This window comes from Chiloscyllium plagiosum, unplaced genomic scaffold (assembly GCF_037043375.1).
Source record: "Chiloscyllium plagiosum isolate Xiang-an unplaced genomic scaffold, Cpla_swu_hap1 HiC_scaffold_8, whole genome shotgun sequence".
In the NCBI taxonomy this organism is placed as follows: Eukaryota; Metazoa; Chordata; class Chondrichthyes; order Orectolobiformes; family Hemiscylliidae; genus Chiloscyllium; species Chiloscyllium plagiosum.
In genome coordinates, this window is record NW_028270146.1 from 20,450,669 (window position 1) to 20,739,026 (window position 288,358).

Below are 288,358 nucleotides of genomic sequence, written 5' to 3' on the forward strand. Positions count from 1 at the left end.
GCTAACCACTGTGCCACCATGCCGCCCACTAAGGGGTGGTACGGGTATGGAATGAGCTGCCAGAGGAAGTGGTGGAGGCTGGTACAATTGCAACATTTAAGAAGCATTTGGTTGGGTATATGAATAGGAAGGGATTGGAGGGATATGGGCCAGGTGCTGGCAGGTGGGACTAGATTGGGTTGGGATATCTGGTTGGCATGGACAGGTTGGATCGAAGGGTTTGTTTCCATGCAGTACATCTCTATGACTCTATTTGTTTGTTTCTTATGCTATTGTACAGAACCAAACTGCTTCAGTGACTATATATACATATATGTATGGATATAAAGATATTTTTATGAATAAAGTATAATATTGAAATTAAAAAATTGCACTGCGTGGACTCCCACCTCCCCAGAGGATTTCCGGTTTCTTTTCTATAAATGAAGATCAGGGATGCCGGGGTTACCACCCTCTCTAGTGTATTCCCTTTTCCATTCTCACTTATTCACCCATACCCTGGCTTCCAGCTCCTCCCGTCCCAGGGCGAAGCGCTAGATGTGGATCGCTCAGCCCTAATCGACCCCCACCCTAGGGATGATTCTACGTGTACATGAATCGCCACGGGCGTTGATGTTGGAGGGCTTGTGGACGTATTTTTGTTAAATACACAGAGAACACTGGAGAAACACAACAGGTGTGACCGCATTTGTGGAGAGCGAGCTAAAGACCAGGATGACTTCTTCTGCTGAAGAAACGTTAATTCTGTTTCTCTCTCCACAGATGCTGCTGGACTTCCAGCAATTTCTGTTTTTATTTCCCATTTCCAGTACCTGCAGTATTTTACCTTTACTTGTATGTATATGTGTGCGTGAGAAGGAGTGTATGCATTTGTGCAAGTGAGCGTATCTATGTGGGCGTGTGTAAGTGTAAACACGTGCGTGTATACGGTATTGGGAGACTGTTGTGGACACATTGGCACTCAGTAGTGTGGGACAGTTGCTGTGACATGCCTGAAGGTTATCTAATGATATCCTGGGGGCACCTGGTGCCCACCTATTAGCAGCGACAGTACCATTTACGCCCTGCATGCTGCCTTCACATCACCTTCGAACTATAACAACCATCTTTCTCTCTCTAGCTCGTTTTGTTGTTTATTTCTCTCGTCCTCTCTTCCTCCCCCCTTGCATGTTGGCTTGCTTTCATTTCCCAAGTATTTTTGTTTCAGCCTGATCTCCCTGGTCGCCTCCAACTGTCCGTGTTGAAAGGCCAGTCTATTCTGACGTTCTTTTCCTCACTTTTAATCTTAAAAAGACATCTCTGTTTCTATCTCATTTTCGACCTGCCTTCCCTAAAATTTGCTGTGCTATTGCTTTTTAAAATCCGAGATAGCTGAACGAGCAATGCCCTTTCCTCAATGCCCCATTCCCCTTTTCCTTTCAACTTCGCCGGCGCCAGGAAAAATCGACATTAACAAAACATCAACGACACGGTGTTGTGCTACCAATTTAGTCACCAACGATGTTAGTGGGGATGGAGGGGACGGAAGATTATATCATAATGACTGATTAGCGGGGATTACTATTATATAACTTGCCGAACGGAGCGTTCCCTTTATTTAGTGTAATCTTTCCCATTCCGGTATCATGGTCTTGGAAGAAAATTACTCACCACATGACAGGAGTGTACTACCCGTCACTTCATCCCCATCTCTTTTTTTCCCCCTTTTTAACGTTTCGTGTTTCTCTCTCTCTCTCTCTCTGTTCCTGTCATCTGTTGAGTCCATTTTTTTTGTTTTAATTCTCTGCAACTCGTTTAATTTCTCAACAGTTCCCACAGGCCACCCGCCCACACACCCTCGTCTGTGCCCCCCGCCACTAACACCCCACTGTGCCCATCTCCCCGCAGCCATCACATTCGTTCGAACTCCCCCGTCCAATTCTTCAAAATAGGAGAGCAACTCGGTAAATGCTGCAGTTGCTTCCGTTTTATTTTTAAATTCTGGGACTTGAATGGTAGAAAGAACGAAAGCAGTTAACAAAGCAATTGTAATATCAGGGAAATAATGAGATTGTCAAATTAACCAGAATGCACCCCTCCAAACGGTAACAAATTACTACATGTTAATCTGATTTACTTATAACATTTAGAACGAGCAGTTTATCCCATATATTTTTTTTTTAAATCGTCCCCGTGGAACTGATGTCAAGATTTCATTATCAGGAAACGAGGGAGACAAGGGAGAAAGCAAGAAAGGGAATTTTCCATCGAAAAAGATTCAGTCTTTGAAACTATAACACGTATTGATTTTTCTTTCTTGTGTGGGCACGGGGAAGGAAGTCAAAAATTAAATGGCACTAAGGTTTAGCGATGACTGGGAATGAAATAAAACCATTTTCGATCCTTTCCCGTCCTGAATTGAAACATGTTTATTTGCAGAAATGCGTAATAAAATGGAACACCTCTTTAAAATGTATATATATAAACACAAGTGCAGCAATCGTGTGAAATTTAATTTAGCAAATACTGGAAAATTAACAGGTACGCTAAAATGTTTATTAACAATGATGGAGCTCGGATTACACTGATTAATGCGTACGATTAACTAAGTGTGTTAATATGGTCAAGTATGTTTATATATTTAAGTATTGACTCTATCAATATAATCAATTGATCAGATATTAATGTAATTGTTAAAGATTAACTGTGTTCGTATAATTAATAATTTGGTCGCTTTTCACCGATTTTTGCCTTTGGTAATATGATAATTTGGCCGTTCAGATTTGATAACAAATGTCGTTAAGTCTCCGACTAGGGATTTAGTTCATAAACAGTACTTTCTCGATCCGAAAAAGCTAAACAAATAATTCACCACCGCTCCTAGAAATAGATGTTTTTTTTTCAGAACAGACAGTGAATTATTCTTATTATTACGCTGTTTTATATGTATTTTACTTTTTTAAGAAAGGACAAATGCTATCACTCGCCTTTTGCACAAACCACTCCCTGAACTAGAGAGCGCCAGAAATTGCTGATGTCGTTATGACCGATTTAACCCGGTGCCGTTTCCCCGCGGAATGTGAATCAAGGCGGAGAAGGTCGAAGAAAATACCTCCTCAACCAAATAAAACGGATAGATCGGCTAATGAATTCAAATGGAGCGACTGGACGGCAGCCCAGAAAGACTCCAGCTCAATTTAAGAGAAAATTTTGCGCAGGGACAAATTGTTTACGCTAGGGCATAGTTTATCTGCTACAATAGCCTCCCGAGTACAGGACTCAGGGTACAATAGAAATCGAATTTTGTAAAGGTGATGACGGGTCCCTGACACATTGCAATGAATGTGTGAGCATGTGTGTGTGCGTGTCTTTCATTGAATCTGGCGTGCGCTATGATAAAGTGAGTGTGCGAGAATCTTTGGAGAATCTCCTGAGTGCGGGAGAGAGAGAGGTGTTCCGGTGTAATTATGTTTACTCTCTGCTAAAGAGCTCTCTTCATCTCTGTGTTATACACATGTATGTGTGTGTGTGTGTGTGTGTAAATATTTACGGCTTTAATTCCGCTTGCAACCAAGTTTTTCCATTTCATTTCCAGCTCTTCATCGAATCACTTCCAATCCATTTGAGAGATTGTTGAGGCGCCACGATATTTGTCCCCTTGCGTGCTGGTTTCGGATGCAATTTTGTTTTGGGGAGGGGGAAGCGGTGGCAGGTTAGAAATGATTATTAAAACGGTGGTTAAGACTGGATAGTTGACAGGACCCGTTCGGGTATAGACCCAGAAAGAGGAAAAGTGACCGGAGTTGAACTGGAGGAGCCAGGTGTTGTTGGAAAGAAAAATAATGTTGTTTACAATTTTTTTAAAAAAGCGTGAAGTTTTGTCGGGAAGCCAGGGAGTCGAAATAACGCGTTGAATTAGTATTAACAAAGATAAACACTGGTGAAAATATCAATATTTTGGCAACTGGTCAGATGTAAACATCAATAATTTCATTGGGGTGTAAAGGAACAACTTTGTGAACAGTCTCGTTTCCTTTCGTTCGAAAAAGGTTAAATGTTTGCTTTGCAGTTACCTGGACCGACATAAACAATCATCGCCCACTCTCCCTCTCCAACACACACTTGTCAGACTCTGAACAAAATAAACAGGCTTGAAGTATCGATCAGGGCGGTACGACTTAAAAAAAAACACAAAATCTCAGCACCAGTTGAACTGGGAATTTGAGGAGAGGGGGGAGAAACGTTGTTTGGGGAGGAGGGAACTTGTTGCTTGGAGTTATGATGCTGTTGTCGAAATATGAACTGAGGCGAGAGCCCGCTCGGCTGAATCTATAGGGGAGATTAAACCGCAATCAGCGAGAGCGGGTTTAATTCCTGGAGGGAGGGAGGGAGAGAGGGAGGGAGAGAGGGAGTGTGAACCGAGGTTCCTAATTGATCCCGTGCTGCTGATTGGACGCCGATGTTGTTGCCCCGATGGGTTTGTCCCGTTAAATAAATAGGGAATTTCTAAAGGGATCGCAGCATTGCACATTGGACAGTGCACTAGGGACCAGTGGGGAGGGGGGATGGGGAAGGGGGGAAATTGAGAGTGTTAAACACCACACCCCCGCCCCCCCCCCAAAGGCTGAACAATCCGCCAGCATGACAGGTAAAGAGGAAATGGTCTCCGAGAATTTTAACAAGTCCAAAACGGTCTCGATTTCTCCAAACCTGACAAGCAACGAGCGGTCGAAAGGCCTGCCCGGCTCCGGGAATCCGTCGCGGTGCACGGGCTTTGGGATCCAGGAGATTCTCGGACTGAATAAAGAGCCGCCCGCCTCCACGCGGATCATCTCCGATTCCCTGCCGGCCGCGGCTCACCTGGTGGCGGCTCGGAGCGTGCTGACTCCCGCCGGGGTCGGGTTGGTCGGCGCGGCCGCTCTGCCGGCTTTCTACGGGCAGTCGGCCTTCCTGGATGTGCTGTCCGAACACCCGGGAATCCACGCAGCTCCTCCCGCTCACCTGCAGCCTCCACGCCGGGGCACAATCCACCTGGAGACCTGTCAGGAAGTCAGTTCAGGTGAGACAGAGCGAGAGAGAGAGACAGTTCAGTTTTACTGGACTAACCGTGCCCATTTACTAAAATAGATCCAACTTGAAGCAAAAGAAGAATCTCGATGGAGCCAAATATTAATTTCAACAAGGTCTCATTTTGAAATATGTGGAATATGCAGGGATTGTCCAGCAATTTAAACAATTCAGAGTGATGTTAAGCAACTCTTTTCGGTTTCACCACAACCATTAAGCTGGAAACCCCAGCGATCTTAATATTTAAATTCTATCTCAGGCGCTTTCCTTTCAAAAAGGAAACAACCGATTTATATTCTCGTGTTTTCTTTTCAAAAAGGAAACATCTATTTTTACTCTAGTGCCTTTGTTCCAACAAGAAACAATATGATAATAGATACATTGCAGAGCAGTGAAATGACTACTATTTAAATTATTGTCTGGGATACTGACACCATAATAAGCCAGACTAACTATAAAATCAGAAATGTTAATAAATGTTCGTTTGCTTTTAGTCTGGTGACACCAACATACATTGTAGATTCGATTTTTTTTCAAATATTATGTCTCAGTCCCATACGGCTCCAATGCACGGTCTCAGTCCTTCTGTGTCGTGTATGATGCACTTGTGTCCAGCTCTACTATTGGTACATGCCCGGTACAAATGATAAAGATTATAGATTTAATATAATCAGGAAAGGTTTGCCTTTAAAAAAGATGTAAATTCGAATACTTTGTAAATTTGAACTCAGAATATCTCGTTTTAAATCGGTCAACTTTCATTCCAAACCGCGGGTAAGTATTTGAAAATGTGTTTTTTTTGAGATTTTAGACCTGTATTTTAGACCCCAGTCTGAATCGGAAAGTATAAATGTATCTGGCCAAATGTGAGAGTTTTCTGCTCATTCGTTATGTTCTGGTCATAAATGCGGCTGAAACCTGAAAAGGAAACATCAGCGTGCAGCTTTGTGCGGGGTAATACCCAAGGTCTGGACTGAGAGGGATCCTGGCGCATTGCTGGGGTTGAGCGAACACTCAGTTTCCAATCAGTTGTTATCGAAGAGTAAAAATCTAATTAATACTTGATGATCTTGTCTAATATAAATACATTTATGTTTCATATCTCTATGTAAAACGTTTCTATATAGATAAATAGAATCACGACACACTTGTACCAAATAATATTCATCTAATTCACAGGGTGATCAGTGAACATTCAAAAAAGGAAGTGTTTTTTCTCTTAATTTACTTGTCAGATATGCACTGTATCAAATACACGTTTCTTAAATCTCTGGACAGTTAAAAGAAAATTGCACTAAGGGTATTGGATGGATGTTATAAATGATCTTATTGTCTCAATCCATAGTGGACTGGATGTGTCCTGAGTTTAATGTGGTTAGAGATGTTTAATGTTGGCGTTTCCAGAGCGTGGATATACGTTGGCCCCGGGTCTAATTAATAGCGTGGAGCTCGGTGCTGCTGTAACTATTTGATTAAAAGTTGGACGATATTGGTTAATTCATTTGAAGTTAGAGTGTGTTGATGTCGTAGTTCCTGTTGTTACTGTCTGTATTCTGTGTGGTGGGTATCTAGACATGCCAGATTTGTGAACAATGCAATGATTGGTGGGGCAGAAATCTTTCCCGCTGTTTAATGTACTGTATACCATGGATTCCCCTCAGTAGGTGACAGGGAGAAACTGTCAGCAAACAAATATTTACAAAGTAAGAATTGCGCTTTCAGGCTTCTCCCTCGCTCATATTTTCAATTGATTTCCGATTGTGTTTGCAGATGGGATTCCTCCTTGTCCAGGAATCGCTGAGCGATACAGCCCAGGTTGTATATAATGCTCTAGTAAAGGATATAGGATATAGCATCTGAGATATCATAGAAGAATAGACTAGGATCCTGTGGGAAAAGGCCATTCGGCCTAACAAGTCTACACCTACCCTCTGAAGGGCGTCCTAGCCAGAACCATCTCATGACTAATGCCCCTAATCTCGACATCCTTGAACACTATGGACAATTTAACATTGCCAGTGCACCAAGCTTGCACATATTTGGACTCTGGGAGGTAACGGGAGCATCCATGCAGACAAACTCCACACGCATACATCGCCCGAGGCTGGAATTGGATCGGGGTGCCTGGTGCTGTGAGGCAGTAGTGCTAGCCCACTGTGCCATGTGGTTGAGTAGTTGTATGTATTTTCTTGTAGAGAATTTGTACATATCCAATGTACTATATAAGTAAAGCAAAACAGAGATTGCTGGAGAAACAGGTCTGTGGAGTGAGAAAAACAGAGTTAACCACTCGAGTCTAATGGATCTTCCACTTTGTACAGGGTGCTGGCTTTGTGAACTTGTAGACAAATCTCAGGGATGGCGTACAATGATACTATAACTATACCAAAGGACTATCGGATTATATAGGAAGCTGACCGTACAATATTGCGTCGACGCGCTGTGTATAAACTGCATTAACAACAGAATGCACAAGGCGAAACATGAGCTGCTTAGCTTCAAGATGAACCACACACATTGAGTGATTTGCTGATAACAGTGTAGATAAAACTGGACGTAAGAGGGGATTAGATTTGGACTGTATATGATATGGGGTTTGCGGTAACATATGTGATGTACGGCATTCGCGTTGTGCCTGATTCCGTAAAAACAGAAAATGCACAGAGTTGGTGGTCTGCATTATTTGTAGAATGATCAATAATATAGTGGATGATTGTAACACGTGCCGCATAAACCGCATTAAATACAAAATGCTTCCATTGTCCAGTGTTCGATGCATTCGATTGTGTGGGGTGTCTGATATACCTGCTGTTAGATCGCGAGTACAGGATGAAAGTCTAGGACGGTGTATTTAGCAAAGTTATGTTGGGTGCTGAGTGTACATGGTTATACTGGGACTGAGGCATAACTAGATATAGCCCAAGGACTGTAGGAATGTAAACTTTGGAATTGTATGTTATTTTTGGCTGACAGGTGACGCCGGATATATGGGATCATATAAGAACAAGTGTAGATATTGGGTGTACAGGCTTAACGGTAGTATAGGAACTAGAATGTACTGTTAAGTGTACGCAGTCCTGAGGACTTCCAAAAATATACAGGATTGTATGGGAGGTACACAGTATCTCGCAGATTTAACGGCAGTTCCAGGGCGTAGAGACAAAAGAACCCAGGTTTGAGACGAAAACAAGGATAACGATGTCCCCTTGCATGTAAATGTGATGTTTGCCAGTCAGATTTATAAAATTGCCGCCTGTACACCATGATGACAGCTCTAGGATTCTGTATCAACACGATGCCCGTCGGCAGGCACATGGGCTGCATGTAGAGCATGTAATTGTCTAGGCGAGGTCTTCAAGGTAAGGACGAAGTTTGATAAGCTAGCATCGTGGAAAAGATGTTTCCAATTGCACGCGAGATCCGAATCAGGGTCCCTGGACTCTATGAGGAGAAAGTGAGGACTGCAGATGCTGGAGATCAGAGCTGAAAATGTGTTGCTGGAAAAGCGCAGCAAGTCAGGCAGCATCCAAGGAACAGGGGAATCGACGTTTCGGGCATAAGCCCTTCTTCAGGAAGGGCTTTCCTGAGGAAGGGCTTATGCCCGAAACGTCGATTCTCCTGTTCCTTGGATGCTGCCTGACCTGCTGCGCTTTTCCAGCAACACATTTTCATCCCTGGATTCTATGGCGCGGAGCTGATGTCTTGTGGATGATAGAGGGCTCGTGTGGTGTGAGGCGACAAGGAGGTGGTATAAGCAAACTTCTGTTTGCATTGTATGGGATGATGAATGTGGAGGGTTCGGTCAGGTGTCCAGTCTACTTGTTTACATAGAATACTGGCTGTTTAGGGATGACCGAGTTGCTTGTTGGAATGCCAAGATTAAATAACGCTCGTTAACATGGCGAAAGATCTCGAACTTGCGAGGATGGGAAACTGAACTCGGGATGAAGGGGAAGATGAGACTAGCTGATCAGAGATGCAATGCAAGAGGCGTGTTTTGCAGCTACACTGCATGTGTGTGTGTGGGGGGGGGGGAGGGGGGGGGTTGGAGAGACTGCTAGGGACGACTGGAGTTAACTAGAGCAGAATGACAGGGATATACACACACATACTTTCTCCCACTGTCTCTCACACACTTTCACTGTCTCTCACACACACTCTCACTGTCTCCCTCTCTCACACACACTATCCCTCACTCTCTCTAACACACACTTTCTCACACACTATCTCTCACTGTCTCTCTCACACATACTATCTCTCACACGAACTATTTCTTACTGTCTCTCACACAATCTCTCACTCTCACGCAATCTGTGTCTTTCTCACACACTATCTCTCACTCTCTCTCACACACACACTTCCTCTCTCACACTAACACTGTCTAACTCACACTATTTCTCACTTTCTCACGCACACACTCTTACACAATCTCTCACTCACACATACACTATTTCTCATTGTCTCACACAGTCTTTCTCACACACTTTCTGACTCGCACACACTATTTTTCACTGTCTGTCGCAAACACTATCCCTCACTTTATCTGTCACACACTTTGTCTCTCTCTCACGCACACACTTTCTCTTCCACGCACACACTATCTCTCGACCCGAAACGTTAACACTGATTTCTCTCTACAGATGCTTTCAGAACTGCTGAGCTTTTCCAGCAATTTCTGTTTTTGTTTCTGAATTGCAGCATCCGCAGTTCTTTCGTTTTGTACACACTATCTCACATACTTTCTCTATCTCTCTCACACATACTATCATTGTCTCTCTCTCACACACACGCTTTCTCACTGTCTCACACATTCATTCTCGCAGACTCTCACATACCAGCGCACTCATTGACACACGCAAACTTACACACGCACTCACTCATTCTCACACATTTGGATAATGTTGACATGAAATGACAGCGAGTGTAAGTTGGAGTCGAGAGGCAGGAGGAGCAGACAGAAACAGAGAGAGAATGGGAGGGAGGTGTAACAGAACAGGCCAATTTTGTAATGAGTGTCATCGAGGCACGAAGCAAGCAATATAAACTATAGACCGAGATAATAAATGAACGAGACTTCATATTGAAAAGGACACAGATCAGAGAGACTTGACTTTTACTGATCTGCATAGTCCAACATCCTACATAGAAGTAAAAACATTTTGTGCGTTTTTTCCTACACAATAACAGGAGCAGTTTGGAATGTATAAGATGCTTAAGTGCATCTTATCTGAATTGGACTGAGTGTAGAGATATATGGAGGCCTACGGGTTGGTTAGGACTGTAAAACTGATGTTTATATAAAAGTCTATTATGATGGTCTATAGGATTGTGAGTTCACTGGTTCTATGAGAATCTGAGGCTTTGAGCTTCCGGGGGGCACCCGTTGAGTAGGATAGCGGGTGTTTAAGGACGGTGAAAAACGTTGAAATAATTATCCACCTCTGTATATCGATAACGCAGGTAGCTAACCATGAACACAACACTTGTTCAAATTAGCTTTTAATGTTTTAATTAGCGCTTTAATGTTTGAACAAACGAGGAGGTGAGCAGTCCAACTCTGTGTGAATCTGACAGGGAATATCAGTAAATCAGCGGTATCCTGTCTGCTACCATTGCCCCGTGCTCCAGGCGGTCTGAGCTCCCTTATTCTCGGGCGCCGAGAGATTAAGCGAGCGGTTTGTATTGGGAACAGGCGGAGGATTTATATTGGGAGCTGCTCACTGCTCTGACTCCGCTCGAATTGCTTGTTGCGAGTCGGTGCTGAAGTTGAGCATTTAAAAGTGGGGATGACGTCCAGTACCCGGGGGATGAACACGGCTGTCTTCAACGTGTGTAATGTCACAATGAGAGCAGCTCTTCTTAATAAGTTCAAACCCAGACAGTGGCCCGGGAGAGTCACACTGGCATGCGTTACCTGTAAAAGTAACGGGAGTTGAGCGGGAGGTACACCCTGGAGCTGGAGTGTGCCTGGGCTGGTAACTTCAAGGTCTGTGGGTTCAAATCCAACCACAGCACCCGAATGAATTATAAACTCAATTAATAAATCTAGTGGCCGTGAAAACTAATCACTGACAGAAACAGCTATCGAGCTGGGTCTCGAAGTGTTAACTCTGTTTCTCTCTCCATAGATGCTGCCAGACCTGCTGAGTTTCTCCAGCAATTTCTGTCTTTCTTTCAGATTTCCAACACCCGCAGTTCGTTTTAAAACCAATCAATTGTTAGCTCGCCATGTCATTTTGTAGAAAGGAGTGCGCTGTTGAAGGAACCAGGCTGCTCCGCTTCCTTGTGACTCCAGGCCCACTGTTTTGCCTTCACTGTCCTTTCCATTCAGTCCAACGGACATCTCGTGATAGATTCAATTTTTTTTTAAAAAACTAAGAGAACGGGGTAACACGAATAACAGAATTAGATTGAAGTGATGGAGTTATGTTGGTAAATTGGGAAGCAATCATAGTTAGACAGGAAAGTAACTACTTTTTGGGAACAACAGAAATAAATTAGATGTAAATTTTGTGACAAGGTTGCTGGAGAGAGGCAAGGCTGTTTGGCAATGACTAGTACAGCTGTGCTATGCTCCAGCAACACACCGGAGTGGTGGGATTTTGCTAGTTATCTCGGAATTGCCTGGAGCCGGACTGTAAGCGATGTTACAGCCAGAATCCCTGGTAAGAGACATTGTACACAACAGCGGGACCCAGTTTAGCGTATGTTTATGAAGCCGTGCACTCTCATGCTCAAAGCAGCCTTTAACAGACTTCCCAACCAACCAATCTGGGAATCCTCATCTCCTCTCCCCGTAATATCCGTTCAATCTCCGCTGCCCAAATCTCAATAATAATGTTTTGGAGCTCCTACCTTAATGTGGTGGTGACGTTAGCTAGAAATTTGAATAGGCCGCTATAAATTCTGACTAGGGCGAGAGAGGGGGCCGGAGGGCATATGTCTCGTTACATTACACAGCGGGGTGTGAGCGGGAGCCCGGTTAAAGAAGGTTGTGTTTTGGGTAACAATGGGTTAATAGTTCGGTTCTGGACATTGTTCGGACGGGAGTTCAGAAGCTAACTTTCTGTCCCCTTGTAGCTATTTGACTCCTCCTGCCGCTGGAGAGAAAGACAGAGGGGAATCTGGAGCTAAGTAAGTTCCGCCATCCCAATTAATGTGAGGCTGGGGAGAATCACACTGACTTGGAACATGATTTTCAATGGCCGGCCAGCGGTCGGTTTGTCTTATTAGCAATAGCACCAAGGATGTGGATAATTCAGCTCCTCCATCAGTGTCCATGTGAATACTATTATTATGTTCATTAGGAGGTGGAAAGAGAGACATCTTCTGTCCCTTTCCAAGGAGCGTGTTTGCTCAGAAATAATTCTACATCGCCCTTGTTCTGCCTGCTGGATGTATAAACCTATCACTTATCCTATCCGGAGTTAACTGCACTGAAGGGTTCTTGTGTAGTGGTAGTGCAAGTTCCTCTGAGCCAGGAGGCCCGGTCTCCCGCTCCAGAGGTATATCATGTCATAGTCGAGAGTGTGGTGCTGGAAAAGCACAGCAGGTCAGGCAACATCCGAGGAGCAGGAGAATCGACGTTTCGAGTAAAAGCCCTTCATAGGAGGGCATCAACTGATAAAGGGCTTATGCCCAAAACGTCGACTCTCCTGCTCCTCGGATGCTGCCTGACCTGCTGTGCTTTTCCAGCACTACACTCTCTACTCTAATCTCCAGCATCTGCAGTCCTCACTTTCGCTTACTATGTCATATTATCGCTGAACAGGTTGATTAGAAAACAGCGTCGATCTGTCTAGATGAAGTAAACAGATGGTGCAGTTATTAATGGAAAATTTACTTTGGGGATGCATTATACTAGACAAGGTGTGTGGTCAGAGCAATGGAGGACCAGGTAACTTGGAGCTATACTTCATGAAGCTCTCTCTAGAACTGGAGACCCTGACCTCTTGTCTGTCTCTCCCAGAAACAGGAGGTTCACGAGTCAGCAACTCGACTGTTGTCTGAAACTGTGATAGGAGGTGACTAAGATGACTTTCCAAACATCCAGTAATTTCCATTAAATCGCTCGAATGAGTAAATAATACATCATTTTGACTTTCAAAATAGATCGCGGCTCATTCCCATAGGCGATGCTGAGCTCATCCAGTTTTGAATTTTTTTGTGAAGTGAAAGTTTTCAAATTCAACAAACCCCCAGTCTAGCAAGAGTTGGTCTGAATTCCTAAACGCTGCCTCGCCGGCTCAGCCACAGAATCATTCTGCTAACGGGAACATTTTTGGACGGGATACACTTTAAGTCGTTAAATGCTTCTTTTGGGAAAAAAAACCCGTAAATTGATATTAACTGAGGCGGGAATAGACGTGGTAGAGCCATCCTTCTGTCTGTTTTCACCTTCACAGTAAAGGCTGAGTAATATCTGACTCGTTATTATCTTAAACATTATACGCCAAAGGATAATAACTGACAAAATGGTACTCAATAATCTCATATTTACAATGTCAATATATTTCTCTCTGTGGGAAATCCAGTTCCTGGTTACATCATCCTGAATACAGCCATCTGGGAATGTTCTTTGTAAACATGACTTGTTTCAGTAGAAAGTTTGAGAATGGAATTTACGCCCATTTAAAAAGACCTTCGTTACAGAATCTACCAGCGGCTTTAGTGAGAATTTGTTTAAAGTTAAATCGTTTTCCAAATCATATTTTTTTAAAAACTGGCAGATAAGACGTGTCAGAATATTACAGAATCAGGATCTTCAGGGCATTACATCTCTGCCCTTGGGAAGAGCAATTGAATTAGTTCCCCCCACCCTCCGCCTTTTTTCGTTTCCTTGTTAGGCAAGACCATTAAAGGTTATCGGAAATGGGTGGGAATGTGGAATTCGAAACACAAACAGAGCCGTGATCATATTGAATAGTGGTGCAGACTAGAGAGAACGAATGGTTTGCTTCTGCTCCTGTTTTGCATGTTATGGGGTAAATTTGAATTCTGACCCGCAGATACATTCACGCCATCTCAGCAGAACTGAACACTTCCCTGGTATTTGCACTGGATTAAATTGTGCAGAAGGAAGTGTCCATGGTAAAATATTCCTCATTCTGCCCAGTTTCTGATGCTCATGTCTCATCTGGGATCCTCCCACTTTCCTCTTCACCAATTCAGAGTGAAACGAAAAGGCCACACAGCCTGATCCCCCTTTCTCCAGCTGATCTCCTCCCGAGAGGAATTTTCCAGGTTACTGCACATTCCTAAATTCTTCAGCCGCGTAGACAGTGGGGTGAATCAAACTGGGTTCATTCCCTCAACAAACATCGTTTGAAAATAAAACTCATCATCTTTTCAGCAGACTGGAATAAATTGAGTTGTTTTTTTTGCTGAATTTGATTCCAACTTCCAATCAAAACCAATTTCCAGCAAATTGCAATAAATTCAAACCCAATGAGATGAAAAAAAACACACATGTAACAACGCAGTCACAACCACACAGACACCCAGACACATAACCACACACAGACAGACAAATACATGCACGCACGCACACACATACATGCAAATAACTACACAGACACACAAAGGGACATAACCACACTAGGCACACACGCATGCACACACAGGCACATAATCATGTACAGTCACATAACCACAACCGACACATAGAGACAGACACATACACACATAAGCATATATAAAACATAGGCACATGCACACACAGATACATAACCACACAGAAACAGATACACCTACAATCACATTAGGAGCCACACACAAACTCAACAGACAGCTCATCAAATGCAGACAGAGACACATATGTACACATTGAGGTATAGACACAGACAGATGGCCTAGCCATAATGTTACTGGACTAGTAATCTAGAAGCCAGGCTAATGCCCCGGGGATGGCAGCTGATGGAATATAAATTCAATTAATAAATCTGGAATTGAAATTAGTAAGGGTGGCCGTGAAACTGAAGGAAATCTGCTTTCCCTACCTGCTCCTGACATGTGACTCCAGACCCACAACAGTGCACTTGACTCTCAATTGCCCTCTGAAAAGGCTTAGTAAGCCTTTCAGTTTAACAGAAGAGCATCAAACGCTGGTTTTGATGATGATGCTCCCCTTCCTTGAAAGAGGATAAATAGACAAACAGACATACAGCAATGTCAAATGCATAAACAAAACTTCAGGCTAAACTCACTTTTGGCAATCTGTTCTGAGAACTGAAATTAAGAACATAGGAGCAGAAATAGACCAATCCGCTCATTGGTTCTGCTTTTGCCATTCGATATGATCATTGCTGATCTGATAGTCCTCAACTCCAGTTTCCTGCCTTTTCCACAGCACCCTTGATTCCTGTACTGGTTAAAAACCTGCCTCTCCCAGATGACTCAGCCTCGGCAACCCTCTTTGGTTAAAAAAAAATTAAGTCCCCCTTTGTGAGAAGAAATTCCTCCTTGCTGAATATTCTGTGATTTAAAAATGATTCATTTAATGATAAAGAAGAATGTGCATCCTAGCACAAAGTATAGCACCATCCAGTGAGGAATGCAGCCCTGATCCTGAGTATGACTCTTAGGTTTACCAACTGAAGCAACTATGCCTGACGCTGAATAAATCATCGTGTAAGGGAATTAAGCAGAAAGCACAAGGAGAGACATCAGGCCTTATAAGAACATAAGAAATAAGAGTAGGCCGTCTGGCCCCTCAAGCCTGCTTCACCATTCAATAAGGTCGTGACTGACCTTCTCGTGGACTCAGCTCCACTTAACCACTTCTTGCCATAACCCTCAATTCCTTTACTGTTCAAAAATATATCTGTCTTTGCCTTAAACACATTCAACAGGATAGTCTCAACTGCTTCACTGGGCAGGGAGTTCCCACAGATTCACAACTCTTTGATTGAAGAAGTTCCTCCTCAACTCAGTCTTAAATCTGCTCCTACTTACTTTGAGGCTGTGCCCTTTTATTCTAGTTTCACCGCTTCTGTTTTGTCTATTCCCTTCAAAATTTTATATGTTTCTATAAAATCCCCCCATTCTTCAAAATTTCAGTGAATATAATCCCCGTCTACTCAATCTCTCCTCATAAGCCAACCCTCTCAACTGCGCAATCAACCTAGTGAATCTCCTCTGCACCTCCTCCCTGGTGCCAATGCATTCTTATGAATTGTGTTTATCTGTGGGGTAATTCATAATGGCAAAATATATATTAACATGGGCGTCTACCTTCTATCAAAGCATTCTCATTACATTTTAAAACTGGTTTAGTAGATCTAGAGATAGGTTCAGATTATGAGATCAAGTTGAATCCTATGAGCTTTTGCAAAGAGACTGCAGGTCTGGTCTTGAGCTGTTGACACTGCCATCCATGTGGGTGCACAATTTTTATTCTGTTGGATCCTCTGGAATTTTCTTCTTCTAATCGTGAGGATCCAAGGCACAAAGCTTCACAAACCTTGCTACAGTTAAGGGGAGCAGAGATGAGGTGTATTAATAATGTGTGTGATGGCTAAGTGGATTAGGGTCCAAGTTATAGAAACCTTAGAAAGGACTGAAACTCTGGTTGCCCAGTTATAGGAAGGATACAGGAAGTCTCCAGGTTACAAATGAGTCCCGTTTTTAACGCTATTCATAAGCTGAATTTGTACGTAAGTCGGAACAGATACAGGCTAATTAGTCCACCCATTCGTTAGGACGAAACATTGTCAGGTCAGTTCGCAAGTACGGGACGTTTGTAAGTCGGGCACTTGCAACCCGGGGACTTCCTGTATTATTAAGTTGGAGAGGGTTCGGATGTTGCTGGGTATGGAAGGTTTGCGTTATAAAGAATAGCTGCATAGACTGGGGAGCATTGGAGGTTGAGAGGTGATCTTATAGAAGTTTATAAAATCAGAGCGGTGGAGATAGGGTTAATGGTAGGTATATCTTCCCTGGGATGGGGGGGCGGGTCAAAGACTGGGGGCAAAGTTTTAAGATGACAGGAGAGAGATTTTGAAAAGATCATGAGTGGTACAAATTTTTACACAGGGTGGTTTGTAAATAGAATGAACTTCCTGAGGAAGTCATGGATATGGGTACAGTTACAACGTTTAACAAACATTTGGATAAGTACATGAATAGGAAAAGTTTGGAGGGATATGGGCACTGATTGGACCGAAGGTCTGTTTGCTTGCTGTATGACCTATAATTCTGTGGCATGGATTCCAGTCAGAAGGAAGCCATTCTCCTCCATTACATCAGCAGGAGGTGATAAGTTCTGAGCATAGACATTGCTCTGTAAATACATTCAAAATTTAAGTATCTTAACATAGGGTTAAAAATAGGAGCAAGTCAACTATTCAGCTGCTCAAACCTGCTCCATCATTCAATACAATTACAGCTGATCAACAGCCTCAACTGCACTTTGTCACCCATTTCTCAAATTCCTCAATTTTCCAACTCTCTCAGCCTTAAGTGTATTTAAAGATAAAGCATTTGGGATAGTGAATTTGCAAAGATTCACAAGGCTTCGAGTGAAGAAACTTCTCCTCATCTCAGCCATACATGATTGGTCCCTTATCCTGAGCCTTTGTCCGCAATGAAAATAACCTCCCCACTGTGTGCATTCAGTATCTTGAATGTTCCAGTATAACTTCCTCTCAACTTTCTATGGGCAGCACGGTGGCACAGTGGTTAGCACTGCTGCCTCATAGCGCCAGGTTCAATTCCCGCCTCAGGCGACTCTCTGTGTGGAGTTTGCACATTCTCCCCGTGTCTGTGGGTTTGCTCCGGTTTCCTCCCACAATCCAAAAATGTGCAGGTTAGGTGGATTGGCCATGCTAAATTGCCTGTAGTGTTAGGTGGAGGGGTAAATGTCGGGGAATGGGTCTGGGTGGGTTGCGCTTCGGCTGGTCGGTATGGCCTTGTTGGGCCGAAGGGCCTGTTTCCACACTGTAAATAATCTAATCTAAATGCACGAGAATCTAAAGCACAATTTACTGAGACTCCCATCATAGGAAAAGCCTCTTCCTAGGTATCTAGTAAACCCTTTCTGCCCTGCCTCAAATCCAAGTATGATGTATCCTTCCTTAACCGTAGAGACCAAAACTGCACTTGATATTTCAAGATAGCCTGACCATAGCCCAGTGGAATTGTAGCTAGACTTTCTTATTTCGGTCTTCCAGTCTCTTGTAATAAAAGTTAACATGCCATTTGTCTTCCTAATTACTTGTTGTCATGTTGCAAATGCCCCTTGTCCCTATTCTCTGTTCTTTTCCCATTAACCAATCTTTGATCTAACATAATACCAGCAATTTATGCACCCTTATCTTGTGTGTGAACCTTTTCTGTTGGCAACTTATCAAATGCCTTTTGGAAATCCAAATATGCTACATTTATTGGCTTTCCTTTTACCTTTTCTTGTAAAACTCTTATCAATTTTGTCAAACACAAATTTCCCTTTCATAAAACAGACTTGATCTGATACATTGATTTTCTCAGTGCATTAAGACATCCTCAATGGGAGATTCAGCTGTTAGGCTAATTTCAATTAGATTAGATTACATTACATTACAGTGTGGAAACAAGCCCTTTGGCCCAACAAGTCCACACCGCCCCGCCGAAGCGCAACCCACCCATACCCCTACATTTACCCCTTACCTAACACTACGGGCAATTTAGTATGGCCAATTCACCTGACCTGCACATTTTTGGACTGTGGGAGGAAACCGGAGCACCCGGAGGAATCCCACGCAGACACGGGGAGAATGTGCAAACTCCACACAGTCAGTCGCCTGAGGGGGGAATTGAACCCAGGTCTCTGGCGCTGTGAGGCAGTAGTGCCACCGTGCCACCCAATTCTAGTGGTCTATTCCAAAACTTCCTTCTTGAACCCGGTTTCTTTGAGGTGAACAGGATGTTACTATTATGCAGAACCTGTGTCCATTTGTCTACTTTTATTTAATGCCTCCCACAAATTTGATTTTGCACAGATCATTGATACATAATGACACCTGTGGCTATGAGTCAGAAGATTTCAGTACATGTCCACTCCAGGGCTTGAGGACAAAAACCAAGAACTGAACTCTAGTGCAGTGCTGAGGAAGTGTAGTACTGAATTGAGATGCTGCCTTTGGGTGTGATATTAAACAGAGGCCCTGTCTGCTCATTCAGGAGGATGTAAATGTTCCCAGGCACTACTTCAAAGCAAAACAGGAGAACCATCCGTCAGAAACGTCACAAAAAGATAGATCATGTGCGGTAGCGTGCTGCCATAAAAAAAGAAACATAGAAGCAAGAGCAGGAGTAGGCCATTCAGCCCCTTGAGTCTGCTCCACCATTCAATGTGATCATGGCTGATCATCCAACTCAATACCAGGTCTCTGCTTTCTCCCCAAACTCTTTGATTCCTTTAGCCCTAAGAACTATGTTTAACTCCTTTTTGATAACATTCAATGTTTTGGTCTCAAACTGTGGCAGAGAATTCCACAGTCTCACTGCTCTCTGGGTGAAGATATTTCTCCTCATCTCAGTCTCAAATGGTCTACTTGCATCCTTAGAGTGTGACCCCTGATTCATACATTCTAACATCACGCCAGAGCCTACACTCCAGAACTACATTTCATGTGAAGTACTTTGGATATTCTGAGGTTGTGAAAGGGATTACATAAATGAAAGTTTTTTAGATTTAAATGTAGCAACCTGAATCACTCATTTCAATCATTCACTGGAAATCCCATGGGTTTACTGAGTTACAGTCTATGCACGATGTTGAAATACTTCTGCACAGTTATTTCCTCACCCCTTTCCCCAGGCGAGACTGATCATCACAGAAAATGCAGGTTCAATACTGGTACACATCGAAGCATTAATAGTGAAGGAAGATATAGGGCCAGTCAGCCGAGATGGTGGACAGAGGAAGAGAAAGGTTCAATATTATTGATGACAATACAAATAGCTTACTTTTGAGTTTTAAGTGGTCATGCATGAATTGGTCCACATTACTATCTGTTAAAGAGAATGCAGCTGTTCATTCATTTTTAGTCAAATGTTTTAAAAGGGGTTTCCTTGGGGATAGTTAGCCCTTTTTACATCTTCCCATTAGATACCTTGACTTGATCATTTAAACAATTTTGATTTGGCAATGAATGAGTGCTTAGCAGTTCAGAATGGCTATTGCAATAACATATTAGGCTAACAAAATAGTTTATCTGAGAAACAGATTTTTATGAAGTTATCAATTAGCAGTAATTCTATAGAGCTATCTGTAAAACACATTCTACATATAGAATAATGGAGACTTGGGAATGAGTAACAGCCTGGAATCTAATCAAGGAAATTTCATAGGTTATATGCAGAATGATAAATATTTGCAACTGAGTTATAGACTGGAATCTAAAAATGGAATACACATTATATTGAGAATAAAGTATAGAATTTCAGATCTATTTCGGAAGCTCTAGTATTAGACACAGCTCTAATATAAATCTAGAATATATGTTTTGTTATTACCTAGACTGTTAAGCATCTCACATTCTTTTAACACTCATTGGATTATAGTCTTTGCCAACACACCCATTCATTTAGGTACTATTCAATGGTACTAATTTGGTGAAATATTTGACAATGCACTTCATGCAGTGGTTGCATGCTATGATTAACTATCATACTGAAAAATAAGGACAAGTTTACTGAAAAATAGTTTTCAATTTGGTTATTCAAAAGTAATGTAATACTGTGTATAATTGAACAGTATGTTGATAAAGTATTAACTTGCCTTCAAGTTCTATTTACATAGAGTCATAGAGATGTACAGCACAGAAACAGACCCTTCTGTCCAACTCATCCATGCTGACCAGATATCCGAAATTAATCTAGTCCCATTTTCCAGCATTTAGCCCATATCCCTCTAAACCCTACTATTCATACACCAGATGCCTTTTGAATGCTACAGTTGTACCAGCCTCCATCACTTCATCTGGCAGCTCATTCCACGTATGCACCATCCTCTGCAGAAAAAGGTTGCCCCTTAAATCCCTTTTAAATCTTTCCCCTCTCACCTTAAACCTTTGGCTTCTAGTTTGGACTCCCTCACCCTGGCTAAAAGACCTTATCTATTCACCTTATATATACTCCTCATGATTTTATAAACCTCAATAAGGTCACCCCTCAGTCTTTGACGCTCCAGGGAAAATAGCCCCAACCTATGCAACCTCTCCCTATAACTCAAATCAGAGAGACCAGAATTGCTTGCAGTATTCCAGTAGTTTACAGCTGCAACATTACCCCCCCAACTCCTATACTCAATGCACTGCCCAGTAAAGGCAAGCATACTATATGTCTTTTCCACTATCCTATTTACCTGCGACTCTACTTCCAAGGAGATACCAACTTGTACTCCAAGGTGTCTGTGTTCAGCGACACTTCCCAGGTCCTTACCATTAAGTGTATAAGCCCTGACCTGATTTGCCTTTCCAAAATGCAACACCTTGCATTTATCTAAATTAAGCTCCGGCTGCCACTCTTGAGCCCATCAGCTCATCTGATCAAGATCCTGTGTACACTGAGGTAATCGTTTTCGCTATCCACTACATCACCAATTTTGGTATCATCTGCAAACTTACTAACCATGCCTGCTATATTCACATCCAAATCATTTATATGATCCTTATGGCACACCACTGGTCACAGGCCTCCAGTCTGAAAAGCAATCCTCCACCACCACTCTACTTCTGTTGTTACACACTTTTATTCCAAAAACAGTGTTGAGCTTTCTAAATTATTTGAACTCATTAGAGATATCCCCCTTCCAATATTTTGACTGTAGGATTTTCATATTGACCAGATCTGACCAGTTGAGTAAACATAATTTTGTCATTACAAGTGTAGGTAAAGGTACTATAGTCCCAGTCTCTCATCAGAAAGAGACAACTGATTGTTGAGAGGTATAGGGAAGGAATTTTGGAGTTTAAGGACCAGGTAGATGAAGGCAAGACCTCCCAATGATGAAATGATTAAGAAAACCAGTACAGGAGAAATCCAGCAGGTCTGGCATCTGTGAAGAGTAAAACAAAGTCAAAGCTTTGAGTCCAGTGACTCTTAGTCAGCACTCAACAGATGGTGCCAGACCTGCTGGGAGGTCTTGCCTTCAGTTACCTGGTCCTTAAACTCCAAAATTCCTTCCCTATACCTCTCAACAATCAGTTGTCTCTTTCTGATGTGAGACTGGGACTATAGTACCTTTACCTACACTTGTAATGACAAAATTATGTTTACTCAACTGGTCAGATCTGGTCAATATGAAAATCCTACAGTCAAAATATTGGAAGGGGGATATCTCTAATGAGTTCAAATAATTTAGAAAGCTCAACACTGTTTTTGGAATAAAAGTGTGTAACAACAGAAGTAGAGTGGTGGTGGAGGATTGCTTTTCAGACTGGAGGCCTGTGACCAGTGGTGTGCCATAAGGATCACCTGCTCTGTTTCCCCAACACATTCTGTTTTGTTTCAGATTTCCACAGTTCTATGGAATGATTAAAATGGAAGATGCACATGGGTCCAGATTAAAAGGACTGCACCCCACTGTTGTAGGGGTGGAGCAGATTGTGGTGATAGCGAGTGATGAGGTCTTGAAGGTATTTGTAAACAAGGCTTTTAAAGCTGGACGGGGAACAGCGACATTGCAGTGATTTTATTACATGGCTTTCTGGATCCTGTACACCTTCAGATCACTGAAGCCTTGGGTGACTTGAATGCTGCCAGTAAAATTCTCAAGAATGTGCGCATTTCCAAATTAGATTAGATTTTATGAAACAAATGTATCTGGCAGTTCGGAAAGGCGTGCAGAAGTTTTAATTTTTATGCTATTTCAGCAACAGTATGGTGTCACACTCTAATGGTTCCAAGACCATGCACAAAGTTGTTGAATATTTCTCCACATTGATTCATTGTTCGAAGGAACATAGAAACATAAGACCAGTAACACCCCACTCAGCCCTTGAACTTGTTTCATGTGTATTTGCTGAACCAATGGAGTATTTAGCTAAATATTGGATAACTAGGTGTATTTGGCATATTTTGGTGAGCTTTCTATGTTTTGTCATGATTCATTGCATTTTATTTTCACACCAATGCTAGGATGAGTGGATCAGGTGACTGTTTGCATTGGGTGGGCTTTGATCTTGCATTTGATTGAGTTTTGTGGTGTATGTAAACAGGAGTTAGAATGTTTGAATGGGTTTGGCTGTTGATAACGTTGAGTTAATTCCATGACATTGATGTTATATTCGATTGAGATTGACACATTTTTTTTGGATTCAGGCCGGGTTAAGTAAATTAATTGCGAAGGGTTATTGTGTAGATTGATTGGAAAATTGAGTGGGTTAATGAAGTATGTGGTAATATGGAATTGATGGCACAAATTAAGTGGGCTTTATTATTGGTCAACTCATTCAAGTGGACATCATAGGTATATATGTGGATTTTGGAGGTATTTTGTCTAGATTTACAGCTGCTTTACTCCCAAATGTTGATGTTTTTGTCAGATTTGACATATTTTGTGGATTTTCCTTCATATTTTGAATCTAATGGTCTCAATGGGTTAATTTGATTAAATTCAGTGCATGTTGGAATTGGTTAGCTAAATGTGACAGTGTATCAGCTGGTGTATTAAGTCCATAAAACATAGGAGCTGAAGTAGGCCACTCATTTCATCAAGACTGCTCTGCCATTCAATGAGATCATGGCTGATCCGATAATCCCCACTTTCCGCCTTTTCCTTATAACCCTTGAATCTCTCACTGATTAAAAATCTGTCTGTCTCAGCCTTGAATATACTTAATGGCCATCACTATGCATTAAACAACTCCATAGATTCACTACTCTTTGAGAGAAGAAATTCCTCCTCATCTCTGTCCTGACTGGGCGATCCCTTACTCTGAGATTACCTCCTGTTATTCTAGGCTCTTCTACAAGGGGAAACAACCTGTCTGCTTCAACCCTGTCAAAGCCTTTAAGAATTTTATATATTCAACAAGGTCACCTCCCACTGGGTGCAGGCCTGAAGTACTGAGCCTTTCCTCATAAGAAAATCTCTCCATCCTCAGAATCAGCATTGGGAACCTTCTCCAATGGCTGGATATCCTTCCTTATATGAGAGAACATAAACTGTTCACAGTACTCCATTTTGTCACATACGTGGACACATATTTTGCTTTCTGGTCAATGATCTAGATCTGTAGGATTATTTTGGTGTCCTTCCTTGAGTATTTTGAGTCAGTTTACTGCTGTATTTCGTGTACCCAGATAGGTGTGATGATGGCATTGGATAAATTTGACTAAAATCATTAAATCATTAAATAAAGCAGTATAACTGGAGACCATTTAGACTATTGTAGCTGTTTCAACTCTTTGAAAGGACTGACCAGTAAGCTATGCAAGTACATTCCTTTCAAGAATATATAAACACATGCATCCACTCCCTCCAGCACTGATGCTCAGCAGCAGCAGTGTGTACTATCTACAAGATGCACTGCAGAAATTCACCAATGATCCTCAGACAGCACCTTCCAAACCCATGACCACGTCCACCTAGAAGGACAAGGGCACCAGATACATGGGAACAGCACTAACTTCAAGTTCCTCTCCAAGTCACTCACCATCCTGCTATTCCTACACTGTCGCTGGGTCAAAATCCTGGAATTCCCTCCATTAGGGCAGGTAGACTGCAGTGGTTCAAGAAGGCAGCTCACCACCACCTTCTCAAGGGTAGCTAGGGATGGACAATAAATGCTGGTATGCTCACATCTCATAAATGAATATAGAAAAAAATATTATGGTTGATGCACAGTGGTGTACTGTATTTGAGGGCATTAGAAATTTAGGAATGGTGTCCTGGTGCATTTGTCAGTTCTTGTTGGATCTGGAGGAACATTATAAATTGGTTTGCTGACATGCTGTTGGGCAGACTTTGAGAATGCTACAGTATATGGTTACATTTGTGGGAAAGTGGGAATTGGTTTAGCTCAATTGGCTGGATTGTTGGTTTACAGCGCAGCATGATTCCAACAGTGCAGGTTCAATTCCCATCACCGGTTTGAGGTTACCATAAAGGACTCTCCCCTTCCCTCACCTGAGGTCTGGTGGCCCTCAGGTTAAATCACCACCAGTTGCTTCTCTCTCTAATGAATGAGCAGCCTCTATGGTCTGGTAAGACTATAGTGATGACAACAATGTGGGAATGTCAAAATAGGTTTGATGGTACATATGGGTAGGGTGGCTGTAGCATTTTGTGAGGGTTTTCAGGACAATCTTTTTTTTATAGAACTGAAGTATCGAACTAGTCTAATGCATTGGGTGTGGCTTAAGGGGGCCAATGACATAGCAGTGATATCACTGAGCTAGTAATCCATGAACCCCCCATGCTAATGGCCTGGGTTCAAATCTCACTATGACAGATAACAACATTTGTAGTGGAAGTAAAGGTTAGCTTCATGGCAACCATGGAACCATTGCTAATTGTTGTCAAAACCCACCCAGTTCACTAATGCTCTTTAGAGAATGAAATCTGCCATCCTTACCTGGTCTGGCCTACATGTGACTCTGGACCCACACCAATGTGGTTGCCTCTTAACTGCCCTCCGGGCATTAAATGTTGACATGGACAGTGACACCCACATCCTGTGAATAAATTATAGATAGGGGATTTGTTCCATAAATCCATACAGCGAGGAAACAGGCCATTTCGCCTAGCAAGTCCCATCCAAACCCATCCCCGTATCTTTTCCCTATAACCCTGCATTTTCCATGGCTAATGCACCTAACCTACACATCCCTAAACGCTATGGGTAATTTAGCATGGCCAATCCACCTAACTTGCACATCTTTGGACTGCAGGTTCTAGGATTGGGATGCAGTTAGCTGGGTTTACAGATGCATTTTGAGTGGGCTTGCTTGTATACTGAGCCAATTTACCCGTGTGGTTCATGTATTTGTGGTTTACCTATTCGTAAATGCAGATGCCATACTTATTATATTTGGATGATTCTAGAATCACTGGATTGACAAAATTACATCTGGCAATGTTGAATTCCAAAGGAGTCATGCCCACTGCTTCCAAATGAATAAAATTAATAAGCTGTAATGGCTAACTGCAAACTTTTTCACATATTAAAATGTGGGTGTGAATAAAGATCTACTATACCTCACTGGGTGCCATCAGTGGGATCTTCATTCAGCACCAGTACATTGAAAGATCTAGGAATATTTCATGGAGGGTAGGATACCGACAAACAAAATGGATCAGCTCCATTTTATAATAAACTCTGTTCTGGACAAACAGATCATTTTGGAATATATGATAGAAAATTAAGGGTGGTCAGGGCTGCGCTGCACATATTTAAACACTGTTAGATAACTTCTCTAGATACTGGTGTACACACTCAAATATGTAGACAGACACCTAGAAATCATCAGCAAATACTGGCACTCTCAACGTTTTGCCACCATGTAATCTGGGAGGTGCTCTCTCTCTCTCTCTCTCTCTCTCTCACTCTCATACACACACAGACACAACTCACAGACACACAGAGACAAACATTCACAGTGCAAATGGATTTTAACTTCAAGAGGCATTAAGGTATCATTGTAAATATACGTCCATTGCGTTATGCTGATAAAACAATGCTGCTGGCTCAATAAAAATCGAATAACACAAATATGAAATCAAGAGGATTCACTCACAGACATTCAGTCTGAAAACATTTGTCTTAACAAGCCCTACAATTGTCCCAGTTTCACCCTTCAGTTTAAAGAGAATGATCCTACGGGGTGTTCAGCAACAAGGAATTACAAAGGCACCAATAGATTTATACATATATATCTTTCAAAAATAAATCTTTCCACTTGTTTTATTCTCCTAATTTCTCCAGCAATATAGTTACCATTTTACAATTGACAGTGACCATCTTAATTGAAAGTACTGGAGAATATAAAAAGGAGAGGAATTGCTCTGTGTTACAAAATCAGAAACAGCCCATGTGTTTATATCTGATGTTGTTACACAAAATGTCTATAGCCTCCCTGTGAACACGGGTAGAGTTTGAAACTGATACAAACTGAATGATGGTTGAAGCAACACAAAGTGTGGTTTGTTTTTGAAATAAGATTTCATAGAATAAAGTTATGTTATTATAATTGTAAGATAACAGTTTCTAATAAATCTTTCCTTTAACCTATTGGTTTAAAGGAGATAACAGACCATAATTTTTAAAATGGGTTTAGGAGAGAGTTAAAGAAGATATCAAAATGTCATGGTGGAAGGGTTAGAGGGAGATTTGGAGGCATTTAGAGAAGATATTTAAAAGGAATGGCTTATGGAAGTTAGTCAACGCCAGGAGTCAGTCAATATTTTATTCAAGAGTAAAACATTTAATTTAACTGAGATTTAAAAGTCTTTTGGTTGTCTTGTGTGGAGTTCCTTGTTTAAAAAAAGAGATAGGAATCCCCATTGTGTAACCCCTCCATTTTGGAAGTCAGTTTTCCACAGTGTTAACACCTGGACACCAGCTTTGTTCCTGTGTGAGTAAAGGGTCAGATGAGATGAATTGGAGTGAAGATTCTCGAGGTGACCAGGATTGGGAGAGACAGTGTTGGCACCGTTTTGTGGGGTGGACCCGGGCTGGGGTCCATGAGATACTTCTGTAGACTCTCATTCCTGTTGTGCCACTGCTCATTTCTTATTCTTTGAAGAGCTATTCTGTACTGTAAAAATGATTTTGTTTTCCCAATTTTGGTGGTAAAGTACAATTTTTAACAATGATTTAGTTTTGCATATTAATTTGAGTAGTTGGCATGATCTATTGGGGCAGCACTGTGGCTCAGTAGCATTGCTACTTCACAGCGCCAGGGACCTGGATTCAATTCCAGCCTTGGCGACTGTCTGTGTGGAGTTTGCACATTCTCCCCGTGTCTGCGTAGGTTCCCTCTAGGTGCTCTGGTTTCCTCCCACAATCCAAAGATGTGCAGTTTAGGTGAATTGGACATGCTAAGCTGCTCATAGTGTTCAGGGATGTGTGGGTTAAGTGCATAGTCAGGGGTAAATATAGGTTAGGGGAATGGGTCTGGCTGAGTTACTCTTCGGAGGGCCAGTGTGGGCCGAAAGGCCTGTTTCTACAATGTAGGGATTCTATGATTAGATTAGATTCTAGAAGGGTAACCCACCCAGACCCATTTCCCTCTGACAAATGCACCTAACACTACAGGTAATTTAGCATGGCCAATCCACATCTTTAGACTGTGGGAGGAAACCAGAGCACACCCACGCATACAGGGAGAATGTACAAACTCCACACAGACAGTCATCCAAGGCTGGAATTGAACCCAGGTCTGTGGCACTGCAGTGCTAACCACTGGGCCACCGTGCTGTGTTAGGTTGAAGCCACTGATTTTACCTTACATCATAAACATAGACTATGTTTATTTTTCATGTCAGTGCTGGACTTTTACAAATTAAAGACAAAATGAGTGATCACTTCGTTTTATTTCTGAATGATTAAGAATTATGGAACCAAACAGCATAGAAGAAGGCCATTCAGCCCACTGTGTTCATGCTGCTATAAGGACGGAGCATCTACTCACACTCCTCACTCCTGTGTTACTTTGAGCCCAAAATTTTAATCTGCTACTTAGCAAATCCCTTTCCACAAAATCCCAGAATGTTACAGCACAGGACCATTCAATGAGCATCGTTACCTAATGCCAGTCTCCTGCTTTTGCCCCATACTCATGCCCATTATTTTTGTCCAAATAATCCATCCAGTGCCTTTTTGAATGCCTCACTTGAACCTGCCTCCATCACCTTTCCAGGCAGTGCTTTTCATGCCCTAAATACTCGCTGTGTGAACTAGATTTTCCTAACTCCACCCTTGCTTCTTTTGCGGATCTCTTTTAATCTAGCCCTCTTATTCTTGTTCCTTTCATGAGCAGGAACAATTGCTCCCTGTCTTTCCCCTGTTTGGGGAGGCAGTGGCCTAGTAGTATAATCACTGGACTGTTAATCCAGGGACCCAGGTAATGTTCTGGGACCTGGGCTGAATTCCTGCCACAGCACATGGTGAATTTGAATTCAATAAATATCTGGAATGAAGAGTCGAATGGTGACCAATAAATCGATTATTGGAAAAACCCATCCTAATCTGGTTTGGCCTACATGTGACTCCAGACCCACTGCAATGTGGATGACTCTTAAATTAGGGATGGGCAATAAATGCTGGCCTAGCCAGTGAACCCCTCATTACATGAAAGAATAAAACAAACTCTATCCTGCGTGCTGATGATTATGGAAACCTTTATCAGATCTCCTCTTAGTTTGCTTCTCTCCAAGAAGTCCCAACTTCTTCAATTTCTCCTGGTAACTGAAGCTCTTTGTCCCTGGAACCACTCTTCCAAACCACTTCTGCACATTCACCAGGATGTTCACATCATTCCTATAATGTGGTGCTCAGAACTGTGCGCAATATTCAAGCTGAGGTCCAACAGGTATCTGATAAAGTTCAACATCACCTCCTTGTTGTTGTACTCTGAACCTCTTTTAATAAACCTGACTTTATTAGTAGAGGGAAAGAGGATGCTTTACTTACTGCCCGGTCTATCTCTCCTTCTGCTTTCAGTGATCTATGCACATATGCAGCCAGGTCCCTTTTCAAAGCCACCAGGTTCAGTGCCTCCAGATCCTAACAACTCGCTGCATAAAAAGGAGTATTTCTTTATGTTGCAGTTGCTTCTTCTGTTAATCACCTTAAATATCCTCTAGATCGTAACCTTTCCACCAAAGGGTGTTTTTTCACTCTCTGCTCTGTCTAGTCTCGTCGTGATTTTGAGCCCTTTACCAAATCTCCTCTCTACATTACTTCGAACCACGTAACTGATGTTCCTCATCCCTGGAACTATCCTCAGAAATCTTTCCTGCACTTTCTCCAAACCTTATAGACTCTTCCCGAAGTGCAATGCCCAGAATTGGATGCAACTGCTTCGGTTGTTTCATAACCTGGTGCAGGGAGTCAGTGATGCTAATGCCTGGAACTAGAGGCCAGCTCCCACTCCACACGTGCACGATGCCGCTAATACATTGTCATGCCAACAGCCCCACTCTGCAGTCGCCTTACCCTGCTCACAACCCCACTTGCTGCCCTGGTTGTCTCCCTGTTACTGCTCGGCTTTGTGAGTCTAGGCAGAGTAAGATCACACAACAGTTACGATTCTGCACATCAGGGAAATGTTTGCAAGAGAACTTGTTTTGATCTGCAGTCGTTAAAGTGGGTTTTAATTGGTCAATGTTCCCATCTACCTGCTGCAATCTCTGTTGGCAACTGCGAATGGATGGGTGGTGAGAGCGCCCCCTGCAGTTGTGTAGACTGGAAAGGCAGCCATTTTATAAAGCTTCACCACAACCTCTATTTATAAAGTAAAGGATCCTGAATTGTTCTGCAGGATTGTTTACATCCACATGGCCCCGAACCTCCTCCACGAGCTCCAAATGCCCACATTCTTGAGGAACAGTCGTTTATTATAAAGCAACAAGGTTGTGAATTCAAGCCTCACCCAGGGCAACTGATTTTTTTTTGTGTGACGGTGGGACTGACGCAATTAAGTCATGTAATGCAGGAACAGAAGCAGGTCGTTCAGCCCATCGAATCTGCTTCACCATTCAATGGAGTCAAGGTGATCTGATAATCCCCAACTCCACTTTCCTGCCTTTTCCCGGTAACCCTTGATTCCCTTACATTTTAAAGACCTTTCTTATTTCAGCCTTGAGTATAATTAATGACCCACCATCAATAGCTCTCGTGGCAAAGAATTCCCCAGATTCAATACACTCTGAGAGAAGATTGCTCTTTGGGGCACCAGTATGGTTTTGATGGCCACACTCAATGCCATAAATATCTTTAACAATTAGAAGTGGCATCAAAACAATAACTCAAATCATTCCCAGTTTCTGACGCATTGTTAATGTTAAATCTGAAGGGAACACCTAAACCCACAGGTCTCACTGTTTCTGCATTTCTTTTAGAAATTATGCCACTTTTAATTAATTAATTAATTAATCGGATGATCAAATTCAATCAATAGGGAAAGCAGTGTACATCAAATTCCTGATTTGGGTACATTTGAGATGGCAAGCCAACATCATATTGCAGTGTGTTTTATCCTGCTCCATCGCAGATCATGTACAGCCGAATAGTGTACTGTTACACACCTTGGAATTGATCTTTCAAAATACATTTTTACGTATGAAAACACTCTCCGTTTTAATTCAGATTCTGAAGACATTTCATCAAGTGACAGAAAGCTTTCCAAATCCAACCTGAGCCAAACAAAAAAGAGAAAGAAAAGACGTCACAGGTAAGAATTTATGTGCACAGTTTGTTTGTAGTCAGATGTGTCTGTTTTAACTCGGAGAAAGTGAGGACTGCAGATGCTGGAGAGTCAGAGTTGAAAAGTGTGGCGCTGGAAAAGCACAGCCGGTCAGGCAGCATCCGTGGGACAGCAATCCTGATGAACGCCTTATGCTCGAAACGTTGACTGTCCTGCTCCTTGGATGCTGCCTGACCGGCTACACTTTTCCAGCACTGTGTCTGTTTTAACAATACCTCTACTCATTCTGCATCATTGCAATTGCTTATAGTTTGTCTTTGCCTATTTATGGCCTGCTCACCAATTCATGTTATAAGTCACCTTTATGTTAAAACTTGTACCTGGGATGTCAGCGTACCTGTGTAGACCAGCTTTGTTGCCCATTCCTAATTAACCGTGAGAGATGTCTTCTTGAAGCGCTGTAGTCCATGTAGTGTAGGTAGACCCACAGTGCCATTAGGATTTTGACCCAGCAACAATGAAGCAACACTGCTATATTTCTAAATCAGGACTTGTGGGCGGCACAGTGGCATAATCCTGCCTCACGGCGCCAGAGACCCAGGTTCAATTCCTGCCTCAGGCAACTGTCTGTGTGGAGTTTGCACATTCTCCCCGTGTCTGTGTGGCTTTCCTCCGGGTGCTCCGGTTTCCTCCCACAGTCCAAAAATGTGCAGGTTAGGTGGATTGGCCATGCTAAATTGCCCACAGTGTTAGGTGAAGGGGTAAATGTAGGGGAATGGGCCTGGGTGGGTTGTGCTTCGGTGGGTCGATGTGGACTTGTTGGGCCGAAGGGCCTGTTTCCACACTGTAAGTAATCTAATCTAATCTAATCTAAACTGACCTTGGTGGTTTTCCCAGTTATCTGTACTGTCTCCAGTTCTGGTTCCACACTTACAGGAAGGATTTATTAAGCTGGAGCAGGTTGAGAAGAGACTTACCAGGACGTTGCTGGGAATGGAGGGTTTGAGACAAAAGGGTAGGCTGGGACTTTTTTCACTGGAGTGTTGAAAGGTGACCTTATAGAGGTTTATAAAATTATGAGGGGTCTGGATAAAGTGAATGGCAAGGGTCTTATCGCTAGGGTGGGGGAATTTAAAGGGGGCATAAGTGAGAGGAGAAGGATTTTAAAAAGGTATGAGCATCAATTTCTTTACACAGAGTGTGGTTAACGCCGTTTAGATAAATACATGAATAAGAAATATTTAGAGGGATATGGGACAAGTGTAGCAGGTGGGATTGGTGTAATTTGGGATTATGGTTGGCATGGACTGGTTTGACTGAAGGGTCTGTTTCTGTGCTGTGTGACTATGAACCTATGACTCTGTCTGTTGCACTTGTCCTTCTAGCTGATTAGATTACTTACAGTGTGGAAACAGGCCCTTCAGCCCAACAAGTCCACACCGACCCACCAAAGCGCAACCCACCCAGACCCATTCCCTTACATTTACCCCTTCACCTAAGGCTACACGCAATTTAGCATGGCCAATTCACCTAACCTGCACATTTTTGGACTGTGGGAGGAAACCGGAGCACCCGGAGGAAACCCACGCAGACACGGGGAGAATGTGCAAACTCCACACAGACAGTTGCCTGAGGCGGGAATTGAACCCGGGTCTCTGGCACTGTGAGGCAGCAGTGCTAATCACTGTGCCACCCTGCTGCCCACTGTGCCACTGTGATTGTGGGAGAGCCATTTGTCTTTCCATACTGTACTCTAGATGTTCACCACCCCATGCTGTATATCGTTTGATTTTACCTACCTGTGTCATACATCAGAATGTACCTCTACCTGCTGAATTTCAGCTGCACATGCCAGATGGAACCCAGTGTGGGAAAGTGTGAGATTATGCAGTTTGGTAGGAAGAATAGAAGCATAGCCTATTTTCTAATCAGGGAAAAGGCTTTGGAAACCTAAAGAAACAAAGGGACTTGGGAGTCCTGGCTCAGGGTTCTCTTAAGGTTAACATGCAACTTCAGTTGGCAGTTTGGAAAACAAATGCAATGTTAGCATTCATCTCTGGAGGACTAGAAGGCTAGAGCAGGGATGTATTGCTGAGGTGGTGTAAGGCTCTGGTCAGACCACGTTTGGAATATTGTGATCAGTTTTGGGCCTCATATTTAAGGAAGGATGTGCTGGTGTTGCGGGGAGTCCAGAGGAGGTTTACAAGAATGACTCCAGGGATGAAGAGCTTGAAATATGTGGAGAGGTCGAGGATTCTGGGTTTGTATTCAATGGAGTATAGAATGGACATGCAGAAGATGGTTCCACTAGTAGGAGAGAGTAGGACCCAAGGGCACAGCCTCAGAGTGAAGGGGCGACCCTTTCGAACTGAGACGAGGGGGAATTTCTTTAGTCAGAGGGTGGTGAATCTATGGAAATCATTGCCACAGAAGCTTTGGAGACAAGTCATTGAGTGTCTTTAAGACAAAGATAGATACTTTTAAAATTATTAAAGGATCAAAGGTTACAGGGAGAAGGCAGGAGAATGGGGTTGAGAAACACATCAGCCATGATCGAATGGTGGAGCAGAATCAGTGGGCTATATTCTGCTCCTATATCTTATGGCCTTATGCCCTATATTCCAGCTGTTCACCAAACTGTGCTATATCGATGCTGTATTCTAGCTCAATGCCTATTTGTCCCACATTCCAGCCATATTTCCCTATCAGTGTTGTATTCATCCAAATTTGCTGGTTTCCAGTTGTTTATGTCTTCCTAGCTTCCCTAACCTATCCTTGTAGCTAAATTCCCTGATTTCCTGGAAATCTCGTAAATCTCCTCTGCACCCTGTCATGGATCCTCCCATCATTCCTGAAGTGTGGTGAACAGAGCTGTGATAGCATGTGACTCTGCAGGGTTAGGTTAGAGACGATAGGGGGCAGTCTAAGGACACAATAGAAAGATTCAAGATATTTATGGGAATGTTCGCAATCATCTTCACTGGGTGACGGGGGAGAGGGGGAGATATAGGATGAAAAAGGAGAATAAACTGCAGTCGGTCCTAAAATGGCTAGCCATGTTGTGACATCTGCTTTTAGACACTAATGCTATATGTTAAACAGACTAAGTTAAAATCTATATCATTGGTGCAACTTTTTCCAAACTAAATATTGTGCGTGTTTCACTGCTTATAGTATCTGGAAGGGCTTTTTGAGAGCTGCTATGGATTCAGTTGTGTGTTCCTAATTCTCTTTTCTCTCCCAATTTAAGGACTATTTTCACTTCTTACCAGTTGGAGGAACTGGAAAAGGCATTTAATGAAGCTCACTATCCAGATGTATATGCACGGGAAATGCTGGCCATGAAAACAGAGTTACCAGAAGACAGGATTCAGGTAAATCAAAACAGAAAGATGTAGACCGAATTACACACACAATGAGAAAGAATGATCGAGAGATACAGCAATGGAGGTCTGAGTGAGAGAGAGAAATGGAGAAGGAAAGAAGGAGAGACAATCAAAGATGGAGAGAGAGAGAGAGAGAGAGAAAGCATAATAGATGTGGAGTGTCACAGTATTAAAGTCAGACGAACAGACACAAAGCGACAGAGACTGAGAGAAATAGCAAGAGAGTCAGACTTGGAAAGAGAGTAACTCAGAAAAAGACACAGGAAAAGAGAAAAATAAGACAAACAGAGAAAGAGGAGAGGTTCACAGAAAAATGCAGAGAAACATGAGATGAACAAAGAGGTATATCGGGGAAGTGAATATAAATCACATATATAACAATGAGTATTATAGAAATTAAGGGAATTTAAAGGTGACCTTATAGAGGTTTACAAAATTATGAGGGGCATGTATAGGATAAATAGGCAAAGTCTTTTCCCTGGGGTTGGGGAGTCCAGAACTAGAGGGCATAGATTTAGGGTGAGAGGGGAAAGATATAAAAGAAACCTAAGGGGCAACTTTTTCACGCAGTGGGTGGTACGTGTATGGAATGAGCTGCCAGAGGATGTGGTGGAGGCTGATACAATTGCAACATTTAAGAGGCATTTGGATGGGTATATGAATAGGAAGGGTTTGGAGGGATATGGCAGGTTTGGCAGGTGGGACTAGATTGGGTTGGGATATCTAGTCAGCATGGACCGAAGGGTCTGTTTCAATGCTGTACATCTCTATGACTCTATAAGAGAATAAAGTCTCTAGGCATAAATATCTTGAAGTAAAACTCTTGTAATCAATTGATTTCTTTAAACATTACTTGTGAAGCAGGTGGTTTTCTTGCAGTGATTGAATGGGAGTCTGGTTCCCTTTATCCATTTCACTATTCAGACACTGGGAGTTGAAAACAGCTGGGAGGTGTGGCTCCTATCAATTGCACAAGAGGAGCAGGGCTCGGCATCGGGGAAGGTACTGATTCAAAATCAATGCAGAAGGAGAATCTCGCACACAAGAGGAGGAAGTTTAACTGGTATTACAGGGATTGGGAGTGGTGGGAGGTGGAAGTCTCAAATGTATAGGTCATGAGCTTGTCAGGATTCTGTCACTCTGATATGACCGGGTTGCGTTTAGAAATTGTGAAGCTCTTGGGTAAATGGTTTAAAGATTTAAAGATTCAATTAGTTGTGAGTTAAATCCAGGATTCTAGCTGTATTTGGGAGTTCATAGGTTTTCAAAGCTGTGTGAAACTTATTTGGGTCAACAAGGTGAGTACAGGGGAAGTTCCTGGAATTCACTCCCTAAGGGCATTATGGGTCAACTTCTAGCAGGTGGACTGTAGTGGTTCAAGAAGGCAGTTCACCATCATCTTCTCAAAGGCAACTAGAGATGGGTAATGAGTTCTGGTGAGCCAGCGAGGCCCAGGGCCCACAAATGAATTTAAGATGTAGTTATTAGGCTGAAAAGCCTCAAACATTGAGACTGCACAGCTATTGTGTTGCCTATGTGAAAGGTTTGTGCTCCAGAAGTGGTTGTGAGTGCGTAATTTCACTGCCTCACGAGCAATATCTGACATTTTGGAGTTGGGTACACCTACCTTGGAGTTTACACACCTCGATCTGACTTTCACTGCAGTACGGGGAAAGCTTCTGCAATCTCCATTTCTGGTGAGGAACAAAAGGATCAGCAACACCATCATCACCAGCTGCCAAAACTGTCTCCCCTTTGCCCACAGGTCAGGGGAGATGGACACCAGGAAATAGCTCTAAGGAGGTGATAGCCCACTGCAGGGACTTCCAAACAGAGAGGGTCAGCCGTCTCTACATCTCTGAGAACCGGTGCCTCACGAGGGTCAGGCTTGTGTGGGGGTGTTGTTCCTGACATCTACAACCTTAAGGAATAAGACTTCCTTAACCGTGGACCGGATGGTCAAGCATTACCATTGAAGGACAGTGGAGAGGGCCCTGTTTCTCTCTCCCTGTGTATGAGAATTAAGAGTGTGGGGTTTGGAGTCTGTATGTGGGATGGCTCTTACCTTTCCTGCTCATATCAGTCATTGGTCACACTAATTCCAGGCTGGGCGAAGCACACTTGCTGCCCATTGCCTCAGCCTTGGTTGGAGAAGTTGGCCTCTTCCTCCCATCCACTGGGAATTGCACCTCCCTCTGAAGCTGCCTGGGGCCTCCTGGGAACAATGGGACGTCCAGGGCCTCTCCATTCCTGTGGTTACTAAAGCCTCCGGTAGCAATGTCAAGTTCAGGTTCTCCGGCACCAGTTTAAATAGAAATCCAGGTCTCGTCAGAGTCTGAATCATCGCTCCCACACTCCGTGAGTGGTTGACAAAACTGGAGAGGGGATATTAATGCCAATGCTGAGTTTATGAACCAATTGAAAGCCTGTACAGTGAAAGACAGACCTGCTGCCAGCTTTCCCGAGCAAGTCTATTTTAGTAAAATGCCAGCTTGGCTCTATGAGGCGATAAACCTGTAATGAATTCGATGATATTGTCATCCTCCCCCATTGCCTGTTTTTTATTCGATACCAGGGATCGATTAGAAGGCCAGCAATTGTTGCCCCTTTATAATTGCTCTGGAGAAGGTGGTGGTGAGCTGCTTACTTGAACCATGTAGGGACATCCACAATGCAGTCAGGATTTTGACCCAGCGACTCTGAAGGAACGGCAATACATTTCCAAGTCAGGATGGTGATGAGTTCGGAGAGGAACTTGCAGATAGTGCTGTTTCCTTTGATCTACTGCCCTTGTCCTTTCTACGTGGTAGAGATCATGTGTTTGGAAGATGCTGTTGTGTTGCCTTGGTGTTGCAGTCGGTACAAATTGCTATCACCGTGCATCGGTGTTGGAGGGAGTGGATGCTGAAGGTATTAGATGGAATACCAACCACACTTGGTTTGAGATAGTGCAGAGATTCTTCAATATTACTGGTGCAGAGATTCTTTAATGTTATTGGTGCAGAGATTCTTCAACGTTATTGGTGCAGAGATTCTTCAGTATTGTTGGCGTGACGCTCAACCAGGAATGGGAGAATATCCCATCAGACCCCTGATTTGTGTAGATTCTTGTAGATTCACTGGATCTGTCTGTACATGCTGCTCCTTTTCCTTTGAGGATTTTTCCATGATGGAGCTGATTTCCTCACTTCCTTGGAACAGTAATTACCGCTTTTTATAAGTTTTGCATTATTTATGGAAGATCAAAAACAACGGTACTTTAAACAGGTGGAAAGAGAGAGAGAGCAGGATTCAGAGTTTCGGGAGAGTGACCACATGGAGAGGTTGGAGAATGGCTCTTGAGATCAACAACATTACATCAAAAGAATCGAGCAGTGAGCTTTCACGACTGACTGACTGACTGTGAAATTGCAAACGTCTCTGGAGATAGGTCAAAGTTAAACAGTGCAGTACAATTTCACAGCTGACCATGGGGGACTTCACACTACAGTAGCTAGGAGGGGTTAGTGATTTCAATGCCTAAGTGTTTGACTTTAAGACTTATAAAACTTGTAAATTTTAATCTGTTATTTTTGAAAATCTATAATAGCGAGTGGAGTGAAGTTTTTTTTAATGCTTTACTGAGATCTGACTCTTTAACATAAAAGATCAGTATTAAGTTATCCTAGGGAAGTGTTTTTGAGCAGTAAGACTGCTAACCCTGAGGTTTTGAGAAAGTGTGTTCCGATTGTTCTTTGGGTATATTCTGGGTCTGTAGCTTGTTTAAGGTGCAGATATGGCTTTTGATAGAGTGATATGATGGTCCTGTGGGATGTGGGAGATTAGGGAGAATTTCAATGTTCCTGGAGATTGTGTGTATTGGATTGGTTGAAGCGAGTTAGAGGCAGTGAAGAATTTACAGGTACTGGGGGTATAATGGTTGGCAGTTTCAGGAAGGACAGAAAACCATAGAAACTGTCAGGTAGGTGGGTTACCTCGAGGAAAGGTAGGAGAGGGAGGCAGATAGTGAAGGAGTCTCCTGTGGCTGTCCCCCTTGCAAACAAATATGCCATCATGGAGGTACAGGACTGGCAACTTAATGTTCCAAGGTATAGATGCTATAGGAAGGATAGAAAAGGGGGCAAGAGAGGTTGGGGGCATTTTTGGTTAATGATAACATTACAGTTGATTAGATTCCCTACAGTGTGGAAACAGCCCTTCGGTCCAACAAGCCCACACCGACCCTCCAAAGAGTAACCCACCCAGACCCATTTCCCTTTGACTAATGCACCTTACACTATGGGCAATTTAGCATGACAAATTCACCTAACCTGCACATCTTTGGACTGTGGGAGGAAACCGGAGCACCCAGAGGAAACCCACGCAGACACAGGGAGAATGTGAAAATTCCACACAGACAGTTGCCCGAGGCTGGAATCAAACCTGGGTCCCTGGAGCTGTAAGGCAGCAGTGCTAATCACTGAGCCACTGTGCCACCTGTACTTCAGGAGGATGTTCCTGGGAGAACGTCCAGTGAAGTTATTTGGGTGGAACTGAGAAATAAGAAAGGAATGATTACCTTATTTGGATTGTACTAACGGCCTCCCAATAAGCAGCGGGAAATTGAGAAGCAAATATGTAAGGAGATCGCAGACATTTGTAAGAATAATAGGATTGTAATGGCAGGGGATTTTAAATTTCCAAACATAGACTGGGACTGCCATAGTGTTAAGGGCTTGGATGGAGAGGAATTTGTTAAGTGTGTACAAGAAAAGTTTCTTATTCAGTTTGTGATGTACCTACTAGAGGAAGAGCAATACTTGACCTACTCTTGGGAAATAAGGCAGGGCAAGTGACTGACCTGTCAGTGGGGAACACCTTGGGGCCAATGATCATAGTACTATTAAAATAAAGTTAAAAGTCACACAACACCAGGTTATAGTCCAATAGGTTTATTTGGAAGTACAAGCTTTCGAAGCACTGTTCCTTTGTCAGGTAGCTAGTGGGGCAGGATCATAGGACACAGAATTTATAATAAAAGATCAGTGTCAAACAACTGATGTGATATATTGAACAAATCTAGATTGCTGTTAAGTCTTTCACCTTTTGGAATGGGTTGCAGGTTTCAGTTCATTAATATGTAAATCTCAGAACTTCTTTGAAGTTTTAAAATAGTTATGGAAAAGGATAGAGCTGATCTAAAAGTTAATGTTCTAAATTGGAGTAAGGCCAATTTTGACGGTATTAGACAGGAGTATAAGACAAAAGTTGATTGGGAGAGGCTATTCACAAGCTGTTGTAAAGGGACAGTTGGAAAGTGAGAGGCCTTTAAAAAGTGAGGTAACATGAGTTCAGAGACAGTTTGTTCCTTTAAGTGTGAAGACCAAGACTTATAGGTGTAGGGAATGCTAGGTGACATGAGAAATTGAAGCTCTGGTCAAGAAAAAGAAGGAGGCACATGTGAAGTATAGACAGCTGGGATCGAGAGAATCCCGAGAGGACTATAAGGGCAGTAGGAATACACTTAAGAGGGAAATCAGGAGGGCAAAAATGGGTCATGAGATATCTTTGGCAAATAGGGTTAAGGAGAATCTGAAGACATTCTACAAATACATTAAGTTGAAAAAATACCTAGGCAGAGAATAGATCAACAAGGCAGTCTACGTGTGGAACCAGAGGAGATGGGTGAGGTACTAAAGGAATATTTCGCATCAGTATTTACTGTGGAGAAGGATATGGAAGCTAGAGAACTTGGGGCAATAAATAGAGATCTGTTGAAAAGTATCCATGTTACAGAAGAAGGAGTCCTGGAAGTCTTCAAACATATAAAGGTGGATAAATCCCCAGGACCTGATCAGGTGTATCCTAGAACTCCACGAGAAGCTAGGGAAGTGATTGCTGGGCTCCTTGCTGAGATATCTGTATCATCAACAGTCACAGGTAAGATGCCAGAGGTCTGGAGGTTGGCTAACATGGTACCACTATTTAAGAAATGCGGAAAGGAAAAGCCAAGGGTACTATAGATTGGTGAGCTTTATATTGGTGGTAGGCAAGTTGTTGAAGGGGATTCTGAGGGACAGGATTTACATGCATTTGGAAGGGCAAGGACTGATTAGGGATAGTCAATATGGCTTTGAGCACAAGAAATCATATCTCACGAACTTGACAGTAATTTGAAGAAATAATGAAGAGGATCGATGAGAGCAGAGCGATGGATGTTGTCTATATGGACTTCAGTAAGGTGTTCGACGAGGTTCCCATGGGAGACTGGTTAGTAATGTTAGATCACCTGGCATACAGGGGGAGCTAGCCAATTGGATATAAATTGGCTTGAAGTAGAAGACACAGGGTGATGGTACAGGGTTGTTTATCGGACTGGAAGCCTGTGACCAGTGGTGTGCCACAAGGATCGATGCTGAGTCTGTTGCTTTTCATCATTTAGACTAGGCTAGATTCCCTACAGCGTGGAAACAGGCCCTTCGGCCCAACCAGTCCACACCAACCCTCTGAAGAGTAACCCACCCAGACCCGTCTCCCTCTAACTAATGTAACTAACACTATGGGCAATTTAGCATGGCCAATTCACCTGACCCACACATCTTTGTGACTGAGGGAGGAAACCCACGCAGACACAGGAAGAATGTATAAACTCCACACAGACAGTCACCCAAGGCTGGAATCGAACCTGGGACCCTGGTGCTCTGAGGCAACAGTGCTAATCACTGAGCCACCAATGATTTGGATGTGAAAATAGGAGATATGGTTAGTAAGTTTGCAGATGACACCAAAATTGGAGGCGTAGTGGACAATGAAGAAGGTTGCATTGGGTTACAACGGGATCTTGATCAGATGGGCCAATGGGCTGAGGAGTGGCAGATGGAGTTTAATTTATATAAGTGTGAGGTGCTGCATTTTAGGAAGTAAAGCTTAGCAGGACTTATACACTTAATAGTAAGGTCCTGGGGAGTGTTGCTGAACAAAGAGATCTTGGAGTGCAGGTTCATAATTTCTTGAAAGTGGAGTTGCAGGTACACAGGGTGATGAAGAAGGCATTTGACACTCTTGCCTTCATTGGTTAGTGCATTGATTATAGGAGTTAGGAGGTCATGTTGTGGCTGTACAGGACATTGATTAGGCCACTTTTGGAATACTGCATTCAATTCTGGTCTCCCTGCTGTAAGAAATATCTTGTTACAGTTGAAAGGGTTGAGAAAAGATTTGCAAGACTGTTGCTAGGATTTGAGCGTTTGAGCTGAATATGCTGGGGCATTTGTCCCTGGAGCGTCGGAGTCTGAAAAGTGCCCTTATAGAGGTTTATAAAAGTATGAGGGGCATAGATAGGGTAAATAGACAAGATCTTTTTTCCTGAGTGTGGAAGTCCAAAACTAGAGGGCATAGCTTTAAGGTGAGAGGGGAAAGATTTAAAAGGGACATGAGGGGCAACATTTTCGAGCAGTGGGTCGGGGGGTGCGTGTATGGAATGAGCTACCTGAGGAAATGGTGGAGGCTGGTACAATTACACTATTTAAACAACATCTGAATGGGTACATAAATGGGTACATGAAATGGGTTTAGAGGGATTTGGGCCAAATGCAGGCAATTGGGACTGGATTAATTTAGGATATCTGGTTGTCATGGACGAGTTGGACTGAGGGGTCGGTTTCCGCGCTGTACAGCTCTATGCTTAGATGAGGTCATAAAACCCAAGAGCATGATTTTCCCAGATTGTTACAAACACAACGGACTGTTGGAATGCATACCGCGATGAGTACCATGGACAGTGTTCATCTTGCTTTCTTAATTTGTGGATCAGATACAAGGCACAACAAACATTTGATCCTAGAACCTTAGGAAATGACTTCTGAGGAAAGATTGACTGCTCTGAGTATTTTCTCTCTTGCAAAACGAGACAAGATAAGATAGAAGTGATTAAAATTATGAAAGGTTTGGATGAATCACATCCAAGTGAGCTTATTTGCCACATGCAATATTTAGCAACGTAGTTACAAATGAAGGACAACAATATTAGTGGGAACTACAGGAAGAATGTTTTTTATTCTTTCGCTGGCAAGATCATCATTTGTTGCCCATTCCTAATTGCCCTTGAATTGCCACTTCAGAGGGTAGTTATGAGTCAATCCTAAATTGCTATGAGTCTGGAGTCACATGTCAGGAGTTGGTACAGCAGATGTCCCTCCCCAAAGACATTTGTGAACTGGACAAATTTTTAACAACAATTTTACTGCCTTCATTACTCAAGACTAGCTTTCAATTTCAGAATATGCCAAAGCTTGTAAGAGAATGCATGGAAATAGGGGTCTGATGACAAGCGTGTGCATGTTTTTTTTCCTGGAATTTAAATTCCACTAACTGCTGTGATGGGATTTAAACCCCCATTCCCAAGAACATTAGCCTGGGTCTCAGGATTGCTAATCCATCGACAATGCCACTGAGGCACAATCTCCCCTGTTAATGCCCCATTGCCTTACAGTAAGGTTAATGAACATGAAGAACAATGCACCTGCACAGAGGATGGAACAAGAAACAAGAGCGAGGAATGGGCTTGGAGAAGATAACCTGACTCGTTCTTTCTTTTAATAAATGAGTTTCAGGGTCATTAAGAATGCACAAAGGGTGAGATGAGCTGAAAGTCTTCCAGAGAAGTCGATGGATGGGTATTGTCTTTGTGTTGGAGGCATGCTTATTAAGAAAGTTTCACTTCTGTTTATGATGCAAATTTAAATAGCCCTGGTGAATAGATCCACCACCACAGATGGCATTACTGATAATGGATAGACTAGGGATCAATATAGGGATAGATACATTACAGCTAAATAGATACACACTTGACAGAGATAAGCAATTTTTGTCACTTAACAAATTCCAAATTAAATCTGGTAAATAAATTTAATATTTAATTAAAGAGACAAAGCATTACATTTCATCTAATGACCAAACGCAATCTATTATTGGTATCATACATTGTTGACAGAGGGAATATAAGGGAATACAAGTTTCAGGTGGTTAATATATAGAATAATGTATATCCAGAAATGAGTTACAGGCTGGAATCTAATCAAGGGATTCAGATAATTTATAGAGAGAATAATAGATACCAGGAGCTTTTTATAGACTGAAATCTAATTCAGGGATTCAGATGGTTTATATAGAGAATAATGGATTCCCAGAAAAGTTATGAACTGGAATCTAATTGAGAAATTCAGATAGATTATATAGAGAATAATGGACACTGGGAGCTTTTTACAGATTGAAATCTAATTGAGAAATTCAGATGATTTAGATAGAGAACAGTGGATACCCAGAAATAAGTTCCAGACTGGAATCTACTTGAGGGGCTCAGATGGCTTATACATAGAATAATGGATACTTGGGAATGAGTTATAGACTGGAACCAAATTGAGGGGTTCAGATGGTTTACATCTGTGATCTCCAACATGTGGATTGCAATTCTGTGGTTGATCACAGAGACTGACAATTGATCTCATTGTCCGTCTTCGTTCACTCGCCATGCGCACGCTTGTCATCATACCCCTATTTCCATGCATTCTCTTACAGGCTTTGGCACCATGTTTCAGTTTGGTCCAGATGGACTGTCACGGTCACCTAAAATAAGTTGTATGGTGGCAATGCAAACAAGTGAATAAGCAATAACCTAGGGACTGATGTGTAAAGCCCATATATATCACTATACCAGAAACATAGATTATTTACCCATTGTGTCCATACAGGCTCTCTGCAGGGCAGTCCCATTCTTCTACCTAATCTCTGTGGACATGCAGTAATTTTTCCTTTGTTTGGGCTGCTTACATAATAAGTCAGTGCAGGATGAATAAAATGTGAATGCTGCCCTGTCTCACAGCTGATATCTGAGCAACGCAAGTTGACTGGGCTCCTCAGAGACAAATCATGACCTCAGAAGTGACCTTCTATGCCTGCACACTTGAAAGCAGAGGATGTTCTAGAGGCATAGATTCAGAGTGATATCATGCACTTCCAAATAAAGCAAAAACTATAAGAGAACCTGGTCCATCTAAGAAGAAAGTTTAATATAAAATGGCTAAATGCATTCTTGTTTACAACTGCAAATGATAAGAGCATTTGCCTTGTATGTCACCAAAGTAAAAAGAGGAATTATTACAACGCCACACAACAATGCTCAGTAACTCTGAGAACAGTTTTCCCTTGAACAGCATGCTTCAGACAAAATGTTGATGAGCTGCAGGCTGATTTGAAAACAGATTTTTGTTTTGAAAATGAACAGTGAAAGGTAAGGACTGCACTTAAACATCATTTCACACTTGCCATCTTCTAACAAAACACAAGTCATTCACAGATGACCAAATAATTGAAGAAGCAATACCTATGGCTGCTAACCCTTTATTCTAAAGACTTTAAAAACAAAAAAGAAATAACAACAGCAATCCAGTACTTGGTACTTCCAGAGAAGCAAAACTGAGTAGAATCCTTCAGCAACTACAGCAGGTCCTGAAGGATTGTGAATGCTTCTTACTGGAGCTCAACGAATCCATCATCATGACCAACACAGCCCAGCTAATTGTTTTTGTGCACATGGTTTTCAAAGACATACAACTAAACAGGATCTTCTCACCCTTTTCTCCCTTAAAGAGAGAACAAGAGTTGAGGATATCTACAGCAAATTCAAAAGGTTTATGCTTGAGATAAACATTCCATTTAAGAAAGTGACTTTCATCACAACTGATGGCACATCAGCCATGCTTGGTGCAAACGCCGGTTTTGTTGCATTTTGCAGAAGTGAGCCTGATTTCCCGTTTTGTTAGTTACCACTTTATATTCCACCAGCAAGAAAAGTTATGGAATTTTCTCATGTCATACAAGTTATTGTTCACTGGATACTTACAAGAGCCCTTCAAGTACTGTTGATCCGGACTGGATTATCTTGACATTGCCTATGCTGAACTAATCCTCCATGCTGAAGTGAGTCGTTAAGTTGAAAGAAGGTCCTGCATAGATTTTTAGATCTGATACCGAAATTGTCACTTTTCTTAGATTAAGAAGTGAAATGCTGTTAGGTGATGTGTGGTTGCCTGACTTTAGGTGCTTTACAGATATAATGTCAAAACCGAACGAGCTGAACTGTGAACTGCAGGGAAAGGACAGAGATTTAGTTCATATGATCAGTGCTGGGTAGGCACTCAAATTGAAACTGGGTCTGTAGTTCTCCCAATTAAAAAATGTAAAAAGTATTATAATATAATTTAATAGAAATATAGTGAGAGATGTGCAGGTTAGGCAGATTGGTCATACTAAATTGCCCATAGTGTCCAGGGATGTGTAGGCTCATTGGATTAGCACAAGGAATGCAGGGTTAGAGGGATAGGGTGGGAGTGGGTGGATGGACAGGTGCATGACTGGGTGGGATGCTCTTCAGAGGGTGGTGTGAACTCAATGGGCTGAATGGCCTGATTCCACACTGTAAGGATTCTACGATTCTATGATTTTATAATGTTACAACTCTTTCTGAATCTGGAGAAAACGTTAGGGAAAAAAAAAATCAAAAACAAAGAAAAATAGTTCCACCCAGAAAGCTGTGCACACTTGAAGAAGTTAACCGAGGAATTCAACAAATGATTTCAGGATTTAGATGTGATAAAAAAAAAACATCAAGTCTATCGCAAATCCGTCAGGTGTTTGCTTTACAAAACAGTGGAGTTAAAATGGAGATAAGTACAATGCAAAATGATATTGAGATGGAAATCTGAACAACAGACACAAATTTTTGGAACTGTAAACAGAAACGAGTCTAGATTAGAGTGGTGCTGGAAAAGCACAGCAGGTCAGGCAGCATCCAAGGAGCAGGAAAATCGACGTTTCAGCAAAAGCCCTTCATCTAATCTAGACTCTGATTTCCAGCATCTGCAGTCCTCCTTTTTTCCTAACAGAAAAAAGTACCCACCTTGCATTTAAAGTGAAAGCTTACTTTGACTGCACATATCTCTGAGACAGTGTTCTTCCAAATAAAGATATTCAAATCCAAGTCTCACACCCTTCTCATAGACAGCTATTTGAATGGTCTGTATATACCTAGCAGTCTCAAACTGCAAACCAGACTTCATTGGCACTGGCAGATAATGTGCAGACAAAATTATAGCACTGACACTTGGTGAGTAGAAGAGAAAGTGAATAAATGTACATACTTGCTTTGAGATTTATTTGGCATTGCTAAGAAACTTTGTTTTTTTTATTTTCTTTAGGGTAGATTCTGGGTTGCACTTCAAGTCCAACTCCCACCATGGTGTTAGAGGCAAGGTGCTAGCATGGATAGAAGCTTGGCTGACTGGCAGAAAGCAGACAGTGGGGGATAAAAGGGACCTTCTCAGGATGGCAGCTGGTGACAAGTGGTGTTCTGCAAGGATCAGTGTCGGGACCACAACTTTTTACTTTATACATTAACGATCTGGAGGAAGGAACTGAGGCATTCTGGCTAAGTTTGCAGTCAATACAAAGATAGGCAGAGGGACAGGTAGCATTGAGGAGGCAGGGAGGCTGCAGAAGGATTTGGATAGATTAGGAGAGTGGACAAAGAAGTGGCAGATGGAGTACAACGTGGGAAAGTGTGAGGTCATGCAATTTGGTTGGAAGAATAGAGGCATGGACTATTGTCTAAATGGGGAGAAAATTCAGAATTCTGAAGTGCAAAGAGACTAGGGAGTTATAGTCCAGGATTCTCTCAAGGTAAACTTGCAGGTTGAGAAAGTAGTTAGGAAGGCAAATGTAATGATGGCATTTATTTTGAGAGGACTTGAATATTAAAGCAGGGATGTACTCCTGGGGCTCTAATCTGCTCTCGTCATTCCACATTTAGAGTATTGTGTGCAGTTTTGGGCCCGATATCTCAGGAAGGATGTACTGGTCCTGGAACGTGTTCAGAGGAGGTTCATGAGAATGGTCCCAAGAATGAAAAGCTTAACATATGAGGGATGTTTGAGGACTATGGGTTCATACTCAATGGAGTTTAGAAGGATGAAGGGCGATCTAATTGAAACTTACAGAACACTGTATGGCCTGGACTGAGTAGATGGTGGGAAGATGTTTCCATTGGTAGGAGAGACTAGGCCCTGAAGGCACAGCCTTAGAGTAAAGGGAACACCTTAGAACAGAGATAAGGAGAAGATTCTTCAGCCAGAGAGTGATCAACCTATGGAATTCACTGCCACAGAAGGCTGTGGAGGCCAGGTCTTTGAGTGTATTTAAGATTAAGATAGATAGGTTCTTGATTGTTAATGGGAATAAGGGTTATGGGGAGAAGACAGGAGAATGGGGATGAGAAACATATCAGCCATGATTGGATGGAGGAGCAGACTCGATGGGCTGAACGGCCTAACTTCTGCTCCTATGTCTTATGACTTAATGGTCTTATGACCTAACAACACTCAAGAAGCTTTACACCATCCGGGACAAAGCAACTCTGTTTGATTCGTTCCACATCCACAAGCAACCACTCCCTCTACCACTGACGCTCAGCAGCAGCAGTGTGTACTATCTACAAGATGCACTGCAGAAATTCACCAAAGATCCTGAGACAACACCTTCCAAACCCATGACCACTTCCATCTAGAAGGAGAAAAGCAGCAGATACATGGGACAACCATGACTTGCAAGTTACCCTTCAAATTTCACACCATCTTGACTTGGAAATATATCACCATTCCCTCAGTGTCACTGGGTCAAAATCCTGGAATTCTCTCCCTAATAGCATTCTGATTCTATCTACAGCATATAGACAGCTCACCACTGCCTTCTCAAGGGCAACTAGGGACGTGCCTAAATGTTAGCCCAGCTAGTGACACCCTCATTCCAAGAGTGAATAAAAACTTATTCTAGAATACAGGATACCCAGAGACTAAAGGAAGCAAGGGAGAACTTGCACTTATATAGTGCAATGGATATTCCCAGAATGCTCCAAGTAGCTTCATAGATAATAAAGTCACCTTAAAGCAGAATCAGTTTAAGTCAGGCCGATCCCATAGAGGGGTGTGAGACAAACGACCTTTACTTTGTTGTTGGTTTGGTTGTGACCAGGGTACCAGCAGAATTCTCGCCTCTGAAAATGTGACCGCTGTATCTTCCTGAACAAGGAAACAAGACTTTAGCTGAACCCCTGATCTGAAATTGAGCAGGGCAGTTCTGCCTCTGTCCAATACTGAAAGGTTGCTGTGGTTCAGTCGGTAGAACTCTTGGCATTGGGTCAACATTTTTCAGGGTGAAATCCCCAAAAATGGCTTGTGCTGATGCTCCAGCGCAGTACTGGGGGAAGACAGCACTGTCAGAGTTGCCACTTCTTAGATGAGATTTTAAAGTCCCTTTACACAAATATGGAAGATTCCAAGGCAGTATTTCGAAGAGAAGCATCGGAAATTTACTTATGCCCTCAATGAACATCAGTGCGCAAACAGGTTGGTCCTTTCATAATCGCATTGCTGTCCGTGGGAGCTTGGCTTTTATTTCGTATTCTCTGACAGTGACTGGGCTGAGTGGAGACAACCTCTGGAGGCAGGGTTTGGGGAGACGATGACTGAAGAATATGGATGTAGAGGGCATTGGAAAATTTAGAGCACACTTATCAGAACATCCCCCCACTCCTCACCAAATGTGTTCCTGTCACCTTGTACATTTCCTGGTGGGGGGCTTCAGTGGAATATTGGCTATTAATCCATCTGCAGCATATTTGGAGAAATGCACATGTAGCCTGTAAGCTGCAGCAGTGTTGTGACCTCTGATGCAGTTGTATTCTGTATAGAGGCAGAGCTTGTTAAAATCATTGCGTGGAACAAGCAGGGAGCAAATGGAGGAGCTAACTGGGTAGATACACATCAGATTTCGGAAGGAATTGGAATCTTGTCAGAGGTTTACGGAATTCCATCTTTGTCAGCAGCACCTCAGAGGACCTGAGGGTGCAGAAGGTACTTGGAACCTCACGAGACCCATGTGTGGTATTCACTTTGAAGGACCAAACTGGCAATGCTGAGGGCACCCGCCTGCAAATGCATCTGATCCACATGCAGATGGATCCATTGGGTCTGAGAGGATCAGCTGCAGATCCCAGCATCCGCCTAGTGCTTCCACCTTGTGCTGCACTCCCTTCCTCATTCAGCCCTGGATCACAGTGTCTTCAGGCTGGCTCTGCTGGTCAACCTTCACTCTGTCAGGCACTCCGTCTGAGCCACCCGCATACCTGGGGTTTCCCACCCACACCCTCCCATAGGATGGTGAATGTGAAGGTGGCTGACTAATTGTTCTGTAAGGTGAAGCCAGCAGGCACCATGTGGTGGTGAAATGAAGGCTGGAGAGGGAGTCACAACCAAGAGGTAGTCCACCTCTTGATTACCTTAATCTAAAACATAGGAAGCCACCTGTAACAAAACAAACCAAACAATCAAAAGAACAAAACTACAAAGGAAACTTATCAAAATTAAATCAAAACATCGTTATTGCAGGCCATGGTGCCGCCAAGCCCATGGTGCCGCCAAGCCCATGGTGCCGCCAAGCCCATGGTGCCGCCAAGCCCATGGTGCCGGCTGGTCATAAAGACCTCCACTGTGCAGGTGGATACTCCATGCTCCCTTTCAATGGAGACTTGAGCACGGACATAATCATGGGGTAGGGGCAGACAATCAGACACAATGAACCCCTCCACCAAGATTATTTTCTGAACTGGGACAGTCCAGCCCTGCATTTCAAAAAGAGCCTAATTGGCTGTACAACGTTTTGGGACAACTTAAGAGTACTAAAACCAATGATATGCAACGAGTCTTAAAGATTGAATGGCTTTATTGCAGCTTGAACCTTAAACTTTTTTGATTACAGGAATACTGCTATCACCAAGCTAAATTGGCATTTCAGGCCATTAATGCAATCGGGTTTTAATGTGAGTGAGTAACACCCTCACCATCATTTAAATGTGATGAGGTAATTCCCTGATGGAGATAGCTGGTCATGCTGAATTTCCATTTTCAGTCATGATACCACTATTGCAGTAAAAAGCCTTCGCCACAGAATATACCTTTACAGACACTGTTGCAGACCATTCAACCAAAGGACACAATGAAGTTGATTCAGTGCTTCACCCAACATTGATGCCTACACATATTCCAGGAAGACTCACTGGCTAATGCTTGGAGTTATAATTCCCACCTTTGACCCCAGCCATGGCAGAAGTCAATCGTAGCAATCCTGCTCCATTCTCCATTGAGCTGAAGTTTCGGGTTGGTAAAGTTTATCGGATATAACTGGTTAATTGTAAGTGCACTTCCTGAATCTACTGCTAATAAATGATCATGATTTCTCTCAACTTTAATGCTCCCCTTACACCTATGTCACCTGGCAGTCTGTGATTAGCAGACAGATGTGTAATTTTGTACTTAGACTTTGAGGCATTTGCTGATCACCTTATTTTCCCATCCAAGACATAATGGCAGTTCACATTGCCTTTATGTTTAATCTGGTACAGATTTCTTTTGAATCTTGTTAATACATCACCTTTGCAAAGCAGGTTAACAGGAAGAGGGGTGGCACGGGCAAGAGAATAGATATGTCTCTGGAGTTTGTCTATCTCGCGTCCTTGGGCTTGGATAGTATAATTGATTTTCCTCTGAGACCCGCAGGACTCCGGGTGTCCTCATGCATGAAATCCTGAAAGGTTAGTTTTCAGGTATAGCAAGTAATTAGGAAAGCTAATAGAACGTTATCAGTTATCATGAGGAGAACTGAATACAGAAGTAGGGAGGTTGTGTCTCAGTTAGACAGGGCACGGGTGAGACCGCATGTACAATATTAAGGTCCCTATTTAATGAAGGATGAAAATGCATTGGAGGCAGTACACAGTTCAGAGCTGGAGTCATATCTGAATGATTGTTGGGAATTGTCTTATGAGGCAATCTAGGTTAGTCTTGTATTCATTGGAATTTAAAGAATGTGAAGTGACTTGATTGAAATGTATCAAATCCTAAGGGACTTTGCCAGAGAGAGCTTACCCCAGTTCCAAACTTCCAGCTCAGCACCGTCCCCATGACCTGTCCTACCTGCCAATCTCCCTTCCCACCTATCCACTCCACTCTCCCCTCTGACCTATCACCTCCATCCCCACCCCCATTCACCCATTGTACTCTTTGCTACCTTCCCCCACCCTCCCCTCTGACCTATCACCTCCATTCCCACCCCCATTCACCCATTGTATTCTTTGCTACCTTCCCCCATCCTCCCCTCTGACCTATCACCTCCATCCCAATCCCCCATTCACCCATTGTACTCTTTGCTACCTTCCCCCACCCTCTCCCTGACCTATCACCTCCATCCCCACCCCCATTCACCCACTGTACTCTTTGCTACCTTCTCCCCAGGCCCATTCCCCACCCCCCATGCCCATTTATATTTCCACCCTGGATGCTCCCTGCCTCTATTCCTGATGAAAGGCTTTTGCCCAAAACATCGATTTTCCTGCTCCTCGGATGCTGCCTGACCTGCTGTGCTTTTGCAGCACCACTCTGATCTAAACATTACCAATACACCACCACTATCTCCGAGTAAGTAGTGCTCTCACTCATGAGTCACAAGGTTGTGAGATTAAGTTCCACTTCAGAGAGTTGAGTAGAAACATTAAACCGAGGTCCTGTTTGTCCCTTCAAGTGAGTCATGGAGTGATAGAGTTGTATAGCATGCAAACTGACCGCTTGGACCAATTCATCCATGCCAACCAGATATCCTGAATTAACCTAATCCCATTTGCCATCATTTGGCCCATATCCCTTCATTACTCAATTTCAAAGAATCTCAGGGTACGTTTCCCTGGTGTTTTGAACAACATCTGAAACAGCTGATTGAGAGGTTATTTCAGAGTGGTTTGAATGAGCTTGCTGTGTGCAAATTGGTTGCTGCCTTTCTCACAAAATATTGCATTGTACCCTTCAAAAAATATTTTTCCTGGCTATAAAAGGCTTTGGAAATCCTGAAAGGTTGGCTTAGCCCCATTGGCTTGGCAGGTGGCTTGCAGTGCAGCGTGATACCAACAGTGCAAGTTCAATTCCTATACCAGCTGGAGTTACCATGAAAGTCCTGTCTTCTCAGTCTGGCCTAAGGCATGGTGGACCTCAGGATAAGCTGCCTACCAGTTGTAATGGGAGAGCAGTATAAGACTATGTTAACTCACCTCTTACCTTTATCGTGAAAGGTGCCATATATATACAGATCCTTCTCTTGCTATCAAGAAATGAGTCCCTACAACGATCAAAGATTTTTTGTATAGAAGATTCATAAAAATGAATAGCAGTTCATCAAAACTATAGAAAGTGGAAGGGGCAAGACAGTTCCCTAAGTCGCCACTTTGAGAGGTTGGATGCTCCAATACAGCTGTTGCTCCCCAATTGCTAACTTTAGCCCAGCCTGCATGTTATAATTGGTTACTCATTCCTTTAGTTTATGTTTTAAGAAGGGATTTATCCATTCCATTACTTGGTACACTCCACTCCAGGTGTGCAGAGACGGACTGAGTTAGCAGAACCTGGATTGAGGAAGTTGATGTGGACAGCATTTCCAATCTATTTGAAATGGAAGCATACCCCTCCTTCACTAAAGTTGCATCCAATGTTGGAGGCAAGAGCTGAATTGAACCATTAACACATCGGGTGGAACCTCATAGGGGTCCAAGTGACATGGCAGAATCAAATGTGAAATCTAGTGAAGTCTATCTCAATGTTGGCTCCACCTTTTACACTTTTTATATGTTTCTCTGTCTGGGGATGATTGCCTGCCTTATTTATGGCCTAATTAATATTCTGTGGTCTGACCTACTAAACACACCAAAAAGTCAGATCTCAGGAAAACACACTGTGCTAACGAGAGCAGGCACCTGGTAGGTTCCTGATGAAGGGCTTTTGCCCGAAACGTCGATTTTGCCTGTCCTCGGATGCTGCCTGAATTGCTGTGCTCTTCCAGCACCACTAATCCAGAACCTGTTAGGTTCAGCTCACTGCTTGCTCCCAGTGACCTCCATGTTGTGTATGATCGAACAGCATCTCAGGACATGATCCTCAGGTACCCATTGCATACATCCTTGCTGACAGACATTGGCATCTGACATTTGCCAATCCCTCATGACCATCATGGCACCTCACTCTCCAATAGCAGTGTAAGAATCTCAGGAAGGACAGACTAGCATTATGGGCTGCATTGTGGCAGCTAGTATTGAATAGCTTCAGCAGCGACACTTTGCGAATAGGACCAGGTACCCAGCTGATGGATTGGATCAAGCTGCACTGCTGGGCCGTACACTAGCTCTCTCAGTGCACTCTCACTTAGTCCCCAGCTACATCAATCACATCATTAAATTTTAAACCATGCAAGTTGACTTTGATTGGTCAAGGGATTGCCCTAAGAAATAGAACAGTGAATGGCTGTCACCTATTTTGTTGAGTTGAAAAATAAACAAAGCTTGGCCGTTATCTGTCAGTGTTATTAGATGCATTCTCCATGACAATCCTTCTATCAACCAGTGTCCATTTGCCAATCGTTCTGCAATCTCATTTTATGCAGTATAAATATTGAATTTATCTTCTTGTGAAACATCCTGATGAGTCGAAGATGAAATTCTTTCAATTTCTGCTTCAATTTAAATGAGAGAGAGAGTGATAGAGAGGGAGAGAGGTGCTTTCCATGCTTTTTCTGTTTTCAGTCCATATTGCCTTTTTGCTTCTTTGTGTGCTCAAAGCAAGCTGCTGAAATATGGCTCATTTTTATATTCCAAATCTGGCTCCGTTGTCTTTTTCTAACTGAACACTCTACTGATATATTTTCATCTCCAATATGTCAAGATATCATACAATTGTGGGCAAAAGAAGAGAAATACTTTTCTTGAAACTGAGTTTCAAGGCTTCTTGAATAAAACGATAATTCTGAGGCAACCTGGCTGTATATTTAATAACAACCAAGGATGTTGTAAAACAGAAACAAAAACAGAAGTTGCTGGAAAAGCTCAGCAGGTCTGAGCAACTTCTGAGGAAGTTTCTGAGGAAGGGTCGCTGGACCTGAAACGTTAACTCTTATTTATCTTCATGGATGCTGCATGACATGCTGAGCTTTTCCAACAACTTCTGTTTTTGTTTCTGATTATATGTTTTCCATGTTGGTTGCTAGGGCTTGTCAAGTGATCACTACAGCCATTTTAGGTCAATGGTGTCCATTTTTAATCCACATAAATCTCAGGTACTAAAATCAAATGATGGCTTTTGAATATTGATGTGCATTTTCACTAAGAATGTATCACACTGCATTCTCCAATTCCCGCCACACATTAAAAAACCCACAAATACAAGATGTGTTCAACTGGTCCATCTAGTCAGTCCTTCCTGGATGTCATAATACACAGTTACAAGTTTCATATGAAACCTAAATTTCATCCTCTTTAATTTTCTGAGGGGCTGGGAGAGAGTAAAACACTTGGACCAATTTTGGTGAGAAAAATGAAAAGTTATATTCCGAACTCCAAAGCCAGAAAGTAAACTTATTCATTGTCAATTTGTAGATGTTGAACTAGATAGATAGATTCTTGCAAAGTGGATGTGAGGAGTGTTGGATCAGCCATGATCCTATTGATCAGTACAGCAGGCTCGAGGGGCCGAACAGCCTACCCCATTCCTATTTCTTGTGGTCTATGGTCTTATGGACAGCAATTCCAGATGAGTCAGTGTCTTAGGCCTCTTGAGCTTCTCACTCTGCTTCTCCACAATCACACCAGTGAGATGAATAACTTCCAATGTAGGAATCAGAGAGGCCTTTCCTCTCCACTTTATAAAATAAAGTAATTTTTTGATCTAAATTATCTGTGCTCCCAGTGGTCAGGCATGAGGATGTATTAGTAATTGTTTAGTTTGAGGAAGGATCACTTGACCCGAAAGGTTAACTCTGATTTCCCTCCACACATGCTGCTGTACACGCTGAGCTTTTCCAGCAACTTCTGTTTTTGTAATTGTTTAGTTTGATGCACTGTATAAATTTCCGCACTTGCTTAGACCTACAGTGTGTGGCTCAGTTTAAAGTATATAGAGAATCAAACTTATGTTTGGCCATGCTTATATTTCTAGGTATTAGACTTCCAACTCTGAACTATTGTGTCCATTCCACTTGACTTCTCCCTGTCTCTCAGTTTTTCACTTACACACCCATCACAGTGATTGATTAGATAGTCTGTTCCTGGCTTTGTTCTCAGTCCATTGCTGAGCAAGGAATGAGACTGATTCAGTGTGTGCAGCCCATCACTTCATTAATCGTTAAAGAAGGGCATTCCTACTTACATTCAAACAGAGGATGAAGCTATTTCTCTTTCCATTAATGGGGACTTCGAATACAAGATAAAGGAGGCTAAGCTGAACCGATGCAAGACAATAGTTAGATCTTAGATGGAACACTGTGTACAGTTCTGGATGTCAAACCTCTGGAAGGATGTGAATCCATTTCGGTCAGTGCAGAAGAAGTTTATGAGAATGATTCCCGGAATGAGACACTTTATTTCTGAGGATAGGTCAGAGAAGTTAGGACTGTTCACCTCGGAGAGAAGGAGGTTAAAAGGTGATTGAATTAAAATTTTCAAAATCGTGAGACGTTGTGAGAGGAGACAGTGAGAAACCATTCCCAATCATAAACAGATGAAGAGTAAAAAGGCACAGGTTTAAAATGATTTTTAAAATAAGTCAATATGATGTGAGAAGAAACATTTGCACACATTAAGTGGATCAGCTCTAGAATGCACTGCCTGGAAGTGTGGTGGAGGCAAGTTTAATTGAGGCATTCAAGAGGGTAATTTGATGACTATTTAAATACAAATAATGTACAGGGAAAAGCTGGAAGGATAGCACAAAGTCATGGTACTTATTCAGAGAGCTTTTGCATGAGATGGCTCATTCTGTATTGCAATCCTGATTAGTCACACTCGATTTGGAGGGCCAATACACTCCGTTCTGAAGATCAATGCAATCTGTTTGAAGGACCTACACTCTGTGACCAGTGGACAACATACTGCCATTGGAGCACCTTAAAGGACTATCAATGGGAGAAGTAACATCGAAGTAACATTGGAGGCCAGAATCAGATTTCCTACAGTATGGAAACAGGCCCTTTGACCCAACAAGTCCACACCCACCTTCCGAAGAGTAGCCCACTCAGACACATTCCCCTACCCTATACTTACCCCTGACTAATGCACCCAACACTACGGGCAATCTAGCATGGCCAATTCACCTGACTTGCACATCAATTATTACATTGGACAGAAGCACACTGTCTTCTGGGCCTGCCATCTTTAGGAAGAGATTATGAATTGGTTTTCTAAAAGACATGTTTCCATGTTGTTCTTTCAGTTCTGAGACCCAGTTGAAAGGTAACCATTGCTGATTTGAAAGTCCATGATATGTAAGAGTCCTTTTGTGGAATTACTTTGATCAGTAGCCACAGAGAGCACACAGTGCCCAGAGAATTTATTGTCAAAGTTGTTTCAAGTTTCTTTTGTACAGGGGAAATGACAATGCTAATACATGGAGAGACCTTTTTACTGCCTTAGGCAATGGTTTCTGAGTTCATATTTGCATAAACATCTGGTGAACATCCGCTGCACTCTCTCCACACTGAGGTAACAGGCCAGGACTGCATACATTACCACAGGTATAGGTTAGCTAGTAGTCTGTGCAATTGAAGCAAGGCTCTGCTCATGTACTCAAATCAATACTTTCATAGGACTTTCCTTCCGAATTGCTTGCTGCGTCACCATGGTAGCAGGCCGTGACTAATGAACACGGATACCTAGGTTCCTTTGCACATCAAGGCTTTCCAATCTCTCAACATTTAAGAAATGCTGTTCACCTCTGTTCTGCCTACCAAAATGGATAACCATTACCCACACATTTTTGGAAGAAGTAATGAAGAGGATTGATGAGGGCTGAGAGGTGGACATGATCTATATGGACTCCAGTAAGGTGTTCAACGAAGTTCCACATGGAAGATTAATTGGCAGGGTTAGATCGCATAGAATACAGGGAGAACTAACCGTCTGGATACAGAACCAGCTCAAAGGTAGGAGACAGAGAGTGATGGTGGAGGGTTGTTTTTCAGACAGATGGAGGCCTGTGACCAGTGGAGTGCCATAAGGATCAGTGCTGGGTCCATTGCTTTTCAACATTTACATAAATGATTTGGATGTGAACATGGGAGGCATAGTTTGCAAATGACACCAAAATTGGAGGTGTAGTGGACAGTGAAGAAGGTTATCTCAGAGTACAACGAGATCTTGATCAGATGGGCCAATGGGCTGAGGAGTGGAAAACACAGACAAATTCATGGGGTTGGATAATAGATGAAAAATATATCATGAGTGATTTGGTGTTGGGAAAAAATGTTTAGTTATGTTTAAGATAAATGTGAGGTACTATTATTTGGAAAAGCAAATCTTAGCAGGACTAATACACTTAATAGTAAGGTCCTGGGGAGTGTTGCTGAACAAAGAGACCTTGGAGTGCAGGTTCATAGCTCTTTGAAAGTGGAGTCGTGAGTAGGTAGGATAGTGAAGAAGGCGTTTGGTATGCTTTTCTTTATTGGTCAGAGCATTGAATGTAAGAGTTTGGAAGTCATATTGTGACTGTACAGGATATTGATTGGGCCACTTTTGGAATATTGCGTGCAATTCTGGTCTCCTTCCTATCCGAAGATATGTTGTGAAACTTGAAAGGGTTCAGAAAAGATTTACAAGGATGTTGCCAGGTTTGGAGGATTTGAGCTATAGGGAGAGGTTGAATAGGTTGGAGCTGTTTACCCTGGAGTATCGAAGGCTGAGGGGTGACCTTATAGAGGTTTACAAAATCATGAGGGGCATGGATAGGGTAAATAGACAAAGTCTTTTCCCTGGGGTGAGGGAGTCCAGAACTAGAGGGCATAGGTTTAGGGTGAGAGGAGAAAGATATAAAAGAGACCTAAGGAGCAACTTTTCCACACAGAGGGTGGTACGTGTATGGAATGAGCTGCAAGAGGAAGTGGTGGAGGCTGGTACGATTGCAACATTTAAAAGGCACCTGGATGGGTATGTGAACAGGAGGGATTTAGAGGGATATGGGCCAAGAGCTGGCAAATGGGACTAGATTGGGTTGGGATATCTGGTCGGCATGGACCGAAGGGTCTGTTTTCATGTTGTACATCACTATGACTCTATGAGACCATAAGATGTAAGTTTAGAAGTTGGTCATTCAGCCCATTGAGTCTGATCATTCATTCTGGGATCATGGCTGATTTGACAATCCTTAACTCCACTTTCCTGCCTTTTCCCCATAACCCTTGAATCCCTTGCTAAATAAAAAATTGTCGATAATAGCCTTAAGAATACTTAAAAATCCAGCCTCCACAGCCCTCTGCGTGAAAGAATTCCACTGATTCATGACCCAAAAATAAAAATAATTCCTCATCTCCATCTTAAACATGTGATCTCTTATTCAGACATCATCCTCTCTGGTCCTCAACACTCCCACAGGGCGAAACATTGCACTTACTGTATTTAACTTATCAAGGCCTCTTGGAACCTTCCATGTTTCAATAAGGTCACTTCTCATTTTTTTCTACATCGTAACGAGGACAGGTCCAATGTACTCAACCTCTCCACACAAGGCTTTGATAGTGAAAAGTCAAAATATTGCTAGTGTGAGATACTGAGTGATAATGATCCCTTCAGCCTGCTGTGTTTGACCTGAGGAAGGTAATGCTCTCACAGCGGTCTCAGAACCACTACGTGAAGAAGAACCTCCAGATGACCCTCAATAAACAGGTGTCAATATCTCCCTTCCCTAAGCTCAGTGGCATATCTGATTAAAATACAAGCAAGAGGAAAAGGAGAGAGAGAGAGAGAGAGAGATGCAATAAATTATACCAAACGATTCCACATCCAACATATCAAGGAGTTGAGGACATGAGATGATTTCTAAAATGATAACAGCCTTAATCAGGCAATCAGGAAGAGAAGATTATGTCCTGACCCATGCCATCAATCTGCCAGCGATTTAATTTCATTTCCATTACAGGGTAATTCTGAAAATTTCCACCACAAAATTAACACCCAATTTTCCCATTTTAATTAGTTAAATCAGAAGATGTAGCTCTCCCCCGGGAGGCTGCGAGGTGGGATCAGTTAAGATGAAAATGATAACTACATGGCTGTAATTAGGACGGGTCAATGCATCCTCTCCCTCGAGTCAGGCTAGTTTAATTTCCCGTGATATTTGAACGGCTGTCGCTAAGCTGTCCCATCGATTGATGCAGAAATTAACTTATTTTTCAATCAGATCCTGGCTGCCCCCTGGGTCGCCACTTGCCTGCCTCTTTTGCAACTGAAGCGATTTTTCATCAGCGGCTGTCTTTGATGGGGAGAGGAGCCGTCATGAATTACAAAAGACCCTTGAATGATTTTGACAATTTTTTTTATCCTCCCCCCACCAACCGCCTCCCGTCCACCTTCTCCCGCATCATCAGCAACAACAGCTTAACCAGACAGCACTTCATTGGCAGGCATTTAACCGGAATATCAGAGGAAGATGTCACGGGTGGAGGTGTCTCTGGCAGGAGCAGAATCTCTGGCACTTTAACAACAGCAGATTAGACAGCTTCATCTTGATCTCCTATTAAAACTACCTCGAGGGATAGTTTTTATTAAAATTAATTTCGCCTGTTTAAAAACTTAATTATGGTGTTTTCTTTTTAAAGTTGGAGCCTACTAGAATTCCTTACCCCAGCCCATCGTAGAATCCCTGTAGTGTGGGCACAGACCATTTGGCCCATCGAGTTCCATGTCAGTCGGAATTGAAAGCAAGTCTCAATTATTGATGTTTTAAAACAAACCATTTGGTTCACTCATCTCCTTTAGAGAATTAAATCTGCCATAATTACCCGATCTGGCCTATACATGACTCCAGGCCCACAGCAATGAATAATAAGTCTTGATCCCCTCTGAAATGGCCCTAGTAAGTCATGCAGTTCAAGGGCAATTAAGGACAGGCAGCAAATGGTGTGATGTCTATATTTCATTAAACATACTCTGTTAAAAACCGCCGCGAACTCTGAGCAGGAAGGTTTAATTCCCACGCCAGATCATTGAGAGTAAGATCCAATGGCAGCCCATGTGCAGTACTGAGGGAGTGCTGCACTATCAAAGGTGCCACCTTCTGGATGAGATGTCAAACTGAGGTGCTGTCTGCTTTTCCAGTTGGGTGCTATAGCACTATTTTCAAGAAGCTGAGCTGGCGAAGTTTGACTGGTGTCTTGGCTGAAATCCTGCACCTGAATCCAAGAGTTTATTGGATGTAGCACCATACTGTGAGCAGAAATTGCTGGTGCTTGCCCTATATCACAGCAATACTGACACTACCTTCTTTTTAAAAAAATGTTTCATAGGTTGTAAAGTCTACTGGAATGTCCTGACGTTGTAATGCAAATCCATTTTAAAGCTGCCACAGTACAATATAATTCTGCCTATAATACCCAGCACAAGGCTTTAATTGGTATTAAAATAAATTGGTTCCTGGTGAGTGAGGAAATCCTGTTCTGCTTCTACTGGTGAAATGGATAAAGTGTGATGATAAGTTTTATAATTAGGTCCATGCTAGGACAAATGACGTTTCTACATGATTAGATTACATTACATTACAGTGTGGAAACAGGCCCTTCGGCCCAACAAGTCCACACCGACCCGCCGAAGCGCAACCCACCCATACCCCTACATTTACCCCTTACCTAACACTACGGGCAATTTAGCATGGCCAATTCACCTGACCTGCACATCTTTGGATTGTGGGAGGAAACCGGAGCACCCGGAGGAAACCCACGCAGACACGGGGAGAACGTGCAAATTCCACACAGTCAGTCGCCTGAGGCTGGAATTGAACCCGGGTCTCTGGCGCTGTGAGGCAGCAGTGCTAACCACTGTGCCACCGTGCCACCCATAAATGTCTTGGATATTGGGATGCAGAGAACAAGTTTGCCAATGGTATCAATGTAGTGAGGGTGACACCAGTTGACTGCAACAGAATGAAGCAAGGCTAGCAGTATGGGCAGACAAGCAGTGAATGGAACTTAATGCAGAGAATGTATAACAAGGGGATGTATAATGGCAAAGGTGATAGAGACAATGTAGTCTTAATGGCACAGTTCAAGAATGTCTCTGGATAGAGGGACCTGGGAGCAGTTAGCAAAGTAGAGAGGCTTTTGGGCTTCATAAATAAAGATGCTAGGTAATGGACTGGTCATATTGTTGCTAGACTATCAATCCGGAGACCCAGGTAATGTGTTAGGTTCAAATCCTGCCATAGCAGCTGTTAGAAGTTGAATTCAATAACAAGGAAGAATTAGGAGTTTAAAGATGACCATGAATCCATTGCTGATTGTCAGAAAACCCCATCTGATGCACTAATGTCCTTTAGGTAAGGAAACTGCCATCCTTACTGGTCTGGCTTACATGTGACTCCATACCCACAGCAATGTGGTTGACTCTTAACCGCCTTCTGGCCAATTAGAGATGGGCAATAAATGCTGGCCTAGTCAGTGATGTCCAAATCCTGTGAATTAATCTTTAAAAATGAGTAGAAAAGCAGCAAATTTATGCTAAACCTTTATACAGTTCTGGTTAATCCAAAAATAAAATGTTGTGTCCACTTCTGTCGAGTTACCATACCACACAAAGTATGTGTTGATCTTGGATAGTATGCAGTGTTTTTTTTTAACCAGAATGGTCCCAGAGATGGGTGAGTTTATCTGCAGCATTAGTTTGGAAAAACTGAGATTTCTCTTCAAGCAAAGGAGCTTGAGGAGAGGTTGAATGGAGACATGAAAGCTTCTGACAGGTTTAGGTAAGATAGGCAAGGGAAAACTGTGTTCCCATCAGCTCATGGTGCAGGGAAACTGGTGTAAGATTGCAAGAGATAGAAGGAAGAATGTAAGGAGGTCTTGTTTTTAAATGCTATCCATGCAGGCGCTCTCAGTGGAGCTGAGCAATGATTTCAAAAGGAACTTGAGTCTTTGAGGGAAATAAACTACAGGGTTACAAGAATAGAGAGGGGGAAATGGAGCTGACTGGATTGTTCTGCATGAGCCAAATGACCTCCTTCTGTGCTGTAATGACTCTCAGAATGGCAAGAAGTGCTTGCAGAAGTTTGTATTCTGCTATTCATAAAATATTACATTTACTGTTAATCTAGATCCTCATTTGCTCAGAAGGCTATATTGACCAGCAACTTGAGTTAAGTTATTTGAATTGATTGTATGCTATTTAGATACAGTGGGCTACTTCAATACAATGGGCCTGTTTAAATATGATATGCTTTATAAATATGGTGCTATTTAATTTTATAAAGTGTCAAAGTGGGCGAAGATGATAAATAGGGCAATTCTCCTTTCAGCTATGTCTTGCATTTTGAGCAACACTTGGCTCAAAGTTATGAATTATGATTGGCACAAAATTCAAAGTGCAAATTCAGTTCAATCTCAACATCCTGTTAAGATTCATTAACTGTTTGGATGGTGTTATCATAGGTTAGGACAATTTGGCACCCATTTGATTATATTATTTCGCTTCTCCGAACTGTGAGTATATGCAGTAGATTATAGCTGCAGTGCTCGGAAAATAAAACTAATACATCTGGCAGAAAAGCTGTAGTTCTTATCCATTTTGCTGTTGAAAGTACAAGTCCCTGACCCTGTGACCTTGTCCCTGGCTTCTCATCCAGCCAGCTGAGATTCAACCTTGTGCTAACTGGGTAGATCATTCCTGGGATTAATCCAATCATGTTTGGACAATGAACTTGCTGAATATTTCTTTAATTCATTCATGGGTTATGGGTGGTCACTGGCGAGGTGAGTATTTATTACCCTTTTTTAATTCCAGAGGGCAGTAGGGAGTCAACCACAGTGCTGTAGGTCTGGAGTCACATGTAGGCCAAACAAGGTTAGGATGACAGATTTCCTTTCCCCACAGAACATTTTGTGAACTAGGTATGATTTTTGGCGATGATCATCAATGATTACATGGTTGCTATTATGCTAGCTTTTTAATTCCAGAATTTTAACTGAATTCAAATTTCACCATATGCCATTTTGAGTCTTGAAACCATTTTCCCCCAAACATTTTCTTGAACTTCTAGTCCAGTGACATCATCATTATACCGCTGTCTCCCCAACACATTTTGATGGGGAGATCAAGATGGAAGTTAAAATGGTATTGTTGGAATAGACTGATTAGGGATAGTCAACATGGCTTTGTGCATGGGAAATCATGTCTCACAAACTTGATTGAGTTTTTTGAAGAAGTAACAAAGAATATTTATGAGGGCAGAGCAGTAGATGTGATCTATATAGACTTCAGTAAGGCGTTTGACAAGGTTCCCCATGGGAGACAGATTAGCAAGGTTAGATCTCATGGAATACAGGGAGAACTGGCCATTTGGATACAGAACTGGCTCCAAGGTAGAAGACAGAGGGTGGTGGTGGAGGATTGTTTTTCAGACTGGAGGCCTGTGATCAGCGGTGTGCCAAAAGGATTGGTTCTGGGCCCTCTACTTTTTGTCATTTACATAAATGATTTGGATGCAAGCATAAGAGGTACAGTTAGTAAGTTTGCAGATGCCACCAAAATTGGAGGTGTAATGGACAGCGAAGAGGGTTACCTCAGATTACAACAGGATCTGGACCAGATGGGCCAATGGGCTGAGAAGTGGCAGATGGAGTTTATTTCAGATGAATGCGAGTTGCTGCATTTTGGGAAAGCAAATCTTAGCAGGACTTATACACTTAATGGTAAGGTCCTAGAGGTGTTGCTAAACAAAGAGACCTTGGAGTGCAGGTTTGTAGCTCCTTGAAAGTAGAGTCACAGGTAGATGTGATAGTGGGGAATGCATTTGGTACGCTTTCCTTTATTGGTCAGAGTATTGAGTACAGGAGTTGGGAGGTCATGTTGTAGCTGTACAGGACATTCATTAAGACAGTTTTGGAATTCTGATTTCCATCCTATTGGAAAGATGTTGTGAAACTTGAATGGATTCCGAAAAGATTTACTTGGATATTGCCATGGTTGGAGGATTTGAACTATAGAGAGAGGCTGAATAGGTAAGATTGTTTTCTCTGGAGCGTCGGAAGCTGAGGGGCAACCTCATAGAGGTTTACAAAATTATGAGGGGCATGGATAGGATAAATAGGCAAAGTCTTTTCCCTGGGGTCTGGGAGTCCAGAACTAAAGGGCATAGGTTTAGGGTGAGAGGGGAAAGATACAAAAGAGACCTAAGGGGCAACTTTTTCACGCAGAGGATGGTATGTGTATGGAATGAGCTGGCAGAGGAAGTGGTGGAGGCAAGTATGATTGCAACATTTAAAAGGCATCTGGATGGGTATATGAATAGGAAGGGTTTGGAGGGATATGGGCCAGGTGTTGGCAAATCGGACTAGATTGGGATATCTGGTTGCCATGGATGAGTTGGACTGAAGGGTCTGTTTCTGTGCTGTACATTTCTATGACTCTATGAGTGGGGAATGGGAAGGAAGCAGCAAAGGTGAATTAGAGAGAGAATGAAAAAGATTGCATATGGGAGGAAGAGGGAAGGAAATTGGAAGGAGGAGAGAGGCTGCACGAAAAAGAAAGTGAAGGTTTTTAAATCTACTAACAAAGGAATAATTAGCTAACCAAGAGCCGGGAAAATAGGAAATCACTGCAATAATGAATTCCTTGCAAATGAATGTGGAATCTTTAGCTTAATGTTGGGTATGTTGAGGAGCTGCTATATGGAACAGGAATGTATTGAATGTTATTGTAATGAACACAATGTCAATTGTTAAATTTAAATATGAAATTATAACCTGAGATGCAGTAAAAATGCTAGTACCTAGCAACATACGAGATAGGAACAAGGAACAGGGTCGGCCATTTGGACAGTCAGGTTTGTTCTATGTAAATTCACAGTTGATTATTTACCTCAGCGCTACTTGCCTGCACCATACCCCCATCCTTTGTTGTCTTTGGTTTTTAGAAAACTACCCATTTCTGTCTTGAACCTACTCAACCATTGAATCTTCACAGGCCTCTGGGGTCGGGAATTCCAAAGATTCACCACCCTCTGGGTGAAGAAGAGTCCTGATGATCTCCGCTTGAAATGGCCTACCACTTAGTCTGAGATCCCGTCCCCTGGTTTTCGACTCACCAGCCAGGGGAACCATCTTGTCACCATCCACCCTATAAGAATTTTCTGTAAGTTCAATGAGGTTAGCCACCCCACCATTCCTCAAAGCCCAAGGGATGACAGGCCCAGTTTCCTCAGTTTCTGCTCACGTCAATCCCACCATCTCAGGTGATTAATCTGGTGAAGCTCTGTGGGGCTTCCTCAATGACAAGTGTATTCTTCCTTAGGTAAGGAGACAACAACTGTTCACTATACTCCAGGTGTGGTCTCACCATAGCTATGTACAAATGCAACAAGATATCTTCACTCCTGTGCTCAAATCCCCTTATGATGAAGATCAAGTTACTGTTTGCTTTTCTAATTGCTTGCTGCACTTGTGCACATGTTATAGACCAGACCAGACCACACCCCCTCAAAATCTTTTTTGAAGGCAGCCTAGACCATAACCTTTTCTTATTCTTAAGGTAAATGTCAGGACATGTGTTCCAGGTGCAATTCACTTGGTCAAACTACTCGATGTTACGCAAAATATAATTTATTTAAACACTACAATTAAAATGCAACAAAAGGAGGAAGAACTTAGAATGACTTAACTCTACTGGAAAACTTAACAGAATGATAGATACAGTAATTATTACTACTCATCAACTGTTCTAGTATATTAACTCCCATAAACACATCCCTTGGCAAAAAGGTAAATTCAGAATAATTGATTTGTCTCAGAAGTCTCACACCCGAGCAGCAGAGAGAAACCCTGGCTTCTAGCAGTAACTGAGAGAGGGAAAAGATAGTTTCTACTTCATCAAAGCTTCAGCAGCTTCTGCCCTGTTCAGACTCTAACAGCAACTGCTTAAAGCTAAACCTAAATACTGGAAATCCTGTTAACAGAGCTGGCCACACCCAGCCAGGCTGCTTCTATTGTCTCAACTTTTAAAAAATCCAAGGCTTCCCAAGCTGTTTACTTTATGGGTTTTTACTAGCCAGCTCATAACCTCTGTCTTAAAACCTCTCTTAAACAAAGGACAAAATAACCTCTTAATACCACAGCATTGTCACACACTTTTAGGGATTCTTCAACAAGAACAAATCTCTTTGGAAACCTTTGCCTCCCAACCTCTCACCACTTAAGTCTTCTGCCTTACTGTAGTTTCTATTGAAGTGAATAGCCTTGCACCTCATCTCATACCAGCCTGAATCAAAGTGTTTCTCCACTTTTTAAGTCGCCTCTCTTTGGTGCATCTTTTGGATCCTGTCCTAATATCTCCTGCAGTGGTTCTGAATGAAAATGTTGCCTGTAAAGAAATAGTCAACAAGGACTGTTTTGCTATGTTAAGGGCATTGGATAATTGCATACTATTGTTGTGAGCCTCAGGCAGGTAGTTTGCGCTTATGGCTGGCTGACGTTACTGTTTAACCCCGTCTCTCACTGCTCTCCCTCCCCCACCCCCTCCTACAGGTCTGGTTCCAGAACCGCAGAGCCAAGTGGAGAAAGCGGGAGAAATGCTGGGGCCGCAGTAGCGTCATGGCCGAGTACGGGCTGTATGGTGCGATGGTGCGGCACTCCATCCCACTGCCGGAATCCATCCTGAAGTCCGCAAAGGATGGCATCATGGAATCCTGCGCTCCGTGGCTTCTTGGTAATTATTTACTTGCCCGCATCAAAGCAACAATGCCAATACAGAACTAGAGGGTTAAAAAAAAATCCATGTGTTGGGGGGACTGGGTTTCATGTGTTGACTGGTGGATTTGGCTGCAGCAGATAATGCAAAAAGAGACCATTTAGCCCATTACTTCTGTGCTAGCTCTTGTAAACAGCTGTCCTGTCAGTCTGTCTCCCCCGCTCTTCCCTCTTTAATTCCTTTTTGAAGGTCACTATTAAATTTGCTTCCACCTTCATTTCAGGCAGTGACTCTCAGATCTTCATAACTCATTGTGTACTAAAGTCTCTCCCCCTCTGATTCTTTTCCCAATTATTATTTGACATCAAAGTGGCTGAATGTGACATCTGTGACCCCCAGCAAGGGTTGGGGGATTTGGAGGAAGTTCTCCTCTGGTTAGTCATACCTGGCACGGAGGGAGATGGTTGTGATTGTTGGAGGTCAGTTGTCTCAGCTGTAGGACACCTCTGCAGGGGTTCCCCAGGATAGTGTGCTAAGTCTTCAGTCGCTTAGACAATGGCGTCTCACAGAACCAGTAAAATAGGAGTAGGAGTAGGCCATTCAGCCCTTTGAACCTGCCGCATTGTTCAATATGATCATGGCTAGTTATCCAACTCAGTGTGCATACCCTTTGATCTTGTTAGCCCTAAGAACTATATCTAGCTCTTTGAAAACATTCAATGTTTTGACTTCAACCACTTTCCTTGGTAGCACGTTCCACATTCCTTGCATCTGGTAATTGCACAGTGTTCAGCACCATCTGTACCCCCTCAGATACTGAAGCAGCTTGTGTCCATGCACAAGATCTGGCTTGGGCTGACAAGTAACAAATAACAAATGGCCATCTCCAACAAGAGAGAATCTAAACATCCCTCCTTGATGTTCAATAGCATTAACGTTGAGGCCATCAACATCCTGGGGGTTACCATTGACCAGCAACTTAAACAACACCAGCCATATAAATACACCAAGAACAGGGCAGAGGCTAGAAATTCTGTGGGGCAGCCAGCTCACTTCCTGACTCACAAAGCCTGTCCACCATCTCCAATGCAGCAGTCAAGAGTGTGATGTAATACCCCCACTTGCTTGGATGAGTGTAGCTCCAACAACACTCAAGAAAGCTTGACACCATCCAGGACTAAGCAGCCAACTTGATTGGCATCCCTCCACCAACATCAAGATTCATTCTCTTTATCACCAAGTTACAGTGGCAGTAGGGTGTACTACGTACAAGATACACTTCAGAAATTCACTAAGGCCCCTCCAATAGCACCTTCCAAACCTGCGATCTTTACCATCTAGAAGGACTAGGGTGGCAGTAAATTGGGAACACCATCACCTGCAAGTTCCCTTCCAAGCCCCTCACCATCGTCTCTTGGAGATATATCACTGTTCCTTCAGTGTCACTGGGCCAAAATTCTGGAACAACATTGTGGATGTCCTTACACCCAAGGATGGCCATAGTTCAAGACAGCAGCTCACAACCACCTTCTTGTGAGCAAGTGGAGATGGGCAATGGTCATAACCCATGAATGAAACACTGTCTTTTGGTTACTGACCCTCCTGATTCTAGAAACAGTTTCTCCTTATTTTATTATAACTCCGCGTACAGCCCGATATTTACAGGACAGAGCATGATGTTGATGTCTATGCAAGTTTTGAGGAGATTTGTAGCTCATGTTGAAGTTCTGGATGTCGGTTACTCACTGAGCTAAAGGTTCATTTCCAGACATTTAGTCACCCTACTAGGTAACATCTTCGGTGGGCCTCTGGGCGAAGCACTGCTGATAATTCCTGCTATTTATATGTTTGGGTTTCTTTGGGTTGGTTATGTCATTTCCTGTGGTGATGTCATTTCATGTGGTGATGTCATTTCCTGTTCTTTTACTCAGGGGTGGTAGATGGGTTCTAACTCGATGTGTTTGTTGATAGAGTTCTGGTTGGGGTAAACACATCGAGTTAGACCCCATCTGCCACCCCTGAGTAAAAGGAACCGGAAATGGCATCACCACAGGAAATGATATCACTAACCCAAAGAAACCCAGACATACAAATAGAAAGTAGGAATTATCAGCAGTGCTTCGCCCGGGAGCCCACTGAAGATGTTATCTAGTAGGGTGACTAAACGTCTGAAAATGAACCTTCCAGTTCAGCGAGCAAATCTACATCCAATTGATGTCTACTTTTGCTTTGAATGTGAAAATGACTCTCATGTTTTTGCAATGACCATTTTCTGGGTAACAGAAGGTTATATGTTTTGGCCTCAAGCACTTCTGAATCCAGTTCAAAATTCTGAAAGAATTCAGTGCTAAACTTATTTTGAGTTTTCTGTATGGACACATGATGTAGAATTACATTGTCCTAGGTATCTGACTTTTTCATTGTAAGAGACACAAGGCACAAGGTTAACTGTTCCAAGGTAGAGCTCATTAATAATTTCAAAAGGCAATTGGAGACCTGAGGGAATTGAACTTGCAGGGCTCTGAGGATGGATCAGTGGACTGAAGCTGACTGGATTGCTGTACAGAAAGCAGAGGCTGAATGGCCTCGTTTTGTGTTGTAAAGTGAAATTAAGGTTGAGAATGTATTATTCTGTAACCAACCGTGCTTTACTAGCCCCGGGCAGTTTGCCAGAAAGGAGAATATATAATGTCCTTCCTCTCTCACTGGTGAACACCAGTACACTCTCGCATGGAGGTAAAATAACACTTTCTACTATCGCGTTCTTAGCTCTGCTGAAGTCAAACATCTCAGGTTGGGAACACAACAGTTAGAAAATTCATAGTAGGAGTAGGCTATTTGGTCCCTCAACTGTGCTCAGCCATTCAATAAGGTCATGCCTGATCTGAATTGTGGCTGTGTAGTTCACTTTACTGTCTGCCCCTCCTCTAACTGTTGACTCTCTTACCAAGCAAATGATGTCCAGATTCTATCTGAACATATTTAATAACCCAGCCTCCACTACTCTGTATAGAACAGAGTTCCGATTCGTGTCCCTTTGAGGGGTAAAATATTCTTCTCCTCTCAGTATAAAAATGTCATTAAAGATTTGCCGCCTTGTTAAAGACTCCTCCACAAGGGATAACATCCCCTCCATGTCTGAAATAATAACCTTCTATCAACTGGGCTGGAGAATTGCTTAAAATACTGAACTTTCAATGAGTTTTCAATTCAATCTGAATGGATAAAATGCAAGGTCCTCTGTCAGGTCCAGTGAGGAATGGAATCCAAGTCCTAATTAGATGGACTCTGTCAGATTGGGACAAACTGATTCAGTGCTTGATGGAAAATTCGTTAACAGTCCCGCAGCAGTAGGTTCACCTGTAAAATTCCCTGAGCGTCCTTCCCATTAACCTCCTGCCTGCCCCATCCCCATCACTCTCATCCCCAGTGTAGGCCTTTAAGTAGACGTTCATTGCCTACTTTAGGGCCACATTCCAACCCCCTCCTCGCATTCCGACCCCACCACCACCACTTCTCCCAAGCCTCAGTTCTGAGGAATTCAGGGGAAGGGGACACATCCAGCAACTCATCCTTTACCAGGCTATGGGCAGGAATAGAAGGGGGGAAAGTGCCATCCTCAAGGGTCTGATATGACAAGTGCTCCCAAACTGTTTCCCTTGCCCTGTCCTCTCCATTCACTTCCATCACCCTCCAACCCATCCTCTCATGATGTTTTAAGGTGGGGTTGTGTGAATCTGATTGGGACAGAGGGACCAGGAATTACTCATAAAGTCATAGTCATAGAGTCATACAGCACAGAAACAGACCCTTCGGTCCAACCAGTCCATGTTGACCATAATCCCAAACTAATCTAGTCCCACCTGCCTGCGCTTGGCCCATATCCCTTCAAACATTTCTTATTCATGTACTTCTCTAAATGTCGTTTAAACATAATTGTGCTGCATCCACCACTTCCTCTGGAAGTTCATTCCACACAAACAACCTCCTGTGTAAAACAAAAATTGCCTTTCACGTCTTTCTTAAATCTTTCTCCTCTCACCTTAAAAATGTACCCCTTAGTCCTGAAATCCCCCACTCTCAGGAAAAGCCATCTGCTATTCACCTTATCTATACCCCTCATGAATTTATGAACCTCTATAAGATCACCTTTCAACTTCTTATGCTCCAATGAAATAGATCCCAGTCTATCCAGCCTCTCTTTACAACTCAACCAACCCCTCTATTCCCGGAAACATCGTGGTTGTACTGATGTTGGGTACAATCCAAACAAATGCTCCTCTCTGATCCCTCAGCTTGATGGAGACAGAATTCTTCTCTATTTCCTCCAATAATAAAAATTGCTGTGCATCTTGTTTGCTTGTTGTGAATGTTTAACAATTAGGAATGAGAGAGTTTTACAAATGCGTTCATTCCAAAAGCATGACATTCCATTTCTGATTTTCTTAGCTTCCTCTGCACTGCCATTAACCAACCCCCTCCTTCCCGCTCCTGTAGAAACCATCAGAGTTCATCCAAATCACCTTTCTGAGGAGGTTAGCGCTCTTAACCACAGGAATTTGCCAATTTTTAATGGATTGAGAGCAGACATTCTAACTGTCTGTGGACAATCGACTTGTCCCAGTAGTGAGGATTGCTGAGCATGATGACCATGAATGAAATCTGACTAACTTTAGGAATTAAATAACACTTCCCTTTACAAATTAAATATCATTTACTCCTTTGAATTTTAAATGTTATATTACATAGAACTTTACTTTCTTCAGGTGTAGTGGTCAATTGGTGTGCTTGTTTGAAATTTGGTATTCTTGCATTTGAGCACAAGACAAAAAGCTCTAATAACAAATCTTTTTCCAGTGACATTGGGCTTATCAATCTAGACCTAAACCCAATATATTCATGTCTGCAGTTAGTAGGTTCACCTGTTTAAAACCCTGTTTAAATGATTAACCATTAGTGAATTCTCAACATGGCCTTGGTTAGAGTAAGATGCTTAATTTGGACAATCTTCAAAGTTGGCATTTATATGTCCACCAAACTCTGGTGTATACCACCTAAATTTGGATGTGGCCTTGGGGATCATGCACCCTTATTATGAGTGAGTTTATTCTCCGATGAAACCTTTGTGTCTTAATGATCTGACCTGTCCTGACCTGTAGTGTCTGTGTTAAATGAAGCCTTTAGCTCCCAGGTTCCTGCTACAGTTTAATCTTGGCATCTTTCTTTGCTTTACTGTTTTCAGTTCAAGATGGCTTACCAATGACCAGACGCTTTTCTAAAACCGAGTACCAACAATTCTTTCTAGGAATGCACAAAAAGTCCCTCGAGGCATCTGAGGTGGTGAGGAAAGTGGAAGCCGAGCACGGCAGTCAGGCCAGCCAGGAGGACCCGGAGCGAGAAGTCAAGGGCAAGGATTCCAAGGCGGCCATTTCCAAAGAGGAACTGCGGGAGAGCAGCATAGCAGCCCTCAGGGCGAAAGCACAGGAGCACAGTGCTAAAGTGTTAGGAACGGTGTCCAGTGATGGGCAGAGCAAGATGGCGGAGGAGGAAAGACCCGAGGAAATGAAGAGCGAGCAGTCTAAGGCAACGCCTGATGAGCTGTCGACAGAAAAGTTCTAAACTTTATAAAAAACTGTTAGCTCTTTATATCGCTGCAGTCTTTTATGATGCAGTACTCTTCAAGACTATTTCACAGCAACAAAAGCAACATGATGTTGGTTCTGACTTAACTGTCAGGCCTCTCTCCCCGTTTTATTTTTAATCAGGCTACTCTTGATGGATATGTGTGTGTGTGTGCGTGTGTGTTTTTTTTAACAATTTGTTGTTGTTATATTGACTTGTAATGTAACTATAACCTATAATTATTCATTTGGAGTTGCGCCAAAGTGATCACTGGTGGATTTTGGTAGTTTTATTTTTCTTTCTGTTCTTTATTTTTTCAATTGTGTTCAAAAATGTACTTGGATGTTCCAGAATTAGTCTTGGTTGCAGCATCCTCGTTAAATCCTCCATCCTCTAACCATTGATTCATTGTTCATAAACCAGACTTACAAGGGACACCTTATGATCAGAATAAAACACACACAAGGCCATTCAACCCTCCCAGCTCATCAGTGATCCATGTGTAGGCCCAATTCAGAATCTCATCTTTTCTCCACATTCTCTGCAATTAGAAATGGTCATTTCTTTTCATAAAATGTCAGCTGAGTTCACATTACTGAGTAAAGCAGCACCTAATTCCATAATTCCAACTTAAGTATGAAGCAGTTGCTGTCGATTTGAGTTTAATTCAATTGAAATATATTCATTCATGCTTCCTGGTTCATTTGACACTTGTGTCATGGCAGCCATCTTAGCTGGCACATGTTACCATAGCAACAGTAACTAGTGATCGGCCTGACATAAAACAATGGAAGGTTTCAGTTTGCAGGCTCTGGTTGTGAGATGCGTTCACAAGAGCGGAACTTTTTAATGTCACATAAGTAATATTTTCACAATGCATTGGTTTTTCTCATTTATTCCTAGTTTGCTCACCTCACCTCTATTTTTCTGAAAGATGATGTTGCCCTCCACTCCCAAAATGGGAGTTCCACAGGGTGCTGATAACCTTCTACTTTCTTCAATGATTTGCTAACCTTCCTGCCATATTTCTTAGACATTGGTAAGGCCACACTTGGACTACTGTGTACAATTCTGGTCACCCTGCTACAGGAAGTATGCCATTTAAATGGGAAAAGTTGCAAAAAAGACTTATAGGGATGTTACCAAACTGGAAGGTTTGAGATACACAGAGAGATTGGACAGGCTGAGACTTTCTTTCCTGGAGCGTTGGAGGCTGAGGGGTGACCTTACAGAGGTTTATAAAATTATGAGGTGCATGGTTAGGATGAATAGCCAAAGTCTTTACCCCAGGATATGATGTGGAAGTGCCCGTGTTGGACTGGGGTGGACAAAGTTAAAAATCACACAACATCGGGTTATCGTCTAACAGGTTTATTTGGAAGTACGAGCTTATCAGACTCTGACTTGAAAGAAGTTCTGAGATTTACATATTAATGAATTGAAACCTGCATCTCCATTCTAAGTGATTAAAGACTCAACAGCAATCTAGGCTTATTCAATACATCGCATCAGTTGTATGACACTTTGATTTTTTGCTATAAATTCTGTGTCCCATGATCCCGCCCCACTGGCTACCTGATGAAAGAGCAGCACTTCAAAAGCGTGTACTTCCAATTAAACCTGTTGGACTATAACCTGGTGTTGTGTGATTTTTCACTTTTCTCCCAGGGTAGGGAAGTCCAAAACTAGAAGGCAAAGGTTTAAGGTGAGAGGGGAAAGATTTAAAAGGAATTGGAGAGTCAACCTTTTCACTCAGAGGGTAGTGCATGTAGGGGCAAGTACAATTACAACATTTAAAAGACATTTGGACAGTTACATGGACAGGAATGGTTTAGAGCAATATTGGCCAAATGCAGGAAAATGGGACTAGTTGAGTTTAGGAAACCTAGCTGGCATAGATAAGTTGGGCTGAAGAGCCTGTTTTTGTCCTGTGTGACTCCATGAACTATCAACCTAGCCCTATTTTAATCTGTAAAGGACTTGAGGTATTGGGAAAGAAAGCAGGAAAGGAGCTGAGGCTTATCAGATCACTGGATCACAAAGCAGACTTGATGGGCTGAATGGCCTGTTTCTATTCCTTTTTTATTGGTCCAACTGATAATTCCCAGGGTCTCTACTTTCTACATATAAATCAGCTCCACCTCTCAATTAGAATCTGGCGTCTAACTCGCTCCTTTTATTCAGCATATAAATCACCTGAATTCAAGGAGATTTAATGGACCAGAATGATCCGATTTCCATGATTCAGTAATTATTCTGCACACTGTGTGCAGAATAAGATGGGGATTAAAAACAGGCAAATAGTGCTCAAAGTCTGTGGTGGCAAAAACTTTTAGTCGTTTTGAGTGGATTATCTTACTAAGTCTGCCCCTCTGTCACCTCTTAGGTTTGAGAAATTCCTAAACTTGATGTGGAAGGAAGCAGATGAATTGAAGGGAGCTCACAGTGCCTCTGGTTTCTGGGGGATATCAGAACGTCCATCTGACACAGGTCTCCAAGACGGAGACAGCAACTCCCCAGCTTGAGGTGATTGGCATCAGGGGCATTGCCACTGCAAGGTTATCTGCAGTAAGTGCGGTTCTGGAGTGGTCAGCTCTGGTGCCGAAACACCCAAATACTACCCCCAACATTGCAGAGGCTCACCGAAGAATTTCCCTGGTACAGCCCTTCACTCTGTTGTTCACAATGGCGATCACCCTTGGACTGATTTGGAGTGTCTGTCCCAGAGAGTCCCTGGCCCATTCTGCAGTGAGTGGGTGGCTCCATGGTGTAATATGTTCAGACTTTCCAAGGAGACTCCCTGGGATATTTCCCATTTGACATGGGGTGAAAGTGACCTTTTAGGATTTGCCCATAGACGTATGCCCAAACCCCATCTGACACTCAATGCCTCACTGAAAATTATGTTCCCAATGTAAATGGGCTGGAATAACAGAATCCTAATGTCGTTACAGTGTAGAAGGAGGCTATTCAGTCCACTATGCCTGCACTGGACTTCCAACAGAGCTGTGCTACAGATCTGAATTCTTGGCCCTTGTTAAAATTTGCTTTTCCAACTTCCCAGGGTTTAAGGGTCACTGGGGGGGTCAAGCCAATCTCCGAAATGGGAAATGGTCTCAACTGGGCTTGCCCTGCACCCCAATTTTAAAGTCAATTGGGTGTAAAATGACATTGTTTGGCAATTGATGATTCTTCAATGTTTTGCTAAAATATCATAGTACCACATCTAACCTGACATCCCTCCGAAATGATGGCACTACCTATGGAATACTATAACTGGGTAGAGATTAGTGACAGGCAGATGTGACCAGGGTATATTTAAATGAAGCATTATTGTGCTATTAATGTTTCGTGTGAATCATCTCATGCTCAATGAATGTCCATGGTTTCTGGGAGAAAGGCTTTAATGGGCCAATCATTAAAGTTTTCCTGCTACCTTAGGCCCATTGCTAAGATAGAAGATATTCCACAAACCTCTTCCACTTTACACCAGCAATATTGGCCAGATTTATATTCTCCAATCTAGAACTGCTTCCCCCAACTCCCAACCACCCCGCTCCCCCCCCCCCCCCCCCCCCCCCCCCCCCCCGTATAAATGCCCAAACGAGCATAGAGAAGATATTGGAAACCCCTCTGTCCAAGGCCCCGGTATACCTTTCCTCTTCTGCCTCCGAGGTGTTTCCCACATCGGACCAGCCCAGCCTCCAGGTGACACCTAGCTGTATCATCATCAACAAGGGGGAGATTACCCCCAGCCTACTCCCATTGGAGCAGTCCTTCCCCCACTTGCCCTGTCGATCCTCATTCTCCACCCTCCTTACTCGACTTTGGTACTGGTTTCCACAGACTACACCGTGTTGAGGACTGGTTGAGGAGACTTTGCCACCCATCCCTGTGGGTGCTGCTGAAGCAAGGGAAATGTTAGCTGTTTGTTTGGTTGATTCCAAAGACCAGGCATCCTCTTTGATAGTGGGGGTGTGGGTGTGGTGGTGGGCGCAGTGCAGAAAGCCATTCAACCAGCTTGCATTCTAATGGCCATTAAAGGCCTGGGGAGTGAGTTGAGCAAAGCCAAGTGAGCTCAGGTCTGACAACAATACCAGAGCAGGGAGGTTGATTCCTAGCTCAACTTCAGCCCACCTTCAACCTCCTTAAATGGCACTGGATTAAAATTGCCTCCAGTCCCGACCAGATACAATGCCCACATGACTGACAATTTTAGCACAATCATAACGTTAACCTGTGCCCTGTGCCAGGGAACACCTCTGGGACACCCGCACCAACCAACCCAACCGCCCCGTGGCTGAACACTTTAACTCCCCCTCCCACTCCGCCAAGGACATGCAGGTCCTTGGCCTCCTCCATTGCCAGACCCTGACCACACGACACCTGGAGGAAGGGCGCCTCATCTTCCGCCTAGGAACGCTCCAACCACATGGGATGAATGTAGATTTCTCCAGCTTCCTCATTTCCCCTCCCCCCCACCTTATCTCAGTCCCAATCTCCGGATTCAGCACCGCCCTCTTGACCTGCAATCTTCTTCCCGACCTCTCCGCCCCCACCCCCTCTCCGGCCTATCACCCTCACCCTCACCTCCTTCCACCTATTGTATTCCCAGTGCCCCTCTCCCAAATTCCCTCCCCCCTACCTTTTATCTCAGCCCGCTTGGCACACCAGCCTCATTCCTGAAGAAGGGCTTATGCCCGAAACGTTGATTCTCCTGCTCCTCGGATGCTGCCTGGCCTGCTGTGTTTTTCCAGCACCACATTTTTCAACTGTGCCATGATGTGTTGCAAGTAGCTGACCGATGCACTTGGCCAATGTGGTGCTGCTGCTGTGTCGACTCTAAATCGTTCTCCTTGTCTGATGCTTCCCTGAGGGGCTAGCACAGGGGGCAGAGGTCTGAGAGGTTAAGGCTGTTGATATGTTCCTCAATAGACCACACTCCCTCTCCAGATGCAATGATACCCCAACCCAACCATACCCTTGTAGTAGTTACATTTCATCATCTTTGGATACTTGGGCAGCCGAGCTGTGGGCTGTCAGAAAGGGGCAGAAAGGCACATCCACCCTGAGAGGCCAATGTATCCATATTAGGCTAGTGTGACTGGACCCTGATTCTATTGGGTCACTGATGTTACCTGTTATAATGGTAAAACCAACCCTCGTACAGGCTTGTATCCATCCGCTGTGTGGGTCAGTTTAGCTCAGTTGGCTGGATAGCTGATTTGTGATGCAGAGTTAATGCCAACAATGTGGGTTCAATTTCTGCACTGGCTGAGTCTCTCAGTCATAAAGAATCTCCTTCTCAACCTCCTCCTTTGCCTGAGGTCTGGTGACTCTCAGGTTAAACCACCTCCTGCTATCTGCCTCTAATGAGCTAGCAGGACTATGGCAAGTTTACTTTGGTCTATATTCCTTGTCCCAACTTAACACCCTAATCCAAGAGCAGCAATGAAAGACTTGCATTTATATAGTGCTTTTCACAACCTCTGGAGGTCTCAAAGGACCAATGACATTCTGTTCTGTAATACAACAGTCAATTGTCCCTTAGAATTATAACAAGTAATGTGATAATGCCCAGATAATTTGTTATTTTGTTTGCGATATTGAGAACTAGATGTTGACCAGGGCACCAGGGAGAAATCCTCTAGTCTCTTTCAAAATGGTGACAGCTTGTAAATGCATGTGAGCAAACAGATAGTGGCTCTTTTGAAAGATGGCGTCCCTGGCATTGCTGTACTCCCTCAGCACTGCATGGAGTGTCGGCCTTGGGCTATCGCTGTGGAGAGGGACTTGAATCCCAAAAGTTGTTATCCAGAAGTAAGGCAACTTTTATCTGAGCCACAAGCAGCTCTGATAATGAATATTGGTCATACTAGCCAGTGTCACCTCGCCAATGACACCTACACTCTGTGAATGAATATTTTTTTAAAAACACATTATTTGGGCACATTTGAATTGTAGGTGAGATACTGCTTTCTTCGGGGTGATTACTATGTTTTAATCCTTAGATATTCCGTATGTGTGAGATTAGATTAGATTAGATTAGATTGCCCACAGTGTGGAAACAGGCCCTTTGGCCCAACCAGTTCACACCGACCCACCGAAGAGCAATGTTTATCAGAATTGCTTGTGTTCCATAGGGGGGAATGATCTGTTTGAATATGAGTGCAGAACCGTGTGCAAATGAGTTTCTGGCGTTTCTTCATTTGTAGCTGGGGTTGGTATGTGGAAAAATGCAACCTTTATTATCAGGCTCGGCATGGGATAATCCTCATCGATTCTGTCCACACATCTGTATCTTCTTTGCACAGCCCTTTATTAAGTTTACACCCTACCTATAACAGGCTGTAGAAATTGCTGCAATCACCAGCCAATTCTTCCTCCTCACATCGTAGGAGAAATCAATGACTCCTTCCTCTTGTGTCACATGGGTCCAGAGATACTACACAAATCTGACAACTTGATTCCAAAGTAAGCCTAAAGACACCTTGTTTGACAAATAATTGACCACAATTAGCTGCTAAAGTAATGGCCAGACTTATGAATCTTACCATTTTTAATGCACCAATGTTGCAGCAACTTCCCTGCCAGAGGTAAACGTTAAACTCAAGCATCCAGAAATGGCTCACTCTATGGTGAACTTTTCCAAAATGGCAATTCGCTGCCTGTCTCACCATTCAACACATTGTCTGGGGTGAAGCTGCTGTATTTACACAGTAGATACATTCAAATTCACAAAGTGAGTTCAGCATTCTCCATTTCTGGATGTAGGTTTGCTCGCTGAGCCGAAAGGTTCATTTCCAGGCGTTTTGTTACCTTACTAGGTGACATCTTCAGTGGGCCTCACGCGAAGCCAATTTTCCATTTCTCTCTCATCCATTTTAATGAAGTATTGATTCCTACCAAGTAACACCTCTAGCACCGAAAAATGAACAATTACGATTGTGTAATCTCATTATTTCAGCCTTTAATTGTTGTTGGAGATTTTCCAAAAGTAACATTTTTTTTGAAAACAGCATAAAATGCATATCTTTTGGAACAAAAGAACTGAACCAGAATCAGTCGGTGATAACTTATCAACCCCATTCAGAAAGGGAGGGAAGTCCAGGCAGATCTTTAATAATCAATTGATGGGAGAATGGGCTACACTCAAAGAAATGGACACATTCCACAGGTTGATTTAGTAAGAACTTGAAGATCCACAAGATTGAAACATAAAAAACAGGATTGTAACCTGAAAGTTTCTTCCCAATAGAGCAGGTTATTAGATCACTGATCATTTCCATACACTACTCATCATTTGAGTTGCAGTGGCAACTGGACAATCTTTCCCTGAGAGCGAAATGACTTTCTAAGTCTGAAAACGAGAACTACTTTGCTGAAGAGAAACATGACCTTACAGATTTTAATTTAGGAGAATGAGAGTTGACCTCATCGAAGCAGGTAGGATTCCTAAGAGGCTTGACAGGGTAAATGCTGATGGGGATGCTAATCCACGTGGGAGAGTCTAGAACCAGAGGGTATGGTCTTAGGACAAAGGGGCACCAGTTTAAGACTGAAGTAAGGTGGAATTTCTTCTCTCAGAGGAGTGTGAGCCTTTGGAACTCATTTCCGCAGAGAGCTGTGGGGGCAGTGTCCTTGCGAGTATATTTAAGGTTCAGATAGATTCCTGATCAGTAACAGAATCAAGGGTTACAGGGAAAGGGCAGGAAAGTGAATGGCGGAGCAGGCTCAAGGTCCAATTGGCCTACTCCTGTTCCCATTTCTAATGGTCTATGCTCGTATGGTATACACTGAGTATAAATGTAGTACAATTCAGTAGGCCATTTAGCTTTTACCTAAAGACCCTGTGAATAGATTGGTTATTCAAGTATCTCAAATGGTGAACAACCATAGGTTCAGCCTAAGTTCATATCCATGTCAGAGACGGGAAATTTGAAAGAAGGCTCTTGTCTAGGAAGAATATGCCTCCACTGGGTGTGGATCCCGTGGAAGACAGATCAGCTAAAGGCACGCTCTTTGTTTTGGAGGCTTGAAATATTGTGAACGTGAGCCTGCTTGTGTCCCAGATCTAAACCTAATCCAGATAAACCATTTTTTTTGTCTGTGCTTCATAGTGCATTGTAAGGCAAAGGGACAGATAAAAACCCATAACCTGATGAAGACAGAATGGAGGTTTGGACAATTGCTGAAGAAACAATCAAACCTTAGGTTTGAGCAGGAAGGCTATTGGACAACAACACAATGGATGGTGGGTCTCTAGGGTGTCACCACTTCTCCCTCAGCTCATTGCAATTTCTAAAGTATGAAAATCTCATGCTCTCATTATCTCATTGTTTGCTAAATGCATTCTCTGATGTCTGATATCAGTTGAATGGAGCTGGAAAGTCTTGGAATGTAAAACCTTTGTAAATCTTGTACATACTGTGGCCCACACTCTGCTGGGGTATCCTGAATATTGATATATATCAAATTGTAGTTATTAAAATTATGTGTTTCTTGTTTGAATTTCTGTATAAAAAAAAGACAGAAGATCGCGGTCACATCAGAAAAATAAATAAGTGGTGCAATGAGCATTTGCTGAAGATCTAAACTTGGATTTTTTTTTTGGAATTTATGGTCTGACAATCAACGAAGGACCTCTAGGGCAGTAGATCCCTCCGAGCATCACCGGAGCACAATTAGTTACAAGAGGCAACTTGCCTCACATGGCTGAAAGTAGCAACACAGAGGAAGATCCCAATCCCTCTGTGAAACCTTAACTCCATTTAAGTATCACATTGTGTGTGTGTGTGTGCGCGCATGCACGCACGCATGTGAGAGTGTTCTGTAAACATCCCATCAGGAAAGACCATTTGGCCCATCAAGTCTAGTCCTTTCTCTCATTGAAACAATGCAAACCACTCCATTCCTCCATCCCAGCCATAAAACCTTCAGGGGAAATATTCTGAACAGATTGAAGCACAAATTCAAAGATAAATCGAGCAGAACATTTGGCTGCTTGCCCAGACCTAACCCCTACAATATACATTGAGACCCCATTGCATTTCTTGGCACGATATTCCATCAATTCAAGAGGTCTATTGATGGAGGGGGAAGCTTTCCTTTGGTCCAGTTATAAACCAATTGGTGAGAATTCGGTGGTCATTACAAAAATAGTGAGGAGCAAGACCAATGAGGGATTTGTACACAGCAATGAGTAGACACAAACATCGAGATCAAATCATAGGAGGACCCATTGATACACTTATGATGTAGGTAGAGATTGGGGAGTAGGGACTCAAAAATAAATGTCAGAAAATCAGACCCCTTGCAGAGATTTCAGTCCAGAATTAAGATCACCCCAACATCTGTCATTGAGCTGCAATACCTAAACGTGTGTATAGTAAGGTTCACTTTCAATAGAATCGTTGTGTCCAGTTCTGGGTACTCCTCTTTAGGAAGTGAAGGCATTGGAGAGAGCACAGACCAGATGGACCTCAGCCCGGAGTTCTGAAGGAGATATCTGAAGAGATAGTGGAGATGTTAGTGGTGATTGTTCAGGAATTACTGGAGTCAGGGAGGGTTCCAGAGGACTGGAAGATCTCTAATGTAATCCCCCTTTCTAAGAAGGGAGTAAGGAAAAGATGGGAAATTACAGACTGATTAGTCTGACCTTGGTCATTGGTAAGTGTTTGGAGTCCATTGTGAAGGATGTGATTTCTGAATACTTGGAGGTGCATGGTAAAACAGGGCAAAGTTAGCATGGTTTCATCAGGGGGAGGTCATGCCTGACAAATCTGTTAGAATTCTTTGAGGAAGTAATGAGCAGGTTAGACCAAGGAGAAACAATGGATGTTATCTACCTGTAGTTCAAGAAGGCCTTTGACAAGGTGCTGCACAGGAGGCTGCAGAGTTAGATAAGGGCCCATGGTGTTAGAGACAAGGTGCTAGCATGGATAGAAGCTTGGCTGTCTGGCAGAAAGCAGAGCGTGGGATAAAAGGGTCTTTCTCAGGATGGCAGCCGGTGACAAGTGGTATTCCGCAAAGGTCAGTGTACTGGCCCTCGATTGGGTCCAGAAGAGGTTCACAAGAATGGTCCCATGAATGAAAGGCTTAACATATAAGGAACGTTTGAGGACTCTGTGTCCATAGCCGATGGAGTTTAGAAGGATGAGGGGGTATCTGATTGAAACTTATAGAATACTGTACGGCCTGAATAGAGTGGACATTGGGAAGGTGCCAACAATTAATGGATTGGTAGGAGAGACTAGGACCCAAGCACACAGCCTTGGAGAAGACCTTTAGAACAAAGATAAGGAGAAACTTCTTCAGCCAGAGAATGGCAAATCTATGCAATTCATTGCCACAGAAGGGTGTGGAGGCCAGGTCATTGAATATATTTAAGACAAAGATAGATAGGTTCTTGATTGTCAAGGGGCTCAAAGGTTATGGGGAGAAGGCGGGAGAATGGGGATGAGAAATGTATCAGTCATGATTGGATGGAGGAGCAGACTCGATGGGCTGAATGGCCTAACATCTGTTCCTATGTCTTATGACCTTATGGTCTTAAGGTCTAACAACACTCAAGAAGCTTGACACTATCCGGGACAAAGCAACTCTGTTTGATTCGTTCCACATCCACAAGCACTCCCTCTACCACTGACGCTCAGCAGCAGCAGTGTGTACTATCTACAAGATGCACTGCAGAAATTCACCAAAGATCCTGAGACAACACCTTCCAAACCCATGACCACTTCCATCTAGAAGGAGAAAAGCAGCAGATACATGGGACAACCATCACTTGCTAGGTTATGGGGAAACTGCAGGAGAATGGGGTTGAGAAACCTTTCAGCCATGATTGAATGGCGGATTAGACCTGATGAGCTCAGCGGCCTAATTTCTGCTCTTCTGTCTTATGGTCTTATAAAAATCTGACGGGAATGTCCCAAAGATGGAAAACGCCTGTGAAGTAGATAAACTGTAGAAGCTGGAATCTGAAGAGCAAGTTAGCACAGAATTTGCTGAAAATATTTGTAACTATGAAAATCCTGGACAGCATAGGTAGGTAGGAAGGTATCCCGTTTGGTGGGAGGATTGTAAACAACAGTGTAGAGGTTTAAGGCATTTGGAAAATGAACATGAGGGACATGAGGGACACTTTTTTTCATGCAACAAGTGGTTAGGTCTGGAATACATGACCAGAGAGTTGGAGGCATGTCTACTTGAGGCTTCAAAAGAGAGCTGATTATCTTAAACCAAAGAATATGCATGGCAATGGGAAGAAGATGCAGGAGTGACACTAGGTGCACTCCTGCAGAGAGCCAGTGCAATCACAATGGGCTCAATGACCACCTTCTATGCCGTAACAATTCTGTGATAGGTACAAGTTTTAGTGAGTGATGCACTGATCACCCTCAAATCATTACTCTCTCCTGGCCCCTTGCTTCTTGGAATTAGGCAACTGGTTTCTCACAAAATACTAGTTGGCGACACAGGGAAGGTGGTCATAAATGTGTGAATGGAATGGAGCAAGCAGTGGAGGGAAAAATACTATCAGTCAGACTTTATAGTGTTCAATATGGCTTTATTCTCACAGCTACTGGGTAACTTTTCACTAGACAACAGCAAAATCTGATTGCAATACTGGAGCTGGTCTGTTAGTGTATTGGAGTCGAGAGTGGGGTGCTGGAAAAGCACAGCAGGTCAGGCAGCCTCTGAGGAGTAGGAGAATCAACGATTCGGGTGAGACCCCTTTCTGATGAAGCATCTTGCCCCTTGTCCGAAACGTCGATTTTCCTGCTCCTTGGATGCTGCCTGAACTGCTGTGCTTTTCCAGCACTACACCCGCAACTCTGATCTCCAGCATCTGCAGTCCGCACTTTCTCCCTGTTAATGTATTGGAGCCCACCTTAAAGGTAAATTATTACTGCCCAAAAGGCCGGATGATGAAAGTGAATAATTGTAAAGAAAAGCTTGCACATATCAACAGCATTTTTTTACTCACCACAAGACAGCCCGAAGCAATGAAATGTGGTCGCTATTGTGTTGTAGAAATTGCAGCAGCTAGTTTGAGTACAGCAAGCTCCCATTAACAAAAGTGAACTAATAGTCAGCCGTTGCTTGGAATCGTTGGTTGAGGGATACATATTGAGCAGGACACTGGACAGAACAACTGGCCTTCTCCAAAGAAGTGACAGGAGTTCTTTTCCTTCACTAGAAAGAAGCCACTCCGACAGTGCTGCACCCCCTCAGTGTTGTGAAAAGGGACTTGAACCTTCATACTTGGGTGTGAGGGAAAATCCCATAGAGACACAACCTGAATGGAACAGGCTTCCACCATGTTGAGACTGACAATAAGCTGTTTCCTATGGAATCCAAACACGTCCTACGGTGTCTCAGTTGCAGCACACACATTGCTGCGGTTGGGATCTTGCTGTGCATGACATGGTTGTCCTGTTTCCAACAATGATAAGAGTGGATGTACTTGGACAGCAGATCATTGGGCTGTAGACATGTTTTGTCGTGCCTGGAGGTTATGCAAGTTCATTTGTTCCTTTATTCTGACACTAGATTCCAGATGGCAGTTTCTGAAAGATTCCACCAGGGGGCACCCATTTCTAGTCAAGTCACAATGACCACTTCAGGGATGAGTTGTCAGGATGTATCACCAGTACAATGAGAGAAGATCTGAGGAAACTGAATGACATACATTGTTTTAAATTATAAAAGTCCGCTGAAGCAACAGGTAATGAGAGGGTCACTGATTGTTGCCAGACAACACACTGAAGCAAGCACTCAGATTTAATTCACTCAAAACCCATTCACCGGCACAGGTGAAATCATGTTCTCAGTATTTAAAGATGAATATCCAGAAAAAGGTTGTCTTTTTAATAGTCATTTGCCGGATGTGGATGTCACTGGGTCAGCCAACATTTATTGCCCATCCCTCATTGCCTTGGAGAAGGAGATAGTGAGCAACATTCATAAACTGCTACAGTCCATGTGCTACAGGGACACCCAGAGTGCTGTTAGGAAGAGAGCTCCAGGACTCAGAGCCAGCGACAGTGGAGGAAGTCAGGATGGTAAGTGATTTGGAGAGTGACATGCAGATGGCAGTGGGACTGGTTTAGCTCAGTTGGCTGGATGGCTGATTTGCATTCACTGTTGTGAGGCCAACAGTGTAGGTTCAATTTGTGCCCCAGCTGAGGTTACCATGGAGGACCTCTCCCTTGTCGACCTCTCCCCTCACCTGAGGTGTGGTGACCTTCAGGTTAAACCAGCTGTGCGTCTCTAGTGACAGGACAATCTTTTGTTCCTGTAGGACTATAGTACCGTTAGATCACCTATGTATCTGCTGCCCTTGTCCTTCTGGGTAGTAGAGATCATAGATTTGGAAGATGTTGTCAAAGGAGCCTTGGCTGGCAGATAGTGCCTACACTGCTGCCACTCTGCATTAGCAGTGGTGAGAATGAATGCTTAAAGTGGGGGATTGGGTCCAAATCAAATAAGCTGCTTTGTTCTGGATGGTGTCGAGCTCCTTCAGTGTTGTTGGAGCTGCACCCATCTAGGCAAGTGGGTCACCAATTGCACTCTTTGGTTTTGCTGCTTTGTATAAAACAATAACAAACAAAAGATATTGCAATTATGTCGTCCTTTTCCTGACCAGATGTCCTAAATGGCTGCATAGCTAACAAAGTACCTTTGAAAGGTTATAACTAATGTGATTCAGGAAACACAACTATACATTTCCACTCGTGAGAATCCAGAAGATGAGATGAGAAAAATAATCAAATAAATTTGCTTTATAGAAGACATCAAAGAGCAGGACTGGGTATGCTTCTGCTCTTAGTATTATATATGACAATCAGCACAGAATTAGGTCATTCAGACTACTGGCTATTTCAGTCTCTATACAAGTCTCCTCCCAACTCCTTTTGTCTACCTAATGAGTTGTTGTTTTAATCCTTTCTTATGCACACATCTTTCCCTTGAACAGATCAACTTTATCAATTATATCCAGTGGAATTGAAATCCACATTCTCACCACTACCTGGATGAAAATGTTCTGCCTGAATTTCTTCTTGTATTTGTTATCCATTTCATCTAAGGCCCCTAGTTCTAGTTTTATCTTCCCCAACAAGAGGAAGGAAACATCTACTTCATTGGTTAGGCCACTTTTGGAATATTGCGTGCAATTCTGGTCTCCCTGCTATAGGAAGGAGGTTGTGAAACTTGAAAGTGTTCAGAGAAGATTTACAAGAATGCTGCCAGGGTTGGAGGGCTTGAGCTATAGGCAGGGGCTGAACAGGCTGGGGCTGTTTTCCCTGGAGCGCTGGAGGATGAGGTGTGACCTTTTAGAGGTTTATAAAATCATGAGAGACATGGATAGGATAAATAGACAAAGTATTTTCCTCAGAATAGTAAAGTCCAAAACTAGAGGGCATAGGTTTAAGGTGTGAGGGGAAAGATTTAAGGGCAATTTATTCATGCAGAGGGTGGTACGTGTATGGAATGACCTGCCAGTGGAAGTGGTGGAGGCTGGTACAATTTCAACATTTAAAAGGCATCTGGATGGGTACATGAATAGGAAGGGTTTAGAGGGATATGGACCAAGTGCTGGGAAATGGGACTAGATTAAACTTTACCCTTCCACCTCAGCATGGACGAGTTGGGCCGAAGGGTCTGTTTCTGTCTGTACATCTCTATCACTCTATAAATCTGTATCTACTCTATCAAACCCTTTTGTAATCTGAATGACCTCCATCACTCACACTTCATGTTTCCACTGGAAGGCTAGAAGTTACTTTGGTGAAAATTAAGGTAAGGTTTATGTGTGATGGTGAGCCTTAGAGTATTCTATTACTTCAGTGCTAAAACAGAGATGAGTGGGAGGTGGTAGCTTCAAACATTGGGAGGAATGAGGAGGATTGAGGGGGAGAGAATGAAGAATAATTGAATAAGGTCATGGGAGAAGAGATGAGATTATGGTTTAAACAACAATTTCACTTCGAGAAAGATGACTGTAATTGTTTGGGAATATATTAAGAATGTGAGGAGCTGGAATACTCTCAATGTAGTGATCTCAGGAATGAGGAGCTTCAGTTAGTTCCAAGGGTGAAGACATTTAGGTTGTTCTTCTTGGAGAGAATGTTGACATGGGGTGGGGGTGGGGGTGGTGGGAGGTTGATAATAAGGGTGGGATAAACAGGTCCTATATTGGTAGAAGGATCAAGAGTCAGGGGGCACAGATGTAAGCTAATTGGTAAGATGCTGCCAAGGGCATTAACAAGGTGGGTGGGATAGCTCTCCTGGATCAGCCCGTTCCACACGGTCAGGGTGTGGTGAAGGTAGGGTAAATGGAGGCAAAAACAGAAGTTGCTGGAAACGCTCAGCAGGTCTGGCAGTATCTGAGAAGAGAAATCAGAGTCAACATTTTGGGGTTCGGTGACCCTCAGAGGGGTCTGGATCAGTATCTGAAAGGGAACAAAAATACAGGGTTCAAAGGAAAGGGCCGAGCACTGACACCAAGCGAATGGCTCCTTCAGCATGGCCCAGCATGGACATAGAAGGCTGAATGGCCTCCTTTTTATAAACACAAGTCCCCGTGCGCCGCCTGAAACTTTCCATGATTTGGAGATGCCGGTGTTGGACTGGGGTGTACAAAGTTAAAAATCACACAACATTAGGTTATAGTCCAACAGGTTTAATTGGAAACACTAGCTTTCGGAGCGATGCTCCTTCACCCACAACCACCTGATGAAGGAGCGGCGCTCTGAAAGTTAGTGCTTCCAATTAAACCTGTTGGACTATAACCTGGTGTTGTGTGATTTGTAACTTTGAAACTTTCCAAATATAGATCTGATACCCACCTGAGTTTACGCCCACGGCTCTACCAGACTCTGATAGAGACTAAATAAACCTCTAGATTATCTGATCACTACCTCCCCCCTCCCCATCATGGGCATGGGAAACAAATTCTCCCAAACACCCTCTTCATAATGGCAACTCTCGCTTTGACTCTGTGACCCAGCGAGTGAACTCTCCACCGCAAGCTGGCTTCCAGTTCCAATGGGCAGTAATACTGAAACCCTCCTGTAGCTGCTGTGAGAATATATATACATATTGCTTACAACTTTGGGAGCCTGCGGCTGTTTCTGATACTGAGTGCAGATGTTGCTGGGCTCTTCCAAGAGTTAGCTCTCAGGCAGACTTGAGTTAAAGCTCAGTCTCCCCGCCCACCCACACTGGGATCTGCAGCACATATTAACAGGTTTTGCCTCTGTGTGTCTACGCCTGTGTCTGTCTCTGTGTGTCTGTCTGTCTCTGTGTGTGTCTATGTGTCTGTCTCTGTGTGTGCCTGCGGAATTGGCCGGATAGAGTTCCCTCCCTGCTCTCCCCACTATGAAGTTGCTCCGAGCTGCTTGCTCTCCCCTCCAGCTCCTGCTCCCTCCCCAAGCCGCTGCTCACACCCCCCGGCTCCGGGCTTGTTGCACTTTCAATGTCACTGCCTACATGCCCGAAGCGGCAGCTTTCCCCGGGGTCCGGGATTACCCGGGGCTCCGCGATTACTCGGTGCAACAGCCCGACAGTTTCTGGGGAGCCCTAGCCCAGGGCAGACTCTCCTGGATCAGCCCGTTCCACACGGTCAGCGACTGCGACCTGAGCCAGGGCACCATCCGCTGGTTCCAGGGGGGACGCCTCAATGTCTCAGGTAAGTGGCACCCACCTGCACTTCTCATCGCCTGCAAACTTTCCCCTTCCACCTCTCCCTCCCTCCCTCACTCTCTCCTTCCCCCTCTCCCTCCCCCACTCTCTCCTTCCACCTCTCCCTCCCTCCCTCACTCTCTCCTTCCCCCTCTCCCTCCCCCACTCTCTCCTTCCACCTCTCCCTCCCTTCCTCACTCTCTCCTTCCCCCTCTCCCTCCCCCACTCTCTCCTTCCCCCTCTCCCTCCCCCACTCTCTCCTTCCACCTCTCCCTCCCTCACTCTCTCCTTCCAGCTCTCCCTCCCTTCCTCACTCTCTCCTTCCACCTCTCCCTCCCCCACTCTCTCCTTCCACCTCTCCCTCCCCCACTCTCTCCTTCCACCTCTCCCTCCCTCACTCTCTCCTTCCAGCTCTCCCTCCCTTCCTCACTCTCTCCTTCCACCTCTCCCTCCCCCACTCTCTCCTTCCACCTCTCCCTCCCCCACTCTCTCCTTCCACCTCTCCCTCCCCCACTCTCTCCTTCCACCTCTCCCTCCCCCACTCTCTCCTTCCACCTCTCTCTCCCTCCCTCCCTCCCTCACTCTCTCCTTCCACCTCTCCCTCCCTTCCTCACTCTCTCCTTCCACCTCTCCCTCCCTCACTCTCTCCTTCCCTCACTCTCTCCTTCCACCTCTCCCTCCCTTACTTTCCCCTTCCACCCCTCCCTCACTTTCCCCTTCCACCCCTCCCTCCCTCTCCCCTTCCACCCCTCCCTCCCTCCCTCTCCCCTTCCACCTCTCCCTCCCTCCCTCTCCCCTTCCACCTCTCCCTCCCTCACTCTCTCCTTCCACCTCTCCCTCCCTTCCTCACTCTCTCCTTCCACCTCTCCCTCCCTCACTCTCTCCTTCCACCTCTCCCTCCCTCCTTCCCTCCCTCTCTCCTTCCACCTCTCCCTCCCTTCCTCACTCTCTCCTTCCACGTCTCCTTCCCTTCTCACTCTCTCCTTCCACCTCTCCCTCCCTCACTCTCTCCTTCCACCTTTCCCTCCCTCACTCTCTCCTTCCACCTCTCCCTCCCTTCCTCACTCTCTCCTTCCACCTCTCCCTCCCTCACTCTCTCCTTCACCTCTCCCTCCCTTCCTCACTCTCTCCTTCCACCTCTCCCTCCCTTCCTCACTCTCTCTTCCACCTCTCCCTCCCTCCCTCACTCTCTCCTTCCACCTCTCCCTCCCTTACTCACTCTCTCCTTCCACCTCTCCCTCCCTTACTCTCCTTCCACCTCTCCCTCCCTCACTCTCTCCTTCCACCTCTCCCTCCCTTACTCACTCTCCTTCCACCTTTCCCTCCCTCACTCTCTCCTTCCACCTCTCCTCCCTTACTTTCCCCTTCCACCTCTCCCTCCTTACTTTCCCCTTCCACCTCTCCCTCCTTACTTTCCCCTTCCACCTCTCCCTCCCTCAGTTTCCTCTTCCACCTTTCCCTCCCTCACTCTCTCCTTCCACCTCTCCCTCCCTCAGTTTCCTCTTCCACCTCTCCCTCCCTCAGTTTCCTCTTCCACTTCTCCCTCCATCACTTTCCCCTTCCACCTCTCCCTCCCTCAGTTTCCTCTTCCACTTCTCCCTCCCTCACTCTCTCCTTCCAACTCTCGCTCCCTTACTTTCCCCTTCCACCTCTCCCTCCCTCAGTTTCCCCTTCCACCTCTCCCTCCCTCAGTTTCCTCTTCCACTTCTCCCTCACTCTCTCCTTCCAACTCTCCCTCCCTTACTTTCCCCTTCCACTCTCCCTCCCTTACTTTCCCCTTCCACCTCTCCCTCCCTCAGTTTCCTCTTCCACCTCTCCCTCCCTCACTTTGCTCTTCCACCTCTCCCTCCATCACTTTCCCCTTCCACTCTCCCTCCCTCACTTTCCCCTTCCACCTCTCCCTCCCTCAGTTTCCTCTTCCACTTCTCCCTCCCTCACTTTCCCCTTCCAACTCTTCCTCCCTCACTTTCCTCTTCCACTTCTCCCTCCCTTACTTTCCCCTTCCACCTCTCCCTCCCTCACTTTCCCCATCCACCTCTCCCTCCCTCACTTTCACCTTCCAACTCTTCCTCCCTCACTTTCCCCTTCCAACTCTCCCTCCCTCACTTTGCTCTTCCACTCTCCCTCCATCACTTTCCCCTTTCATCTCTCCCTCCAAATGTTCCCCTTCCACCTCTCCCCTTCCACGTTCTCGCCTCCCCTTCCACTTTCCCATCCCTCCCCCCACTTTCTCTCTCCCCTCTACTTCCTCTCCATCCCCCCCCCACTTTCTTGCCACCTCTCCACTTCAATTCCCTTTCCTCCCTGCCATTTCTCCCCCCCACTTCGATATCATTCTGCTGTGGTCTTCATGTCCTCTTCCTTTCCTCCCTATGTGCACATTCCCTCTCTCTCTATCTTCATCCCCTCTTCCAAGCCTTTCCCCTCTCTTACACTCATTCTCCCCCCTCTGCTGTCTCCTCTACCTCTCCTCATCATCCCTCTTCCCTTCCTCTCCCCCTTCCTCTCCCTCTCCCATTTCCTATCTCTCTTCATCTGCTGGTTTCCTGCCACTTTAAGGTTTTTAATTTACAGGTAACCCTGTACCACTGTCATAAGTCAGAAATTAAACAAAATGTGAATGCTACAGGATTGTTTGGGAAGTTGTTTACATGCATTTAAATGAGGCTTTAAAAAACTTGAGGTGAATAGCTCGCTGTTTTACAAAACAGAGTAGAAAGTGGAGGCAAAAAAAAGTAATTTCAAAAAGACAGAATCATCTAGAAAGTTAATGCATGGGTGGTGGGCAGGTTTCCATTAGGGAGAAGCAGGTCACTCAAAGAAAATAAAGCTTGTAACATCAGCAGTATGGTTCAGCAGTCTCTAAAACAGGCGAAAGTGAGGACTGCAGATGCTGAAGATCAGAGTCGAGAGTGTGGTGCTGGAAAAGCACAGCAGGTCAGGCAGTATCCGAGGAGCAGGAGAGTCGAGGTTGCAGGCAAAATCCCCTCACCAGAATTCCTGATGAAGGGCTTTTGCCCGAACTGTCGATTTTCCTGCTCCTCGGATGCTGTTTAGTCTCTAAAACAGTCAGGGCAGAAGAAAAGAAGCCGTAAGTGGCTCAGAGTTAGTGGGAGAAAAGTTTCAGATAATGTTATGATGTCAGAGAGGAAGACATCATAACATTAGGTTGTTGAATTTATTAGTTTAAGGAACACATAGAGTCATAGAGATGTACAGCATGGAAACAGACCCTTCGGTCCAACCCGTCCATGCCGACCAGATATCCCAACCCAATCTAGTCCCATCTGCCAGCGCTTGGCCCATATCCCTCCAAACCCTTCCTAATCATATACCCATCCAAATGCTTCTTAAATGTTGCTATTGTACCAGCCTCCACCACATCGTCTGGCAGCTCATTCCATACACATACCACCCTCCGCGTGAAAATGTTGCCCCTTAGGTCTCTTTTATATCGTTCCCCTCTCACCCTAAAACTATGCCCTCTAGTTCTGGACTCCCCGACCCCAGGGAAAAGACTTTGCCTATTTATCCTATCCATGCCCCTCATAATTTTGTAAACCTCTATAAGGTCACCCCTCAGCCTCCGACACTCCAGGAAAAACAGCCCTGGCCTGTTCAGCCTCTCCCTGTAGCTCAGATCCTCCAACCCTGGCAACATCCTTGTAAATCTTTTCTGAACCTGTTCAAGTTTCACAACATCTTTCCGATAGGATGGAGACCAGAATTGCATGCAATATTCCAACAGTGGCCTAACCAATGTCCTGTACAGCCGCAACATGACCTCCCAACTCCTGTACTCAATACTCTGACCAATAAAGGAAAACATACCAAATGCCGCCTTCACTATCCTATTTACCTGCGACTCCACTTTCAAGGAGCTATGAACCTGCACTCCAAGGTCTCTTTGTTCAGCAACACTCCCTAGTGTTGTGAAATAAGTGAGCTGTGTTAGCAATTTGTTTAACAGTCTCAGGACGAAACATTACCTAAAGAAGATAGCACCAAGTGAATATATCAATGCCAATTGAACAAGGATCTTTAATGTGGAAAAGGAGTGACCTTCACTGAAAGTTGGATATCTGTTAGGCTGTTGTTGAGAGTAAAAGGGTTGAATTTTTATTGCTGATATTTGAAATATGACTATATTATTTAGATAATCAAGTAAAATAGTTTATAGTTGTGTTCTTTCTGAGTGTAATAAACCTTGGTGTTCTTCTTTTAAAAGTAAACTGCCAGCCTCTTGTTCACTGGAATTTGCCTTGTCCAGTTTTAACATCAGCTCTGATGGTAACAAAGTGAGGTCTCATCAGAGATAGAGATTATTTGAATTTAAGAATGATCTAAGAAACTATAAAAACGATGAAGGAGCAGCTCTCCGAAAGCTAGTGCTCCCAGTTAAACCTGTTGGACTATAACCTTGTGTTGTGTGATTTTTAACTTTATAAAAATGAGTACATGGAGATAGTGATCATACAACAAGAACGTTGTTATGAAGTATGTCACTGCATTTGGAGTTTCAAAATGGTTCTGATTGTTGCAGATACTTTTTTTGGGAGTGGAAAATGTGACAGAGAATTATTTGAAATCTTTCTCTATTATTAAACTGACAAAATGAGCAAATAAATGAAGATAAAGTAAAGGACAAGTGGAATGTGTTCCCTCAGGGTCTATTAGGAAGGGGGAGATGGCTCTGGATAATTAAGCAAGTTGTTCCTAGACTGTTGATGAAGAGGGTCAAACCACTGAAGGTTCTGAATATTTTATGTCAAAAGTAGGGTACTTCCTGATTCTTCTAATTGAGCAGACAACCCCCAAAAAATTGAGAGACACTGGAGTAAGTCAGTTATTAATGTTATGTGCTGATATAATTTGTCTACCGGAGGATAATGAAGTAGAAATATTAATTGGAAGTATACACTAAGGTTACAAACCAATGCCATTATACAGAGTTAGTTGAAGGAGTGATATAGTAAACAGAGAAGCTGTAGTTAGAGCAGTGCAACAAATCCCTATAGATGGAATTGATCTTATCTTGGGGAATAATCTTGCTGGTTCAAGATTATTGACCTCACTGAAGGTGATGGAACAGCTAGTAGATATAAAAGTAACTATATGATCAGCATCCCGGATTGTTTACTGACTGTTGTGACTTGATCTCAGGCATATAGAATTAGACAGGAAGAAGAAGAGTGCACAAAAGGGAATGAAATGAAAATTTGGTTACTGACATTTTTCTTAATGATTAAGTAAAGCCGGGGATGTATATAAGACTGAGGCTGACATGGTTAGCTCATCTTCTTTGATAAGAATGTTACAGATAGATCCTGAGTTGAGGGATTTTTTATCAGTCAGCCTACTCAGAAATTGTATCAGCACCAATATCTGTGTGTTATCATTTGAAAGAAAAAGTGTTAATGAGCAAAGAGACACGACTTCAAATACCAGCTTGTAAAGATTGTGCAGTAAATCACATTTGACTAAATATGGAGCCCTCACAAAACTGAGCCTTCATTGAGGTTTGAGTATCTGTAAGGTTGATGTTCAGGATAAAAGGGTTGAATTTTTATTTCGAATATTTGAAAAAAGCCTATTTTATGAGGTTCTTGTATATTGTGAAATAGTTTGTGACTTTGTTCCTTTTGTGTGTAATGAACTTTGATATTTTGTTGAAAGTACACTGACAGTCTCTTGTGAATGTGTTCCCTGGTTAACCACGACAGTGAACAGCTGTCAAAAATAAAACTTGTGCTTTATGAAGCCAGGTCTCACTCTGAAATCTGGATTGTACAGTGATACATCAGCTGGAATAGTAACAATTTCCTTCCATCGCCCTATCCTTTCCCTCTCCTTGCCTTTATTTTACTTTCCCGGCATCTAATTTCCTCCTCTCCCCACTCTTCTGCTCTCCACCTCTCCTGCCTCAGCCTGTCCCCTGTACTCCTTTCCCTCCTGCAAATAGATATGCAGGTACACAGACAGGCGTAAACACAAGATAGCATGTGTGTATATTCTCACATACATGCCCATGAGGATTTAGTGCACAGAAATGGGAAGATTTCTAATTGATTTTCGTCTCAATCCCATGGATGTTAATATAACTATTAAATCAGCAACTCAGTTGAAATCAGCACAGTCAGATAATGGAAGGAGTGATTTAAGTATTATTTAATGTGGCTGGGTTGATATTTAGATTTAGATTTAGATTACATTACATTACAGTGTGGAAACAGGCCCTTCGGCCCAACAAGTCCACTCTGACCTGCCGAAGCATAACCCACCCATACCCCTACATTTACCCCTTACCTAACACTATGGGCAATTTAGCATGGCCAATTCACCTGACCTGCACATCTTTTGGACTGTGGGTGGAAACCGGAGCACCCGGAGGAAACCCACGCAGACACGGGGAGAACGTGCAAACTCCACACAGTCAGTCGCCTGAGGTGGGAATTGAACCCGGGTTTCTGGTGCTGTGAGGCAGCAGTGCTAACCACTGTGCCACCGTGCCGCCCACTATTCACTATATTCACTATTTATTCTGTGGGAAATCTTCCATTATCCTACAGTCTTTGTCCCCACTGTGTCAATGGAAAGGCAACTGAGCTTTATACAATGCTTTTCATGACCTCATATTGGATGTAGCAATCAGGCAAATAAGGATATGCTTGACACACAGAATAATGAACTCTGAGAAACGTTAACTCTGATTTCTCTCCACAGATGCTGCCGGTCCTGCTGAGCTTTTCCAGCAATTTCTGTTTGTGTTTGTGACATTGAATAATGGGCTTGCCTCGGTATTTACCGGAGAAGGTGCACATGCTGTGCATACAAAGGAAACTAATTTTGAATCAGGGACAGGGCTTCACCAACATTAACAGAAGCAAAATAACAGTAATGAAGAAGTTAATGGGATTAGAGACTAACAAAACTCCCTAGGTTCAGAAAGTGCCCATCCTCAGATTTTACAGGAGCATTGAAGAGGCCATAGCTACCAAAATTCTCTTACTTTAAGAACCGTTCTTTTAGATTGGAAATTTGAGATGCCACTCTGCTGTTTAAGATAGTTATAGAATCATAAAGATGTACAGCATGGAAACAGACCCTTCGGTCCAACCCATCCATGCCGACCAGATATTCCAACCCAATCTAGTCCCACCTGCGAGAACCCGGCCCATATCCCTCCAAACCCTTCCTATTCATATACCCCTCCAAATGCCTCTTAAATGTTGCAATTGTACCAGCCTCCACCACTTCCTCTGGCAGCTCATTCCATACACGTGCCACCCTTATTGTCCAATCAACCCAACATCTGTTCTGATGGCATTGCTGTAGTTTGTGATTGAGGATGGAGTGGGAAACATGTAAAAAATCTTCAGCTATTTGTAAAGGGTGGCTTAATCACAGTGAACATAAATTGATCTTGTATGGAGGTTATGGAAGTAGTAGACCGGAAAATATCTATGGATGTTGTTCCCACAAACGTCCAGAAGAAATTTGATAAAGTTTCTTAGAAGAGACTGACAGCAAGGTTGAAGTTGAAGGAATTGTGTCAGGTTATTGACTTGGTTACGAAACTGGCTGTTTAGAAGTAAACAGAGATGGGGACAGTGTGAAGGTACTGTAATGGACAAAAAAGTGAATAGCAGTGCCTGTAAGATCTGTGTTGGAGCTCAAATATTTATTGTATCCGTTACTGTTGTCGGTAATGGAATAGAAAATCACATCTCCATGACTGCTGATGACACAAGGATATTGTAAATTAAGCAATGTGAATGGAAGCATAAACTCGCAAAGTGATATTAAAATGTTAATGAGTTGGCAAAACTGCATTTCAATGTAAGCAAACATGAGCTTATCCACTTTGGACCTAAACAGGATAAAATAAAGTAAATGGTAGAAATGGTCTCCTACCAATGAACATCTTCCCAATATCCACTCTGTCCAGGCCATTCAGTATTGGCCTCCTCTTGTTCATTGTTTGTGTGTTCATTTTAGATTTTCAGCTGCAGAAATTGTAAGAACAGAAAATAATCAGAAAAGGTGAGTGTATTGCTGGGTTTCATATCTAAATGATTAGAATACAAAGAAGCAGAAGTCTGGTGTGCACTGTCTTAGGGTAGAAGAGATGGGAAACCTTTAAAAAAATACTTGGATAATTCTATGACTCATGCTGAGGAGGTCTACTGACAAAATAGGGTTCAACATTTCTGTGTCAGAGCCAGAATCTCCATGTTCAAATCCCACTCCAGGACCTGATGGCCACAGGAGGTGCTTTCCGAGACTGGCCAAACAGGCTGGGCATGAACCTGCACAGTTCTTCCTGAGTTTGTCAGTGGCAGCAGTAGTATGTTAAAAGTCAATGAAATGCAAAATAACTTCGCAAAAGGGGGAATGAAGTTTGAAATATTCTTCCACAAATGGAAATTGGTTCTGAGCTCATTGTTAATTTTAAATCTCAGATTCTTGACTACCCAAAGATATTTGATAAAGGTGGGTGTTAGGACACATTAACCATGATCTCTTTCAGTGGTGAAACTAGGTCAATGGGTCAAATGATCCTAAATGGTCCAATTTCTATAATGCTCAGAGTCAGAAGTTGCATGACACCAGGTTATAGTCCAATATTTGAAATCACAAGCTTTCATAATGCTGCCCCTTCATCAGGAGAAATGGAGGGAAGTGCAAAAGCACAGAATTTATTGGTGGAGAGATCATTGCAAGATAATTCCAGGTAATTAAGTGTCAAAAAATAGTACAAATGAAGCTTCACCCGACAAAGGAGCAGCACTCCGAAAGTTTGTGTGATTTCAAATAAACCTGTTGGACTATAACCTGGTCTCCTGCGACTGCTGACTATGTGAGAAAGTTGCAATATAAATCTAGGTTGTTGTTAGTAATATGCTTGAGCTGTGAGTACGGTTCCAACAGGGGCAATTTGAACCAAACTCTCGTGGAAATCTGGTGAGGCGGGGTCGTCATTGAATTGTGAACTGATTCTCCTCTGAAGGGAGTGGTGAGCAGAGTTTTGGCCAGTGTGTAACACTGCTGGACCACCCCACCCGCCTGACAAAAGTCTGTCCCAGCTTCTAGACTGAAAGAAGCACGAGGCTGTACCGAACTGGAAAGCGAAAGAACTGACAATTGTACTTGGAAATCATGTGACACCACCCTTCTAACAAGTGATCCTTTTGTATGTTCCATGTGCTTGAATTGCGCCCATTAACTGCTTGCAATGACCTGGGCATTTACTGTCATAGAATCCTTGCCATGTGGAAACAGGCCCTTCAGCCCAACAAGTCCACATTGACCCTCCAAAGAGTAACCCACCCAGACCCATTCCCCTACCCTATTACTCAACATTTGCTTCTGACTAATACACTTAACCTACACGTCCCTGAACACTATGGGCAATTTAGCATGGCCAATCCATCTAGATTGCACATCTTTGGACTGTGGGAAGAAGCCGGAACACCCGGAGGAAACCCACTCAGACCTGGGGAGAATGTGCAAATTCCACACAGACAGTCGCCCGAGGCTGGAATCGAACCTGGGTCCCTGGTGCTGTGAGGTTGCAATGCTAACCGCTGAGCCATTGTGCTCCCTTTAGTTATTGAAATATTTTATTTTCAGTCACTGTTTAGTTTAGGGTTTGAACTGTAACAATGTTGGCTCCAGATCCTCGATGTCTTTGGCACTCCATTGCAAGAATACACCTACAGATGTTTTCATAGCTCTGGGGACTAATATAAAGCTTTCTAATAACAGGGAAATTAATGACACCAATACTCAAACTGATGCTTCGACCTGTGTCTGATTTTGGGCATTGGTATACCCAGGATAGGCAGTCACCAGGAGACTGGTACACTTCCAGTATAATCACGCTTCCAATTTACTAAGAAATGGTAAAATATCACCCTCCTCACTCCCACTACCTCCCCGCTCCCCCCACCTCACCTCCAGCAGAAGGGTAGTGTAGGAGGTTTCAGTTTACCCACTATCTGGAGTGACGTTTCACACATGCAATCAAGCAACTCCCGATGACTGTTGGGTCTGTTTGAACTGGCAGCTTGAGATCTACATACTAAACATGTAGATTTAACCATTATCTGTTGCCTCTGTAGTCATTTATGCAAACAAACAACTTGGTTCGAAAGGTCAAATGACCCTTGTCTGTGCAGGCTGTAGATTGACAGATAAAGAGAGAGCCATGTGGTAAATTCTTATCAGCAGTTTCAGCACATTATTAAATAGTGCAAAACTTGTAACTTTTATGTTCAAAGGGACTTGCATGTACTGAAACAAGCAAGTCAGGAAGTTAGTTTATAGAGTCAGAGAGTCATACAGCACAGAGACAGGCCCTTCGGTCCAACTCATCTGTGCTGACCTTGTTTTCTAAACTGAACTAGTCCCACGTCCTTGTGTTTGACCCATATCCCTCTAAACCTTTCCAATTTATACCTGTCCAAATGTCTTTTAAATGTTGCAATTTTAATCAACCTCTACCACTTCCTCTGGCAGCTTGTACCAAATACACCCTGTTTGTGGGTACAGCAAGCAATTAGGAAGACACAGAGAATTGAAAGACACAATTAGAGAAAACTATAATAGTCTCAGCCAGTTCCTCCATATATTGCTGATGGAAAGAGTCACAGACATTTTGTGATGCAGGAGGCCACCAGCTCTTCAAGTGAGTATCGTTACCTAGTGCCATCACTTACCCTTCACTCCTCCCTAGAACATCTGGACACAAAGAACAGCTATGTAAGAATCCTACTCATTGACTACAGTTCGCCCTGCAACACTATTATCCCCTTGAGACCGATTATTAAACTTAGTGATCTCGGACTAAGCCCCACTCTCTGTGACCTCAGTTTCCTGACCCACAGGCCACAATCAGTGAACATTGAGACAATATTTCATCCTCACTAATACTCAACACTGGAGCCCCCCCTAAGGGTGTGTACTCAGCCCCCTACTGTACTCACTGTATACCCATGACTGTGTCGCCAAATACCAGACTAATGCCATTTACAAGTTCGCTGATGACACCACCATAGTCAGTTGAATCTCAGATGGCGATGAAACAGACTACAGATGGGAGGTGGAAGACCTGGAAAAATGGTGCACTGAGAATAACCTAGCTCTCAATGCTGACAAAACCAAGGAAGCCATTATTGACTTTTGGCGGGATGTTATTCATGGCTCCCTACACATTAACAGCACAGAGGTGGAACAAGTGGAGAGTGTCAAGCTCCTTGGAGTGGTCATCCATAACAAGCTTTCTTGGACCCTTCATGTGGACGCACTGGTTACAAAGGCCCAACAATGTCTCTTCTTCCTCAGGCAGCTGAGGAAATTTGGCATGACGGTGAATACCCTTGCCAACCTTTATAGGTGCGCCATCGAGAGCATTCTGTCTGGATGTATCACTACCTGGTATAGCAACTGTACCATTCAAGATCTGAGACAGTTATAGAGAGTGGTGAACTCAGCCCAGACAATCACAAAGGCCAACCTCCCATCTATAGAATCCATCTACCAGGCCCGTGGTCAAGGAAATGGCGCCAGCATTCTCAAAGATCCAGCCCACCCTGGCGATGTTTTTCTACAACTTCTACCATCAGGGAGAAGGTACAGAAGCCTGAACACACGCTGGTTTCATAACAGTTTCAACCTTACTGTTCTTAGAATACTGAATGGACTCACAAACTCTTAACATTCACCTGTACTTGTGTTTTTGATTCTGCTGCTGTTTACCTATTATTTACTATCTATGTTACTTAACTCTGTGATCTGTCCGTATTGCTCGCAAGACAAAGCTTTTCACTGTGTCTCGGTACACGTGACAATAAATTCATTTCAATTCAATTCAATCCCCTGCTTTCACCCCATTCTCTGGCACACTGTTTTCATCTGATCCAAGAACAGAAATTGCTGAAAAAGCTCAGTGTGTCAGGCAGCACCTGTGGAGAAAAATTACAGTTAGCGTTTTGGGTCGAGTGTCCCTTCCTCAGAACTGAAGAACAAAATCGGAGTTCTGAGAAAGGGTCACTCACGCTGAGACATTATTAACTCTGATTCCTCTCCACAGATGCTTCCAGACCTGCTGAGCTTTTCCAGCAATTCCTGTTTTTTTTGTTTCTGATTTCCAGCATCCGCAGTTTTTTTGGTTTGTCTTTTTATCTGATTAACCAGTCCCCTCTTGAATGCCTCTGTGAAACCTGTCTCTATTACATTTCCAGATACCACATTCCATACTTGAACTATTCATTGAGTGAAAAAGTCTTTTCTTATATCGCACTTATCACTTTTTGCAAATCTGTACCAAGATGTGACATTTTGGGGGATTTAAACAATGTTAAAGGTGTGTGTGTGTGTGATTCAAAACACACTCAGATCATGTGTGTTCTTATTAAATAGAGGGGCATGCTCCAGGGACTGAATTACCTACTTCCTCATCTCCTCTCTATGTCCATATTACAATTTGAGTTGTTTAAAGATTTTGCAAAGAAATGTCCAACAATAATAGAGCAATCTGTATTTCTGCATATAAGTGCACATTTGTGACTAGATATAGCTACCAGTATCATAGGATTTTGACAGTCTGTACTAACAGGTTGTCATCAATACAACAGTAAAATCTAGAGCATAGAATCAAAGGTAAAGTCGCCATCATCTGACCAGACCATAGGACAGACTTGTAGAGCCTTACAAACCAGAAACATGCAGCTTCTGGGTTTCTGCCAGGGTCTCCAGTTTCCTCCCAGGGTCCAAAGATGTGCAGGTTAGGTGGATTGGCCATGCTAAATTGCACACAGAGTCAGGGATGCGCAGTCGAGGTGGATTAGCCATGGTAACTATGGGGTTATGGGGATAGGGTAAGGTGCTCTTCAGAGGCTCTGTGCAGACATGATGGGCTGAATGACCGCTTTCCACACCAGAGATTCTATTATTATCTAGATTGCAGCTTTTCTGTACAAGCCCAATCCTGCCAATATTTCTATTTGTCAAACAACAATCTTAACTCCCTTGTTAGAGAGTTTAGAAACTTCATTGCAGCAAAGACTTTCCGCACAGAATTTCACCTCCGAACCACCCTCTGCATGAAGATTTTCTTCCAAATCCTTTAAATCTGTTAACGAATATTAGAAACCATCTCTCCCTAATTCCCTGTGATGTGGAGGAGCTGGTGTTGGACTGGGGTGGACAAAGTTAAAAAATCACACAACACCAGGCTATAGTCCAACAGGTTTATTTGGAAGCACTAGCTTTTGGAGCGCTGTTCCTTCATCGGCTGGTTGTGGAGAATCAGACCATAACACACAGAATTTATAGCAAAAGATTACAGTGTCATGCAACTGAAATGATATATTGAACAACAATCCAGGTTTCTACAGTGTATCATTTCAGTTGCATGACACTGCAATCTTTTGCTATAAATTCTGTGTCTTATGATCTTATTCTCCACAACCACCCGATGAAGGAGCAGCGCTCCAAAAGCTAGTGCTTCCAAATAAACCTGTTGGACTATAACCTGGTGTTGTGTGATTTTTAACTACTCCCCCATGAGATTCACTGGTGGTGGTGAGGAGGAAGCAAGTATTGGTATTTTCTGTCATTAGGTAGAAGTGGGTATTGCAGATGCTGGAGATTAGAGTCAAGATTAGAGTGGTGCTGGAAAAGCACAGCAGATCAGGCAGCATCCGAGGAGCAGGAAAAATTGAAATTTCAGGCAAAAGCCCTTCATCAGGAATGGCTATCATTAGCCCACTGAAACTGTCAGTTTCGAAAGTCTATATTTATTGCCCATTGCTAATTGCCTTTGGTGAAGAGCTACCTTCCTGAATGGTGTGCTGTGAACTGGGAAACTTGGAGGTGGTGCTCCCAGATACCTGATATCCTTTGAACTGACATGTACTCTTCAATGATCTGTGTATTTGTAACTCAGAGATTCTCTATCCCACTTATAATCTTACCTGGTAAAATGTATTCATACAGCTTTTTATTCCTTTATATTTATGGAAGTGGTCCTCTGAAAGAAAAGTGATGTCATTGATTTGGAGAGTTTGATGAGCTAGGCATTGGGATTAAGCTAAATAAGTGCTCATGTGGTAGAAATTGTCTGATTGTACAGTTTTATCTGTGAATTATAAATTATTTAGTCTACTAACTACAGTCTTATAGGTTGAAACTCTGATCAGGTAAATGTTCCATTGAGGGAGCACTGCAGTATTGAGACACCCTACGGCAAGATGCTAAACCCAGGTCTTACTGCTTCTTGTTGCTGTTAACTACTACAAGGAGCTGCTCAAAGATGAGTGACTGCTAATCTCGATCACCTTTCTTCCCTCACCCATCATCACTAACCCATACCAAAGGCAAAATACTGTAGATGATACTGAAGGCAGAAATTTCCAGAAACACTCTGCAGCTTTCACTTGGGGAAAATCATGTCTTGTGAATGTGCAGGAAATCTTTGAAAGGGCAGGACATGGAAGATATAGAATTTTGGGAAATAGTTGGTAACATCTTGAAAAATGTCCATATTAAGGATGAGGACGTGCTGGATGTCTTGAAGTGCATAAAGGTGGATAAATCCCCAGTGCCTGAACAGGTGTATCCTTGAACTCTGTGGGAAGCTAGAGAACTGATTGTTGGGCCCCTTGCTGTGATATTTCTATCATTGATTGTCACACATGAGGCGCCAAAGGCTGGAGGTTGTCTAACATGGTACCACTGTTTAAGAAAGGTGGTAAGGACAAGCCAGGGAACTATAGAATGTTGAGCCTGATGTCAGTGGTGGGCAAGTTGTTGGAGGCAATCCTGAGGGACAGGATGTACATATATTTGAAAAGGCAAGGACTGATTAGGCATAGTCAACATGGCTTTGTGTGTGGGAAATCATGTCTCACAAACTTGGTTGAGTTTTTTGAAGAAGTAACAAAGGGGATTGATGAGGGAAGAGCGGTTGATGTGATCTATATGGACTTCAATAAGGCATTCAACAAGGTCCCCCATGGGACACTGGTTAGCAAGGTTAGATCTCATGGAATTGAGGGAGAACTAGCCAGGGACAATTAGTAAGGTCCTAGGGAGTGTTGCTGAACAACGAGACCTTGGAGTGCAGGTCCATAGCTTCTTGAAAGTACAGTCGCAGGTAGATAAGATAGTGAAGAAGGCGTTTGGTATGCTTTCCTTTATTGGTCAGCATATTGAGTACAGGAGTTGGGAGGTCATATTGCTGCTGTACAGGACATTGATTAGGCCACTTTTGGATTTTTGCATGCATTTCTGGTCTCCTTCCTATCGGAAGGTTGTGAAATTTGAAAGAGTTCAGAAAAGATTCACAAGGATATTGCCAGGGTTGGAGGATTTGAGCTATAGGGAGAGGATGAACAGGCTGGGGCTGTTTTCCCTGGACAAAATTGTGAGGGGCATGGATAGGAAAAATAGACAAAGTCTTTTTCCTGAGGTAAGGGAGTCCAGAACTAGAGGGCATAGGTTTAGGGTGAGAGGGGAAAGATATAAAAGAGACCTAAGGGGCAGTGTTTTCACACAGAGGGTGGTACGTGTATGGAATGAGCTGCTACAGGAAGTGATGGAGGCTGGTACAATTGCAACATTTAAAAGGCATTTGGATGGGTATATGAATAGGAAGGATTTAGGAGGGATATGGGCCAAGTTCTGGCAAATGGGACTAGATTAGGTTGGGATATCTGGTTGGCATGGACAAGTTGGAACGAAGGGTCTGTTTCTGTTCTCTACATCTCTATGATATCACTTACAGCCTCATCCATCTGGTCTACTTCTCCTATTTTGCAACTGGGTGAGAAATTTTAAAGTGAAGATGTGAGTAATATGTCAATGTGATTGAATGTCTGCAAGGGATATTGCTGAGAAAATGGTTGAATCCTACTGCTGTTTCTGATAAGATCTTCCAAAAGGGTAATAAAAAATAGCTTTCTTTTATTCTTTTATGTAATAAACTCATATTCTTTTCTTAAAAGTACATTGGCTGCCTCATGTGAGTATAGTTAAAAATCACACAACACCAGGGTATAGTCCAAAAGGTTTATTTGGAAGCTCTAGCTATTGAAGTGCTGCTCTTTCATCAGCACATAAGACACAGAATTTATAGCAAATATTTACAGTGAGATGTAACTGAAATTATATATTGAATAAGTCCCGGATTGTTGTGAAGTCTCCGAAAGCTAGTGCTTCCAAATTAACGTGTTGGACTATAACCTGGTGTTGTGTGATTTTTAACTTTGTACACCCCAGTCCAACACCGGCATCTCCAAATCATGTGAATATATTCAGTGATTGGTAACCATTTTGCAAAAGTACAACTCACGGTGAAAAGAGAAACAGAATTTAAAAACATTTCAGTATGCGGTCCTTACTTTAGCTGCAATTGTGCGTCTCATTTCTGCATTTAGTGTTTGTGAGTACTACAATGATCTCCATGGCATTCATTGCTACGCTCCAGTAGAACTTGTTTTATTTAATAGGGAGTGGGCATCACCGGGAAGGCCCAGCATTTGTTGCCCGTCCCTAATTGTCCTTGATCTGAGAGGTTTGTTGGGGGCCTCTTCGGAGCTTATTTAAGGGACAACATTACTGTGGATCTGTAGGCCAGACCAGATATGGAAAGCAGATTTCCCTCCCTAAAGGGCATTAGTGAACCAGATGGGTTTATACAATTGTTGTCACTGAGACTCACTTCTAATTCCTGAGTTTATTTTTTGAATTTAAATTCCACCTGATGCTGTGGTGGGAGCTGATTCCTGACCTTTAGCCTGGTTCTCTGGAGTGCAGTGACTATATCACTCTACAACCCTCTCCCTCACAATTGACTGTGTGCTTTGGAAGATCCCATAAGTTGAGTTCAAAAGAGCAGGCTCATTATAACAGAAGGAAAATTTTTCGTTTGTGGAAATCATAAAGTCATCAGAGTGGTTAAAAAAAATCTTAAGCCCCCTTTCAGCAGTCTCAAAATGATCAAGGTCAGAGAGAAAAAATAATGAGTTAGCCTGGGTCTCAGGGAGAAACAGTAATTGAGGAAATCACTAAAATACAATTAAGAATTATGGATACTGGAACGCTGAAACAAAAACAGAAATTGCTGGAGAGATTCAGCTGGTCTGACCGCATCTGTGGAGAGAAAGCAGAGTTATTGTTTAAAGTCTAGTGATCCTTCTTCAGAATTTCAGATGGGGGAAATCACGTCTGATGAATGTGCAGGAACTCCTTAAAAGGACATCACTTGCAGCCCTATCTATCGAGGATCCAAATGATCTACCTCTGCTCCTATTATGTAACTGATTAAGAAATTTTAAAGCAAAGATGTCAGTGATATCTCAATGTGGTTGAGTGTCTGCAAAGGATGTTGCTGGGAAAATGGTTGAATTTGTTTTGCTGTATATGGTAAGATTTTCCAAAATTGTCATAAAAATTCTTTGGTTTTTATTCTTTAGTGTAATAAACTTATGTTCTTTTCTTACCTCACGTGGCTACCAATAACTTGTAACTAAATTGCAAAAGTAAAACTAATGGGGTGACAAGCCAACTTTGATTGTGGAATTTGAATTTGACTTACCATCATTTGGGACCATGACAGGCTCCTTTTTTTGAAATCCTCTTTACCTTCCTGTTAGGTGCCACCTGCAAAACAATCAGGTACTTGTTCTGACAAGGATTAACCCTTTCCTTTCTGATTTCTCACGAACAGTGAACTGCATTGACCGCCATGTCCACACCTCTCCAGACAAAGTGGCTTTAATCTGGGAGAGAGATGAGCCTGGTGCTCAAGTGAAGATTACCTACAGGTCAGTTTAAAGTGCCGTAAGTGCAAATTATTAGGCTTGATAACAAACCCGGAGAATTGAAAAGCAGAGTATTTTTTTAAAAACGGCGGCTAGGTTGCAGAATGTTGATGTTCAGAGAGTTTGCTGTGCACAAGGTATGCAGAAAGTTAGTAGACAGGAGCATCAAGCAATTAGGAAGGCAAATGGAATATTGGCCTTTATTGCACAGAGATTGGAATAAATGAATAAAGAAGCCTTATTACATTTTTAAAAATCATTCGTGGTATCTGGATGTCACTAGCTCGGCTAACATTTATTATCCAGCCCGAACAACCTAGAAAGCAGTTAAGTGTCAACCACATTGCTGTGGGTCTACAGTCACCAGGTAAAGCTGACAGATTTCCTTCCCTAAAGGACATTAGTGAACAATATGGGTTTTTCCTGACGATCGACTCATGGTCATCATTGGATTCTTAATTCCAAATATCTATTGAATTCAAATTCCACTGCCTTCCAAGGTGGGATTCGAGCCCAGGTTCCCAGAATGTTACGTGGATCTCTGGACGTGTGGTCCAACGATAATACCACTAATTCCCTGTCTCCCCAGGGCTTTTGTGAGGCCCCATTTGGAGCACTCTGTGCAGATTTCTTCTCTATCTTTGTAGAAGGGTCCACTCGCCTTGGAGAAGGTACAGCAAGGGTTCACTGGGTTAGCTGGTACAATGTGCCCAGGTTGAACGTTCCCCGGCTCAGAATGAAATTCCGGTTTGCTGCTTGTTCCTTTGGACCTCCACCTTGGATACTGAGGACCAATAGCTCAGGGCATGCTCCATGAGCACTGACTGCACTCTCTCCACATCTGCCATGACCTCCAGGGTAGGGTGCCAATTTGAGGCAAATGACAGGGGCAGCAGCAGATGACCAGAACTTTCCACATGTACTTCAGAGTTGGCACCACCTCCAGGAGGTCCTGACAGTAGCAAATACTTCTGCCTGTAGTTCATGGGAAAATCCAGTGAATGGGGCATCACAGGGACACAGTGAAGGGGTGAGCTTGGGCAGAGAATGTGAGGAAACTTGCTTGGGCTCATGGAGAGGAAACCCTCCGTATACCCCAGCAAAAACAACACTAAGCTGACACCTGTTAAAACTCAGCCCGAGAGGGTTTCCCTGTGTTGAATGGCCAAATAAATTGGAGCTGATATTCTCCGGGAGTTTGGAAGGATATGAGGCAATCTCACTGAGGCACACACCAGGGGCTTGATAGGGTAGGGCTGGTGCTTTAGGACTGAGACGTGAGGTGTTGCCCATGAGTGTATTGAATGGCAGAGCAGACTCAATGGGCCAAATGGCCTATTCTTGCTATTATCTCTTATGATCTGAAAAAGGAAAAGACAAGAAAAGGTATTTTTGTTTCTTTAGCATCTTTCATAACTACTATAGCTCATGCAGCACGTTGAAAGTGCAATCATTGTTGGAGGAAAGGAACCAAGCAATTTGTACACTGCAAGCTCCCACAAATAGTAGTGAGATAGTGGCCAGAGAAGTTGTGCTTCTCAGTGATGTTGGTTGACGGATGAAATACTGCGGCAGGATGTTAGGGAGGACTCTTTTGAGTATTGCAACACGTCCACCCTGACAAAGCAAACTAGCTCTTGGTTCATTCTCAAAACCAGAAAGTGGTGAAGAAACTCAGCAGGTCTGGCAGCATCTGTAGAGAGAAAGCAGAGTTAACATTTTGGGTTGAGTGACCCATCCTCAGAACTGATGGTAGCTAGGAAGATGTCAGTTTATATGCAGAAGATAGGGTGGGAGGAGGGGGTGAGGAGTAAAAGATTGAGCCCAAAGAGAGAGAGGGACAGTTGGACAGACAAAGGAGTGGATAGTTATTTGGCTCGGAGGGGGAGTAGCTATTAATGGGCACTGTTAGTGGCTAACAATAGGTTGTGTGTAATAGCAGACTATGTGATAACAAGGCTTGATGTGTAGGGGTTGGGATAAGAACATAGGAGAGCTCAAGCCCTAAAGTTATTGAACTAGATATTGAGCCCGAAAGGCTCTAAGGTCCCCAAGTGGAACATGAGTTGTTGTTCTTCCAGTTTCTGCTGAGCTTTGCTGGAGCACTGCAGCAAACCTGAGACAGAGATGCTGGCCAGGGAACAGGGTGAGGTGTTAAAGTAGCAGGCAGCTGGAAGCTCAGAGTCTTTGGTCTATTCTCTTCTGGCTGATGATATCTCCAACAATGTAGCACTCACTCAGTACTGCACTGTAATGCCAGCCTAGTCACTGGACTGCGGATTGAAACCAGCACTTTCTGACTCAGGTCTGAGAGCGCTCCCTGATGATTGTAGTGATTGTAGTTGTCCAAATGAAGTTGCTGAGCAGCCACAGACATGACAACAATCTTGGCAACTTCAGTTTCGTCCTGGGAGTGAGAAAGACTAGCATCATTTCGGCCATTGCAATTGTTGTACATGAACGACAGGCAGGAGATTGTCAGATCATCAGTCTTCAGCTGCAGAGAGACCTGCCGGCTGTCCTTACGAAGATGATGGGTGGCTCGCAGGTCATCTGAATGTGCTGCACTCACTTCTTATTCTGTATATCCAGGCAGCTCCTGGAGGTGACCTGTCGTCTGGCCAACACTCTGAAAAGGCATGGTGTCCGCAAAGGAGATCGGGTGGTCATCTACCTACCAGCCTCACCAATCGCAGTGGCATCGATGCTGGCCTGTGCCCGTATTGGAGCCGTACACACTGTGGTGTTTGCGGGATTCAGTGCAGAAGCTTTGGCTGATAGGATTCGAGATGGTGAGAGACCATCCCTTATATTTCTCTTTCTTTTCCTCACTTTCTTTACAAGTTCAGTCGGTTTAAGTTTTTAAAACTCCACCCCTTTTATTTAAAGATAACTGTCCAGGACCTTTTGCTACATTTTGCCAGTGTCTCACATTGGAAAATACGAAGCTGTAATTGGGAAGCAGCTACAGAATTCAGTGCAAATTGTTGTGGTATCTCCGGACAATTATATAGGGGTGGACACAAGAGAGTATTCTGACTTCTTCCAGCTGTTAAAAGGGGCAGGGTCAATCTCAGATGGTTAGTCTTGTCAACATTGAGTCGGAGGTGAATGAACATGCATAGGGCCTTATGTCCAATAGGAATAGACAAACTCAATGCAGCTTTTAGCGTCTGGAAAGGACATTGACCTAAAAAGGTTAACTCTATTTCTCCACAGATTTAAAAAAACACACAGCACCAGGTTATAGTCCAACAGGTTTATTTAGAAGTACGAGCTTTTGGAATTCTGCTCCTTCAACAGGTGGTTGTGGAGTACAAGATCATAAGACACAGAATTTATAGCAAAACATTACAGCATCATGCAGCTGAACTGATAAACCTAGATTAAGTCTTTCATCGTTTACAATGGGTTTACTCATTTCATTCTTTAATATGTAAATCCCAGAACTGCTTTTAAGTGACATTCTCAAGATAACTTCAGGTTTTCTAACAGTAGGTGCCATCTCAGCTCAGACAGTGCATCAACGGTGTGAGGTTCAAGTCTATCTCCGTCCCAATCTTGAGTCAGACTGGTTCTATTTCTAAAATGGGATTTATAGAATATTACGTGGATTGACTGTAGGTTATGCCTTTTTTGAGCAAACTAGAATTTATTTGCAAATATAATTTTGCAGGTACAAAGTCATCCCATAAACCTATTTGTGTGCTCAAAAAATGCGCAACCTACAGTCAATTTCAGCGACATGATGATGTGATCTTTTGCTATAAACACTGTGAGTTCTTGCATTTTGGAACGTCAAGTCAAGGTAGGGGTTTCATGGTGAATGGTAGGGTCTTAAGGAGTGTAGTGGAACAGAGGGACTTTGGAATTCAGGTGCACGGTTCTCTGAATATGGAGTCACAGGTAAATAGGGCAGTGAAGAAGGCTTTTGGCACACTGGCCTTCGTCAGTCAGGGCATTGAGAAGAGAAGGTGGCAAGTTATGTTGCAGTTGTACAGGATGTTGGTGAGGCCGCACTTGGAGTATTGTGTTCAGGTTTGGTCACCTTGCTGTAGGAAGGATATTATTAAACTGGAAAGAGTGCAGAAGAAATTTACAAGAATATTGTCACGACTCAATGGTCTGAGTTCCAGGAAGAGGCTCAACAAGCTTAAGAGGTATAGTTAGTAAGTTTGCAGATGACGCCAAAATCGGAGGTGTAGTAGACAATGAAGAAAGTTACCTCAGAGTACAACAACGGGATCTTGATCAGATGGGCCAATGGGCTGAGGAGTGGCAGATGGAGTTTAATTTAGATAAATGCGAAGTGGTGCATTTTGGGAAGCAAATCTTAGCAGGACTTATACATTTAATGATAAGGGCCTAGGGAGTATTACTGAACAAAGAGACCTTGGAGTGCAGGTTCATAGCTCCTTGAAAGTAGAGTCGCAGGTAGAAAGGATAGTGAAGAAGGTGTTTGGTATGCTTTCCTTATTGGTCAGAGTATTGAGTACAGGAGTTGGGAGGTCATGTTGCGGCTGTACAGGTCATTGGCTAGGCCATTGTTGGAATATTGTGTGCAATTCTGGTCTCCTTCCTATCGGAAAGATGTTGTGAAACCGGAAAGGGTTCAGAAAAGATTTACAAGGACGTTGCCAGGTTTGGAGGATTTGAGCTATAGGGAGAGGTTGAATAGGCTGGAGCTGTTTTCCCTGGAGCGTTGGAGGCTGAGGGGTGATCTTATAGAGGTTTATAAAATCATGAGGGGCATGGATAGGGTAAATAGACAAAAGCATTTACCCTGGTGGTGGGGGGGGGGGGGGTGGTCCAGAACTAGAGGGTTTTGGGTGAGAGGGGAAAGATATAAAAGAGACCTATGGGGCAATCTTTTCACACAGAGAGTGGTGAGTGTGTGGAATGAGCTGCCAGAGGATGTGGTGGAGGCTAGTACAATTGCAACATTTAAGAGGCATTTGGATGGGTATATGAATAGGAAGGGTTTGGAGGGATATGGGCCGAGTGCTGGCAGGTGGGACTAGATTGGGTTGGGATATCTGGTCGGCATGGACAGGTTGGCCGTGCGATACATCTCTATGACTCTATGACTCTAAGCTCGGACATCTTTCTTCAGAGAGTAGGAGACTGAGGGGGCATGTTATAGAATTGTGTAAGATCATGAGAGGCATGAAGCAGATGAATGCACTCAGTCTTTTTCACAGGATTTGGGAATCGAAGACTAGAGGACATTAGTTTAAAATGAGAGGGGAAAGAATAAAAGGGAACCTTAAGGGCACACAGAAGGTGGTAGGCATATGGAATGAGCTGCCAGCAGAAGTGGTTGAGGCAGGTACATGAACAACATTTAAAAAGCATTTGGACAAATACATGGGTAGGAAAGGATTAGAAAGATATGGGCCAAGTACAGGAAATGGGGTTAGAGCGGACAGACGTTTTAGTCAGCATGGGCCAGTTTGGGCCAAAGGGCCTCCATGCTGTAAGAATGTTTTTAGAAAAAGGGGAATGTCATGTCTTGCTCACTTAATTGTTTTTTTGAGGAACTAACAAGGAAGATGGATGAGGATAGTTGTGGCTGATGCTGTCACCATGGATTTTACTAAGTCTTTTGACAAATTTCCACACGGCAGACTCATCAGAAAAGTTAAAGCCAATGGAAGAATGGGAATGTGGCAAGTTGGATCCAAAATTAGCTCAGTGACAGGAAATAGTGGGTAATGGGCCATTGGCTGTGTTTGCAAATGGAGAATGGATTCCAGTGGAATTCCACTAGGATTGTCATGGGTCCCTTGTTCTGTTTGGTATATATTACTGATTTGGAACTGATTGGAAAATTTACAGATCACCCAAAACTTGGCCAAAGAGTTGATAGAGGATGGCTGTCAACTGCAGGACGATATCAATGGTTTGGTTGAACGGGAGGAAAAGGGACAAATGGAGTTCTGTCCAGAGAAATGCAAGCTTATGTGGTCGGGAAGAGCAGACTAAACAAGAGAATACTGTAAACAGAAGAGTATTGAGAGGGATAGAGAAACTTTGGAGTGCATGTTCGCAGCTCCTGGAAGGTGGCAGGGCAAGTAGATAAGGTGGTAAGGAAGACCATATGGGACGCTTTCCTACATCGTGTGAGATGTTGAATATAAGAGTGGGTACATAATGCTGGAAAAGCACTAACACTGACTATATAAGACACTGGCTAGGCCGCAGCTATCAGTTTAGTGAGCAATTCTGGTCTTTACTTTTCAGGAAGGACATCATTTCTCTGGAGAGAATACAGAGGAGAGTTATGAGAATGTTGCCAGGGCTTGAAGATTGCAGCTCTGAGGAAAGATTGGATAGATTAGGGTTGTTTTCCTGAGAATAGTGTGGGGTGACTTAATTGAGGTAGACAAAATAATGAGAGGCTTGGATAAGGTGGACAGGAAATATCTGTTTCCCCCAAATACTTAAGGTGATTGGCAGAAGGTTTAGAGGGAACATGCAGAGAAACGTTTTCGCCCAGAGTGCAGTGGGGTGTCTGGAATTTAACAGCGAAAAAGGATCACCAGACTCAAAATGTTAATGCTGTTTCTCTGCTGATGCTGCCAGACCAGCTGCGTTTCTCCAGCACTTTCTGTCCTGGTTCCAAGCTTTCTTTGGGATTTGTCCTCATGCTATCTGGCTCTGGCCAGTGGGAATAATATATAAACTGTAAACCGCTTTTACTGAATACTGTAATCCTCTAATGATTGTGTTCTCATTTTCAAAGCACAGTGTGAGACCGTGATCACTGCCAACCAGGCTCTGAGGGGTGGACGGGTCATCAAGTTGAAGAAAACTGTGGATCAAGCAGTGAAACAGTGTCCTTCAGTCAAGCGAGTGCTTATCGCAACAAGAACAGAGAACAAGGTCCCAATGTCGGATATTGACATTCCCCTCGAGGAGGTAGGTGGCTGGGATGCAAAAAAACAACTAGCTGGCACTTTTTATTTCCTTGTCACAGATCATGAAATATTCACATGCATCCCTGCACAACCTCAAGCCAAAGACCCAATTATGCTCTGAGGCTGTGTAGTCGCCATCATAATGCAGCAGTTTGTGTACAGAGTGGCTTGTGATAATGATCAGGTTTTAGGTGTTGTTTACATCAGGTTTAACAGTAACAATCCTTCCTCTTTGCATGTTCTAATTTAGAAATAGAAAATCTTTCCTCCTGGAGATATGAGCATTACTGGCAGGGCCTATGTTTTTTAGGTTAGGTGGTGAGCTGCCATCTTGAAGATCTGCATGTGGTGCAGACACTGCACCAGTGATTTGTTGTAACTGAGTGGGTTGCTAAGTCATTTCAGAAGGAAAGTGATGTGGAATCCATAAGACCCAGGGGCAGAAGTAGGCCACTCAGCTTACTGTGGCGACCCAGCCTGAAGACTTAGAATCATAGAATCCCTACATGGAAGCCATTCAGCTCATCGAGTCTACACTGACCCTCCATACAACATCTCACCCAGACCCAAACACCCACCCTATCCCTGTAACTCTGTATTTACCATGGCCAATCCACTTAACATGCACATCTTTGGACTGTGGGAGGAAACCAGAGCAAAGCCACATAGTCACGGGGAGAATGTGCAAACTCAACACATACAGTCGCCCAAGGGTGGAATCGAACCCAGGTTCCTGGCACTGTGAGGCAGCAGTGCTAACCACTGAGTCACTAGAAGGGCATTATGTTCCAGATCGATTTTTAAGCAGCAAACGTATAGTCTCACCGTCACCATAATCAACATTTTATTCCACATTTCATTACGTTGAGATTTCCCTAAGATTCCATGGTGGGATTTGAACTCTTACCTCCAAAGCATTGGTTTAGGTCTCTAGGTTACCGGTCTGGAAACATTACCGCTTGGCTACCATCGGCCTCTACATCTGTTTGAGAGGATGGGCAAGACCTCAGTATAATGATTCATCTAACAAGATGGCACCTCCAACGGAGCAGCACACTCTCACTGGAGCAAGTCTCTGGTATGTGCTACAATCCCTGGAGCAGACTGTTTTCATTAGAGCAATGTTTAAGTCAGGCCCTGGTGACAGGAAAGCGTGGAGGCCTGCAGTAAGGCCCGTGAATATGAAAAGGGTTAAATGTCCACTTGAGCATCTTGGCATCTAGAAAATGGGTGTTGAGAGCATGATGGAGGAAATGCACAGCAGATCAGGAAGCATCCGAGGAGAAGGAGAATCAACGTTTCGGGCAAGAGCCCTTCATCAGGAATGAGGCCTGAAACGTCGATTCTCCTGCTCCTCGGATGCTGCCTGACTTGCTGTGCTTTTCCAGCACCACACTCTCAACTCTGATCTCCAGCATCTGCAGTCCTCACTTTCATATAGGAAATGGGCTCAGTCTGCCCCGTCATTGATTCTGTACATGGGAAAGGAAGTGAGCCAAAAGGTTCCGGTTCAGGCAGCAACCCTCAACAACAGGCTACACTGTGTTCTGTGAATTTACTCCCACAATCTCAGACCACAGGATCTGACAGAGTGTTTGATTATCGCTGCCATTTTTCAGACTGGTGTAACTGTCAGCCCCTTACAGAGTCAGACAGTTTAATCATTTTTTCAGTCGAGCTGCTGTGTCTGGCTTTCTTTCGTTTGCAAAACGCTTTGGCTGATCACACAGGGTTACCATCAACCCTTCTCCTCCCCCTCCCCTTCCCCTTCTGCTGATAGCGACAGCCATGTTTTGCTCACTGGGTGGGCGGGCCGAGACCCCTAATGGAGACGGTGCTAAAGCGATAGGTCACTTCTGTGAAAGGCAAAAGTTTCAGATAGTTTTATCCCGGTATCTTTATGGCTCCGTTGATTTTATATATTGCACGGCTAAAGAATGGCTTATTTTCCAGGAAATGATGAAAGAAGAAGCAGCCTGTGAACCCGTTGCCATGGAGAGTGAGGACATGTTGTTCCTGTTGTACACGTCAGGGAGCACAGGGAAACCGAAGGGTGTGGTACACACACAGGCAGGTTTCCTGCTGTACGCGGCTCTCACACATAGGGTGAGTAAAGGCTGAGAAGGCGGCTGCTAATGTGGGAAATCTGAAACCATGACACAAAATGCCGGAAACATATGCTGAGGTCAGTTAGGACGTATGAGAAAACTTCGTGTTTAAAAGGTGGATCCTTGACATTGGAAAAAGAAGCATTCATGGCCATTCAGCCTAATTAGCATTTCAATTCCTCCTTTAAATATTTGGTCGAAAGGGAGCAGAGTATAGGGTGAATATATGGTAATAGGGTGGAATGGGAGTGGGGTGTGGAGGGGAATGGGAATGGGGTTTGGGATGGAAATGGAATGGGAAGTGGTATGGAATGGGAATGGGGAGATGGAATGGAATGGGAATGAGGCGTAGGTTGGAATGGGAGTGAGTTGTGGAGAGGAATGGGATTGGGTTGTGGAGAGAAATGGGATTGGGGTCTGCGATGGAATGGTAGTGGGGTTTGAGATAGAATGGGAATGGGAGGTGGGATAGAATGGGAGTGGGGTGTGCAGAGGAATGGGAATGGGTTGTGGAGAGGAATGGGAATGGGGTCTGCGATGGAATGGTAGTGGGGTTTGGGATAGAATGGTAGATGGGAGAGAATGGGAGTGGGGTGTGGAATGGAATGGGAATATGGTGTGAGATGAATGGGAGTAGGGTGCGCAGCGCAGGGTGGGTGTGAAGGTTTCTGTGATAATCTGTAAAACAAGAAAGTACAATTAATGAATTTACAACCATCTGGTCTCAATCATGTGAAATACAAGATGAGAGATTGGGGGTGGGGAGAGAGAGTTGCCTTCGGGAGTAGTTATCCAACAGCCAAAACATAAATCCTGGAAAATTTCCTGCATTCTTTCCTGGATTTATGGACCCACGGTCATTTCCATGATGAAGTAAGTTCTGTACAGCCTGAGATTCCTAAGAGTGGACTGCTGATTCCCTGTCTCTCCCCTGTCTCGGTGTTCTGCTGTCTGCTCCTCGTGCTGCTCTTTGCACTTTCTCTCAACCTTCTCTACTCCACCTCTCTGATCTCTCAGTCCTTTTCTCTCTCCCTTTCTCTGCTGTTTGCTCTCACTCAGTTTCTCTCTCTGCCCTCTGTGCACTCTCTCTCTCTTTACCTATTTGCTCTTTTAACCCTCTCACACCCTTTCTCTGGTCTTTCTCTCTGTCACTGTGCTCTCTCTTCCTCTCTGCTCTCAGTCAGTCTCTTTCTCCTTCACACTTTCTGCTTCTCCCGCTCTGTCCTCTCTCTCTCTCTCTCTGTGTTCTCCCTGTCCTCTGTCTCTGTAACCTCTCTCTCTCTCTGTGTTCTCCCTGTCCTCTGTCTCTGTAACCTCTCTCTCTCTGTGTTCTCTCTGGTGATGCAAAGTCCAAGGGCTGGTGGCCTGGGATCTCTGCCAAGTATTGGCTTGGAGCGAGGGCTGGGTTTGGCAGAGGGTGAGAAAGATTCTCGAATTTAATATGTCAAGTAACTGCATCAAATGCAGGACATCCCTGCGTTTAGAGTTGTGAATTTAAGGGAGAACAAAGAACAAAAAACCTTACAGCACAGGATCAGGTCCTTTGGCTCTCCAAGCCTGCACCGATCCATATCCTCTATCTAAACATGTCTAAGGATCTATATGCCTCTGCTCCCTGCCCATTCATATGCCTGTCTAGATGCATCCTAAATGACACTATCGTTCCCACCCCTACCACCTCTGTTGGCAACACGTTCCAGGCACCCACCACCCTCTGTGTGAAGAGCTTTCCACGCATATCCCTCCTAAACTTTTCCCCTCGCTCTTTGAACTCGTGACCCTAGTAATTCAGTCCTGGGAAAACATTTCTTGCTATCCACCCTGTCTACACCTCTCATGATCTTGTAGGCCTCAATCGGGTCCCTCCTCAACCTCTGTCTTTCTAATGAAAATAATCCTAATCTACTCAACCTCTCCTCCTGGCTAGCACCCTCCGTACCAGGCAACATCTTGGCAAATCTCCTCTGCACTCTCTCCAAATCATCCACATCCTTTTGATAATGTGGTGACCAGAACTGTACGCAGTATTCCAAATGTGGTCCAACCAAAGTCTTATACAATTGTAACATGACCTGCCAATTCTCATACTCAATACCCTGTCTGATGAAGGAAAGCATACCATATGCCTTCTTGACCACTCTACTGAGTGGCGTTGTCACCTTCAGGGAGCAATGGACCTGAACATCCAGATCTTTCTGTACATCAATTTTCCCCAGGGCCTTTCCATTTATTGTATAGTTCGCTCTAGAATTGGATCTTCCAAAATGCATCACTCCGCATTTGCCCGGATTGAACTCCATCTGCCATTTCTCTGCCCAACTCTCCAATCTATCTGCTGCATTCTGCTGCATTCTCTGACAGACCCCTTCACTATCTGCTACTCCATCAATCTTAATGTCACCTGCAAACTTGCTAATCAGACCACCTACACCTTTCTCCAGATCATTTATGTATATCACAAACAAAGGAGACTAGCTGTTTGCCCTTTCAGTGCTTAGCTATTGATTTAGCTGTGTAATGGATTGCGTTGGTGGTGGGTGGAGGGAGGGAGTTTGTTTGGGGCGGGGGTTAGGGAGGTATGAGAGGGTGTTTGGGGGCGTGGGGTTGGAGGGCAGTGTTTGGGCTGGGGTGGAGCTGGAATAAAGAACATCTCCATCTTGACAATCTTCCGGTCTCATCAATTGCTGAGAACAGATGAGCAATCGCAGAGTTGGTGTGGAAGGTTTTTCAGTCACAGGATGTGAGCATCACTGGCTCGGCCAGCATTTATGACCTTTCCCAATAGCTCAACCAAAAGTCAACCAATTTGCCGTGGGTCTGGAGTCACATGGAGTTTGGCCTGGGTAAGGACGGCACATTTCCCATCCCTAAAGGACTTTTTTCTGAACAGCCATCAAGGTGGTTACATTTCCATTAGGCTAGCATTTTCCTCCACATTTTCATTGCATTCAAGTGTCACCATTTGCCATGGTGGGATTTGAACCCATGTCTCCAGAAATTTAGCAGGGGCTCTGGATTCCTAATCAAGTGCAGTGAACATTACAGCATCACGGCCTCCCCCATAGAGTGGTTGAGGAGCACAGGGTGGAATAAAGTCTATGAGGATGTCTTTTGTGACTTTGAGCATTGAGAATTATCTGCAGTGTAGACTGAAGTTGGATTTGGGGTTGAGACAGGGTCTACAGGAGAAATGAGCTAACACCTGGAAGGTGACAAATAAATTAAATTTATTTGGAAGCACTAGACTGGACGATAACCTGGTGTTGTGTGATTTTTAACTTTGTCCATCCCAGTCCAACACCGACACCTCCACATTATTGATCATATTGAATGGCGGAGCAGACTCGAAGGGCTGAATGGCCGACTCCTTTTTGTTAGTGTTTCATAGAGCTTTTGCAACACGGATAAAGGCCATTCAGCCCAGCATGTCTGCAATGGCCATCAAGCATCTACCTATGCTATCCCCACTTTCCAGCCTTGTCTGCTATTTCAACTGGTGGAATTTAAATTCAATTTTTAAAAAAGTTACGTCTGTAATTGAAAACTAGTCTCAGTAACTGTGACCATAAATTCATCCATCAATGATTATTGTGTGGTTCATGAATTTTCTTTAGGGAAGGGCATCCCCTCCTCCTCCCCCGCCCCTCATCACCACTACCACCACCATGAGTCTCCGACCTATAGCAGAATGGAGTTGGCTCTTCATAATCGCTGTCATGACCCACCCAGTTCAAATGCAATTAGGGACGGGCAACAAATGGTGGCCTTGCCAGTGGTGCCCATAACCTGTGAAAATAAAATATCCAAGAGAAAAAAACAAATCCTTTGTCTGATGTCACATCCAAAAGGCTGCATCTCCAACAGTGCACTTTTTGCTCACAGCTACACAGAGAGTGTCAGCTTGCATTTCCTGCTCAATTCTCCCTGCACTGGGACTTGAGCTCACTATTTTCTGCCTTGTAACTGAGAATTCTACCACTGGGTCAAAAGCTGATGCACTTTCCAGAGTTAATAAGTAACTGAGCTGCACAAGATGATTGAGGTTTCAGCTTCTTTTACTGGAACAGCCACTATTGGAAGGTTGTTTAAAGGAAGGAGAAATTGCTTGAGCCAATAACCAGAATTTTGTCCATGTTTCATTGCTTTTAAGCCCACATCTGTTTATTTTATGAAAACAAAGTATTGTAGATTCCGGAAATCAGAGATAAAATAGACATAGTCCTGGAGAAACTCAACAGCTCTGACAGCATCTGTTGCAAGAGAAAGAGATTGGTATTTCTATTATAATGCTGCAGAATGGTGTTCAGATTTCCAGCATGCTCTATAGTTTTCTTTTATGTAGGTGTCTCTCCTGGTGTAATGCCTCTGCGCCAATATGCCTGGTAGAGTCATTGTAGAAATACTTCATATTTTTTGGATAAGATGATGTTGAAATTTGAGTAAAGTTATGAAAGGCATCCACTTCTCAAGTCACCTCACGTTAATAATTCACGAGGTGTTTGCACGTGTATGGTAATTCGATCAAAAAGAATGAATTCCCTGGAGTTTGACCCAATTAATTCTTCATTGGTAAACAGGCTGGTGTAGCCAGTTTGCTGCAATAAAATGTGGATTGTCAGATGTTTAACATTTACTATGACCAAAGTACAATGGATGCCTAAAGGTTAAGAATTATGTGGATAAATCCAGAAAACATAGAGCATAGAACATAGAACATTACAGCGCAGTACAGACCCTTCGGCCCTCGATGTTGTGCCGCCCTGTCATACTAATCTGAAGCCCATCCCACCTACACTATTCCATGTATGTCCATATGCCTGTCCAATGACGACTTAAATGCACTTAAACTTAGCGAATCTACTACCGTTGCAGGCAAAGCATTCCACAACCCTTACTACTCTCTGAGTAAAGAAACTACCTCTGACATCTGTCTTATACCTATCTCCCCTCACTTTAAAGTTGCTTCCCCTCGTGTTTGCCGTCCCCATACTTGGAAAAAGGGTCTCCCTGTCCACCCTGTCTAACCCTCTGATTATCTTGTAGTGATCATGGGGAATGATGAAAGTTAGAATCCCTACAGTGTGGAACAGGCTATTTGATCCATTGAGAGCACACCCACCCTCTGAGGAGCACTCCATGCAGACCCACCACCCTATCCCATCCTTGTGACCCTGCGTTTATTCTGTCTAACCCACCTAGCCTGCATGTTCCTGGACACAATGGGCAATCCACCTAACCTGCACATCTTTGGACTGTGGATAGAAATCCACACAGACACAGGGAGAACACAGAGAATCGCCCAAGGCTGGTATCTAACCTGGGTCCCTGGTGCCGTGAGGCAGCAGTACTAACCTCCGAGTCACTGTGCTAGCCCCAAGTTCTGTTTGAAGTTTGGAGGCAAAAAATGGCTTATAGAACACATTTATAGCAGTCACAGGGTGCTCCTTAATTAGATTAGATTCCTTACAGTGTGGAAACAGGCCCTTCGGCCCAACCAGTCCACACCGACCCTCTGAAGAGGAACCCACCCAGACCCATTTCCCTCTGACTAATGCACCTAACACTATGGGCAATTCAGCACGGCCAATTCACCTGAGCTGCACATCTTTGGACTGTGGGAGGAAACTGGAGCAACCAGAGGAAACCCACGCAGACACAGGGAGAATGTGCAAACTCCACACAGACTGTCTCCCGAGGCTGGCATCGAACCTGGGACCCTAGTGCTGTGAAGCAGCAGTGCTAACCACTGCTAATCTATTCATCCTGTACATCACTCTGCAATGTCTTTACACAAAGGTCAGGTAATTATTTCTCCTCTCTGGTGAACTGTTGAGTGCTAAAATGGATTGTACTGACAAAGACTACCATGATGTGACGTTGATTGTATGGATTAGAAAACATGGGTCTTTCTCCATTTGAATGATACTGACATATAATATTCCTCAAAGGTCTTTCTGCCAAAATATGACCAGGGTCTATCGTTGAGATATCCTTGTAACCTTAATGGGAGTATAAATAGTACCCTTTCAAGTTTTTTGTTGCATTTGGATTGAAGCTGTAATGAGTAATGTCATAATGCCACTGTATTTCCTGCAAAGTCTGTACAGAACAGTTTTGTACTTGTTGCGTTTACTTGTAGATAACTTATGACTAACGAACAGTTTGGAAATAAAAGAAAACATTTACTGCTCATCAAATGGAAGTGCTGCATTTAGAGCAAAGAACAATACATCACAGGAACAGGCTGTTCAGCCCTCTAAGCCTGTGCTGACACATGATGTCTTTCTAAGGAGCTTTTGCCTGTACACAGTCCATATCCCACTATTCCCTGCCCATCCATGTATCTGTCAAGATGCCGATTAGATGTTGCTGTTATATCTGCTCCTTTTCTAAGCTTGAAAGGTTTTAGGAACATCTTTAAGAAAACAGCTGCAGGCCAGTATCCTTTATCTGTATATGTAAAAATCAAAAAGACCTAAAAACTGAAGATGGACCCAAATGGACATGAAGACATACCGAGCCCAGCATCTTTGGAGAGATAAAACTGGACTCAATATTCTAAATGGGGTCTAACCAAGATGAGGAAGCCTCCTGTACCAGGATGCAGGGAAGTCTAAGCTCTGCAGTTCAGGTTCCCATCCAAAATGGTCAATCTGGTGAAGCATCAGATTTCAACAAGAAAGGATTAAAGTATCATCCATTGCCAGTCGATAACATTATCATCACTGAATCCCATTATCAACATCCTGGGGGTTAGTATTGACCAAACTGAATTGGACCAGCCAAATATGTAATGGCTACCAAAGTTGATCAGAGGATAGGAATCCTGTAGTAACTCACACCCCAAAGGCCATGTTTATAAGGCACAAGTCAGGAGTGTGATAGATTACTTCTCACCTAACTGCAGCTCCAACAATACTCAAGACGCTTGAAACTGTCAGCTCAACATTCCATCCACCGCCTTCACACCCTCCAACTGCCAGAGGCACACATCAGCAGCAGTGTCTACCACGTACACAATATACTGCAAAAATTCACCAGCCTTTTCCAACAGCACCTTCCAATCTCACCCAAATCACTCTGGCAGGATATGGGCAGCTGATTCATGGAAGCACCACCACCTGAAAGTTCCCTTCCAAGCCCCTCACCATGCTGACTTGGAAAAATATCACTGTTCCTTCACTGTCGCTGGGTCAAAATCCTGGAATTCCCTCCCCAATGGCATTGTGGGTCAACCTACACATGTGGTCTACAGCTCAGCACCACCTTCTCATGGGCCTTAAATACTGGCCCAGCCAGTGACAACCTCATCCCTTGAAATAATTGTTTTTTATAAAAGTCATGAGGATAAGCAATGATTAATGGACACAGTTTATAATTAAGAGGTTTTAAGACTGAGATGAAGGGGATTTTTTTCTCTCCCAGAGGGTTATTGGTGCAGAATTTACTTTCCCAGAAGATAGTGGAAGCTGGATCATTGAATGTCTTCAAGGCTGGGTTAGTCGACGAGGGATTGAGGGTTATGGGGATGTGTGCAGACAGGAGAGTGGGGATTTGAAGCTACAAACATAACCAGCCATTATCTTATTGAATAGTTGCGCCAGCTCTACAGGGCCCTGTCCTGCTCCCAATTCCTTTGTTCCTGTGTGTTGTCTGATATGCAGCTAATGAAAGACTGTCTGCCAGCAGTTGAGTATTTTGGCCATAATGAGCTGTAATTTACTTTGCCTCCGTACTGAGAGTTGACAAGCGCAATCCTATCATGTGTGATCATGTTCTTTGCAGAATCATTTGGTGGGACATAGTGAGTATGTACTGAGCACTGGCTGAAAAATGCAGACCTTTTCCGAAATTCCAGATTTGAATTCCTAGTCCAATATCCACCCTTCTCACAGCCATGAAACCGCTCTTGTCGATGTGAGAAATCACCTCCACTATCTCCAGTGACAAAAGCAAAATTTCCTCTTTATCCTTCTTGACCTATCAGTACATTGGGCTCCATACACCATCCTCCACCAGCAATCTCCATTGTCTACCAGCACATTGGGCCCATACACCATCATCCACCAGCAATCTCCATTGTCTACCAGCACATTGGGCCCATACACCATCATCCACCAGCAATTTCCATTGTCTACCAGCACATTGGGCTCCATACACCAAACTCCACCAGCAATCTCCATTGTCCAACAGCACATTGGGCCCCATTCGCCATCCACCACCAGCAATCTCCATTGTCCAACAGCACATTGGGCCCCATTCGCCATCCACCACCAGCAATCTCCATTGTCCAACAGCACATTGGGTCACATACACCATCCTCCATTAGCAATCTCCATTGTCTACAAGCACATTGCGCCCCATACACCATCATCCACCAGCAATCTCCATTGTCCAACAGCACATTGGGTCCCATACACCATCCTCCACCAGCAATCTCCATTGTCCAACAGTACATTGGGCCCCATACACCATCCTCGACCAGCAATCTCCATTGTCTACGAGCACATTTGGTCCCATACACCATCCTCCACCAGCAATCTCCATTGTCCAAAAAGACATTGGGCCCCAAACACCATCCTCCACCAGCAATCTCCATTGTGTACCACCACATTGGGCTTTATGCACCATCCTCCACCAACAATCTCCATTGTCCAACAGCACATTGGGCCCCATACACCATCCTCCACCAACAATCTCCATTGTCCAACAGCACATTGGGCCCCATACACCATCCTCCACCAACAATCTCCATTGTCCAACAGCACATTGGGTCCCATACACCATCCTCCACCAACAATCTCCATTGTCCAACAGCACATTGGGCCCCATACACCATCCTCCACCAGCAATCTCCATTGTCCAACAGCACATTGGGTCCCATACACCATCCTCCACCAACAATCTCCATTGTCCAACAGCACATTGGGTCCCATACACCATCCTCCACCAACAATCTCCATTGTCCAACAGCACATTGGGTCACATACACCATCCTCCACCAACAATCTCCATTGTCCAACAGCACATTGGGCCCCATACACCATCCTCTACCAGCAATCTCCATTGTCTACCTGCACATTGGGCCCCATACACCATCCTCCACCAGCAATGTCCATTGTGTACCAGCTGGATAGCATTCAGTTGCGTCATTTCAATCATTTATGGGAGGTGACGGCCTAGTGGTATTATCAGTGGCCTGTTAACCAGCAATCCAGGTAACATTCTGGGAACCTGGGTTTGAATTCCTCAACAGCAAATGGTAAAATCTGAGTTCAATTTAAAAAAAAAATAATTTGAATATAAGAGTTTGGGGCGGCACGGTGGCTCAGTGGTGCTGCCTCACAACACCAAGATCCCAGGTTTGATTCCAGCCTTGGGTGACTGTCTGTATGGAGTTTGTACATTCTCCCTGTGTCTGCGGGGGTTTCCTCCGGGTGCGCCGGTTTCCTCCCACAATCCAAAGATGTGCAGGTCAGGTGAATTGGCCATGCTAAATTGCCCATAGGTTCGGTGTGTTAGTCATAGGGAGATGGGTTACCCTTCGGAGGGTCGGTGTGGACTTGTTGGGCCGAAGGGCCTGTTTCCATACTGTAGGGAATCTAATCTAATAGTTTAATGATGATCATGAATCCATTGTTGATTGTCTAGAAAAACTCATCTGCTTCATGAATGTCCTTTGGGGAAGGGAAACTGCCATCCTTACCTGGTCTGGCCGATACATCTTGATACGGAGGTGCTGGTGTTAGACTGGGGTGCACAAGGTCAGAAGTCTCACTATACCAGGTTATAGTCCAACAGGTTTATTTGAAATTACAAGCTTTCGGAGTGAAGTCACCTGACGAAGGAGCAGTGCTCGAAAAGCTTGTGATTCCGGCATCTTCCAAACTCACAAACACTTCCATCGAGAAGGACCAGAACAGCAGATATGTGGGAACACCACCTCCTTCAGGATCCCCTCCAAGTCATTCACCATCCTGACTTGGAAATATATTGCCGTTCATTCACTGTTGCTACTGTTCAAAATGCTGGAAATCCCTCTCTGATCGGTCAACCCACAGCAGGTGGGCTGCATGGTTCAAGGAGGCAGCTCACCACCACCTTCTCATGGGGCAACTAAGAGTGGGTAATAAATGCTGGGCCAGCCAGCGATGACCACATCCCACAAATTAATTTTTAGAAAATTAAAGATAAAATTTTTGTTAGGTTGCTGGTTAAAAGGAGTGAGTGAAGTTTCTTTTTCCCAGAGCAACAATGGCTATCATGAGGGGTCATAATTTTAAGGTGATTGCAGGAAGGTATAAGGGAGATGTCAGAGGTAGGTTATTTATGCAGAGAGTGATGGGTGCGTGGAATGCACTGCCAGCAGTGGTAGTAGAGTCAGAGACATTAGGGACGTTTAAGCAATTACTGGACAAGCACATGGATGGCAGTAAATTGAGGGGCGTGTAATTAAGGTTGATCTTAGATTAAGATAAATGCTCGGCACAACATCATGGGCCAAAGGGCCTGTACTGTGCTGAATTGTTCAATGTTCTAAATTTCTTCCATGCTTAAACAGGAGTTCTTAAACAAGTTCATAAGCTGACTGGCTTTAGCTGGTTTATCTGTATTAGCAGATTGTTATCTGCTGGCGTATTGTTTCTCCATAAGCATAAATACGGGGGATTTTCAATGCTGCTTGAGTGTGGCATGCCGGGGGTTGGGTGAGTGACTGTTGTACTGAACTGTAAGTGAATTAATTACTTAATGTTACATTGTAAAAGGAGCCAACAAGGTGAAGCTTTTTTTCTTGCACTCATCAGAACTAGGACACGGATCTTTTTCATGTCTGTTTCTTCCATATTGGTTCATGATTGCAAAATGAGAAGCTTCACTTCTTATTGGTGTTTAAATCATTTGATGAAAACTAAATAAATCTGCCTGACACAATAAAGGTGGCAATGTGGGTGCTACGGCATGTGGGAAGTCCTGCATACCCTGGCAACCCTGGCTGTGATAAATGTCTAAAGCTTGAGGACTTTCAGCTCAGAGTCATTGAGTTGTGACAGATCAGGGATGGGGAGCATTACCTGGCCACTTTTGTTCCTGAAGTCCTGAAGAAGGATCAAACCCGAAATGTTGATTTCTCCACCTCCTGATGCTGTCTGGCCTGCTGTGTTCTTCCAGCCTGTCTACTATGTTCCAAAAGGCGGTCATACCCCTTATGTTAGTATAACCTGATGTGGTCAGTGGTCAGGGACTTGGAGGGTGTGACTGCGCGTCAGGTAAGGGGAATGAGAACATGGGAGTGCAGGAACGTCAGACCTTGCAATTCCCAACGAATTTGAGATTCTTGCCGTTTGTGTGGACAAAACACAGACTGACCATAATATCATGGTATAAGGAACAATGGGAGTGGAGGAGTTAAAAGAAATACAGTGGTAGTAGGGAACAGTATAGTAAGGGGGATGGACAACCTTCTCCCAGCCGTGTTGCCTTTCAGGTGCCAGGGTTCTAGATTCCTTCACATGGCTGGAAAAGAAACTGTCATGGGAGGGGGTGGATCCTGGAGTCATGATCTATGTAGGTTCCATTGACCAAGGTAAGACGAGGAAAAGGGTTCTGTTTGAATCGGGGGTATGACAGAACTAGGCACTAAATCACAAAGCAGAGCCTCAAATGTAATCATCTTTGGGATTACTAACTGAGTCAAGTGCAAGTGGGCATCAGGTAAATCAGAAGCAGAGAGATGAATGGCTCTAAGGCTGGTGTAAGAGAATGGATTCATGTTTATGGGCACTGGTAGCAGGACTTGGGAAAGTGAATGTTGTACCATTGGGACATCTACACCAGAACCTTGCTGAGACTGGTTTCCTACTGAGTCCTATAACAAGGGAAGAAGAGATGGCTTTAAATGAAACAGAGGGAAGAAGAAATCACGTTTATGAAGTTTGAGTAAATTACAGGGCAATGACTAATTAAGATAACAAAATACAATAAAGATAACCAATGTCGGAACATAGGAGCAGGAACTTTCAGCTAATCAGGTCCACCCCACCATTGATTAGCATCTCATAACCCTCTACATCACTAATAATCAAAAATCTATTGATCTACCTTAAGGGAATCTCTCTACCTTAAATATACTCAAAGGCTGAGCTTCCAGAGTCCCCTGGGATAAAGCATCAATCCCATTTATCCAATTAAGTATTTTGTACATTCCAAAGAGATCATCTCATCACTCTTATGATCTCTAGCCCACTTTACCCAATCTCTCTTCATAGGACAATCCCCTCTCGGGAACAAGACTGGTGAATACTCATCGCTGTCCCTCTATGGTCATGATATCTTTCCTGAGATAGCAAGGCCAAACCTTCACACAGTACTCCACATACAACCTCACTGTACATCACAAAGGAGATGAAAGTAGTTTGGAGTATCTCCAAGTTACAATAGTGTGTGCAACTGACACCCATCAGTTTCTCAAAACCGCAAATGTTTTAGGAAATTTCATGGATTAACTAACCTGTTCAGAACCAACCTAAAACAAAAATCTTGACTGGGAGATTGTTTTTAAATCTGGTCAATTTTCAGCACATCTGCGATGTAACTATCTGTGATTGTAATATGACTTTAGTTTGTTTCTCTCTCTCTCTCTCTCTCTCCAGTATGTGTTTGATTACCACGATGGTGACGTGTTTGGCTGTGTTGCGGATGTTGGTTGGATCACTGGGCACAGCTACGTGGTGTATGGACCTCTGTGCAATGGAGGAACCACCGTGCTGTTTGAGAGTACTCCAGTCTACCCGAATCCAGGTAACACCAGTGAAGGCTCAACTATGGCGATCACACCCCTCACATGTCCACATCTCGCTGACAGGACAGACAGAGCTCTTGAAGAATATAGAGGAAACAGGAAAGAACTTAAAGAGTGAGGGGGTCTGAAACGGGCATAGAAATGACCTTGGCAAACAGGATTAAGTAAAATCCCAAGACTTTTTATGTGTATATAAGGAGCAAGAGGATAGCTAGGGAACAGGTAGGTATACTGAAGAACAATAGAGGGAATTTATGCTTGGAGCTAGAAGAAGTGAGTGAGGTCCTTGACAAATCCTTTTGAATGGATATTCACAAATGGTGAATGGTGGTCTGGAGAGGGGTATGTTGATAAACTAGGGCATGTCAATATTTTTAAAAAAAGATGGTTCTGGGTGTTTTGAAAAACAGTAAGGTAGACAAGTCCACGGGAGTTGATGGGATCTGTCCCAGAATACTCAACAAGGTGAATGAGGAAATTGCTGGAGCCTTGTATGAAATCTTTGTATCCACTTCAGTCACAGGAGAGGTCCCAGAGGACTGGAGAAATGTTGTTCCCTTGTTTATGAAGGGCACCAGGGATAATCAAGAAATTACAGGCTCTTACATCAGTGGTAGGGAAATTAGTGGAGAAGATTTTTAGGGGCAGCATTTATCACATTTTTAAAAAATTGACTTATTAGCGACTAGCTAAATGGCTTTGTATAGGGGAGGTCGTGAATCACAAAGACGATTTGAGTTTTTTGAGGAAATGACAAAAAAATGACTGACGAATGCAGGGCAGTAGATGTTGTCCAAGTGGGCTTTAGCACTTTCTATGTCAAGGAACCTAATGGCAGGCTGACGGAGAAGTTAAAGTCACATGGGAGCAGCAGTGAGCTGGCAAGATAGATGCTGAACTGGATTGGTCATAGAAGACAGAGAGTAGCAGTGGAAGGGTGTTTTTCTGACTGGAAGCCTGTGACCAGTGGTGTTCTGCAGGGATCAGCACTGGGCCCTGCCTCCCCCGCCCACCCCGGCAGGGTTTGTAATATGTATGATTTGGAGGAGAAAGTAGATGGCCTGATAAGTAAGTTTCACACAAGGATTGGGGGAGCTGTGGATAGTAAGGAGGATTGCCAGAGGATACAGCAGGAAACAGATAGATTGGAGTCTTGGATGGAGAAATGACCAATGGAGTTTGATCTGGACAACTGCAAGGTGATGCATTTTGCAAGGTCTAATGCAGGAGGCAAGTATAGAGCCAATGGCAGAAATCTGAGAAGCATCAACATACAGAGGGATCTCGGTGTACAGATCCACAGTTCCCAGGAAGTGGCAACATTAGGTGGTCAAAGAGGCATAAAACATTCTTACCTTCATCAGTTGAGGCATAGGTTATAAAAATTGGTAAGCCATGTTACAGCTTTATACAAGTTTAGTTAGGCCACACTTGGAATAATGTGTGCAGTTCTGGTCGTCACACTACCAGAAGGATGTGGAAGCTTTGGAGAGAGTACAGAAATGGTTTACCAGGATGTTGCCAGGCTTGGAGAGTATTAGCTACAAGGAGAGACTGGACCAATTTGGTTTGTTTTCACTTGAGCATTGAAAGGTGAGAGGTGACCTGATACAAGTTTACGAAATTACAAGAGGCTTGCAATTTTTGAGAGGATTTGTAGCTCGGGTTGAGGTTCAGGTTGTTAAATTTGTTCGCTGAGCTCCAAGGTTTGTTTCTCAGATGTTTCGTCACCATACTAGGTAACATCATCAGTGAGCCTCCGGTGAAGCGCTGGTATTCTGTCCCTTTTTCTATCTATGTGTCTTGGTCTCATAAGGTGGATGATATCATTTATGGTTCTTTTTCTCAGAGGTTGGTAAATCAGGTCCAATTCCATGTGTTTATTGATGCAGTTCTGGTTTGAATGTCAGGCCTCTGGGAATTCCCGTGCGTGTCTCTGTTTAGCCTGCCCCAGGATGGATGTGTTGTCCCAGTTGAGGAGTGTCCTTCTTCATCTGTACGTAAGGATACTAGTGATAGTAGATCATGTTTTTTGGTGGCTAGTTGGTGTGACTCACTATTATTAGTATCCTTAGGGTAGAAATGTCAATTACCAGGGGACTGAGGTTTAAGATAAAAGGGAGTAGGTCAAAAGGAGATGTGAGATGTAGGTTTTTTTACACGAGGGTGCTACGTGCCTGGAATGTGCGACCTCCTCAAAGCATGTGGTCTGATCTGATCATGTGGCTGTCACATTTTGTTTTATGACTTACCTGTGAACCCCTTTTGGGATGTTTCATTACTTCAAAGGTGCTATATAAATGTAGTCATGATTTGGAAATGCTGGTGTTGGACTGGGGTGTACAAAGTTAAAAATCACACACCAGGTTATAGTCCAACAGGTTTAATTGGAAGCACTAGCTTTCGGAGCGCCGCTCCTTCATCAGATGGTTGTGGAGTATAACATTGTAAGACACAGAATTTATAGTAAAGTTTACAGTGTGATGTAACTGAAATTATACATTGAAAAATACCTTGATTGTTTGTTGAGACTTTCATCTGTTCGAATACCATGATAGTTTCACTTCTTTCATGTGTAAATCACAAAACGTTTTTTAGAAAGTTGCATTCTCAGGTTAACTATAACAATTGGTGATAGCTAGACAATATGTTGAAGGTGTTAGCCCCCTGTGTTCTCTGTTTATGCCATGATGTTTAGATTGATTCTAATCTAAAAAATGAGATAACAGAGTTTACATGAATGCATGCAGTTTTTGAACAAAGTACAATGTAACTCTGCAAGTACAAATTCACCCCACATATGTATATGTGTGTGTGTGGTGTCTGTCTGGGTTGGGGGGTTGTGAGTGTGAGAGAGAGTGTATATGTGTGTGAGTGTAGACTGGTCTAAGTGTGTGTGTGTGTGTGTGTGTGTGTGTGTGTGTGTGTGTGTGTGTGTGTGTGTGTGTGTGTGTGTGTGTGTGTGTGTGTGTGTGTGTGTGTGTGTGTGTGTGTGTGTGTGTGTGTGTGTGTGTGTGTGTGTGTGTGTATATAGTGCAATGGTGGTCACCTGTAGTGTGACATGAACCCAAGATCCCGGTTGAGGCGCATGGAACTTAGCTATCAGCCTCTGCTCGGCCACTTTTCACTGCTGCCTGTCCTTGAATGTAGCTTATTGTTGTTGCTTCAAGAAGCCTTCACACCGTCTATGGCTTTTAAAAACTTTTCAAACTTTGTGCTGAACCTTTTGGATGTGGGGCTATGTGGGTTTCCCCTTCACATACTCTCCCCTCCCCACCCATCCCAGCGTTAAACATGAGCTGCTGGGGATGGTGCAAATTGGACATGGAACTGTACAGGGCGGTTTGGGCAAACTGACCAGCTCCTGAATTACAACATAACAAACAGGTGACATGTAAGCATTACAGCCAGATTGATGGCTGCTATCTCACGTCAGGGCAGATTCTTTGCAACTGATAAAGGCAGAGATAAGCTGCTTGTGCTGGATATATAACTCAAATGGCTTTTGCCTGATAAGGCTCCTTTGGAATGTATAAAATACATTTTCATTCTGAGGGAGGGGAGAAGCTGCAATTGAAAGTGAAAGGGAACGTTCGTAAAATGATATGAACATATCAGATGCGTGTTGCTCCCCAGAAATTGAGTTAGAGGTAACTGGAGAGAGTGGGACATATGTGGTTTTCCTGTTTGGGGTGACAATTGTGCTTGGAAGTTGTGAAGTTTTCAGAATAATGGCCTGAATCTTACTCTTTAATTTCCAAGTGTCAGTTTCTCTGGGTTTTTGGAGTGATTGTCTCCACGGGGCTTAGTGAGATTTCTCACTGTACCTTAGCAAACCCATTAACTCCCACTCCCCCACCCCCAAAAGTTCCTTCTTGCTCCATTCCAGCCCCATCTAACCATGCGCCATTCCAGGATCAACTCATCCCTCACCAGCTACCTGCTGAAAGACCAGTGTCCCAGGTGCCTGTGCCTTTCGAACAGGCTGCCGTGAGCACGGGCGAGCACTGGCATTGTAAAGCTGCACTGCTCAGTGAGGGATGTTTATTCAGAAGGCATCGGAGAAGGGGAAATGGTGCCAGCGCTTCTCTGACAGAAAATCCGGGAAGACCTCTTCCACCCCACCCAGACCCAGGGATAGGACAGTCTCCACAGGCCTCAGGAATGGCAAGCGGTGCCATAAGAAAGCTGTGATGTGGAGGTGCCGGTGTTGGACTGGGATGGACAAAGTTAAAAATCACACAGCACCAGGTTATAGTCCAACAGGTTTATTTGGCAGTACAAGCTTTTGGAGTGATGCTCCTTCATCAGCGGCACTCTGAAAGCTAGCTCTTCCAACTCCAGAACTAGAGGGCATAGGTTTCAGGTGAAAGGGGAAAGATTTAAAAGGGACCTGAGGGACAACTTTTCCACACAGAGAGTGGTGTGTGTATGGAATGAGCTGCCAGAGGAGGTGGTGGAGATGGTTGCAACCTGTTGGACTATAACCTGGTGTTGTGTGATTTTTAACACACAAAAGCTGGTGACTCTTCTGTCTGCTACCTCACTGTACATCTGCTACTGCACCTACCACCCACCATCTTCACCATTACCTTCCCTCACTTGTTCCCCCTCAACCTTCCACACCCCTTCACCCAATCCCTAACTTGTTAAAATTCATTAATGAGGGCATCGTTGGCTGGGCCAGTGTTTATTGTCCAGAGGGCAGTTAAGAGTCAACCACATTGCTATGGGTTTGGAGCATGTAGGCCAGACTGGATAGGGATGACAGATTCCTTCCTGAAAAGACTTTAGTGAACCAGATGAGTTTTTCCCCAGTAATCAATTCACGTTCATCATTAGACTCTTACTTCTAGATTTTAACTGAATTCAAATTACAGCATCTGCTGTGGCGGGGATTCAAACCTGGGTCCCCAGAATATTACCTGCGTTTCTGGATTAACAGTCAAGTGATAATACCAGTAGGTCATTGCCTCCCCTATTGCTGCCTACTCACTCACTCAGAACATCTCCCCACCTTCCTCCTACCTGCACCAGTACCAATAGCTGGCCTAAGGGAGTCCAGAATAGAGGGCATAGGTTTAAGGTGAGAGGGGAAAGATTTAAAAGGGACCTGAGGGACCTGAGTGGTGTGTGTATGGAATGAGCTGCCAGAGGAGGTGGTGGAGATGGGTACAATTACAGCATTTAAAAGGTATTTGGACAGATACATGGATAGGAAAGCTTTAGAGGGAAACAGACCAAACGCAAGCAAATGGGACTAGCTCAGTTTAGATGTGTTGCTGGAAAAGCGCAGCAGGTCAGGCAGCATCCAAGGAGCAGGAGAATCGACGTTTCGGGCATAAGTCCTTCTTCAGGAATGAAGCCTCATTCCTGAATGAGGCTTCATTCCTGAAGAAGGACTTATGCCCGAAACGTCGATTCTCCTGCTCCTTGGATGCTGCCTGACCTGCTGCGCCTTTCCAGCAACACATTTTTTAGCACTGATCTCCAGCAACAGCAGTCCTCACTTTCTCCATGCCCCATCATATCAGCAATCCACATGCACAGGGAAGGACAGGAGCCCTATACATGGAAGTGGCCAGGGTAGGGTTTAGGCTGCTAAAGCCATGAGGCTTGAGTGCCTAAGTGGCCTTTCTCATCCCAGCGTTTTCTTCTTTTCTCCCATCGTGACATTGACACCAGTTGATGTTCCAGACTGAGACATGGCCAGGCTTTAAACTACATATATCTTTGTATTTATATATTTCTCTGGGACTGGCAAATCACCGAAGCACTGAGCTGATAACTGCTTACAGGTTTGGAAATGATACATGACCGTCTTTAAGCTGCTGTTGAAGTCTCCATGAAGTACTTGCGTGATGAAAGGTCTAAAAGTGTTTCATGAGTAATCATTCCAACTGTGTATCAGGATAGCTCTCTGTACTGTTGCTGACTGGAAGGCAGATTTGCTGCTCCCATTCTCTGGTAGGGATCTAAACTTGGTTGCATGCAGTAGAGAAAAACTACTTGGCAGTCTAACTTTGGGGCAGTACAGTGGCTCAGTGGTTAGCACTGCTGCCTCACAGCACCAGGGCCTCGGGTTCGATTCCAACCTCGGACGTCTGTCTGTGTGGAGTTTGCACATTCTCCTCGTGGCTGCGTGGGTTTCCTCTGGGTGCTCCAGTTTTCTCCCAGACTCCAAAGAGGTGCAGGTCAGGTGAATTGGTGATAATAAATTTCCCATAGTGTTAGGTGCATTAGTCAGAGGGAAATGGATTTGGGTGGCTTACTCTTCCGAGGGTCAGTATGAACTTGTTGGGCTGAAGGGCCTGTTTCCATACTGTAGGAAACTAATCTAACTGTATGTCTGGAGTTACCTGTAGTCCAATGGTAAAGCTGCCATAGTCTTACCAGATCACAGAGCTGCCCTCTCATTAGCGAGAGAGGTAACTGGTGAAGGTTTAACCTGAGGGTCACCATGCCTCAGGTGAGGGGAGAGATTGAGAAGGAGAATCCTTCATGGTAACTTCAGCCGGAGTGAGATTCGAACCCATGGCTGTTGCCATTACAAACCAGTCATCCGGCCAATTGAATCCTTCCATGCGGCCTAATGATAGGCATGAAACCATTGTTGACTGTTGTCAAAACCCTCCTGTCCTTTCAGGAAGGAAATCCTCACTGGATCTGGCCTACATGTGACTCCAAACCCACAGCAATATGGTTGACTCTAAACTGCCTTCTGAAAGTGGCCTAGCAAGTCTAAGTGCAAGGGCAGTTAATTCTGGCTTTGTCTGTGATGCCCTCATCATGAAAGGATAAATGTTAAATGAATGTAGACCTATCCAGTTGTGCGACAATGGTGAGGCAGGAGAGGGAAATGCTGTAGTTGACCATGTTCAAGGCTGCAGACAGAGGTCGAGAAGGGTAAGAAGGGAAAATATGCTTTTGGCACAGTGACGTTGGACACTTCAGTTTGTAAGAGGATGGAAACCTGATTGGACGCATTCAAAATGGACTTTGGGGCATTCAGGAGGTGACAACATCTTCAAGCACTTTGAAGAGGAGGCGGAACTTGAAGATGAGATGGGAATTTGCACTGAAGGTGCAGCTAAGGGTTAGGGATTTTTGGAAAAATGGGGGGAGACTCGAGGGAGACCCGCTATAACATACAGGCCGGGGGGGACGGGGGGAGCCTGCTGGTCAGAATTCTAGTGGGAATAGGGTACAGGAAGCATTAGATGGGTTTTATGGACAATATAAGTACAGGGGTTGGGGGGGGCGGGGGGGGGGGTGGTGTTGGCATGGGGTTGCATGCCAGGAGATATGAGGGAAACAAGAGATTAATAGTAGGTAAGGGTTGTCATTGGAGGTAATTTTATTCGGCAGTCTGAGGAAGGGAGGTGTGTGTCTGGGTCAGTTGTTTGGATGGTCTTGATGCCAATGATTCAGAGGTCTGTGAGCTCCTTACACTTACCATTCTGTCTGAACATGCCGGGGAGAGGGGTCTGCGTCAGAGGAAAGAAGCTTTTGAGCAGACGAGAAAATGGACCCAGTTGTGCTTCATTTGGTCCAGTTAGATCTGGCAGTGAATAGCTAAAAATGTGTTGCTGGAAAAGCGCAGCAGGTCAGGCAGCATCCAAGGAACAGGAGAATCGACATTTCGGGCATAAGCCCTTCTTCAGGGCTTATGCCCGAAACATCGATTCTCCTGTTCCTTGGATGCTGCCTGACCTGCTGCGCTTTTCCAGCAACACATTTTCAGCTCTGATCTCCAACATCTGCAGTCCTCACTTTCTCCTCAGTGAATAGCTAAACCAATTGTCCACCTTTCTAGTCCCTCTGATTTGGAGGAGAGGAGATAAGGGCCATACTGATTGGTACAAATAGTTGGGCTGAGATAGAGAGGAACGGTTTAGTGGAGACTATGGGGTTGAGGCAAGGGTGCAGTTCAACTGCGCAGTGGCTACAGAAATGTTGAGGTGAATGGGGGCTAATTCTCTTAGAGTCATAGAGATGTACAGCATGGAAACAGACCCTTCGGTCCAACCTGTCCATGCTGACTAGATATCCCAACCCAATCTAGTCCCACCTGCCAGCACCCGGCCCATATCCCTCCAAACCCTTAATATTCATATGCCCATCCAAACGCCTCTTAAATGTTGCAATTGTACCAGCCTCCACCACATCCTCTGGCAACTCATTCCATACACGTACCACCCTCTGCGTGAAAAAGCTGCCCCTGAGGTCTCTTTCACCTCTCACCCTAAACCTATGCCCTCTAGTTCTGGACTCCCCGACTCCAGGGAAAAGACTTTGTCTATTTATCCTATCTATGCCCCTCATAATTTTGTAAACCTCCGACGCTCCCGGGAAAACAGCCCCAGCCTGTTCAGCCTCTCCCTGTAGCTCAGATCCTCCAACCCTGGCAACACCCTTGTAAATCTTTTCTGAACCCTTTCAAGTTTCACAACATCTTTCCGATAGGAAAGAGACCAGAATTGCACGCAATATTCCAACAGTGGCCTAACCAATGTCCTGTACAGCCGAAACATGACCTCCCAACTCCTGTACTCAATACTCTGACCAATAAAGCAAAGCATACCAAACGCCTTCTTCACTATCCTATCTACCTGTGACTCCACTTTCAAAGAGCTATGAACCTGCACTCCAAGGTGTCTTTGTTCAGCAACACTCTCTCAGACCTTACCATTAAGTGTATAAGTTGATGGCCCAAAGTCAAGTTCTATGTGACTCAGTCACACTTTTCACCAGTCTCCATAAGCATTAATGGAAGAGAGTGGTTGATGGCAGTCTTATCAGTTCAACCATCACAACGTAATGAACACAGAACCTGAACGGTTGAGAAACCAAGTTTGTACCAGGCATTCAGGAGCTCTACACTCACTGTTAGTAATGGAGCTGCACAGACTGGTGAGTTTCTTTTGACACGTTTGCTCTCCATCTTTAGGGAAGGATGTAATTGTGTTGGAAGTAGTTCCAGACTAATACCTGGAAAGGGAGGGGCCAGTTGCCTCATGAGGAAAGGTTGGGGAGCTAGGCTTACACCCTGTGGAGTTAAGAAGGGTTAGAAGCATGAACCTCCCGAGGGGGTCATGACAGGGTGGATATAGAGAGGAGGTCTTCCCCTTCTGGAAGAATCTAGAACTAGGCCATCACAGTTTAAAAATAAAATGGCCATCCATTTAAGACAGTGATGAGGAGAAATGTTTTTCTCAGAGGGTCAAGACTCTTTTGCCTCAAGAGGAAGTGAAAACAGAGTCTTTTGGTATTATTAAGGCAGACTCTCACAGACTTGCAAAGGACCTCTACTGTTCTTCATCCACAGAACTGACCTGCTGCGCTTTTCGAGCAACACATTTTTAGCTAAGGCAGACTATTGACAAGTAAAGGTCAAAGGTTATTGTCTGTAGGTGGGAATATGGAGTAATCAGATTAGCCATGATCTTATTGAATATAGAATATTCTTTATTGTCACATGTACACAAGTTTTACAATGTCACCTCTTATGGCGCCATCTTAGGTACAGTACCTAGTTACAAACTTTAGATACAAAAGAGGAATAAAAAGGCAAGGTAGTTGCATTACTTTACAGTGTTCAAAGCATAAGTTAGAAATAAGACATAGTTAAAAAGATAGACATTACAGTTGGATAATCAATTACACATAAACATTGCATTGCAGTAGCTGAGCGCAGGGTCTTCCACATGTGGTCTAACTGCCGTCACCAGATCCCAGTCCAACAATACTCCCCACTCTGCTCTAAGCCTCCAGCACTGGCTCTCAGCAGCTCCAAGATACATTTTCTCCAGGACTTTCTTCACTGTGCCAGCCTCCTCTCCAGGTCTCGAATGGGGGGAGCGATCTTGAGGGATCAGGCAATCTACCCCAGTGTCTCTAATTGTTTGGCTCACTCTCTGGCATGTTGAAATAGTTCATTTTCCTTTATGTAGATGTTTCTTGCTGTAGCTTCTGACTTGAGTGAGGAAACACCTCAGTTCCAGGTGAACAATAAATCTACTTGTGCTGGGTGTAGAGGGTAGTCTGAATGGAGTCAGTGATTCTGAAGTCAGGGTGTGTGATCATAGCATGAGGGGTTATTCATAAATCAAGAGGAAGTTGCAGGGGAGTAATTTGTGTTCCAATCACTATCTTGTTTATTAGTGGAACAAAATTCAGGTCCTCTGAGCTCGACCAAGAACCACAATATTATGTACATTGTGGTAATTGATTAACATAATTATAAACGTGTTTATTGACTTTTGCGTCTGTACCTTTCTAGGGTCTAGGAATAACCTCTTGTGCTCTTAGTTATCATTCTGTCCACTCTTTCAACACAAGTTAACATTTCAGTTAAAATAACATCGAAAAATGTTACATTTCTCCACGGCATCAAATATTGGGCTGTCCCTCGATACCCAATCCCACGAACAAGTATTTTTTAAAATGAATCATTTCGGGAGTAAGCTAAATAGCTAGATATGGTTCACAAGATCGATTACTGAAAATGGCAGACTTTCAAGACAATAGTGTTTTGTTAGAAACTATAGCAGAAGTTTCCATTCTTTTTCACCTAGGAACTGCTAGGATCTTCCTGTTGTTGGGACCTGTGTTTTCAGACCTAGTCTTTATAAGGGCATGGGCCCAATATCACTTTCTAGTTCACCTTTAATTCCTTGTTTGTCAAAGTGTAATTCATCAGGTTAACAACTAGTTCATAGAGTCATAGAGATGTACAGCACGGAAACAGACCCTTTTGTCCAATTCGTCCAAGCTGACCAGATATCCCAACCTAATTTAGACCCATTTGCTAGCACTTGGCCCATATCCCTCTAAACTCTTCCTATTCATATACCCATCCAGATGTGTTTTAAATGCTGCAATTGTACCAGCCTCCACTACTTCCTCTGGCAGCTCACTCCATACACGCACAACCCTCGGTGTGAAAATGTTGCCCCAGAGATCTCTTTTATATCTCTCCCCTCTCACCCTAAACCTACGCCCTCTAGTTCTGGACTCTCCCACCCCAGGGAAAAGACTTTCTTCATTGACTCTATCCACGCCCCTCATGATTTTATAAACCTCTATAAGAACACCCCTCTGCCCCCGATGCTCTGGGGAAAACAGCCCCAGCCTAGTCAGCCTCTCCCTACAGCTCAAATCCTCCAACCTTGGCAACCATGAATTACTGTTTCTCCTCTTGTGCTGAACATTAGAACCAAGGGACCTCCTGATCCTGAAGAGATGCTTTGGTACTCTGGAGAATCTGTGGGAGGTCAATGCTAATTCACATTGGATACAGCAGAGTTGTTTTCCCTTGTAGGACGGTCTAGCACCAGAGGGTGCCATCTCAGAAGAAGGGATTACCCATTTAATGATGTGGAGGTGCCAGTGTTGGACTGGGGTGGACAAAGTTAAAAATCACACAACACGAGGTTATAGTCCAGCAGGTTTATTTGGAAACACTAGCGTTTGGAGAGCTGCCTGACCTGCTGAGCTTTTCCAGCAATTTTGTTTCTGATTTACAGCATCTGCAGTTCTTTCGGTTTTTATTTGACGAGTTACAGATGTCGTCTATGATTAATTCAGAACACATGCATAGCTTAGCATTGCTTAGAAGGGAATGGCTATGGCTCCTAAATCTCCCCATCTGGTTCGAATTGATAGAGATGAATTGCTACAATAATTCAATAATTTTATGTAAACAGCAGGATACTGAGAGGTGAACTAGGTGGATTTTAGCCTTTTATTATTTAGTGATCCCTACACTCTGTTGCTGGCTGGGCCCCAGTTATTATCGTACGGGTCATTGCTTGAGGGAATCAGTCTTCTGCTGATTGGCATTTGGGACATTTGCTCCAAATGCTGCCAGTGGTTTCTAGCTGTCTTCTCTTACCCTCATCTCGCTATCCGTGCACTAAATAACTTCAAACCGGCCCTGCACTGCATCTGTCAGATGTGTAACTGACCCCCAACACAACATTCAGATCGCTACAAGTTTAAAATCACACAACACTAGGTTATAGTCCAACAGGTTTAAGCACTAGCTTTCGGAGCGCCACTCCTTCATCAGGCTGTTGTGGAGGACACATTTGTAAGACACAGAATTTATAGCAAAAGTTTACAGTGTGATGTAGCTGAAATTATACATTAAAAAATACCTAGATTGTTTGTTAAGTCTCTCATCTGTAAGAATGACCATGTTAGTTTCACTTCTTTTATTCTCAGGTTAACCTGAGAATGTAACTTTTTTAAAAAAAAGTTTTGTGATTTACATATGAAAGAGGTGAAGCTATCATGGTCATTCTAACAGATGAGAGATTCAACAAACAATCAAGGTATTTTTTAATGTATAATTTCAGCTACATCACACTGTAAACTTTTGCTATAAATTCTGTGTCTTACAAATGTGTCCTCCACAACCACCTGATGAAGGAGCGGTGCTCCGAAAGCTAGTGCTTCCAATTAAACCTGTTGGACTATAACCTGGTGTCATGTGATTTTTAACTTTGTACACCCCAGTCCAACACTGGCATCTCCAAGTCAAATAGCACCTTTTACATAACGTCCAGGATGCTTCACAGGAGCAAAAGTAAAACAAAAGAATACATCCACCAGAATGTTTTAGACACACTTCCTGTGTCGTGTGGAGTTAGTTGTATTGTCATGGGGCAGCTGTAGAGAGGTCTTGACATTCTCTTGTCTCAGTGCATAATCCAGAACAGTAACCAATGACAACTTATATTCCTGTAGTTTCTTCGATGTTGAAAAATATTTCCAAAGTCCTTCACAAAGTAGTAAAGGTTTCCATCCAGTAGGTGATCCTCCCATAATTGAATAGCCTGAAAAGCAGTCACTGTCAAGACATACAAATGAAGCTTGGTTCTTTTGCTCTGCACCTGTCCCCTGCGTAGGTCGTTACTGGGAGATGGTTGAAAGGTTAAAGGTCAACCAGTTCTATGGAGCGCCCACTGCAATTCGACTCCTGCTGAAGTATGGAGATACCTGGGTGAAGTCACATGACCGGTCTTCTCTGAAAATGCTGGGCACAGGTCAGTACACAACATGTGCTGTGTGAGAGAAGGCTGTGCCTGGTCATTGGAGCCCTGGTGAATACTACCCTGCTCTGAAAAGAGGCCAAGATGCCAACACATGCCTTTCCCCATTCAGCTGGTCTCATGCATAGCTCATCGGCAGAGGAGCTGTCTGCTGGTGGATTACTTTGTCAGTCCTGTCCCTCTGGATACGTGCAGATGGACAGAAGATCATTTGACATGGCAGGAGATAACTGCTCTCTCCCGTACCCTGACTAGAATTATTGGCAAAATGTCAGTCACTCCCTCACTCAGTATGGTAGTGAGCTCAGGCATTGACATTATGACTGAGGGCTATAGCACCTTCTAGGAAGCTGATCCCCAGTTGGACAATGAGCCAGAGAATAACATAACATAGAAGGAGGCAATTTGGCCCATTTTCCCTGTGCTAGGTCTTTGAAAGCATTCCAGATCAGTCCTCCTCCCCTGCTAATTCCCCATCATCTTACAGATTTTTCTTCCATTTCAATCTTCCATTCCAATACTCTTTTAAAAGTTGCCATTGATTCCAGTAGTCTTTTAGTCAGTAACACATCACAACAACTCACTGTATCAACCATCAACACTCTTCATTGTGAGGCTGCTTATCTTCAGAATTCTCGATCCTAGAACGGTGTGGAAACTCAGTCATGAGTATGTTTAAAATGGAGATTGATAAATCTCTATTTCTTAATGACATCAAAGGGATACATTGATAATGTGGGACAAAGGTGTTGAGGTGGATGAACAGCCATTGGCAGATCTGAATGGCCAATCTCTGCTCCTGCGTTCTTATATTCTATCCTCTCTTGGCTACTTTGACAATTAGAGCCATAGAGATGTAGAGCATGGAAACAGACCCTTCGGTCCAACCTGTCCATGCCAACCAGATATCCCAACCCAATCTAGTCCCATCTGCCAGCACCCCGCCCATATTCCTCCAAACCCTTCCTATTGATATACCCATCCAAATGCCTTTTAAATGTTGCAATTGTACCAGCCTCCACCACTTCATCTGGCAGCTCATCCCATACCCATACCACCCTCTGTGTGAAAATGTTGCCCCATAGGTTTCTTTTATATCTTTCCCCTCTCACCCTAAACCTATGCCCTCTAGTTCTGGACTCCCCGACCCCATGGAAAAGGCTTTGCCTATTTGCCCTATCCATGCCCCTCATAATTTTGTAAACCTCTAAAGTAACCCCTCAGCCTCTGACGCTCCAGGGAAAACAGCCCCAGCCTGTTCAACCTCTCCCTGTAGCTCAAATCCTCCAACCCTATTGCTTTAAATCTTTGTATCCTCTGGTTACTGGAACTGACAATGGCAACAGTTTCTCATTTCTTACTTAATCAAAACCTCCCTCGTAGAGTCATAGAGTTGTACAGCATGGAAATAGACCCTTTGTCCATGCCAGCCAGATAATTTAAACTGATCTAGTCTCATTTAGCGGCATTTAGCCCATATCCCTCCAAACCCTTCCTATGCAGCTACCCATCCAGATGCCTTTTAAATGTTTCAATTGTACCAGTCTCCACCACTTCCTCCAACAGCTCATTCCACCCTCTGCAAGAAAAAGTTGCCCCTCATGTCCCTTTTAAAACTTTCTCCTCTCACCTTAAACCCATGCCCTCCCCCATCCCAGGGAAAAGACCATGGCTATTCGCCCCATCCATGACCCTTAGGATTTTATAAACCTCTGTAAGGTCACCCCTCAGCCTCCGATGCTCTAGAGAAAACAACCCCAGCTTATTCACCCACTCCCTGCAGCTCAAACTCTCCAACCCCAGCAATATCCTTGTAAATCTTTTCTGAACCCTTTCAAGTTTAATAACATCTTTCCTATAGCATGGAGACCAGAATTGAACACAGTATTCTAAATGTGGCCTCACCAATGTCCGGTACAATCGCAATATGGCATCCCAACTCCTATACCCAATGTACTGATGAACAAAGGCAAGCATGCCAAATGCCTTCTTCACCACCCTGTCTGCCTGTGACTCCACGTTCACAGAACTAAGCACTTGTACCCATGGGTCCTGTTCAGCAACACTGCCCACTGCCCTACCATTAACTGTGTAAGTCTTGCCCTGGTTTGCCTTACCAAAATGCAGCACCTCACATTTATCTAAATTAATCTCTATCTGTCACTCCTCAGCCCGTTGGCCTATCTGATTAAGGTCCCATTTAACTCTGAGGTAACCTTCTTTGTTGTTCAATTTTAGTGTCATCTGCAAATTCACTAATGATACCTCTGAAATTCGTATCCAAAGCAGTGGGCCCAGCACTGATCTTTGCGGCACACCGCTGGTCACAGGCCTCCAGTCTGAAAAACAACCCTGTACCACCACACCCTGTCTTCTACATTCAAGCCAATTTTGTATCCCAATGGCTAGTTTCCCTGGATCCCATGTGATCTAACCTTGCCATCCAGTCTACCATGCGGAACCCTTTTGAACGCTTTGCTGAAGTCCATTCTGCCTTCATCCATGTTCTTTGGTACTTCTTCAAAAAACTCAATCAAGTTAGTGAGACATAATTTTCCACACACAAAGCCATGTTGCCTATCCCTAATCAGTCCGTGCCTTTCCAAATGCATGTAAATTCTGTCCGTCAGAATCCCCTCCAACAACTTACCCATCACTGATGTCAGGCTCACCGGTCTAGAGTTCCCTAGCTTTTCCTTACCACCTTCCTTAAATAATGGCACCACATTAGGCACCCTCTAGCCTTCTGACACCTCACCCCTAACTGTCAATGATGCAAATATTTCAGCAAATGGCTCAGCAATCTCTTCCCTAGCTTCTGGGAAACATTTGATCAGATTCTGGGGATTTTAGACCTGCAGTACCCCCTGCCCTGTAATATAGACACTTTTCAAGCCTTCACTGTTTATTTCCCCATGTTCCCTAGCTTCCATATTCTTCTCCGCAGTAAATACTGACACAAAATATTTGTTTAGTATCTCACCCATTTCCTGTGAATTCACACAAAGACGGCCTCATTGACGGTCTCCCCAAACGATCTCTGCTTAATGGAGACAAACTGCAGATTCTAACGTCTCATCAGACAACTGAAGTCCTTCACCCCTGGTTACAAACTAGTAAGTCTCCTTCAGAACCCCCTCAAGACCTCGCCATCCTTTCTAAAGCCTAAGGGACAGAACTGGGCACAATATTCCCGCTGAGGCCTAACCAGTGTTCTATGTTCAGGCTCTCGGTTAAGATGTCAGGTGGCACAGTGCCTCGGTGGTTACCACTGCTATCTCACAGCGCCAGGGACCCAGATTCGATTCCCCCCTCAAGCTACTGTCTGTGTGGAATTTGCACATTCTCCCTGTGTCTCTATGGGCTCCCTCTGGATGCTCCAGTTTCCTCCCACAATCCAAAGATGTGCAGGTTAGCTGGAGTGGCCATGCTAAATTGCCCCATAGTGACCAGGGATGTATGGGCTAGCTGGGTTAACCATGGGGAATGCAGGGTTACAGGGATAGGGCAGGGGGCATGGTATTTGAAGTGTCGGTGTTGACTCAATGGGCTGAATGACCTGCTTCTACGCTGTGGGGATTCTGTGATTATATTAATTTGGGAGTGAATAAAATTAACTATCTCATTCTGTCTGACTTTTGATTTTTCAGTTGGAGAGCCCATCAACCCTGAGGCATGGGACTGGTATTATAGAGTTGTTGGGGATGGCAAATGCCCAGTGGTGGATACTTGGTGGCAGACAGGTAAGACAGTTACGTACTGGTCCTGTCACTGGATGGGTAATCCAGTGGGCCATGCTAAAATTCTGGGATCACGGGTTCAAATACCACTATGGCAGCTGGTAGAATTGAAATTCACTTTCTAATATCTGGAATATGTAGCTGGTCTGCGTCACGGTGACCATGAAAGTATCATTGACTGTTGGTAAAAATTCATCTGGTTCACTACTATCTTTTAGAGAAGGAAATCTGCCGTCCCTCCCCAGTCTGGCTTACATGTGACTCCTGCCCGCCCTGAAACGGCCTGTCAAGCCACTTAGTTCAACAATAATTCACGATAGACAATGAATGCTGGCTTGTCAGGGATGGCTACACCCCCATGAAAGAAAATAAACACTGCAGACAAAGCCAGTCCGTCGGCATTGTTACCAAGTGATACCCATTGTCCAGTACATACGTTGTTTAACATTGAGGCCTGACTGTCGGCCAAACCTCAATGTTGTCCAGATCTTGTTGCATTTGAAATGGACTGTTTCATTGTCTGAGGAGTGGCTAAAGGTGCTGAACATGGTGCAATTGTCGGTGAACATCCCCACCTCTGACCTTATGATGGAGGGAAGGTCATTGATGAAGCAGCTGAAGATGATTCGGCCTAGGACACTACCCTGAGGAACTTTTGCAGAGATGTCCTGGAGCTGAGATGATTGACCTCTAACAGTGATAACATGTTTCTATGCACCAAGTATGACTCTAACCCAGCAGAGAGTTTTCCCCCGATGCCCATTGATTCCAGCCTTGCGAGGGCTTCTTGATGTCACACTCGGTCAAATACAGCCTTGTATTAAGGGCTGTCACTCTCACCTCACCCTCTGGAATTCAGCTCTTCTGGTGTTTTAACCAAGGTTGTAATGAGGTCAGGAGCTGAGTGGCCCTGGCAGAACCCAAACTGGGCATCACCGAGCAGGTTATTGCTGAGCTGGTGTTGCTTGATAGCACTGTTGATGCCAACTTTACTGATGATTAAGAGTAGACTGATGGGATGGTAATTGGCCAGGTTGGATTTGTCCTTCCTGGACATACATGGGCAATTTGCCACATTGTTGGATAGATGTCAGTGTTACAGCTGTACTGGAACAGCTTGGCTAAGGGCACAGCCTTAGAATGAAAAAAAGAATTGCATTTAAAGCTCTTTTGACAGCTATTAAGTAAATGTTTGCAGTGCAGTCGCTTTTACAACATGCTAGGCAGTTGTAGAGATGATGGTTTCTACAGTTCTAAATGACAACGTATTTCAATCATCCCATTTGAAACCCAAGTGATACCTCAACTAAGCTCAGACTGCTTGGAGGCTGCGTTAAGGTAACTGTTTGAGAGGCACCTATTGGTGCTCAAAAACATCAAAGCAAGAGAAAGCCATTCAAACCCTGCTCCAATCATCTGCCAGTGCTGAACTCCAATTAGTTGTGAAACTGGTCACTTTTGAATGAAGTGAGTCCTGTTCTCTAGAATGGGTTCCTGGAGGATTACATGATTAAAAAAAAAAGGTATAACTTAAAAGCTGAAATATAAAATTAAAACAGATACCTAAGGGAGTAAATTCAATGTCTGAATCTGTCTCAAAAGTTCAACTTTTATTCTTTCCCACCTCAGTTCTTTCTCCTGTTGATATCTTGCTGTAATGTGGGAATTGAGTGCTCTGTAGTCTGTACTCCTGAAAATATTGAGTGTGATCTCCTAACACCTTGAGTTCCGACACAATTCAAAGTCAGAAGTCACACGACACCAACAGGTTTATTTGAAATCACAAGCTTTCAGAGCGCTGCTCCTTCATCAGGTCAGTGTGTGTGTGTGTGAATTCCATGTATGGGTTTCTGTTCATTTGTGTGACTGTTAGGCAGGGGGAACTATTCATGTATTAATAATACTAAAGCAGTGATGGGAACTGTCCTGAGGCTCTTTGCCCAATAAATAATTATGAGCATCTTTCAGCTTGGCACAATATCTGGGAACATTGAACGGAAATGCATCGAGAGATACACAAACACTGCTATAAAATGCTGAAGTCGGTCACAGGGTAAGGAGTGGGGGGAGGGGGGGGGAGGGTTCTGTGCTGAGATCAGAAACCACAGCAGCTGTCCCAAGCAGCTGTCCCTGTCACTGAAGGCTCTGGCCTTAAAGGGGCATTGCCCTTGAGGAAAATTGTCTGACAGGTTTCTTGGAAGAAGAAGGGTCTGAGAAATGGTACTTACTGCCTAAAGTGGGGAGCACAACAAGCAAATCCGTGTGGGTTTTCATTTGCTTTCTTATTCGGGGCAACTCCAGATGGTGGATTCTGGATCAGTGGTGCTGGAAGAGCACAGCAATTCAGGCAGCATCCGAGGACAGGCAAAATCGACGTTTCGGGCAAAAGCCCTTCATCATCCTCGGATGCTGCCTGAATTGCTGTGCTCTTCCAGCACCACTGATCCAGAATCTGGTTTCCAGCATCTGCAGTCATTGTTTTTACCATCCAGATGGTGGAGTTGAGTTTCCATCTTGAAACTGTGCAGACCCATGTTGGGACATCAGCAGCAATGTTAACGGATGGAATTCCAGGATTTTGACCCAGTGACAGTGAAGGAACGGTGGTATATTTCCAAGTCGGATCACAGAGTGGCTCAGACAGAAATTTGCAGATGGTGGTGTTCCTGTGTATTGCTGCTCCTGTTCTTCTAGGTGGAAGTTGTTATTTGCTGGCTGGCATACCGGGGACACGCCCTCACTCAAAAGATTTCAAAGGGGACCCAGGAAGAAAAACAGAAATTGCTGGAAAAACTCAGGAGTCTAGCAGCATTTCTGGAGAGAAAGCAGAGTTAATATTTCGGATCCAGTAATCCTTCTTCAGAACACTTCGGCATCAGGAAGTGGGTAGCTGGTTGTGAACCACTCTCTGCCCTGTCCCCTCTCCATAATCTCCTCCCCACCCCCAGTTCCACACAGCGCCTTCACTTGTAGGCATGGGATCCAATTTTGCTCGTGGACCTCAAATGGGAGTCATACCAGCAGTAGCCACTACCTTCCCAGTGGCGCTGTTATGCAATAGAGCTGCCAGTATCTGATTGACCACAGAAGCTGTCCTCTTGATCCCAGAAAAGGTCTGGTTTAGCCCTTAGTCTTCCTGGGCCTGTTCCTGACTCCCCAGCACCATTAAATACTGTCCTAGTATATCATATCCATCTTGTTAGCACTCAGTTCAAGTAGTTTGTCCAGTACTTATACTAATCCCTTTAGGTTCTTCGCTTTTGGTGGACCCTTGGTTTCACATTATTTCCAGAATATTTCTGAATCTTCAACTGTGAAAACAGACACAAAATAATTGATTTGTCTCCTGCATTTTGTTACACCCATCATAGTTTCACCTGTCTCTGCCTCTAATCATATTATATACCCAGAGAAATGTCTACAATATATTATGGTCACTCTTCCCTTAGAATCTCTTTAGTATAAAGCAATGCATTAATTCTTTCTTATCACACAGTGTTTGATCTAAAATGACTTTCGTTGACATAGTGATCCAGAAAACAATTTTATACATAGCTGTATTCCATATACCCATCTGCCACACTATTACTGTCAATTTGGATTTTTGGTTTATTAAAGCCTCCCATGATTACTGTATTACCCTTATTACAGACAGATTGGATTTGCTGGTTTATACTCTGTTCTACACACTGCTAGGGGGCCAACAAACAACTTGTACCAATTTCCCATTTCTTAGCTCCAACCAAACGGGCAGCACAGTGGCACAGTGGTTAGCACTGCTGCCTCACAACGCCAGAGATCTGGGTTCAATTCCCACCTCAGGCAACTGTCTGTGGGGAGTTTGCACATTCTCCCTGTGTCTGAGTGGGTTTCCTCCGGTTTCCTCCCACAGTCCAAAAACGTGCAGGTTAGATGAATTGGCCATGCTAAATTGCCCGTAGTGTTAGGTGTAGGGGAATGGGTCTGGGTGGGTTGCTGTTCGGAGGGTCGGTGTGGACTTGTTGGGCCAAAGGGCCTGTTTCCACACTGTAGGTAATCTAAAAAAAAGACTTGATTTTAATTCATGATTTTCTGAGCTGAGATCCTTTCTTTCTATTGTCTTTATCCCCTTCTTTATTATCAGAGTTACCTCATCTCCATTTCCATTTTGCCCATTTCTTCTGAAAGTTAAGTATCCTGGAATACTGAGTCCCCAACATTGGACACTTTGTAACCATGTCTCTGTAACTGCTAGTCTGTTCTGTTATAACGCGACAGTTCTGTTCCCGTTTGATCCCGCGTTATTAGAAAATCAGGTAATAGCAGCACCATTTAAACCAATCGATTGATAGCCAATACAGGTTAGGAAAGTTTGCGTTCTACAAATAACAATCTAAATTCTTCAATCACATTAAAGCCAATTCGTGTTGAAGAAATGTGCCAGTCACCTAATGTCATGTATTTTAGCTCTCCCTACTTTTCCAATTTCTCCTGATCTCACTGTATTCACTAACATCCCATTCTCTTTGTCCAAGTATCTGCTTTACCTAAGGTTCAGTCTTGTTCTCTCAAGTCAACAACTTCATCGTGCGTATGAAATGAAAATGATTTCATCTGATTGGTAGTTGCTCTCCTTTCTCCTTCCTAGTCTATATTTTACACCCAAAAATGTTGCTGTGCTCAACATTTCCCTTGCTGCTTTTGAATTGACCTTTTATTGAATTCACCCAGCTTTTATTTAAAGTCCGGTCTTCTGCCCTTGGTGTTTGATTCACCAAGAAGCTGGCCCCAGCTCGGTTTAAGTGAAGTCCATCCCAGTGGAACTGTTGCCTCTTTCCCCAATAGTGGCACCAATGCCCCATGAAGCAAAGCCCCTTCTTTACATAACACTCTTCCACCCACTTATTCAGACTTCTATCTACACCTAAAATCAAGCCACAACCTTAGGGCCCACCGTGAGAATTCTGAAGCTGGAGAGTTAATGAGATTGGCCTAATGGGATGAGGAACTGTTGGTTAAAGTCCATGTACCCTGGAAATGGTGAGTTCCTATGGAGAAACATTTCTTTGCCATCATCAAAGCTTATCTGATATATGTTCTGACATGGTGCATGTCGAAGGTTCTCACCATTTTAGAGTACCACAAATACTCCCTACCATTCTGAAATGACCCTCCATCCGTTTCTTAAAATTAATTCATGGGATGTAGGCATCTCTGGCTGGGCCAGCATTTATTGCCTGTCCCTAGTTGCCCATGAGAAGGTGTTGATAAGTTGCCATCTTGAACCGCTGCTGTCCATGTGCTGTAGGTGGACCCACAATGCCACTGTGGTGGGAGTTCCAGGATTTTGATGCAGTGACACTAAAGAAATGTCAATATATTTCCCAGTCAGAATAGTGAGTTGACTGATGAGGAGAGTTTGTGTTGTTCTTTGTTTCAGAGACTGGCGGTATCTGTATCGCTCCTCGGCCTGCAGATAGAGATGCCAAGATACTCCCAGCTATGGCAATGAGACCCTTCTTCGGAATCGACCCAGTACTCATGAATGAGCATGTAATTAGAAAATGTTGATATTTTTCCTTTTATTTCACCTCATCTTTATCTGTGGAGAGAAGTAAGTAGCAAGATTTGCCTGAGGTGGGGGTGCCTTCTCCGGCATAGGAAAAGTTTAGAGGGATATGGGCCAAATGCAGGCACATGGGACTCGTTCAGGTTAGGAAAATTGGTCAGCATGGATGAGTTGGGCTGTAGGGCCTCTTTCTGTGCTGGAAATAGAGTCTATTTGGAATGAGACTTTAACCTGTTGGATCTGGCTGGGATTCAATGGGAATATGTGGGATACTTGATGTGTAACTGCCATAGTATTTTCCTTTTCAGTTCGGGTCAAGGGTAGAGTGTGGGAATAGCATGCCTGTGAGTTATCCCTGAGAATACCATGTTTTGCACTCATCAATAGATAATGGGGCAGCTCCATCCACAGCCCAGTGGCTAAAGGTCCAGTGGAGTCCATTAGTTACACAATGGAGAATTATCTGGGATACACAGCACAGAAACAGGCCTTTCAGCTGAAACAATCTGTATTGCTGCTTAAACCTGATATGAGCTACCCCAGGCAGAGAGCTACATCTCTGCCTCAGTGGTGTTTTAGCAGATCTTCCAGTTCCCCATTCTTTCATGTTCTCATCCAGATACATCTGTGTTCCCATTCTTGACATCGGAGGATTAATCCATCTCTGATCGCTCTCCACAGCCACTCTCGGTAGTTTCAATCTCAGATCTTGGATTAGGTTTCAGAATTCTATTGACGTCTGCTTTGTGCCTGTTCCAGGGTCAGAGATTAACGGGGAACGCAATCTCCGGATCACTCTGCATCGCACAGCCATGGCCAGGGATGGCTCGGACTATCTACAATGACCACAACCGATTTGTGAACACCTATTTTAAAGCCTACCCCAGTGAGTGGATGTGTTGTACTGATTCCAAGAGGACTGGGAGAGAGAGTAGAACATTCAGTCCCTCCAGCCTGCTCCACCATTCAGTATGATCATGACTGATCTGATGTGGCCTCAGTTCTATTTGCTTGTCTTTGACTCCCTTGTCAGTCAATAATCTGCCTATCTCTACCTTGAATATATTCAGGGAACTAGTCTCCATTGCTCACAAGAAATTCCAAAACACGAACCATCCTCTGAGATGGAATTCCTCCTCATCACCATGTTAAGCTCCTGATTCTTAAACAGTGTCCCCTTCCCCAGGAACAGAACCATCCTCTAAAGATCTACCATGTCAGAATCTTACATGTTTCAAAAAGGTCATATCTAATTCTTCTAAATACTAATGAGTGTAGGCCCAACCTGCTCAACCTTTCCTCATATGACACGCCCTTCATCCCAGGAATCAGCTGTGCGAACCATTTCCAAATGACCTCCAATGTTTGTACCTTCTTCCTTAACTTACTAAAATGGCCGTGTGGATGGAGGGGCCTTCAGCTATGTGTGATGGGACTGAAGAAACCAGGATCTTTCTGCTTAGTGTGAGAATATTCGAGGGAGAATTAATGGAGGCCTTCTGAATGATGAAGGGATTTGATAGAATAACTATCACAGTGAAGGGATTTGATGGAGAAACTATCACCAAGTGAAGGGATTTGATAGAGTAAAGCTTTGATAAGAGAGACCTTATCCGCTGGTGGGGAAGGGGGATGATCAATACTCAGTGGAAACAGCTTTAAAGATAAATTGATAGAGGAATCCAGTGAGGTTGGTGGGTGAGAGGGGGCTTAATTTCTGAGGGAAGTTTATGAGTTGTAATGTCACTGCATGAAAAGTCACACAACACCAGGTTATAGTCCAACAGGTTTAATTGGAAGCATTAGATTTTGGAGCGTTGCTCCTTCGTCAGGTCACAACCACCTGATGAAGGAGCAGTGCTCTGAAAGCTAGTGCTTCCAATTAAACTTGTTGGACTATAGCCTGGTGTTGTGTGATTTTTAACTGAATGAACAGGTGATAGAGTCAAATTTGACAGTAAGGAGTTGAATGTTTAACTGAAAAAGGCATGATTTGCAGTAAGATGTGGAATGAGACTCATAGAATCCTGCCAGTTTGGAAGCAGGCCATTTGATCCATCAAGTCCACACTGACCCTCTGAAAAGTATCCCATCCTGAGCCAGCCCCTACCCTATTCCTGTAACCCTCTATATCCCATGGCTAATCCATCTAACCAGCACACTATGGCATTTGGCATGGCCAATCCAACTAACCTGCACATTGGACTGTGGGAGGGAACCTGCACAGACTTGGGGAGAATGTGTAAACTCCGCACAGACAGTTGCAGCGAGGGTGGAATCAAACCCGGGCCCCTCGTGCTGTGAGGCAGCAATGCTAACTCATTGGATAAATCTTTCAAAGACACAGCACAATGGGCCAAACGGCCACCTTCTGTTTTGTAAATTATTAAGACATAGATTAGGAGCACGAGTAGGCCACTTGGCCCCTCAAACCTGCTTCGTCTTTCAGTAAGATGGTGGCTGATATGACTATTCATCATTCCCTCCTATTCCTGACAACCTTTCTTACCAAGAATATATCCACCTCTTAAAAATATTCAAAGACTGCACTTAGAGTCATAGAGTCATAGAGCTGTACAGCATGGAAACAGACCCTTCGATCCAACCCGTCCATGCCAACCAGATATCCCAACCCAATCTAGTCCCACCTGCCAGCGTTCAGCAAGGAAAAGAGTTCCAAAGACTCATGGCCCTCAGAGAAAAAGGATTTCACCTCACCTCAGTTTTAAATATGTGACCCCTTATTTTTAAACAGTGACCCCTCGTCACATATACTCCCACAAGACAAGACATCTTCTCCACATCTACACTTATGTTTCAATCAAGTTGGCACTTACTGTTTGAAGCTCCAGCAGGTACAAAACTGGCCTGTCCAATCTTTTCTCACAAGACAACCTGCCCAATCCAGATATTAGTATAAAGATACCATCTTCAAGATTCACTGCACATATTTATCAAGGCTCCTTAGACAGCATCTTCCAAACCCAAGACCATTTCCATCTTGAAGAACAAGAGCTGCAGATGGGAACACCACCTCCTGCAAGTTCCCCTCCAAGTCACTCACCATCCTGACTTGGAAATACATCCCCGTTCCTTCACTGTTGCTGGGTCAAGATCCTAGAATTCCCTCTGTAAGGGCGCTGAGGGCTAACCTACAGAGAATGGACTGCAGCGGTTCAAGAAGGCAGCTCACCACCACCTTCACAAGGGCAACTAGGGACGGGCAATAAATGTTAGCCCAGCCAAAATCCCATAAATGAATAAATAAAAAGCTTTTACTGATTACACAATAAACCCCATGACGTATGGCTTGGCTGCTGGTGAATTGTTCCAAAGCTTGCCTGTGTTAAGTTTGAGAGATGAGAACATTGGGGGAATGAGGAAGGAGCAATGACCCAGCCACGTCAAACAAAATAGAGAAAGGTTGTGACATAGGGTGTGACAGAGTGCAGTATTGCCTGCTATCTGTTAGATCCTGAAGATGGCTGTCCGTAGGAGCTGGAAGGGAGAGGTAGAAGGAACTGCACAGGATATTGAAGATCGATAAACACACCCACAGCTCCTGTGGCAATCCAGTGAGCTAATGTCTAAACAACTTGCTTCAGAATGATTTATCCAGATTTGTGACCTCTTGATCCTTCTCTGTGTCAGTGAAGGGTCAGCCACAATTGAACTGTGGGATTTGGACAGAGTACTTTGTCTCGATGGATCATGTCGGACGAGTTGGAAGATGACAAGCCCATTTGACAAAGTGAAGCTGTCATTTGATGTTGTTAATATTTTCCTCTCAAGGCCAGCTGTCTGTCTCCAAAGCTCATGTGTGTTAGTCATTGTCTGATTTATCGAAAAGTGTAGGAATTACATTCATGTCGGATCATCTTCTGACTGTAAGGTGCACAGGACAGCCACTGGTGTTGGTTTTGCACTTCCAATCGTTAGGATCAGCAGCTGGTACAGCAGGCCAGCAGGCCATTCAGCCCATCAAATTAGTGCTAGCTCTTTCCAAGAGCAGTCCTGTTATCCCTACTCCCCCTGCTCCTACCCCATAACCTTCACATGACTATCCAAATCCCTTTTGAATGTCACTATTGAATCTGCTTCCTCCACCCTCGTGCATTGCAGACCCTGAGCATTTGAAGAAAGAAGATTTATGGGTTGAGTCTGTCGTTCCTGTTCACGTTTTGGAAACAAAATTCCTTTGAACAGTTTCAAATTCGATTTTAACCTTAAAGTTTCCGATAAAGTGGGATAGAAAGAGTGCGTTTGTCAGGAAGTGATTGAACCCAGGTGGATCATGTTGGATGAACTGACCACATGAGCCATTGGTTTGTAGTATTGATTGGTGTGTTCCCACTGTTTGATTCCTGACACATACTGGGTTTTCTGGTTCACAGTAAGGCTATGAGATGGACGGGGGAAAGGATAAAAATCAATTCAGGGTCCCCATTGTGAGCCCTAACCACTGCCTCCTGCTGGACAGCAGAGCCCTGCATTTTGTATAGCCTCCCAAATCCCGCACTGTAATATCGCTGGTACATTGGCTGAGTTCTCAACAATGATGCTCAACCTTAGCTGAGCTGCTGAACAGTCACAGCAAGAGTTCCAGGCATGTGTCTGTGGACATCTCCTTAAGGAAAGGGGATATGTTTAGGGGAGATAGTGGGTTGGATGTATGGTCACTGCTTCAGCAATCTAGAGACCCAGGGTAATGTTCTGGGACAGTGGGTTCAAATCCTACAATGGCATTTTGTGGAATTTAAGTTCAATTTGTTAAACCCTAGAGATTAAAGCTGGTGTCATAGAGTCATAGAATCATAGAGATGTACTGCATGGAAACAGACCCTACGGACCAACTTATCCACGCCAAACAGAGATCCTTAATTAATTGAGTCCCATTTGCCAGCATTTAGCCCATAGCCTCTAAACCCATCCTATTCATCTACCCATCCAGATGCCTTTTAAATGTTGTAATTGTACCAGTCTCCACCTCCTCCTCTGGCAGCTCATTCTATACATGCCCCACCCTCTGAGTGAAAAAGTTGCCCGGAGGTCCATTTTAAATCTTTACCCTCTCACCTTAAACCTATGCCCTCTAGTTTTGGACTCCCCCCATCCTGGGGGAACTATCACCAATCATGTTTAAAATCCATCTGGTTCAGCCATTTCGGGAAAGGAATTCTGCCATCTTTATCTAGCCTACACGTGACTCCAGACTGCCACCAATATGGTTAACTCTTAACTGCTTTCTGAGGGATGCGCAACAAACGCTGGCCTAGTCAGCAATGCACACATCCCATGAAAGAACTAAAAGAAAATTCACAGTATCCTCTATAACAACTCCTTGAATTTATACACATTGTTAACCAACCATTTTAGATGTATTGTGATACACCTCAGGGAGGATTTGAAGCCAGGTTTACTGTCTCAGAGGTAGGGATACTACCATTTCACCACAAGAGCCCAACGTATATTCTTTACATCATGTATGTCACACGTCCACAGCAGGTGGGAATTAAATCAAGGCCTTCTAGCGTAGATGTAGGGATATAACCACTACAAACAGGATCCCTTTAATTTTCAGAGTAAGGTTTGAACTCATGACGTTTAAAAATCAGTAGCAACAGTGCTAACCACTGAGCTGTGGCTAACCTTCTTGCATTTATGTAGTGCCTTTGACATGGCAGAAGGTTCCAATGTGTTTTGCCTACCTATTAGCAAACAAGATTTGACAATGAGCCAGATACGTAGCTATCAGGTGACCAATAACCAATAAGAGGAACTCAGGGAACGGCTTCAAAGTGGATAGAGAAGCAGATATCTAAGTAAAAGAACTTCAGTGGCTTAGGCCATCACTGCCTGTGGTGGGACAGTGAAGATTGGGAATGCTGCAGAGGGCAAAAATAAGAGAAGGGTTGGAAGATCTGATTTAGCTTCAAAGATAGGGAGGGACACGGCTAGGGAGAGGTTTGAAAACAAGCATGAGAGTTTTAACACAAAGTCATTGCCTGAACTCAATTAAAGGTTCCTTGCACAAACAGTCTTCCCAGTTAAGAAACAAAAACAAAAGTTGCTGGAAAAGCTCAGCTGGTCTGGCAGCATCTGTGCAGAGAAATCAAAGTTAATAGTTTGGATCCGGTGACTGGACCCGAAACATTAACTTTGATTTCTTTTCACAGATGAAAGTCAACTGGAGGAAGAACACCTCATCTCCTGCCTCAGGATCCTACAACTACACGGCATCAATGTTGACTTCACCAGTTTCCAAATCTCGCCTCCCCCCACCCCATCCCCCAACCCCATCCCAGATCCAACCCTCCAACTCGGCACCACCCTCTTGGCCTGTCCTGTCCATCTTCCTTCCCACCTATTCACTCAGTGCTCTCCACCGACCTATCACCATCAACCTCCACCTGCACCCACCTATTGCATTCCCACCTACCTTCCTCACCCCAGTCCCAGCCCCACCCCCACCCCGACCCACCCTCGTATTTATTTCTCAGCTCTCTCCCCCGCAATATTCCTGATGACGGGCTTACATCTGAAATGCTGACTCTCCTGCTCCTCACATGCTGCTTGACCTGTTGTGCTTTTCCAGCAACTTCTGTTTTTGTTTATTAATTTACAGCATCCGCAGTTCTTTTGGTTTTTATTCCCAGTTAAGAGATTGTATGGGGTGTCTGGAGGACAGTCGGTGATGTGGGTACATGAATAGGAAGGGTTTAGAGGGATAACAGCCAAGTGCTGGCAAATGGGACTAGACCCGTTCAGGATATCTGGTCGGCATGGACAAGTTGGACTGAAAGGTCTGTTTCTATGCTGTACATCTCTATGTCTCTATGCCAGTATCACTCAAGGATGTTGCAAGGGTTGGAGGATTTGAGCTATAGGGAGAGGCTGAACAGGCTGGGGCTGTTTTCCCTTGAGCATTGGAGGCTGTCGGGTGAGGTTTACAAAATTATGTATAGAGGTTTACAAAATTATGAGGGGCTTGGATTGGGTAAATAGACAAAGCCTTTTCCATGGGGTTGGGGAATCCAGAACTAGAGGGCATAGGTTTAGGATGAGAGGGGAAAGATATAAAAGACACCTAAGGGACAACTTTTTCACGCAGAGGGTGGTACGAGTATGGAATGAGCCGCCAGAGGAAGTGCTGGAGGCTGGTACAATTGCAATATTTAAAAGGCATTTGGATGGGTATATGAATAGGACGGGTTTGGAGGGATATGGGCCAGCTACTGGCAGGTGGGACTAGATTGGGTTGGGATATCTGGTCGGCATGGACGGGTTGGACCGAAGGGTCTGTTTCCATGCTGTATATCTCTGTGACTCTATGATTCTATGTCGAACCAACCCTGCATTGCCTGAGAGGAGAAGAGCTGAAAATGTGTTGCTGGAAAAGCGCAGCAGGTCAGGCAGCATCCAGGGAACAGGAGAATCGACGTTTCGGGCATAAGCCCTTCTTTCCTGAAGAAGGGCTTATGCCCGAAACGTCGATTCTCCTGTTCCCTGGATGCTGCCTGACTTGCTGCGCTTTTCCAGCAACACATTTTCAGCTCTGATCTCCAGCATCTGCAGACCTCACTTTCTCCTGAGAGGAGAAGAAGCAATGAGTCTGACCAAAAGTATAAAAAGGATTTCTAATGCAGTTCCTTCTTCTGTTTTTTGCAGACCATTTCTTCACTGGAGATGGAGCATACAGATCTGAAGAGGGACATTACCAGATCACAGGAAGGTTGGATGATGTTATCAACATCAGTGGTCATAGGCTGGGCACTGCTGAAATTGAAGGTGCAGTGGTAAGTGAAATGAAAGAATTAAAGCTATTACTGTAGATTTTTTTTGAATCATCAGGAAGTGTGCCCTACTGAGGCCCTAATTTCAATATCTATGGGTGCTCTGATGATGATGATGATGTGCTTATTTGATATCAGCTTACTTGACCACTTCAAGGAAATTTGAGAGTTAACCCACATTGATTGATGAGAGGCAGTAACTCTTATAGAAACTGGGTCAGGGACATAGGTGAACCAGTTGAGTTTTTACAACATTCCACAGTTATGTTTATTGCTATCTTTTTCTTATTGCCACCTCCATTCAAAGATTAGCAGGTTAGGTGAATTGGCTGTGCTAAATTGCCCATACTGTTCAGGGATGCGTAGGCTAGATGCATTAGTCAGGGGAAATGTAGACTAAGAGGGTAGGGGTGATGGTGACCACAATTCTGTGACTTTCACCTTGGTTATGGAGAGAGATAGGTGCGTGCAACAGGGTAGGTTTTACAATTGGGGGAAGGGTAATTACGATGCTGTAAGACAGGATCTGAGGAGCATAAGTTGGGAGCATAGGTTGTCGGGGAAGGATGTCGTGGAAATGTGGAACTTTTTCAAGGAACAGATACGACGTATCCTTGATATGTATGTACCGGTCAGGCAGGAAAGAAATGGTTGTGTGAGGGAACCTTGGTTGATGAGGGAGGTTGAATGTCTTGTAAAGAGGAAGAAGGAGGCTTACATAAGGTTGAGGAAACAGGGTTCAGACAGAGCAGTGGAGGGATACAGGATAGCCAGAAGGGACCTGAAGAAAGGGATTAGGAGAGCCAAGAGAGGGCATGAAAAATCTCTGGCGGATAGGATCAAGGATAACCCAAAGGCATTTTATGCGTATGTGAGAAACATGAGAATGACGAGAACGAGGGTAGGTCCAATCAAGGACAGTAGTGGGAGACTGTGTATTGAGTCGGAAGAGATAGGAGAGGTCTTGAATGAGTACTTTTCTTCAGTATTTACGAATGAGAGGAACCGTATTGTTGAAGAGGAGAGTGTGAAACGGACTGGTAAGCTAGAGGAGATACATGTTAGGAAGGAAGATGTGTTGGACATTTTGAACAACTTGAGGATAGACAAGTCTCTCGGGCCTGATGGGATATATCCTAGGATTATGTGGGAAGCAAGAGAGGAAATTGCAGTACCATTGGCAATGATCTTTTCATCTTCACTGTCAACGGGGGTGGTACCAGGGGACTGGAGAGTGGCGAATATTGTGCCCCTGTTCAAAAAAGGGAATAGGGATAACCCCGGGAATTACAGGCCAGTTAGTCTTACTTCGGTGGTAGGTAAAGTAATGGAAAGGGTACTGAGGGATAGGATTTATGAGTATCTGGAAAGGCACTGCTTGATTAGGGACAGCCAGCACGGATTTGTGAAGGGTAGGTCTTGCCTTACAAGTCTGATTGAATTCTTTGAGGAGGTGACCAAGCATGTGGATGAGGGTAGAGCAGTGGATGTAGTATACATGGATTTTAGTAAGGCATTTGATAAGGTTCCCCATGGTAGGCTTATGCGGAAAGTCAGGAGGCATGGGATAGAGGGAAATTTGGCCAATTGGATAGAAAACTGACTAACCGGTCGAAGTCAGAGAGTGGTGGTAGATATACAGCCTGGAGCCCAGTTACAAGTGGAGTTCCGCAGGGATCAGTTCTGGGTCCTCTGCTGTTCGTAATTTTTATTAATGACTTGGATGAGGGAGTCGAAGGGTTGGTCAGTAAATTTGCAGATGATACGAATATTGGTGGAGTTGTGGATAGTGAGGAGGGCTCTTGTCGGCTGCAAAGGGACTTGGATATGATGCAGAGCTGGGCTGAGGAGTGGCAGATGGAGTTCAACCCTGCCAAGTGTGAGGTTGTCCATTTTGGAAAGACAAATAAGAATGCGGAATACAGGATTAACAGTAGGGTTCTTAGTGAGGTGGAGGAACAGAGGGATCTTGGGGTCTATGTTCATAGGTCTTTGAAAGTTGCCACTCAGGTGGATAGAGCTTGTAAGAAAGCCTATGGTGTATTAGCGTTCATTAGCAGAGGGATTGAATTCAAGAGTCGTGAAGTGATGTTGCAACTGTACAGGACTTTGGTTAGGCCATATTTGGAGTACTGTGTGCAGTTCTGGTCGCCTCACTTTAGGAAAGATGTGGAAGCTTTGGAGAGGGTGCAGAGAAGATTTACCAGGATGTTGCCTGGAATGGAGAATAGGTCGTACGAGGATAGGTTGAGAGTGCTAGGCCTTTTCTCATTGGAACGGCGAAGGATGAGGGGTGACTTGATAGAGGTTTATAAGATGATCAGAGGAATAGATAGAGTAGACAGTCAGAAACTTTTTCCCCGGGTACAACAGAGTGTTACAAGGGGACATAAATTTAAGGTGAAGGGTGGAAGGTATAGGGGAGATGTCAGGGGTGGGTTCTTTACCCAGAGAGTGGTGGGGGCATGGAATGCGCTGCCTGTGGGAGTGGTAGAGTCAGAATCTTTGGTGACCTTTAAGCGGCAATTGGATAGGTACATGGATGGGTGCTTAAGCTAGGACAAATGTTCGGCACAACATCGTGGGCCGAAGGGCCTGTTCTGTGCTGTATTGTTCTATGTTCTATGAATGGGTCTGGGTGGGATTCTCTTCGGAGGGTCGGTGTGGACTTGTGGGGCCAAATGGCCTGTTTCCCCACTGTAGGGATTCTATGATTCTATGATTTAAAAATTGGTTGTGGTGGAATTTGTTTCATAAGCTCTACATTTCACTATGAGCTGGTGACACACTTCCATCCTTTCTGGAGTTTCATTGGTGGAATTATGTAAATTTAGATATTGAACAAATCAAAGGGTAGAGGGTAGAAGGCAGGAATATGTCATTGAGTTAGAGGTTCAGCCATGATCATACTGAATGGTGCAGCACAATTGAAGGGCTGAATAGCCTACTCCTGCTCCTGTGTTGCTATTGCTGATATCCAGGCTGTAGGCATTACACACCACCCGCAGAACAAAGGTCTCTTCAATTTTTCCTAACAGACGCTCCTACATTTAACATAATTGGGCCCAGTTGATGGGCCTAGAGTTGACTGTTTGCTTACCACTTTTGCAGGGAAGAGGCCTGGACTCAATCAGTGCTGGCTGTCCAGTCGTTGCTAGATCGGGTCCTTTTCATAGGTGGCTGCAGGGACTGCCTGAAAGGAGCAGAAGCCTCATTTTAAAAGTGAGCTCTGGCTTCTGTGCCTGTTTCAGAGCAGGATTACTGAACTTCTTCAGCCGAGTTGGTGCTTGCATTAACCATCTCTGATTGACATCTGGGCCCGAGCTGCCTGAGCCAAAAGCGAGAGTGTGCCACTGGAAAAGCACAGCGGGTCAGGCAGCATCTGAGGAGCAGGAGAATCGAGGTTTTGGGCATAAACCATTCATCAGGAAAGGGCAGTCCTCACTTTCTCTGTGCTTGGGCCAGAAGCCTGCTTTTAATCTCCCAAACAAATTAAGTCTCTGACCGCAAGGTTTCTTTGAACTTTCAGAACCAACACCAAGCTGTGGCCGAGTCTGCAGCCATTGGATGTGCCCACGAGATCAAAGGGGAAGGTAAGGACAGCACTGAGAGCATTCTGGTTTCTATGGAGAATCAGAGACAGGATAAAGAGTGAAACTGAGTGATGGCTGCAGGCACCCTTGCTGCCAAAGTTCACATCTGACTCAGGTCTGAAGCCCCTGTCCTCAGGGAAAGGAGATACTATTGAGACAAACAAGGAGCAAGTGACCCAGCCAATGTTTCCCTCACTCAAATTCATATCCCTTCAATCGCGGGTGGATCAGATTTGGATTTTGAGCGTTTCACTGTGGGGAAGATCAGTGCTTGGGGTAAAAGTGAAAAACCAAAAACTCCTGTTTCTTTTCTCAGGGTCTTATGTCTTCATTGTTCTGAAGGATGGGATGGTCATTGCTGAGGACGTCTTCGATAAGGAACTCAAAGACATTGTCTCCCAAAAGATAGCCAAATATGCTGCTCCTGATCAAATCCAGGTAGTGATCTGACGTCAATCCCTGCTTTCTTGTGTATGTTGTGCAGAGTGGACAGGATTGACTCTAACTCCAGTATACTCAAAATGTTCATAATCTATGGGGCTGTCCATTTATAACACCATGGGCTAGAACAACAGGAGCTCAGCAGTCTGATAGGATCATGCACTGGCTTTCTAGTGCTTTGTACCATGGAGTATGGGGGTGTAATTTGGTACTTTTGTTCCCTGCAGGTAGAGTTTATATCACGGTCATGGCACACAGACAGATACAATGGTTTAAAGGTTTGTACTTTGGAATTGATGAAATTACCTTTTGTCAGTGATCTCAGCTTCAGGACAGCTCTGCAGGGGTTCCCCGGGACTGTATCCTAGGCCCAACCATCTTCAGCTTCTTCATCAGAGACCTTCCCTCGAGCCTAAGGTCAGAACTGAGGATGATTGCTGATGATTAGTGTTCAGTTCCATTCAGAATTCCTCAGATAGTGAAGCAATTGATGTTCACACACAGAAAGACATCCAGGTTTGGGATAACTGGCAAGCAACATTCATCCACTAAGGTGCCAGGCAATGACCATCTCTAACAGGAAAGAATCTAACTAACTTGCCTTATTATCATCATGGAGACGTCTAGTGAGGTTAATCTTTGGCTACCATCGACCATAAACTGAATCAACCACAGGCCAGAAGAACAGATCAGGGGCTGGCAATTCTGTAGTGAGCCAGTGAGAGCAGTGTAAGCCAGTCTAGACAGTGAAGGTACAGAATCAATCTCCGCACTGGGGCAGAACTGACTCAGGCCATGATGCAGTGAGGGATTCAGACAGTGAGGCAGAGCCAGCCTAGACACGAGGCAGAGTTAGTCCTGCTGGTTCTCCACCTATAAAAATTAAGAGTATGATAGAATACTTTGCACGTCTAGATTAGTGCAACTCCAACAACACTAAGAAGCTCAGCACCTTTGTTATGATCCTGGTGAATGGTAATACTGGCCAGTCAGATCCCAGAGTGAACCCTGGCTTGGTAGACCACAGGTTTTATTTTTGGAATATTTTATGCAGTTCATCACTAACAAGCTGTTATGGGCTGAGTGAGAAGTACTGTTCTTAAAAGTTTTGGCTTTTAAAAGTAATGATAAAGAACAATGGACAGTACAGCACAGAAACAGGCCCTTCGGCCCTCCAAGCCTATGCCGACACATTTTGCCCTTCTATGTTAAAAGGCTGTTTAATCCCTTGACAACCTCCTGATTAAGTACATCTACAAAGCAGCAGCCATCTTGATCAGCATCACCTTCAGTATTCATTCCCTTCATTACTGATGCACAGTCACTGTTGTGTGTACTATCTTCAAGATATATTGCAGCAACTCACCAAGATTCCTCCACCTCATCATATCCTGGTTAGTATAGTAGTTAGCATTCTCCCACCTTGGTCAGTAAAGGACACTGGAATTCAATTCCCCAATGGGGAGTTTATTGATATTATCAGCAAAGGAATTAAAGGTTCTGGGGGAAAAGGAAGAAAAAAATGGAGAAAAGGAAGAAAAAAATGGAGATGGGAATGAGCTCATTGAATGGTGGAGTAGACTTGATGGATCATGAGAGACACGGATAGGGTGGATAGACTAGGTCTTTTTCCTGGTGGGGGGGGGGGGGGGGGGGAGTCCAAAACTAAAGGGTATAGGTTTAAGGTGAGAGGGCAAAGAAATAAAAGAGACCTAAGGGGCAACTTTTTCACACAGAAGGTGGTGTGTGTTTGGAATGGGCTGCCAGAGGAAGTGGTGGAAGTTGGTACAATTATATTTAAAAGGCATCTGGATGGGTATATGAATAGCAAGGGTTTAGAGGAATAATGGTCAAATGGGACTAGATTTATTTGGGATATCTGGTCGGCATGGATGGGTTGAACCGAAGGGTCTTTTTCCATGCTGTGCAGCTCTATGACTGAATGGCCTATTCTTGCCTCTATATCTTACGGTCTGACAGCACTTTGCAAACCTGGGACCTCAACCACCGAGATGGACAAGACAATCTCTCCATCTGCAAGTTTCCCTTTAGACCACAAACCGTCCTGATTAGGAATTATGTTGTTATCATGGGAAAAAGAAGATACCCCTGACGCTTGGTCGTCAATTTCCTTCCCTGTTCTCAACACCTGGGTTTCTAGGTGAAGAAAGGTTACTGGAGAGTTGGTCTCCATCGGACACCAGCCTTACTCCCTGGAGAAGATTAGGAAGGGGAGAAAATCAAGCAGGTGAGGGAACACATTGCTGAGATATGGCCTGAATCACAGAACAAGTTGCCCAGAGTCTGAATCGTACCAGGGGAAGCATGATCATCAATAATGATAGAGTGTGGAGTATCGTGTATTCCCAGTCCCTTCAGTACAGATGTGGGTGCAATGATTTCAACCCAGTGTTTTGTAAGTAATTAAGTCACCGTTGTGGTTCTGTTCGCCGAGCTGGGAATTTGTGTGGCAGATGTTTCTTCCCCTGTCTAGGTGACATCCTCAGTGCTTGGGAGCCTCCTGTGAAGTGCTTCTGTGATCTTTCCTCCGGCATTTGTAGTGGTTTGAATCTGCCGCTTCCAGTTGTCAGTTCTAGCTGTCCGCTGCAGTGGTCGGTATATTGGGTCCAGGTCGATATGCTTATTGATTGAATCTGTGGATGAGTGCCATGCCTCTAGGAATTCCCTGGCTGTTCTCTGTTTGGCTTGTCCTATAATAGTAGTGTTGTCCCAGTCGAATTCATTTTGCTTGTCATCTGTGTGTGTGGCTACTAAGGATAGCTGGTCGTGTCATTTCGTGGCTAGTTGGTGTTCATGGATGCGGATCGTTAGTTGTCTTCCTGTTTGTCCTATGTCGTGTTTTGTGCAGTCCTTGCATGGAATTTTGTATACTACATTGATTTTGCTCATGCTGGGTATCGGGTCCTTCGTTCTGGTGAGTTATTGTCTGAGAGTGGCTGATGGTTTGTGTGCTGTTATGAGTCCTAGTGGTCGCAGTAGTCTGGCTGTTAGTTCGGAAATGCTCTTGATGTATGGTAGTGTGGCTAGTCCTTTGGGTTGCGGCATGTCCTCGTTCCGTTGTCTTTCCCTTAGGCATCTGTTGATGAAATTGGACTCATAACAGCACACAAACCAACAGCCACTCTCAGACAACAACTCACCAGAACGAAGGACCCAATACCCAGCATGAGCAAAACCAATGTAGTGTACAAAATCCCATGCAAGGACTGCACAAAACACTACATAGGACAAACAGGAAGACAGCTAACGATCCCCATCCATGAACACCAACTAGCCATGAAACGACACGACCAGCTATCCTTAGTAGCCACACACTCAGATGACAAGCACCATGAATTCGACTGGGACAACACTACTATTATAGGACAAGCCAAACAGAGAACAGCCAGGGAATTCCTAGAGGCATGGCATTCATCCACAGATTCAATCAACAAGTACATTGACCTGGACCCAATATACCGACCACTGCAACGGACAACTGGAACTGACAACCGGAAGCGGCAGATACAAACCACTACAAATGCCGGAGGAAAGATCACAGAAGTGCTTCACAGGAGGCTCCCAAGCACTGAGGATGTCACCTAGACAGGGGACGAAACGTCTGCAACACAAATTCCCAGCTCGGCGAACAGAACCACAACAACGAGCACCCGAGCTACAAATCTTCTCACAAACTTTGAATTAAGTCACCGTTAAGTTCACCATTTCTTGTATTGTTACAATAGATAGACATTACTGACAAGGCCAGTATTTAGTGCCACTGCCTAACTTGAATAGTTTATAGACATTTCAGAAAGGCATTTATGAGTCAATCATATTGATGAATATCTGGAATCATATATAGGCAAGGATAGCTGATAGGCTTCCCTAAAGGATATTTGTGAACCAGATAGGATTTTACAACAATTGATGATAGCATCATAGTCACCATTACTGAAATTAGCTTTCAATTCCAGATTAATGCATTCAAATTGCAATGTGACACATGTCCAAAAGCCTCAAATAACACTAATCTAGTGACATTACCATGACACCACTGTCCTCTAGCTTATCTCTCCACGCTTCAGGCTCTCTGCCTTCATTCCTGATGAAGGGCTTTTGCCCGAAACGTCGATTTTGCCTGTCTTCGGATGCTGCCTGAATTGCTGTGCTCTCCCAGCACCACTGATCCAGAATCTGGTTTCCAGCATCTGCAGTCATTGTTTTTACCCTGAGGGGTAAGCCCTATGAGAATGGATCCGCTCTAAGTGAAATAAACATGACAAGTGCATAGAAGGTAAAACAGTGCCCCAAAATCTGAGCAAATAAACATTTCAAAGAATCTCAAACCAAGACAACAATGTGTTTTTGTCATACCTTTAAAATTGTAAATCATCCAAAAGCACTTGACAGGAGTATCAGACTAAATTTGAGACTAATGTAACGTCTTGGTTTCTGATTTTGTAATTTTCTTGTGTCTGTTTAGATGTACCAATTCCACAGTGCTCTGTAAAAGTCTCACATTTTATTTTATTCAAGAGTGCATGCTGAATTGCCCTAGAGAAGGTGAGAGCTGGCTTCTTGATTGCAGCTATGTTGATTGCTCAGCTATTTCAGAGAGACATTAAAAATCAACCACATTGCAGTGAGGCTGGAATCACATATAGGGTTTTTACAATCCAGTAGCTTCACATTTAAGATTACCATGACTAGCACTTATTTAAAATAATACAGGTATTTATTTATTTAATTAAATGAAGTTCTGCAGCTGCACCTTTAAGGGGAGGTGATCACTGAATGTCTTTTATTACAATACTGTTAACCCAGAGACCTGGTCATGTTCTGGGGACCTGGGTTCAAATCCTGTCACGGCAGGTGTTGGGAGTTTGAATTCAATAAATATCTGGGAACTAGGAGTCTAACGATGACCAAGAAAAACATTGCTAATTGTTGGTTCACGGATATCCTTTAGGGCAGGAAATTGTCATCCTTACCTGGTCTGGCCTACATGTGACTGCAGACCACAGCAATGTGGAAAACACTTAATTACCATCTAGGCAATTAGGGAAGGTTAATAAAGCCAGGCTGACCAGTGACCCCCACATCCTCTAAATGAATTAAGAAAAAGCAACCAGCTGGGGATTTGAATTCAGCCTTCCTTCACAGGTAGATTACCCTGTGGTTTTCACACTCCCATCATCAACGGACTCAAACACTAGGAAACTTTAAATCCGACCCTTTCTTGCCTTCTAGATTGTGCACAGACTTCCTAAAACCCGCTCAGGAAAGATAATGCGTCGAGTTCTGAGGAAGATTGTGGAAAATAAAATCGATGAGCTCGGTGACCTTACTACCCTGGATGATCACACAGCTGTGCAGGAAATTATCGACGGCCATAAGCAGGTTCTGAAAAAAGAAGCTAAATATTAACTGGGAGACATCATGCCAGGGATTTTAAATACACACCGGTTTTATTTTTATAAGATTATATTCAATGCAACATATTACGACCAAAATGACCTAACTCCTGACAGCCCTTATTGTGGAGATGTGTAATCTGGAATGGAACTCTGTTTCTTTATTATAATGCCCCTGTAATTGAATTACCCAGCAGTGCTCTCTCCATCACAGTTCACAGGGCAACCACTCTGTGGCAGGAACTGTGGCTATCCAACAACTCGAGGAGAGAGAGTGTGGAACAAACAATGGCTGATGCTTTGGGACTGTGAATAGCCGAGGTTCACATTTAACATTGACAATACACTGTGCCCAGGTAAGGAGCAGTACGATGATCCAGTCTGACCATTCTGACAGTATCTGCTAAGTATTTCTGTCAAAACTGCAGATAAATTGCTTCATCTCTGGAAAATATTGGGAAGATCAGAAGGCCAGATTTTTGAGGTGGTCCCTCTCGCCAACTCTTGTGGATTTCGAGAGAAAGAATGAGAGAGAGAAAAAGTGACTTCAGTGCTCCTCTACAGTCACAACATGATCCTTGCCAAAGCGTTATTTATTTTTCAAACCTGCTGGTTTGTTTTTGAATACAAGAGCTGCATGCTGTGATTAAAACTCAGGTACTCTTCACTGACAGAAGGCAGAGAACAACTTCAACCTCAATAATTCAGGTTCTCTTCTTGGTTAGCTCGTTATGTAGAAAATACAAGACTGCGGAACTTTGATTTTTAAAAGCAGATCATCATTAAATGTCCTATGTAATGATTAGCACCAATGGAAATTTGCAAGCTGAATGTTGCCATGGTTGCCTCAGTGACCTCTGGACTTATTAAACACACAACTCCTTGAATAGTGGCCAACATGATTGATCCAATACACCATTTTTACTGGAAATAAATCTCAAACCTAGCCTTGAATATATGTGAACTGAGAAACATGGTTCACTTAAACTGACTTTTCTTTTGGATGTTTGTTCTCAGCTTCATTGACAAAGCGTTCTCTGGAGCAAACTATAGTAATTGAGACTGGGGGAATGGGGTCACTTGGATGCTGCCTGAACTGCTGTGCTCTTCCAGCACCACTAATCCAGAATGGGGTCACTGTAGCCCAGGCAAGTACAAATGTTACTGTTTCCAGCAGCTGATTATACATGGTGCCTCTGGGATTTGTTGTTAATGTAGGGTCATGCTTGGACTTTCCTTTCCAATGTGCTCTCACCTCGGTTGGACTGTTGCAGACTGGGGTAGCTGCTCCCATCTCCCTTGAATGGGAGTGTATCAAATGTGAGCTTCACAAGGAGTCAAGGGGCAGGGGAAAAGGTGACTCAGGCAAGTGGGGTTTAAACTATAATCGGATGAACCATGATCTTAATGTATGGCAGAATGAGCTTGAAGGGCCAAATCCTATGTTCCTTTTCTTCCCCCCCCCCCCCAGGATTTTCCTACATCTGAAATCAACTTAACCAGGATTCCCTTGCTTTGAATTAATTGTCTTTTTTAAAAGTGAATCTTTTGTAAATGCATAAAAAAATTTCAAAGATATGCAGAACAAGGCTAATATTTGTGTATTTTTTTTAATTATTTAAAGCTTATAACATGATTAGGAGATTCAGTATCAGGCACAGTGACAGACAGAAGATGTCATTATATACTCTTTAACACTGTTGTCAAAACTGGAATGCTGGCAACCTCTACTTTCTTCATCTCATATCTTCCTATCCAATCTCTTCCTCTGAAGACAGAGACTCAAAAAGGTTCACCCTTGGTTATCACTGACTAGCAATGAGTCTGGACTGTGAATGTCAACAGATATTCATAAATCATTCTTCATTGGAGAAAGAGTAGTGCATTTTACACCACTGGTCACTGGAGAGGGTCAGGAGATTTAATAATCGCTGGACAGGAAAACCTGGCTAGATGCTGTGTCCAATTGCAGGCTCAGCCTGAGCTGAGGTTAGGCTACCTTTGCAAAGTTCCAAGCTCGTAATGAGGTCGTGCTCTTCTGCATTGGTGATCACACTAGCCACTGAGGCAGTGGCTAACTCACAAACAGCAGGTCTGAATGTCTGCTCCTCCTACCTACTGCCTCCCAGTTGTTTGTAACACATATCACCATCATATGTTAGAATTCACTGGGAGTCCAAGTTCCTTGGGCAACATAGACATTGACATATATGTTGTTGGCTGGAGTGGTAGATCCAATGTCCCTTCCTCCATACTGGTGATCAGGAATCACTCCTGATCTTAACACTGGATGTTGGGAAGGATTTGCAAGTTGATACTTAGCCAGCACAGTTGTATTGTAAATACACCACCCTTGGACACGGAGTTCTGTCTGGGACACGTACCCAGAACTTCAGAGGCTATTCACTGGGCATACGAGACCCTCTTTTGTGGCACACATCCGATACTCAATAAACTCACAAAATCAGAGTTACACTTTAGAAGAACCTTCACTAACTTAGACATTGAACAGTCATTGAGATATGTCAATATTCACGACCGAGCAGGCTATGTCATTCTGACAAACGCAAAATACTGTGGATGTTGGAGATCTGTAAAGAAAACAAACTGCCAGAGGAACTCAGCAGGTCTGGCACCTTCTGTAGAGAGAGAAAGAGAGAGAGAGAGAGAGGAACAGAAAATGTTTTGATGTCCATAACTCTTCTTCAAAATGTTAACTGTTTTTCTTTCCCCAAATGCTGCTGGACCTGCTGAGTTCATCCAACACTTTCAGTTTTATATTATTCTGACTGTGGGAGGTAATTAATGCACATTATTGGCTGAGCATAGGGACCTTTACTTGACATTTAATCAGTGTCCCAGGGAAGGGAAAGTAGAAAAGGTATTTCATTATCAAACAAAGACACGTCTCATCTTGAGAAATTCAGTTGCTCAGCAAAATTGTGGATGCTCTTGATTCATTAGAACATTAAAGAATTAGAATAGATGACACTACTCTAAATATTATATTCCAATAATTACTCTGCTCTCAATTTCCAGCTGCTTTTAGAACTGCTTCTCATTTCTCTGTCCCCAGCGTTCACAAAGGTCAAGGATTAGGTAATAAAAGTACAATACTGCAGTTACCGGAAATCTGAAATAAAAACTGGAAGTGCTGAAGAAAGGGGACATGTTTAATCTAGCAGATCTAGTAGCATCTGTAGAGAGAAACAGAGTTTACGTTTTGAGTCCAGTGTGAAACTGCTACAGGGATTAGGGAGGCCTATTGCTCCCACATGTATGAGTCCCTCGAGCACTGTGCTTTGCTTTAAATGGCCCTGAATATTTAATCTTTACTATGTTCTGAAAGATAATGATTCAGCCAGTGAAGACATCTTTACTAAACTGTGTTTTAGATTTACTTTAAACTAATGTCTTCTGATCCTTCTAGTCTAACAAAGGGTAATATTTCAGGATCACCTTATCTGCACCCATTAAGATTCTCTGCTTCATTGAGGTCCCATTGAACGTCAGAAGTCACATGGCACCAGGTTATAGTCCAACAGGTTTATTTGAAATCACAAGCGCTGCTCCTTCATGTGAAGGATGGAAGATCAGAAGATGCTGATATTGAATCTTCACCTGACGAAGAAGCAGTGCTCCTAAAGCTTGTGATTTCAAATAAGCCTGTTGGAATATAATCTGGCGTTTTGTCTACTCAGTCCAACACCAGCACCTCTGCATCATGGAATGGGTGCTCAGCTTTCTCCAGTGTTCCCTCACAGACCCATTCCCTCTATACTTGGTGTAATTCAGTAGGCCTCACATTAGGGCCCCGTGGGTTGATAGAATATTTCCCCATATCCAAAACCATGGATTAAGCATGTCACCTACCCTTGTCCAAACTGCAGACTGATCTCTCAAATGGTGCTGTGTTTTGCCAAAGCCAGTGCCTGGTTATCTAATCCTTGGAGCAACCCCCAAGAGAACCAGTCCAACAGACAGCATTAAAGCTTGGAGTACAGAGAATACAGTGGCAGAAAAACCAGCATCTGGAGAAGATGCTGATGCTCAGTTTAACAGGATGCTCCATCTTGCTGACTACATGCCAGTAGCTCCATTACATTGGGTTGACACTGCAGATGGCTGCATTTGAGAGAAAATTCATTTTGAAGAAAGCTAATGAATTTTAGAGCACCAGGGTTCAGGTGTTTGTATCTTCTACAATGACTCAGCGACAGACTACGAATTAGTGTCCACCCTCCTGCTCACTTGCCTAGTTGGAGAAAGACAGTGACACACAGGCCAGAAGTCCCTGGTTTGGTTACTTAGTCTGGCTGATCCTAATTGAGATCACACAGTGAGAGAGATCGGTCACCAGTTTTAAAACAAAAAAAAATCTTTACAGCAGTTTGTAAAGATTTGTATTGAAAAATATGGAGTGGTTACGGTTTTTATTTTTAAATAGCATTCTTCGGTCTTTAGCAGCTGGGATAGAATCATTATCTGTGGACGTACTATCAAACGTAAACTCAAGCTACACAACCCTCGGCTTGGGGCATGTTGTGGAGACCCATCCCAAAGGTGCACTCACTCATCTGTAGACACTGATACATTGTTTTGGCTCTAAAATTATCAAAACGACACAATTATTAAAAAGCTTCCTCCTGAGGAGAGGGAAACATGAGGTAGAGTTGAAGAGTCCAGCCATGCTGCGGACACTTGCTTGTCTTCTTGGCCCAGCTTGGGGACATACGAACAGCAGCTGGAATCAGTGTCAGCACGGCCTTGTTATCTTTCACTCGTGTTTAGTGGATTTTAGTCAGCTCCCATTTCCCATCTCCAAACAGGAATAACGTGGAGTCATGGTGCTGTCCAGAGAGAGAGGGGCAGAGAAATAAACATTGATTGATACATTGAAACTTAAGTGAATCATTTCCTTGCTCTCAGAATGTGCACTGCCAGGAAATGGAAAATTAAAGAATGATTATTGTTAATTAAAATCATTCCTCTACCTCCCAGCAATTTCCCCACTCCACCCTGACTCCTCAAACTGTTGACGTACACCAGGTGACTCAGGAGACACCAACTCACCCCCACTTCACCAGTGTATCCAAAATCAGAAAAATGGCTGGGCTATTTATACTTTCTCCCCACCCCCACCCCCCTCTCATTTATCTCTCCACCCTTCAGGCACTCTGCCTCTATTCCTGATGAAGGGCTTTTGCCCGAAACGTTGATTTTACTGCTCCTCGGATGCTGCCTGAACTGCTGTGCTTTTCCAGCACCACTCTAATCTAGGCCATTTATTAGCCTGTTTCCAGTGGGATGCCACAAGCTAAGCACCGCAATCTAGTCAAGACTCCCCACCAGCACAGAATGGTAGGGCTGACACTAACTGTAGCGTCCTCACGACTGGGCAAGACTGTTGGTCTAAACTCGGGACCTACCAGTGAACCCGAGAGATTGCACACTCTACTGAACCAGTCACTCCCTGTATTTTCCATGGAGGGGTCAGAGAACATTTTAGTGTGAGAAGTTTAAACATCATCAAATAGAGTTGGGAAGAAGGATGATTGCTCAAGAGGATTTCCTGAGCAGGACCCTGAGCTGAGCCCGAATTAAACATGCTCATGCCTGGAACATCCATCCTGCAAATCACTGAATCCCCACAGTGCAGGAAGATGGCATTTCAGCCATCATTCTGCACCAACCCTCCAGACCCAACTTCCCATCCTATCCCCGTAATCGCATACTAACCCAGCCTAAGCATTCCTGGACATTATGGGGCGATATAGCATGGCCAATTTACCTAACCTGCATATCTTTGGACGGGAGGGGGGGTGGGGAGAGGGGAACGCAGAGACGGGGAGAACAAGTAAACTCACAATTACCCAAGGCTGGAATCGAACTCGGGTCCTTGACGGGGTGAGGCAGTGTGCCAACCACTGAGGGACTGTGGAACCCCTTCCTGCCTTGTCTTGCTGGATATCTTTAATATAAACCCACAGTCACTTCTCCCCAATAGCTTTGATTGAGACCCAGAACTACAACAGCAGGGCTTCCCAAACATTTTTACATTGTGACCCTCATTTTGCTGCTGGGAAGACCCCAGACATGTGAGAGTGGGGAGAGGAACAACAGAGACAGCACGAGGAGAGGAACAACAGAGACAGCACGAGGAGAGGAACGACGGAGAGAGCGAGGAGGGGAACGACGGAGAGAGCGCGGAGGGGAACGACGGAGAGAGCGCGGAGGGGAACGACGGAGAGAGCGCGGAGGGGAACGACGGAGAGAGCGCGGAGGGGAACGACGGAGAGAGCGCGGAGGGGAACGACGGAGAGAGCGCGGAGGGGAACGACGGAGAGAGCGCGGAGGGGAACGACGGAGAGAGCGCGGAGGGGAACGACGGAGAGAGCGCGGAGGGGAACGACGGAGAGAGCGCGGAGGGGAACGACGGAGAGAGCGCGGAGGGGAACGACGGAGAGAGCGCGGAGGGGAACGACGGAGAGAGCGAGGAGGGGAACGACGGAGAGAGCGAGGAGGGGAACGACGGAGAGAGCGAGGAGGGGAACGACGGAGAGAGCGAGGAGGGGAACGACGGAGAGAGCGAGGAGGGGAACGACGGAGAGAGCGAGGAGGGGAACGACGGAGAGAGCGAGGAGGGGAACGACGGAGAGAGCGAGGAGGGGAACGACGGAGAGAGCGAGGAGGGGAACGACGGAGAGAGCGAGGAGGGGAACGACGGAGAGAGCGAGGAGGGGAACGACGGAGAGAGCGAGGAGGGGAACGACGGAGAGAGCGAGGAGGGGAACGACGGAGAGAGCGAGGAGGGGAACGACGGAGAGAGCGAGGAGGGGAACGACGGAGAGAGCGAGGAGGGGAACGACGGAGAGAGCGAGGAGGGGAACGACGGAGAGAGCGAGGAGGGGAACGACGGAGAGAGCGAGGAGGGGAACGACGGAGAGAGCGAGGAGGGGAACGACGGAGAGAGCGAGGAGGGGAACGACGGAGAGAGCGAGGAGGGGAACGACGGAGAGAGCGAGGAGGGGAACGACGGAGAGAGCGAGGAGGGGAACGACGGAGAGAGCGAGGAGGGGAACGACGGAGAGAGCGAGGAGGGGAACGACGGAGAGAGCGAGGAGGGGAACGACGGAGAGAGCGAGGAGGGGAACGACGGAGAGAGCGAGGAGGGGAACGACGGAGAGAGCGAGGAGGGGAACGACGGAGAGAGCGAGGAGGGGAACGACGGAGAGAGCGAGGAGGGGAACGACGGAGAGCGCGCGGAGGGGAACGACGGAGAGCGCGCGGAGGGGAACGACGGAGAGCTCGCGGAGGGGAACGACGGAGAGCGCGCGGAGGGGAACGACGGAGAGCGCGCGGAGGGGAACGACGGAGAGAGCGCGGAGGGGAACGACGGAGAGAGCGCGGAGGGGAACGACGGAGAGAGCGCGGAGGGGAACGACGGAGAGAGCGCGGAGGGGAACGACGGAGAGAGCGCGGAGGGGAACGACGGAGAGAGCGCGGAGGGGAACGACGGAGAGAGCGCGGAGGGGAACGACGGAGAGAGCGCGGAGGGGAACGACGGAGAGAGCGCGGAGGGGAACGACGGAGAGAGCGCGGAGGGGAACGACGGAGAGAGCGCGGAGGGGAACGACGGAGAGAGCGCGGAGGGGAACGACGGAGAGAGCGCGGAGGGGAACGACGGAGAGCGCTCGGAGGGGAACGACGGAGAGCGCTCGGAGGGGAACGACGGAGAGCGCTCGGAGGGGAACGACGGAGAGCGCGCGGAGGGGAACGACGGAGAGCGCGCGGAGGGGAACGACGGAGAGCGCGCGGAGGGGAACGACGGAGAGCGCGCGGAGGGGAACGACGGAGAGCGCGCGGAGGGGAACGACGGAGAGCGCGCGGAGGGGAACGACGGAGAGCGCGCGGAGGGGAACGACGGAGAGCGCGCGGAGGGGAACGACGGAGAGCGCGCGGAGGGGAACGACGGAGAGCGCGCGGAGGGGAACGACGGAGAGCGCGCGGAGGGGAACGACGGAGAGCGCGCGGAGGGGAACGACGGAGAGCGCGCGGAGGGGAACGACGGAGAGCGCGCGGAGGGGAACGACGGAGAGCGCGCGGAGGGGAACGACGGAGAGCGCGCGGAGGGGAACGACGGAGAGCGCGCGGAGGGGAACGACGGAGAGCGCGCGGAGGGGAACGACGGAGAGCGCGCGGAGGGGAACGACGGAGAGAGCGAGGAGGGGAACGACGGAGAGAGCGAGGAGGGGAACGACGGAGAGAGCGAGGAGGGGAACGACGGAGAGAGCGAGGAGGGGAACGACGGAGAGAGCGAGGAGGGGAACGACGGAGAGAGCGAGGAGGGGAACGACGGAGAGAGCGAGGAGGGGAACGACGGAGAGAGCGAGGAGAGGAACGACGGAGAGAGCGAGGAGGGGAACGACGGAGAGAGCGAGGAGGGGAACGACGGAGAGAGCGAGGAGAGGATCGACAGAGAGCGCGAGGAGAGGATCGACAGAGAGCGCGAGGAGAGGAACGACAGAGAGCGCGAGGAGAGGAACGACAGCGCGAGGAGAGGAACGACAGCGCGAGGAGAGGAACGGAGAGAGCGAGGAGGGGAACGACGGAGAGAGCGAGGAGAGGAACGACGGAGAGAGCGAGGAGGGGAACGACGGAGAGCGCGCGGATGGGAACGACGGAGAGCGCGCGGAGGGGAACGACGGAGAGAGCGAGGAGGGGAACGACGGAGAGAGCGAGGAGGGGAACGACGGAGAGAGCGAGGAGGGGAACGACGGAGAGAGCGAGGAGAGGAACGACAGAGAGCGCGAGGAGAGGAACGACAGCGCGAGGAGAGGAACGACAGAGAGCGCGAGGAGAGGAACGACAGCGCGAGGAGAGGAACGGAGAGAGCGAGGAGGGGAACGACGGAGAGAGCGAGGAGAGGAACGACGGAGAGAGCGAGGAGTTGAACGACGGAGAGAGCGAGGAGGGGAACGACGGAGAGAGCGAGGAGAGGATCGACAGAGAGCGCGAGGAGAGGATCGACAGAGAGCGCGAGGAGAGGATCGACAGAGAGCGCGAGGAGAGGAACGACAGAGAGCGCGAGGAGAGGAACGACGGAGAGCGCGAGGAGAGGAACGACGGAGAGCGCGAGGAGAGGAACGACGGAGAGCGCGAGGAGAGGAACGACAGCGCGAGGAGAGGAACGACAGCGCGAGGAGAGGAACGACAGCGCGAGGAGAGGAACGACAGCGCGAGGAGAGGAACGACAGCGCGAGGAGAGGAACGACAGCGCGAGGAGAGGAACGACAGCGCGAGGAGAGGAACGACAGCGCGAGGAGAGGAACGACAGCGCGAGGAGAGGAACGACAGAGAGAGCGAGGAGAGGAACGATAGAGAGAGCGAGGAGAGGAACGACAGAGAGAGCGAGGAGAGGAACGACAGAGAGAGCGAGGAGAGGAACGACAGAGAGAGCGAGGAGAGGAACGACAGAGAGAGCGAGGAGAGGAACGACAGAGAGAGCGAGGAGAGGAACGACAGAGAGAGCGAGGAGAGGAACGACAGAGAGAGCGAGGAGAGGAACGACAGAGAGAGCGAGGAGAGGAACGACAGAGAGAGCGAGGAGAGGAACGACAGAGAGCGCGAGGAGAGGAACGACAGCGCGAGGAGAGGAACGACAGCGCGAGGAGAGGAACGACAGCGCGAGGAGAGGAACGACAGCGCGAGGAGAGGAACGACAGCGCGAGGAGAGGAACGACAGCGCGAGGAGAGGAACGACAGCGCGAGGAGAGGAACGACAGAGAGAGCGAGGAGAGGAACGACAGAGAGAGCGAGGAGAGGAACGACAGAGAGAGCGAGGAGAGGAACGACAGAGAGAGCGAGGAGAGGAACGACAGAGAGAGCGAGGAGAGGAACGACAGAGAGAGCGAGGAGAGGAACGACAGAGAGAGCGAGGAGAGGAACGACAGAGGGAGCGAGGAGAGGAACGACAGAGAGAGCGAGGAGAGGAACGACAGAGAGAGCGAGGAGAGGAACGACAGAGGGAGCGAGGAGAGGAACGACAGAGGGAGCGAGGAGAGGAACGACAGAGAGAGCACGAGGAGAGGAACGACAGAGAGAGCACGAGGAGAGGAACGACAGAGAGAGCACGAGGAGAGGAACGACAGAGAGAGCACGAGGAGGGGAACGACAGAGAGAGCACGAGGAGGGGAACGACAGAGAGAGCGAGGAGAGGAACGACAGAGAGAGCGAGGAGGGGAACAACACAGAGAGCGAGGAGAGGAACGACAGAGAGAGCACGAGGAGGGGAACGACAGAGAGAGCGAGGAGAGGAACGACAGAGAGAGCGAGGAGAGGAACGACAGAGAGAGCGAGGAGAGGAACGACAGAGAGAGCGAGGAGAGGAACGACAGAGAGAGCGAGGAGAGGAACGACAGAGAGAGCGAGGAGAGGAACGACAGAGAGAGCGAGGAGAGGAACGACAGAGAGAGCGAGGAGAGGAACGACAGAGAGAGCGAGGAGAGGAACGACAGAGAGAACGAGGAGAGGAACGACAGAGAGAGCGAGGAGAGGAACGACAGAGAGAGCGAGGAGAGGAACGACAGAGAGAGCGAGGAGAGGAACGACAGAGAGAGCGAGGAGAGGAACGACAGAGAGAGCGAGGAGAGGAACGACAGAAAGAGCGAGGAGAGGAACGACAGAAAGAGCGAGGAGAGGAACGACAGAGAGCGCGAGGAGAGGAACGACAGAGACAGCGAGGAGAGGAACGACAGAGAGAGCGAGGAGAGGAACGACAGAGAGAGCACGAGGAGGGGAACGACAGAGAGAGCGAGGAGAGGAACGACAGAGAGAGCGAGGAGAGGAACGACAGAGAGCGCGAGGAGAGGAACGACAGAGAGAGCACGAGGAGGGGAACGACAGAGAGAGCGAGGAGAGGAACGACAGAGCGAGGAGAGGAACGACAGAGCGAGGAGAGGAACGACAGAGAGAGCGAGGAGGGGAACAACAGAGAGAGCGAGGAGGGGAACAACTGAGAGAGCGAGGAGAGGAACGACAGAGAGCGAGGAGAGGAACGACAGAGAGCGAGGAGAGGAACGACAGAGAGCAAGGAGAGGAACGACAGAGAGCAAGGAGAGGAACGACAGAGAGCAAGGAGAGGAACGACAGAGAGCAAGGAGAGGAACGATAGAGAGCGCGAGGAGAGGAACGACAGAGAGAGCGAGGAGAGGAACGACAGAGAGCGCGAGGAGAGGAACGACAGAGAGAGCGAGGAGAGGAACGACAGAGAGAGCGAGGAGAGGAACGACAGAGAGAGCGAGGAGAGGAACGACAGAGAGAGCGAGGAGAGGAACGACAGAGAGAGCGAGGAGTGGAACGACAGAGAGCGCGAGGAGAGGAACGAGAGTGAGAGCACGAGGAGAGGAACGAGAGTGAGAGCGCGAGGAGAGGAACGACAGAGAGAGCGAGGAGAGGAACGACAGAGAGAGCGCGAGGAGAGGAACGACAGAGAGCGCGAGGAGAGGAACGACGGAGAGAGCACGAGGAGAGGAACGACGGAGAGAGCACGAGGAGGGGAACGACGGAGAGAGCGAGGAGGGGAACGACGGAGAGAGCGAGGAGGGGAACGACGGAGAGAGCGAGGAGGGGAACGACGGAGAGAGCGAGGAGGGGAACGACGGAGAGAGCGAGGAGGGGAACGACGGAGAGAGCGAGGAGGGGAACGACGGAGAGAGCGAGGAGGGGAACGACGGAGAGAGCGAGGAGGGGAACGACGGAGAGAGCGAGGAGGGGAACGACGGAGAGAGCGAGGAGGGGAACGACGGAGAGAGCGAGGAGGGGAACGACGGAGAGAGCGAGGAGGGGAACGACGGAGAGAGCGAGGAGGGGAACGACGGAGAGAGCGAGGAGGGGAACGACGGAGAGAGCGAGGAGGGGAACGACGGAGAGAGCGAGGAGGGGAACGACGGAGAGAGCGAGGAGGGGAACGACGGAGAGAGCGAGGAGGGGAACGACGGAGAGAGCGAGGAGGGGAACGACGGAGAGAGCGAGGAGGGGAACGACGGAGAGAGCGAGGAGGGGAACGACGGAGAGAGCGAGGAGGGGAACGACGGAGAGAGCGAGGAGGGGAACGACGGAGAGAGCGAGGAGGGGAACGACGGAGAGAGCGAGGAGGGGAACGACGGAGAGAGCGAGGAGGGGAACGACGGAGAGAGCGAGGAGGGGAACGACGGAGAGAGCGAGGAGGGGAACGACGGAGAGAGCGAGGAGGGGAACGACGGAGAGAGCGAGGAGGGGAACGACGGAGAGAGCGAGGAGGGGAACGACGGAGAGAGCGAGGAGGGGAACGACGGAGAGAGCGAGGAGGGGAACGACGGAGAGAGCGAGGAGGGGAACGACGGAGAGAGCGAGGAGGGGAACGACGGAGAGAGCGAGGAGGGGAACGACGGAGAGAGCGAGGAGGGGAACGACGGAGAGAGCGAGGAGGGGAACGACGGAGAGAGCGAGGAGGGGAACGACGGAGAGAGCGAGGAGGGGAACGACGGAGAGAGCGAGGAGGAGAACGACGGAGAGAGCGAGGAGGAGAACGACGGAGAGAGCGAGGAGGAGAACGACGGAGAGAGCGAGGAGGGGAACGACGGAGAGAGCGAGGAGAGGAACGACGGAGAGAGCAGGATGTAGGGGAGGGCAGTGGACAGTAAAACTTTCTAATCCTCAAGGTTTTTAAATTAAATAGTACCAACCATACCGTTTCTGTTTTATTTAATGCAAGAGCAAGCAGGAAGTTTATGTCACTATTAAAACATTTAGAAGACTCTGTACTTTGTCAGAGGTGCTGTTTTGGAGCATGTTGGCTCAGTGGTTAGCACTGCTACCTCGCAGCATCAGGGTCCCAGGCTCGATTCCACTGTTTGTGTAAAGTTTGCACATTCTCCCCGTGTCTGCATGGGTTTCCTCCGGGTTCTCTGATTTCCTCCCACAGTCCAAAGATGTGCAGGTCAGGTGAATTGGCCATGGAAAATTGCCCATATAGTGTTAGATGCATTAGTCAGAGGGAAATGGGACTGGGTGGGTTACTCTTTGGAGGGCCGGTGTGGACTTGTTCGGCTGAAGGGCCTGTTTCCACACTGTAGGGAATCTAATCTAATCTAAATCTAAACTCCACCAGCCTCACGACCTACAGCCTGTGAAGCCCTGCACTGTGTATCCACTGACACTCTGTGAAAGGGTTAGAAGTTTCTCCCTGAGGTAGAGTTAATAGTCTCCTACCTTCTCCAAGCTGCTGCGGTGACCCACACTGATGACAGTCATGCCCAGCTGCTTGCAGGTGTGGTACAGCTCACCTTCTGTCTCCTCTGTCAGTGCACTTGTAGCTTCATCTAACACTGGGAAGAGAAGGAGGTCTGCTTAAGAATCAGAAGCTTGCAAGTTCCAGTCAAAGTGGGATACCTGGAAGGACAAGGTTGGGCTGGATGGTGCTCGAAAGAACAAGGGGTTGATCCCTTTGGAACATATAAAATCCTTCAAGAGCTTGTCGGGGTAGGAATGGAGCTTTTCCTCTGGTTGCAGATCCAAGAACTTGTCAAGGGTTGGGCAGGAGTCAGAACCTCCAGATAAAGGGTTGGCCATGTTTGACTGAGTTTGGGAGACATTTTGAACCAATAGGGCTGTGAATCTAATCCTGAGGCTGTGAATTCTCAGCTGATGGTTCGATGCCAGTACTGTAGCTCTACATGAACCCCCTCAAAGCCAAATGTGTTTGACATAATCCTCCATCCCTTTCTCCGCCATGTAACTTCCCCTGTTAACGGCACCTACACTATTCACCTCCATGACTCCATGTGGTAAGCAAGCTCTGCCTTGTCTAGTCCACGTGATAACTGGCATTCATGTTACATTCACTGGTGAACAGGTTTGGGACTGTCCAGGTATCATCTTCGAGAAGAAAGTGAGGACTGCAGATGCTGGAGATCCTGAAGAAGGGCTCATGTCCGAAACGTCGATTCTCCTGCTCCTTGGATGCTGCCTGACCTGCTGCGCTTTTCCAGCAACACATTTTCAGCACTGACCAGGTATCACCCTTACAACACGTGATATTCATGCCATTACACTGGGATGAAATTAAGCCAAGTTCTTTTTAAAAAAATGGAGATGTACTGTCCTGATCCAATGCATTATCCAAATTTCACAGCGTTATTATCAATATGACAGTTTTAGGACAGAAACAAATTAGGAATAAAATACAAAAAAAAAGATATTGCTGGAGAAATTCAGCAGATCTTCCCTCCATCATAAGGTCAGAAGAGGGGACATTCACAGATTGTTGCACAATGTTTAGCACAGTTCACGACTCCTCAGATACTGAAGCAGTCCACGTTCAAATGCACCAAGATCTGGACCATAGTTTGGGCTGACAGATAGTTTGAGCCCCACACAATGGCAATGACCATCTCCAATAAAAGACAATGTATCCACCACTCCTTGACATTCAATGGTGTTACCATCACTGAATATCCCACCATTAACATCCTAAGGGGTACCATTGACCAGAAACTCAACTGGACTTGCCACATAAACACAATGGCAACAAGAGTATGTCAGAGGCTAGGAATCAAGCATGTGGACCTCACTTCCTGACTCTGCAGGTCTCTCCATTATTTACAAGGCACAAGTCAGGAGTGTGATGGAAACTCCTTACTTGCTTCCATGGGTGCAACTCCAACAATACTCAAGAAACTCAACACCATCCAGAACAAATTTGTCCACTTGTTTGGCATCTCACCCACAAACATCCACTCCCTCCATCAGCGACACTCAGTAACAGCAGTGTGTACTATCTACAGAATGCCCTGCAGAAATTTACCAAAGATCCTTAGACAGCACCTTCCAAACCCATGACCACTTCCATTTGGAAGGTTAAGGTTTAGCAGACACATGGGCACACCATCACTTGCAAGTTCCCCGCCAAGCCACTCACCATCCTGACTCGGAAATATATCGCCGTTCTTTCGCTGTTGCTGGGTCAAAATTCTAGAATTCCCTCCCTAATTGTCTACCTCCAGCACATGGATTTGCCAAGGGCAACTAGGGACGGTCAATAAATGCTGCCCAGCCAGGGACACCAACACACCACAGAGAATCAACAAAAAAATGTGAAGAGAAAACAGAGGTAACTTTTGACTCCATGGCCCTTCTTTAATGAGGTCTAAGAAATAAAACACCTTGAAGATTCACAAGCAGAAAGACCCATCTCTTAGACCATCCAGCAGATAATACACAGTAAATGGCTTTGTCGGTGTGTTATCTTGGGTGCAGTACAGTCCAGGGAAAACTCCAATGGGCTATAAAACAGGTCATCAGTTGATCCTCATATTCATTCATCTTCATGCTGCACCACACGGGACACAGACTGTAATAACTTGCCCAGCTTGGGTGGGCCTGAGACAACTTTTTCAGAGCAGCCTTCACCCAATGTGTTTCCCTTATAATAGAGCTCAAAACAGGAACTAGCTGCGTTGGCCTCAACTCTTCATCAACACTGTTCCCTTTTCCTTAACCAGCTGATGAGGATGTTCCCTGAGACCCAACCAGCGTTAACCAGCCTGCCAAACTGGGCTGGCCTGCGGTGTGGCTTAGGGCTGATCAACACTAACCTGCATATTTGGGCTGGTGATAGAAGAGTCGAGCGAAGCACAGTCTCTGCATTTCTCCAGGAGACAGCACATCGTACCTGGTGAGCAACAAGAGGCCAATCACATCTTGAACACTTCTTCATGACATGTCAAAGAAGAAAGCATGAACAGAACAGATCTCTGAACCAAACTGTTCCACGATTCCATTTAACCCACTGAGAAACCAACCTAATCCCTTCTCAAACAGGCAATGATCCACAGCAAATCACCCAAGGTGGGGAAATCTTTCTGAAATGTCTTCTTGCTTTTCCAAAGTAATTGAGCAAAAACAATCCACCACATCCCTCAAATTACACAAATGCCACAATTCAACTCTAATCAGCAGCATTACATGGGATATATTACTTCCCATAATGTCACCACTGTTATGAAGTCTCTACACATTTATCCCACTGAATGACAGAGCAAACCAAAGCCCTTGCTTCATGCTGAGTTAGTTGATTGTGGGGCTGCTATAATTAACCTCAGGATCCTGGGACAATATCCACTGGGTGCTGTGAAGGTGACAGTGTGAAACTCACTGGCTGCATCCTTGCTGACACTCATTGTAACAGAATGTCATGTCAGCGGCGCGGTAGCTCAGTGGTTAGCATTACTGCCTGACAGCACCAGGAACCCAGTCTGTGTGGAGTTTGCATATTCTCCCCGTATCTGCGTAGATTTCTTCCAGGTGCTCCAGTTTCCTCTCACAATCCAAAGATATGCAGGTCAGGTGAACTGCCATGTTAAATTGCCTGCATTAGTCAGGGGTAAGTATAGGGATGGGGAATGGGTCTGGATGGGTTACTCTTCGGATGGTCGGTGTGGATTTGTTGGGCCGAAAGGCCTGTTTCCATACTGTCAGGAATCTAATCTAATACATTAATAATGGTTATACGTCACTAGACAATGCCTGGCTAACTGGCACTAACCCTGACAAGGGGCTGTGTGCCCTGCAAGTGACAATAAATCTAATTCTTTTAAGTGGATTCCCCATAGTCACCTTGAACAACTGGATAAAGTTACAAATCACACAACACCAGGTTATAATCCAACAGGTTTATTTGGAAGCACTAGCTTTCGGAGCGCTGTTCCTACAACCACCTGATGAAGGAGCAGCGCTCCGTAAGGTAGTACTTCCGAATAAACATTTTGGACTATAATTTGGTGTTGTGTGATTTATAACTTTGTGTACCCCAGTCCAACACCGGCACCTCCAAATCTGGCAGATTTTGCAATCCTGTACTGATCTACATCTCGATGTAATTGTTATGACAATGAGTTTGAACCCTAAAATACTGTGTGTGTTTTTAGCCCTCAATTCGAAAACACTTTTTTTTTTCCTAAAAGAGGACTGCTACAGAGAAAAATGATCTGCGTGTGTAAAATCTGTGGTTGGCTGACAAAATAATTCTGTATGGAATCTGAAAATATCAGAAGAAATTCAGACAGAGAGAAATAATACTGAAGAATATCCAATACTAGAAGACATCATCAAGGTACAAAATGACCTGTCATCCCAGGTGACAATGTTCACTACTGTCAGTTATCTAATACTAGAGGAATGGTTTGCCAATTCAGTCTTTAAAAAGGAGTGCTGACTCATCCTGTGATCAGAGTTAGTTTAAACAATCCACTAGCCACTGAGACTTCAGTGACTAAAATCTTGCATAGTTTGCTTCTTAATTTCAGGCACAATGGGAACAGTGTCTGTTGTCAATAAGAGTGAAAATCTGCACAAAAATGCGTCAAGTTTGAAAGTCAGAAACTCAGATGTAAAGTCTAAATAAAAGTCAGTCTCACCAGTTCCAATCCACTCTCTCATCCAAACCACCAGTCCTCTTCAGGAGTGACCCCTTAATGCAAGAATAGCTAAATCAGTTAGACTGTAACTCTCTGAGGTTCCAAGCTGTTGACCAAGGAGATAAGGATTAGAGTCTATATCAGCCTTGCGGAGTTGCTTGATCAGATCGAGCTCAGAATGTGCCTCTTAATACCAGCCAGGACAGCCAATTATCTTCCAGCTTCATGAGAGAGCCAAAGACAGAAGCTACTGGAAATACTCAGCACATCACGCAGCCTCAGTGGAGTCTTCAACATTAAATATTAGCACTGCATCTCTCATGGAGTCAAGTAGCTTGTGTTTTACATGTACATTTATGAGCTGGGCTGTACGTGGAAGAAATAGGGGATGAATTGGATATTTAGGAGTCAGCAAGATATAATGGGCCAAATAGCCACCTTATTTGCTGCAACATTCTTTAAAGGCAGAGAACACACAGAAAGTACACTCCGTTAACTAACAAGAAAGAAATTTCAACACATCACTTGACACTAGGGTATAACACATGTAAATACACAGTTAGAAAACCAGTTGAAACATCAACCCAACATACAGTTTAATATGCCATCCAATCCCCTTGATTTGGTTCCAGCCAGTCACTCCCAGGTATCTATTATTCTATAATTAATAGACCACATATTTATTATCCATTATTACAACTTGTACTCATTATCCTATAGCTAACTATTATTCATTAGCTTATGCAAAAACCAGGTACCCGTTATCCAATGCATAAACCAGGTACTCATTATTCCATATGTAATAGCCAGAGGTTTGGTGTCTTACACATAAACAAGGTATAAATTATTCTAAAATTTAAACCAGGTATCCACTAAACCATACATGAGGCAGGTGTCCATTAGCCCATATATGAACCACCGGAGTCCTACAATTAGACTGCAGTCTGTAACTCACTGTCGGCTATCCTTTTCATATATATGAAGCTTTTGCATGTATTCTAATCTGTAAATTATTCTCAAGTATCCATCATTCCATACCTAAAACATCTGAGGCCCTTACCGATTCCATCTGTAATCACTCCTGAGTATCCATTACTTTATATTTAAACCATCTGAACCCCTCCTAAAACTGCTCAGGATGAAAGAACTTTAAATAGGTACTCAGAGAGAGTCACACTTCAATCTTCACTCCTGTTACTTGTTGAAGAATATTGCTTATTGTAGATACTGAAACACACTTTACCAGAAGACACCATTAAGATCTAAAGTTTAAACAACAACCACAAGCTGCCCTTCCACATACAGAACTGTTTTGTTAACTATTAATCCAGGTCCCTTATAACTGCATCCATTTCAGAAATAATTTGCTCTGTATATCCCATATCCCTTCCTGCAGTTAATCCTATTCTGCCTGTCCTTCAGAATCAAAGCCCTACTCTCCTGCATCATGTGTGCAATGCACTGTAGGGTCTGTCCACATGCTGACTTTCTTTGAGTCCCGTGGAGTTATGTTTTTTCCCCAGAAAATGTACTTCACTGATGGAACCCTGCGAGAACAGGTAAAAACAATGGGTTTGATTCATCCACGTGGATACCACTCTGTAGGCCAGCATTTATTGCACATCCTAATTGCCCTGGAGTGTGTGCAATTCAGACAAAACTTTTTTTAGAGTTCTTGGTCACCTAATTTCATTCCTACAATGAACACATTGAAAACAGAGCAAATGATAAAAAGTAGGAATGTTCACTCAGTCGAGAGAAATGACTGGTCTTGGTTGAACCTGAAGATCACCATGCCTCAATGAGGGGAGAAGTTGAAGAGGAGAGCCCTTCAGGTATCCTCAGCTGAAGCAGAAACTGAACCTGTACTGTTGGCGCTCCTCTGGATTGCGAACCAGCCCCGAACAGCAGATGGTATTAACACCAGAACAATACAAACATTGAAGCACAGAGATGGAGGAGGCAGCGCTGTGCAGGGATCTGAGCAAGCGGGGGATTTCTAAATGTGAGGCACATGTAGGCCAATGGGCAATGGCAGATGAGTAAGACCAGAGTGATGAGTGGGAGATGTGTGGGGCTGAGGGTAACTCTTACACACGTTCAATCAAATTGCAAACGTGTGTGAAGTGCGTGTGTTGTAAATGCTGAACCGTGTAAACTCTGCCCTGGTGCCGGTAAAAGGAATGAGTTATCAATGACTCACCAATCCGGTCAATGTTAAGAAGCGGGTGATTCTCTCGTCATCTGGTAAACCTGAGGGAAATAATGCATCAAAAGAGTCACCTCTGTACTTCAGTCAACAAACTGCTGCTGTGAATAGTTGGCTTGGCACATGATGCTGTATACCTGTAACTGGGTAGATTTCCTTCAAAGGATAAATTACCTGTTTTCAAAAAAAGACAGACAAAAACGGAAACATTTTTATAAATTGGTTTTCAAGCAGCTCATTTCAACACAGCCCTCCCAATCACTCTGCCCTGAGAACATTACAGTGTCTAGCTCTTGGCATTTTCTCCCCAGAATTCTTTCATTCCACAACTCTGCCCTTCCTTCCCGAGAGCTCTAATTTCCTCTTTCATGGTCCCCATACTCTCCCTGTCCAAGGACTCTCCCACCTTTCTGATTAGATAGCTCAATGAACATATGGGAGTGATTTAAAGCTAAGGAGGAGTTTGAGCTGAGAATGGTGAACACCAATACAGACCGGTTGGGCCGAATGGCCTGTTTCCTCTCTGTAACATCACTGTGTATGCAATCTGTGAAGTTCACGGAAGTAAGCAGGGGTGGAGGTAAAACAGAAGAAGCCTGTGACAGTGATTAGGATATTCCTATAGGCAGCCTGTATGCAAGAGGCCTTTTCCACCCTGAGGCTCCAGCTCTGACACGTCCACCGAGTTTCTTTAAACCTCCAACTCCAATTTCCTCCCTTCCAACTTCCTGCTGCCCGAACACCTGACATTCATTCAGGACAAAGAGCCTGGCATGACTTGCACCCCCCCGCAACACTCCTGACACCGTGACAGTACTGTGCACCAAGTACTGTGCACTAGATGCACTGCTGTAACTCAACAAGGCTCCTCTAGAAGCGCATTCCAAACCCCTGACCTCTACCATCTACAAGGTATTAGATGTATGGCAACACAATCATCTGCAAGTTCTCCTGCACGCCACACACCAGCCTAACTTGGAAAATAATCGGCTTTCCTCCATTGTCGCTGGGTCAAAATCCAGATTCTCTTCTGAACAGCACTGTGGGTGTCCTTGAACACCAAGGACTGCTACAATTCAAGAGGAAAGCTAACCACTACCTTCTCTGGGGCAATTAGGGATGGGCAATAAATGCATAAGTGACATCCACGTGGATGAATCAAACCCATTGTTTTTACCTGTTCTCGTAGAGTTCCATCAGTGAAGTATGGCTTCTGGGGAAAAAACATAACTCCACGGGGCCCGAAGGAAGTCAGCATGTGGACAGACCCTGCAAGTAAAGAGTACAGCCTTTCAACAACTCGCCTTTTCAATTCAATTATGATGCACATAATTCAAGAAACAATGACTTGAATAACGTTCTAAAAATGTAGCTGCAAGGCCAGAAAAATGACCTGCTGATTGGGTTCAGCTATACTACATCTCTTTGCCTCTGTGGAAGAGTGTGTATGCATGTGTCAGTGTGCGCATGTGTGTCTGTGCGTGCGTGTGTGTCTGTGCGTGCGTGTGTGTCTGTGCGTGCGTGTGTGTCTGTGCATGATTGGGAGGTGGGGGGGGGGGGGTACAGCAGAGAAAGTCAAGCCTGGGAGGAACCAGTGACATCATTCTCCGGCACAGCTATTACAGCCATCAACCAAACCGAGGGGGGGATGTGGCTCCTTTCCTCACTCTGCCCATGGATGATGCTCTCACACTGTGAAACACAAGTGTACTCCACAGAGAGTTGAGGATTCCGACCTCTTCCTCACTGTGGTTTCTCAGACACTCAGCCCCGAAACAAAATCAAGATGATGCTGGAAACATTCAGCAGGTCAGGAAGCAGCTGTGGAGAGAGGATCTGAGTTAACGGTAACAACATGAGTACGTACGAGCACGTGTATTAAGAGCAGGAGTAGGCCATCGGACCCTTGACCGTGCTCAGCCATCCAACAGGATCGTGGCCTATGTGACTGTGGCCTTAAATCCATCTTCCTCTGTTTTTTTCTCAATAGCCTTTGACTCAATCAAGAATCTGTCTACCTCTGCCCCAAAAGTATTCAATCAGCCAACCTCTACTGCTCTCTGGGGAAACAGAGTACCTCAGACCGAAGACCATTTGAGAGAAAAATTTCTTCTCATCTCTATTTTAAATAGGAGACTTTTTATTTTTACACGACGTTCCCTAGCTCTTGACTTTCACACAACGGGAAACATTCTTTCACTGTTGCTGCATATTAAGTCCCTTCAGGATCTTCTCATGCCTCTAAATTTCAATGATTTGGTTTGATTTATTGTCATGGGTATCTCGTTACAAAATACAGTATAAAGTGTTGGGCAGTGTTGCCACTCTTTGGTGCCATCTTAAAAATATACCAAAATGTAGAATGTAAAGGCAGAAAAATGAAAGCAAGAGAAAGTGCCCAACTTTACAGCTCTTCTCCTTAAATACTCTGCCCTTTGCAATGCCGCTGCCAATGGAACAAAAGTTACCACACATCAGCGCTATCTCACCTCCACAAACCCCCTCGCCACGATGAGTCCTCATTGGACCTCGCCAATGCAGACGCCACTGATACCACCATGCACCACACTGGCCCAAACTCGACATCACCACTGCCATGAGTCTGCTTTGCTAATGGATACATGTCCAACCTTTCCTCATATGAGAACCCAACACTCTCATCTGCAATTATGTCCTTTCTCAATAAAGGTGACCAAAATTACACACAGACTCTCAGTGTTCATTCACCAATGGCCTCTTCAACTCTAACAAACATTTCTATTATAATATTCCATTCAACCTTGCAATGAATGATAACATTCTATTCACCTTCCTAATTACATGCAGTACCAACTGACTAACATCTTGCGATCTATATACCAGGACACCCAGATCCCTCTGTACTGCAGAGTTGGCGATTAGTGCCCAGTGAGAGAAGAGCAATACCACAGAGGATCATGGGATTACCTGGTTGGAATGGTTTCACTACATTGGTCAAATCTTACCGTGAGCTGTCTCCCATAGTCTATTCAGGACCCGTAACAGAGTGGTCTTTCCAGAGCCAGTGTTGCCCGTTACCAAGAGGTTGTGCCCCGCGATGACTGTCAGGGTTAGGTTTTTCACTAGCTCCTCCTTGGAGGACAGTGCAGTAAAGGAGACCTGCTCCAGGATAAAGGCCACATCACCAGACTCTTCCTCGTCCTCCTCTTCTGAATCTATACTGTCCCTGCAGAACACCATAATGACAGTGTGAGCCTATTGTACTTTGTGATGCTGATAGCCTCCAACACTGCGTAATGGGTCTACAAACAACATGCAGTAGACATTGAGAGACATTGTGAGTAAGTAAAAGCAAGAGAGAGTGAGTGTGGGGGACACGGAGAATGAGAGTGTGTGTGTGTTTGTGTGAGTGCACCTGGTTAGGGATATATTGTTTGGGGGGGGTGAAATATATTGCTTAATAGCAGCCAACAGCATCTCACTTACAGGTGTCAGCCTTGGCTCAGTGCTGTGAGTTCAAGTCCTACTCCAGAGACTTGAACACAAAAACTCACCTGTAGCACCAGGTCGGAGAATGCCATCTTTTACTCAAGACGTTACACGAAGGTCTTGTTTGGCCCCCCCGGGTGGTTGGTAATATTGTAATTAGAAGTGAACAAAATCTCCACAACGTCCTGGCTAATATTTACCCCTTAAATAATATTACAAAAAGTTTATCATATTAGTGTTTGTGGGAGCCTTACTATGGGCAAACTGTCCGCCAAATATTTTACATTCCAATTGTGACTATACATTGACAGCTGGGAAGTGCTTTGAGATCTGAAAGAAGTTACAGAAATAAAAGTAGATATAGTGGATGTGGAGAAGATGTTTCCATGAGTAGGAGAGACTAAGATCTGAGGGCACTGCCTCAAAGTGAAGGGGTGACCCCTCAGAACTGAGATGAGGAGACATTTCTTCAGACAGAGGGCGGTAAATCTGTGGAACTCATTGCCACAAGAAGCTGTGGAGGCTGTCACTTAAGACAATGATAGATAGGTTCTTGATTAGTAAGGGGATCAAAGGATATTGGGAGAAGGCAGGAGAATGGGGTTGAGAAACATATCAGCCATGATCAAACAGAGGAGCAAACTTGATAGGCTGAATGACCTAGTGGTATTATCGCTTGACTAATAATCCAGAAACTCAGCTAATGTTCTGGGAACCTGCGTTCAAATCCTACCATGGCAGATGGCGGAACTTTAATTCAATAAAGAATCCAGAATTAAGGGTCCAACGATGATCGTGAAATCATTGTTAATTGTTGGAAAACCCATTTGGTTCACTAATGTCCTTCAGGAAAGGAAACCTGTCATCCTTACCTGTTCTGGCCTACATGCAACGCCAGACACAGAGCAATGTGGCTGAATCTTAACTGCTCTCCGGGCAATTAGGGATGGGCTATATATGCTGGCCTAGCCAGAGATGCCCGAGTGAATAAAAAATTGCCTAATTCTGCCTATATCATGTGGTCTCAGTGTCTGGTTGGCACAGCTTGACTGAAAGCCTCCAGTGCTCTTTATCATCAGGATCATGTGACAGGTTAAGTTCGAGGTTGCTGCAAAGGTTTTCAACATAAAGCAGCCAATTTCACATATTTCCATGAGTGGTGTTAAACAGGGTATTATTTCAGACTGTCTATGATATAACAGTCCTTAATCATCTTACACAGGATGGATACAGCCCTTTCCTTATTGCTGGGACAGAGGAGAGGATTCCTAATGAAGGGCTTATGCCCAAAACCTCGTTTCTCCTGCTCCTCAGATGCTGCCTGACCTGCTGTGCTTTTCCAGCTCCACACTCTCATCTCTGATCTCCAGCATCTGCAGTTGTCACTTTCTCCACTAGGTGATTGGGCCAGGATTCTAATTCTAATTTATTTTCCTATTTTCCCCAAGGGGTTGATTTTCTGTCGGTGCTCCATTTTACTTAACAGGTGAATCGGAACTATATCACTGTTCCTTTACTGTCACTGGGTCAAAATCCTTCCCAACAGCACTGGGAGTGTACCTACACCAAACGGAATGGGAGACAGCTCACTGCCATTTACTACAGGGCAGTTAGGAGTGAGCACTATAGGCTGCCCAGCCAGTGACACCCCACATCCCGTGAAAAGATCAAAAGATAGTTTGGGACAATGGAGGGGATTGAGAGAGATGGTGATGAGGTAACCCTAGATGTCACACACATTTGTAGGGGAAACTGATGCCTTAGGTTGGCTCTTGTCACCAAGGGGCAGCTTTTAGATATATCAGGGACCAGGAGGACAGGGGACAACAGGCAATGGTGTGGGAGCCAGGAACAGGGGGCATTGCAAGTGATATGCTCAATAGGATTCCATAGATAAACAGAAAATAGGTGCAGGAGTAGGCCATTTGACCCTTCGATCCTGCACTACCATTCAATACAATCATGGTGGATCATGCAATCTCAGTATCCCATTCCCGTTTTCTCCCCATACCCTTTGATCCCTTTAGCCGTTAAGGGCCACGTCCAGCACCCTCTTGAATATATCTAACCAACTGGCCCCAACAGTGGTAGAGGATTCCACAGGTTCTCTGAGTGAAGAAATCTTTCCTCATCTCAGTCCTGAATGGCTTATCCCTTTATTCTTCGAATGTGACCCCTAGTTCTGGACTTCCCCAACATTGGGAACATTTTTCCTGCATCTAGCCTGACCCAGCCCATCAGGATTTTACACTTTCTATGAGACTCCCCCCTCATTCTTCTAAGAATGGATCCAGGTGAGAGCAGTCTCACCTGACTAGACAGCGGTGGGGCTGTGGGCCGTTCGAGAAGGATGAGGAAGGAGAGTTCTCCCCTGTCACAGTCACGCACGTCGCCATTTCTGACTTGGACAGGAACCGTTTGGTCCTGCAGCAGAGGCAGAAACCCGAGCGCATGGTCTCAAACGTGGAGCTCTGGGAAAGATAAGCTGGGATTTGGGAGTTGGAGAGGAATGGCGTGGCAGGAAATGGGAGTCTGCAAGGATGGTCGAGTAAATGGTCGCTTTTTCTTTTCAGGAGAAGTGCACAAAGTAGCAGATTTGAAGGAGAATCTGAAGACAGAGAACCATCAGTACTAGCCAATGTGGAAAGCAGGTAGGGACACTGGGCGTTTAGCAATTTAGTGGGAACAGAGTTAAGGAAACAGGAGATGGTAAAATGTGGAGAAGACACGCAGAAAGGTAGAGGAGAAAACAGAGAAAGGTAAGGGGTTGAGACTGGGCTGGGTTTGGTGGGGAGTCAGGGAAAGATTTAGTGAGATCAACAGCTTGGGAAAAAAGGTAAGTTTAAAGAAGAATCATAAAGGAAGAGAGGGGTGTTTCAGGAGAGAATTCTAGACCTTGGTGCATTTGCAACATATGTCTGAATGAGTGGTGACACTGGAAAGAGAAGCAATGAGAAACCTTTCAATGGAAGGAAACATCAATCTCTGACAGTGAATCAGATCGGAGGGAAACCAATAGGAATCTGGCACATTCTGTGGTTAAAGTTAGTTGGTGCTTTAGGTGACAATGAGAAAGGGTTACTGCCATGAGGGATACTCAGTAAAACTTACTTGTCAAAACCTGACAATTCCTTGCATGATGGCTGTCTGCTCTTACGATGTGATTTGCAGAGTTTGAGGACCATCTCTTGCAGCTCTCCAATTCTGTCAGTGATAGAGAACAGAGAAACAGCCACTGAATGTCAGCCATGATCTTGGTGAATGGAGGAGCAGATTAAACCAGCCGATGGTTTACGTTTGCTCCCGAGGCTTAAGATCCTCCCTGTGCAGCAGCAGCAGTGAGCCAGATCGTTGCTAATTGACATCATGAGCCATCACTGTAAAAATCTCACACCAAAATGAGTCATCAAGTCGCCCTTTATTACAGGGCTAAGGATGGGTCACAGCATATACACACACTCTGGGTCTGGATTCCTTATCCAGTGGTGCGTGTGTCCAGGAGCAATGGATATGAGGACAACTCAAGGCCCCAGTTTACTTCAGCAGCTGCTGCAGGCAGAACATGGTCTGACTCCATTGCCTTCTGTCTAGACAGACTCTGGCTCACTGCCTATGAGGTCCGGTGTGGACTCAATGAGCCAAATGGCTTGTTTTCACAGCATAGGGCTTCTGTGATTCTATTATCTTCTCCACCCCATCCCACAGCTTTTCTCCCGCCATTCTATCCATCTCCCCCTCCCCCCACTCCCCCACTTCCACCCCGTCCTCTCCCCCTCCACCCCATCCCACAGCTACCTCTCCTTGCCCACCCTCCCTCACTCACAGAGCCTTTCCAACCTGTGTGTGTAGCCCGCAAGATCAGACACAGTTGTCGAGAGGTCAATGAGTTGGCTGAAGCAGTGTATCAGATACATGGACACAAAGGCATTCTGCAAAAAATAAAAAGCAGTGTGCAGTGCAAAGGTCACAAATCGAAAATGGACAGACCTCGTTTTGGACATCCCGGAACGAGAATGGTTCCTGCAACTGAACTCTCCGAACTGAACCGTGACTTGGGTGTGTGGGGGGGAGGGGGAGGGGGGGAGAGAGAGAGGAAAAAAGTTCTGAACTTTCCAGCATTACTCTGGAGATCTCAGAAATTAAACATTTATTGTCTGGTAACTGGCAAGTTTCTCTTCACTTTTGGCTATAAAATATACAAGTAGAATTAGGCCATTCAGCCCATTGATCCCACCATTCGATCATGGCCGATGTGTTTCTCAATCCCATTCTCCTGTTTTCTCCCTGGAACCCTTGGTCCCTTCACTAACCAGGAAGCTATCTATTTCTGTCGTAAATACACTCAATGATGTTGATTGAGGGTGGATGTTCGCAGGTAAAAGGACGGCTGGAAAGTGGGAAGCCTTCAAAAATGAGATAACGTGAGCCCAGAAACAGTATATTCCTGTTAGGGAGAAAGGCAAGGCTGGTCGGTTAGGGAATGCTGGATGACTAGAGAAGTTGAGGTTTTGGTTAAGAAAAAGAAAAAAACATATGTCAGGTATAGACAGCAGAGATCGAGTGAATCCTTAGAAGAGTATAAAGAAGGTAGGAGTATACTTAAGAGGGAAATCAGGAGGGCAAAAAGGGGACATGAGATAGCTATGGCAAATATGGTTAAGGAGAATCGAAAGAGATTCTATAAATACACTATGGACAAAAGGGTAACTAGGGAGAGAATAGGGCCCCTCAAAATCAGCAAGGCAGCCTATGTGTGGAACCGCAGGAGATGGAAGAGATACTAGTACCTTGCATCAGTGTTTACTGTGGAGAAGGACATGGAAGATATAGAATGTAGGGAAATAGATGGTGACATCTTGAAAAAGGTCCATATTACAGAGGAGAAGGTGCTAGATGTCTTAAAATGCATAATAGTGGGCAGATCCCCAAGACCAGATCAGGTGTAGCCTAGAACTCTGTGGAAAGCTAGGGAAGTGACTGCTGAGCCCCTTGCTGAGATATTTGTATCATCGATAGTCACAGGTGAGGTGCCACAAGACTGGAGATTGGCTAACTTGGTGCCACTATTTAAGAAAGGTGGTAAGAACAAGCCAGGGAACTATAGACCGGTGAGCCTGACATCGGTGGTGGGCAAGTTGTTGCAGTGAATCCTGAGGGACAGGACATACATGTATTTGGAAAGGCAAGGACTGATTAGGGATAGTCAGCATGGCTTTATGCATGGAAAGTCATGTCTCACAAACTTGATTGAGTTTTTTTGAAGGAGTACAAAGAGGATTGATGAGGGCAGAGTGGGATCATGATCTATATGGACTTCAGTAAGGCGTAAGACAAGGTTCCTCACGGGAGACTGATTAGCAAGGTTAGAGCTCATGGAATACAGGGAGAACTAGCCATTTGGATACAGAACTGGCTCAAAGGTAGAAGACAGAGGGTGGTGGTGGAGGATTTCCTTTCAGACTGGAGGCCTGTGACCAATGGAGAGTCACAAGGATCGGTGTGGGGTCCACTTCTTTTCATTATGTACATAAATGATTTGGATATAAACATAAGAGGTACAGTTAGTAAGTTTGCAGATGGCACCAAAATTGGAGGTGTGGTGGACAGCAATGAAGGCTATCTCAGATTACAACAGGATCTTGATCAGATGGGCCAATGGGCTGAGAAGTGGAGGATGATGTTTAATTTAGATAAATGTGAGGTGCTGCATTTTGTAAAGGCAAATCAGGGTAGGATTTATACACTTAATGGTAAGGTCCTAGGGAGTGTTGCTGAACAAAGAGACCTTGGAGTGCAGGTTCATAATTCCTTGAAAGTGGACTTGCAGGTAGATAGAATAGTGAAGGGGGTGTTTGGTATGCTTTCCTTTACTGGTCAGAGTATTGAGTACAAGACATTAGTTAGGCCACTTTTGGCATTTTGTATGCAATTGTGGTCTCCCTTCTATTGGAAGGAAGTTGTGAAACTTGAAAGCATTCATAAAAGATTTACAAGGAGGTTGCCAGGGTTGGAAGGTTTGAGCTATAGGAAGAGGCTGAACAGGCTGGGACTGTTTTCCCTGGAGCGTCGGAGGCTGAGAGGTGACCTTATAGAGGTTTATAAAATTGTGAGGGGCATGGATAGGGTAATCGGGCAAGGTCTATTCCTGGGGTGGGGGACTCCAGAACTAAAGGTTATAGGTTTAGGGTGAGGGGGTAAAAACTTAAAAGGGACCTAAGGGGCAACTTTTTCACACAGAGGGTGGTACGTGTATGGAATGAGCTGCCAGAGGATGTAGTGGAGGTTGGTACAATTACAACATTTAAAAGGTATCTGGATGGGTATATGAATAGGAAGGGATATGGGCCGGGTGCTGGCAAATGGGACTAGCTTGGGTTAGCAGATCTGGTTGTCATGGACAAGTTGGACTGAAGGATCTGCTTCTGTGCTGTACATCTCTATGGCTTGGCTTCCAAAGCTCTCTGTGATAATGAGTTCCACAGAGTCACCACCTTCTGGCTGAAGAAATTCTCCTCATCTGTTCTAAATCCATCTGTACGTTATATGCATGTTGGAGAACAGATGAGAAAATCACCTAGTTTTCCCAGGTGGGAAATCCGATGATAAAATCTCCAGGAAAATGTCCAAATGGAGGTGGGAACCCTAGTCTGATTAATCTGCCCCCACTGAAAATTTGTTTGCCTGGATAACGGAAAAGAAATGGCAAAACATTTTTGAAAAAAAACGTGAATGATCTGGGCCCTTAACTTCCCAGCAAATGGGATTATATTACAGGTTTAAATGATCCACAGAGTGCAGGGCTTGGGATCAATCAGGATTCAGCATAGCTGTGTCTTGCACTGCCACCCAGTGGTATACTCTGCACATGTCAGCTCACAACCTGAATACAGACCACATTATACCACAAGACTGGTGGTATGGTAGCTCAGTGGTTAGCACTGCTGCCTCAGAGCACCAGGGATCCAGGTTCGATTGCAGCCTTGGGTGACTGTCAGTGTGGAGTTCGCATATTCTCCCTGTGTCTGCGTGGGTTTGCTCCGGTTTCCTCCCATAATCCAAAGATGTGCAAACCAGGTGAATTGGCCATGCTAATAGTGTTAGATGCATTAGTCAGAGGGAAATGGATCTGGGTGCGTTACTCTTCGGAGGGTCGATGTAAACTTGTTGGGCCAAAGGACCTGTTTCCACACTGTAGGGAATCTAATAAGACCCTTCCATCTGATCATGTATTGATCCAAATGGTCAATTGCTGCTTCTGCTGTGGCCTTATTTGAGTTGCTTTCCTTTTTGCAGCTTTTTTTTAGTTTTCCACAGATTGCAATGTCACTGATGAGGACAACATTTATGATCCATCTCTATTGTTCTGGAGAAGGTGGTGGTTGTGAACTTTAAAAGGGACCTAAGGGGGCGATCTTTTCACAGAGGGTGGTGTGTGTATGGAATGAGTTGCCAGAGGAAGTGGAAGAGGCTGGGACAATTACAACATTTAAAAGGCATCTGGATGGTTGTATGAATAGGAAGGTTTTAGAGGGATAAGGGCCAAGTGCTGGCAAATGGGACTTGGTTAATTTAGGATATCTGGTCAGCATGGATGAGTTGGACCAAAGGGTCTGGTTCTGTGCTGCACATCTCTATGACTATGACTGGTGCAGGCCCGATGGGCTGAAGGGCCTTTTTCTGTGCCATGGATCTTTATGATTCTATAAAATAGAATTAACATGTTATGACTACCTTTGATTGACCATTCAGCAGGTATGGTATGGGATATTCTTCAGCCAGAGGGTGGTGAATCTGTGGAACGTGTTGCCACAAAAGGCTGTGGAGTCCAAGTCATTTAGTGTATTTAAGACAGAAATGGATGGGTTCTTGATTATCAGAGGATCAAAAGTTACGGGGAGAAGGCAGGATAATGGGGTTTAAGAAACATATCAGTCATGGTCAAATGGCGGAGCACACTCGATGGGCCGAAAGGTCTAATTCTGCTTTTCTGTCTGATTCACATAGATTAACAACTATGCACAGAAGTTAATTGACTATCTTTAATTAACACATACTCTATGATGTAGCACTCATTGCTATATGCAGGGGGGGGGGGGGGGTGCTTCTATGAATAGGTGGAGGAGTAATCAGAGAAAGAAGGAAACAAAAACTGCCGAAGGATTAAAGGTACAGGATCAGAAATGCGGCACGGATTAGATCAAAAAGCAAGACATCTCCCAGTCAGCTATCGCTCTCACAAGTGCCGGAGCTTTGTAGGTCATGAGCAAGAACATGGTAACATTATGGAGAATGATCCACATATAAATTACATATACATCCAAAAATTGTCAAGTGAACTTTGAGACAAAGTCCCGGACCATACCTTACTGACCAGCTCGATAAGGGCTGCAGGAGCAAGACCATCGTACCGTCCACTAAAAATGGGGATCGCTATGATGATGTAACTGATGATACTGCCCAGGTAATCAAAAATGTTCACACTGACTGATGGAAGAGAAAGCAAGAGAGAGAAACACATTAACCTACAGTTGAAAGGGAATCAGGGCATTAGTTGTGAACTTGCTTATTCCTGGCATGTTACAGATTAGATTATACATGGCTCACGGAACAGAAACAGGCCATTCAGCCCAACTGAGTCATACAACCCACATCAGGAAGTGATGCTGCAGCTTTATAAAAGTTTGGTTAGGCTACACTTGGAATATTGCATTCAATACTGTTCGCCACATTACAGGAACGATGTGAAGGCTTTGGACAGGGTGCAGATGAGGTTTACCAGAATGCTGCCTGGATTACAGGGTATGAGGCTGGACAAACTAGGGTTGCTTTCTCTGGAGTGAAGGAGGCCAAGGGGAGACTGAATAGAAGTTTGTAAAATTATGAAATGCATAGATGGAGTTGACAGTCAGAATCGTTTTTCCCAGAGTTGAAAAGTCTAATACTAGGGGGCATGCTTTTAAGGTGAGAGGGGGAAAGGTCAAAGATGATGTGAGGGGCAAGTTTCTTTTACACAGAGAATGGCAGGAGTCTGGAACACACTGCCAGGGGTGGTGGTGGAGGCAAAAAAAAAACCTGGGGCATTAAGGAGCTTTTAGATAAGCACATAAATAAGCAAGGAATGGAGCAATATGGACCATGGACAGACAGAAAGGATTAGTTTAACATGGGGTCATGGTCAGCACAACACTGTGTGCCAAACGGCCTTTTCCTGTGCTGTACTGTTCTATGCCCTGTCTATTGCCCAAACCCACTTGCTGTTTGGAAAGTAACAATGATGAGACAGTTCAATAGTGGTATACCGTCATCTCCCCAAACACTCAATGGGTTGTCTCCACATGTTTTATGTATGCACACATTCCCCCTGTAAATTCTGTACACACACAATCCCCACAGACCCATTGTTCACACATTTGCTGATATACATCTATACACTCAGTACATACACTGTTCCCACCTACTCTCCTCACATGCAGTCTACATCAACTCACTGCTCCTGGTTAATCACTGTCCCCACGTACTCACTGTACAGCCACAGCTCCCTCTTCATCAGCTCTCTCTGTGTTTGCAGTAGGTCCTGCAGTTTCCAGTTTGTCCTCATGTGCTCCACTCTTCCTGCTCTGTAATCCAGTATCAAAATAATTCAGTTCACATTAAGGTATCTCAAGGAGCCCTCTCACATAGACAGAGTTTGCAATCAAGCTTCAGATCTCCCATCTCATTACCGTCTTGCACATTGTCCCCCTACCATCCCTCCCATACTGCGCTCTGACATGCCCTGTTACCCCTTGTCCCATCAACCTTTTCCTCATGATTCCTCCAGGATAAATGTTTCCAGCTGCAGTTACCCCTGCCCTTGGTCACCTTCTGTCGTTACCTACTCACCAGGAGAAAAGGAGCAGGACAGTCAGTGTGTAGCATCGAGGCTTTCAGGCCGTGAAAGCTCCTGTCCTGATCAGGCAGGACTGTCAGCCGACCTCCCTGCTGAGGACACAGACATTGGAACACGAGGGGACTATTCACCTCCTCGAATCTCGTTATCCAATCAACCAGATCACACCTCAGCACCATGTCTCCTCCTTTGCTCCTCAATTTAGTCAATCAGCCTCTAAAATATCGATTGACCTAGTATTCATAACTTTTGAGGCAGGGGTTAAGTTTCCTAGCTTTCATATCCTGAGACAAATGCTCTCGAATCGCTGGATGAGAATGGGGACTGGATATTGTAGGGTCAGCCGCAGCATCTACTGATTGCAGGTACAGAAGGAATTGATCAGATCCGACACCAATGCTCCTGGTCAGATCTGCCATAACTCCCTGTCAACTCCCATATGGAAAATATTCCACTGAAACCCTGGAATCTCAGGATAGAACTGGGTCAAGTTAGAGCACGAATTCAGAAAACCCCAACAAACTTGACCAGGCACAAAATCTCAACTTCCCAATGTGTCGCCTCAGTTTCATGCTGACCAATGCAAAGAAGGGAAAACCTGAAGTTACAGCAGAATCTTTCAATGACCTCAGGACCGCGCACCCCCATGCATTTCCGAGCCAATAATGTCCTTTCTTTCCACATAAGAAACACAATCTCTCACCAAACAGCAATGTGATCATGACCAAGTAATTCATTTCACAGAATCAGAGAATTTTTAAGAGACCATACGATCCAGTGCATCTGCAGCGACTCTCCGAGGAGCATCATACCTTATCCCTGTAACCCTGAAGTTCCCTGGCTAACCCACTTCACCTACACATTCTTGGACACTGTGGGTAATTTAGTATGGCCAGTTCCCTTAACATGCATATCTTTGGACTGTGGGAGGAAACCCACGCAGACACAGGGAGAATGTGCAAATTCCATGCAGACCAATGCCCAAGGCTGGGATTGAACCAGAGTAAAGGTAAAAACAATGACTGCAGATGCTGGAAACCAGATTCTGGATTAGAGTGGTGCTGGAAAAGCACAGCAGTTCAGGCAGCATCCGAGGAGCAGGAAATCGACGTTTCGGGCAAAAGCCCTTCATCGGGAAAGAGTCCCTGGTGCTGTGAGGCAGCATTAATAACCACTGAGCCATTGTGCTGCCTCTTTCTTGGAGTTTGTTTTGAGGGATCAATATTAGCCACAGCTTCAGGGATAATCCTCCTGCTCTGCTTACAAATACTATCATGGGATTTTCTACGTCCACCTGTCAGGACAAATAAACCTTCCAAGTAGCTTACTGGACCTGCAATGTTAGCCTTCAGTGACTTCTGGACAAGGAGGTTTAGGTCCCTTTAGGCACTTTCTACACTTTGCAGCTCTTATCATTTAATAAATACTCTGCATATCTGTTTCTCTTATCAAATTGGATTTCATATTTTCCACATCATATTCCATCTGCCGTGTTCTTGCCTAATCATTAAGCCTGGCCCAATCCTCCGGAATAGGCTTTACATTTTTGTCCTGATACACATTCCCACTTAGTTTTGTATCATGTGCAAATTCGGAAATATTACATTTGGTCTCCATCTCCAAAATAATTAACCTATGTTGCTTTTCCATTCTTCCTGCCAAAGTGAACAACTTCACAATTTCCCACATTACACACCATCTGCCAGATTTTTGCCAATCTCTAACTGTTTGGAACCTCCATATATCCTTTAGACAAACTACTCTTACCAAGCTTAGTCATTTGCAAATTTAGTTCCCATGCTTCTGCTCTCCCCACCTAAGTCATTGACATAAATCGCAAGAAACCAAAGGTGCAGCACACCCCCCCTTCAGGACTCCATTATCATGCCAGTCAGAAAAAGACCCATCTAAGTAGAATTGTTTTTAAGCCAGCCAATCCATGTCAATACCTTAGCCCCTAAACCATGAGCTATTTTCCACAATAACCTTTTATGTGAGATCTTATCAAATGCCTTCTGAAAATCCAAGTACAATAAGTCTACAGGTTCCCCTTTATCCACACTGCATCTCATCCCTTCAAGCAAGTCCAATAATTTGGCCAAACATCTTTTATTTCACATGCTGCCTCATCCTGATTATGTCGTTTTTCTCAGTGTCCAGTACTAACCTCCTGAATGATTGATTGTAACACCTTCCTCACTATCATTCTCTGCTTCCCTCCCTACAGGGGTTATATCTGCAACTTTCCAGTCTGATAGAACCTTTCCTGAACCTAGCAAATTTTAGAAAATTAACACAATTGTATATATTAGCTGATTAGGCACCTTTTTTAAGACCCTTGGATGATGTCCATCAGGATCCAGGGGTTTTTCAGCCTGCAGCTTCATCACATTTGAGTCATTAAACAGAGGCCCTAATACCCTTTCAGATATATGGCAAATATTCTGTAGCTCCAACTGGAAGTGCAGAGTTGTTCCTGGTGACCTGGACCTCAACCAATGTCATTGAATCCAAATTATGTGGTCCTAAATTGTGCACTTCAGAAGAGGCTCTTCAACCTACTGGGTATGCAGCGACCAAAACCAAAACCTGTCACCTATCTATATTAATCCCACTTTCATTCTATTCTCAGTAGTGACTTGTAGGATCTCATTGTGTACAAATTGTCACTTCATTGGCTGTAAAGTACTTCTGGACTCCTGAGGTGCTACACAAATGCAAATAGTTCTAACAGTTTGTGTTTTCAAAGCAACATCAAAAAATCTCAACAGCTCAGCAAGCAGAAATGATAATGTCCCTTTACTGATGATTATTGTACATGGACCGACAGAAACTCGCTAGTTCACTAGTTACCTGTAGAACGCAGCTGACTCGGCATTAACACGGATCTGCATGTGCTTGAACCTGCTCGAGAGGGGAAGCAAGGGGTTAATTCTCCATTGGTGCCCAGATGCAATATTCCCCCCCCCCACCTCAAATAGAGACATCGAACAGATAAATTAGGAAAAAAAACATGTTTTGTTTGCCATGCCCTCTTACAACCAGAATGGTGGGTGGGTTAGCTCCCCGGTTCCTGCCCGTCTTGGAGGAGTGTTTAAGGGCATGAACATTCTGTCAACTACCCCCATAAAGTCAGACAACATTCTGTGTTAAGATGCTATAATACATTTACAGAGGACCCTGGTCAGGTTGCATTTAAAAGTACATAGTTGCACATAGTCTGTACACTATAGCAGTCAAATTTTTTTATATATAAACAAGGATGGTGTCAGAACTGACAGATTAAATCTAGAGGAACTACTGTATGATGGGGTTGGCTAGGAAGAGCTCTGGAAGGGATCCAAAATTAGGAATCCTAAATCTAAGGTAGTTATGAAATAAATCCAATTAGAATATAAGGACACATTAGCGTGTTTTGAGAAGATTTGTAGCTCAGGTTGAGGTTCTGGATGTAAGTTTTGCTCACTGAGCTGGAAAGTTCATTTTCAGACATTTCGTCACCATACTAGGTGACATCATCAGTGAGCTCCAGAGGCTCACTGATGATGTCACCTAGAATGGTGACAAAAAGTCTGAAAACAAACCTTCCAGCTCAGCAATTGAATTCACATCCATAAGGAATCATGTCTTTACTTAATAAAGGTGGTGAATTTGTTGCTACTGTACATGGTTGAGGCAAAATGATTAGATGCTTTCAGAAATAAACTAGATGACAAACGGAGGGAAAAGTGAATAAAAAGCTACATTGAAGGGCTGAGATCAAGTAGATCAATTAGGAAGAGGCTTGGATAGTTTCTAATGACCAACACCGAGTAGTTGGGCTGAATGGCCTGGGATTTGGGATGTGAGTCATGGGGGGGGGGGGGGGGTGGGGTGAGATTTGAGGGTAGGAGGGTGGGATTCGGGGATAATGAAGTCGGGGCAATGGGGGTCTAGTGGTTTGGAGTTAGGGAGGAGTTGGGTGGGGTGTAAGAACCCGGATGAAGCATTAAAGAAAAATGGAACCATTCTCACCTGAAGTCTCCCTCCAGCTTCTCCTGCTGGACCAGGGTTGAGACAATTGGCTCCATTAGAATTTTATTGGCCACTGAACCGATGAAGAAGTAAATGAAGATGCTGATTGGACCCAGCCAGCCTGTACTGAAAACAAATGAAATTTTGGGCAATGATAGTGAAACTACTTTATCAATAGAATCTGACACTCCATCCACAAATAGCCCACAGTGGGTGAAAAAAACCATTTAAGGTTCTTCCCTTAGAGGGAGATTGGTTTGTAAGCTGCATCCTGCAGGGGCCAGGATTTGACTCCATCATTCAGCACCATCACTGACCCTGCCCCACCCCTCCAATCTCTCTTTCTGCATTACCTGTAAAAGCATTGGTAGGTGTAATAAACCAGGGTGAATGGGGAGATGATGAGGTTGCTGGCCATTTTGCTCATTCCTTTGCAAAACCTCTCCACATCTTGGCTGATACGCTGGTCCCTGTAAAATACACAGATAGTTTGATAGTCTGCCAGCTCAGTTTATAATCCAGCACTCAAGTTCAGAGGCGTGCTCAAACCCTCACTCACATTGTTCTCCCACAGGTCACAAGCACCTTGATTACATTCCAGTTTGTACCACAGAATTACGTATCAGAAGGAGGCCCTTTGACCCATTGTGCATGCACTGGCTCTCTGAATGAGTATTATGACATCTCCTATCCTTTTCCCTGCACATTGTCTCTATTTAAATAATCATGTACTGTCCTTCTAGATGCCTTGCTTTACCTGTTCCCTCCAAATTTCAGGCATTTCACTGTGGAAAAAAAGTCAATTCTCATGTTACATTTGTTTCATCTATAAACTAAGTCTGCACCCTCTAGTTTTTGATCTTCTTATGAACAGGAACAGTTTCTCCCTATCTCTCGAAACAGACCTCTCATCATTTGAAAAACTTCTACCAAATCTCCTCTTAGAGTTCTCTTCAAGACAAAGCCTCAACTTTTCCAATTTGTCCTCATAATTGAGGTTTCTCATCTCTGGGACTAGGTCTCTCTAATGAGTTCACATCCATTCTAAAATTTGGAACCCAGAACTTTACACTCCAGCTGAAGTGCCTTATACAAATTTAGCATCTTCTCCTTGCTCTTTTTACTCCATGCCCTTCCTAAGGTCTGCAGACCAACTACTTGCTCAAGGGAGGAACAACAGTCAAACCTGATCCTGTCCTCAGCTTTCCGGCAAGGTTACTCGATAGTGAGAAACCAGGGAAAGTAATCCTCTTCCCATCTCAGCTACTACTGGATTTGCCACGGCAATAACTCCATTTTGTTGCTGGTTGATTCTAGAATATTCCTGGTTTGCACTGCTTAGTTACTCACTGCTTTATCCAATTGGAGAGCCCCATTTCTCACTCACTGCCCTCCTTCCATTTTATGATAAGTTTTTTTATAAATTGGGAAAAACAAGTCCCACTCAGTCTCCACGTACGGATTATCCAACTCAGCATGGAGTACGTTAAGGGTGTAGTAGACTTTCTTCTTGAAGTAGGCCTTGTGGAGGTCCATGGTCAGAGTCTGTCTCCAATGCACATACATCAAACTGGAGATGAACTGGTCGAAACTTTTCAACTGAAAGAGAAAACCCAACGCACGGGGTAAGAAAACAAAACAGACTGGCAGCATTCACTGTCAAGGAATCATTATCCTCGCAACTTCCTTTTCCTCCCAAGGTTGCTGTCCACTCTTGAGTTTTCCCTCAAAACAAAAGGAACTGGAGCAAGGCCCAATAGGTCTATGCTGCTGTCCGTGTTCTACAGAGCCTCCTCCCACCTTTATTCACTTAAATCTAACATAGGAACCCACTATTCCCCTTTGCCGTATTGGCTTGTCTCGTTTCCCCGACACTACTTGTTTCAAGCGCACCCTTGTTCCACATTCATACCATTCTTTAGGTCAAGGAGTTTCTACTGAATTCCCAACTAGATCACTTGCTGACTATTTTATATTGATGGTCTCTTGGTTTGCTCTTCCCCACAAGAGGAAACACTTTCACTCTTACACTTTTTTAAGGTTTTGATAGAGAAGGTAACAGTTCGATTAAGTCAATCTGCAGCCTTTACTGTGTGCTTCTCCTTCCCTCTCATTGGCTTTGCATTTCTTGCATCATCCTTATGAATGCTACAGAGTTGTACAGCACAGAAAGAGATTCTTTGGTCCAACCAGTCCATGCTGAACATAATCCCAAACTGAACTAGTCCCACCTATGGCCTGCACCTTGCCCATATCCCTCCAAACCTCCACTATGGGCCTGCACCTAGCCCATATCCCTCCAAACCTCCACTATGGGTCTGCACCTAGCCCGTATCCCTCCAAACCTCCACTAAGGGCCTGCACCTAGCCCATATCCCTCCAAACCTCAATTATGGGCCTGCAACTAGCCCATATCCCTCCAAACCTCCACTATGGGCCTGCACCTAGCCCATATTCCTCCAAACCTTTCATGTACTTATCCAAATGTCTTTGAAATATTGTAATTGTACCTGCGTCCACCACTTCCTCAGGAGGTTCATTCTACACACGAACCACCCTCTGCATAAAAGATTTGCCCCATGCGTCTTTTTTAAAATCTCTCTTCTCTCACCTTAAAGATGTCCCCCCATGTCTTCAAATTCCCCCATCCTAAGGAAAAGACAACTACCTCTCATTATTTTATAAATGTCTAGAAGATCACCTCTCAACTTCCCATGTTCCAGTGAAAAAGGTTCCAGCTTTTCTTTATAACTCAAACCTTCCATGCCCGGCAACATCCTGGTAAAGTTCTTCTGAACCCTCTCCAGCTTAATAATATCCTTCTTATAACAAGGCGGCCAGAACTGGACACAGTATTCCATAAGAAGCCTCACCAATGACCTGGACAACCTCAACATGACTTCCCAACTCCTATACTCAAAGGACTGAGCAATGAAGACAACCATGCCAAACACCTTGTTAACCATCCTGTCTATATGTGATGCAAACTTCAAAGAATTATGTACCTGAACCCCTAGGTCCCTCTGTTCTACTAAACTATCTTAGACCCTATCATTTCAGATTATAGTCATCCCTTCACTTATTATTCAGCTGTTGACACTTTACTCACTCTGTCTGACATTCTTGATCACCTGCAGAGACCTATTATTCGGCCTGTTGACACTCCACTGACACCATAAATACGTATGATCTTTTGATCTCTCTGATGATAAAGTCTATGCCTGGGTTGTCTCTTCACTTCACCTGACGAAGGAGCAGTGCTCCGAGAGCTTGTGATTTCAAACAAACCTGTAGGACTATAGTCAAAAAGTGTGATGGTCGAAAAGCACAGCAGGTCAGGCAGCATATGAGGAGCAGGAGACTCGATGTTTCAGGCATAAGTGCTTCAAGCCCTGTTAGGATTATAACCTGGTGTCGTGTGACTTTTGACCTTATCCAGCCCAGTCCAACATTGGCACCTCCACATCATGACTACCATTAATTGTATAAGTCCTACCCTCGTTTGTTATATCAAAATACATATCTCGCAGTTATCCAGATTGAAATCCATTTGCCATTTTTCAGCCCACTGACCCATTTGATCAAGATTCTGTTGTAATCGTAGAAAACTTTCTTCACTGTCCATTACGCCACCAATTTTGATATTGTCTGCAAACTTACTAACCATGTCTTCTATATTCTCATCCCAATCATTTATATAAATGACAAACAAAAGAGGACCCAGAGACAATCCCTGTGGAATATCGCTGGTGACAGTCCAAGAAACAACCCTCCACCATCACTCACTGTCTCCCGCCGTTAATCCATTTATATATCCAATGGCAAACCCATCCTGAATCCCATGTGATCTAACTTTATTAATTAGTCTACCAAGTGGAACCTTGTCAAAGGCTTTACTGAAGTCCAAGCAAACAACATCTACTGTTCTGCCCACATCAACCTTTTTGTTAATTTCCTCAAAAAAACTCAATCAAGTTTTTTTTAAGATTAGATTCTCTACAGTGTGGAAACAGGCCATTTGGCCCAACAAGTCCACACCGACCCTCCGAAGAGTAACCCACCCGGATCCATTTCCCTCTGACTAATGCACCTCACACTATGGGCAATTTAGAATGGCCCATTTACCTGACCTGCACATATTTGGACTGTTGGAGGAAACCGGACCACCCGGAGAAACCCACGCAGAGACGGGGAGAATGTGCAAACTCCACACAGACAGTCGCCCAAGGCTGGAATCGAACCTGGGACCCTGGTGCTGTGAGACAGCAGTGCTAACCACTGAGCCACCGTGCCACCCACAACTCAACTGCTGTGCAACACAGCTTAATCAAGACATTGAGATATATTCAAGGCAGCTCACCACAACTTTGTATAGAACAGTAGGCTATTCAGCCCTTTGAGCCAGTGCTGCCATTCAAATGATCTGTGGTCTAACTCCATATCCTTTGATACTTTTATTGAACACAAATTTTTCAGATTTAAAAATGACAACTGGTCTAACGTCGAATGCCATTTGTGGTGGAGTGTTCAAAACATTTAACACCCATTGTGTGTAGAAATACTTCTAACGTCTGTCCTGAATAGTCCAGCCTAGTTTTTAGACTATGCCCCCTAGATCTGCAATCTCCAACCAATGGAAATATTTTACATTTTTCTACCGTCTTTTCCTGTTAATGTCTTAAAGACTTCAATCAGATTGTTTTCCTTGCACAAAACCATGCTGACTAGCCCTAATCAATTTTTGCCTCCTAAATGTCCATAAATCCTATCTTTTATGTTCTTGAACCTTCTCTAGTATCTCGCATTCACTCAATACTATGGAGACCACAAGTGTACATAGTACTGATCTAAGCAAGGTACAATATACTTTTTAATTCATTATGGGATGCGGGCATTGCTGACCAATTTATGCTCATTCCTAATAGCCCTGGAGAAGCCCTGGTAGTGAGCAGCCTTCCTGAACTGCCGCTGTTCACAATCACTGTATGGAGTTCCAGGATTATGACCCATCAACAGTGAAGGAACAGCAATGTATTTCTAAGTCAGGAAACTTTTCAATTCTATTCCTTCTGAAATTAGCTTTAAATGTTGGGGCATTTGTCTTTATCATTTATGACTTTATTAACCAGTGTTGTTATTTAGCGTGATCTGTGTAAATGCTTTCCTAGTTCTTTCACTCTTCGGTATATATGGGGTCTTTCTGCAATGCACTGTCCCATCTCATGACGGATGTATATTAGTCAGTGAGGCAAGAGAAAGAGTCCACAATATCAGTATATGCATTTATTTTTCTCTTTCATTGAGTACTAACTTGATTACTTACCAGGGAGTTGGCCACAATGAGGCAGATGGCCACAATAGTGATTTGTCTGAAGCCAACAACATCTTTCTCACCCAGAACCTTGAAGAAGTGGCTTGGAATAATTCCTACCTGATAGATTATCAGCTGCTCTGTTAAAAGAAACCAACACAGTTACACATGATCACATTACATAGGTAGGTACAGGTATATTTAATCAAGATCTGGGATGTTATGACACAATTCAGGAGGAGGTGGGACTTGAATCAGGTTTCTGGACCCAGAGGTAGGGACACTGGCAGTGCACCACAAGAGCTCTCCTGAGACATCTTGTGGTACATACAGAGGTAATTCAGAGAAGGATCACATGGACCCATGAGTCCATATTCCTTACTGAGTGAGCATTTTGAATTTTAAAATTCAAAATGCCCACTCAGTCAGGAATATGGACTCATGGATCTCCATGGAGTGGAGTAGGCCATTTGGTCCATCTTTGATAGAGCTAATCAATAAGTTTCTCTCCCATTCTTTTCCCATAATCCTGTGTAGTCTCTGAGCAAAGTACCAGATGTGACTCCCATCTGAGCTACTTGGACATAACTTGGGGGAACCTGAATTTTCTATGGTGTGCGTGGATTTGTTGAAGGCTTGTGGTGCAGTGGATAATGCCTCCACCTCTGAGCTGGAAGGTGCAGGTTCAAATCCCATCCCAGGATTGATGGACAAGGAAGGTACATCCATGATTATCAATCTGCACTTCTTCCAAACCACACCAATGGGACAGTGCGAAATATTCTTAGTTATTCCTATTCTTAGGAAATATTCATAGCTCCTGACTACAACATCATGTAAATGAGGTGGTGGAGTGGCATTACTAATCAGGGATAGTATCACAGCTGCACAAATGGAGATTATCGAGGTGGGTTTGTCTACAGAGTCAGTATGAGTGCACGTCAGAAACAGGAATGAGCAGTCACTTTATCAAGAGTTTTCTACAGGCCCAAGAGCAACAGAGACACTGAGGAGCAAATTGGGAGGTAGATTTTGGAAAGGTGCAGAAGTAACAGTGTTGTTGTCATGGTTTACTTTAACTTTCCTAATATTGATTGGAATCTACTTAGTTCAAATAGTTTGGGTGAAGCAGTTTTTGTCAGGTGTGTCCAGGAATGGTTTCTGATGCAATATGTGGATAGGTCAATTAGAGGGGAGGCCATATTGGATTTGGTTTGAGAATGAGATGTTGGAAAAGCATAGCAGGTCAGGCAGCATTCGAGGAGCAGGAGAATCAACGTTTCGGGAAATAGCCCTTCATCACAACCACCTGAAGGAGCACCACTCTGAAAGCTAGCGTTTCCAAATAAACCTGTTGGACTATAGCTTGGTGTTGTGTGATTTTTAACTTAGTACATCTAGTCAAGAGGAAAACAAAAGCTTACTTAAGGTTGAGGAAGAAAGGATCAGACAGGGCTTTAGAGGGTTACAAGGTAGCCAGGAAGGAACTGAAGAATGGAGTTAGGAGAGATTGAAGAGGGCATGAAAAAGCTTTAGCAGTTAGGATTAAGGAAAACCCTAAGGCTTTCTATACTTAAGTGAGGAAAAAGTGGATGGCCAGAGTGAGGTAAGGACCAATCAGGGATAGTGGAGGGAACTTGTGCCTGGACTCAGAGAGGTCTTTAATGAATACTTTGCTTCAATATTCTCTGAGAGGGACCTTGACATTTGAGAGGACAGCGTGAAATGGACTGATACGTTAGAACAGGTTGATGTTAGGAAGGAGGATGTGCTGAACTGCGCCAGACGGGATATACCCTAGATTTCCACAGGTAGCAAGGGAAGGGTTTGCTGCGCCTTTGGTGATGATCTTTGCATCCTCACTGTCCACTGATGATTGGAGGTGGCACACGTTATTCCCTTATTCAAAAAAGGGAATAGGGATAATCCTGGGAAATTACAGACCAGTCAGTCTTATATTTGTGGTATGCAAAGTACTGGGGAGGATTCTGAGAGACAGGATTTATGATTATTTGGAAATCCATCGTTTGATTAGTGATAGTCAGCACGGCTTTGTGAGGGGTAGGTCATGCCTCACAAATCTTCTTGAATCCTTTGAGGATGTGACAAAACATATTGATGAAGGTACAGCAGCGGATGTGGTGTACATGGATTTAGGTAAGATGTTAGATAAGGTTCCCTATGGTAGGATCATTCAGAAAGTAAGGAGGCATGGTATACAGGGAAATGTCGCTGTCTAGATATAGAATTGTTTGACCCATAGAAGACAGAGGGTGGTAGTAGATGGAAAGTATTCAACCTGGAGCTCGATGACAGTGCTGTTCCGCAGGAATTGGATCTGGAACCTTTGCTCTTTAGGTTTTTTATAAATGACTTGGATAAGGAAGTGAAAGTGTGGGTTAGTAAGTTTGCCGATGACACGAAGATTGGTGGAAATGTGGATAGTGTAGAGGACCATTGTAGGTTGCAAGAGACATTGACAGGATGCAGAACTGGGCTAATAAGTGGCAGATGGAGTTCAACCTGGAAAAATATGAAGTGCTTCATTTTGGAAGGTCGAATTTGAATACAGAATACAGTATTAAAGGCAGGATTCTTGGCAGTGTGGAGGAACAGAGGGATCTTGGGGTCCTTATCCATAGATCCCTCAAAATTGCCACTCAGGTCGATAGAGTTGTTAAGAAAGCGTATGGTGTGTTGGCTTTCATTAGCACAGGGATTGAGTTTAAGAGGCACAAGGTTACGCTGCAGCTCTATACAGTCCTGAGTTAGCCCACACTTGGAATATTGTGTGGAGTTCTGGTTGCCTTGGGAGATGTCCGAGGTAGGTTCTTTACACAGAGAGTGGTGGGTGAGTGGAATGTACTGCCAGCAGTGGTACAGCTTAAAAATACAGGGTAGACCATTTAGGACAGAGCTCAGGAGAAACTTCTTCACCCAGAGAGTGGTGGCTATGTGGAATGCTCTGCCCCAGAGGGCAGTGGAGGCCCAGTCTCTGGATTCATTTAAGAAGGAGTTGGATAGAGCTCTCAAAGATAGTGGAATCAAGGGTTATGGAGATAAGGCAGGAACTGGATACTGATTAGGAATGATCAGGCATGATCATGTTGAATGGCGGTGCAGGCTCGAAGGGCTGAATGGCCTACTCCTGCACCTATTGTCTATTGTCGCAGAGTCGGATACATTAGGGACATTTAAATGACTCTTGGATGGAAGGCACATGGAAGTTAGTACAATAAAGATCATGTAGGTTAAGTCTGATCTTAGAGTATAATAGAACGCTGTCACAGCATCAAGGGCTGAAGGGCCTGTACTGTGCTGTGCTGTTCTATGTTCTTTGTTTAAATATCCTTGCCCCTTATCATTACTCATGAGAAGTTAGAGACAAGAATTGCATGGGTATGCGTACACTAAAGGAGGTAATTGTTCATGATCAAAACTCAAGCATGAATTGAAGTATGAGCTACTGGAGACTATAACTGCATGGAGGAGAGAGAAAGAAATTGCAGAATTACCATTAAATGGGAAGTTTGCAGAAAACATATCCTATACATGAGGACAGCTGCGAACAGGATTACAGAAGCAAAGAGCTTTTTATTTTCAAAAGTTATACCATCAATCACCCTAATCTGTGGATGTAACCAGAACAAAATGCATCTCCCGATTTGACTGCTTGCATCGAACTGATAGGGTAAACAGAAGTTAGTTCATTGCTACTATCTTAATGCAACTGGACATCAGACTCACCGAGGAGGACAACAAACAGCAGTGTAGCAAACATCAGAACACTCTGCGATGTCCAAGATGGGAAGAGGATTGCCTGGATTTGGCAGAATCGTCTGACAAACAGAAGGTCCAGCTTTGGTCTGGAAGTATAGAACAATGAGCATATAGTCATGCAAAACTGATATGGTTTTCTCCTTTTATCTGGGAGGGAAGTAGCTTGCAGACCAATATCACTCAAGGCAGCCATTTTTTTTGTTGGGAGGAGACATGTTGGCCTGGGATATGTGGTCTTAATGCAGCTTTCTTCCCATAGCAACACAGCTGAGGTAGGGAAGGGAACGGGAGGTGACCAACTTAACTCTATTAATTGGTTACGAGGAGCACCAAATCACCATGACAAAAAAAAACACCCGAAAGTACTGAGAATACTGAAACGAAAACAGAAATTGCTGATAAATCTCAGCAAGTCTGACAGCATCTGTAGAGAGAAATTAGGTGGCACGGTGGTTAGCACTGCGCCAGAGACCCAGGTTCAATTCCAGCCTCGGGCAACTGTCTGTGTGGAGTTTGCACATTCTCCCCGTGTCTGTATGGGTTTCCTCCGGGTGCTCCGGTTTCCTCCCACAGTCCAAAAATGTGCAGGTTAGGTGAATTGGCCATGCTAAATTGCCGTAGTGTTAGGTGAAGGGATAAATGTAGGGGAATGGGTCTGGGTGGGTTGCTCTTCAGAGGATCAGTGTGGACTTGTTGGGCCGAAGGGCCTGTTTCCACACTGTAAGTAATCTAAATTTCTTTCTGAGGAAGGGCCGCTGGATCCGAAACGTTAATTCTGATTTCTCTCCACAGATGCTGCCAGACTTGCTGAGATTTTCCAGCAATTTCTGTTCTTGCACCATTTCATCATCTTGTCAGCATTCTGTTAGATGTGACTGATTATCTAAATCACTTAGGGAACAAAAATGAATATTCTTTTCAGGAAAAAAAATCAATTTATACCAATGTTGACATATTCCCTAGGAGACAAGAGCTTAACTACACATTGTGGTGGGCTGCTGAGGGCTCACTGAATTGTGCTTGGCTGGGGAGGGACCATGGACCCCTGAATCCTTTTAATGCACTTGACTAATGACATGTGCAAATCTGCTGAGCCTGACTGAAAATGGCACTTATTGCCAGTCATTAATGTATATGCTAGCCAGTTGGAGCCATAATACCAACTTTTCCCAGCTGCTATCAGTTCTGAAGCAACATCACTAGACTTGAAATGTTAACTCTGCTTTCCCTCTTCAGATGCTGTTCGACCTGCTGAGTTTTTTCAGCAATTTCTGTCTTACCACAGAGGACTGCTGGATCTTTGAACGTATTCGGGGTTGAGGTTGACAGATTTTTGATTCGTAAGGAATTAGAGGAGCTCTGGGGAAAAAGGCAGAAAAGTAGAGTTGAGGATTATCAGATCAGCCGCAATCTCATTGAATGGTGGAGCAGACTCAAGGGTGTGAATGGCCTAATTCTCATCTTATGGTCTAAATTAATGGTGAACAGATTTCCTGAACTGCCATAGTTGACTTTCAATGTTGTTAGGGATGTTGATCCAGTGACATGGAAGGAACAGCAACATGTTTCCATGTCAGGATGATGGATGAACGGCTCCATGTAGTGATAAATGGCTCCATTTCGGGATGGCAGGCAGTGACCAGTGGGGTACCGCAGGGATCCGTGCTGGGACCACAGCTTTTTACAATATATGTTAATGATATAGAAGATGGTATCAGCAATAACATTAGCAAATTTGCTGATGATACAAAGCTGGGTGGCAGGGTGAAAAGTGATGAGGATGTTAGGAGATTACAGGGTGACCTGGACAAGTTAGGTGAGTGGGCAGATGCAGTTTAATGTGAATAAATGTATGTTTATCCACTTTGGTAGCAAGAACAGGAAGGCAGACTACTACCTCAATGGAATCAATTTATGTAAAGGGGCAGTACAGAGAGATCTGGGTGTTCTTGTACACCAGTTCATGAAGGCAAGCATGCAGGTACAGCAGGTAGTGAAGAAGGCTAATAGCATGCTGGCCTTCATAACAAGAGGAATTGAGTATAGAAGCAAAGAGGTGCTTCTGCAGCTGTACAGGGCCCTGGTGAGACCACACCTGGAGTACTGTGTGCAGTTCTGGTCTCCAAATTTGAGAAAAGACATTCTGGCTATTGAGGGAGTGCAGCGTAGGTTCACGAGGTCAATTCCTGGAATGGCAGGATTACCTTACACTGAAAGACTGAAGCGACTGGGCTTGTATACCCTTGAGTTTCGAAGATTTAGAGGGGATCTGATTGAGACGTATAAGATTATGAAAGGATTGGACACTCTGGCAGTAGGAAACATATTTCCACTGATGGGTGAGTGCCGAACCAGAGGACACAGCTTAAAAATATGGGGTAGACCATTTAGGACAGAGCTCAGGAGAAACTTCTTCACCCAGAGAGTGGTGGCTGTATGGAATGCTCTGCCCCAGAGGGCAGTGGAGGCCCACTCTCTGGATTCATTTAAGAAGGAGTTGGATAGAGCTCTCAAAGATAGTGGAATCAAGGGTTATGGAGATAAGGCAGGAACAGGATACTGATTAGGAATGATCAGCCATGATTATATTGAATGGCGGTGCAGGCTCGAAGGGCTGAATGGCCTACTCCTGCACCTATTGTCTATTGAACTTGCATGTGGTGGTATCTGTCTTTCTAGATGGTAGCTGTCACGGGTTTGAAAACAGTGATGTTCCGCAAGGAACAAACCTTTGTAATATTTGGAAATGATTTGGATGAAAATGTACGTGGTCTGATTAGTAGGTTTGCAGATGACATGAAAACTGGTGGAGGTGCGAAAGGTGAGGAAGGTCATCAAAAGATACAGCAGGATGTAGATCAGTTGGAAAGCTGAGTGGAAAAAAGGCAGATGGAGTTTAATTTGGACAAGTGAGAGATGAGACATTTTGGGAGGTAAAGTACAAGAGGAGTTCAGTAAATATCAGGATCCTTCGGAGCACTGAAATACAGAGAGATCTTGGGATGCAAGTCCACAACTCACTGAAAATGGTAATGCAAGTGGCTAAGCAGGAGTACAGCATGCTTTAGAGGGTTGTGGGTCAAACTCAGGCAAATGGGACTAGTTTAATTGGGAAACCTAGTTGGCATGAACGAGATAAAGGGCCTGTTTCTGCGCTGCACAACTCTATGCTTTCCTTGCTTCTTTTGTTTGCTTCAGAACCGCATTGGTGCTGAGCCATGACGACTTCCACAGCTGAATAGCCCAACCACACTCTGGATCCAAGAATGAAGGAACAATGCCTCCCCTTGGTCTGCCGGTGCCCAGGGACATCACCCGGGCACATGAGGGTGGTGAAGGGATGCCAGCGATGGAGAAGGCACGGTTGGCAATGAAAACATTTGGAAGGTGGTCAGGTAAAGTATGGGTGGGTGAGGGTGTGGGTACACCTCAGCAAGGGAGTGGGGGCATACTGGCAGAGCCTGCAGAAGTCACAGAATGCCTGGAGTGCAGCAACAGGCCATTCGGCCCATCGAGTCTGTGCCGACCCTCTGAACATCCCACCCTGTCCCCACATTGGCCAATCTACACATGTCAGCGCCCCTCCACTCCACTCCACTCCACTCCACTCCACTCCACTCCACCTCAGCTTTAACCAGTGGGGTTTTAATCACTCCGCCCATTTCGCATGCTGCGGGTTCCCCGGGCCCTACCTGCTGCCTCTCGGCTCCGGGGGCCGGCCCTGCCGCCTGGACCCTGACATCGCTCCCTCAGCACCAGCTGGGGAGTCAGGAGACTGGGCAAGGTCAGGAGGGGCGCGGTGACGTCACCACGCGCTGGGTTCGCGGCGACGTCACGCACTGGGCCCCCGCTGGGCGCCATGACTTCAGGCACCCGCCCTGAGCGGCGCGATGACGTCGGGCGCCGGGTTAGCTGGGGCGCGGTGACGTCGCGCACAGTGACCAACCCGGTGACGTGATGACGTTTGGTGCGCCGGCCACGTGACTACAGCCCCCCCCCCCCCCCCCCCCCATCCATCCCACTTCTCGTCTGTGGTTTGAGGCGTCTGCTCCCTCTGCCCCTGAGAGGGTTCAGGCCCCGCTTTCCTCCCTCGGGCCTGCGCCCCCTCGTTAGCTGACGGTTTTCTCCTGTCCACATTCGACCGCGGAGCTTCCCGGGCAAATAGCCCACCGTCGGAGGCGAAGAGAGCAGCAACACCGCGGATGTGGGAAATCTGAGAGACACAGCAGGTCTGGCATCTTCTGTGGAGGGGAGAGGGAGAACAGCGCTTTGCTCACAGCTGGTGTAAATGTTCAATACAGCATAGAAACAGGCCCTTCCGCCCATCATGACTCTGCAAGTCATGCAACAAACATCAAGTTGCACTAATCCCCAATTGCCTGCACTCGGTCTGTAGCCTATTGGCACTAAGTGCAGTTCTTAAATATTGGCAGAGTACCTGCCCCCACCGCCTTCTCAGGCATTGCATTTCATATTCCTACCATTCTTTGCTGAGGCAAAGACCTGCTGGTATCATCACTGGATTCCCAGATAATGTGCTAGGTCCCTGTTTTGAATCATTCCACAGCATAGTGGAATTTGAATGTAATTTTTAAAATCTGGAATTAAGAGTCTAATGATGAATAGAATGGCCTTTATTTTTGACTGTGAATCCATTGTTGGTTGTCGGAACAACCTATCTGGTTCACTAACGTTCTCCATCCTTACACGGTCCGATCTACATGCAACTCCAGACCTACTGCAATGTGGTTTGACTCTCAACTGCCCTCTGGTCAATCACTGAATTGTGAATTCAAACCCTCCTTCTCCCTCATCAAATAAAACAAACAACCGCAGATGCTGGAGATCTGAAACAAAAACACAAATCGCTATAGAAACTTAGCAGATCTGGCCACATCAGAGGAGAGAGAAAGCAGAGTTAATGTTATGGGGCCACTAACTCTTCTCTCTCTTGGGATCTGCCAGGGAAGTTCTGAGGCTTCCATCCCCTTCCACTTTCACCCACAGTCTGTACAGTACTATGTAGTTACAGCACAGAAGGAGGTTGTTCAGCTTCTCTCTTCAGTGATGTGGAAAAGCTGGTGCTGGATTGGGGTGGACAAAGTTAAAAATCATACCACACGAGGTTATAGTCTAACAGGTTTATTGGAAGTCCATGCTTTCAAAGCGCTGCTCCTTTGTGAGCTACCCCACTAGCTATCTGAGGAAGGAGCAGCACTCTGAAAGCTGTGCTTCCAAATAGACCTGTTGGACTATAACCTGTTATTGTATGATTTTTCTCTTTTCATGCCATCTCTCAATAAGAGCAGCTGATTGGTCCAATGTACTGCCTTTTTTCCTGTCAACCCGCTATTTTCTTTTGATAATGATCATTTTGAAAGCCATGATCCAATCTATCGAGTACACTAACTCTACAGCATTGCATTCCAAATCCAAACCACTTGCTGTGGAAAAAGTAATTTCAATGTTTCACCGTTGGTCCTTTTGCCAAGTATTTGAAATCAATATGACTCAACATATGTTCCAGGATAAAAACAATGACTGTAGATGCTGGAAACCAGATTCTGGATCAGTGCTGTCCTCGGATGCTGCCTGAATTGCTGTGCTCTTCCAGCACCACTGATCCAGAATATGTTCCAGGATGTACAGCTGAGTCTCTGGTAAGGCCACATTTGGAATATCGTGAGCAAGTTTGGCCCCCATATTTAAGGATGGATGTACTGCCTTTGGAGGATTCCAGAAGAGGTTAGGAGGTTTACAAGAATGATCCACTAGTAGGACAGATAGGGACCCAAGGGCACAATCTCTGAATGAAGGCACAACCTTTTAGAATTGAGATGAGGAGGAGGTTCTTCACCCAGAGACTGGGGAATCTGTGGAACTCATAGCCTCCACAGCACCGTGTGGCAAAGTCATGGAGATTATGTAAGACTGAGATGGATACGTTTATGATTAGTAAGGGAATCGAAGGTTATGGGGAGGAGGCAGGAGAGTGGTTTTGAGAAACATATCCATGATCAAATGGTGGAACAGACTCAGAATTTCACTCGGCAAAAGTGAGGACTGCAGATGCTGGAGATCAGAGTCTAGCTTAGAGTGGTGCTGTAAAAGCACAGCAGATCAGGCAGCATCTGAGGAGCAGGCAAATCAATGTTTTGGGCAGAAGCCCTTCATCAGGAATGAGGCAGGGCTCTCTGGGGTGGAGGGATAAATGGGAGGACGGTGGGGCTGGGGAGAAGGTAGCTGAGAGTGCAATAGATGGATGGAGATGGGGATGAAGGTGATAGGTCGGAGAAGAGGGTGGAGCGGATAGATGGGAAGGAAGATTGGCAGGTAGCGCAGGTCATGAGGATGGTGCTGAGCTGGCAGGTTGGAACTGGGGTAAGGTGGGGGGAAGGGAAATGTGGAAACTGGTGAAGCCCACATTGATCCCCTGGGGTTGAAGTGTTGAAGGCGGAAGATGAGGCATTCTTCCTCCCGGCGTCAGGTGGTGAGGGAGTGGCGATGGAGGAGGCCCAGGACCTGCATATCCTCGGCAGAGTGGGAGGAGGAGTTGAGATGTTCGGCCAAGGGGCGGTGGGGTTGATTGGTGCAGGTGTCCCGGAGATTTCCCTAAAGTGCTCAGCGAAAAGGCATCCAGGTTCTCCAATGTAGAGGAGACTGCATCGGGAGCAACGGATACAATAAATGACATTGGTGGATGTGCAGGTGAAACTGTGATGGATGTGGAAGGCTCCTCTGGGGCCTTGGATGGAGGTGAGGGGGGAGGTGTGGGCGCAGGTTTTGCAATTCCTGCGGTGGCAGGGGAAGGTGCCAGGAGGGAAGGGTGGATTGTTGGGGGCATGGAGGGAACCGTCTTTGTGGAAAGCGGGAAGGGATGGGAAGGGAAATATATCTCTGGTGGTGGGGGTCCGTTTGGAGGTGGCGGAAATGTCGGCGGATGATGCGGTTTATGCGAAGGTTGGTACAGTGGAAGGCAAGGATCAGGGGGGTTCTGTCCTTGTTGGGTTGGAAGGGTGGGGTTTGAGGGCATTGGAGAGGGACGTGGATGAGATGCCTTGGAGGGCATCTTCAACCACATGGGAAGAGAAATTACAGTGTTTAAAGGAGGAGGCCATCTGGTGTGTTCTGTGGTGGAACTGGTCCTCCTGGGAGCAGATACGGCGGAAGAGGAGGAATTGGGAATATGGATAGCATTTTTGCAGGAGGTAGGGTGGGAAGCGGTGTAATCCAGGTAGCTGTGGGAGTTAGTGGGTTTGTAAAAAAACGTCAGTGTAAAGTCGGTCGTCATTGATGGAGATGGAGAGGTCCAGGAAGGGGACGGAGGTGTCAGAGATGGTCCAGGTGAATTTGAGGTTGGGGTGGAATGTGTTGGTGAAGTTGATGAACTGCTCAACCTCCTTGGGGGAACACAAGGTGGTGCCGATGCAATCATCAGTGTAGCAGAGGAAGAGGTGGGGAGTAGTGGTGGCGTAACTACAGAAGATGGACTGTTCTACGTAGCCGACAAAAAGACAGGCATAGCTGGGGCCCATATGGGTGCCCTTTGGTCTGGAGGAAGTGGGAGGATTCGAAGGAGAAATTGTTAAGGGTGAGGACCAGTTCAGCCAAACGAATGAGAGTGTCGGTGGAAGAGTATTGGTGGGGGCGTCGGGAAAGGAAGAAACGGAGGGTTTAGAGGCCCTGGTCATAGCGGATGGAGGTGTAGAGGAATTGGATGTCCATGATAAAGATGAGGCGTTAGGGGCCGGGGAAACTGAAGTCTTGGAGGAGTTGGAGGGCGTGGGTGGTGTCTCAAACGTATGTGGAGAGTTTCTGGACTGGGGGGGGGAATAGAACAGTATCGAGGTAGGTAGAGATGAGTTCAGTAGGGCAGGAGCAGGCTGAGACAATGGGTCGGCCAGGGTGGTCAGGTTTGTGGATCTTGGGAACGGGGTAGAATCGGGCAGTGCAGGGTTCCCAGACAATGAAGTTAGAAGCTGTGGGTGGGAAATTTCCTGATGTGATGAGGTTGTGTATGGTCTGGGAGGTGATGGTTTGCTGAGGTGATGAGGTTGTATATGTTATGGGAGGTGATGAGGTTGTGTATGGTCTGGGAGATGATGGTTTGGTGAGGTGATGAGGTTGTGTATGGTCTGGGAGGTGATGGTGAGGTGATGTGGTTGTGTATTGTCTGGGATATAATGGACCCAGGACATCAATGTGGACTTCACCAGATTCCTTATTTCCCCTCCCCCACCCTACTCCAGTTCCAACCTGCCAGCTCAGCACCATCCTCATGACCTGTCCTATCTGCCAATCTATCTTCCCACTTACCCACCCCCCGTCTCTGACCTATTACCTTCATCCCCATCTCCGTCTACCTATTGTACACTTGGCTACTTTCTTCCCAGCCCCACCCCTCCTCCCATTTATCTCTCCACCCCGGATGCTCCCTGCCTCATTCCTGATGAAGGGCTTTTGCATGAAACGTTGATTTTCCTGCTCCTCGGATGCTGCCTGACCTGCTATGCTTTTCCAGCACCACTCTAATCTAGACTCAGAATTTTACTTCTATATCATGGTCTGTCACTGCCACGACAGTTTCTCCCTATGTACATTGTCTATAACCCAATGTGTAATCCTTCATTTTGGGAGGAAGAATGAAAAAACTGAACTGTACTATCTAGTGATGAGCTTTGAGATGCAAAGGAAGCTGAGTTTCCCAGTACATGAATTACAAAACGTTAGTATGCAGGTACAGCAAGAAATTAGGAAAGCTAGGAATTTGGGAGTGATGTCATTTTTTTGTAAGGGGAATTGTATGCAAAAGTAGGATGGTTTTGCTGTGCTTATACAAGGCACTGGTGAGACCACATCTGGAGAACAGGGTACAGTACTGATCACTTTGTGCAGGCGCAGCAGGTGGTAAAGAAGGCAAATGGTATGTTGGCCTTCGTTGCTTGAGGTTTCGAGTACAGGAGCAGGGATGTGTTGTTGCAGTTATACCGGGCCTTGGTGATGCCACACCGAGAATATTGTGTGTAGTTTTGGTCTCCTTTTCTGAGGAAGGATGCTCTTGAGGGAGTGTAGCAAGGGTTTCCCAGCCTGATTCCAGGGATGGTGGGACTGACCTATGAGGAGAGATTGACTGGGTTAGGATTGTTTTCACTGGAGTTCAGGCAAGTGAGGGAGGATCTCATCGAGACTTATAAAATTGCAACAGAGCTAGAGAAAATAGTTACAAGGAGTATGTTTCCGATGACAGGTCCAAATCAAGGGTCACAGCCTGAGGATTCAGAGTGGACTATTTAGGACGGAGATGAGGAGACATTTCTTCACCCAGAGAGTGATGAGCCTGTGGAATTCATTACCACAGGAAGTAGTTGATGCCAAAACATTGAATGTATTCAAGAGGCAGCTGGATATAGCACTTGGGGTGAATGAGATCAAAGGATATTGGGAGAAAGCAGGATTAGGCTATTGAGTTGGATGATCAGCCAGAATTGTGATGAATGGTGGGGCAGGCTGGAAGGGCCTCCTCCTGCTCCTATCTTCTATGTTTCTGTGTTATTCAAGAAAGGACGTAAATGCATTGGAAGCAGTTCAGGTAGGTTTTCTGAAATGAATGGGTTGATTTTTGATGAAAGATTGAACAGGCCAAGCTCCTAGCTGCTGTATTTTAGCAAAGTAGATGACTTAATTGAAAAAGTAAGTTCCTGCGGGGTCTTGACAAGGTAGTTGTGGGGAGGATGTTTCCTCTTATAGCAGAATCTAGAACGAAGGCGTCAATGTTTAAAAATCAGGGATCACTGATTTAAAATAGATGAGTTGAACGGTTTTCTCTCGGAGGGTTGTGAGACTTTGGAACTCTTTTCCTGAAAGATTGGGGGAAGGTAGAGTCCTTAAATATTTTGCAGGTAGCCCCACAGTGGTGGCACAGTGTTTCAGTGGTTAACACTGCTGTCTCACAGCGCCAGTGACCCAGGTTTGATTCCAGCCTTGGGCAATTGTGTGGCATTTGCACATTCTCCCTGTGTCTGTGTGGGTTTTCACTGAGTGCTCTGGTTTCCTCCCACGGTCCAAGGTTTAGGTGGATATATGGGTATTGGGTTGGGTCTGGGCGTGATGCAGTTTGGAAGGTCAGTGCAGGCTTGATGGGCCAAATAGCTTCTTTCTGCATTGCAGAAATTCTTGTTAAGCAAGGGAGGGGGTTGAAGGGTTGTTGTGGTAGACAGGAGAAAGTGAGGACTGCAGATGCTGGAGATCAGAGTCGAGAGTGTGGTGCTGGAAAAGCACAGCCGGTCAGGCAGCATTGAGGAGCAGGAGAGTTGACGTTTCGAGCATAATGTGAATTTGAGGTTACCATCACAACATCAGTGAAGTTGTTGTATAACCTACCATTTCTTGATCACATAATGTTACATTGCACACCAAGAATAAAGACACCAGACTTGACTGACATTCTTTGGTTGTTGCCCAAAACATCGATTTTCCTGCAGCTGGAATGCTGCCTGACCTGCTGTGCTTTTCCAGCACCACTCTAACCTTGACTCTCATCTCCAGCATCTGCAGTACCCACTTCTGCCTGCCTGACATGCTTTACTGTTGTTAGCACTTCTTTTACACAATTCCCTACTTCCTCCTGTTGGGGCAGCAGAAGAGGTAGGCATTGACATGGAGGAGAATGAGAAAACGCGTCAGGATTTGGAGGGGATGGATCAAGGAGAGTGGAAGAATAAAAAAATGCAGGACAGAAAGGATTAAGGAGACTGGGAAAACAGGAGTTAGAATATGTTGTGGGAAAGTTGGACTGCAAAATGAGATTTGGGGAAAGTGGTGAATGGTAGATCAGAGAGACAGTGAGGAACGAAGTGGTTGGGGAGAGTAGGGGATGGGGTTAGGAGTGAGGGAGGAATGGGTCAGGGAGAATTGGCTTGGGAGTCAGGAAGGATAAAGAGATGGGAGGGGTGGGAATTGAGATCAGTAGAACAGAATAATGTATTTTATATGAATTGAGGAAAGAGGATTGTGAGTATGAGTGAAGGAGACGGGAAATGGTGTCATTGGTGCCTTTGATAACCACGATGCCCCAATGATAGTGCAATCACTGTTGAATGATAGGAAATGTAATTGTCAATTTGCACACTGTACAAAGAGCCAACAATCCGCAATAATATTTTATTAGATAATCTGTTTCAACCAGTAACCAGTACACTGGCTGTTCACAACAGTGGGATAGGATCATTTATGTTTACCTGAGATGACTGATGTGGTCTCGTTTTAACATATAACAAATAAAAATATCTTTCCCAACAGTGCAACACTCTACTGTATCAGTCTAGATTTCGAACTCAAGTCTTTAGAATAGGATTATAATTTGCTGCTGGAGAGGCAGGTATGTTACCAACTGAGGAGGAAGTGAGGACTGCATATGAGGGCATCCTGATGAAGGACTTATGCCTGAAACATCGATTTTCCTGCTCCTCGGATGCTGCCTGACCTGCTGTGCTTTTCCAGCACCACACTCTCGACCATGTTATCAATTGAGCCGTAGAAATACGTAGAAAATTTGTCCCCAATTAGAAGCCACATTTAGAATAAACAGGGTGATAAGGGTGGTGGCAAGAAAAGGTTTCTAAATGTCTGAGACAGGATCTATTTTTCCTCCTGAGGTCTCCTCATGTGCGAGTCTTTATGGTACATGGCTGGTGATCACTATATGCACCTTACAGATTCATTAAGGCCTGGTAAATGGTGGTCCTAATTGCTGTATACCAAGTTTACTTTGGCAATACTGCAGGGTCAAGAGTATCAGGAGCTGTGGCAAGACATTTCATGACAACAACAACAGGGACATTAGCAAAAGCCATTCGACACAGAGCCACATAAAGCGATATTAGGGCAGATGAACAAAAGCTGGCAATGGAGGCCAGAGAGGTAGAGATGGTACGGGAGGGAATTCCTGAGCTTAGAACCCAGACAAATGACTGATTAAAATCAGGAGACCAGAACTGGCAGAGATCTGGGAGGGTTTGGAGCAGGTTATACAGATAGAGACAAAAAGAGTTCAGGGAGGGACGGAAATTTTATATAAAAATAGAAATGTGGACCAAAGGGTCTGTTTCTGTGCTGTACATCTCTATGACTGTAAATTGCTGGAGAAACGCAGCAGGACTGGCAGCATCTGTGGAGAGAAAGCCGAGTTAACATTTCCTGTCCACTGACCCTTCTTTACTCGCAAGCACTTTTCACAGCTATTTTTGTTTTGTTTCAGGTCTTCAGCATGTGCAGTTCTTTGTTTTATTTTATGGAAACAATATAATGGAGTTATTACTGCACTGGGAACCAAAGTGTAAGATTTGTGAGTTAAGGTGTGTACAATATGGAAGCACTTCAAATGGTGACATAACAGGCTGGGCTCAATCTTGTTCTGCACTCTCTTTAAATTTCATCTTTCTCCTTTCCCCTCAACATTTCCATCCCTCCCCCCCCACCTCCTCCCAACACTTCATTCCAGTTTCCCCCTTAATTCCCCTTCCCTGGCACTAACCTGACCCCACCCTGCAGCGGTTGGGGGCCTATGAATGATACATTTTTGCTTATTTTATTTCTGGAGGATGCAATGGCTATTGTAATGAGAGACAAAAGGAACATTTTTGCGCAAGTAAAAAGCAAACACCTGCTGTGAAAATCCATCAAGTGTATAATAGCTCCCTGTTTGTCCAGGGAGGCCTCACACTGCCAAGATCATGAACAAAGCTGCATATCAACACACTGGGGCCGGGATCTTTTCTCAATTCTAAACCCCTGCCTCTACTCTTTGAAGCACTGCATGAGCCAGACTCCCGGAGCCGGTCCGACCTGCCAGCAATCTGCATCTTTTATAACCCGTCCTCATCTCACATCAGAAATGATCTCCTTGTGTCCAAGTCCTGTGTACTGCAGATGGAGGAGGGGAGGGATGAGGAAGGGGGCGGTGTATTTAATGCCTAGGTGACAATGCAAGGACAGGAAATCTTTGATCTTGACTCTGCACTGAGAAGACTCGGGGCCAAGGTGTAAACCTTGATAAGGGCTGAATTGCCCAAATTCCTGATAAAATCCAAACAGCTTTGATTCAGGGATTAATGAGGAATGTGTAATTGTGTGTGTGTGCAAATGTGAACAATACCAACAAAAAGCAAGCAGAAATGCACTGAAGATTTTCTTTAAATCAAAATTTGTTGTTCTGAACAAAATTTGGAAAGCTGATGGTCAGTTTTAAGTTCTTTTTCAGACATAGATGAGGCCACTGAACCCCTCAAGCATGTTTTGTTCTCCTCTCACTCCAGAGGTGATTGATGACCCAACTCCAGAAACGCAATATCAATTCAAGACACTGAGGCTGCCCTGCAATTTCCCTTCAGCTGAGGAACTAACAGCTCAGTTGTGAGCCGTTTTCATACTTGCTGAGTTTAATCCACTGGCTGTGCGCAACTTTCTATGCGGTTTCCGCACGTCCAGGACAAGGTCTATATAACAATCATTGCTTCTTTGTAAATCTGTTCTCTGGAATATCCAAAGTGTACATTCAGTGTCAAGCCTCGGTTACCTATGTGCAAGAATTTTTCACAAGAACTTTCAACGGCCAAAAATGTGTTTAATGAATCAGCTAAAATAAAAATTGTTTAAAGAAAACACATGGACTGGGCACATGATGCCATAAATAGTTTTGAGATGGTTAGGCCACTTTTGGAGTACTGCATTCAATTCTGCTCTCCCTGCTGTAGGAAAGATGTTGTTAAACTTCAAGGGGTGCAGAAAAGATTTGCAAGGATATTGCCGAGGTTGGAGGGTTTGAGCTATCGGGAAAGGCTGAATAAGCTGTATAGGGTATTTTTCCCCTGGTCCATTGGAGGCTGAGGGGTAACTTTATAGAGGTTTATAAAATCATGAGGGGCATGGATTTGTTGAATAGCCAAGATTTGGAGATGTCAGTGTTGGACTGGGTTGTACAAAATTAAAAATCACACAACACCAGGTTATAGTCCAACAGGTTTAATTGGAAGCACACTACCACCTGATGAAGGAGCGTCGCTCCGAAAGCTAGTGTGCTTCCAATTAAACCTGTTGGACTATAACCTGGTGTTGTGTGATTTTTAACTTTGAATAGCCAAGGTCTTTTCCCCAGGATATGCGAGTCCAAAACTAGAGGGCATAGGTTTAAGGTGAGAGGGGAGAGATTTAAAAGGGAACCCAACAGGCAACTCATAGAGTGGTGCTTGTATGGAATGAGGAAGTAGTAAAGGCTGGTACAATTATAACATTTAAAGGACAACTAGATGAGTACATGAATAAGGAGGGTTTAGAGGGATATGGGAAAAGTGCTGGCAAATGATACTGGATTAATTTATGCTTTTCTGGTTGACATGGATGAGTTGGGCTGAAGGGTCTATTTCCGTGCTGTTCAATTCTATGATTCTGTGTCGAGTACCAAGTGCCTCAGGACTGATAGTGAGAGTAATATTAAATCCATACCAGTCGTTAGTGAGAAGATAGTGAGGACTGCAGATGCTGGAGAGTCAGAATCGGTAAAGTGTGGCGCTAGCAAAAGCATAGCAGTCAGGCAGCATCCGAGGAGTAGGAGAGTTGTGTTTCAGGCAGGATCCTTTATCAGGACTTCGTCAGACATAAGTTAAGCTGGAATTGGTTGTCCTACTTAAGGAATGTACAATGGAGATTCACAAAGATGATCTCGGATCATAGCTATAGCTTTAGTCATAGAATTGTAGAATTATGTTGTACAGAAGGAAAGCATTTGGCCCATGTACCTGATAGAACAATCTAATAATTTCACTCGTGTTACTCATTATCCATAAATTTCCTCTTCAGGAATTTATTCAATCTTCTTTTGAAAGTCATTATCAAATTTGCATTTTCACTTGTCTTTAACATGTCCAGTTCAGTTTCTGGCCAGCAGTAAACCCTATTGATAGCAGGGATTTTGTCATAATAATGCCATTGCACAATGGTTAGATTCTCACTTGTTAAAGGTGGTCATTGCTTGGCTCTTGTGTGGTACAATTATTACTTGCCACTTGCTTCTGATACGGTCTCCTCTACATTGTGAAGACAGGACGCCTACTTGCATAGTGCTTCAGAGAACATCTCCAGGACACCCACACCAACCAACCCCACCGCCCCGTGGCCGAACACTTCAACTCCCCCTCCCACTCTGCCATGAAAATGCAGGTCCTGGGCCTCCTCCATCGCCACTCCCTAACCATCCAACCCCTGGAGGAAGAACGCCTCATCTTCTGCCTCGGGACCCTCCAACCACATGGCATCAATGTGGATTTCACCAGTTTCCTCATTTCCCCTCCCCCCACCTTGTCCCAGTTCTAACCTTCCAACTTGGCACCACCTTCATGACCTGTCCTATCTGTCCATCTTCCACTTATGCGCTCCACACTCCTCTCCCACCTACCGCCATTACTCCCACCTACATCTACCCATTGTACTCTCAGCTACCTTCCCCCCAGCCACAACCCCTTCCCATTTATCTCACCGCCATCTCAGCTCACAGCCTCATTCTTGATGAAGGGCTTTTGCCTGAAACATCAATTCTCCTGCTCCTCAGATGCTGCCTGACCTACTGTGCTTTTCCAGCACCACACTCTCCAGTCTAATCTCCAGCATTTGCAGTCCTCACTTTTGCCTATTACTTGCTGCTTCTCTTCCCAAACCTTGATATTATGCAGGCCTTGGTGCACTTAAATATAGACTGCTTCAATATCTGAGTACTTGTGAACGGTACAGAACATTGTGCAATCATGCATGGACATCCCCACTTCTGACCTTCTGGTGGTGGATGGTCATTGATGAAGCAGCTGAATGTGGTTGGGCCTTGAGAACCACCTTAAGGAACTCCTGCAGAATGTCCTGGAGCTGAGATGAATGACTTCCTACAACCACGACTATCTCCCTTTGTGCCAGGTATTGCTCCAACAAGCAGAGAAATTCCCTCATTCTCATTGATTCCAGGTTTGCTCGGGCACCTCACTGACACACTTGATCAAATATCAAAGTCAGTCATTCTCACCTCCACTAGGAACATAAGAACAAGAGTAGGCTATTCGGTCCCTTAAGACAGTTTCACCATTCAATGAGATCATGCCTGATCTGTGAACTAACTGCAAACACCCGCTTTTGGCCCAAAACCTTAATACCTTGGTTTCACAATTATCAATTTCAGATTTAATACTTTCAACTGATCCTGCATCCGCTGCTATTTGTGGAAGAGAGTTCCAAACATCTGCCGCTGCTTATGTGAAGAAGTGCTTCCTAACATCTCTCCTGAACAATCTGATCCTAATTCTCAGAATTTGCCCCTTAGTTCTCGAATCTCAGGATTTCAGCTCTTTTGTCCATTTTTGAACCAGTGCGGTCAATGTGTCCAGGGTGGAACCCAAACTGAACATCAGTGAGCTGGTCATTTCTAAGTCGATGCAGCTTATTGTATACAAGACTTATCAAAGCAATTTTCCATATTGTTGAGTAGATGCCAGTGTAGCTGTATTGGAAGAGCATGGCTAAAGCTGTGATAAGTTGTGGAGTACTTTTGCCAGTCTGTTGCCAGGGCCCAATCTCTTCAATTGTATCCATTGTCTTCAGCCAATTTTTTATTACACGTGGAGTGAATTGAGTTGGCAGAAGACTGGCATCGGTGATGCAGGGTCCCTCGGGAGGAGGCCAAGACGGATCACCTACGTGGCTGTTCTGGCTGAAGATTGTTGTGAATGCTTCAGTCTTAACTTTTGGACTGATGTGTTGGGCTCTTCCATCATTGTGGATAGGGATATTTGTGGAGCCTCCTCTTCCAATGAGCTGTACAAGTCCAGAGAGTGACGGTGGCTGAGTGAAAGTTGAAGGAGGAGGCAACAAAGCCAGGGCGAGGTGGACATGGCTCCACCCTGACCAAGGGTTTCCCAGTGAGCGAGAAGCAGACCCCGAACTGATTCCGTTGGCCTGGACCCGCAGGCTGAGCTGAGGCTCCAGGTCCGCAGCGAGGCCTGGTGTGCCAGAAGAAGTGGCAGTGTTGGTGGAGGGTTCTGTGGTGGGCCCCAGTGCCCGATGGCTGGTGGCAGCATTTCGTTACAAAAGACCAGCTATACCTTGCAATTTATTCATTGATTCAAGATGATGCTGGAGCGTGGCCACACTTTGTACTTTTCACTGTATGTTTATACACACATGACAATAAATTTAATCTAAATCTGTTTTAATTGTGTACTGCCATTGACTACTGGATGTTGCAGCACTACTGATCTAGCCCTGTCATGCTTGCTGTTTCTGCTGTTTGCCACATAAATAATCTGTACTACTCGTCTGTGCACAAGTACTTGCAGCTTCATCAGGTTGGGACCTCATTTTTTGATACGCCTGAAGCTGCTACTGGCAAGTTCTGTCAGAATACTATCAACACATTGCTGCTTAATTTTTGTTCAAAGAATCATAGAATTGTAATAAAGCAGTGGGAGGCCAGACAGCCTCCCACTGAACTGGAGCTTCAAATGAGAATTATGACTTAGTCCCATTCTCCTACATTCTCCCTGAATCCTACATATTCATCCTTTTCAAATAAAAAAATAATTCCCTTTTGGTGTTTCAATGAATACTGCCTCCAGCACATTGTTGGTCAGTGCTTCCAGAACCTAACCACTTTCTGGGTGAAAATGTTTTTTGCTGATATCACGTTTGCTTTTTTGCCAATTACTTTAAGCTTATGCCATCTCATTCTCCGTCTTTTCATGAATGGGAGCAGTTTTTCCCCTCTTCCCAACTCAATGCCCTGAAGCATCATTGGTGGAATCGGAATCAAAGGGCAATGGGAGACACAAAAGAGAGTTTTTTTTCTTAAAAAGACCTGGAGGAATGGTGGGGAATATGATGCCATAATACATAGTTCATCAGTGGTGAAGTTCAGCAAAATAAAATGTCAACTCTGTTCCTGTCTGTCTGCTCAGGTGCTGTCAGACCTGTTGAGGTTTTTCTCAACATTGTCTTGATTTCAGATTTCCAGCATCCACAGCATTTTGCATTTGGATCTTCAAATGAGATGATCCTAATTATGAGGGGTCTTCACAGAATGAAATGAAGTACCTATTTCCTGTAACCGAGTGTTAATAATCAGGCAGACACGAATTTAAAGTCACTGGTGGAAGGATGACAAGAAAGCTGAGGTGTTGATTTTTCAACTCGAGGGTGTGGAAATTCCTGCACAAAAGGATGGCATTCTGCAGTTTTCTGCTTCTGCAGAAACCTAAATAAACACTTGGAAATACACTCAGAAGCTGGAGCCCACAGGTCTAAAGTCCAGAAGGCGGAAGAGTGGGATTTGTCTGGCTGACACAGAACTGAATGATATCCTTCTATGCCGTAAATGTTTCCAAGTGGAATCATGGTGAGGTGTCTGGAGAGCTGGTGAGAGACCTTTTCCAGGGAAGGATTATGGAACCTCACGCCAATCAGACAGTGGTCACACCACTGGAGACTAAAAGTGTGTTGCTGGAAAAGCCCAGCAGGTCAGGCAGCATCAAAGGAGCAGGAGAATTGACGTTTCGGGCATAAGCCCTTCGAACCACTGGAGACTCAAGCCCTGGCTGCTGAGAGCTGCTGGCCAAACAAAGACCATTGTTCAGCAATGCCATGGAGGAGGGAAGGGTCACTCCCAGATTCCAAGGATCACAGATGTTGCAGATCAAAGATACGTGATTGGGAGTTGGGGCGAAGAGGAAGAGAGGGTTCTCTGGTTTCAGGTCATGGGAAAGGGTGACGGAAGGTTCAGAAGGAAGCAAAGGAAGTTGCCATCTAGCCCCCTCCATGATGTCCAAGGGACCTCTTACACTTTTCCCAGCTCTGAGGTGACAAGCTGTCATATAGTCATAGATGTATACAGCATGGAAACAGACCCTTGGGTCTAACTCATCCATGCCGACCAGATATCCCAACCCAATCTAGTCCCACTTGCCAGCACCCGGCCCATATCCCACCAAATCTTTCCTATTCATATACCCATCCAGATGCCTTTTAACTGTTGCAATTGTACCAGCCTGCACCACTTCCTCTGGCAGCTCGTTCCATACACATTCCACCCTCTGCATGAAAATGTTGCCCCTTAGGTCTCTTTTATATCTTTCCCCTCTCACCCTAAACCTATGTCATCTAGTTGTGGACTCCCCCACCCCAGGGAAAAGACATTGTCTGTTTATCCTATCCATGCCCCTCATGATTTTAAAAAGCTCTATAAGGTCACCCCTCAGCCTTTGACGCTCCAGGGAATACAGCCATAGCCAATTCAATCTCTCCCTATAGCTCAAATAATCTAACCCTCGCAACAGTCTTGTAAATCTTTTCTGAACTCTTTCAAGTTTCACAACATCTTTCCGATAAGAGGGAGACCAGAATTGCATGCAATATTCCAACAGTGGCCTAACCAATGTCCTGTACAGCCGCAACATGACCTCCCAACTCCTGCACTCAGTACTCTGACCAATAAAGGAAAGCATACCAAACGCCTTCTTCACTATCCTATCTACCTGCGACTCCACTTTCAAGAAGCTATGAACCTGTACTCCAAGGTCTATATGTTCAGCAAAACTCCCTAAGACCTTACATTAAGTGTATAAGTCCTGCTCTGATTTGCTTTCCCAAAATGCAGCACCTCGCATTTATCTAAATTAAACTCCATCTGGCACCTCTTAGCCCATTGGCCCATCTGATCAAGATCCCATTGTAATCTGAGGTAACCCTCTTCGCTGTCCACTACACTTCCAATTTTGGTGGGTGTCCACAAGTTAGCGGCTGTTGGGAATGACGCATGGCAATAGGCTTATTTGTAGCTGGGATAATCCTGTGGCTGCTGTCCAAGGCTGTTACTCAGTCAATTATGGACCTCAGAAAAGGTGACTATGGGGCTTCCTGCACAGAATGTAATTCCATGGGTAATAAGAAGGCTGAGGTGTTTGGATTTTCCAACACCCTCCCTAAAAAATACTCTTTCCCACTCCCAGCTCGCCACCACCAGAGCAGATCTGCCTAGTGATTTGGTCTGGTTCACTTCCTTGGTGTCAGCCAACCCTGTCTCTGGTTTTATCCAATATAAAAGATATTGGATAAAAAGCCCATTTCAATACTTGAGCCCAAAAGTCTTGGCTGACAGTCCACCACTACACTATGGGAGTACTACAGTGGTGGATGCACTGTTTCTCAGGTGTGACATTGAACTAATGCCCAGTCTGCACACTCTGGTGCATGAAATGTGATATAGAACAGTGGAGTACTCTCCCCAACCTGACCAATAAAAATCCCTTAATCAATATCACTAACCTCTTTTAGGGAAGGGCATCTGAATTTTGATGAAGAGTAATTTAGGCATGAAACGTTAGCTTGCTCTCTATCCATGGATACTGCCTGACCCACTGTGATCTCCAGCACTTTTGTTTTCAATACAGATTCCAACATCTGCAGTAATTTGCTCCGACATCTGAATCCTTATTTGGTCTGGCCTACATGTGACTCCAATCCCATGGCAATTTGATTTATTATTGTCACGTACTGAGAAACAGTGCAATTTCTTTGTGTGTTAACGAGACAAATCAGACCTTACATAATACATCAGGGTATTAGATCAGACGGCAGAATGTAGTGTTAATGCAGAATATAGTATTCTAGGAACGCGGTTGACTCTCAACAACTCAGTGGGCAATTAGGGATGGGCAATAAATGCTGGCCTGACCAGCGATGTCCAAGTCCTGTGAATGAATTAAAATATTCACAAAAGTGGACTACCTGCTTTGTTGCGTTTTGTGGGAGTTTGCTCTGCACAAATTGTTTGACCTCTATTTGAGATGGCAACTCACTCCCACTTTCCTGAGGGTAATTAGGCACAGGCAATAAATGCTGGTCTAGCTAGCGATGCCCACATTTCAGGAATGAACAAACCTCCTCCACACCCTCTGGCCTGGACACTTTGTCTGAAGTGTGCACTGTTGCGCAAGGTCAAATAAAAAAAACTCTTTGTTATGCACATTTCTAATGGTCTTCCTGATGCTACCACTAATCTGCTAAAGAATGTTGCAACTGGTTCCAAAGCTACATTCTACGGGGCTAACTTTGCATTGCTTGACAATAGGTTGGTTACTATTCAATTTATGGATGTCACAGTAACAGTGAAGGCAACTCCAGCTCTCTCTGAACTAATTTCAAATGATCACCATCAGACTAAGGTTTCAATGCAAGTTGGATGAAAATTTGGTTGGGATTTTGATGAAACAGGAAGGATACTGATTCAAATCAGCTAATCACTACAGCACAAATTGTTGAAAGGAATGATGTTTTACTTAAGTTTACCGGGCAGGAATTAGTCAGACTTCCCAACATTGATTGTTACTCACTGGCTCCTTCTGTAAATTGCCCATAGTGCAGCTAGCGGATCTGTCTGTGATACCTCCAGTGGTCATAAAGCCTGTCAACATACGTCAAGTTCACAAAACAAAGAATAGCTATCGGGCTGGATTTGATAAATTGAAACAGTACAAAGACTCAATACCATCAGGGGAGGATCTGGGAAGAAAGAAAAAGAGAATGTGATTTTGAAGAAGGTGTAAAAGAGAGAGGAAGACAGAAAGGGTCCATCACTTGCTGCCTGACCTGCTGTGATCTCCAACATTCCTTGTTTTCAGTACAGATTCCAGCATCTGCAGTAATTTGCTCCTACAAGGGTCCGACTTGACACTGACATTTTTTACAAACCCACCGACTCCCACAGCTACCTGGATTACACCTCTTCCCACCCTACCTCTTGCAAAAATGCCATCCCGTATTCCCAATTCCTCCGCCTCCGCCGGATCTGCTCCCAGGAGGACCAGTTCCACTACAGAACACACCAGATGGCCTCCTTCTTTAGAGACCGCAATTTCCCTTCCCATGTGGTTAAAGATGCCCTCCAACGCATCTCGTTTACATCCCGCACCTCCGCCCTCAGACCCCACCCCTCCAACCGTAACAAGGACAGAACGCCCCTGGTGCTCACCTTCCACCCTATCAACCTTCGCATAAACCAAATCATCCGCCGACATTTCCGCCACCTCCAAACAGACCCCACCATCAGGATTATATTTCCCTCCCCACCCCTTTCCGCCTTCTGCAAAGACCGTTCCCTTCGTGACTACCTGGTCAGGTCCACGCCCCCCTATGACCCACCCTCCCATCCTGGCACTTACCCCTGCCACCGCAGGAACTGTAAAAGCTGTGCCCACACCTCCTCCCTCACCTCTATCCAAGGCCCTAAAGGAGCCTTCCACATCCATCAAAGTTTTACTTGCACATCCACTAATATCATTTATTGTATCCGTTGCTCCCGATGCGGTCTCCTCTACATTGGGGAGACTGGGCGCCTCCTCGCAGACGCTTTAGGGAACATCTCTGGGACACCCGCACCAATCAACCAAACCGCCCTGTGGCCCAACATTTCAACTCCCCCTCCCACTCTGCCGAAGACATGGAGGTCCTGGGCCTCCTTCACCGCCGCTCCCTCACCACCAGACGTCTGGAGGAAGAAGGCCTCATCGTCTGCCTCGGAACACTTCAACCCCTGGGCATCAATGTGGACTTCAACAGTTTCCTCATTTCCCCTTCCCCCACCTCACCCTAGTTCCAAACTTCCAGCTCAGCACTGTCCCCATGACTTGTCCAGACTTGTCTTACCTGCCTATCTCCTTTTCCACCTATCCATTCCACCCTCTCCTCCCTGACCTATCACCTTCATCCCCTCCCCCACTCACCCATTGTACTCTATGCTACTGTCTCCCCACCCCCACCCTCCCCTAGCTTATCTCTCCACGCTTCAGGCTCACTGCCTTTATTCCTGATGAAGGGCTTTTGCCCAAAACGTCGATTTAGAAGCTCCTTGGATGCTGCCTGAACTGCTGTGCTCTTCCAGCACCACTAATCCATAATCTGGTTTCCAGCATCTGCAGTCATTGTTTTTACCTCCATCACAGCCAGCTGGGCCTTCTCAAGTCTCTTAAACCTGTGCTTTGGCTCCAGGCCATGTGATAATTTGCTCTCATCTCCAGCTCACACTTAGCTCAACAACTCAAGAATTCACTGTCAGTGAGAGAGGGAAAAATAGTGTGGGAGACTCTCAGCAGCTGAGGCACACGAGATAAAACTTTACGCAGCAGTATATCTGTATTGCATTTACTTTTACGTGACCAATCAGTAGGCAGAGTTGAATACAGTTTAAATCAGAGTGGTGCTAGAAAAGCACAGCAGGTCAGGCAGCATTCGTGGAGCAGGAAAATCGACGTTTCAGGCAAAAGCCCTTCATCAGAAATACATAATTTAGAAGGTTATGCTTCAATTGTACAGGGCACTTCTGAGACTGAATCTGGAGTACAGTGTACAGTATAGGTCACCTTATTTAAGCAAGGATTCAACTGTATTGGAGTCGGTTTTACCTGATTAATTCCTGGTTTTCTTATGAGGAAGTGTTGAACAGACTAAGCTTATAACTTAAGAATTTAGAAGGATGATGTGATTTGATTGATACATATAATAATAGTTGCAAAAGCTGTAACCTGTGCAGAGAAGCAGGCCACATGCACAAGGCCTGCCCAAGACAGGGGGAGCACCATGTATGCTCAGATGGCTGGAGGTGGCAATGTGAGCCGTGGACCCCCAAAGACAGCAAGACACCACCATTGAGCAAGGGCACTGAGTCAAGAGGCACCCAGAGAGAAGGACAGGCTGGAGTGGAACAGATGGCAACCAGCATGGAGGCACAGAACCGACCCAACCCCCAGCTGGACGGAAGGAGTCAATGGAAGAGAAGGAAACTAAGGAGGTTAGGCAATGGATACCGGTGAAATACAACAAGAAAAGTAAAACACGTCAGCCTCGCAAAGCCTCACAACAAGATGGCAAGAGACAGCTACATGAGGATGACACAAGCAGCTCCTCTGATAGTGAAGAGGGACAGAAAGATGGCCATCATAAGAAGAAGAGGCAGAGCACCACAGGGGAAGTGGAGAGCAGTACCCCCCGAACAGGAAACAACGGACCCTCCAAGGGGACTGATAAAGCCCAACACCACTTGGTGAGAACCGGGGCTACCCACTGCACACTGCTCCAGGTGACTGGGAGCTGCAATCCTTTGTCAGCCCCTCTATCAGATGCAGAACTGGACTCTGCTGACCTTGTTCTCAGCCCGATGCCACCAGACCGGGGAAGTGGCTGCAGTGTGGAACTGGACAGCCCTGCGAGGGTCCAATAGTTCGTCCACACCACAGGGATGTAGACAGTCGCCCCAGTGACAGGACTGTTGGTGAATGGACATTGGTAACCTTTGGGAGTTAAAATTGCTACCATTAACGTGTGTAGCACTAATTCTTCTGTGTGATGCGTCACCACTTTGACTTTCCTAGCCAACCTTAAAGCAAATGTACTATTTCTGTAGGAGTATGGGATACTGCACCTCAGCAGCGACAGGAGATTGTCACGCTTGTAAGCCCAAGGGCCATCAGTTTGGTTGGGGGGCAACGATAACCATTCATCCGGCCCGGGTATCCTGCTGTGACAAGGCAACTTCACCATCTCCAAGGTTAAGGAGGTAGTGGACAGGTGCCTCCTTGTCACAGACGTTATGTACAAAAACGCTTCCCTGAGACTAATTAATGCGTATGCCCCAGCAGGAAAGAGTGAGCGATTGGCCATCCTGCAGCAGTTTCCACTGTTACTGGCTACATCCAGGCCGGTCATTCTGGCCGGAGTCACCACCTGTATCATTGACATTGGTGGTGGGTAGGTTGTTGGAGGGAATCCTGTGGGATAGGATTTACATGCATTTGGAAAGGCAAGGACTGATTAGGGATAGTCAGCATGGCTTTGTGCCTGTGAAATCATGTCTCACGAACTTGGTTGATTTTTTTGTATAAGTAATAAAGAGGATTGATGAGGGCAGAGCAGTAGATGTGATCTATACAGACTTCAGTAAGGTGTTCAACAAGGTTCCTCATGGGAGACTGGTTAGCAAGGTTAGATCTAATCGAATACAGGGAGAACTAGCCATTTGGATACAGAACTGGCTCAAAGGTAGAAGACAGAGAATGGTGGTGGAGAGTTGTTTTTCAGACTGCAGGCCTGGGACCAGCGGTGAGCCACAAGGATCGGTGCTGGGTCCACTACTTTGTGTTATTTATATAAATGATTTGGATGTGAGCATAAGAGGTATAGTTAGTAACATTGCAGATGACACCAAAATTGGAGGTGCAGTGGACAGTGAAAAAAGTGGCAAATGGAGTTTCATTTAGATAAATGCGAGGTGCTACATTTTGGGAAAGCAAATCAGAGCAGGACTTCTAAAGGTAAGATCCTGAGGAGTGTTACTGAACAAAGAGACCATAGTTCCTTGAAAGTAGAGCCGCAGGTAGATAGGATAGTGAAGAAGGCGTTTGTTCTGCTTTCCTTTATTGGTCAGAGTATTGAGTGTAGGAGTTGGGAGGTCATGTTGCGGCTGTACAGGACATTGGTTAGGCCACTTTTGGAGTGTTGTGTGCAATTCTGGTCTCCTTCTTATCGGAAAGATGTTGTGAAATTTGGAAGTGTTCATAAAAGATTTACAAGGATGTTGCCAAGATTGGAGGATTTGAGCTAGAGCGAGAGGCTGAATAGACTGGGGCTGTTTTCCCTGGAGCTTCAGAGGCTGAGTGGTGACATTATAGAGGTTTACAAAATCATGAGGGGCATGGATAGGATAAACATACAAAGTCTTTTCCCTGGGGTGGGGGAGTCCAGAACTAGAGGGGATAGGTTTAGGGTAAAAGGGGAAAGATATAAAAGGGACCTAAGGGGCAGCTTTTTCACAGAGAGGGTGGTGCGTGTTTGGAATTAGCTGCCATTGGAAGTGTTGGAGACTAGTACAACTACATCATTTAAAAGGCATCTGGGTGGGCATATGAATAGGAAGGGTTTAGAGGGATATGGGCCAAGTGCAGGCGAATGGGACTAGACTAGGTTAGGATATCTGGTCGGCATGGATGACTTGGACCAAAGGATCTGTTTCCGTACTATGACTCTGTGACCTTCTCCAGGCCAATTGGAGATGGGCAGTAAATGCCAGTGAAGGCAGATCCCTTGAACAAATGAAAAATAGGTCCGATACATAAAAAGTGATAATTGGTAATGAGATAGAGAGTAGATTAAATTTACCAACTATGGCATTGTTTCTTTCTTTGCTGGGAAATCCATCGATACAGTGGAATTGATGGATTTTGGGGTTTACTTGTAGGATTTAGCAGTGACCTAAGCACTTTAAATAAAACACCTGCCTAGACACAGAAACTGGTGTCACTTTTACATTTCTTTGAGGCTTAAAACACAAAAGTAATAGGAAGCATGAACTCCCTGTTCAGTGGAGACAGCTTTTCATTGTACGGTACCTGCCTGGAGGCTTGTTATTCAAGAGGCCTGAGGTGATAGCGCACCAGAAGCTTTGCTCACCTGGAGATTAATATGACAGCTCACCTGGACGTGTACATGGATAACAGTATCCCACCTGGAGATGAATATGGATAGTAACATCCTGATGCAAGTGAAAGAGACAGATGTAAGTACATGAAGAGTAACAACCCACTTGGCAGTGTATATGGATAGTAATGTCCCACCTAGAGATGTATGTAGACAGTAGGAACTCACCTAGAAGTGCATATGGATGATAATATTCTACCTAGTGTGTATGGACAGAAATAACCTACTTTATTTAATTCATTCGTGGAACGTGGGCATTGCTGGCTAGTCAGCATTTAATTCCTATTTTTTGAGAAGGTCGTGGTGGTGTTTCCATGTATATGCTGCCCTTGTCCTTTGAAATGGAAGTGGTCATGGGTTTGCAAGGTGCTGTCTTAGAATCTTTGGTGAATTTCTGCAGTGCACCTCGTAGATAGTACATACTGCTACTACTGAGCATTGAGGGAGTGGATCTTTATCGATGTGATGTCGATGAAGTGGGCTGCTTTGTCCTGGATAGTGTCAAGGTTCATGAATGTTACTGGAATTACACCCATCCAGGCAAGTGGGGTTTCATCACACTCCTGACTTGTGCCTTGTAGATGTTGGACAGGCTCTGGGGAGTCAGGAGGTGATTTACTCACCACAGTATTCCTAGCCTCTGACCTGCTCCTGTAGCATTGGATTTATATGGTAAGTCCAGTTGAGTTTCTGGTCAGTGGTAACCCTGGGATATTAATAGTAGGGGTGGGGGTAGTGCCATTGAATGTTAAGGGGTGGGGGGTTAGATTGTCTCTTACTGGAGATGGTCATTGCCTGGCATTTATGTGGCATAAACATAACTTGCCACTTGTCAGCCTAAGAGGCTAGATTAGAGTGGTGCTGGAAAAGTACAACAGGTCAGGCAGCATCTGAGGAGCAGGAGAGTCGACATTTCAGGCAAAAGCTCTTCATCAAGAAGAGCTTTTGCCTGAAACATCAGTTTTCCTGCTCCTTGGATGCTGCCTGACTGGCTGTGCTTTTCCAGCACCACTCTAAACTAGACTCTGATCTCCAGCATCTGCAGTCCTCGCTTTTGCCTACTTGTCAGCCCAAGACAGCATTGTCCAGATCTTGCTGGAAAAGTTCAGCAGGTCTGGCAGCATCTGTGAAGAGAAATCAAAGTTTCGGATCTGGAACGGAGGAAGAGTCACTGGACCCAAAACATTGACTCTGATTTCTCTTCACAGATGCTGCCAGCCCTGCTGAGCTTTTCCAGCAACTTCTGTTTTTGTTTCTGATTTACAGCATGTGCAATTCTTTTGGCTTTTATTGTCCAGATCTTGTTGCATTTGAACTTGAAGTGCTTCCGTATCTGAGGGCGTAGTCAGCATGGTCCTGAATGAGGTCAGGATGAGAAGGGGCACATTTATGTATGAGGGCCACCATCACCTAATTCCTACCAAAGCAAATAGATCCAGGAGGTTATTGAAGGAGCTGGCAACAGAGTTGGAAAGAGCTCAGTGAACCCATGTGGGTGATCAAGGTCAATGAATGAAACATCCACCAGGCTGCTCCATGCCCCACACCTCTCATCACTCAACCATTAGTGTACTACCTGACACTCTGGACTGAGGACAAGCATTCAGATGCTCAATGCCAACCTCAATCGCATTCCAGTGCTAACACCCTCACACCCACCTCTAGTTAATCATATAGCACCCAAGCACAGTGCTACATGCTCACTGACATTCCTCACTCACTCTCTTTCTGCAGTGTAAGGTAGACAACAGCAGGACAACAGTGGGACTGAGCAGAGGATTTCCTGCATCTCCTGAGCCCTCTGGAGAATATGGTTCTATCGTCGCTCTGCCTGCAACACAGATCACAGCATTGGGTATTGCTGTGGATACTGAGAATGCCCTCCTCCAATCCCACCTCCTGCTGCTTTGGATAGATGGCAAGCTGCACATGATGTGACCATAGACCTTTTACTTACCCTCTCCATCACCCCAATCCTTCATTCTTGCTTTTCTGCTCTCAGATAGTTAAGAACTGTCTGGCCAGCAGCCCAGGAACCCTAGGAGGAAGACAGAGAGCAGTGTCAAAAAAGTGTGGCACTGGAAAAATATAGCAGGTCAGGCAGCGTCTGAGGAGCAGGACAATCAGTATTACTGCCAAGCAAGATACTTGTAGCCACTGGGTTGGATACTGGTACTGCACTGACTTTGGAGGCTGATTTCGCTTGGGATTAACACATGGTCAATCCAGTAGGCTGCAGCCTGACCTGCGATAGATAGTGGATGGTTCTTGTGCCAACTCCGCAGAGGGCCAAGGTTGCAGGCATGCTCTGCTCCGGGTGGAGGTGGAAGGTGCTCAGATGAAGATTTTAATAGAGTCAGTATACCGGCAAAGACATGTACGGAAGGGTTGGTGGGCCTGAATGGGCCTAAACAGGCCTGAATTACAGCTCCCTGTCACTGTCATGGGGCAGGTGGTGTTTGCTATGCTGATCTGAGTGAATTACACAGGTGTTCAGGGGAGCTGGATGGTTCAGGTTTCAGAGCTATGTGTTTGATCCCACTAATGGAAGATTATGAGATTTGACTCCAATAAAAATCCAGAATGAAAAGATAATGGAAAATAGGAGCAGAAGTAAGCCCTTTGGCCCTCTGATCGATGTATTAGCAACCATAGCAACATTGTCAATTGTCCTAGAACCCCCAATCTTCAGGTTCACTAATGTCCTTTAGGGAAGGAAATCTGGCGTGCTGACCTGATCTGGCCTACATGTAGTCCAAATCAAGGATGGCACAGTATCTCAGAAGGGTGGCACAATGGTTAGCACTGCTACCTCACAGCATGAGGCACTCGGATTTGATTCCTACCTCGGGCATGGCATTAACCAACTCTAGCCTCCCCACTACACTTGACCCACTCCAATTTGCCTATCAGACCAACAGATCCATGTCAGATACCATATGACTTGCCCTTCACTCCTCCCTAGAACATCTTGACATGAAGAACAGCTACTAAGAATCCTACTCATTAACTACAGTTCAGCCTTCAAAACTATTATCCCCTTGAGACTGATTATAAAACTTAGCGATCTCAGACTAAGCCCTACTCTCTTCAACTGGATCCTCAGTTTCCTGACCCACAGGCCACAATCAGTGAAGATTGGGGACAATATTTCATCCTCACTAATACTCAAGACTGGAGCCCCCAGAGGTGCGTACTCAGCCCCCTACTGTACTCACTGTATACCCATGACCGTGTCGCCAAATACCAGACTAATGCCATTTAAAGGTTCACTGATGACACCACCATAGTCGGTCAAATCTCAGATGGTGACAAAACAGACTACAGATGGGAGGTGGAAGACCTGGAAAAATGGTGCACTGAGAACAACCTAGCTCTCAATGCCGGCAAAACTAAGGAAATCATTATTGGCTTTCGGCAGAATGTTACTCATGCCCCCCTCCACATTAACAACACAGAGGTATAATGAATGGAGAGTGTCAAGCTCCTCGGAGTGGTCATCCACAACAAGCTTTCTGAGACTCTTCATGAGGATGCACTGATTATAAAAGGCCCAACAATGTCTCTTCTTCCTCAGGCAGCTGAGGAAATTTGGCATGACAGCAAATACCCTTGCCAATTTTATAGGTGCGCCATCGAGAGCATTCTGTCTGCATGTATCACTACCTGGTATGGTAACTGTACCATTCAAGATCGGAGACGGTTACAGAGAGTGGTGAACTCGGCCCAGACAATCACAAAGGCCAATCTCCCATCTATAGAATCCATCTACCAGGCCCATTGTCAAGGAAAGGCCACCAGCATTCTCAAAGATCCATCCCACCCTGGCAATGTTTTTCTACAACCTCTACCATCGAGGAGAAGCCTGAACACACGTACCAACCTGTTTTGAAACAGTTTCTACCCTACTGTTGTTAGAATACTGAATGAACTCTTAACATTCACCTGTACCTGTGTTTTTGTTTTGCCGCTGTTTACCTATTATTTACTATCTATGTTACTTAACTCTGTGATCTGCCTCTATTGCTCACAAGACAATGCTTTTCACTGTGCCTCGGTACACGTGACAATAAATTCAATTCAATTCAATTTAATTCAGGTGACTGTGTGGAGTTTGCACATTCTCCCCGTGTCTGTGTGGGTTTCCTCCAAGTGCTCCAGTTCCTCCCACTGTCCAAAGATGTGCAGATTAGGGTGGATTGACCATTGCTAAATTGCCCTGTAGAGTCCAGGGGATATGCAGGCGAGGTGGATTAGCCATGGCAAATGCAGGGGATGGGTAGGGGTATGGGTATGGAAGGGATGTTGTGCGAAGGGTCGCTGCAGACTCGATGGGTTGAATGGCCACTTCTCACACTGTAATGATTCTACGATTCAGGTGCATAGCAATGTAATTGATTGCTAACTGTCATCTGAGATGCCCCTATCAAGTCACTCAGATCAAGGGGTAATTCAGGGTGGGTAATAAATGCTGGCCCAAGCAGCAACACCCACATCCCAAAAACAAATATAACAGACACTCAAAATGACTGATGGATCTCACAATCTGACTGCTCCTGCCACTGACAGACAGACACATACAGTATGCCCTCTTTCCCAACATGCCAGTGAGGTCTGGCAGTATCCTCTGTGCTTTTTCTTGAGTGGTGTGATGCAGGCACCAGCAGCCCTTCTTTAGGCCCCTCCCCAGGATAATGAAGAGTCCTTGCAGGATACTGGAGCAGGGCCAGTCGAAAGCACTTGGGTCTCTGGCTGACTAGTGCATCAGTGACAATCCTCATTATCACCTACCATTGGAATTGACCTATCATCAGACTGAGGAATCCTTTCATCCCAAGGACGGGGAGGGGTTGGGGGGGGGGGGGGGCGAGCGACTACAGCCTCGAGGGGGTGGGGTTTGACACAGCTCTGATCTCTTTCTCATCCCCTCATTAAACTGGCAGCCTCCAGAATTGGGACTCCTCACTTCAGTCTCAATTTGGCACTGACGGAGGTCAACAAATAAACTTAAAACCATCCAGAAAGAGACAGCACAGGACTTTGGGAACCAAATTCCAGTTTAAAGTTTATCTGGGAGTTGATTCATCTGAGGTGAGCATCATTATTTACTTTTTTTGTTGTTGTTGAGGACTACGGTCAGAGAAACAACAATGGTAAAGTGTTGTGGTGTGATGGGAAAAGCGCCTGGAGAGTTTCAACATTGGTTTAAACTGAACAAAAGAGGGGAAAATGTGGGAGTGTTTGGTAAACACTTGCCTGCGAAGTTGTTTTTTTTGTTTCAAACATTATATACGGTTCCCTTGTTTTCCGGAATCTCAGAAGAGAGGTTTCTGTGGCTTTGGAATGTTTTAATTTAAGAATAGGGTTGTGTCTAAAACAGACACATCAGCCACTGCACTGTGCATGTGTCTGGGGAACTGGAGCCGATCTTTTTCATTCATCGACTGTAGTATTTGTATTTATTTCCCCCAGAGTGGGTTTGTAACGCTGCCAATCCCCAGCTTCGGTGTTTGTTTTTTGGGGCAAAAAAAAAGTAATTGCATAAATCCACTGCATATTTGAAAACAAAATGAACTGTTTCACTGATTCATTCCATCTCTGGAGTTTACAAGTAAACGACATTCAGATTTGTTCCGCCACTGGGATTCTAACGAATCGCAGAATGTAACTTGCAGTTGCATTTGTGTTTCTGGTTTAACCCTTTCTTACGTTTCCGGAATCTTGAGGCTGGAACAGATAACAAAAACAGGGAGGGAAGAGGAGACCAGCCTGTGGGGACTGTGCAGCACATCCCACGTTAGTATCAACACGGTGCCACGAATTTTTATAAATCTTCCATGGCTTGGAAATAAAAATGGAAACGCGAATCGTGTGTTTTACGTCAGCTCCTCGAAGGAATTAAATCCAGAGGCAGGTTATAACTCCCCTAACAGCGAATCTCTACAGCGTGGAAGCAGGTCATTCGGCCCATCGAGTCGACACCGACCCTCCAAAGTGCGTCCCACCCTATCCCTATAATCCAACATTTCCCACAATCAACCTACACACCCCTGTACACTATGGGCAATTTAGCATGGCCAGTCCACCTTGCCTGTGGGAAGAAACCGGAGCACCTGGAGGAAACCCATACAGACACGGGGAGAATGTGCAAACTCCACACAGTCGCCTGAGGGTGGGATCGAACTTGGGTCCCAGCGCTGTGAGGCAGCAGTACGAACCATTGAGCCACTATGAAAGCTCCGTGGTGGAGAGAGCAGATAGAACTTTGAACAATCAGCAATTGGGGAAAGCGATCTAAACATGGGAAGACAAACTTTAGGGAGGGAGGACCTTGAAAACTCCTTGAATGATGTGGGGCCCAGCAGAGTGTGCGCTTCCATCAAGGTCCTGTTTTCAAAATTCTCACCAATTAATTCAACTGTCTTTACTGCCTTGTCCCTTCCCCATCTCTGTGGCCCCACAACCTTTTGTGGGCGGCACGGTGGCACAGTGGTTAGCACTGCTGCGTCACAGCACCTGAGACCCGGGTTCAATTCCCGCCTCAGGCGACTGACTGTGTGGAGTTTGCACATTCTCCCCGTGTCTGCGTGGGTTTCCTCCGGGTGCTCCGGTTTCCTCCCACAGTCCAAAGATGTGCAGGTCAGGTGAATTGGCCATGCTAAATTGCCCGTAGTGTTAGGTAAGGGGTAAATGTAGGGGTAAGGGTGGGTTGCGCTTCGGCGGGTCGGTGTGGACATGTTGGGCCGAAGGGCCTGTTTCCACACTGTAATGTAATCTAATCTAATCTTTCAAGGACCCTCTGATCTCTTTGCACTCCCTCTATTTCAATCACCTCGCCCCTGAGTACATCTCTATACTCTACGAATGGTCAAGCTTCAACCTACAATGCCTTTCCTAAAAATCTCAGCGTCTCTAGCTCTCTTTTCCCTTCAAAACCCTTCCTCTAACCAAGCTTGAGAGTCCCATTCTCTTTACATTTTGTTCTTGATTACTTTCCACTTTGGGATTATACCGTTGTTTGAGATATGGTCAGGGTGATGGTGGTTTGGGCTTATGGAGGACAGCACCTAGGTGGCAGGGAGCTGAGTTGTTGAGTCGTAGAGTCAATGGAAACAGACCCTTCGTTCCAACTCGTCCATGCCAGCCAGATATCCTCAGTTAATCTAGTCTCATTTGCCAGCATTTGGCCCAGATCCCTCTACATAAATCCTTCCTATTCATATACCCATCCAGATGCCTTTTAAATTTTGTAATTGTACCAGCCTCTACCACTTCCTCTGGCAGTTCATTCCATACACACACAAGCCTCGACATGAAAAAGTTGTCCTTTAGGTCCCTTTTATACCTTTCCCCTCTCACCCTAAACCTATGCCCACTAGATTAGGTTAGATACCTACAGTGTGGAAACAGGCTTTTTGGCCCAACAATTCCACACCAACCCTCTAAAGAGAAACCCACCCCCTTTATTTACCCCTGACTAATCCACCTAACACTTAGCCTAGCCAATTCACCTAACCTGCACATCTTTGGACTGTGGGAGGAAACCAGAGCACCTGGAGTAAACCCACACAGGCACGGGGAGAATGTGTAAACTCCACACAGACAGTTGCCCGAGGCAGGAATTGAACCCGGGTCTCTGGTGCTGTGAGGCAGCAGTGCTAACCACTGAGCCACTGTGCTGCCCACTAGTTCTGGACTCGCCCACTCCAGGGAAAAGGCTTTCTCTATTTATCCTGTCCATGCTCCTTATGATTTTATAAACCTCTATAAGGTCACCCCTCAGCCGCCGATGCTCCAGGGAAAACAGTCTGGAATGTAGCAGAAACTGCTGGTTAGTTAGTTCAGGGCTGAAAGGATATATGTGAACAGAACTACAAATTTCAAATGCTCCGTTTCTACATGATTGCCCCGTAACCAAGCACTGAATTTTGTCAAAACCAGTTGAAGCCACCGCCTATATTAGCACTGGGACTTGAATTAGATTCAGGCTTAAATAGTGGGTACCCTTTTTTTTATAGCGGAGGTACCTTATACAGAATGGAGCTGTTACTCCAGTTGCAGAGGTTAAATGAATAATATACTGAGCAGCTGCAGCACCCAGCCAAGACAGTTTTTTTTAAAATCCAGCTTTAATTTCTATACATGTAAAGAAAGATGTTTCCCTCTCCCTCCCACTCCTGAAGGTGATGATGTACTTTGCATTAGTGCTCAACTGCATGCCTTAACACCTCACCCAAATATCCTGTCTTCAAGTATAACCTTAGACCTTGAGAAGATGCTTTTACTTCTCTGGAGTGTCATCCTGTCCAATGGAAGCTGTCAAATATGTTTTCTTATATTTTGTCAGTGGCTGTACAGGAGTTGTATATTGGCCATACTGCTGAATGTTAATATAAAAAGGAGCTTGAATAAGCAGACTGTACAAGGGAATATCTCCACAGCCACTGATCTTATCTCCCAATGTCTATCAGCTGGCATTCTTCAGTTGAAGTGTGAAAGCTTGGAATAGATAGTGATTCAGAATGGGACTGTGTAACCATCAGAACTGACAAGGTGGGGGTCTCAGTATAACACAAGAGTCATAATAAGAATGGGTTTTAAAAAATAGTCAGTCACAAGAGCAATATCTGAAACACTGCAGTGCTGTTACGGAAATGCCCATGTCAGTAAGAAAAATAAACAGATGTAATAAAAACCAAAAGAACTGCAGGTGCTGCAAATCAGAAACAAAAACAGTTATTGCTGGAAAAGCTCGGCAGGTCTGGCAGCACCACTGGGGAGAAACCAGAGTTAACGTTTCGGGTCTGTTCTGAGGAAGGGTCACTCAACCCGAAACTCTGTTTCCTCCGTAGAGGTGCTGCCAGACCTGCTGAGCTTTTCCAGCAATTTCTGCTTTAGATTAGATTAGATTACTTACAGTGTGCAAACATTTAAACAGATATAAACTTTGGCAAAGATAATACGTTTTTTCATCAAAAGCATTTCAAGATTTAATGTTTTCTTGTTGACAAAGTTTTCATCCCATATACAACACACACATGGCAGGCTGGATGTATAGGATGAATATGAACGAATCAACCCCTTTTTGACCTTCTTGAATCTCATTTTCACTTATTTTCTTCTTTGTAGCCATTTCACCTCTTAATTTTGACACTTTTTTTTCAAATAAATGCAAATGCTAATCAATTTTAAAAAAAGTTAATGCACGTCACAAACTTTTGTTTCCTGTAATAAACTATGCAATTTTCAGAGCAAACTAACCTCAAAAGAGAGCCCATAGCTCCTCTGCCAATTTCTGTGAGTGACCTGCACGCTCACTATTGGGCAAAGAATTAGGGGAAATGAGGAGATTTACAAAGATGTGCTGGTTAGGTGGAATGGCCATGCTAAATTGCACATGGTGTCCAAGGTAGTGCAGCCTATGTGGATAAGCCATGGGAAATGCAGGGTTTTAGGATAAGGGGGTGGGTCTGAGTGGGATGCTCTTTGCAGGGTCTGTGTGGACATGATGGGCCAAATGGCCTGCTTCCATACTGTAGTGATTCTACAATTCTATAATTCATAGAAACTTTTAAAATTCTAACAGGATTAGACAGGGTAAATGCAGGAAGGATGTTCCTGATGGAGGAGTCTGGCGTAGGACTGAGATGAGAAATTTCTTCACCCAGAGCGGGGTGAGATTTTCCTGCACACCCTTCCACCTCATTGACTGCTCTCAATGTGGTCTCCTCTACGTCTGGGAGACAGGACACCAACTTGCAGAGCGATTCAGGAAACATCTCTGGTCTGCACGCACCAACCAACCCCACTGCCCTGTGGCCAACCACTTCAACTTCCCCTCCCAGTCCCCCAAGGACATGCAAATCCTGGACCACCTCTACCATCAAATCAAAGCCACCCGCTGACCTTGGAGGAAGAACGCCTCATCTTCCGCCTCAGGACCCTACAACCACATGGCATCAACTTGACTTCACCAGTTTCCAACTCTTCCCCTCGCCCCAATTTCATCCCAGATCCAACCCTCCAACTTGTCACCGCCCTCTTGGCCTGTCCTACCTGTCCATTTTCCTTCCATCTATCTGCTCCACCCTCCCCTCTGACCTATCATAATTACCTCCCACCTATCTTCCCCCCACTACCACACCCCTATTTATCTCTCAACCCCTTTCCATCTCCACATTTCCAAAACGTTAACTTTCCTGTTCCTTAGATGATGCTTGACCTGCTATGCTTTTTCCAGCACCACACTTTTCGGCTCTGACATTCCAGCATCTGCAGTCATCACTTTCTCCTAGTTATGGAATTCTCTGGCACAGAAAGCAGTCGAGGCCAAAACATCGGATGTTTTGAGAAGGAATTAGATATGGTTCTTAAGGAGAAAGGGCTCAAAGCAAGAATTGGGTACTAAGTTGGATGATCAATCATGATCATATAGAGTGATAAGGCAGGTTTGAAGGGCCGAAATAGACATGGTCTTTTCCCTGGGTGGGTGAGTCCAGAACTAGTGGACATAAAAGGGACCTAAGGGGCAACGTTTTCACGCAAAGGGTGCTACGGGTATGGAGTGAGCAGCCGGAGGAAGTGGTGGAGGCTGGTACATTGTAGCATTTAAAAGACATCTTTTAAAAAGGATGGTGATATGAATAGGAAGGGTTTAGGGGGATATGGGCCAAGTGCTGGCAAATGGGACTAGATTGGGTTGGAATATCTGGTCGGCATTAATGAGTTGGACCAAAGGGTCTGTTTCCGTGCTGTACATCTCTATGACTCGATGTCTTTTATTCTCCCACGTGCCAATCCAATTTCCTTGTGAAATCTTTGATCATCTGCCATTCCAGCTCCATGGTAGATAGCATCTTTCAGGTCATTGCCACTCACTGAAGGTAAAATCCTTTTTCCTTCAGGAATTTACAGGTCAGTTATTTTAACATCTATGATTGGGAAAATGTTGGAATCCATTATTGCACAGGTTGACTAAAGTTACTTTGAGGAAGTAACACTAGCGTGGTTTAAAGGAAACGTACATACTGTATATGGTGTACTTGGATTTCCAAAAGGTGTTTGACAAGGTACCACCTCAAAGGTTACTACACAAAATAAGAGCTCACAGTGCGGAGGGTACCATATCAGTATGGAGGGAGGATTGGCTAGCTAACTGGAAGCAGAGCTCAGGCATAGCCTTGTATTGGCTGGGAAGCTACAACAAGTGGAGAGACACAGGGAACGCGGCAGATCATAGAATCCCTACAGCATGGAATTAAGCCATTCAGCCCATCAAGTCCATATGGACCCTGTGAAGAGCATCCCACTCAGACCTACCCTACCCGTATAACCCTGCACTTCCCATGGCTAATCCATCTAGCCTACATATTCCTGGACACTATGGGCAATTTAGCACGGCCAGGCCCCCAACCTGCACATCTTGGCATTGTGGAGGAAACCGGAGCACCTGCAGAAACCCACATCGGCACAAAGAGAATGTGCAAACTCCACGCAGTCACCCAAGGCAGGAATAAAACCTGGGTCCCTGGATCCGTGAGGCAGCAGTGCTAACCACTGAGCCACCCCATGTAGTCTAATCTGGGAAGATATCAAACTTGTTCACTTATAGAGTCATAGAGATGTACAGCATGGAAACAGACCCTTTGGTCCAACTCTTCCATGGTAAAACCAATGACTGCAAATGCTGGAAACCAGATTCTGGATTAGTGGTGCTGGAAGAGCACAGCAGTTCAGGCAGCATCCAAGGAGCAGTAAAATCGACGTTTCGGGCAAAAGCCCTTCATCAGGAATACAGGCAGAGACCCTGAAGGGTGGAGAGTTAAGTGAGAGGAGGGTGGGGGTGGGGAGAAAGTAGCATAGAGAAAGACTCCCTGAGATTCTTGTAGAGAGAGGAGGAAAACTTCTTCAAGGCAGGCATCCTTGCTACTTTCTCCCCACCCCCACCCTCCTCTCACTTATCTCTCCACCCTTCAGGCTCTCTGCCTGTATTCCTGATGAAGGGCTTTTCCCCGAAATGTCGATTTTACTGCTCCTCGGATGCTGCCTGAACTGCTGTGCTCTTCCAGCACCACTAATCCAGAATCCAACTATTCCATGCCAACCAGATATTCTAAATAAGTCTAGTGCCATTTTCCAGCATTTGGCCCATATCGCTCTAAATCCTTGCTATTCATATACCCATCCAGATGCCTTTTAAATGTTGTAATTGTACCAGTCTCCACCACTTCCTCTGGCTGCTCATTCCATACACACACCACCCTCTGTGAGAAAAAAAGTTTCCCCTTTTAAATCTTTCCCCTTTCACCTAAAACCTGTGCCTTCTAGTTTTGGAAAGGACCTTGCCTATTTACCCTACCCTTGCCCCTCATGATTTTATAAACCTCTATAAGGTCACCACTCAGCCTCCAATACTCCAGGGAAAACAGCCTCAATCTATTCAGCCTCTCCCTATAGGACAAACCCTCCAATCCTGGCAACATCCTTGTAAATCGTTTCTGAACACTTTCAAGTTTCACATATCCCTCCTACAGCAGGGAGACCAGAATTGCATGTGGTATTCCAAAAGTGGCCTAACCAATGTCCTGTACAGCCACAATATGACTTCACAACTCCTGTACTCAATGCTCTGACCAATAAAGGAAAGCATACTAACCATCTTCTTCACTATCCCGTCTACCTCAGACTCCACTTTCAAGGAGCTATGAACCTGCACTGCAAGGTCTCTTTGTTCAACAACATTTCCCAGGATCTTGCCATTAAGTGTAAACGTCCTGCCTTGATTTGCCTTTCTAAGATGCAGTACCTCACATTTATCTAAGTTAAACTTTGGCAGGAACAACAGAAAATCAGCAACTTATTTACTTTTATTCTTTCATGGGATGTGGGTGCTGCTGTCAAGACCAGCACTGGTAATACAACCCTAATTGCCCTTGAACTGATTGGCTTGCTTGAACATTTCAGAGGGCAGTTAAACATCACGGACTTGTGGGCACATTGCTGTGGGTTTGGAGTCACATATAGGCCAGATAAGTGAGGAGTGGCAGATTTCCTCTCCTAAGGATATTAATGAGCCAGATGAGTTGTCACAGCTGTTCACTGAGATCATTACTGAGACAGTTTTCAAATCCAGGTTTGATAATTGAACTAAAATCCCACCAGGTTTGAATTCACGTCCCAATTATTTCAGCCTAGACCACTGGATGGCTAGTAAAGTGACATTACCAATACACAAATCAATTCAATTCAATTCAATTCACCATGGTGGCCCTTATGAAATGGAGAAAGCTGAGAACTCTAAGGTACAGAGTAACCTGATTTCCCTGGTATGTGACTTAGAGTCATAGAGATGTACAGCACGGAAACAGACACTTCGGTTCAACCCGTCCATGCCGACCAGATATCCCAATCCAATCTAGTCCCACCTGCCAGCACCCCGCCCATATCCCTCCAAACTCTTCCTATTCATATACTCATTCAAATACCTCTTAAATGTTGCAATTGTACCAGCCTCCACCACTTCCTCTGGCAGCTCATTCTAGAGAAATTAATTTGCAAGCGCACTGACTTATTATGAAGTCAAGTGGAATGTTGTTTATTACAAGGGGAATGGAGTGTAAAACTTGGGATTCATTGATAAGGCCATATCTGGAGCACTGTCTACAGTTTTACTTAGGAAATAAGAACCAGAGAAGGGCATTTGGCCCCTTGAGCCAGCTCTGCCATTCAGTGGGACCCTGGCTGGTCTGAGGTTCCTCACGTCCATTTTCCTATCCTTTCCCTGTAACACTTGATTCCCCTACTGATCAAGAATCCATCTATCTCAATCTTAAATACACACAGATACTCTGCCCCAACTGCCCTCTATGAGAGAAGAAATTCCTCCTCATCTCAGTTTTAAATTGGCATCCATTTATTCTGAGACGACCCTCTGGTCTGAGACTGTATCATGAAATAGGGAATAGGGAAATCCCTGGCAATTACAGACCAGTCAGTCTTACGTCTGAGGTCAGCAAAGTTGTGGAAAGAATTCTGAGGGGTAGGATTTATGACTATTTGGCAAAGCATAGTGTGATTAAAGGCAGTCAGCATGGCTTTGTGAGGGGCAGGTCATGCCTCACAAATATTTTTTTTATAATATATTTTTATTAAGAAAAAATAGATTTTTAAATATTACAACAAATACAAAACAATGCAATTCAAAACAGTACAAAAATAGTACAAAACTAAACCCAAATAATAAAAAAAATTCCCCAACTCACCCTCCTATACGAATGTATAAACATATATAGAGAAGTCTAAAATTAAAAAAAACCTAAACTAGCTATTTAACTAACTAAATAAATACTTAACAACAAACAAATAAATAGTAATAACTCAGCCCAGCCAAACAAAACACTCATACATTCACAGTTCCTCCTCCCTGGATATTCGAGTCATGAAACATAATCGTTACGGCTATATAAAAGCCCTTGTTAGTGTGGCAGATAAATCTGTGTCCAGGTATTTCAAAAAGGGTTGCCATGTCTTGTAAAAATTCTCAGTTTTGTGGTGTACCATATTTGTGACAAAATCCAGGGGAATATGCTCCATAACAATCTTCCACCAACCCGACAGGCCTGGGGGTTTTTCGGATATCCAACCTAGCAAGATATTCTTCCTTGCACAGAATGTAAGAATATTTAAAAGTTTTGCCTTATGCGGGTCTGCAGGAAATACAATGGATAGGCCCAAAAGGAGCGAAATAGGGTCCTTCTCCACCCCTACACCTAAAATCCTCTCCATTGCACCCACCACAGTGCCCCATTATGTTTGAAGCCTGTCACAAGACCAAAGACAATGGGTAAGAGTACCCGTACAGACCTTGCACTTGGGACATGCTGAAGATACCCCTGGTTTAAATTTTGACAAACGGTCTGGGGCTAAGTGGACCCTGTAGAGAATCTTCAACTGTAAAGCATGGGTCCTATTGCAAATTGATATCTTCCTTGCATTCTCCCAAATATCCTCCCATCCTCTGAAGAAAATTCAACACCCAGCTCTCTTTCCCACATCTTGCAGAGTCGATCAGACTCATCTGAGATGGCACCCCCAATTGGTGATATAGAGTACTGACAGAGAGTGTACTCTTAGCCCTTAGTACCCCTCTTTCTATGTCAGATTTGTAGGAATCAGTCAAAAGTGTGGTCTTTTTTTGAACAAAATCCCTAACTTGAAAAAAAGAAAGAGGTTTCTATTAGGTAACTCGTACTTCTGTACTAACTGATCGAAGGACATCATTACGTCTCCCTCAAATAAATCACCCATGCAAGATATACCCCTAGCTGCCCAACATTTAAATCCTGAATCTATCATACCTGGTTGAAAACTCGGCATACCCACTAAAGGTGTAAACAAAGATGTTATGGCAATATTACCTTCCCTCTGCCGAATTGCCCTCCATGCTTTAACAGTATTGATGACTATTGGGTTATGGCAATATTCCCTAACTGTCCTCACCTTGTCCAAAAACAGCAAACTGGTAAGGGGGAACCTTGTCTGGGAGACTTCGATATCTAGCCATATTGAAAGAGGATCCCCACAAACTCAATCACTTACGTAGGTCAAAAGCGAACTTAATTGGTAATTTTTAATGTCCGGAAGGTCCACTCCCCCCAATCTGTGAGGCAACTGCAGTTTGGCTAATTTAATGAGGGGCTGCTTACAGTGCCAGATAAAGGAGCTGAACCAACTGTTCAGTCTCCTGAGTGTTTGTTTATTGAAAATCAGGGGGAGCATCCGTATAGGGTATAGCAAACGAGGGAGAATATTCATCTTAATAAACGCTATCCGACCCAACCATGAGACTGGAAGTGCCTCCCATCTTTGGAGATCTTGTTTAATTTTTTCAAATAATTGAGTAAAATTGGCTTTTAGCTTCTGATTTAGCAAAATTAATCTTATACCCTGAAAAAGCGCCAAATGCGTGAATGCATTGTATCAGGCAAGGCACTGAAACTGCTGGATTTGTCAAGAAAATTAGAACATCATCTGCATACAACGAGATCTTACGTAATTTTGACCCCACTTCTGGAGCTGATATATTGAGATCCCCACGAATGGCCTCTGCCAACGGGTCAATCACCAACGTAAAAAGTAATGGTGAAAGGGGACAGCCCTGCTGGCTGTCCCTAGAAATATTAAAATTGCTTGATCGTACCCCGTTGGTAATGACCGCAGCGAGAGGTACACTATAGAGAACCTTTACCCATCTTATGTAAACTTCGCCCAGACCAAACCGGTCTAGGGTATAGAAAAGGTATGACCACTCAACTCAGTCAAATGCCTTCTCTGCATCTAAAGTAATCACCAATCCCTGTATTGACTGCTGTTGGCATGTTTGAATTACGTTAAGCAGCCTCCTAACGTTATTGGAGGATCTGCGACCCTTTACGAAGCCCGTCTGATCCTCTTTAATAATAGAAGGTAACACAGTCTCCAGCCTTAACACAAGAGCCTTAGAGAGGATCTTAAAGTCCACATTTAAGAGCGAGATGGGCCTGTGTGAAGCACAGTCTTCTGGGTCCTGGATAAGTGAAATATTGGCCTCTCTCAGAGATGGGTGGGAGACAAACATGACTGTATGAATCATTAAACATATTCAGCATCGGGCCTGACAGTATACTTATGAATTCCTTATAGAATTCACTCGGAGGTCCATCAGGACCGGGTGCCTTTCCACTCTGAAGCTGCCTCACAGCTTCCTGCACTTCTTGCTCTGATAATGGGGATTAAGAAAGGACTGTTGTTCGGGAGTCACACCCGGGACCTTCAGATCTCTAAAAAAGGATTCAATTTTGGCCTGCCCCTCCTCACAATTCTCAGACTGATATAATTTAGAGTAGAATCTCTGGAACGCCACATTAATCTTTTTAGAATCGCATGTTAGGTTCCTAGACCCTTCCCTAATTGCTGTAATGGTTTGTGGGGCACTTCTCTTTCTGGCAAGGTGTGCTAAGTATTTGCCTGGCTTGTCACCATGCTCGTATAACCTTTGCTTTGCAAAAGCCAGCTCCTTCTTTGCTGTCTGCGTGAGCACAGAATTTAGTGCAGACTGCAGTGCTGTAATCCTCTGTAGTTTGACCAATGAGGGTCTGTCAAAATAGGCTTCTCGGCTGCCTTCAACCGTGCTTCAAGGAGATGTTGTGCTCACCCTTCTGCTGCTTCCTACTTGTGGAATATGAAAAGTCCTGCAAGATTTCGAGAGCTGGTTCACCAGGTCCTGGAGAGTAATCGGCTATGAGGCTGCCGCAGGCTGAGCTGCAGGCCCAGCCTCAGATGCTCCTCCTCCCTTTTTAGGCATTTCTGGACAGCTGAAAATACAGGTAAGTCAATTTTTAAAAAATTTCTTGGGTCTCCACAATCTTTCCAACACCCCAAGAAATCCTGATGACCTGGGTTGGGTGGTTAAAGGACCGTCCTGCTCCTGCTGCGATGCGAAGCTCTGCAGTGTGATCTTCTCAGATTGCTGCCATCTTAGATTCCCCATGCCTCACAAATCTTAATGAGTTCTTTGAGGAGGTGTCAAGACAGATTGACGAAGGTCGAGCAGTGGATGTGTGTATATGGATTTCAGCAAGGCATTTGATAGGGTTCCCCATGGTAGGCTCATTCATAAAGTCAGGAAGTATGGGATACAGGGAGATTTGGCTATCTGGATTCAGAATTGGCTGGCTGACAGAAAGCAGAGTGGTTGTAGATGGAAAGTATTCTGCCTGGAGGGTAGTGATGAGTGGGGTCCCGCAGGGCTCTGTTCTTGGGCCTCTGCTCTTTGTAGTTTTTATAAATGACTTGGATGAGGAGGTTGAGGGGTGCGTTAGTAAATTTGCAGATGACACAAAGGTTGGAGAAGTCGTCGATAGTATAGAGGGCAACTGCAGGCTGCAGCACGACATAGACAGGATGCAGAGCTGGGCTGAGAAATGCGAGATGGAGTTCAACCTGGATAAATGCGAAGTGATGCATTTTGGAAGGTCGAACTCGAATGCTGAATATAGGATTAAAGACAGGATTCTTGGCAGTGTGGAGGAACAGAGGGATCTGGGTGTGCAAATACATAGATCCCTCAATGTTGCCACCCAATTGGATAGGATTGTTAAGAAAGCATATGGTGTTTTGGCTTTCATCAATAGAGGGATAGAGTTTAAGAGCCGTGAGGTTTTGCTGCAGCTCTACAAGTCCCTGGTGAGACCACACTTGGAATATTGTGTCCAGTTCTGTTCGCCCTACTATAGGAAAGATACAGAGGCTTTGGAGAGGGTGCAAAGAAGGTTTACCAGGATGCTGCCTGGACTGGAGGGCTTGTCGTATGAAGAAAGGTTGAATTAGTTCGGACTTGTCTCTCTGGAGAGAAGGAGGAAGAGAGGAGACCTGATAGAGGTGGACAAAATAATGAGAGGAATAGGTAGAGTCAATAGCCAGAGACTTTTCCCCAGGGCAGGATTGACTGGTACGAGAAGTCATAGTTTGAAGATATTAGGAGGAAGGTATAAAGGAGACGTCAGAGGTAGGTTCTTTACGCAGAGAGTTGTGAATGCATGGAATGCGTTACCAGCGGTGGTGGTGGAAGCAGAGTCATTGGGGACATTTAAGTGACTGCTGGACATGCACATGGATAGCAGTGAGTTGAGGGGTACGTAGGTTGTTACTATATTTTTCATTCGGATTACACCTTGGCACAACATCGTGGGCCTGAGGGCCTGTTCTGTGCTGTACTTTTCTATGTACTATGAGGGGAATGTTAGCTGATGCCACAGTCAGAGACAAGAAAAAACTGCAGATGCTGGAATCCAAAGTAGACAGGCTGGAGGCTGGAAGAATACACAAGCCAGGCAGCATTAGGAGGTGGAGAAGTTGATGTATCTGGTGTAACTCTTCTTCAGCACCAGGGGTGGGTGTAGGGGGAGCTGCAGATAAAGGGGGAGGTGGCGGCAGGGTGGTGAAGTGGGGATAAGTAAAGACAAATAGAGGGTATGAGCTGGTTGGTCACTGGGATGAATGAATCCGGGACACCACAGTCAACTCAGCAATAATCTCATGTCATGAAAGAGTAGTTTCAAGAGACTGATTTTCCTCCTGCTGCTGCTACCTCTCAGTGAGATGTGAACATCACGGTGAGAAATCTAGGGGAGAGTTTTAAGAGGGAACGAGTCACTTAAAATCCATTTATTCAACTGGAAGGACTCCAGCTGCAAACTCAGGTTTACACAATACAGTATACTTGCCTTCATTGGACAGGGTATTGAGTATAAGAGCTGGCAAGTCATGTTAAAATTGTACAAGACATTGGTTCGGCCGTATTTAGAATACTGTGTACAGTTCTGGTCGCCACATTGCCAAAAGGATGTGGACGCTTTGGAAAGGGTGCAGAGAAGGTTTACGAGGATTCCTGAAGAAGGGCTTATGCCCGAAACGTCGATTCTCCTGTTCCCTGGATGCTGCCTGACCTGCTGCGCTTTTCCAGCAACACATTTTCAGTTACGAGGATGTTGCCTGGTATGGAAGGTGCTAGTTATGAAGAGAGGTTCATTAGGTTAGGTTTATTTTCATTAGAAAAAGGGAGATTGAGTGGGGACCTGATTGAGATTTACAAAATCATTAAGGGTATAGACAGGGTGGATAGAGACAAGCTTTTTCCCAGGGTGAAGGATTCAAGAACGAGAGGTCACGCTTTCAAGGTGAGAGGTGGAAAGTTTAAGGGGGATATACGCGGCAAGTACTTTACACAGAGGGTGGTGGGTGTTCGGAACGCGTTGCCAGCAGAGGTGGTAGAGGTAGGCACGGTAGATTCATTTAAAATGCGTCTGGACAGATGCATGAGTAGGTGGGGAGCAGAGGGGTACAGATGCTTAGGAATTGACCGACAGGTTTAGACAGTACATTTTGATCGGCTCAGGCTTGGAGGGCCGAAGGGCCTGTTCCTGCCTGTAACTTTTCTTTGTTCTTTGTTCTTTATTGAGCCATTCTTCCGCCCAGATATATTGAAGAACAAATGATTGAACAGGAACTTTTACTTTTTTTAAAATTCATTCATGGAATATGGGCATCACTGGCTTAGCCAGCATTTATTGCCATTTTCTACTTGCCCCAGCGGACAGTTCAGAGTCAGTCACCATTACTGTGGGTCTGGAGTCACATACAGGCCTGACCAGGTAAGGATGGCAGATTTCATCCCTTAAGGGACATTAATGAACCAGATGAGTTGATTTTACAACAATTGACAGTGGTTGCAATTAAACTATCTTTTTAATTTCAGGTTTTTGTATTATTTCTAAATGTCAAACTCAAATTTCACCATCTCTATGGCAGGATTTGAACCCTAGTTCTTCAGAGTACTGAATGAAAAAAATCCCCAAAGAACTGCAGATGCCAGAAGTGAAGAACCACAGCAAAAATTGCTGGAAAAGCTCAGCAGGTCAGGTGAATTGGCAATGCTACATTGTCCATAGTTGTTAGGTGCATTAGTCATGGGGGTTGCGGTGGGATACTCTTCGGAGGGTCGGTGTGGACTTGTTGGGCCGAAGGGCCTGTTTGCACACTGTAGGGAATCTAATCTAATCTTATCTAATCTAAAGGTCAGGTGACATCTGTAGCAAGCAAGTTAATGTTTCAGCTCCAGTTATGAAGAAGGGTCATTGGACCTGAAACATTTCTCTCCACCAGTGCTGTCAGATCTGCTGAGTTTTTCCAGCAATTTATGTCTTTATTTTTCAGAGTACTAGTCTGAGGCTCTGTGTTGCTAGTCGAGTGACATTACCACTGTGTTATCACCTCCTAGTGGTTTCACTGAGCATTGCAATGAGAGTTCTGCTTTATTTCCACAGGAATGCCTCAAAGGAGTGAATTGATAGAAGCCTTACATTGTAAACTGCAGGAAGCCACCGAATGTGCAGAGTTTGATTTCCTCCGAGCTGTGACCGTGGATGTGGATAAACTGCTATCGAGCTTGCCTGTGCCCCTGCTCTCCAGGAGAACGCTCCCCCCAGAAACTGAGCTGGACACCAAGGCGAGAGCTCTCTACCCTGAGGATGCCCCAGCGGGCATGGTGCCGTTGGCCTGCGTGGGTGAGGGGAACCATCTGTTTGAGGCAGCCAGCATGCTGCTGAAAGGGGACACCAGCCTGAGCACGGAGCTGCAGCTGAGGACGATGGTGGAGATGGTCCTCCACAAGCAGTACTACCTGAAGGGCATGATCGACTCCAAGGTGATGCTGCAGGCTGCCAGGTACTCGCTGTGCACCGAGGAGTCGGCTGAGAAGATGAACCTGCCCATGGACATCCTGGAGGCCATCTTTGACGCTGATGTCAAGGCGACCTGCTTCCCGGGCACCTTCGCCAACATGTGGCACGTCTACGCCCTGGCGTCGGTCCTGCAGAGCGACGTTTACTCCATCTATCCCATGAGCAACCTGAAGATCCGCCCCTACTTCAACCGCCTGATCCGTCCCCGGAGCCGGGCCCCTGGGTCAGAGCTGCGGACGTTGCACATCATGTGGGCGGGGGAGCCGCTCTCCCAGGCGGTCTTCAAGCCCCAGTATTTCGCGCCAGTGGTCCCCGCCCAGGAGCTGAGGGGCCAAGAGGCCGGCGAGACCCTCCTACCCCTGAAGACGTTAGAGCTTCTCAACGCAGAGCCAGACATCTCCTACTCCATGCTCCGGGAGAAGTACAGCATCACCAAGAGTACCTTCTACCGCTGGAAGAAGCAATCCCGCGAGCGGCGACGGAAAGCCGCCACTCGCTACGAAGCCAAGCACTACCTGCAGGAGTCCTTCAGTGGAGGCAACTTCCTACCCCTGCAGCAGTTCCGAAGCCACTTCCCGGAAATCTCCCGCTCCACCTACTATGCCTGGAAGCACGAGATGCTGACGGTGGGCACTGGGCCAGGAGGGGGGCATCGGCCCGGGCGGGAGCGGGGATTTGACCAGGGCAGTGAGCTCGGGCGGGGTGACCGCAAGCCTTTGCCACCCAAGGCCTTGCAGAGTGAGAGCGTGGACCTCTCCAAAGCGGCCTGCGGCAGCGGCCTCACCCCCTTTAACGGCCAGCGGTCACCTTCGAAGCAGCTGGCCAAACGTTTCCTCAGGGAGTGCGTCCTCCTCAACATGTGCCCCCCTTACAAAAGCTTCAAGAAGACCTACCCCTGGGTCTCCAGATCCAGCTATTACAACTGGAGGAGGGAGGCAATAAGCCACCTGGACACTCGCAGCACCCTACCCCATTCTGGTCTGCACTGGGCACTGCCCGTCCAGCGTCGTGAAATCAGCGCCCCCGGTCTAGTGCCCGGTGTCAGGGGTGAGGTGGAACGCAGTGGCAGGGTCGGAATTAGCTCGCTCCATGCTGGGGTGATGGCTGCTGGCAAGGCCTCCTACTGGCAGAAGGTGAGGCCAGGGGAAGCCAAGAAGCGGGCGCAGATGTGGCAGATCCCCCTGTCCACGTTCCGGGTGAGGTACCCATCCATCTCCGCCCTGACCTTCCTGTGGTGGCGTAGCTCCTCCGCGTTCAGGAGGGCCAAGCTGAAGGTCAGCCACCCGCAGAAGGAAGGGATCTCGGTCGAAACCAAAGAGGGTGTGGAGCGGGCACAGTCGCAATCGGAGGAGGGAGTCCTGAGTCCCGGTGACGTGACGGTCTCGGACTGTGCGATCCCGCGGGAGCAGGTCAAGCACCCGCTGGTCGTGGGCACCTTACACGGGGCAGCCTCCAAAGCCAAGGCCAAGCTCTTCCTTCAGCGCCGCTACATTTCTAAGAACTTCCCGACATTCCGGGAGTTCAGCAGCTACTTCCCCCTGACGCCCCGCTCAACATATTACATGTGGAAGCGAGCGCTGAGTAATGGGATGATGCTGATGGATTGCTGAGATCTAAAGGTCAATGGGGAGTGGTTGACCACTGATGCCAAGGGGGCGCTGGTCCCATTCGCATATCATTCACCACAACACTGGAGAGCTATCAAAATCCCAAGGAATCTTTCTGTTTGAACTGCAAATTTGAGACAAATAACATCTGCGGTATTTCCACGGAATTCCTGAAGTCCTTGCAGGACACTGTGCTAAATGACATGAGATATTTTGGTTAAGTGCTGAGGAATTATGATGCCAATCCTAAAGATTCAATGGCTGGATGATTTGAATGGGAGATAGCGGATTGAGTGATGTGAATCTGGCCATTATACTTGACCTCCAGTCCTACACGCATCGTGACAGCAGGGGGCTACAAGGGATGGGTAATAAATGCTGTCTAGCCAGGTTCACCTGCATCTGGAGATCGAATCTATTAAAGATCATATTGTGCACCAACACGGTAATTCACATCACATTGGAAACAACATTGAAACAGAATAGTGCTGATTTGGATTGAGAATGAATTAAAAAGCACAGCTCCTTTCGGCAGCATCTGTAACTTTAAACTGTTTCAGATCATTGGCCAGTTCTGGTGAAAGGTCACTGACCTTTTCCCATAAATTGTGGGTATTGCTTACTAGGCCAGCATTTATTGCAAATCTCTCATTGAAGGGGAAAGCTAACAATAATATTGGAGTCACATGGAGGCCAGACTGGGTAAGGATGGCAGATTTCTTTCCCTAAAGGAGTGAACTAGATGTGTTTTTACAACGATGGTTTACATAGTCACAATGAAGATGTCTTTCAACTCCAGATTTTTGTTGGAATTCAAATGTCACCATTGTGGAATGCCCCACAGAAATATTAGCCTGGGGTTCTGGATTACAAACCCCATGGCATTACCGTTGCCCTCCCGAAACTGTGAACTTTGTGACTCTCGACAGTTGCTGTCTGACTTGCTGAGTATTTCCAGCTTTAATCACATCAACAAGAGCTTTCCACTTACTTCTCAATGACCAGCAGTTGTAATTTACAGCTGGTCATACAGTATTACTGAGAAAGTCAAGATTATTTTTGGTCCAGGAATTGCAGTTCCATCTCAGGTTTAGCAGTTGATCAATGCTTTTATAACTCAGGGTACCAGGACACTTTTAGCCCAGTCATGGGTTCACACAAACACTACTTGTAGAATTATCCTGGTTAGCATAGAATGGTTACAGAACGCCAATACTGGCTCACTGCAACAGCCATTCACCTTGTCTTCTGCCCTTGCAGGTAGTTCAATTGGCTGGTTGGTGATGCAGGTAGAGCAGGTTCAGTTCCTCTATCAGACAAAGGTCCTACCTTCTCAACCTCACCTCAGGCATGGTGACCCTCAGGTTAAACACTCTATTAGCCATCTCTCTGTAATGAGAGGATGGGACTATGGTGATGTTGGCCACTTTCTTGTGCTACAGAGAGAGTAATTGAAATACTTTAACGGTACTCTGTTACTTTCTAAATACCTTAGATTTTATTGTACTGAAAACTTCAGAATTCTTTAGTGTTGCTACCTCATGTTATTTAATTCTAACTTTATCCTCTCGGTCTGATTAACCAATTGAAGAGTGATTGTAATTATTGCACACTGATTGTAATGTTGGCTGTGAATTATTCTGCTTCCACAACATCAAAAAAAAACCAATTTATACATTTCTTTGCAAGTAATAAAATTGCAAGTAATGTTACACAGGCATTATGAAGCAAAGTTGGCACTGAACCACTGGAGGAGATACATTGTAGGATGATCAAAATCTTCGTCAGTATCTGAAAGGGGGCAAGTGAAGTGGGAGAAGTTCAAGTTGCTTCTCTTGAAATTGCAGGACCGAAACAACAATTAGAATGCCAGAGAGCCTAATGGCTTTAATAAGGACGAGGACCATCATTCTCTCTTCACAGATGCTGGAAGGCTTGCCAAAGGTTCACATGTTTTCTGATTTTATTTCCAATGAATGCAATATGTCTGCTAAAACCTCGAAACTTCTGCTGGTGGTGGTACTGAACTTTGAGGGTTAGACTAGCTGAGCAGCGACACCTATAGGAAAGCAGCTGCTCTGCAGCGATCTGCTCCAAATTCACTTGTGTGTCCTGGTTAACCTGTCACTTTTAAACTCAGATAGTAATTACTGTGAAACTACACACATCGTCATACAAGGAGAGCCCTTGAGCCTGCTTTTCCACTGAATATGATCACAGCTGATAGTTGCCTCAACTCCACTTTGTTGTCTATCCCACTCAAGAATCTTATTGAGCTCTGTCTGAAAAATCTTCAATGATCCTACACCTACTACACTCTAGGGAAAGCAAATTGCACAGATTAGTCACCCTCTGATAGATAAACATTCACATCTCTGGTTTAAAAACAAGCTCCCTTATTTTTAAACTCTCCCCTAGTTCCAGCCTGACCCTCAAGGGAAAACATCTTCTCCACCCTGTCGAGATCCCTCAGGATGTAATATTCCAACATGCTTGCCTCCAGTGATCCTAAACCCTGGTGAACACTGTCCAAATTGTCTTCATAATTAAACTCCTTCATCCTATATCAAGTCCCTCAACTGTTTCTAATATAATTATGTGCTTTCTTAAATAAACTCTCATCAAACAACTGTAGTGAAAATTCCCTACTTTTATATTTCATTCCCTTTCCAAGGAAACATTCGCATTTGCCTTCCTGGTAACTTGCTGTACCTTTGTACTAAAGTTAGGTGACTCATATTGGAACTCCCAGATCTCTCTGTATTGCAGTATTTTGGATCCCCTTCTGTTTAAATAATAAGCTGCTTTGTTATTAAACCTGCCAAAGTGGATGATTTCACATTTTCCCACATTATACTCCATTTGCCAAATATTTACCCACTCACTTAACCAATAAATATCCTTTAGATCTTATTCACAATTTATTTTCCTACCTATATTTGCATCATCTCCAAATGTAGTAGCTGTACATTCACAAGTCATTGAAATCGATTGTGAATAGCTGAAGCCTGTTGCTTGTTTTGTACAGGCAGAGGAGGTTTGGATGAGCTCAAATTTACCGAGGAAACATTGTGCATACATGCAGCAGAATTAATATAAGCAGTTGAGGGCCCTGAGTTCCCTGGAGAACTTTGTACCAGCTTTCCATTACTTAGTGCCTCACTTGTCATGTTCACATCAAATGTCAACAAGCAACACCTTTCCAATTCTATTTGTAAGGATTATGCAGGAAACATGACAATGGGAAATATAGCAATCCTTCTGTGCACAGCATGTTCCCACAGGCAACAGTGAGATGAAGGACTTCATAATCATTACCTTTCGTAATGATGTTGGTTGAGCAGTGGGTTTTCAGTGAAGTAAGTAGTGTTTTTTCTTCTGAGCTAGAAATCCTGTGTTCAAGTCCTATTAAAGGACTTAATGGACAAAGGAAGGTGTCTCAGGACAACAGGCCAAGCATCAAGCTGTAAATGCATCCAATGCTTTCCAATGGCTGGCACAAGAATGGAAGGGACTTCCTGGTCAACAAATGGCAAGTCAATGTTGTACCTTCCCACAGACTGGCACAGAAGTCCTTGGTTGCCAAAGCTCTTTTCAGTGTGTGGTGTCTGGACACCACACTGGTGTGGTGCATTGGTTGAGGGGCAAAATATAGGGGAGAAATCACCTACTTTTTGAGAAGGTGCCAACCCCTTAAGCAGACATTTGTTTAATGTCTTCTCCAACAGACATCACCACAGGCACTGAGGCCCTCCCGCAGCAGAGCCTAAGTACATTAGAGTTCTGTTTCTTGGAGTTTAGATGAATGAAAGGTGATCCCATTGAAATAGACAAGATCCTAAAGGGATCTGATGGGATAGACGCTGAGAAATTGTTTCTGATGGTCAGCAAATCCAAAGGCAGGGGGACAACATCAGGATAAGAAGCCAATCATTTAGGATTGGGATGAAGGGAAACTTCTTCACTCAAAGAATTCTCTGCCCAGGGGATTGAGAATGCTCCATCCTTGAACATATTTTATACTTGAGATGGATTGAGTTTTAGGTGAAAGTGAGGACTGCAGATGCTGGAGATCAGAGTCTGGATTAGAGTTGTGCTGGAATAGCGCAGCAGGTCAGGCAGCATCCTGATGAAGGGCTTTTGCCCGAAACGTCGATTTTCCTGCTCCTCGGATGCTGCCTGACCTGCTGTGCTTTTCCAGCACCACTCTAATCCATGGATTGAGTTCTGTTTTCTCAGGGAATTAAGGAAAATGGGGATTGATTGGGAAAATAGAGTCAACACTATCAGTCAGTCATGACCGTATTGAATGGTGATCCAGGCTTGATGTACTAGATGGTCTGCTCCTATGTTTCACATTCTTGGATGGTTTACAGATAGAGCAGGAAACTCAGAATTGGTATGGAGCAGCAAGAGGCCACTCAGCTCAATATACCTCCGCTGACGTCCTCAACCTCCTGACTGAGCAATGAGATGGTGCCTCCACTGACAGCGTATACCCAGGGAAGAGGGGCCAGTCCATGCCCAGGGAAGAGGGGCCAGTCCAGCCCAGGGAAGAGGGGCCAGTCCATGCCCAGGGAAGAGGGGCTGCCTCAAGTAGTGCATGCATGTATCTGTCTCCCCTTGGATGATGAGGACCGTTTGCTGATTAAAGTCACTTCTCTTTCAGTGGTAATTCATGGCTTTGAATGATTCTAATAGCTGTTACAAGTTGTAATTACACACTATTTAAATTACGTCAAAGTAGAGTAATAGATTCCAGTACACATTGAATTCTCATTTCAAAATCATTTAACAATGTGTAAAATTACTCTGCACAGTGGATTAAAAGTTTCTTTGAACATGACGTTAGAATCAAAAAATAATTCAAATCCTTTTTAAAGGCTTGACTGCCAGAGGATCGTACAGTTAATTTGCCAAATGTTGAAACTACAGCATGGTTCTATGAGTGATCCAATTAGGGAGTCATGAATAGGCTATTCAGCTCTTCAAGCCTATCCCTGTTCAGTTAGATAATGGCTGATCTTTCCCTTAACTTCCCATCTTTGTTGTGTATTACCTGATGCCCTGTCCCAATAAAAATATACTAACCCTGGTTTTCAAAGCTTCACTGAGCTTCCAGTTATGGACCTGTTAGTTGTGCTTCCCATTTGCAGATTCTGTGTCCAATTCAGACTCCAGGGGATGAGGGCAGAATTCAAGGCTGGCCCACTGTTTGGAGGATGCAGTCCTTTGGACGAGAAGTAAGATTGAGACCCACCTGTCTGCCTGGGTGAGGGTGAGGAGTGGGAAGAGAAAGATCCCACGGCACACTTGGAAAGATAAATGGTAGCCCAGCTAATATTTATCCTTTAATTGATGTCACAAGAATAGATAATCTGGTTATTTTCACATTAACCTTTGTGGCTGAGTACAAAATTGGCAGCTATAGCTATTCTTAAATTGCAACTATGTCCATAAGACACAAGACCAGAAAGAGGCCATTCAGCCCATTGAGTCTGCTCCACTGGGCAATGAGGTCAAGGCGAGTCAGGTGATCTTCAACCCCACTTTCCTGCCTTTTCTCCATAACGCTTGATTCAATTACTCATTAAAAATCTGTTTAGCTCAGCATTTCAACTCTCTCACTAACTGCCAGAGGAAGGAGCAGGGCTCCGAAAGCCTTGGTTTCAAGTAAACCTGTTAGACTGTAACCTGGTGTCATGTGATTTTTGACTTTGTCCACTCCAGTCCAACATTGGCACCTCCACATCATTTCAACTCTTCACCAGCACTACCTCAATGGCAGTAAAGTGCTTTGAAACACTTGGTGGTCATGGAAGCTGCAATCTAGATATCCTTTAAAGGGACTTTTTAAACCAGTGACGTCTACCACTGAGAATAATAAGGGCAGCAGATACATGGGAGCATCAATATCCAACCCACTCACCATCCTGAATTGGAAATACATCGCCTTTCCTTCTGTATCTCTGGATCTGATTCCTGCAGCTCCCTCACTAACAGCAATGTGAGTGTACCTAAAGGGATTGCAAGAAGGCAGCTCACCTCACACTCTCCAAGACAATTAGTTCTGACCAGCAAATGCAGACCAAGCCAATGACACCTGTTTGAAACTGGGTTATTGAGGGTGATCATAGAAACTCAGTCCAGACTTCTTTAGTAACAGTTGAACTATATTCATTGTGACATCCAGACCATCGAGCTGTACGGATTCCAATGTCAGAGCCGATCACTGACATGTGACTACGAAGGTCACAATGCCACTACAGCTTACCTCAGAGGCCCACTACATTATCATCAAGCTCTGTGCCTACGACGCCTACATCCCAACATTGAAAAAAAAATTCAACAGTTTTTTTTATCCAAACTGGATGCCCTTAGCTTTCCCCACATTAAACTCACAATATGACCACTTACTGAATCCAATATCTTCCTGTTCCCACCCACATACAATACCTTGGCGTCTAACTCATTGCTGTCTGTAAATTACAGTAGACATTGACTCCTTCTGTTCCACTATGACTCCTAACTCTATAAAAACCAGAAGAACTGCAGATGATGTAAATCAGAAACAAAAGCAGAAATTGTTGGAAAAGCTCAGCAGGTCTGGCAGCACCTGTGCAGAGAGATCGCAGCATTAACATATCAGGTCCGGTGACACCGTGTTCTGAGGAAGGGTCTCCGGACCCAATGAGATAGCTCTGATTTCTCTTCACAGATGCTGCTGAGCTTTTCCAGCAGTTTTCTGTTTTTGTTTCATTTTCTTTCCTGCTCTCTGTGCAACATTGTGAATGAGAACAGCCCTGTCTCTTTCACTATTGAGTGAGGTATGAGTTGATCTGGGGCTACCCTTGGTGAGAGAGAGAGGCTGCTGCCCCGGGCTGCTCTGTTTGGATGAACTAAAAAAAAATTGCAGCTACTGAAAATCAAGCAAAATTAGAAATTACTAGAAAAATGCGGATCTTTTGATAATGATGATGAGAGCTACCATTTCCAACACCTCCCCCGTGACGCCACCACCAGACACATAGGCTCCCCCCTCCCTTGTCAGCCTTCCGCAGGGAGCGTTCTTTCAGGGACTCCCTGGTCCATGCCCCCTTCACTCCAACAACACTAGCCCCCCACCCCCACCCCCAGCAGTCCCACAATTCCCCTGCAATCACAGAAGATCTAACACCTGCCCACTCACTTCCTCCCTCCTCACTATCCAAGGCCTCAGACACACCTTTCAGGTAAAGCAGCGATTTACCTGCACTTCACTCAATCTAGTCTACTGTATTCGCTGCTCACGGTGTGGGCTCCTGTACGTTTAGGATGGCACGGTGGCTCAGTGGTTAGCACCGCTGCCTCACAGCACCAGGGACCTGGGTTCAGTTCCCGCCTCAGGCAACTGTCTGTCTGGGGTTTGCTCATTCTCCCCGTGTCTGCATGGGTTTCCTCTGGGTGCTCCGGTTTCCTCCCACAGTCCAAAGATGTGCAGGTCAGGTGAATTGGCCATGCTAAATTGCCCGTAGTGTTAGGTGCATTAGTCAGGGGTAAATGTAGGGGAATGGGTATGGGTGGGTTGCTCTTCGGAGGGTTGGTGTGGACTTGTTCAGCCAAAGGGCCTGTTTCCACACTGTATGGAATCTAATCTAATATAAAAAAAAACTAATCTCGAAGTGCAGACTGGATGATCACATTGCAGAATACCTATGTTCTGAGTGCAGAAAAGACCCTGAGCTTCCAGCTGCCTGCCACTTCGACAGACGGCTGTGTTCCCTGGCCAACATCTGTGTCTCGGGCTTGCTGCAGTGCTACACTGAAGCTTACTACAAGCTTACTACAGCACCTCACTTTCCGCTTGGGGACCCGAGAGCCTTGAGGACTTAATATCGAGTTCAATAATTTTGGGGCCTGAGCACCTTCTTCCGTGTCTTTGATTTGATTTATTACTGTCATGTACACTGAGGTACAGTGAAAAGGGTTGCCTTAGGTGTTTTCCAGGCAGATTGTACTGTAGAACTGCATCAGGGTAACAGAACAGAGTGAAGGATACAGTGTTACACAGCCACAGAGAAGGTGCAGAGAGAGATCAACATTAACATTAAAGACGTTCATTCAAAGGTCAGTGGTGAAGAAGCTTTTCTTCAATTTATTCGTGCCTGTGTACAAACCTCTATCTTCTGTCCAATGGAAGAGGGGTATATCCGGGGTGTGAGGGGTCTTTGATTATGTTGGTTGCTTTCCTGAGGCAGTGGGAAGTACAGGTGGAGTCAATGGATGGAAGATTGGCCTCTGCGATGGACTGGGCTGGGTCCCTAGCTCTCTGTAGTTGGTCTGTGCGATGGACTGGGCTGGGTCCCTAGCTCTCTGTAGTTGGCCTGTGCGATGGACTGGGCTGGGTCCCTAGCTCTCTCTGTAGTTGGTCTGTGCGATGGACTGGGCTGGTTCCCTAGCTCTCTGTAGTTGGTCTGTGCGATGGACTGGGCTGGGTCCGTAGATCTCTGTAGTTGGTCTGTGCGATGGACTGGGCTGGATCCCTAGCTCTCTGTAGTTGGTCTGTGCGATGGACTGGGCTGGGTCCCTAGCTCTCTGTAGTTGGTCTGTGCGATGGACTGGGCTGGGTCCCTAGCTCTCTGTAGTTGGTCTGTGCGATGGACTGGGCTGGGTCCGTAGATCTCTGTAGTTGGTCTGTGCGATGGACTGGGCTGGATCCCTAGCTCTCTGTAGTTGGTCTGTGCGATGGACTGGGCTGGGTCCGTAGATCTCTGTAGTTGGTCTGTGCGATGGACTGGGCTGGGTCCCTAGCTCTCTCTGTAGTTGGTCTGTGCGATGGACTGGGCTGGATCCCTAGCTCTCTGTAGTTGGTCTGTGCGATGGACTGGGCTGGGTCCCTAGCTCTCTGTAGTTGGTCTGTGTGATGGACTGGGCTGGGTCCCTAGCTCTCTCTGTAGTTGGTCTGTGTGATGGACTGGGCTGGATCCCTAGCTCTCTGTAGTTTCTTTCAGTCTTGGGAAGAGTAGTTGCTGTACCATGACCCTGCAAAATCAGCAAGTTCTGACTTTGTTTCTATTTGGCATTAGGCTGCCTCTCTCCCTTCATTCACTGGATGGCAGCATTTCCACATCTTACAAATAACAGGTTTGCCTTTAACAGCAGCATCAGGAGGAGAGACTTTGTCACTGCCTGGATGTATATATTCTGCCCCACACTATGTTCAGATCTCTCACTATACATGAAGGCAGAAAATCACCAAAGCATATCAAAGTGAGGTTTTCGCTCAGGCCAACCGGAACTGGAGGGACTCTTCACGTGTAAATAAACGGTGGCTTGATGACAGAATACTTGCTTCTGTGGAGTTATTTCACCTCAATTGCCAGTGCAGAGGAACTTCGATTATCTGAACGAGATGGGCGGGCACTATTTCATTCAGATAATTGATTATTTGGTAAACTGATTTCCTCCGGGGCTTGGGGTTTTCGGTGAAGTCCGCTCCCTGTTCAGGAGAGTAGGCAGCAGCACGCAGCACAGGGGCTGCCGCGAACCCAACCCCCACGACACCCCCGCCTGGCCGCGCACACCCCCCCCCACCCCCGGCTCTTCTGCTCTGACCTCGCGCCCCCCCCCGTCCCGTCTGCGCCCAACACCATCACCCCTCCCTGTCCGCACCCACCCCTCTCCCCCGCCCCGTCTGCACCCACTCCTCCCTTCTGCCCCGTCTACTCCTGCCCATGCCTGGCACTGACCCTCTGACCACTCACTGTCCCTCAGCCGCTGCGCTGGCCCTCTGAGCCTCTCACTGTCCCTCAGCCCCAGCACTGACCCTCTGACCCCTCACTATCCCTCAGTCCCAGCACTGACTCTCTCAGCCCTCACTATCCCACAGTCCCAGCACTGACCCTCTGACCCCTCACTATCCCTCAGTCCCAGCGCTGGCCCTCTGAGCCTCTCACTGTCCCTCAGCCCCAGCACTGACCCTCTGACTCCTCACTCTCCCTCTGTCCCCGCACTGACCCTCTGACCCCTCACTATCCCTCAGTCCCAGCACTGACCTTCTGAGCCCCTCACTGTCCCGCAATCTCAGCACTGACCCTCTGACCTCACACTGTCCCTCAGTCCCAGCACTGACCCTCTGACCCTTCACTATCCCTCAGTCCGAGCACTGACCCTCTGACCCCTCACTATCCCTCAGTCCCAGCACTGACCCTCTGAGCCCTCACTATGCCACAGCCCCAGCACTGACCCTCTGACTCCTCACAGTCCCTCAGTCCCAACACTGACCTTCTGAGCCCCTCACTATCCCTCAGTCCTAGCACTGACCCTCTGAGCCCTTCACTGTCCCGCAATCTCAGCACTGACCCTCTGACCTCACACTGTCCCTCAGTCACAACACTGACCCTCTGACCCCTCACTATCCCTCAGTCCGAGCACTGACCTTCTGACCCTTCACTGTCCCTCAGCCGCAGCACTGACCCTCTGACCCCTCACTGTCCCTCAGTCCCAGCACTGACCCTCTGACACCTAACTGTCCCTCAATCCCAGCACTGACCTCTGACCCCTCACTGTCCCTCAGTACCAGCACTGACCCTCTGACCCCTCACTATCCCTCAGTCCTTGCACTGACCCTCTGACCCCTCACTATCCCTCAGTCCCAGCACTGACCCTCTGACCCTACACTGTCCCACAGTCACAGCATTGATGCTCTGAGCCCCTCACTATTCCTCAGCCCCAGCACTGGCCCTGTGACACCTCACTCTCCCTCAGATCCAGCACTGACCCTCTGACCCCTCACTATCTCTCAGTCCCAGCACAGACCCTCTGACCCCTCACTATCTCTCAGTCCCAGCACTGATCCTCTGACCCCTCACTGTCCCTCAGTCCCAGCACTGATCCTCTGACCCCTCAATATCCCTCAGTCCCAGCACTGACCTTCCGAGCCCCTCGCTGTCCCTCAGTCCTAGCACTGATTCTCTGACCCCTCTCTGTCCCTCAGTCCCAGCACTGACCCTCTGACCCCTCACTGTCCCTCAATCCCAGCATTGACCACTGACCCCTCACTATCCCTCAGCCCCAGCACTGACCCTCTGACGCCTCACTGTCCCTCAGGCTCAGCACTGACCCTCTGACCCCTCAATGTCTCTCAGCCACGCACTGACTCTCTGACCCCTCAATGTCTCTCAGTCCCAGCACTGACCCTCTGACCCCTCACTGTCCCTCAGCCCCAGCATTAACCCTCTGACCCCTCACTGTCCCTCAGACCCAGCACTGACCCTCTGACCCCTCACTATCCCTCAGTCCCAGCACTGACCTCCTGAGCCCCTCACTGTCCCGCAATCTCAGCACTGACCCTCTAACCTCACACTGTCCCTCAGTCCCAGCACTGACCCTCTGACCCTTCACTATCCCTCAGTCCGAGCACTGACCCTCTGACCCCTCACTGTCCCTCAGTCCCAGCACTGACCCTCTGAGCCCCTCACTATCACTCAGTCCTAGCACTGACCCTCTGAGCCCTTCACTGTCCCGCAATCTCAGCACTGACCCTCTGACCTCACACTGTCCCTCAGTCACAACACTGACTCTCTGACCCCTCACTATCCCTCAGTCCGAGCACTGACCTTCTGACCCCTCACTGTCCCTCAGCTGCAGCACTGACCCTCTGACCCCTCACTGTCCCTCAGTGCCAGCACTGACCCTCTGACACCTAACTGTCCCTCAATCCCAGCACTGACCTCTGACCCCTCACTGTCCCACAGTCCCAGCACTGACCCTCTGACCCCTCACTATCCCTCAGTCCCAGCGCTGGCCCTCTGAGCCTCTCACTGTCCCTCAGCCCCAGCACTGACCCTCTGACTCCTCACTCTCCCTCTGTCCCCGCACTGACCCTCTGACCCCTCACTATCCCTCAGTCCCAGCACTGACCTTCTGAGCCCCTCACTGTCCCGCAATCTCAGCACTGACCCTCTGACCTCACACTGTCCCTCAGTCCCAGCACTGACCCTCTGACCCTTCACTATCCCTCAGTCCGAGCACTGACCCTCTGACCCCTCACTATCCCTCAGTCCCAGCACTGACCCTCTGAGCCCTCACTATGCCACAGCCCCAGCACTGTCCCTCTGACTCCTCACAGTCCCTCAGTCCCAACACTGACCCTCTGAGCCCCTCACTATCCCTCAGTCCTAGCACTGACCCTCTGAGCCCTTCACTGTCCCGCAATCTCAGCACTGACCCTCTGACCTCACACTGTCCCTCAGTCACAACACTGACCCTCTGACCCCTCACTATCCCTCAGTCCGAGCACTGACCTTCTGACCCCTCACTGTCCCTCAGCCGCAGCACTGACCCTCTGACCCCTCACTGTCCCTCAGTCCCAGCACTGACCCTCTGACACCTAACTGTCCCTCAATCCCAGCACTGACCTCTGACCCCTCACTGTCCCTCAGTACCAGCACTGACCCTCTGACCCCTCACTATCCCTCAGTCCTTGCACTGACCCTCTGACCCCTCACTATCCCTCAGTCCCAGCACTGGCCCTCTGACCCTACACTGTCCCACAGTCACAGCATTGATGCTCTGAGCCCCTCACTATTCCTCAGCCCCAGCACTGGCCCTGTGACACCTCACTCTCCCTCAGATCCAGCACTGACCCTCTGACCCCTCACTATCTCTCAGTCCCAGCACAGACCCTCTGACCCCTCACTATCTCTCAGTCCCAGCACTGATCCTCTGACCCCTCACTGTCCCTCAGTCCCAGCACTGATCCTCTGACCCCTCACTATCCCTCAGTCCCAGCACTGACCTTCCGAGCCCCTCGCTGTCCCTCAGTCCTAGCACTGATTCTCTGACCCCTCTCTGTCCCTCAGTCCCAGCACTGACCCTCTGACCCCTCACTGTCCCTCAATCCCAGCATTGACCACTGACCCCTCACTATCCCTCAGCCCCAGCACTGACCCTCTGACGTCTCACTGTCCCGCAGGCTCAGCACTGACCCTCTGACCCCTCAATGTCTCTCAGCCACAGCACTGACTCTCTGACCCCTCAATGTCTCTCAGTCCCTGCACTGACCCTCTGACCCCTCACTGTCCCTCAGCCCCAGCATTAACCCTCTGACCCCTCACTGTCCCTCAGTCCCAGCACTGACCCTCTGACCCCTCACTATCCCTCAGTCCCAGCACTGACCTTCTGACCCCTCACTGTCCCGCAATCTCAGCACTGACCCTCTAACCTCACACTGTCCCTCAGTCCCAGCACTGACCCTCTGACCCTTCACTATCCCTCAGTCCGAGCACTGACCCTCTGACCCCTCACTGTCCCTCAGTCCCAGCACTGACCCTCTGAGCCCCTCACTATCCCTCAGTCCTAGCACTGACCCTCTGAGCCCTTCACTGTCCCGCAATCTCAGCACTGACCCTCTGACCTCACACTGTCCCTCAGTCACAACACTGACTCTCTGACCCCTCACTATCCCTCAGTCCGAGCACTGACCTTCTGACCCCTCACTGTCCCTCAGCTGCAGCACTGACCCTCTGACCCCTCACTGTCCCTCAGTCCCAGCACTGACCCTCTGACACCTAACTGTCCCTCAATCCCAGCACTGACCTCTGACCCCTCACTATCCCTCAGTCCTTGCACTGACCCTCTGACCCCTCACTATCCCTCAGTCCCAGCACTGACCCTCTGACCCTTCACTGTCCCACAGTCACAGCATTGATGCTCTGAGCCCCTCACTATTCCTCAGCCCCAGCACTGGCCCTGTGACACCTCACTCTCCCTCAGATCCAGCACTGACCCTCTGACCCCTCACTATCTCTCAGTCCCAGCACAGACCCTCTGACCCCTCACTATCTCTCAGTCCCAGCACTGATCCTCTGACCCCTCACTGTCCCTCAGTCCCAGCACTGATCCTCTGACCCCTCAATATCCCTCAGTCCCAGCACTGACCTTCCGAGCCCCTCGCTGTCCCTCAGTCCTAGCACTGATTCTCTGACCCCTCTCTGTCCCTCAGTCCCAGCACTGACCCTCTGACCCCTCACTGTCCCTCAATCCCAGCATTGACCACTGACCCCTCACTATCCCTCAGCCCCAGCACTGACCCTCTGACGCCTCACTGTCCCTCAGGCTCAGCACTGACCCTCTGACCCCTCAATGTCTCTCAGCCACGCACTGACTCTCTGACCCCTCAATGTCTCTCAGTCCCAGCACTGACCCTCTGACCCCTCACTGTCCCTCAGCCCCAGCATTAACCCTCTGACCCCTCACTGTCCCTCAGTCCCAGCACTGACCCTCTGACCCCTCACTATCCCTCAGTCCCAGCACTGACCCTCTGAGCCCCTCACTGTCCCGCAATCTCAGCACTGACCCTCTAACCTCACACTGTCCCTCAGTCCCAGCACTGACCCTCTGACCCTTCACTATCCCTCAGTCCGAGCACTGACCCTCTGACCCCTCACTGTCCCTCAGTGCCAGCACTGACCCTCTGACACCTAACTGTCCCTCAATCCCAGCACTGACCTCTGACCCCTCACTGTCCCACAGTCCCAGCACTGACCCTCTGACCCCTCACTATCCCTCAGTCCCAGCGCTGGCCCTCTGAGCCTCTCACTGTCCCTCAGCCCCAGCACTGACCCTCTGACTCCTCACTCTCCCTCTGTCCCCGCACTGACCCTCTGACCCCTCACTATCCCTCAGTCCCAGCACTGACCTTCTGAGCCCCTCACTGTCCCGCAATCTCAGCACTGACCCTCTGACCTCACACTGTCCCTCAGTCCCAGCACTGACCCTCTGACCCGTCACTATCCCTCAGTCCGAGCACTGACCCTCTGACCCCTCACTATCCCTCAGTCCCAGCACTGACCCTCTGAGCCCTCATTATGCCACAGCCCCAGCACTGTCCCTCTGACTCCTCACAGTCCCTCAGTCCCAACACTGACCCTCTGAGCCCCTCACTATCCCTCAGTCCTAGCACTGACCCTCTGAGCCCTTCACTGTCCCGCAATCTCAGCACTGACCCTCTGACCTCACACTGTCCCTCAGTCACAACACTGACCCTCTGACCCCTCACTATCCCTCAGTCCGAGCACTGACCTTCTGACCCCTCACTGTCCCTCAGCCGCAGCACTGACCCTCTGACCCCTCACTGTCCCTCAGTCCCAGCACTGACCCTCTGACACCTAACTGTCCCTCAATCCCAGCACTGACCTCTGACCCCTCACTGTCCCTCAGTACCAGCACTGACCCTCTGACCCCTCACTATCCCTCAGTCCTTGCACTGACCCTCTGACCCCTCACTATCCCTCAGTCCCAGCACTGGCCCTCTGACCCTTCACTGTCCCACAGTCACAGCATTGATGCTCTGAGCCCCTCACTATTCCTCAGCCCCAGCACTGGCCCTGTGACACCTCACTCTCCCTCAGATACAGCACTGACCCTCTGACCCCTCACTATCTCTCAGTCCCAGCACAGACCCTCTGACCCCTCACTATCTCTCAGTCCCAGCACTGATCCTCTGACCCCTCACTGTCCCTCAGTCCCAGCACTGATCCTCTGACCCCTCACTATCCCTCAGTCCCAGCACTGACCTTCCGAGCCCCTCGCTGTCCCTCAGTCCTAGCACTGATTCTCTGACCCCTCTCTGTCCCTCAGTCCCAGCACTGACCCTCTGACCCCTCACTGTCCCTCAATCCCAGCATTGACCACTGACCCCTCACTATCCCTCAGCCCCAGCACTGACCCTCTGACGCCTCACTGTCCCTCAGGCTCAGCACTGACCCTCTGACCCCTCAATGTCTCTCAGCCACAGCACTGACTCTCTGACCCCTCAATGTCTCTCCGTCCCCGCACTGACCCTCTGACCCCTCACTGTCCCTCAGCCCCAGCATTAACCCTCTGACCCCTCACTGTCCCTCAGTCCCAGCACTGACCCTCTGACCCCTCACTATCCCTCAGTCCCAGCACTGACCTTCTGAGCCCCTCACTGTCCCGCAATCTCAGCACTGACCCTCTAACCTCACACTGTCCCTCAGTCCCAGCACTGACCCTCTGACCCTTCACTATCCCTCAGTCCGAGCACTGACCCTCTGACCCCTCACTGTCCCTCAGTCCCAGCACTGACCCTCTGAGCCCCTCACTATCCCTCAGTCCTAGCACTGACCCTCTGAGCCCTTCACTGTCCCGCAATCTCAGCACTGACCCTCTGACCTCACACTGTCCCTCAGTCACAACACTGACTCTCTGACCCCTCACTATCCCTCAGTCCGAGCACTGACCTTCTGACCCCTCACTGTCCCTCAGCTGCAGCACTGACCCTCTGACGCCTCACTGTCCCTCAGGCTCAGCACTGACCCTCTGACCCCTCAATGTCTCTCAGCCACAGCACTGACTCTCTGACCCCTCAATGTCTCTCAGTCCCCGCACTGACCCTCTGACCCCTCACTGTCCCTCAGCCCCAGCATTAACCCTCTGACCCCTCACTGTCCCTCAGTCCCAGCACTGACCCTCTGACCCCTCACTATCCCTCAGTCCCAGCACTGACCTTCTGAGCCCCTCACTGTCCCGCAATCTCAGCACTGACCCTCTAACCTCACACTGTCCCTCAGTCCCAGCACTGACCCTCTGACCCTTCACTATCCCTCAGTCCGAGCACTGACCCTCTGACCCCTCACTGTCCCTCAGTCCCAGCACTGACCCTCTGAGCCCCTCACTATCCCTCAGTCCTAGCACTGACCCTCTGAGCCCTTCACTGTCCCGCAATCTCAGCACTGACCCTCTGACCTCACACTGTCCCTCAGTCACAACACTGACTCTCTGACCCCTCACTATCCCTCAGTCCGAGCACTGACCTTCTGACCCCTCACTGTCCCTCAGCTGCAGCACTGACCCTCTGACCCCTCACTGTCCCTCAGTCCCAGCACTGACCCTCTGACACCTAACTGTCCCTCAATCCCAGCACTGACCTCTGACCCCTCACTGTCCCTCAGTACCAGCACTGACCCTCTGACCCCTCACTATCCCTCAGTCCTTGCACTGACCCTCTGACCCCTCACTATCCCTCAGTCCCAGCACTGACCCTCTGACCCTTCACTGTCCCACAGTCACAGCATTGATGCTCTGAGCCCCTCACTATTCCTCAGCCCCAGCACTGGCCCTGTGACACCTCACTCTCCCTCAGATCCAGCACTGACCCTCTGACCCCTCACTATCTCTCAGTCCCAGCACAGACCCTCTGACCCCTCACTATCTCTCAATCCCAGCACTGATCCTCTGACCCCTCACTGTCCCTCAGTCCCAGCACTGATCCTCTGACCCCTCAATATCCCTCAGTCCCAGCACTGACCTTCCGAGCCCCTCGCTGTCCCTCAGTCCTAGCACTGATTCTCTGACCCCTCTCTGTCCCTCAGTCCCAGCACTGACCCTCTGACCCCTCACTGTCCCTCAATCCCAGCATTGACCACTGACCCCTCACTATCCCTCAGCCCCAGCACTGACCCTCTGACGCCTCACTGTCCCTCAGGCTCAGCACTGACCCTCTGACCCCTCAATGTCTCTCAGCCACGCACTGACTCTCTGACCCCTCAATGTCTCTCAGTCCCAGCACTGACCCTCTGACCCCTCACTGTCCCTCAGCCCCAGCATTAACCCTCTGACCCCTCACTGTCCCTCAGTCCCAGCACTGACCCTCTGACCCCTCACTATCCCTCAGTCCCAGCACTGACCTCCTGAGCCCCTCACTGTCCCGCAATCTCAGCACTGACCCTCTAACCTCACACTGTCCCTCAGTCCCAGCACTGACCCTCTGACCCTTCACTATCCCTCAGTCCGAGCACTGACCCTCTGACCCCTCACTGTCCCTCAGTCCCAGCACTGACCCTCTGAGCCCCTCACTATCACTCAGTCCTAGCACTGACCCTCTGAGCCCTTCACTGTCCCGCAATCTCAGCACTGACCCTCTGACCTCACACTGTCCCTCAGTCACAACACTGACTCTCTGACCCCTCACTATCCCTCAGTCCGAGCACTGACCTTCTGACCCCTCACTGTCCCTCAGCTGCAGCACTGACCCTCTGACCCCTCACTGTCCCTCAGTGCCAGCACTGACCCTCTGACACCTAACTGTCCCTCAATCCCAGCACTGAGCTCTGACCCCTCACTGTCCCACAGTCCCAGCACTGACCCTCTGACCCCTCACTATCCCTCAGTCCCAGCACTGACCCTCTGACCCCTCACTGTCCCTCAGTACCAGCACTGACCCTCAGATCCCTCACTGACCATCAGTCCGAGCACTGACCCTCTGAGCGCCTCACTGTCCGGCAGCCCCAGCACTGACACTTTGACCCCTCACTGTCCCTCAGTCCCAGCACTGACCCTCTGACCCATCACTGTCCCTCAGTCCCAGCACTGACCTTCTGACCCCTTACTGTCCCTCAGTCCCAACACTGCCCCTCTGACCATTCACTGTCCCTCAGTCCCTGCACTGACCTCTGACCCCTCACTATCCCTCTGTCCCAGCACTGACCCTCTGACCCCTCACTATCCCATAGCCCCAGCACTGACCCTCTGAGCCCCTCAAAATCCCTCAGTCCCAGCACTGACCCTCTGAGCCCCTCACTGTCCCGCAATCTCAGCACTGACCTTCTGACCCTTCACTGTCCCTCAGTCCAAGCACTGACCTTCTGACCCCTCACTGTCCCTCAGCTGCAGCACTGACCCTCTGACCCCTCACTGTCCCTCAGTGCCAGCACTGACCCTCTGACACCTCACTGTCCCTCAGTCCCAGCATTGACCTCTGACCCCTCACTGTCCCTCTGCCCCAGCACTGACCCTCTGATCCTCTCACTATCCCTCAGTCCCAGCACTGACCCTCTGACCCCTCACGGTCCTGCAGTCCCAACACTGACCCCCTGACCTCTCACTGTCCCTCAGTACCAGCACTGACCCTCTGACCATTCACTGTCCCTCAGTCCCTGCACTGACTCTGACCCCTCACTATCCCTCAGTCCCAGCATTGACCCTCTGACCCTACACTGTCCCACAGTTACAGCATTGATGCTCTGAGCCCCTCACTATTCCTCAGCCCCAGCACTGGCCCTGTGACACCTCACTCTCCCTCAGATCCAGCACTGACCCTCTGACCCCTCACTATCTCTCAGTCCCAGCACAGACCCTCTGACCCCTCACTATCTCTCAGTCCCAGCACTGATCCTCTGACCCCTCAATATCCCTCAGTCCCAGCACTGACCCTCTGACCCCTCACTGTCCCTCAATCCCAGCATTGACCTCTGACCCCTCACTATCCCTCAGCCCCAGCACTGACCCTCTGACGTCTCACTGTCCCTCAGGCTCAGCACTGACCCTCTGACCCCTCAATGTCTCTCAGCCACAGCACTGACTCTCTGGCCCCCTCACTGTCCCTCAGTCCCTGCACTGACCCTCTGACCCCTCACTGTCTCTCAGTCCCAGCACTGACCCTCTGACCCCTCACTGTCCCTCAGCCCCAGCATTAACCCTCTGACCCCTCCCTATCCCTCAGTCCCAGCACTGACCCTCCGAGCCCCTCACTGTCCCTCAGCCCCAACACTGACCCTCCGACCCCCTCACTATCCCTCAGTTCCTGCACTGACCCTTCGAGCCCCTCACTGTCCCTCAGTCCTAGCACTTACCCTCTGATCCCTCACTATCCGTCAGTCCGAGCACTGACCCTCCAAGCCCCTCACTGTCCCTCAGCCCCAGCATTGACCCTCCGACCCCCTCACTATCCCTCAGTTCCAGCACTGACCCTCCAAGCCCTTCAGACTTACCCTCTGATCCCTCACTATCTGTTACTGCGAGCACTGACCCTCTGACCCCTCACTGTCCCTCAGTCCCAGCACTGACCTTCTGACCCTTCACTGTCCTGCAGTCCTAGCCCTGACCCTCCAAGCCCCTCAATGTCCCTCAGTCCCAGCACTGTCCCTCTGAGACCCTCACTATATCCCAGTCCCAAATGTTGTCTCGGTTGACAACAATGGGGCAATTAGGGATGAGCAATAACACTGGCCAGCCCCTGCTTCCCACACACTGAAAATTAAAAGGGCTAAGGACTGAAACACTAATTTTCCCCCGAACCCTTAAATAATTTTGTGTCCATCCCTTTACTCCCAGAGCGTTATATTTTTTGAACAGAGCGAAGACTTGACACTTATTCACCTTTGAGGTGGACATGTTAGGGTGGCACAATGGCTGAGTGGTTAGCACTGCTGCCCCACAGCTTATAGGGTCCTAGGTTTGATTCCAGCCTCGGGCGACTGTCTATGTGGAGTTTGCACGTTCTCCCCGTGTCTGTGTGGGTTTCCTCCGGGTGCTCCGGTTTTCTCCCACAGTCCAAAGATGCGTGGGTTTGGTGAATTGGCCATTGAAAATTGAGCATAGTGTTAGGTGCATTAGTTAGAGTGGAATGGATCTGGGTGGGTTACCCTGTGGAGGGTTGGTGTGGACTGGTTGGGCTGAAGGGACTGTTTCCACACTGTGAGGAACCCAATCTAATCTAATCTCTGAGAAGAGTTGAGAGTATGGTGCTAGAAATGCACAGCAGGTCAGGCAGGATCTGAGAAGCAGGACAGTTGACGTTTCAGGCAAAAGCCCTTCACCAGGAATGAGAGAATTTCTGAGAAGATCCAGTCATTTGCCATGTAAATGCCAGGCTGTTGGTAAGGAATCTCTGTCAGAGCAGCAGTCGGAATGATGTTATTGTTCATTGATCTGGCCAAGCATGTACTGACACGCCGCTGTGAACTGGAATCACCTGACCCAGAGTTCAGGACATTACCATTGCACAAGACCTTTGCTGTGGGATTGTTCACTGTTTGCTTACTGATTCCCTTCAGAGAGCTGGGAATTATATCTTTGGTGAGAATTCTGCTCTGGATGGAGAGTAGCAATGGCAGCAAGGGGAGGGAGTGGAGAGCAAGGATTTCTACAAGGTTCATGTGCTCAGCTGTGGAGATTCCAGTGCAGTTTCTCAGCTCTGTGGGTTGCAATTCATAATTATCTCACTCTCGATTTCACCCGCTCACATTCTAGCCCATCATGCTCCCAACTCACCCACTGTTCCCCTTCTCAGTGTCTGTCCATATCCACTGAGAACATGCTCCAAGTGACTATCTCTGGGTTCACATTAAGTCAGTTCTGCTATAACGCGTGTTTCTTCGATGTGAATCAGCTTTAATGCGATTGAAGAATTGAGCTCATTATTTGCAGAACAGGAACCTTCCTTACCTGTATAGGCTATAATGCAATTCCAGCCCTATTAGTTTAAAGGGTATGGCTATTGCACGATTTCCTTATAATGTAAGATCACAAGAGAAAGGGTCGTGTCATGTCGGTACTAGCTGTACTCTCAAAATTGTTACAGCACAACAGTAGGTCATCCAGCTCATTGTCACTGTGCTAGCTCTTCAAGCAGTCAATTCATCTTGTGCCACTGTCCTGTCCTGTCTACTCCCCATGTAGGTGCAGGTTCATAGCTTCTTGAAAGTGGAGTCACAGGTAGATAGGATAGTGAAGGCGGTGTTTGGTATGCTTTCCTTTATTGGTCAGAGTATTGAATACAGGAGTTGGGAGGTAATGTTGCGGTTGTACAGGACAATGGTTAGGCCACTGTTGGAATATTGTGTGCAATTCTGGTCTCCTTCCTATCGGAAAGATGTTGTGAAACTTGAAAGGGTTCAGAAAAGATTTACAAGGATGTTGCCAGGGTTGGAGGATCTGAGCTATAGGGATAGGCTGAACAGGCTGGGGCTGTTTTCCCTGGAGCGTCAGAGGCTGAGGGGTGACCTTATAGAGGTTTACAAAATTATGAGGCGCATGAATAGGGTAAATAGGCAAAGCCTTTTCCCTGGGGAGTCCAGAACTAGAGGGTTTAGGGTGAGAGGGGAAAGATATAAAAGACACCTAAGGGGCAAATTGTTCACGCAGAGGGTGGTACGTGTATGGAATGAGCTGACAGAGGAAGTGGTGGAGGTGGGTACAATTGCAACATTTAAGAGGCATTTGGATGGGTATATGAATAGGAAGGGTTTGGAGGGATATGGGCCAGGTGCTGGCAGGTGAGACTAGATTGGGTTGGGATACCTGGTCGGCATGGAGGGTTGGACCGAAGGGTCTGTTTCCGTGCTGTACATCTCTATGACTCTATAACTCTATAACCCTGTGCATTCTTCCTTATCAGGTAACTGTCAAATTCCCTTTTGGATACTTCAGTTCACAGAGCCCCCACCACACAGTGCACCCCAGGCCTTATACCACCTGCTGCTTAGAAGGAGTTTTCCTCATTTCAGGTTTTTGCCTCATTTTCCAATTACATTATGTCTGTGCCCTCTCAATCTTTCCCTGGTTGGAAACGGTTTCTCCCTCCTTACTCTTCTACTCAGATTCCAGACAGATCTAGTAAATGGTCAGCCTTCCGTTCCCCAAGAAAATTCTCCCGACTTCTCTGGTCTCTCTTCCTCAATAAAGCTTCCTATCCCCGGAACCACTCTTGTGAAGTTGGTGCCAATGACCTGGTGTGTGGGGCAATGTTGGCTGAGGGGGAGGCACGGGTGGAAGGCAGAAGGAACAGGCGCTGGATGAAGGACCCATCCAGGGGCCATCACCAGGGAGAATTAATGCGAAGTCGGAGAGACGCATCCGAGGAGCAGGAGGATTCCTGATGAAGGGCTTATGCCTGAAACGTCGATTCTTCTGCTCCTTGGAAGCTGCCTGACCTGCTGTGTCTTTCAAGCACCACGTGTTCGACTCTGATCTCCAACATCTGCAGTCCTCACTTTCTCCTGGAATACATGGGAATCCTACTTACCACGATTGGGTGTAGATGTCCTGAGAAAATTCGGCAGTGACCCTTTTTAATGGAACAGATCTTCGATCGGCATGGTTGTCTGTGCAATTTTGTCTCTCGTGTCTGAGCCTGTCACTGCCTATGTTAAAATAAGGAAGATGCACATTTGTATTGTGCCTATGACAATCTCAGGACTTTCCAAGGCACTTTACTTCTGTTTTAGATCTACAGTCACTGTTGTAAAGTAGCATCAGCCATGTGTTTGTGTTTGTGTTTGTGACCTTTTAGAACTGAAGGGGGTGAGATGAGAGCTAAGGTAGGGGACAATGTCAGCGAAGTTCCCTGATGCAATCCAACACCGGGAATTCTTTCCAGGAACGATGAGAAGCAGATTGACATACCTAATGAAGGGGTCATGTGGATCAGTGGCCACAATCGCAGACATTTCCAGTCTCTTCTAATGTAATGTCCCCATTGTTAAACAGGTCCGAGCAAGACGGGAACATATGGAATTAGACACATATCTTGATATTCACAGAATACAGCTTTATAAATCTCTGCCTCCGCCTCAGCAACACAGTGTACCAACAGGTTCTCTTTGTTTTTTAAAATATTTTAACCCCCACACTACCGCCTAACTGCTTATATTTTCCCCAGCCCCCATGTTGTATGTGTGCAGGTGTGAGACACAGTGAGAGACACAAGGTGCACGAATCTTTATTCAGTTTACACCACCAGGAAGAAAGGAAACACCCGAGTGGCCAGTGACAAGCAGTGCCCTTCACAAAAGGCAATGCTGTGTGATCAAACAGTGAAGGGGAGGGCAGGGACTAA

The 288,358-nt window shown here is 45.4% G+C and overlaps 4 protein-coding genes across 16 annotated transcripts; 3 read left to right on the plus strand and 1 right to left on the minus strand.

Moving 5' to 3' along the window:
• Positions 1 to 4,560: 4,560 nt before the first annotated feature.
• vsx2 (visual system homeobox 2) lies at positions 4,561 to 81,819 on the plus strand. Of its 2 annotated transcripts, none has more exons than XM_043697089.2 (5): positions 4,561 to 5,038; positions 31,344 to 31,428; positions 34,652 to 34,775; positions 67,458 to 67,638; positions 72,926 to 81,819. In XM_043697089.2, exons 1-5 carry the CDS (start codon positions 4,621 to 4,623, stop codon positions 73,237 to 73,239), a joined length of 1,122 nt encoding a protein of 373 aa, XP_043553024.2. In that variant the 5' UTR covers positions 4,561 to 4,620; the 3' UTR covers positions 73,240 to 81,819. The 2 variants fall into 2 exon arrangements, with proteins under 2 accessions (XP_043553024.2, XP_043553023.2); XM_043697088.2 differs by having other exon boundaries at positions 4,562 to 5,038; positions 72,863 to 81,819.
• Positions 81,820 to 89,253: 7,434 nt separating this feature from the next.
• On the plus strand, positions 89,254 to 232,537 carry LOC122553388 (acetyl-coenzyme A synthetase 2-like, mitochondrial). 4 transcript variants are annotated; one of them, XR_015757837.1, is made up of 15 exons: positions 89,255 to 89,938; positions 107,666 to 107,762; positions 110,352 to 110,551; positions 114,505 to 114,680; positions 116,633 to 116,785; positions 129,438 to 129,585; positions 142,501 to 142,638; positions 146,295 to 146,387; positions 151,804 to 151,916; positions 152,692 to 152,818; positions 159,601 to 159,728; positions 163,255 to 163,318; positions 163,635 to 163,756; positions 218,502 to 218,698; positions 231,520 to 232,537. XR_015757837.1 is itself a non-coding variant. In XM_087989646.1 (14 exons), the coding sequence occupies exons 1-14, from the start codon at positions 89,629 to 89,631 to the stop codon at positions 167,866 to 167,868; spliced, it is 1,890 nt and encodes a 629-aa protein (XP_087845772.1). In that variant the 5' UTR covers positions 89,255 to 89,628; the 3' UTR covers positions 167,869 to 168,155. The 4 variants fall into 4 exon arrangements, 3 of the variants coding, with proteins under 3 accessions (XP_043553028.2, XP_087845772.1, XP_043553025.2); XM_087989646.1 differs by lacking the exons at positions 218,502 to 218,698; positions 231,520 to 232,537 and adding an exon at positions 167,848 to 168,155; XM_043697090.2 differs by lacking the exons at positions 218,502 to 218,698; positions 231,520 to 232,537 and adding an exon at positions 169,013 to 170,764 and having other exon boundaries at positions 89,260 to 89,938.
• abcd4 (ATP binding cassette subfamily D member 4) lies at positions 170,768 to 219,184 on the minus strand. Of its 9 annotated transcripts, none has more exons than XM_087989647.1 (19): positions 218,996 to 219,180; positions 215,271 to 215,389; positions 211,536 to 211,663; positions 207,672 to 207,811; positions 206,566 to 206,682; positions 206,213 to 206,338; positions 205,052 to 205,102; positions 201,832 to 201,926; positions 200,672 to 200,793; positions 196,147 to 196,238; positions 195,421 to 195,513; positions 191,826 to 192,046; positions 190,019 to 190,110; positions 188,979 to 189,015; positions 188,836 to 188,885; positions 186,633 to 186,685; positions 184,812 to 184,888; positions 182,428 to 182,543; positions 170,768 to 174,026 (listed from the first exon to the last, which is right to left on the minus strand). In XM_087989647.1, exons 1-19 carry the CDS (start codon positions 219,043 to 219,045, stop codon positions 173,964 to 173,966), a joined length of 1,842 nt encoding a protein of 613 aa, XP_087845773.1. In that variant the 5' UTR covers positions 219,046 to 219,180; the 3' UTR covers positions 170,768 to 173,963. The 9 variants fall into 9 exon arrangements, 5 of the variants coding, with proteins under 5 accessions (XP_087845773.1, XP_087845774.1, XP_087845776.1 ...); XM_087989648.1 differs by lacking the exon at positions 218,996 to 219,180 and adding an exon at positions 216,584 to 216,603; XR_015757838.1 differs by lacking the exon at positions 186,633 to 186,685 and having other exon boundaries at positions 173,996 to 174,026; positions 218,996 to 219,183.
• Positions 232,538 to 262,716: 30,179 nt separating the features above from the next.
• On the plus strand, positions 262,717 to 264,741 carry vrtn (vertebrae development associated). The gene has a single exon (XM_043698458.2). It carries the CDS (start codon positions 262,717 to 262,719, stop codon positions 264,739 to 264,741), a length of 2,025 nt encoding a protein of 674 aa, XP_043554393.2.
• Positions 264,742 to 288,358: the final 23,617 nt, after the last annotated feature.

Bases quoted from the DNA above. Each gene is read 5' to 3' on its own strand.
- vsx2 (XM_043697088.2), top strand. From the start codon at position 4,621: ATGACAGGTAAAGAGGAAATGGTCTCCGAGAATTTTAACAAGTCCAAA. The intron at 5,039-31,343 runs GTGAGACAGAGC...GTTTTAATTCAG, and splicing joins CTGTCAGGAAGTCAGTTCAG to ATTCTGAAGACATTTCATCA. The intron at 34,776-67,457 runs GTAAATCAAAAC...CCCCTCCTACAG, and splicing joins TACCAGAAGACAGGATTCAG to GTCTGGTTCCAGAACCGCAG.
- vrtn (XM_043698458.2), top strand. From the start codon at position 262,717: ATGCCTCAAAGGAGTGAATTGATAGAAGCCTTACATTGTAAACTGCAG.
- LOC122553388 (XM_043697090.2), top strand. From the start codon at position 89,629: ATGAAGTTGCTCCGAGCTGCTTGCTCTCCCCTCCAGCTCCTGCTCCCT. The intron at 114,681-116,632 runs GTAGGTGGCTGG...CTTATTTTCCAG, and splicing joins TTGACATTCCCCTCGAGGAG to GAAATGATGAAAGAAGAAGC. The intron at 116,786-129,437 runs GTGAGTAAAGGC...CTCTCTCTCCAG, and splicing joins ACGCGGCTCTCACACATAGG to TATGTGTTTGATTACCACGA.
- abcd4 (XM_087989647.1), bottom strand. From the start codon at position 219,045: ATGTCAGGGTCCAGGCGGCAGGGCCGGCCCCCGGAGCCGAGAGGCAGC. The intron at 215,390-218,995 runs GTAGGGCCCGGG...CTATACTTCCAG, and splicing joins CCGGAGCCGAGAGGCAGCAG to ACCAAAGCTGGACCTTCTGT. The intron at 182,544-184,811 runs GTTAGTGTTGAT...TTCTCTTCCCAG, and splicing joins TCACCAGCCCAAATATGCAG to TGTTAGATGAAGCTACAAGT.